Consider the following 288,358-nt stretch of genomic DNA (forward strand, 5'->3'; position numbering starts at 1 on the left):
TGGAATGAGTGAATTGAGTGTGTTGTTGTGACCTGCATTGTGGAATGAGTGAATTGAGTGTGTTGTTGTTACCTGCATTGTCGAGTGAGTGAATTGAGTGTGTTGTTGTGACCTGCATTGTGGAATGAGTGAATTGAGTGTGTTGTTGTTACCTGCATTGTGGAGTGATTGAATTGAGTGTGTTGTTGTGACCTGCATTGTGGAGTGAGTGAATTGAGTGTGTTGTTGTGACCTGCATTGTGGAGTGATTGAATTGAGTGTGGTGTTGTGACCTGCATTGTGGAGTGAGTGACTTGAGTTGTTGTGACCTGCATGGTGGAGTGAGTGAATTGAGTGTGTTGTTGTTACCTGCATTGTGGAGTGATTGAATTGAGTGTGTTGTTGTGACCTGTATTGTGGAGTGAGTGAATTGAGTGTGTTGTTGTGACCTGCATTGTGGAGTGAGTGAATTGAGTGTGTTGTTGTGACCTACATTGTGGAGTGAGTGAATTGAGTGTGTTGGTGTGACCTGCAATGTGGAGTGAGTGAATTGAGTGTGTTGTTGTGACCTGCATTGTGGAGTGAGTGAATTGAGTGTGTTGTTGTTACCTGCATTGTGAAATGAGTGAATTGAGTGTGTTGTTGTGACCTGCATTGTGGAGTGAGTGGATTGAATGTGTTGTTGTGACCTACATTGTGGAGTGAGTGAATGGAGTGCGTTGTTGTGACCTGCATTGTGGAGTGAGTTAATTGGGTGCATTGTTGTTACCTGCATTGTGGAGTGAGTGAATTGAGTGCGTTGTTGTGACCTGCATTGTGGAGTGAGTGAATTGAGTGCACTGTTGTTACCTGCATTGTGGAGTGAGTGAATTGAGTGTGTTGTTGTGACCTGCATTGTGGAGTGAGTGAATTGAGTGTGTTGGTGTGACCTGCATTGTGGAGTGAGTGAATTGAGTGCGTTGTTGTGACCTGCATTGTGGAGTGAGTGAATTGGGTCCGCTGTTGTGGCCTGCATTGTGGAGTGAGTGACTTGAGTGCATTGTTGTTACCTGCATTGTGGAGTGAGTGAATTGAGTGCGTTGTTGTGACCTGTATTGTGGAGTGAGTGAATTGAGTTGTTGTGACCTGCATTGTGGAGTGATTGAATTGAGTTGTTGTGACCTGCATTGTGGAGTGAGTGAATTGAGTGTGTTGTTGTGACCTGCATTGTGGAGTGAGTGAATTGAGTGTATTGTTGTTACCTGCATTGTGGAATGAGTGAATTGAGTGCGTTGTTGTGACCTGCATTGTGGAGTGAGTTAATTGGGTGCATTGTTGTTACCTGCATTGTGGAGTGAGTGAATTGAGTGCGTTGTTGTGACCTGCATTGTGGAGTGAGTGAATTGAGTGCACTGATGTTACCTGCATTGTGGAGTGAGTGAATTGAGTGTGTTGTTGTGACCTGCATTGTGGAGTGAGTGAATTGAGTGTGTTGGTGTGACCTGCATTGTGGAGTGAGTGAATTGAGTGCGTTGTTGTGACCTGCATTGTGGAGTGAGTGAATTGGGTCCGCTGTTGTGGCCTGCATTGTGGAGTGAGTGACTTGAGTGCATTGTTGTTACCTGCATTGTGGAGTGAGTGAATTGAGTGCGTTGTTGTGACCTGTATTGTGGAGTGAGTGAATTGAGTTGTTGTGACCTGCATTGTGGAGTGATTGAATTGAGTTGTTGTGACCTGCATTGTGGAGTGAGTGAATTGAGTGTGTTGTTGTGACCTGCATTGTGGAGTGAGTGAATTGAGTGTATTGTTGTTACCTGCATTGTGGAATGAGTGAATTGAGTGTGTTGTTGTGACCTGCATTGTGGAGTGAGTGGATTGAGTGTGTTGTTGTTACCTGCATCGTGGAGTGAGTGAATGGAGTGCGTTGTTGTGACCTGCATTGTGGAGTGAGTTAATTGGGTGCATTGTTGTTACCTGCATTGTGTAGTGAGTGAATTGAGTGCGTTGATGTGACCTGCATTGTGGAGTGAGTGAATTGAGTGCACTGATGTTACCTGCATTGTGGAGTGAGTGAATTGAGTGTGTTGTTGTGACCTGCATTGTGGAGTGAGTGAATTGAGTGTGTTGGTGTGACCTGCATTGTGGAGTGAGTGAATTGAGTTGTTGTGACCTGCATTGTGGAGTGAGTGAGTTGAGTGAGTTGTTGTGACCTGCATTGTGGAGTGAGTGAATTGGGTCCGCTGTTGTGACCTGCATTGTGGAGTGAGTGAATTGGGTCCGCTGTTGTGACCTGCATTGTGGAGTGAGTGAATTGAGTGTGTTGTTGTGCCCTGCGTGCAAGGGAATGTGGCTTCTACCTGTTTGAGCTGTCTTGTGACATTGAACAGGCACAGTAGATGCCACTTTTCTGCACCGCATTCTCCTGGTAAGCCATTCAAAATAAATTACTATTTTTATTTTACCAGGTAAGGCCCAATGAGCTGTTTAGCTCTTTTTCAGAAGTGACCTCATCACGAATTATAAGTCAACGAAGTGGCTTATCATGTGGAAATGTAGAGTTGACAAATACACTAAATGCGTGATTCTAAATGTGAAGGGAAAAACGGAGGACCCGGAGAAGAATCCGTACGACCACGGGGAGATAGACATGCAAACTCCAAATATACTGGCGTCAGCGTCAGGATCGAGCCTTACAGCCTCCTGTATACCAAGCGAGGTAGTTCACATCTCACCACCTCAACGCCCACAGGAAGGGCGTTTCAAAACACAAATCTTTGCCTCCACAGTGTTGGATTACAGGCATGAGCCACCACCGCCGTCCTGCACATGACCAGGTGAAGTAGCAGAGCCAAGTTCAATGCAGCCATAATCATCTGCTGAACCTAGACGCTGCGAGCCCTCTTTGCAATATATTGACACTGCTTATTAATTTTCACCTGCCAAAATATTATTGCCAAGCATTTCATTCCATTCATCCATCTGCAAGTCCACGCCTTACAGTCTGTATTTATTAAAATAGTTAAACTGCATTATTGCCCTATGCCAATTATGCTTTTTTAATTGCTCCGCTGCTTGTTGACTGCACAATCATGGGTAAATTTATGCACCTGATAATAGCATTTTCGAAACTCTCTGTGCCTCTTTCCTCGTTAAGATGAACAGCGATAAATGTTTTTGGTTCAGGGAGTCTTGTTAAATAGATACGTAGAGAGTTTTTTTTTTGGGGGGGGCGAAACAGGTTTGTTACAATGTCACAAGACCGTAATTATTTCTGCCTTTTAATGTACGCTTTTTTTTAATGCTCATCTCCTCAGGGCGCTGGCTACAATTATGCCTCATTATCATACGAAATGTCACATTTTTAGGTGGCATTTTTAGTCGGTGACAAAAGCCATTAGCGTGACTCGCATTAGGCATCGTTTCTCCGGAGCGGCTGGGAGAATTTGCGCGTGTGCTTTACCACTTGAACGAAGACAAAACGCTCAGCGCCCGTGAACCCTTTTAAATACATCAAGGGGGAAAGGCCCGCAAGTGTTTGTTGTTGTACGGAAAGCGCGCAAAGACAATTACAATTCAGATTTATACCGCGGCGGTCAGCGGTCTCGGTCGTAATGGGACTTCACATGTGAAGTACGTATGGGCATTCCCACTGCTCAGATGATCGCCGCGATGCTCTCCGACGCGCATTCGGTTCGTACCCCCTGCCGCTCGCCACGACGTTTGAAGCTTCGCTCCAACTGCTTCCTGAAGAAGCTCCCAGGACGTGGAGCTAAAACGTCGGGCATCGTTCGGAAGAACACGCTGCTACGTTCTGCAACCTGAAAGCACATCGCCGCGATGTGTACTGACCACTGTGTACTATATGTATGCATTTTGAACTTCTTTCGCACCGTACGCAGTCAACCTTGCTAATCAGAGGTGATGGGGAAGGATAACAACTAAACACAAAAAGCAGTTCTCAAAAGAATGAGTTTTCAATCGAGATTTTAAAGTGCATAGCTCCATTGGCTTCCTCATATCGGAAGGAAGAACGTTCCAGACGGCCGCTAGAAGCGCATCTAAAAGCCATGGTGACAGCCTCACTTTGACCACCGTGGCCATGATTACAAGATCATGATGCCCTGTCTCGTATTCCATCGCCATGCCTAACATTGTGACCTTTTCACACATACGTCGTATATAATAGGATATTTTATTTATTTATACACAGCAATGTGCTAGTTGACTGCTGAATGATGGCCTCATTGTAGAGGTGATTTCATCATACTTCGCTATTCTGGTCAGTACCAGATATCATGTGATGTGAAGCGGATGGCCGATGATCAGATGAGATATTAATTTTTACTAATGTTATGCACGGTCAGGAATCAAACTCATTCTAGAAGGTTTAGAACCCACTGCTGCACTCTTATTGTTCTTCCCCCGCACCTCCGATTAGCACGGTTAGCTATGTAAAGTGCGAAAGACGTTCAACATACATACATGTATTTCAACCACCGCTTGGATGTATTGAACTTATTTGTCATATACTCATCCAGAAGGGTCTCACTGAGTCTCAGGACTCGGTGTGAGTTCTGCTTTGGAGTGTTTGGGCAATTCCCACGAGTGTTCGTCAAGGGGCAGAAAACTGACTATGCCCAGAGAAAACCCATACAACTCAAAGGTTCATACGCATGGGTCAGGAACCCACTTTTCTGATGAAATTTTATTAATTTCCTCCGGCTTTGTTAAAATCACTGAGGATGAGATGTAAAAAAAACATTCTTCGGAAATACAAACTGACAATTTCTCCCCCTCACGGGATGTTAAGCAATTATCATAACAAAACGTAAAATAAGAATGCAGTTTTATTCATGGATATGTATCAATCGACTTCTGTAAGACATTCTCTCTGCATCCTGTCGGCCATGGTAGCTGTTTGCCCTGACTTCAACATGCTGGTCGGTGGGAGTGGGTATGGAGGTATTACTTTCTGTGCTTAAGTTTGCAAAGATTATTTGCTACTTTCTGAATAGAACATTTGGGTTCAATGATTGAAATGAAAGTAAAAATTATGAATGTAAGAATGTCTAAAGTTTTATAACAATATAAATGCATGCATGATGTTTCATTATGTTGGCATATTTATGTGCAGTAAATTCGAGTGATTTCTCATAGATGGCTTTAAAGTTAATGATTAATGCCTTAACCAAGAGCGAGTTTATTTTTACATGCCTTCTCTGGATCTGTGGGAAATCTTGTAGGAACACTTAGGAGCTTCATGCCATTCTAATTAATATTAATGAGTCCACAAACAGATTGTGGTGAATTTTGCTTGTTCAAAGTAATTGCATATTTATAAATTGGCCTGTAACGAGTATACACTGTGAACGTTTGGCAGCTATAAGACACCGTTGTGATTACTAATAGTTGACACCATATCAGTGCTAGCTATAATCGTCCATTATTTTCTTAACGCTTCTCAAACTTAATAATATAATTGTACTATCCTCAGTCTAAACACATTTTTCCCAAGCAGACTTGCACGACAGGGAATTTAGCATTTTCTACTTTTTTGTTTGTTTTTTGTGGTAATTTCAATTTGCTTTATTGCTTAGATTTTTTTTATTCTACATTTTTGGAATTTCGGCGATCCAGGTCACTCTTGCAAATGAGACTCAGCACTGGTCTGTCTCTTTGGGTTATTTACCTGGTAAAACAAATATATCTTGAACTAATGAGAATAGATACAGTGTTAATGCGACATAACTCCAATAGTTGAAATAATGCATTGCAACTAAAGTCCATCATCATCATCATCAACAACAACATCACCATCACTACTATTTTATTTCGATAGATGAGATGAGCACCGTCTGATGAGATTTAACCACTTTTGTTTCGGACATACCACCGCCGTTACAAAACATGGACAGATTGACTCTACCTGCCCATGTAATGATTCATCGACTCATCAACAAATGTTCTTCAGCTTATAATACATGCATCGAATCACGTGTGAGGGAATTCATTACTCTGAGCTAGTTCATTTTGGAGCTTTCGTGACTGCAGGAATTTTTCTTTGGTTCTTTCGGTAAAGTCACGTATAAAGATAAAATAATAATAAAAATATTTAATTTATTATTTTATCTTTATACGTGACTTTACCGAAAGAACCAAAGAATCTGAGCTAGTTTTTGAGGGCTCTCTCTGCTGGAGGGCCTTCCCTCAGCAGTGGCGTGAGCGAGCAATTGCAGGGCTCCACCTTTACATTTTTCACCCTCCGAGTTGTGTTGCACTTCCCACACACTGTGGTGTAAGCGTCGTCCAGAATTAGATTGTCCGTCTATCTGGCACTTGGTTTGGAAACGTGGAAGTTTTCTTTTTAAAACACGTATTTATTTATTTAATAAATAAGTGCATAAGTAGGTCATATGTCTCCGGTCTTAGTAACCGGTTGCCCGAGCGCTCTTGGTTTGAATTTGGGGTCTCTTCTTCCCAAGCGCATTGATCGGACCCCTTCCTTGCACGCACAAGACGACAGCCTTGCGGTCTGAAATACGAACGGTTTAAAATAGCGATCGGAAAATAAAAGCAGAATTGAGTTTAAGTAAAGCTTTCGCCACTCACGAGCGCATTTGCTGGAATTACAATTCTGTCATGTTAACGATATTAAAAATTCAATTAAGTCATTCGTTTCTTTTTTCCTATTTAACTTTTTTTTTCATGTTAGCCCTGCAGACTTTTCACGGATTAATATTAATGATTGAAATATTGTCTGAGGTCACATTTATCATTCTTAATATGTATGTCCTCATCAATTAATACGCTAATTAAAATAAGTGAAAGATGACATTTTAAGTTCAGCCAGGTTTTTCACTTGTCAATTCGTTGCCACAACTCCTGCCTCTATGCAGGCAGTAGAGCAAGTAGGTTGCTGACGTACCGGGGTGAAGTTTGAGTGTCTTCTCTCATGTGCTTCTGTTTTTCTCCCGCAGAGTAAAAAAAAATCTAAATAAAAAAAGTAATTGCCCAAACTACCCAGCACCAAGGAAGTAATGAATCTAACGGGATATTGGGATTGTGCATATGGTCTATTATTTCAGGGCGGTTCACTCTAAGGATGCTAAATCCTAAAAAAATCAACGAATATAACCCTAGGCTGACTCTTATATCAAGAGCAGATTCATATATTTACGAAGCAAAATTTATAGATATACATCTCAATATACAGATAATTAACACAACACTATATGCAATATATGGTACCGGCTTTATTAATGGAACACTGACGCCTGTATATTTGGAGTTTGCATGTTCTCCCCGTGGTTCCGTGGTTCTTTTTTGGAGCTCTTCCGGTTTTTTTCCCCTCCGCATTTCGAAACGCGCCTTCAGAATATTGGACTGCTGTACAATTCCGCGCGATAATCCACTTCGTTGAGCGAACATTTGTGGCCGGGTCTTTTCTGAAAAAAGGAAAGCTATACAGCTCAGTGGGCCTTGCCTGGTAAAAAAGAAAATAGTTTATAGTATAATGTGACATTTGCCAGTGCTCTGTTAAGCATGCAGCTTTGTAAATGATGTAGCAGCTGTGAGAGCATGAGGGAAATTGAGTATGTGTTTGAATGAGTTGAGTACAGTTGAAATGGGCTTCTGCGAATTCCCAGGGACACAGATTCAATCATGTCCCTTTTAAAAGCAGACATTAGTTTTTGAAAATAAATATGCACTCAGAGCAATATGTGCTGATTTGTTTTCTTAAATATACAGTATATACGTTTTAAGATTTTTAGATGTGACACTCTTGTTACGTGCATCCAGCAGTGGCTTGACAAATGGCTGCAAATATATCTTGTATATATTTGACAAGAAGTTATAAATGTTTAATAATAGTGAATGAAGCCATGCTTGCTGTTTCCCTTTTCATTCTTTTCATGTCGCACATTTATGTTTCACATTCATTTCTTCGCACAGATCCATGTCCAACTCGCTGGGGATTGTGGGTATCGGTGGATTTGTGAATATTTTTGCAAAAATGACAGTAACACCTGCACAGGTACAGTGTGTCGCCGGGTGAAACAAAACGTCTTCAAACGTGGGGAAATGCTTGTCTGGAATGTACGCGAGATGAAGAATTCCATCATGGTTTGTGAAAAGGTCGGATTGGTGTAAGGGGGTGTAAATGTGACGGTCGGAAATGCAGACGTTATACCGCACCTGTTATGTCATCGCATTTTGCTCCTTTTAAATGTGTACGTTAGTGCTTGCCGTGCGTAGCCGCGTGGGCGTCATACGTGAGCGTTGTTATCGGGCTGCGTGTCACCGCAGTCAGGGTTCTTTATTCACAATCGGAAGCTTGTGAGGTCACATCCCAGTTGCGAGCTCAAGTTTTTCGAATTCCGACAGGGCGTGGATAAAATCAGTGCCGCTTCATGGGAAGCCTGGAGTGCGGTCATCCCGTGTATTGAATGGCTCTGCCACTGTCGTGATTTTGTCCGTCATCTGGTGATAATGTACCTTCGAAGTTTTTGCTCCACACAGAGCAATTTTGCAGCAGCAGCATCAGCAGCAGCAGCATCACGTGGCCAATCCACTGCTGGATGAAGGTCTCCCCAAGCCACTGCCATCTCTAACTATCCTGCGATCTCGTAGTCCACCTAGCAGCTGGTTTCAACGCTCCATCTCCACTTTGGACATGCTCTAGAACGCCTTCCATGCCCTAGTTACCACTGTTATTATTGTTGACCATGTGCCACTGTCCCTTCAATCAACATATCATACCCAAACCAACTATTGCTGACAGCAAATATGATGTATGTTATGTATTTTGAACTTATTTCGCATGGTACGTAGCCAACTGTGCTGATCGGAGGTGTGGGGGAAAGGCAACAAACCAAACACAAAAATCAGTTCGAAAGAAATGCGTTTTCAATGTTGATGATTTAAAAGTGCATAGCTCCAGTGGCTTCAGAATATCGGAAGGCAGACCGTTCCAGACGGCCGCTGAAGCGCGTCCGACAGCAAGCGATGCGGTGACCGTTTGTTCGATGGCGCGCCAAATGCCACTGTGAGGATGACCAGAGTTCGCATGATGGTTTTATGCTCTTTGCATGATCCAAGTGTTCCTTTTTTGGTGCCTCATTGTAATTCTAAGCATACACGTCTCCATGCCTTGTAGTGCGCTGTTCAGTTTTTTGCAGTTTGTGTGTTGCTTGCTTATGACCATTTGACTGAGCCGTATGACATAGCAGGAAGTAATGCACACTGACTACGCACATGTTTCTTTCGGCACATCGATTGGTACGTTTCTTTGCGAAGTTCAGTTTTCCAAAAGCACTCCAACCTGCTCTCGTCCGCCGATTTATTTCATGAATTTGATTCCGGCCCGAGGCTTCACACCCTCCGCTGTGTTCTCCAGTTGCGTCCCTCCGACTGATAGCTCCCATCGTTTGGTAAACTGTTATGGGGTTTGTTTTTCTTGCAGTATTGTAACAACTCCGCTCATTACCAGCCATCACCGCTGAATGTGCATCTCAGCTGCCGACGTCAGCGGTTATGTAAAGATCAATCAACGATTGTAGTTGTGAAGACACACTTTTCACTGGCCTGTAAAAGAGATAGAAGACAAAGGAGCAGTCCTGTAATTTCTTACTTCGTGCCAATACTGAAGAAAGGCCCTCCCCTAGAAGGAGCTTTTAAGAGTCCCCCCCCCCAACACTAAGTTGTATATTGCCCTACTCTTCCAAGCTCACCAGACATCTTGGACAAGGTGAGAGTTACCCACACTCGATCTCACTGCACGTGATTGACGAACAGCATGAATGGATAACTCATTTATATTGCCGGGTGGACAGAGGCGATGGGGTTCAAGAAACTTGCCCCACTGTTTCAAATGCCACACCGTGAGATAAAATTCAACTATTACGCCACTCTGTGTATGTATGTTGAACTTCTTTCGCACCATACGTAGCCAATCTTCCAGCATTTTATACTATTTAAATAAGGATTAATCTCTCTTCATTTGTCTTGTCATTTATCAAAGACGTTGACAATCAAGGCCTTCTTCGATTTATCTCTGTCCATTGTATTTTATTGAAGCACCTTGCATTAGAAATACCAAGCTGCATCGAATTGTTCAAATTGCGTATCTACTTAATTCATGGTTCAATCTTAATTTAGGAGCTTTCGTGACTGCAGGAATTATTCTTTGGTTCTTTTCGGTTAAGTCACGTCTAAAAATAAAATAATAAATTAAAATAACATATTACGACGTTTCGATTGCAACACAAGCAATCATCATCAGGTATAAAAGAAATAGCAACAAAAATCTAACTAGAAAACTATAGACAGACATACAAGCAGACAGACATCACAACGGCACACAGAGAGAGGACACAAATCGGCACAAAGAGAGGGGTCGTTTCTGTGACGGTCCCTTAAATATTAAATATTTCGATATTTTGCTAGGTTATTTAATTTTCGTGTGACTGTCTCCTAATTTTCAATTTTGCGTGCCCGTTTTCAATTTTGCGTGCCCGTTCCACATTGTCATCTTACTTGCAACAGCAGTACGTTGCCGTACACTCATTGATATGCTAATTCTCTCTGCCCCCTCCCTCTCTCCGTCCCCGCCCCCCCTCTCTATATTTAAGGGACCGTCACAGAAACGACCCCTCTCTTTGTGCCGATTTGTGTCCTCTCTCTGTGTGCCGTTGTGATGTCTGTCTGCTTGTATGTCTGTCTATAGTTTTCTAGTTAGATTTTTGTTGCTATTTCTTTTATACCTGATGATGATTGCTTGTGTTGCAATCGAAACGTCGTAATATGTTATTTTAATTTATTATTTTATTTTTAGACGTGACTTAACCGAAAAGAACCAAAGAATTAATTCATGGTCTCCTTGTACCTAGAGTTTTACCAGTCAAAAATAAAGATCAAAACCATACCGTAAGAATAATCATCATCATAATAGATTAATTTAATTAAGCACGCAACTTTCCACTGCCCCATATGAGTGGCCATTCAAGTCAACATTACAATTATGAGCACGTGTCAAACTGTCACCTCATTTATAGTTCAGCGGTAATGAGTTTGGCACAAAACGAAACAATAATTTCTTGCTTGGCAATCTCAAAGTCCCTGCCCAAGCCGCGATATTAAAATAACAGAAGCTTGTCTGTTTTAATGCGATTAACTTCCATTGCTTTGCTGTAGCTGAAAGGTGGTGAACAACGCCGCTTAATAACAATTCTTAACATTTGTCGTTTACAATAACGGAGCATTTTCGCCAAAATATATTCACGAGGTCTATAAATGTTCTGGCACGTGCATTGTCTTTGTGCTGTTCGCCTTTTGGCGTTCTCTGGTCTGGCACCGGTGAAACTAGGCTGTCTTTGGTGTAGGGCCAATCAGTTTCAAACACAATGCCCATATATTATCAGAGCATGTTTGTTTGCGTGTTCACCAGAAGTGCTGTACATGTGGTTAATGCAGATTAGATTCCTTGACAAAAAAATATATTTGGTGTTTGAACATCTTAACACCCTGTTTTATTGTCAGAAAGGATAAAACCTATTTATATTTTTCATACTTTTGTAATGTGAGGATCTATCCGGGTTGCTGATGGATCACACCTCGTTACGATGATTGGCTCTACCGGTCCTGGCCCATAGCCAATGGGGGGAAGTCTAGGGGCGTGGCCCTGACGTAATGGGAAGGTGACATCTGTAAGTAGAGGATTGGATCTGCTGGCTTTAGCCACAGCCAATGGGGGACGAGTCAGGGGCGCGGTCCTGGGAACGTACGATGGAGTCTGGAAGATTCCATGGAGGTTAACCAGGATTGGTGGAAAGGTACCACGTGACCCGGGTATTAAAAGGGGTGGAAACAGACAACACGTGGTCAGATCTGGAACGAACGGAGCATGAGGCCACGCTGGAGCGGGGTCCAGGCTGCCACGTGGCCGCGCGTGTCTTTCTCTCTCTCTCTCCCTCTCACGCTGTCTGTCAGCAGCGTGAAGGAGTAAGATAGGAGTGTTGTGAACGAAAGACAAATAAAGACCGGATTTCAGAAGTCGCTTCCACGACCTTTATTACACTTTCATACTGGCAAAAGGGTCCCGTGATATCTATCGTTTTACTCATCCAGGAACGAGCGATGGAGTCGCATGACTTGTTGTTTGGAGGGTACTGCTTTGGTCTCGTCAGGAAACTTCTTTAATACCTTGATGTTTTTTTGCGAGTGGAAAGAAACTCGTGGTGCAACGATGCATCAGGTAAATTAACTGTAAGTGTTGATTACACTGTATAACAACAACATTGTTCCTGGGTAGTAAGTGTTATTTCTTAATTGCTTATGCCTCAAAAGTACAGACAATGGATAGTGTTCCCCACAAACTTTGCTTTTGTGACCAGAACACGAAAGCAAAGTTAATAATCAACTCCATTAATAACACTGTGTAAAAAATACATTTCCTGGGTAATAAGTGTTATCTCCTAATTGCTTATGCTTCAAAAGTATTGAAAATGGCGATTAATCCCCACAAACTTTGCTTTTGTAACCAGGACACAAAAGGAAAGTGAATAATCCACTACATTAATAACACTGTGTAAAAAATACATTTCCTGGGTATTAAGTGTTATCTCCTAATTGCTTATGCCTCAAAAGTATAGAAAATGGCGATTATTCCCCACAAAAACTTTGCTTTTGTGACCAGGACAGTGATATTTAGAAATGTACCTATTTTCACTGAGAAAACGTGGTGTGCATTTGTGTCTTTCGTTCACGTAAAGTCCTGGTCACAAAAGCCAAGTTTGTGGGGAATAATAGCCATTTCTATACTTTTTAGGCATAAGCAATAAAAAAAAGAACACTTCGTACCCAGGAACAAAAATTGTGTTACATAGTGTTACTGTTTACATGTGTAATAAAGCTCCTTGAGGCGACTTCTGGAATCCGGTCTTTTATTCAACTTTGCATTACAGCTTTCCTTCACGCTGCTGACAGGCAGCGTGAAAGGGACAGATATAGAGAGAGACACACTGCCACGTGGCACCCCAGAGCCCCGCTCCCGCGTGGCCCCCTTCCTCTGTTCGTTCCCGTTCTGACCACGTGTCGTATGTCTCCACCCCTATTTAATACCCGGGTCACGTGGTACGTTTCCACCAATCCTGGTTAGCCTCTATGGAATATTCCAGATGCTCCCGGGACCACGCCCCTGACTCGTCTCCCCATTGGCTGTGGCTAAAGCCAGCAGAACCAATCCTTTACAACCAGCTGTCACCTTTCCATTACGTCAGGGCCACACCCCTAGGCTTCCTCCCATTGGCTATGAACCAGGACCGGCAGAGCCAATCGTCGTGACGAGTTGTAATCCGTCAACGACCCGGATATAACCTCACATTACACATGTAGTAAACCAGACGTTTTTTTGTATTTGTATAGCTTGGAGTTAACGGGTTTTTATGAACGAGAAACTCAGTAACTCAACGCCTTGCATCATATTTCATCTCAATCATTCCAATGGTCGATAAAAGTCGATAACCATAGCCCAGGGAACCCCCGGTGGCAACTGTCTCTATGCAGCACAAGGTGCATGCGTCGCCGGCCTGAAAGTGGGTATTGGTCTGCCAGCAAGGGAGCGATGTTGTTTGTTGCGCGTCGTCGCTTTAAGATGTTCTCTGTTCATATTTTTGTTTGTTACTGTTGCACCTGACTCAAGATCCGCATGGCTCACAGGGCTATACCTAATAAATGAAACTTGAAACTTGATGTAGCCGTTACCAATCAGGTAATTTGCAAATATAGCAATTTATCAAAACTTGGACCATGACTCCAACACACGTGGCATTCTCCTTTTTCAAAGAACGTCTTCTAGGGGGGTGGGGTCTTGTGAAGTGGACGTGCATTCCTGGGTAATGCATTAACCAGGGCGGAGGCGACTTGGCTAGAACCAGCGCGCACCTCTGGTAACAAGCGGCAAGCGCTCTCCGACTCGGCATTGTCACAGCCCCAGCGTGGTCCAGAGGCTGCCCGCGTGAGCACAGTCCCCTTTAAATTCGTAGAGCTCTCTTAGACGCGGTTGCGTGCGGACAATTCGCGCATTGACGTCGCATCACGTCGTACCGTAACCGCAGGTGACCACCGCGCCCGGCCGCCACCAGAGAGTTGAAGAGACGCAAAAGCCTCCGTCGGTCTTTTCAAACGATCAATTGCAGCCCTCCGCGTGGCTGCGATGTAGATTTGTGCCTCCTTTGCACGCAACAAGATTGCAATTACGTTGGTTGGCAAGTTAGCGCTCGCTCTCGACTGCAACAAATGAGGTCTCACATGGGTGTGACCCTGCCCATATGGCAGGAGTGGGGTTTTTTTTTCTGTACAAGTGCTACGGTATGAAAGGATATCCGTCCATTATTTGTGTTCGTTAAATGCCCAAGGCCGTACGGCGAGTCTTGATTTTTTTTCTGCCTCGAATGACGGGACGGAGGAAATTATCAATCGATGTATTTATATAATTAAACAAATCCCCTTTTATTTCTTGTTTGCTTTGAGTATGACTGAAAATAAGTCGATAGTTGTCCCATTTTTTCCCTGCTAACACAACATATATACACATCTTTCTACAAACACCATATGAGTAACTTAATAAAGTAATTGCTTAGAAGGACACACTCCACATCAAACGGGCAACTTCACTTCCCAATGTTCGTTCATCCTTTAAGACTCATCTTTCTTCAAAAGCGCATCCCTCTACTACTTTCTGTCCTCGTCCTTCACCATCTCCCCCTCCCTCCCCCTTCCTAACCTTTCCCCTGCCTTTTCTCTATTGTCAATCTTCATCGCCATCACTTGTCCTCCCCAACACTCAAATCCCAACCCTTTCCTCCATCAGCCAACAACTAACACAACATTTATTTTGTATTCTTGTCAAGCGCTTTGAGAAAAAAAAAACCCAGCAGAATATGTATACAAAGGGCAATTGACGAAGTTGCATCAGCATCGAAACATTGTTATTACATACTCATTTAATAATACGTAAATAATAATTAAATAGACAAACTTGGACAGTTTGCAGTGCTCTTAGAGAACAACATTTTATCAAGAAAAGCATCCTCCCAATGTGCCCGCAGAAGAATATTTTCAATCGGTGCATCTTGCCTGCCACGACCTATGGATTGGAAACAAAGGAAAACTGGCCAATAACATGGAGCAAGAACTGAAAGGTGCACACAGCACGAGAGATCGACGCATGCTGGATAATTACTCAAGAGAGACTCGGAGAGAGGAACGCATCCATCGCAGAACAAATGGAAGTAAGAGACAGCATTCTAGATTTGAAACTTTCGTGACTGCAAGGATTCATACTCTTAGGTTTTTTCGGTAAAGTCACGTAGGTAAAAAATGTAAATTAATAAAAGTAAAATAAAACAAATTAAAAAATTCACACAAGCCTCCGTCTTCAGGTGGAACCGTCACAGCCACGACAGCTGTATCAAGTAAATGAGAGATCACAAGAAATACTGCTATATACGGGGTAGTATTTCTTGTGATCTCTCATTTACTTGATACAGCTGTCGTGGCTGTGACGGTTCCACCTGAAGACGGAGGCTTGTGTTGCTTCCGAAACGTCGTGAATTTTGTAATTTGTTTTATTTTACTTTTTTTAATTTAAACGTTTTACCTACGTGACTTTACCGAAAAAACCTAAGAGTAAGAGACAGCATGTTGATACGAGACAAGGAGGTGGGCTTAGTCAGGACGCAATGCTAAAAGAAACTAAACTAAACCTAAACATTTTTTTCCAATATATATTATGTGGTTCTTTCAGTAAAGTCACGTAGGTATAAAATAAAATAAATGACGACGTTTCGGGTGCAACACAAACTTGTGTTACCTACGTGACTTTACCGAAACAACCAAAGAGTATGGATTCCGGCAGTCACGAAAGCTTCAAATCAAGATTTTTATTTAATTTTACCAGGTAAGGTCCACTGAGCTATATAGCTCTTTTTCAGAAGCGACCTGACCATCATAAATGACAACTCAACGAAGTGGCTTATCACGTGGAAATTTATAGCGGCCGATTACTCTAAACGCGTGTTGATTCTAAATGTAGAGGGGAAAACCCGGAGGACCCGGAGAATAATCCAAGGGGGAGTAGAACGTGCAAACTACAAACATATAGCAGGGGTCAGGGTCGGGATCGAACCGACGACCTCTTGTATACCAGGCGAGGTAGTTAACATCTTACCACCATAGAACTGTGGCCCATAGGCAAGACTGGCAAGTGACATGGCAGCCAAAATACGTAATGCTCCTGAGAAATGTCCCTGCCGTGGAAGAGCCAGATTGGCTCCAGTGCAGGTGTGAGATGGATATGGTGGCATAGCAGGACCCCGAGGTATTACACGGGGAGGTCTACATGCAGCTGTGGATAAATCATGGTTGTTGATGGTGATGATGAATAAAATCAAACATCGAATTATGTACTGTTAATGTCACATTTCCACGCACGTCCACAATGATGTGGCAATTTATTATAGTGACGTACAGTTGCGTTAATGTAATAGAGATGAGTTTAATAGCGATGTTTCTTGAAACAGTTGCGACGAATATTTTTTGTAAAGTACGGGACTTCGTGCAATTTATTTGGAATGTGTTAAAAACAAAAAGAAGCTTTTTTTTCTTCTTCAAGAAAATAATTGGTTGGCCTCATCCTTGATGGATTTGAAACCGTTGTAGGATTACGCAGGGATTTTCACACCGCTGGAAGTGAAATCTTGCAACAGCTTTTAATGAGAAATGAATGAAAACAAACCACCATTGTGCACTTCCGTATGGTCCATCTTCTGTCTCTTCATGTCGAAAAATTCTCACCATTGAAATGTAGTTTACATATATATATGACACGCTGTGCCAGCATCTGCTGATTGTTAAACGTGACAATTTGAGAATTACAGATTTGCAGTTTGCTTGAATAATTTTTTTGGGGGGTTCAGAGTAATTAAGGCAAAATTACTAAACACAAAATTATAGGGCAACTATTACTGGTAGGAACGAAGTGAACCAGCCTACAATAGATTATATCGTCCGTCCGTCCGATGTCCGATTAGGTGTAGCAACATCGCCCCCTACTGCAAACACTTGGCAGGACCCTACAAAAACCTTTACACTCAGTGAGGCTTTCCTGGCTAAACAAGTGTAATAATACATTATGTTAATATGCTTTGGTTATTCGTTCCTACCAGCCCACCCCGCAGGGACCTGTTTATAATACACTAATAATTGACAGCCCTTTGTCAATCCACCGCTGGATGTCGATGGGTGGTGGAACCAGTTGAAATGTAACTGGCCTCTGATATTGCCCGTATCTGGAAATCTAACTTTGTCAGCCGCATTCATAGTGCTGTGCACAAACCACCGTGTTGCCACTCCACCCCAATCCAGTCTACATGATAATGTCAAGCGGTCATCATGGCCACTGCCTTCACACTCTGCCATTGCTTCCTTCCTTCTGCTGGGTCTCATGGTAAATGTGCAAGTGGAAATCCCATCCTATCAAGTCAGCTCCAAAATATATGTGACACAATTGTTGTTCCTGGGTAGTAAGTGTTATTTCGTAATTGCCTAAGCCTAAAAAGTATAGAAAATGGCTATTATTCCTCACAAACTTTGCTTTTGTGACCGGAGGAGTGGCACCGGGGTTATGGATGAAGGAAGGTCCTGATACGTGAAAGCAGGTGCATTCTCGCCAGTCTGACGTTTGGAAGGGTCCACCATGCAGAAGTAGCAGTTGCTTGAGTGGTCAGTGGGTTCCCGCCAAATTATTGGGATATCGAACTTCATGGCTCTCTTTTCCCCTCTGTACTATCCTACAAAAATACATTTATTTCACCCATAACTAATGTGTAAGAGATTATCGCAACATTTTTCATGTATGATATATTTTTTTAACAACATTGAAAATTGTGAAACATTGCAAACTTTGACATTTGTAATTTTTTTTACTAATTTTATAACATAAAATTCCGAGCAACAATTGTCCATCTTACCTTCCAGAGTTTTTTTGCATTGATCCCCGACAGGTATGCCGGAAAAAAACCTTTTAGGCCTCACACATCTTAGCAGATGCTTCCACAGAGTATTGTTTCACTCTTGTCTTGATAAATTGGCCGCAGACATCGCAAAATGCGTCTGCCAGATGCTTGCAGCCTCTTGATGCCATCTAAGAATAATGCAGATATGTATCCACTTAGGCAGCTGGAGCTAAACTGAACTGGTGGGCTTAAGGCCCCTGCATTTATACTACTATTTATATTACTGGAAAGTTTTAGAATGTTCTAGAAATTACCCCAAGTTTACTCAGCACTGCCTCTATCTGGAATGTTCTGGAAAATAGTACTTTTCTAAATATCACTATCCTGGTCACAAAAGCAAAGTTTGTGGGGAATAATATCAATTTTCTGTACTTTTGAGGCACAATCAATTAGGAAATTAACACTTACTACCCAGGAACAAAAAACAATTGTTACACAGTGGTATCATCTCCACCATCTCGCTGTAGCTCTTCCCCTTGTTACACAGATGACACATCCTTCATGGGGCTCTCAGTCTCATCAGCATCATCACCACCAGCAGCGCTTCCCATTGGTCAAGGATCTCTGGCTCCCGTTCCAATGGCATTCTCTTTATCGGGCCCTCCTCCATTCTGCAATGTCGTTTGCCTATCCACTTCATCGCAGAGCATTTGCTAATGATGAATACGTGGCCCTCGCATCACATTAAGCTTTAAGCACAATGTGGCCCAAATGCAAAAGTAGCAGTCATTAAATGAGACGGTGTTAATAATTCGAAGAATACACTCGAATGTGAGAGCGAAATATGAACTGCTCAGTACTGAGTGTGGATAGCAGACAATCAGAGAAGACCAAAGCCTGCTCTTGTTCACCCATGCGTGACTCAATTGAAAAACAAACAACAAAAAATGTGCGTGTTTGTGTGTGCCGAGATTATGCGCGCTGGGAACACCTGGGGCAGTTGCAATCTCAAAATAAAAATAAAAGCACATCGCCCATCTGCGCCCCGTAAACTCCCCATGCAGTGGCATTAGAACCGCATGCCCCTCAACGCGGCATTAATTGTGAAGACATTTGAGTTGAATATAATGGGCAAAGGGAGTTGCGTTTCCAAGCCAGCTACTCCTCAGCAGATGCTAGCATGCGATGCTCATTACTTACAACTGACTGATACACGTTTTTTTTTCCCTTTAGTTGTTTTCCTTCCATTTTTCCGGCTGTGCTATCCACACGTCGCCCATTGAGATGACGAATATTTTCAAAAGCAGAGCAAAAGAGGGTGTGAAAAAAATACCCCGGTTGCGTTAAAAAAGTGGCCTCCGTAAGGCGATGTCGCAGAGCTCCATCTGAAATCCACTCAAGTGACTTTTTTTGTTTATCCCCGCAATGAAGCACACTTTCCCATAGGGCCTGCTGCATAGACACGTTTGTCACGTGACAGTCTCGGAGCATGAATTTTGACCCAATTAAGTTAAAAAGCCAAACATTTTATTTGGCGAGCGAAAATAAACCATCAACCTTGCCACGCTTGAAAACCCGGTACAAAAACACGGGCTGCTAGCACTTGGATTCGAACCCAGGGCCTGCGGTGCCTGCTTAAGTGCTTTGATTCTTGAACCACGGAGCCCACCTCTCGGAGGTCATCTTGTTTTAAAAGAATTTCGATTGGGTTTTACCATCACGTAAATTTAAAGTGTCCCCTATGTGGTGTTGGTGATGGTAGTAGGGAGTGGTAGTGCCGCGGTGATCGCTACGCTGCGCTCCGAACCCGGCGACCCCGACTTCGATTCCCGCTCACGGCCAATACCGGTGACAATTATTTCAACCGGTCCTCCCCTAAGTCGACTCAGCCTCAAATTAGTGCCTCGTGTGGTGTGTGGACATCACCACTGGGGAGACAAAGGCGGCCGGGCGTGCTGTTGGCCACCCAACCCCTCGTGTGCCATGCCGGACTTCATAGGTGCTCGCTAACAGCACTTGCCCTAACAGGCTATACGGGGGAACTTTGTCTTTGGTGGTGGTAAATCTGCTGCCGAATCTATCCACTTTGGCTTTGCATTTCCCGGCAGCACGTTTTTCTAAACACTTTGTGGAACGGCAAAAAGGATTTCTGAAATCTCTGGATGTCACCCTTAACGTAATCTGTTCCGACCAGAATGGGATGGTGAATAATTAAAGTTATGAGAGTATGTAGATGCTTAAGTGTTGGCGTGAATGGTGCATTAGCTACGGTGATATATTCCATGATGGAGTTGCTATGCAGTTCAATTACAGCTTACTCTAGGGCTGCAATAACCATTTTTATCTATAATAATAATAATAATAAGGCACTCACAACATTACAACTTGCAAAATAAATTTCTAGCTGCAATCTTTGTGCTACGTATGTATACATGGGGGGAGGGGGGGGAGCAGTGGTGCAGTAGTTAGCGCATCGCGCGAGGAACCCAACGGCCCGAGTTTGATTCCTACTCACGGCCAACACCTGTGACGATTATCTTGAACCAGTCCTGGGAATCGCCGAGGTCAACGGAATACCTGGTGCAATGTCTAAACATCAGCACTGGGCAGTAAAAATGTGGCCAGGCGTGGTGCTGGTCACAATAACGCTTCGTATGTGTTGTGCCGGAATGCCATAGGTGCCCGCTAGCAGACCTTGCCCCAGCAGTGTGTTTGGCGATATGAGGAGAGGAGGGAGGGAGGGATCTTTATCTTGTTCTAGATTTGAAGCTTTCGTGACTGCAAGGATTCATACTCTTAGGATTTTTCGGTAAAGTCACTTAGGTAAAAAATAAAATTAAAAGTTAATAAAAGTAATAATGGAAATAAAATAAAATAATAAATCACGACGTTTCGGAGGCAACACAAGTCTCCATCATCAGGTGGGACCGTCACAGCTAAAATTACTGCCTCCGAAACGTCGTAATTTATTAATTTATTTTATTTCCATTATTACTTATATTATTTTTTTATTTTATTTTTTACCTACGTGACTTTACCGACAAAACCTAAGAGTATCTTCATCTTGGTTTGTGTGTATCTGTGTATGTGTGTGTGTCTGATTGTGCACCCGTCTCAAACAACACCACCAAGAACGCAGCGGAATGGTGATGGACGAATGTGTTCTATTCGTAAAAATTTCACAATTGGGTCCTTCAAAGGCAATGAGCAGCACACATCGCCACGTTCCCCGTTCGCGGCGCTGCGCTACTCACAAACACACACGCACGCGAACGCGCACGCGTGGGTACACGTACAGTGTGCATGGCGGTAATTGTCATGCTGCAAATGTATGCAGCAGTGAGCGGTCGTGCCGGTGCGGTGGGGCAGCAGTGCCTAACGGGGAGGTGCTGGCACATAATGGACAACTCCATTAGCCGATCGGGTCACGGGCACGCGAGCGAGATCACTCCTCTCTGCAGCAATCAAAATCACCGGGGTGCGCATTAGAAGGGTCAGCATTGCCCCTTGCTGGCACGAGTCGCCAGCGAGGTGGAGGCATATGCTCTCAAATGAGCATGTGCCACAGCAAACACCCCCCCCCTACCCACTCATCCACATCCACGCTACCACCCCAATTCAAAGGAATAAACGTGACAGAGTAACGATTAATCCTGCTGTGATTGATGATCGGTGTTGTGTGGATGGAGAGAGGGATGCTTTGTTGATTGGCTCTGCACGAATCTCATTCATCTATCCTCCCAACACGCACACACACAATGCATGCTTTATGAAGCAAAGCAAATGTAATTAAAGAGGAGAAAAGGATGTGGAATAGGACGGTGAATGTAAAACCGGTTTGGGCGGCTGTTTCATACGCAAAGATGTCAGTTTTTCAATATGGGGCCGTCCATAAATGACGTCACGCACCTAGGGAGGGGTGGGGTTAGACATTTGTGACGATGTGTGACGAGGGGGGGGGAAGGTTGAGAAATGTGACGTCACATCAAAATGCGCAACTTTAAATAAATATAGACCACACGTTCTACTTAATTAAATAGACTTTTACTGGTAGGAACCTCCTGGTTACACCAGCCCACAGGTGATTATTCTGTCCGTCCGTCCGTCGTGCATCCAAAGATGGGAGGGGTGAGGCTGGGTGGAAAGGGGAGGGTGGGGAGGGGCTGGGTGGGCAAGGTGGGGAGGGGCTGGGTGGGGAGGGGCTGGTCACCCCGTGGTGCCCTTATAAAACTCAACGTTTAACCTACTCACGCCGGCTTGTGCCCGCCCTCACAGTCGGGCATATTTGCGGAATACACCACGCCGCCGTTGACCCTGGCAATTGACCGAGCAACCCAACGTTCCTACCAGCTCCCTTCTCAGGAATGTGTTTAATGAATGTTTTCACCTATAACATCAGAGTATAGCGCCACATTAAATACGCACTACAATGACAATAGTTTAAAGCGATTTGAAGCGTGTTAAAAAACATTTTTGGGGGGGGGCAGAGCTTTGTGATGTCATATTTGAGGGGGGAGGGGGGTCTGACTTTTTTGTGACGTCGTGTGACGAAGGGGAGGGGGGGGGGTCAAAAATCGTCCAAAATCGCGTGACGTCATTTATGGACGGCCCCTATTCACCAGTCGCGAGTCAAATCGTGTCTTGCGGTAGTGGGAACCCCGTTGTGGCTCGCTATAGTTCAGCATGACACGTGTGCGTGTAGACACAGACAAACGTAACCCAGCTGTATAGACTTGACCACACAGGACAAGCGCCGCTCGCGGTCACTCGACGGGCTAGTGTGGCTGGCACCACGCCTGGCCATATTTGCCTCCCCGTTGGTAATATTTACTCACCACAAGGTACTCAATTGGGACCGAGACAACCTCGTGGGGGGCCCAAGGTCAGGTTCAAATTTTCGACACGAGCTTAGGTTGCTGGGTTCATATAGCAGTGGCCAAACGCTCCGCTATTGTTCCACCCACATATATACAGACACAAGGACACGGCAAAGACATCCCCCCCCCGCATAGCCTTAACAGACTGTTTGAGGCAAGTGCTGTTAGCGAGCACCTATTAAGTCAGGCACGGCACACGAGGGGATAGGTGCCCAGCGCCTTTGTCTCCCCAGTGGCGATGTTTACACAGCGCACCACATACTCGCTCGAGGCTGAGTCGACCTAGGGGAGGCCCGGGACCGGTTCAGGTAATCGAATCGAACTCGGGTCGGCGGGTTCGTAGCGGAATCTGCTCACAGTGTTGCTCAACGCACTGTGGAGGCCACTTGGCCGCTGGCATCCGCAGTGCTGGATTACGAACCACAGGACACAAGCCTCCGCCAACCACGGCTAATGCACGCATCGCCAGATTCTGTGCACGTATATCGTCGAGAATGAGAAGCAATGTTAACAGATAGCCCCCACCGTTGCGTGCGTAACACAGCCGCTGCTGTGTGATTATTACGCAGAGAGGGCGGTTCGAAGCAGCCCCTGATTCGAGCAGATCAACACGGTTGTTGCGTGCCTACTCGAGATTTATAGATTTTTTTTTGTTGAGCGTGTGGGAGCGCGTCCTCCGGGGTGCGTGGGTAATGCGAATGAGCGATTCTATCTTTATTTCTGGCCCGCGAGAAACATCGGGGTGATTGCACGAGCAAGGGAGCACATTCCTTTCCCATGCATCTCTCTGATGGATGCGCTATTTTTTTTACTTTTTTTTATTTTTCTCCGAGGTACATTGCTGGTGATGTAATTGCCTGGTTAAAAAAACACACACACAACGTACACGCACAGCAGCAGAATGCGCTACTGTCTAATGCACTTTCTCTCGTGGAGAAAATTGCTGGACAGTCCGTGTGCAATGAATTATGGACGTGCAGACAGGTTATTATATATGACCACAATTATATGCACAGCGGTGCTGTTAACAAGTTATTGAAAGTGGGGTGTTTTTTTTTTCCTTCTATAAAATGGTGGCATTACTTCGTGACCAGGATGAAACCATCAACTCGCTGCATTTTTTAGAAGCTGCTTTTAGGACGGGCGGATTCAACGGCGCTTCAAACCCAGGATCTCAGTGGTGCTGGATCAACGATCTGAACTCTCTGAGACACTCGGCCACCGTGACAGTGAGGATGTTTATCAAGTAGAGGATGTCCCGTGAGCGACTCGTAATGTACTACTCTTGAGGCAAAAGCGCATCCCTGCAATTACTCACTCATGCCCGCTGCTGGTGAAAAAAAGAGTCTTAAATAGAGGGTCCTCTTGAGAAGCCACTGTGCTTACTCCTACGACTGTGGTTCATGACCTCGAGGGCAGTGTTCTTCACTCATTTTCCAAGGCGGGGACCACTTTCGCCGATAAGACATCATCAGTGCGAGGGCCTCCACACCGCCTGCAAGGGGTTGTTTACACATTTGTGTTTTGTCAGGGCCGCGTGTCAGGGACCGCACTGAAGGCAATTAGTGGCCCGCGGGCCTTGCAATGAAAAACACTGGTCCAGAAGGTATTTGGCCTACTCATCCAGACTGGTCAGACGGTTTGTGGAATAGGTGGGAGTTCGCACATTTTGTCCCACCACACACAACCTGCCTATCGACTAGCTTGTGGCCTTACCCATGTGTACAGCTGGATGGACAGTTGGCGGGGGAAGGGAGGAATTTAATAAACATTCACCATTGTCGTCGGAAAGACAGCGTCTGATGACGGCTGCTTGCGTTGTGGCCGAAACGTCGTGAGAATTATTTTATTATGTTTGATTTTTATTATTTTATTATTTCCCATCTACGTGACTTTACCGAAAGAACAAAGAAGATGAATCCCTGCAGTCACGAAAGCTTTAAATCAAAATTCACCATTGTTTCAACTTCCGCACCAGGAGATGGAATCGAACTGGCGACCTCTGGATTGCAAGTCTAGCGTGCGAGCCATTTTCCACCGCTTTGGCAGATTTTCCTCCAGGTGCCCATTGGAAGGGGGCGGATTTTTCCATCTTCAGTGAAACTATCAATCGCTCTGTGACCCGCAACTGCAGAAAATCCCCCGAGTAACATTGGGTAGCCGTGGGCACGAAGCTTTAATGCGTACATCATTGGGATCCAGCTGGCAACTCAATGAAGGAAATGATGAGAAAATGTGTGGCTTAGACCTAAGGTTGCAAGGAATGTGAAAACAAAATGTAAAAATGGGGTCTAGCAATAATTTTGTGCCTGAAGGTTTTGGGAATTATTATTTTGAATGTGATTGATTTTTTTTTTTCAGGGGGTGTTACCCAAAATACGTTAATTGAACCAGAATCGGAAACTTGATTTAGAATGGAAGAATCACGATGAGCTATGAAGCTCTATTTCACAGATGTCCAGCAAGAGCGGGTCAGAAAGTTACAACAACAACAATCAATGCAGAAACAGATGGGAGTGCAAAGTATAGGAAAGCTTAGCAAGTTACTGCATTAAAATAAATCACGTATATAAGTACAAATTGCATAAGCACATCAATTCCTCTCCGATTTTTCAACACCAAATGAAACCTCGGGGCAAGGCAGCAACGTAAAAAAAACAGTCCCAGACCACACCACGACAACAGAATAAAAATTGCACGTTAAAATATAACTTTAATTCACAACACATAATGCCACCGTGAGCACAATCTGGACGTCGTTAGTTCAATTTGATTTGCCGGCAGTGCAGTTGGAACATTGCTAACAGTTTTATTGTTTTGTTTTAAATCATTCCTGCCTCTGTCCACTCACCAGCATAAATGGGTACACTATGGTTGGTGGATCGACAGATCACGTGTTGCGGGTGGTGGGGTAAATTGTTGGAAGTTCTTAGTGATATGTCGATTTTGTATGTTGATCTTTCGTACCATATGTAGCCAACCGTGCTAATCGGAGGTGTGGGGGAAGGACAACAAACTAAACACAAAAAGCAGTTCTAAAAAAAAATAGTTTTCAATCTAGATTTAAAAGTGCATAGGTCCCAATGGCTTCGTAAAATCGGAAATAAGAGCATTCCAGACGGCCGCAGAAGCGCATCTGAAAGCTACACTCCCTAGAGATATCAACTAGATTTTGCATATTCTGCAATACCAGACAACTGGCATATATTACCGGTTGTTTCGTGACATTTTGATAAATGACAAGTGGGGGAATTTTATTAAGCGAAGCGGCGTGCGTGTGTTCATGCAGTTAAATAACTACATCTAAGCAAATGCATGACAGCATCAACAAGCCAAATATATTATTACATCAATTAAATAATCAGTATTGATAAATTACACGTTTGTAAGGACTCATCATGATTCCTGTTAGATGGAACATTTCGTACTCTGACTATAAATTCCATATGTCACTGAATACCGCCCAAGCAGCATTTGTGGAGAAATCCCCCTGTGTACCGGATTAATTGCACTTGTGCCAAATGCTATGTTGGGCAAACAGGACGAATGATTAGCACGAGACTGAAAGAACAGCAAAAAATATTAAATACTCCGAAATACAACTGTTGGCAGTGGCAGAACATGCGTGCCAACAAGGACACACAGTTGATTTTGATAATGTTGAAGTTCTGTGCAAAACTAGTTACAACTGGCCAAAACTAAGTGTAAAGAATCGATCGAAATTGAGAGAAGTAAAAATTATTTTCACCGTTCGGATCGCTACAGACTTAGTGCTGCTTGGAAGCAAATCATCAAATAATTCATTGTTTAAATGCATGACTATACAGGTCATCATACTTCAATAGGTATTACTGTTGAACAATAACAGATACGGCTATTTTAGCGCACACAATCTACAGGAGGTACAAGAACAATGGGCTTGCATGATCGGCATGCATAATGCACATTGATGACCATATAAATAACCCCACCGGCAAAGGATACCCATTGTAATTTATATATTGATTAACCCCCCCCCCCCAATTCAAGCAAGAAGGACACACAAGTGATGTCATCACATATACCCCTCTATTTAAGGAATGAAACAGGATAATTTTTCCACAAATCTGGCTGACGCCTGATGAAGCTAGTTGCAATTACTGGCGAAACGTTGTAATCAGATTGTAAATGTTGTGGCTTTGCTCTCCAACACACCGGTGTGCTGAACTCGTAATGAATGTTCTGGCTATGTGACAAACCTTACTCATTTGGCTGTGTCAGGTAGTGGCAGGTTTAATGATGCATTTTTATATGTGTAGTGTGTTGTACGGAGGCACACACTGGAGTTGGAGGCAACATGTTTATTACAACACCCCGACAGGGCTAATTCAAGTTCAAGTTCATTTATTAGGTATAGCCCTGTGAGCCATTCGGCTCTTGAATCGGGTGCAACCGCAACAAACAAAAAACAAAAACATGAACAAGAAAACATCTTATAGTGACTATGTGTGACTATGCACAAACAGAAAATCCAAGAAAAGACAGCAAAATATTGCAGAAAAAACACCGTACACCAACGCTGTGTGCAAAAATCCCAGTGGGATGCAAGTCAAACAACAACAACCACAAGACAACTTAGATTAAGGCCATCAGTCTAACTCTGTACTACAACAAACAAACATGGCCAAACCAAAAAACTTTTCGAAAATAACCAAAATACAGCCATAAAAGCAATGGAACAGTGATCATAGGAATTGTGACCGAATTTTCACAATAAACGACATAAACAACATGTACTTCCAAACTCATGCAGCCATAGCTGGCTGCATGAGTCACTCCACGAACTGGAGAAAGCGGTACATAAACATACACTGGTTCAACACCTAAGTGATAACTATATGGTTAACTGCGTGAGCAGCAGACTAACTACACTAACGGGTCAGTCAGCGTGCATGCTGCCTGACCCACAATGCCGAGCGAAGCCGGAAGACCCGGAGACGACGAGACGCAGGACCCCAGGATGATTCCACAGGGGGCGTGGCCTCGCTCCGCCTTCGGCCACGCCCCCTTGGAGACCTTTCCCGAAGGATCTCGACGAAGCGTCACGTGTCCCTCAAGCCCCCCTCGGGCCCCTCTCCCTACGCTGTCCCGGTCACGTGCCTTCTCAGGTTCACCCAGACTACCATGTCCTGATTTGCCCTCTCCCAGGCCGCCAACAGGATGATACCCCCGAGGGCCCGTTCGCATGCCGTACTCACTCTGGCCCAGAGAGAGGTTCCGGACGCACAGTAGCACTCTTCCAACAGTGTCTGGCGCTACCACCATAGCGACGCCCTTAACGTCACTACATATGTACACGATCTAACCCTAAAAACCTGTATTATACATCTACACATATGGAAGCGTGTGTGAAGCATAAAGACACACGACTAAATAAATAAAATAACATTTCATACACAATTTCATCTATTTTACAAGGAAACAAATATTCTAGTTGACACACAATTGCATTCGCCCATCCTGACACTGCCAGAAAATGTATTTGTGTTGATGAGATTCCAACGCACACAAGTCTTCATTATCTTTGGCGTGATTTGCTATGATCAATCCACTGCTGAATGGAATGTCTCTCTAAGCCGTCACCGTCTCTCACGATCCTGCGATGTAGCAAATCCACCCAGCATCTGCACACGAGCTCATTTTCTTGCTCCATCTCCGCCTCGTTGGATAATATATGAAACATGGTTTTCTCCGTTGGCTGGCACTCCTTTGCCAGACTTATTGTCTATTTTGCTATCGTCCCCTGCTCGTGAAGTTTCCTAAAAAAGTCCACTTGTTTTATTCCCGCAACAGTCACAAAATCTACCGTTTGGCACATGACCCTTTGCCATTCCAATGACGTACGTGTATGGAAGGGGGGTTCGGAGGGAGTGTGGCACAGTTTGGCGCCAGCTATCATAGAGTGTGGTCGAGTCGCTGCAGTTCTCTACGGTGAGCACAATGTATTTAAAAAGAACGGCGCTATGTCTCTGCTAAAAAAAAAAAAATACGCCGAATCGTTTGTGTGTTGTGAGATTCAGCGGTGAATGGGACACCCACCCTACAACTTGGAAGACGTCTCGGAGCGGGAAAAGGTTACTTTGGCTAGATTTGAATGATTAATTTGATTGCAGTGTGTGTGGTGATGGAAGATGACGTTACAATGTAAAGGATAAAAAAGGCCACTAGAATAATTTTTCGGAAGAAGTCTTTTGAAAAATCTCCTACGCGGCTATTTGTTTTGACACACGTGGCATGCTGCTCTTTGAGATCTGAATGCATTCTTCATCACATGACAAGACGCCAATGGTACAAGTTGAATACATTTTGTAAGAGATCAATCAATGCTTTAAAGCACAAACGGCAAATCGTTTATTATTAATTGAATCACAAGGAGTGGGGAGAGGGGGAAAAATCATTCCACTCTCGTTTTTATAATAATTGTTATTTGTATTGTTTGTATGCGTGTATGTGTTGAACTTATTTCACACCGTGCATTGCCAATCGTGTTAATCGAAGGTGTGGGGGAAGGACAATCAACTAAATACAAAAGCAGATTCTAAGGAAATAGGTTTATAATCTCCATGCATAGCTCGAATGACTTCAGAATATCGGGAGAAAAATCGTTCCCGATGGCCGCAGAAGAGCATTCTACATAAATTAGTTTTCAATCAAGTTTTACAAGATTGTGCACAGTGTTAAAATATAGATATATTGAATTTGATGAATATCCACCGACATGGATAAATTACAAGGTATTCCATTTAGAAATGTGTTGAGCCCATCTGAAGAAGAAATATTTCTGTCGCAATATCATAAGTATATACGGATGGAATTTGTTCAGAAATTAGATCTTGTATCGCGCCGCGAGAAGGATTCTGTTTAGGGACTCGGGGTTAAGGCCTGCAGGTCTTATCGTCGACACGCACACTCCTATAATGTCAACAGAGGCAGACAGATCCTCTGTGTAGTGTGTCATTGAGAAGATTAAAAGGGCCGTGCTGTGACAACATTGGCGCGTTATTCGTTGAAATCCTACGAGACAAGCATATTGTTCTCTGCAGGGTTGTCAACAACAACAAAAAATAATCAACTCGAACAAAACTAAATGAAGACGAGGCAGGGACGGCTGTCGAAATATTTCAGAAGCAACTGTCCTGCTGAGGAAATGCGTTCATCTCCTGTTTAAATGACCTCTGAGCCAGTGGTGGAAATTCAACGTTCCTTTGGCCAGGGGGGATGGGGGGTGAGAAATTCATAGGCCACAACCACCTGTTGACTCCTGAACAAAATGGCACCCAATTCTATCGACCCAGAAGAAGTGGCAATGGGCTCAGGCAACCGTTCCGTACCTAATCAGGATGTGAACTCGCACCCTTCTGATCGCGAAGCACCATCTCACCGACTCAGCTCCCACAAATCACCAAAACTTAACACGTTCGTCAATAACACTGCCCAAAAAACTTGAAATATGAATAATAAGCCATGTTTCAGGCAATGGCCTTTAGTCATGGCAGAGATATGCTCTCCTCTTAGGGCAGTGATATTGACAAATGTGTGAGTTTTTGTAATTCTCTTTTGCTTGCGCATGACCGCCAATGCGTCGGTCGCATTTTGTCGTTGTCAAACTTCAGGGCACATGCAGTTTATCGTAGGAGGCTGGCTTTAGTACGGGCAGACGCGCTAACCGTGAACAAAATCTGTATGATTGTTCCGCGTGCAAATAATGACGAATACATGCATCCCTGTTGCTGTGATGCTCCCCTTTGCTGCCCGTCTTCCACTGGCAAAATTTTTACAAGCAAATAAACCGCGTAATAAAGGCAGCGGTCTCCCGGAATTCAATATCTCCTCATTCCCACCGCCCACTCTTGAAAGCTCTCGCGTGTTTTTGCACACATCAACCCTCGGTATTTTTAAAACCGACTACTCCATGGCGCCGCTTCACACTTGATTAACTTTAACCCTGAGCTTGACCCCTTATCTGTGAGCCGCAGGCGTGAATTCAAATCGTGGTCTCATCCTCGGATTTGATTTCACAACTCTGCCATCCACCAAGTATTTCATGCAGTTCCCACCTATCGGTTCCAAAATTGAAAAATCGGGAAAGGGTCGTTTATTTCTTGCTCGGGATGCTGTCACACGGCGCAATGGTTAGCACGGTGGAATTGTAATCCAGAAGTCGACAGCTTCGATCTCCCGGCACAGCAGTTGAAACGATTGCCAAGTTTATTAACCCCCCCCCATCACCACCGCTGTCCACTCAACAGTATAATTGGGTTGGTCACGGTTAGTCGATCGGCAGGTCGTGTATGGTGGGTGAAGTGTGGGTACCTCTTCCAAGACATCTGGACGGAATGGAACAATTCGGCCAAAATACCCCCGAGAAGGATTCTAATTGAGCTCCCTATAGCAGAGGTCCTTCCGCCAGCAGTGTTGTGAGCCGTCGTGACGGGTACTGCAATATTCGACGGTGTTCGTCAAGTGCCTGCCGAGCTGCATTGGCTTCCAGTTGCCGAACTAATACATGATAAGGTCGCGCTCATTACACGTGAAGTCCTTACCACAAATTAATTGCAAACCCTTGCCGATCGCGTCAAGGAGTGTAAACGATCACACGAGCTGCGGTCAACCTCGCAGCGGCGGCTTTTGGATGGCCATTGCACAAAGACGGTGGTCAGCGCATCGCGCGCTTTCAGATGCGCTTCTGCGGCCGCCTGGAACGCTCTTCCCTCTGATATTTAGGAAGCCACTGGAGCTTTGCACTTTTAAATCTAGATTGAAAACTCATTTCTTTAGAAGTGCTTTTTGTGTTTAGTTTGTTGTCCTTCCCCTCCATACCTCCAATTTGTATGGTTGGTTACGTACGGTGCGGCTGCTGTGTTTTGGCAATAACATTTATATATAAATGAAGAATGTTCTGTGTGCACTTAGATGTGATGTTGGTGTCGTTGAAGCTCACACTGCTGATATAAAACACAATGCTGTCATCGGTGCCATTCATTAACTCGAGAAGAGGCTCGCTGAGTTAATGGGATGTTCTGAATTGTGGTATTTGGCCAAATCCTATTTAGGGAGTGTTTGCAGTGTGTAGACTCAATAACCAGTGTCGCTGGAGAAAATATGTATAGGTCAACCTAGATGAGTTTGCAAACCTACTTTCTGTTCTGCCATCTCCTGCTCACTTTGCAGCCCAGCTGGTTTGGTTTAAGACTGTTAAAAATGTGTATGATCCACCATAAATTTCTTCAAAGCAAAAAATTCACGAGCATGGCTTATTTTGCGAGTTAATTTATATATTAATAAAAAAATAAGACAATTGCTCCACTGCATAAGTGAGCATCTGATATTTGTACACTAAACATTCACATGTCAAATTTTCGTCTCACTCTTAGTGACATGGGGCAGCACTTGCCTCTGAGAGTGCATGCTTTCACGGTTGTGTGCTCTCCAACGTGATTGGGCTGTATAGCACGTGCTCTTCGGCACAATAGTCCGACGTCTGACTCCACGTGCCAGGAGCCAAACAGACTTGCCTTACAAGCCAGAGCCACATCGGAGAGGTACACTCATCTCCGACTTGTATCCCTGAGTCGGTGCTGAAAATTCGACTCGCACCTACAATTAGCGCAGTTGGCTACGCTCGGTGGGAAAGACTTTCGACGTACTGTACATTGCACATCTCTAAAGTATTTAGTGAGTCGAGCAACGGAACAACCACTGCTGACTTCCTCAAAGGTGTACCTAATTTTATTGACCCTGGATGGTTGCGAGGGTTGAATCGACATGCACCCCCGCTCAATCGGGATTTGAACCCACATCTTCTACCCGTAACACCGCGCTCTCTCCCGCATTCAAAGATCATTCATAAATAACTTAAATGTGAAGGCCGTGAGAGGCCGGCTTTATGCCGTGGCTGAGTGGAATGTCCATTTGCCGTCGGGAAGAAAATAAAACCTCATAATCTGACCATTCGAGAAAAAAAAAAACGTGGATGCGTGCGCGACCTTAAGTAGCGGTGGCAGTGTGAACTCCTCTTCAAGTGCGAAGCGTCCCCTTGCTGCTCATTCGTGACATTAAATTGGCTCCGGTGAAAAAAAAAAGGTACTGTTAGCGGCGAAAGGTTGTTGGTTGAGATCTGGGTGAAAAGGTTAGTGCGTTATGTGCAAAAGCTGTCCAGGCAATTTCACCCGAGCATAATGCCCAAATCGGTTTGCAGTTGTTTCGTGGCTAATTGAACGGAGTTTTCGTTGGCAGGCTCCACAGTTGTACCGAAAGAAAAAGAAAACTGTGGCTTTTTTCGTTGTTGTTCATGCCTGTGTGTTTGACGAAGCCTATTCACATAGAATCTGTGTGGGAATCACTGCTTGTCCATTTTGTATTCATATGCAGTATTAGACTGGTAAATTGGTGAATGATCAGAATGTGTGGTCACAATCAGATTTAAGAATCGATTTTTTTTTATATAACATTGTGTTTTTGTGGCAGCAGGCCATGTAAAATCTCTCACCCCTCCCCCGCTCCCAGAAGGCACACTCACCAGACATCTTTGAAGAGTATGGAGTACCCACTGCATGCGATCTGTCGATCGACTAACTGTGGATTTACCCATTATTACTGCTTGCCATACAGAAGTGAGAGAGGGCGGATTCCTATTGCGAGCCCGGTGTGATAACCTTCACAACACAGCAGCAGCATCACCATTTACAATACATTGCATGTTATATAATCCACTAAGCACCCATCAAAACCTCCGCATACAGGCTGATGCATGCTTAGGTACAAAAAAAGAAAACTAAAGTGTGATACATTTTTTTTGCTGGATTTTTGAGGGTGAACATTTGCAATTTTATTTTTTTTCTGAAGAACTCAAATCTGATGTCATAATTGGACAGAGCACCCCACCAAAACCCGAGTGCAAACTTTTGCGGGCCTACTTTTGAGATTGATATGGTTACGTAAGTATCGCCTTGGCTATATTTGGGCCAGACGTTAACTGTCTAACTCTTTCAGAATGTCATTAAAATTACAATAAGTACTAATCCAGTCACAACTCGGATATGCTGTGTTTGTGCCAATTTGCATATCTGTAGCCCCTTTTAGAATGAAATTAGAATTTACATCAGTTACCCAGTCGCTCAGGTCCGATTTTATGCATACGTACGGATAGTGAAAAGTCAAAGCACTTTTTGACTCAAATGAACATTGAGGGAATGACCTCCTCTCCTGTGTACAGCCCTGAGCCAGTGGTGAAAATGCCACATTCCTTTGGCGGGGGCAAGTATGTCCATAGTACAAGCACTTTATTGCTTGCTACAATGCGGTACTTGATTTATCGACTTTAATGGGATGATGGGTTGAGTTAGCTTGCCCTTTACCAGTATTTAAACCCATTGATCTCCCCACAATGATTGCTACTCTCCGCGTGAGCCGTGTCCTTTCTCGAAACCGTCAGCGATCGTGGCCTCCTTTCCATTTAGCTCTGCTCATGATATTACTCAATAAACTGTGCATTACATACTCCTCCCAGTTGCATTGAATTGTTAAAACATTTATTTCGTACTAATTTTGCTATCTCACCTGTCATTTTCCCCCCATCGAAACGTTACATTCAGTCTCTTGTTTTCTTGTTACGTTTCAAAAACCAGAAATCTAGCTTGCCTCTCTGTAATTAATTAGTCTCATTAATTTTATTTTTGTACCCCGCTATCCGAAATACATTTATGTTACTCATTATGGTATACCGACGAAAATTAAATGTTGCGTGTAAATGCTGACGAACATTAATCAATCCAGACTGAGTTGGCTGTGGTGCATAAGCACAAAGAACAAAAAAAACAACAAACAACAAACTCGTCAATGATAGCACGCACGTGGATTTTTCGTGCTATGAAGAAGGGTTATTGCCTGAAACGTCTCCTATTATATATGCTACTTACGTCCACAGTGTTAATGGCAAATGCGAGTTGTTTTCTTTGTTGTTTGTACTGCATGAATGATTCCGAATAATTATGTAACCAATCGTGCGCCTTTTTCGCATTCGCCTGCACAAACACGTGGCAGCAACAATGTCGTATAAAAAAACAACACGTGAACGACTTATGCAATTTCTACAGCGATTGATCCAAACCTATTGCACGCGTCAGTTTTTCTTATTTGCTCGAACAAACTGGCAGCGTTTAATTTACCTCCATAGCTGATGACACTTACCGCTGATATGTAATCATTTTCCATTATCCTCAACCGCTTTACTATTTAACCGGGAGGGGGTGGGGCAGGGGGGGAAACATTGTAATTAAAGCTTCAGCGACTAAAAATATTACTGGTAAGAACCTCCTGGTTACACCAGCCCACAGGGGATTATTGTGTCCGTTCGTTCGTCGTGCATCCAAAAATGGGAGGGGTGGGGCTGGGTGGAGAGGGGAGAGTGGGGATGGGCTGGGTGGGGAGGGGAGGGTGGGGGGGCTGGGTGGGGGGTGGGAGGGGTGGGGCTGGGTGGGGAGGGGCTGGTCACCCCGTGGTGCCCTTATAAAACTCAACGTTTAACCTACTCACGCCGGCTTGTGCCCACCCTCACAGTCGGCCATATTTGCGGAATACACCACGCCGCCGTTGACCCTGGCCATTGACCGAGAAACCCAACGTTTCTACCAGCTCCCTCCGCAGGAATGTGTTAAGAGGCGTCTATATTTGGAGGGCTGTTTTCTCCTCGAGTGATTATTGTTTTGACGCAAAGTGTCACGAATAAATGAGAAGAAAATACACCGTCACTCACCGTGTAAATAATAATCCCGTAAACTTGTTACAATGCTAATGGGGATTTCCATCATAACCGACGGGATTTAGTCAAAAACTTGCCACCTTAGAAAAGCCATTAGGGGCTCCTGAAGGATGGCATATCACTTCCATCACCCAAAGCATATTATTAACCTTATGCTTCTCAATTGTGTGTGATTGCTTTTTTCATATCAAAATATCACGAGAAGTGTTTTATGTAATCGGGATTACAATTTCCCACTTTTGTATTGGTAAGGAAAATTTTGACATGTGTGCAGGCGACAGTTTTTACATGTTTCCGCAGTTCACATGTTGGACAAAGTGTAACGTGTTTTCGTGCGAACAAAGCTCATATTGCGCAATGGCATGTGGCTACCATCGGCAGAAAAAGAGCAGACATGACGTCATGGGACGGTTGTCACCTGCCGTGATGTCACTTCCCATGATGTTTTTGATCAATCCAAAATTTAAAAAAATCCGTGGACCGCCCGATTTTCTGATTTATATTTTCTTTTTCATCCAGAAATTGGGAATGCATCTCGGTTTTGTAATTGTGGACATGGGGAGGGGTGGCACAATCGTGGACACGAGGGGGTGTCGCGATTTCCTCTGCCATGCAATTCAATAAATTCGTAGCGATTTAATGTCACAATTTGACGTTGATTTAAGTGTGGTTCATTGTTTCACGTTGTTGGTGCATGTTAGCAGCCGCTTGTGGCTGGATAACTTTGTACATGTAGCCTATGCGAATCAAAACATTGATTCGAACACACCTGAATCAATGCATGACTGTGAGACTGAGGAATCGATGCACACATACAAGTGCGACCGTTTATTACATGTCCACTGCTGACGAATGGGTCTACTTACTGTTCCACATTGAGCAGATATGTTGGAAGAGTTTGACGTACTTACACTTTACCCGGCCACACGCTCGACCCGACGATTGCCCATTTTTGCCGAATTCCTGCTCCATGTTTGCCTAAATAGTAAATTATACCGCAAATTTCTCAATTGGAATTACACGCAGCAACAATCATCGCTCCACACCGGCAAAATAATGCCCTAGTTAACTCTTGAGAACAAAACGAATTTGAAACATGGATATCTGGAGCAATGCACGTATTATTTTTTACCAGGTAAGGCCCACTGAGCTATATAGCTCTTTTAAAAAGTAACCTGGCTATCACAAATGATAGCTCAATGAAGTGGCTTATCACGTGGAAATGTATAGCAGCCAATTATTCTACACGCATGTTTCTAAATGTTGAGGGTAAAATTGGAGGACCCAAAGAAAATCCACACGATCACAAGGACAACATGCCAACTCCAAATATACTGGTGGCAGGGTTGGGATCGAATCCATGACCTCCTGTATACCAGGAGAGCTAGTTAATATATTGCCACTGTGGTGCCCTATGGACTGTAAATCGATCTTGACAACTCATTTCATTAGAACTGTTTTTACTGGTGGGAACCTCCTGGTTACACCAGCCCACAGGGGATTATTGTGTCCGTCCATCCGTCGTGCATCCAAAAATGGGAGGGGTGGGGCTGGGTGGAGAGGGGAGGGGAGGGGCTGGTCACCCCGTGGTGCCATTATAAAACTCAACGTTTAACCTACTCACGCCGGCTTGTGATCACCCTCGCAGTCGGCCATATTTGCGGAATACACCACGCCGCCGTTGAACCTGGCCATTGACCGAGCAACCCAACGTTCCTACCAGCTCCTTCCGCAGGAATGTGTTTGTGTTTAGTTTGTTGTCCTTCCCCCAACACCGCTGATTGGCATGGTTGGCTACGTATGGTGCGAAAGAAGTTAAACATAATATACATAACTGTTGCAGATCTTATCTCATTTTTATAGATATATAGTGCCTTCGATTAAGGTGCTTGACATCGTTTCAAAAAACAGTGTCAGAACAGAAATGTTTAGATGCCTGGAGCGTGCAAGGATTGGTGGAATGAGTGACCGCGAGAGATGGGGCACTTGGGGATCACGGATGGGTCGGCGAACCGGACAGGAAGGAGTGGAGGGGCGACGGAAGAGAAATGGGCGACGAGGGAAGAGGTGGAACTTCTTGGTCGTAAATTTCGATTTAAAGCTTTCGTGACTGCAGGGATTCATCTTCTTGGTTCTTTCGGTAAAGTCACGTAGAAGGGAAATGCTAAAATAATAAAAATAAAACATAATAAAATAATTCTCACGACGTTTTGACCACAACGCAAGCAGCCGTCCTCGGGTGAAGAACAGGACGGCTGCTTGCGTTGTGGCCGAAACGTCGTGAGAATTATTTTATTATGTTTTATATTTATTATTTTATTATTTCCCTTCTACGTGACTTTACCAAAAGAACCAAGAAGATTTATTATTGGTCGTAGGCTGCCGTCAACTTGTCCCGGCCCTTGTCTCCGCTGTTTACGGTCTAATCCCACCACTCATTGACGTTACTGCCGTGATCACGAACACGCATCGCCTTTTTGATCATTAAAAACTGCACTGCGATGGTCATTAACGCTGCCGTACAATAATGCATAAAAAAATATATATCATGTTTTTGGCATCGGCTCCTTCGTGGCAGGCTGTGGAGGCAAAGTGTTATGAGTGTATTCAAAAGCTTATCACAGTCTTCTGCCTTCTGCTCTGCCCAGATGAAGGTCTGGCTATTGCATAAAGCGCAAGCTTATTATGCGTAATATGTATATAAGGTTTTCATGGCAGTACGTTATAATAAGCCGTTTGCAGCCCGCACAGCGTTATTGATGTTTTACTTTGGTGCCTATTCAAAGCTTATTATAATTTGTGGAATTAATTGATTGTCATACATTTGCATGTTTGCCAATATTGTGTGCCTGACTGCGCCGGTTAAGGTGCACTGCTGGTACTATTACCATCGGTCATTTGCAAACTGAGCTGTGAACCAAGCAACCCGAGTTAAAGTCCTGTCCATGGTTGCTGGCGTTATCTGAATGAGTCCTGGTCACCCCCCCCCCCCCCCCCGATCTGTCCCTTGATGCCCCTTAAGTTGGCGTTTCATTCAAATTAAGCAATGCCCTATTTAAACATTTCAGGAAAGATCGCTTCCCTACCTCCCTCCCCCTCTTAGGAAATGTCTCGATACGCTTCTGCTCCCTAAGCTGTCACCGATCGGCACTGACCCAGCGGTGGTGAAGTATGGTCAAACAACCTCCGTGGCTTTTAAAACACAGTGCGGCGAGGCCCTCATCCAAGCAGTGCAGTGAATGCAGACCGGACGTTCTCATCGTGTGCAATTATAATCATCGTCGTTGCACTCTTTACACCGTTCTGTACTATGGCGAGGACTTCACATGCCTTGGCGAAATTAATGTTTAATGCCACAAGGCTGTAGAAAAACAGATTTTGGAGAGAGAGAGAGGGCGGCTGTTACAAGCACAAGGCAGTTTACATTGTGCTTGCAGAGATATGGTAATGTGTGGGGATGTACGAGTTAATGCAGAGAGACAGTTTGAGTAAGATTCACGTGGCTAAAGCATAATTCCACATTTCAGTGGGGGACTTTATGCATATTACATCCCCCCCCCCCCGTACGTGTAGCAAATGCGATATTGTTGTGCGTGCAGCGACATTGACAAACATGACATTGGATTTTATTCAATAATGTCTGCGTCTATACTAATTTGTGTGTGTGTGTGGGGTATGCTGCAATGTCGCAGTCTTTAGCACAAGGCACTGAAACCTATTTCGATTCCTAGACGTGGGTTTACGTCACGGGAAAATTGTTACCATTGTGGGTCAGCGTCGTGGGTTAACATCGCGGGCAAATTTATATCTGAACTGTTGCTGGGTTCCCCCCTATCGGAATCAACCAACATTGACCGGCATGGTGAAGTATGGTCAAAAAATCCCCCAACATCGAAAGTGGGGAAGCCCTCATCCGGCAGTGAATTAACAAAGGTTACGATTTAATTGCTGATAAAATTCAAAATGTGTTATTTATTTAAATCTGATTAGGTCGGGTAAAATCCACGAATGAGCGTGTGCATTTAGATTTTAGAGTGATTAATATAAGCGTTTTCATTTTATTTAACTATTTTAGTTTCAACGCAACCTGATCCGTTGTTTGTTGTTCAATTGCTTTAGCTTTGGTGTAGAAATATTTAATTAAAATATTCATTTTCCAGCACTCGAATGCCTCCTCATTTCCAGTCCTAATTCAACATTTAATTTTTCCCAGGTAATGTTCGCATGTAAAATGTACAAAATACGTTATTGTTTTTAATAACCATACAGCCAGTGTGCATGTGTATTGTTCTTTAAATTAAATTAAATTCACGTCAATAGCAAAACAAACATTATTTACTGAAACAGTTCGTTAAAAATATATATTTTTAACTGACGCTTATACAATTCTAGTGAAACGAATTCATATTCACGTGACTGCTGCTGCTGCGATGCAGCGGTTTATCTCACCGCACTTGAATCGTGGGTTCAATCTCTATGCACCGCAGTTTAAGCAATGGTGAACATTTGTACCCCCCCCCCATCCCCGCCCATCTCTGTCCACCTCGCCCAGGAGTCGACAACCTGCAGCTCCAGTGCCGCGTGCGACTCTCTACAGACCGCTTCGTGACGGACGTGATGCACGTGATGCACGTGGTGCACGTGATGCACGTGGTGCACGTGATGCACGTGGTGCACGTGATGCACGTGATGCACGTGATGCACGTGGTGCACGTGGTGCACGTGTGCACGTGTGCACGTGATGCACGTGATGCACGTGGTGCACGTGGTGCACGTGATGCACGTGTGCACGTGATGCACGTGGTGCACGTGGTGCACGTGATGCACGTGTGCACGTGGTGCACGTGGTGCACGTGATGCACGTGGTGCACGTGGTGCACGTGGTGCACGTGTGCACGTGTGCACGTGATGCACGTGGTGCACGTGGTGCACGTGATGCACGTGATGCACGTGTGCACGTGATGCACGTGGTGCACGTGGTGCACGTGTGCACGTGATGCACGTGGTGCACGTGGTGCACGTGTGCACGTGATGCACGTGTGCACGTGATGCACGTGGTGCACGTGGTGCACGTGTGCACGTGATGCACGTGGTGCACGTGGTGCACGTGATGCACGTGGTGCACGATGTGCACATGATGCACGTGTGCACGTGATGCACGTGCATTTGCGGGCTCTTGAAATACTGAGTGTTTCGGGTCGAATTCGAACAAACAATGCCCCCTCTCGTTATTTTGGCCGCCGACACCTAACCTAGCAAAATAAAATTAGATGCACCACCGTTTGTCGAACGGCGTAGTCGTGTATGGTGTGGTAAAGCGTGGGTACTCCCACCTCTTACAACACTGCTACGCAGCGTGGAAGAATCGGCCAAAATATGCTCTGGAGGGGCACGCCATAGGCCCTTCCATCAGCAGTCGAGTTACCAATAAATTGCAAGGCTCCAGCTGTGCCCTTTTGAATGCAGCGCAAAAAAAATTCCCCACTTATGTATGAAAGCGCACTGCCACATACAAAAACGTACAGATCCCCTGCAGAGCTTTATAGATCGTACGAGCCGGCGCTTGTTATACCAAATCAACCACGTTAGGCCGTAAAGACCTCCTCCCTCTCGACAATGGCCGTCGGGCAAAGCGCCAACTCTCCCCACGTGCGCGCGCCCATACCTGTGCGTACGCGCATACTTGAGCCATTTCTTCTCGGACGTGAACCAAGGGTGGCACAGTCGGGTTTTTTACAATCGGGTTTAATTGTCTTTTATATTAAACCCGATCATCTGAGATTGGGAGAAATCCGGTTTAATTGATTCTAATTGCAGAACCGCACTTCGCCAACTTCTCAACGATGGCCTTCATCCATTCGAAGCGAAGGAACTCACTGGCGCCCACGATTGTGGAGAAGCTCGTGTTCATCAAGACCAACCTGCCCGCCGCATTCTACGACTACCCCGTGCCCGACGGCCCCCCGAGTACGATAGCAGCACCGATGAGGAAGCAGCCTAAGCCTTGGATCAGAGTTTCGTATTAATTAAACCAGGTTTTAATTCCCCGAAATCTAGTTTAATTGTATTAAAGAAAAAAACCCGATACCTGCCGCTGGAAAAATCGGGTTTTTTCCACCGATGACGTGAACCGCTTTGTTTTAATGGCCGTCCGTTCACGGCCAGTTTACGAGTGGGCCGGCTTCAAGGCTCTTCACCCATGCGGTTTTAAGTGACGTGCCATTTTAGCCACTCGGCATTGTGTTTTGTCAGTGGCAAATGCGCATCAAAACACGGTGGGTCTTTTCATGCCAGTTTATGAGTCACACTGACTTTGTGCAAGTTCCATAGCTTTGCTTTATTTGTATTTTTGGGGTATTATTATTATTATTCCAGCTGTGCCATTAGCCTCATAGCATGAGACAAAGTGTTCTTTCTGGCACTCTCGCACAGCAGTGTGAGAGAAGGGACCGTAGAAGCAGACGTCAATTAGAATTTGGACTCAACATGGTCACCTGCAACCCAGGTTCTAAGCGGTTCCCCCAATCCCTAAGCCACCTGACTACTTCCAAGGTCATGGGTCACATTCTTAATGGATAATAATAAAGTTTTTTTTTATTGGGTTATATCGCGTAAATATACATGTGTCGTCAATCCGCCACCACCCTACACACCCAATTATCAACGTTTGTCATATAAACAAGTCTACGTGGTAAACATTAATAATTCAGCATGAACTAAAGCATCACTTGATGCCCTGGTCGTGTGGCAAGCCTTGTCAAAATGCATGACTTGTTTTTGAATGGGGACGGAGATTGTCTTAATTTATTACCGTAATAATCATCGTCATCCATTAACTTAACCACCCCTTTGAAGTCTCAGCTGTCATCTCTCTCTCTCTGTACTTTTTTACTGTCATTTGCAACATTCACCAGGTGTTGTAGCAGCATTACCTTGAGAGTAGCCAGTCTCTCCCTTTGGACAACTACTGTTGAGTTGCCACGTTAGCAATGATAAGCGAATATCAATTAGCGTAAAAATTGCAGAAAGATCCTTGAATTTCATCTACTGAGAAGTGTTATATTTCAAATATTGTCTTGACAAACGAGGTGGCATGTATACATTTTTTTTACATATTTTTTGGGGCATTTCTCCAATTTTATTCAGATTTAACTCTCGGCGTCACATCGTGAAGTGAAGGATCTTTAAACAAACGTATCGAGCAAGATAATAATCTACAGAAGAAGCGATCGTAGAACTGCCTCTGAACATGTCTTTACGTCCCTTCTTATCAACACACAAGGGGGCAGCGCTTACTCCCCCATCGCACGACAGTCACCAAATCAATATTTCATTCTCATAGTTGGAATGTAACCAAAGTAGACGAACACATTTTGATACAATTAGCCCTTTTATTTTATTTGTTCTAACTCAGATAAGACCATCAACTCGCTGCACTTGAGAACCCAGTTTTCCTGTGCAGCTTCCCAGAGTTTATCCTGGGCAACTTTAGTGTTGCCAAGTCAGCGCTCCGGTCTCTAGGCCTCCCATCCACTCTGCCGGCACGAAGCGGTGGGTCTAAGGAGCCTGATTAATGAATCCTTCTGCGCTAATTGCGGCTTTCTTTTGCGCGTGTGCCATTGAGACACCTTTCTCGCTCTTAAATATACCTGAGTTATCAAGACCTGCAGCTTTGTCTCTTGTATTCATTGCAGCGAGGGGAACACTACCTTCTAGCGCAACATGATCAAGCACTTAAAATAAAGAGTAATGTAGATCTGCCACAGATGACACATAATGTCGTTAAATTGCCCTGGAGTTAAACAAAAAAAAACTCGCTCATTTTGTTAAAAGGCCAATTTGCCAATATCATGCTTAACGTATCGTTCCACGGATTCGTGACGGTGACGGTTCACTGTGCAGAATAATGGCGATTGCACCGTGTGCTACACATGCTTAAAATTCACAATACCTCCCCTGTCTGCTCTGCAACGTTCACAAATGTGTGTGCTTACAGGCAGTAAAACGTAGAGACTATTAAGCTATTCGGTGTATGAGAGATGTGTCATATGTGTATCGTTCTTTTTCCATATATATTCATCCCGATTGTGTTGTCGGTGGCACGTCGTGATGATGACGCGTCCGTTCGGATGGCTCGCAGAGCAGTGCCAATGTTCGTGTTGGAGAGATGGCCCACGGAAGTGGATTTCACAGAACTAGCTCTGAACTCCTCTCAATTGACCCAGATGTTGGCTACTTACGGTGTGAAATGTTAGAAACATGCATTGAGATTATTTAGATAATATTGGTGCTATAAATGTCCAAATTACATTTACACATTTTTTTTTCACTCTTCAACATAACGGTGGGCTAAAGAAGTGAACTATTTGTCTTTTGTCAACGTGACACTTTTTTTACTGATTGGCCGTGTCGGGTGGTGGAGGGTTGCGACACATTTATGAATATCGCGATCTAACCCAAAAACGTTTATTATGAATGATATTGGTCGCTAAAGACTACGTATTAATTTGAAAATTTTGTCCGTGTGAAAAATGTGGGTGCATTTTCACGCGATAAATAAGCTCACCACTTGGGCCCATTGCTGTGAGTCAACAGTCAGATGCCTGCGCTGCAATGCATGGTAATACTACTGCGTGATGTCTTTGTCTAAGCGTGCTCTCTCCCGCATCGCAGACATTAAAACACCCTGCTACCTCATTTTGCAATGTTGTCACTTTCTAAATTTGTATGCAAGTGACAACAATTACTGTTCGTAGGATACGAGGCGCGACCAAACTGTGGCTCGTGAGTCGCACGTAGATCGCCAGCCACTTCAAGTGTGACTCGATCGAGACGCGCCTAATCTTTCGCTTTCAACAATAACTTATTTTACTTGAAATAGGAGAAATACGCGGAAGCGGGAGTTTGCCCAGCGCGTGTGCAACCTTGCTCGGACGCGAGTCCTCCCTGGACGCTTCCGCGGATGTCGAAGATTAAAAACGTCACAGCCAACCGTTGCAAAGCTAACCAGACGTATGACCACGCCACCTCGTGCCTCTCGGATATCTGAGAAAGGTCAGGAAATGTGGCCGCTTCTCGTCTTATACCCACTGTGTGAAAACGAATAAATGAGTATTATTGGAAGGCCGAGAGCCCTCCAGAGGAATGTGGAATTCCCGCCACCATCTCGGAGCCATGAACAAGCCAGACCGCCACACGCTTGACCGTGCGTTGTGTGCGTTCCCAGTGATTGCGCTTGGCCACCCCCATCCATGCTACCAACGCGAAAATAAATAAACAAATGTCATTATAACATTCTTATTGCTATCGGCCTGGGCACAGTATGGTGCTGCTCCTTGTGCTGTTTTGTTCATTAATGACACGAAGGCAAATGTCTCACACGGGTTGACAAAGTTCATTATCTCTGAGGAGGTTTGTACGGGCAGAGCAGGCAAAAAAAAATGTTCCATCCCACAAGCAGAGGTCTCGCCAGCTGATTTGTGAGGGCATGTTAACAGGCAGTGACAGTAAGGTGTTCCCATGATGTCACCAGCTCGGTCATTAGTACAAAAGCGGCTGGCGGCGATGGTTTAATTGGATTCTTAACCCCAAATCGCCTGAACTTCATGCCGCGTTACAACGGCATCTTGAAACGGCGGCTGCCCGCCTGTCTCTCTCGACGAGCTCATGCAGTCGTGTGAATGCGCTGGCTTGCCAGTAAATATTAGACGTGACCAGCAAATCAATGTTCCCTACCAAGGTAAGGACTTGGTTATATTTATTTACGTTAGCCCTTGAAAAAAAAAATATCCCAAGATAGATTTTCTTTCTCTCACCATCTCTCTCTCTCTCTTTGGGCATTGGCTCTGAGCAATATTTCAAAGTTTTGGTGGCACATACGAAAATTATGCCCACCAGCGTACAAAGTCCAAGTATCTACCTGGCTTCAAACAAGCGTTGGGGTTGGGCACTCGTTTCTGACAGCAGCCCTGAGCCAGTGGCGAAATCTGTTTGCCAGTCCACTGCTTGATGAAGGCCTCCTACCACACGGTTTGTCTGGGGGGTTGTTTGAGCATAGGGGCCGTCCACGCACCTAGGGGGTGGTCAGACATGTGTGACAAGGGGGGGGGGGGGGTTGAGAAATGTGACGTCACATCAAAATGCGCAACTTTAAATAAATATCGACAACACGTTCTACTTAATTAAATAGACTTTTAATACATGTTTTCTCCTACAACATCAGAGTGCAGCGCCACATTCAATACGCACTACAATGACAATAGTTTAAAGCGATTTGAAGCATGTTTAACAAAAAAAATTGTGGGTGGGGCGGAGTTTTGTGACGTCATATTTGCGGGGGGGGTCTGACTTTTTGTGCCGCCGTGTGACGAAGGCGAGGGTCAAAAATCGTCAAAAATCGCGTGACGTCATTTATGGACGGCCCCATATAATGGAATATTACTCTTGGTATTTTTTCCGACCACACAGGTTACCTGCCGTTTAGCTAAACAAAAGGGCCACGATGTGTTTGCTCTTTAACCTGGGTGAGCTGACTCAGCAGCCAGTGCGCTCACCTAAAAGCAGGCTTTTGTCAGAGCCTGGCTGCACTACGAGACACGGCGTTGATTTCGTCTCACGCCGACACGTGCAAGCTGACGGCATTGCAAAGTAGGCTCATCATTTTTTCTTTCACTTAGCCTCGTAAACCTGTGCTGAGCAAGTGCTTGATGACACTTTGATATAAGATACACCCTTATAAAATGATGTTTGTAAACACACAGAGACAAAGATGCTCCCGTATAGCCTTAACAGACTGTTGGGGCAAGTTATGTTATCCAGCACCTGTGAAGGTTGGCAAAGCACACGAGGGGCTGTGAGGCCAGCATCACGCCCGGCCACCTTTGTCTCCCCAGTGGCGATGTTTACACACTGCACCAGGCACTTATTTGAGGCTGAGTCGACCTAAGGGAGGCCCAGGACCGGTATAGATAATTGTTATTGGTGTTGGCCGTGAGCGGGAATCGAACTCGGGACACTGAGTTCATAGCGCAGCGTCACGCAAACCGCTATACTGCCGTTGTAAACACGCAATCACTGTGGACACAAGCGAGGGTGGAGTGTGGGTGCAGTTCTAGATTTGAAGCTTTCGTGACTGCAAGGATTCATATTCTTAGGTTTTTTCGGTAAAGTCACGTAGGTAAAATGTTAAATTAATTAAAAATAAAATATATTATTTTACTTTTATTAATTTAAATGTTTTACCTACGTGACTTTACCGAAAAAAACCTAAGAATATGTGGGTGCAGTGTTTGGCGAACTGGACTCTGAGCCTCGCGCATCAAGTTCAACTCCTGGCCACGGACAGCATCTATTACGTGTGATGTCTGAACCAACCCAGACTGATCAGCACGGTGAGGCATAGTTATCAATCCTTGTGACTGACACAGAATGGGGAGGCCTTCATCCAGCATTGCATTGACATAGGCATGTAAAACCAAATGTTTAACTAACCCTGACAATACTATATTGCAAACAGCATTAGGACTGCTTAAAGAAATACTGTCTGTTATTCAGTTAATGATTGTCGTGAGTGTTTACCCTGTGAATTTGTATTGCTGCCAACTCTCATCCAAGTTGCGATAATTATCGGCACGTCCTATATTCCACGCACCCTAAGCAATCAATGCAGCCTCCAATTGCCCACGTGTACTCCGTTGATGCGAATACTAAGAGCCATCGTGCGCATATGAAGAAGAGTCACCCAAAAGTGTTGGCGAGAATAGGCCCCCTTTATCCGATCATGTCTGCGGCGAGGGAACACCTGTACAGTGGGGATGAGGGAATACCTGGGGACCATGAGATGAACTCCCACGGCACGAATTACAGTCGTGACTAAGGCCAGAAGAGTGAGGATGGAGGGGGAGGGCAGTTTACTGAGACAGCCGTTGGAGCGGCACCTGGAGGTTCTGGCCAGATTGTGGAATAATGTCAAAGCAGAGGTCTGGCGTCGGCTTTGCAACAGCTGTGTGATCTAGAAGAAGGAAGGAGAGACGATGGTGAGATGTGTTGGCATGAAGAGGATTTGGCCGCAATGACCTCTTGACCTTGAGTCAGGCTAGGTCATAAGAACGTGGATGTTTCGTTTTTTTCACTGGCTCCGTACCAGTAGAGGAGATGAGCACTCAGCCATGCTCGTGTGCGCGTGGATACACTTTGACTTGGACTAGAATTACTGAAAGAGCGTTTTTTTTTGTTCTATGAATATAAGAGAAAGAATATAAGCATTGCCTAGCAGTGCATCAGTACTTCACTGAGATTCAATACATCCTTTGCACAAAGTATGGGTATTTATTTATTCCTGGTTACTTGCGGAAAATTACAGTTTTGTGCAATGGTTTTGAATGCATGCTTGATCTTACATGTTTCCGTCGATATGCGCGGTACATTCATTCTAAAAGAAGGGGCGCACAAATCCAAATCGTGTCGCATGGGCCGCACAGTCACTGGACCCACAATCTACCGCCTGCCAAGCAGCGCACACAGCACGCACGTAATGTTGTACTACGTCCGACCGCATAAGTGCATATAGTTAATTTTGTGTAGATAAAGGTTATAGCTGCATACACGCAAAATCGCGCAAACCGAACCTGCAGCAGGGGTTGGAAACCTGTAGACATGAACGTTTAAGTGGTGACAGAATAATTTGAAAAACAAGCCATGCATTCGCGTCTCTTTACTCGAAAAAGAAAAGAATGACCAATCCTGTGAAATTTCATCGGTGGGCTCTGCAATGAAGGAGATGTAAGACGGGCAATTTGAGGCGGTATGTTTGTCAGCAGTGTACCATTCGCGAGAAAAATGCGATTAAATAAAATGGAATGAAAAAATGACTTCGTGCACAATGAATTAAAACGCCATTCCTCCAATTTGGTCGGACATTGTTCTCAGTATGTACGCAGCAATACCCGGCATTCCCGCTGCCTCCCTAGGGTTACCACTGTCTCTCAACTTTCTCTCTTAATTTCTCAACATTTCTACAGTCTTCACATCGATTCAGTAGTGGACATCCTGTTGATAGCCTGCACCCCCCCCCCCCCCGCCGCATCAAGGGAATGTGGAATTTCCACCAATGCGCTGCCAATTAGAGGTGAGCCCTCTCCAACCCGGTCGTTTTACCCAGGAACAAGCCGGGACTTTGCCCTAGACTCTCGCGGAGTGCATTAACCAAATGTGAAAGCCGCGATGAATAGGACGTGGGAGTAAATAGCGGTTACAAACGTTGTGTTGAATTGTCATAATTGCCATCATCACGTAAACACCAGCAATTGCCTTTGGACAGTTTTGCACCAAAGGAGACATGTTGCAGACTGGCTGAGAACATCCTACACTGACCAACCGAGGATGTCAGGTGAAGCGATCGTCGTGACAATTGGACTCTCTAAGACAGGAACACAATGGCTTTCTCCTCGTGACAAGTGAGATCATTCACAGCTCCAACCAACCGGGTGAACGAGAATGTATTTAAAACAACCGTGACAGTTTTGCAATTCAAGCTGTAACCATTATAATAATAGCGTTTTATATATAGATGTAAAAAATCATAACAAATAAAAAAAAAATGCATGTCACCATCACCGAGAAACCACAGGCAAGCTGGAGGGCAATGCGTCGGTGAGTTGACAATACCAACAAATCCCCAAGTTCTGCAGTCCTATATATATACATACATGACAATGTTTAAACCCATTAATAATAAGGTTCAATGTCAACTGAATCTTGTGTCACACGTTGACATCCGTAGCACGCGCGAGTATCAGACTGTCCCTGTTAAAACGCTGCTCTCCCGCTCTCGCCGGGCAGCCGAACATCCTGTTCAATACAACGCCACAGCTTCTCCGCACTGAGAGGCGGGGATTGGTCTTCAGGTTTTGGGGCGTCAAGAATATTAGCTGTGGTTTTCATGTGGGACACACTTTCCCTCTGAAAAATAACACATGTTTAACAGCAATTGCGAGCACAGATAGAACATTGCTTATTTGTAATCGATTGCAAGCAGTGCTTTACAGAAAATAACATTTTGATTTGTAAGTTTGTGCGGAGTGAAAAGTAGGTGTTTGAATGGAGCGCAATTTGGAATGGTTAAAGATTACACCTCAAACGCATGCGTTAATAGCAGGCAATTGCCAGAAATATATCCGATTGCAATTCACGTGCACACATTTCTTCTGATTACGTAATATTGAATTGTATTACTTTTTTTTTTCAAAGGCTCGTTTTTTTTAAACAAAATTAGCCGCATTGTTGCAATCTGCTTGCCTGGCTTCTTGCCTGCTCGATCCTACAATCGATACAATTATCTGATATGTATGTATTCGTTTTGCATTCGTGGCATATGATATTTAGGACTCCAGATGAAAAATCAATTGATGCGTTGCATTTGTATGCACGTTGAACTTATTTTGCACCGTACTTAACCAACCGTGCTAATCGGAACTGCGGGGGAAGGAACAACAAACTAAACACAAAAATCATTTTTAAAGAAATGCGTTTTCAATCTAGATAATTTAAAAGTGCATAGCTCCAGTGGCTTCGTAATATCAGAAGGAAGAGCGTTCCAGACGGCCACAGAAGCGCATCTGAAAGCGCGGAATGCCAAAAGTCACTGCTGTGAGGATGACCGGAGTTTGCGCGATGGTTTATTGCTCCTTGCCGAGATCAGCAAGGTATTGTGTTTCATTTGTGGCAAGCACATTTGGCCAATTCGAGCACATCTATAACAGACTATGGGGAATGATGTCACTATGCCTTTTACGTCCTCTCGTGTGCTTTGTTACGGCCCACTCTCAAAGGCCCAGCCTGCTAAGAGGGAGACGAAGCTCACACAAACAAACAGCTGTTAAATTTCGATTTAAAACTTTCGTGACTAGCATGGATTAATCTTCTTGGTTCTTTCGGTAAAGTCACGTAGAAGGGAAATAATAAAAATAAAACATAAAAATAATAATAAAATACAAAAATAGAATAAAATAATATTTTATAATGTTTTATTTTTATTATTTCCCTTCTACGTGACTTTACCAAAAGAACCAAGCAGAAAAAAAACAGCTGCTACTTTGCCGCAAACGTGTTGCCAGGTTTGTTCGTCTCGAACTGTGTCCTTCATCAATGGCAACAAAACCGTTTAAAGTCACCATCTGGAGCGCCGCCAACACGCCTTATCGTGACATCCCGCCAGTGTGACCGCGATATGTTTCAGTGCAATCATGGCAACAGTGTGTATAGGGAGGCAGCGCCACAACGATGTCAGGATTGCGTGCCGCACTTTTAACTGACTCTTTAAACTACGCTTACTTTACCAGGTTAAGGCTCACAGAGCTACGTAGCTATTTTTCAAATCCTTTATATTAAGTTCACTTGCTTGCTTGCTTGCGCGCTTACGACCGTGCAAATATTTCGGTCGTTTTTTAACCCACTTCCCGTGATCCAATCGAGCTGACATTTTGCACACAGACTCGTTGTGCGTGACAATTTATTTTCGTGAAAAAAAATTCCTAAATTTTCCACTTTTTAAGAATTTTTTTCATATTTAATTTAAAATACCAATGTGATAAAAATGAAACTCTTACTCAAGAAAAACAGAAATGAATAATAAAATAAAACCGATGCCACGCATATAAAGGATTTATAGTGAAAAACTTTGTTTTTACGGGTTAATTTTTATGAGGCGAGCCGGGCCGCAAGTGATAGCTCAACTAAGTGGTGTGTCACGTGGAAATGCATTGCAGCCAAATACTTTGAACGCGTGTTTTGCTACTGAATGAAGAGGACGAAACCAGAGGACCCAGAGAAAAAAAATATATCCACACTGCCACGAGGAGAACAATGCAAACCAAAAAATATACAGGCGTCAGTGTCAGGCTTGAACCCACGACCTCGTGTATACCAGGCAAGGTAGTTAAGATATTGCCACTATGGCACGCATATTACAGCTTTGTCACAATGTATGGTCCATTGTAGGAGATGATTGTGTTTAATGGATGACGAAATGTGCTCTGGAAGACATGTAAACGGCTGTACAACATTTCAATAACTCATTCTTCATTAATACAACGGGAGTCTATTATCCATCCACTGGCTCACTCACAAAGGAGGTTGTGGTAACCTGGTGAATGTCTAAATTACTGCCGGTGAAAAATTTAAGTGGGCAGTGACATGACTGTATGGTTCCTTATTTGACAATAGTGACTGCAATTGCACTCCGTGATACAAGGAATTATTAATAGCCCAATGGAATTGGTAACATAACAAAAATGGTGGATTCTCATGGCGTTACCCATTCCATTAATGATTTGCAAAACATCTCCTAATTTTCAACGTGACAGTGATGGGCAAAGTGTTTTGTTTGTTCCACTGAATATGCATGCGCTGTGGCTGATGATGCGCCTTGCTGGTATAAATAAATGTTGTCACTCTGGCCGTTCTGTCCATCACATGGCTGTGGCATCACACGCGATGTACCCTGCCAATGCGTCATCTCTGGCGGTCGTCGTGACAGCAGCGGCTTTGTCTCGAGAACGTGTTTTTTGTTGTTGTATCCAGCCACTGGCACAAACTGTCCCAATGGAGAAGTGACGATGGCTTTCATCAGCGCTTTTGCCCACTGACGCGACACGAAGCCGCATCTAGACTCGGCTGAGTAGCGGTCAGATGCTGGCAAAGTTAATCAGCTAAAATCCGAGAGCTTAAATAACAATGCTAATATCTATTAATATTAAAAAAAAACATATACTGTATTCTAAAAATGGACCTCCGTATATCTCACCGTGCACAAACGGAATGTGTTGTTACACAATACCTCACAGCGACAAATAATGCATTTGTATCAATTGATTTCTCTCGTAACAATGTCAACTCGTAGCGTGACGCACAGCACCCGCTCAATCTCGCAGAGAGAGAACGACCCAGAGGTGCGCAGAGGAACCACGGACGTGCAGGAAAGGCGGACAGTTGGCGAGCAAGTGCCAAAATCTCTCCCAAAGCTCTGCAGTCCTCTACATGTTAGGATGTAAACAGTCAATGAATTAAATTTCGATTTAAAGCTTTCGTGACTGCAGGGATTCATCTTCTTGGTTCTTTCGGTAAAGTCACGTAGAAGGGAAATAATAAAATAATAAAAATAAAAGATAATAGAAGGGAAATAATAAAATAATAAAAATAAAACATAATAAAATAATTATTTTATTATGTTTTATTTTTATTATGTTATTACTTCCCTTCTACGTGACTTTACCGAAAGAACCAAGAAGAAGTCAATGCATTAGTGTTTATATAGTATCACCACAGCAAAGGGCCCACTACTCACTAAGATATAGCTCCTGGAGACCCAGTGACTGCGTCGCCGTTTGTGTTGTCTTCAGCCCGTGGTTGAACATATTTCACTTTCCAATGTTGGCGAACAGGCGCGTCTCATTAATACAACACGTGCAGACGTGTTGCTTGCTAAGTGGCATTGGAATCGATGACCCCTGTTAGAGGGGTAATCGATAAAAAAAAATTGCGATTTGCACTTCATTTGTGTTCGTTGTCCATTTGCGAGGGGGTTGAATTTTACGAATCGTCAAAATAGAGAAATGTCATCTGCTTAAACGTCTAAAGATGATCTGTCCCCGATGTGGCACCGCGGTCAGAGCACAGGGGGATGTGTGCGTTTTTAAATCCGTTATATTAAGTTCACTTGCTTGCTTGCGTGCTTGCTTGCTTATGACCGTGCAAATCTTTCGGTCGTTTTTTAACCCACTTCCCGTGATCCAATCGAGCTGACATTTTGCACACAGACTCGTTGTGCGTGACAATTAATTTTCGTGAAATTTTTTCCAAAATTTGACAATGTTTAGGGAAAATATTTTAAATATTTAATTACCAATTGCTTAATGGTGGCAGGCAATCATCTGACCCATAGGTGGCAGCCATCTCAAGCCAGAGGACGAGAGGACTCTAGCCGCCACGCATATAAAGGATTTATAGTGAAAAACTTTGTTTTTACGGGTTAATTTTTATCAACAAATTTTCAAACCATTTGTCTCGTGGAATTTCAACCGCTGGCACAGAGCCCACGAGCGGAAGTGAGCCACCACCACCACCCAGATGCTCGTTTGAGCGGTGGGGACGATTCCACCTTTGAGGTTGATTTAAAGAACGCCTTTAATGTCTCTTGGGCAGTCCGACCCTGTCGTGACCTTGGTTTAAAAAAAAATGGGGCATACAAAAAAAAAACTCGGGCGGGGAACGGAGGGGGGTGGAGGGAGGGTGTCATGACACAGTCAAGATGAAACACACGCTAAACATGTGATTTCCTTTCCCCCGTCGCTTAATAAAACTTGCTTGTGCGTTATGTCCACCAGATCTGACGGCTGCGCATCATTGCACGATCACGCGAGGCATGCGAATTAAAAGGACACCACAGCAGATCGGTCGGCGTGTGTGCGATCATTACTCCGCGCGGAACACGCAATCATTACCACAGCTGCAAGCAGCAGAGCTTGAGGTCAGAGGAATTCATAAGGGGGGGCTGAGCCTTGAGTAGGGTGGGGGGTTGGGAGGGGATACAGCCCCCTAAACTCCCCCCCCCATTCTCCACACCCCCAAACACGACAGGGGCTGGCGGCAGCTAACTTATTCACGCAGCTTTTGATCGGAACATTCCATGCGATTCGTGTGTCTTGAACTTTTCAAACATCTTCGGCTCTGAGCCGAGCGAGGCTGCAACTGCGCGCTTTGGAATAACACATCTCGCTTTGCTCGGCAAAAACACGTACGCGGAAGACAATTGTCGTGCGCTTGTTAAAATAATTATTACGTCGGTTATTTTTATATTAGTACGGTCACTTTGGCATGGAGAGTAAATCCTAGCTCATCTAGAGTTTGAAGGATAGAGCTTTTCCCGTTCCGTGCCTGTTTCCCCACCCTCTCCCCCCCCCCCTTCTGCTCGGAATAATTGCTCATTTGTCCATTGTGCTGAAGTCACTTCTACTCTGGCTGAACGTGGGCTCCACAAACTCGTTTCGCCTCCTGCTGTCCAACCTCCTTTTTTAAATCCTTTGTATTAAGTTAACTTTCTTGCTTGCTTGCGCGCTTACGACCGTGCAAATCTTTCGGTCGTTGTTTAACCCACTTCCCGTGATCCAATCGAGCTGACATTTTGCACACAGACTCGTTGTGCGTGACAATTTCTTTTCCGTGAAAATTTTTTTCCTAAATTTTCCACTTCTAGGAATTTTTTTTGTTTATATTTAATTGCCAATTGCTTAATGGTGGCAGGCAATCATCTGACCCATAGGTGGCAGCCATCTCAAGCCAGAAGACGAGAGGACTCTAGCCGCCCGTTTCAAAGACCAATGTGGGCTGGGTTATGGCCCATTGAACACGCATATAAAGGATTTAAAAACTTTGTTTTTAAATCCTTTATTCCGTGGTCACTACGCACGCCCGTGATTGAGCACCGTGGAGGCAGCGAGGGTTGATGGATCACGAACATGTTGTGAAACTCCCTTACCGTGAGCGTTAAGGAGGAGCAAGTACCCCGGCTCGCCAGGTGAAAGGCGATACAGCAAGTGGACTCGTCTTCATTTGTTACCATGTTTACGGGATAGCGTGTGCCTCCCTCGCGCGCGTTTTCCCCCAGCATGCAAAACAACTCGTTAATATTATTATTGATCAAATATTATTCATATTATTGATAAAACATCACATTGCACTTCCCACTTTAAAAGCTGGCTGGTTGGCTGGATGGATGGACGAGAATGGTCACGTCCAGAGGATATGTGTGTTACTAATCTGTGTATAAAACACAGATCTTTATGCCTCGCAAAGCCTCGGCGATTATGTAGAATGTTTAAGCCTACTTTGCCACGCTGGTCAATGTGGGTCGGTGAAGGGGGTTTAGGGAGCGGGGCTGGTTATCCAGGACCAGTCCACATATCACTCATCACTGATGTTAGCCGTGGCCGGAAATCGAACTCGGGTTGTCAGCTTCGTAGCACTGTGCGTGAGCCAACACGCCACATGCATCATGATGATAACGGGCATAAATCACCACTGTTGACTTGCCACAAAGTGCCACTCGATATTTATTTATTCATCGATAGGCAGAGTCAGTCCCCAGCCAACCGTGGGTTGGACTTGAAATATCCCATGTGGAAGTCGAGTGCCCGTAAGCACTGTCACGCAGGTCGACGACGACAACAACAACAACGACAACAAAAACAACGACAACAACAACGACAACAACAACAACAACGATGACGCGGACAATCATAATGTTCTCCGTGTAGTTTTTTTTCTTCCCATTGTCAATCCCACGTGACAATTTTCATTAATTAATCGTCTTCATTATTTTGCCTGAGGGATCTATTAACACTGCAGTGTATAATGGAATAAATTAGGATCTGTACAGGCATTGCTCTGCTACATAGGTGCATAAATAAATTACAAAAATGACCCGTGGAAAGTTACAAATTAATTACACTCAATCTGTAGTGTGGGGCACTTGAACGTGTCAGTAGTATATTGTCTCTTTTTAATTAATCTATTATCAGTTACAGGAAAAGATTATTTTGTGATTAAATAAACACTTTATATATGTATGTTTTTCAATCCTCCTTTCGACACATTGTGCCACATTAATATATTTACATTATTGCAGGTGTATCTTAATTCCCACAAAGGTGACTGGAAAATTACAGTTTTCATTAATTCAGCGAGTGCATAATCACCGAGCCATGCCACATTGTTTTTATATGGCCACAGTTGCAGTTAGAGTTGACATGAGGACCCCCGACTCACTCACTCACCCACTCACTCACCCACCCACTCACTCACTCACTCATCCACCCACAAAATAACTCACTCACTATCCCACCCACCCACCCACCAACTCAATCAACCATCCACCAACTCAATCAACCAACCTACCAACTCACTCACCCACTCGCCAAATCATCCACTCATTCACCCTCCCACCCACTCATTAACTCATTCAGCGAGTGCATAACCACCGAGCCAAGCCGTAGCGTTCTCGGTGGCCACGTGCATTTCTCATAGACCGCTGCTGAAATTAGTCGGTGGACAGTCATCAGCAATATGCGACGTCAGTTGGATAGTGCCACAGCTGCAGTGTGCGTTGTCATGAAAACCCAAACATTTCAATCGAGCGAATGGGGCTTAAGTGTGCATTCCGTTACACGACACGCATTAAGTGATTCCAGCTCGCACCCACATTGAGCCTTTGACGTCAATATTTAGCCAGTACCTGGCACACATCAGGGAAACAAATGATCATCCCAGTGAACCGAATCGTTCAAACGTATATTCATGGAATCCCTGTATCATCGCTACCCACCACCTGATGAAAGCCTAAATAAAACATCTATGTATATATGTATAATTAACTTGGCATTTGGTTTAGAGAAAATGTAATGTTTTCTATGGAACCCAAGCTGTACTGGTGGGTTAGCAATGGCATTGTTAAGGGAGCGTCGGTGTGCATTACGTCACACGCCCGCAGTGGAACACAGTGTTAGTGTCACGCTTTGGGTTGCCGTCTCTGGGGTGTAAAACACTGGAACACGTTGCCATGGGAAGAGGAAGGAGAAGAGAATGAGGAAGCTGATGGAGAAAAATATGGAGAAGAATATGGTGAAGAATATGGAGATTTTTTTTGAAAAAGATGGAGAAAAAGATGGGGGGAAAGATGGAGAAAAAGATGGAAAGACATGGAGAAAAAATTTAACCCGTAAAAACAAAGTTTTTCACTCTAAATCCTTTATATGCGTGGCGGCTAGAGTCCTCTCGTCCTCTGGCTTGAGATGGCTGCTACCTATGGGTCAGATGATTGTCTGCCACCATTAAGCAATTGGTAATTAAATATTTAAAATATTTTCCCTAAACAGTGTCAAATTTTGGAAAACATTTCACGAAAATTAATTGTCACGCACAACGCGTCTGTGTGCAAAATGTCAGCTCGATTGGATCACGGGAAGTGGGTTAAAAAACGACCTAAAGATTTGCACGGTCGTAAGCGTGCAAGCAAGCACGCAAGCACGCAAGCAAGCGAACTTAATATAAAGGATTTAAAAAAAATGGTGAAACAGGTGGAGAAGAAGATGAAGAATATGGAGAAAAATATTTAGAAAAAATGGAGAAAACGATGGAAAAAAAGATGGAGAAGAAGATGATGAAGAATATGGAGAAAAAGATGGATAAAAACACGGTGAAAAAATGTAGAAAAAGATAAAGGAAAAGATGTAGAAGAAGTTGGAGAAAAGGATGGAGAAAAAGATGAAGAAGATTGAGAAAAAAATGTAGAGAGAAATGGAGAAAAAGATGGAAAAAATATGGAGAAGAAAATGAAGAAAATGAAGAATAAGATTGAGAGGTAAATGGAGAAGAAGATTGAGAAACTAGGGAGAAAACGATGGAGAAAACGATGGAAAAGAATATTGAGATTTTTTTAGAAAAAAATGGAGAAGAAGATGGAAAAAAGATGGAAAAGAATATTGAGATTTTTTTTTGAAAAAGATGGAGAAAAAGATGGAAAAAAGATGGAAAAGAATATTGAGATTTTTTTTTGAAAAAGATGGAGAAAAAGATGGAAAAAAGATGGAAAAGAATATTGAGATTTTTTTTTAGAAAAAGATGGAAAAAAGATGGAAAAAAGATGGAAAATAATATTGAGATTTTTTTTAGAAAAAGATGGAGAAAAATATGGAAAAAAGATGGAAAAGAATATTGAGATTTTTTTTAGAAAAAGATGGAGAAAAAGATGGAAAAAGATGGAAAAGAATATTGAGATTTTTTTTAGAAAAAGATGGAGAAAAAGATGGAAAAAAGATGGAAAAGAATATTGAGATTTTTTTTAGAAAAAGATGGAGAAAAAGATGGAAAAAATATGGAAAAGAATATTGAGATTTTTTTTAAAAAAAGATGGAGAAAAAGATGGTGAAGAAGACGGAGAAGGATATGGAGACTACAAATCAGAAATAGAAGATAGAGGGAAAGACGAAGGTGGAGACGAAGGAGACGGTGGAGATGAAGGAGGAGCCGCAGAAAGAGGAGATGAAGGAGATGGAAAAGATGGAGACAGAGAAGATATAGGAGATGAAGGAGCAGACAAAGGAGAATGAAACTAACTACACGTAAATGCATTCTCTTGAATGGTGCATTATTATGCAATTTGTAGAAACCATGACTTTTAATGTCCCTCGAAGACTGTGACTGATTTCCCAAGACAGCAGCTGCCTGAAGAAGAGCACAATCCATTGGAAAGCCAGGACAGGTGGCAACACTAGCCACATGGGGTGTCACAGTTGTTGCGATGATTATTTCATCCACTTTTCTCCATCCCAGCCCTGGATTGGCTCCCAGTTCGCGTCACGTTCGATTGAGCGAATGGGGCTCGAGTGTCCATTCCATTACACGACGCGCGCATCACGTGACACCAGTGTTCACTCCCGCACTGAGCCTGTGACATCAATTTTCATTTCCTTCATCAAATGCCCAACAAATTATTCGCCAGCTTTTAGGCTCTAAGCGCTCATTGGGGAACTCACTGATCCAGCCACAGCTTCACTGTTGCCATCGCCACCCAAAAAGCACAGCACGTGACGGGGGACGTAAGTGGGCTGTGGGTAGCACACGCGCCTAGAGGGGGGCACGGTGACTGGTGGCCAACACCAGTGTCAGGTTTCATATTCTTAGGTTTTTTCGGTAAAGTTACGTAGGTAAAAATGTAAAATTAATAAAAGTAAAATAAAAAAAAAATAAAAAAAAATCACGACGTTTCGGAGGCAACACAAGCCTCCGTCTTCAGGTGGAACAGTCACAGAACGATAGCTGTATCAGGTTGGCAGTCAAAGAGGGGAACGCGCGCCTCAAGAGGACATCTGCCGCAAGGAAAATTTCACTTGAAGGTGAAAAGCAACCAGAGGGCTGCTGCCTGAAGAAGAATATTTGCTTTATTGATGCACGCCACCTCAGAGGCGTAGCTAGGATATTTTGCGCCCGGGGACGAACTATAAAATTGGCGCCCCCCCCCCCGTTTAATCACATTTTCCTATTGCATCGAATAAGGAATAAAATTTAAATTTTAATGAAACATTGTATTTAAAGAAGCAAATTTATAGAAATTATATTACATGGCTCACTCAGTCACTGTCGTAGACTGGTTGACATAGTCTACAAAATATAAATTGTTCTTGATTTCACTGTCGCAAACTGGTCAATCACGTAATCAAAATCTGTTTTTTACAATGTTTCTCTTTCAACGCTAAGAAGAGCAATATCTCTGAGACGATCTTGTCCGTTTGAAGCACGCAAATACGACAAAAAAAGTTTCAATTTGCTGAACGACCGCTCACAGCTTGCAATTGAAACTGCTATTGTTAATAAAATTTGCAGTGAATTTCGCAAATTCGGAAATATGCCGTCTCCATAAAACACAATAAAACCAAGAAGATCCAAAGGAGTTTCTGGTAGAACTTCATTCCGGTTACTGAGCAGCATTTTGCAATCTCCAATTTTTGTGAAAAGTTCGTGGCCATTGATGTCGGTGTCATAGAAATTTAAAAAATTTGTGCAATTTCCAGCAGAAATCCAAAATTTGTGTTCAGGTCTTTTAGTCGTAAAAACCGTGTTGACATCTCCTGTTGAAGTCGATAAAATACGCTCTTCATAACGCGCACAATTTCTTCTTCTGCTGAAAGTCCTGCATCTCTTGCCAGTTCTCCTGGCATCTTCCGACGTCGCCTAATTCTTCTGTCCACATCGATCCCCCAGGCTGTGCATCTTGTTTTGGCGTTTTCTACAGAAACTTGGCTCAAATCATCACGAAGCTTGACAAATTCATGCTCCAAAGATTCAAGATCAGTTGCTGCTTCCTTGAAATTCATAGTAGGATCCTGTAAGCGCTTTTGAACACGATCAATTTTTTCCCAAGAATGGCATTCCAGAAATGTAATAAAATTATGAAGTTAAAATTTAATACGCATGCCTGTAACTGTTCTGCATCACTTCTGGTTTCAGGCGTCATAGTTACGTCCTACGATAATTTGTCTAGCAGCCCTACTAGTTCATCCAGTCCTTCATAGATAGCTTTAACAGCTTCTGATCGTGCACTCCAGCGTGTTTCAGACTCCCGCTTTACTGTGATGGGCACAGCTTTTTTTAACTCTTCCAAACGAATTGTTGAACGAGAGAAAAACAAATATATACTTTCAACTGTTCCAAAAAATGTGACGATAAGTGGATCCTGTTTAGCTGAGTGTACTCCTGCTAAGTTTAAGCTGTGGTTGTCACAGTTGACAAACAATGCTCTGTGATTGTTGTCATATTCGTTGTTGAAGGCCAGATATATGCCCAGTCATCACAGCAGCATTGTCATAGCATTGTGCCCGACAGTCGGCTAGAGGTATGTTGTCAGATTTCAGTCTCTCGACGATGACTCTTTCTTGGCTTGATGCATCTTTTGCATGAATCTCGATATAACCTAAACATGATTTTTTCGATTTAAAGCTTTCGTGACTGCAGGGATTCATCTTCTTGGTTCTTTCGGTAAAGTCACGTAGAAGGGAAGTAATGAAATGTTTTATTTTTATTATTTTATTACTTCCCTTCTACGTGACTTTACCGAAAGAACCAAGAAGACTAAACATGATTCTTTGATAGTTACTTTTTTAGTTTGAAAATCCACATCCACAAATCTTATGACCTGAGAAAGCTGTTCCCGATGTCCTAGATCAGAAGTTGAGTCAAGTAAGATACCGTAGTACTTGTTTTTCCTGATATCACTCAACAATTAGTTCTTTACAGTCGATGCAAGTATGTGGATAAATTCATTCTGGATTTCCGGTGACAAATAAGAAACTGATCCCGGATTTTCTCCTGCGTGCTGTGCGTGTTTTGCTAACAATGGGTCATACTGAGCAACGAGTTTGATCAGCGCGAGAAAGTTTCAAACATTTTTATCCTCATCCGCATTCAAAATTTCCTCATGGCCACGTAGTGCCAAATTTTGTGAAACCAGAAACTTAATACAGGTGAGTATTCAAATATAAGGTATGAGCGACGTACACGTATAAGTGAGCCTTGTAGCAAATGCTGCTAAATGAAGGCCACGCTCTGTTGACGTGCGTGGGCTGCTCCGGTTGCTGCAGCCACCTGGAGCGTGGTGGTGTCACTAATAAGAACTCAAAATAGGCCGTCGTAGTTTCCTCCACCAAAAAACAGGCCAGTGACTAAGGCTGAAAGACTGCGCCTGTCTGTTGTTTGGGACGTTCTTCCATGTAAGTAGGCGCGCGTACCAAAATGTAATTACATGACATGTAGGCTGTGTGTGGCGGGATATATAAACTTTTAGGTTGAGGTGTAGATTTGTGCAGTAGTTTCAGGCTGCCTCGCCCGCCGCAATAAGTTATAATGTAACGTTGTAAGCCTCATTTTGGCGCCCCTTTACCTTGGCGCCCGGGGGCATATGTACCCCCCTGCCCCCCCTAGCTACGCCTCTGCGCCACCTGTTGTGTAACATATTTCTTTAGAACTTCTTGATGTTGCGTTTAGTTTCTTGTCCTTCCCCCGCGCCTGCAATTAACACGGTCGGCTACGTACAGTGGTGCGAAAGAAGTGCAGCATGCGTGCATACACACATGCTGCTCATAAACGTAGACATCAATGAAGAAAAATGTTTTACGCAAACTGAAAAGCTTGGACTTATACAGAGAGACAGGAACGCACGGGTTAAAGACCATACGCAGATTAAACACGTGATTTTGTTTAAACAAAAGCAATCACGATAAAAGTCAGTGTGCTTGGACAAGACGCGTCATGGCAAGCGACTGTGTTGGCCAATCGTTGGCAACAATGGCAGAGTGGCAGCCACAGAGAGGGGAATGTGCCAGAGAGAACATTCACTGTGAAGAGCAATGAAAATCGGCTCGCGTAGAGGTAAGTGCTCGATGGATTAATAAAGCGGCTCTTAAACTGGGGTGAACGCACCCCCCTGGGGGTACGAGATGTCCTTTCTGGGGGTGCGAGACATGCCAGATTGTTTTAGAAGGTAAATCATTGAAACACAAGTTAAGCACGGGAACGTTAAGTACAACTACTTTTAGATTTAAAGCTTTCGTGACTGCAGGGATTCATCTTCTTGGTTCTTTCGGTAAAGTCACGTAGAAGGGAAGTAATAAAATAATAAAAATAAAACATAATAAAATTATTATTTATTTATTTTTATTTTATTATGTTTTATTTTTATTATTTTATTACTTCCCTTCTACGTGACTTTACCGAAAGAACCAAGAAGATACAACTACTTTGTTTCATGATATCTATTTCTTTATTAACATTATACATTTGTTTTAATGATTGAGAACCAAACGGATGCGAGGCTGCAGTTAAGGTTATGAACCGCTGGATTAATACATCACAGGATCATGAGATCACAGGATCATGAAAGATTTCGGGAGGCCTTCATCTGGAAATGAAATAACCACAAATAATGATGATGATGTGGAGCATCTTGCCATAATGAGAAGTATCTCTTTATTTCCATGACTTGATGTAGAAATCCGCGTCTTAATTGAATGGAAACCTTTCCCCACAATGGACCGATATTAATTCGTGCCTGTGATGTAGAAGGATTGGTGTATCCTTTTGAGATGGGAACAACATTAGATTGCCACTGGCACGGTGATGAGTTGGTGCCTACAAAGGGCAGTACAGAAAGTGAGCTTTTTAACAGTTACGTTTAGAAAGATGTTGTTTATAGTCCCCGTCATATGCTGGCCTTTTCTCCGGTAACTTTTTTGATGATGACGGTACATGCCTGAATATTTCTGAAAATGGCCAATGCTAACATTCATTGTGCCCATTAAAAAAGATAATGCGATCATAACGTTCACACGAGTGCAATTAACCAAAGTTGCTGCCTCAGCTAATCAAATGCCTGTGTGGTTCATTGTCGTGTGGTGATTGTTAAAAAAAAGAATAATAACACCATTGAGCAGATGCCTACAAGCTCATCAAGAAATGTACGTTATATATTTAAATTATTATTTAGAAAAAAAAGCACAGCGATGCCTCGTTGAATGTGATTGGATCGAGTTAAATGTCGTTAGCGAGCACCTTGGAGTGGTGTGGCCAGCACGATGCAAGTGTATTTTCCCTATGCTGATGTTAAGTTTCATAACCTCACCAGGTAATATTTTTAGGATGCGTCAACCTAAAGCAGGCTCAGACCATGTTCATGTTTCAATCGCCACTGTTGGTGTTGTGCATTTAAGTCGTGGGATAAAACCTGGGTTTATAGGACCACAGCGTAATGCCCTTACCATTGTACCACCAATCCCCATACTAATGTAGTGAGTCAATTCAGAGGCACTAATAGTAGGAGGCATACACGTTTATTCTACACTTTCCACAGTATAGGGGATAACTATATATGGGTCAGGACAGCCGGCACACTACCTGACCCAACGCCGACGAGGAGGTGAAGACGGTGACGAAGACTTTTGAAGACGACGGGTTCCATTCCCAAACCGCAGCAGCCCTAACCCAGCGTCGGGGCCTCCCTTTCATCCTCCACAACGTAGCCTGGCTCCGCCCTCAGCCACGCCCCCTTCTTGAACCTACTAGAAGGTTTTGGGCTCTGCCCCACGTGTCCCCTCGGGTCACCTTTACTCTACATCCGTGTCTATCACGTGCCCTACTGGAAGACCGGCCGCTGTATCCTCAAATGCCCTTCACTTCCAGCAACCGGTGCTACGCGCTCCAGGCACACTTCACCTGCCCTGCTGGTAGACCAGTTTATTACACCCACGATCCTGTTTTCTACCAGTAACCAGCGCTACGCGCCATAGTGACCCATTCTTTGTCACTACACAAAGACAACGATTCACTGTATAGCTTAATAGACTGTTTCGGGCAAGCACTGTGAGCGAGCACCTATGAAGGCCGGCACGGTTCACGAGAGGGTTGGTGGGTGGCCAGCACCACGCCCGTCCGCCTTTGTCTCCCCAGAGGGGATGTTGACACCCCATACGAAGCATACATTTGAGGCTGAGTCGACCTAGGAGAGGCCCAGAACCGGTTCTTAAAATTGTCACTAGTGTTGACTGTGAGTGGGAATCCAAATCGGCTAGCTGGGTTCGTAGCGCAGCGCGCTAAGCATTATATTACCGCATCTCGCAATGCCCCATACATACAAACATAGATATGCATTGCTCGATTTTCAGCTTCATGAAAATAATCTGGCCTCGATATGACATTTTATCATTTGGATTAATCCAAAAATAGAACAGCATGGGAAATTGTCACAATACTTGATGTCAAAAGTGCCAGCACGTTACATTGCTGAATTCCCCACAATATGGTACTGATTTTATCTACCCCATACGGATTATGGGATAAGTCAACTCCACAAAACCAGGATTCGAATTTTCAACCATTCCGATTTCAGACCGTTCGCTCTACCACGGAGCCACTCCACCCGAATTCGCGTCTACATTGTTCTGGCTAGCCATTTAACAAAGACGTCCACCACATCGCACGCTTTCAGACACGCTTCTGCGGCCTCTGCAAGGCTCTTCCTTCCGATATTAGGAAGCCACTGGAGCTATATGGACTTTTACATCTAGATAGAACACTCATGTCTTTACCATTGTTTTTTTTGTTTAGTTCGTTGTCCTTCCGCCACACCCCCCCGATTAACATGGTTGCTTACGTACGGTGCGAAACAAGATCAACATGCATAGAGTACACGTACTCACAACACGCGCGCGTTTATGTTATGGCAAGCGACGTAAGGAGTGTGACGGCTTCCTGGAAAGCTTTCACCAATTTCCCCAGGGCCATTTTGACCATTGTCTGTTGAGCCCCGCGGTAAAGACAGATGCCACAGGGCACCCTTCAGAGAGGCACAGAATGCACTGCTCTCCTTTTTTTGTTGTTGCTTTGATGCCGCTGTGCGAGACCCAGGGCGATTTGGAGGGAAGCAGCAGCACACATTTTGGCTTATTATTTCCCGCCAATGCCCAAGGGATTTTTTTTGGCGGACATCAACTTAAACCCGTCTTTATAACCGACGGGATTCCTCCCAGCCTCTCCGCCTATCACTCTCTCTCTCTCTCACGATTACACGCGCGTTAGCCGCACTCAGTTATTCTCCCATCGGGCTTGCACCCCTCACTGCATGCCTCCTTGCTTGTCTCTTGCTTTGCTCTTAACGCCTTCCTTCCTTCCCTGCGCGTACGTCCACTCGCACGCCCGCCCACACGACAGAACCACTTGCCGCAACCGGTGTGAAATGTACGTCAATATTCCTCGGGGTAATTCGCACGCTGCTTGCAGGTGGGGGGGGCAGTGAATCAAAACCGACGCGAGGATGAGTGGTGGGTGTGGTTGTATTCGTGCTGGGATGCATTGCTGTGAGCCTGAGTGAGGAAAGGGGCTCGCTCCTGTCCAAGTTGGACGGATGATAACACTGGTCAACAACAACAAAAACCATTTTTTTCTGGCCTGGACTTTTGCAGCTGTTTTAGACTAATTTCAGGGTGCTGATTCCGAATCTGATCTCAGATTTGCTCTATCACATCTCATTTTATGCTATCGGCATACCCCATTTCCATTGATTTTACCCGAAATTAACTCTGTCACTTATGATTCCAAGTTGTTGCGAGTCAGTGATTGCTTTAGTGTTAAAATATGGTGCTGTATTTTTAGGATAGTGTGTTTCTAATATCATTTTATGCAGATATCCACATTTATTTCATATTTTTCTTCTGCAGTTTTTATTGAAAATGCAATATTTAATATCTCAAAAACCTGATGTGATAGACAAAAACTGATGCCAGATTTGGAATCAGCACCCCAAAACTGCCTTAAAAGCGTTGAAATACCTTATGCCAGGAAAAGTGTGTTGACCAGTGTAACCCTCCAACTCATCCCCCCCTATATTGCTCCAAAATCCCACACTTTTTATATTTAATCCACCTAGCCTGCTGCATATATTTATTTAGCAAAAAATGCATTCTCTGTCATGGCCAGCATGTTCGCTGTAAATTGTAGTGGAGGTTGTTTGTTTTATTTCACTTTCGGCTGAAGTGCACGATGAACTTGCAGTTTGACGGCTCTAAGTTAGAATCCGGCTCGGTGCGCTCAACTTTACTCATGGTCTCTACAGAGTCAATAAAATATGCTTGCGTGAAGTTAACGGTGGCAGTCCTTTAGAATGTACCCACCCTTGCCGTAACAACGCGTTGATTCAAGCGAGCCTTCCTCGACGGACGAGACTGTGTGTCGAAACGAGTCCAGAGTTTTGCTTGCCTTGAATCGACGCTGCTGAAATGTTGCACTCCCAGAAGACCGTGCGGCCGATGGGTTGTGTATGAAATACTTGTATTATGTCACGTGGACAGTCGGACATGTGACGTAGACATTTTCCGCTTATTTATTTTGATCGTTTAATGGGGTTGACAGTTTGATTTTTTTTTCGCTCATTTCATCCAGAATGTCCCATCGGTGTCGAATTGCGAGGAGCTACATCCATTGTGTACTCTTGTGGAGCAGGTCATCACTCGCCGTCGAAGCAGATGTCCCATCACGGCTTCTGAGATTCCTTCAAGTGACCTCTTGTCCACACTAGGGGGGCACACTGCCCAACTTAAGACGTTTGTTTTTTGCTCTCCATTGTTTGCCTCGCTGAGATCATCAACTGTCGACAATTTGAGAATCTGATTTGATCAAAGGCGGCTGCTCAAATTCAATCCCAGGATTTCAGCGGCGCCAGCTCAACTGTTGTGACGTAGCCACGTGGGCACCTCTGACAAGAACACTTTCTGAAGATGAGCCCCATAAATGACCATCACATACGCATTTCAGTGCCGTAAATAAATTTATATTTATGCAGTTTAAAATGTAACAGTAGTTTAGAGAGGCAGTGAAATGGGAGGGGTTGGGTGGGGAAGGGTGTGTTATTGAAGTCAAAGGCAGATGACATGCAACGTCGCAAGCCTGGGTTTAAAGGAGGAGGACAGAGTCGGAAATGGTAATGAGCAAGAGAATGGATACCGACTGTTGGGGAAGCGAACCCATGGATGAAGCGTGACTCTGGGTCTCACTTAGAGTCCATGATTTGCTGAGCCAGAGCGTAGAAGTAGGGGGAGGGCAGTAAGATAAGAGGCTATAGAGGGATGTTGGTGCCTCGGTGTGTAAGCGAGTATGCATTTTTCAACACACGTCAAGTCTTGAGCTCACAATACGTGCATCGAATCGCAGGTGAAAGAGCAAATACTTTTCTAATTCTACGTGTTGTATGTTAACTATTTTATTTTATTTTACTAGGTAAGGCCCACTGAGCTATATCGATCTTTTTCAGAAGCGACCTGGACATAAATGATAGCTCAACGAATTGGCTTATCACGCGTTTATTTAAATCAGCACAAAACTCTAAATGCGTGTTAATCCTTGAATGTGGAGGGAAAACCCGGAGGGACCCGGGGAAAAATCCACGCGACCACGGGAAGCGAGATATACATGCAAACTACACATATACAACAGGCGTCAGGATCAGAGTCGAACCCACGACCTCCTGTGTACTAGGCGGAGTAGTACATAATGAGCGTATGTGTGTCCCTCAACCCCTGGAGACGCTGCTTTTCGCCGCAATGTTTACCCCCCCCCCTCAAAAAAGAATTGATTCTCGAATTGAACGGCCACCGTGCATCGTGACAACTCGTCACACCGCAGGAAAGCTTGCGAGAATCGTTCCACCACGACTCGAACCTTTAACAAAAAACAAACACACGGTGAGAGGGGGGAGGGGGAAGAACCACGTGGTTAACAACGCATGTCCATCACCATACTGCACCAGTGCTGTACACACTGAATAGCGATCCTGTGAATATTAAACAAGCAGAGGAAAATGCATTTACAAGCGGCGTCTATGTCAACCACGGGTCACTAACAGCCGTGTAACAAACAAAAAAATCACTTAGACGTCATCGTGACATTTTCTAACGAAACTCAGAAAGTCAAAACCAGCCCAGGGATGGCCTAATAGAGGGAATCATCATTATCAACGTCGTCCAATGCTCTATCCACTGCTGGATGAAGGCCTACTCTCAAGCAGCCACCGTTTCTCGATATTGTTGAAATTAAAAAAAATATCCGTAGCACCTTTTGCACACGAGCTAATCTATTTGCTCCATCCGCTTCTGTGGATGTCCTCTCAGACACATTCCTTCCATGCCCCTCCATCACTATTCTTATAGCGATGTGTGTGTGCTGAAAACATTGGTCGAGAAGGCCCATTGAAAATGAACTTAGATTATTTTAAATAGAGTCTCATCCGTTGGTTATTTTGTTACCTGCAGTCCACCAATACATTGCGTGATTTTTTTCTTGATCTCTCTGCACTGAATGTCCTCATGGTGTCCCCTTGCCCCTTAACAGGGCACACTACACCCTGCCGGTGAGTCTAAAAAAACATCTAAACCGGTGCACGGTTTGCCTGCTTAAAACACATTTCTGCGGAGGGAGCTGGTAGAAACGTTGGGTTGCTTGGTCAATGACCAGGGTCAATGGCGGCGTGGTGTATTCCGCAAAATGGCCGACTGTGAGGGCGGGCACAAGCCGGCGTGAGTAGGTTAAACGTTGAGTTTTATAAGGACACCACGGGGTGACCAGCCCCTCCCCACCCAGCCCCACCCCTCTCACCCAGACCCCCCCACCCAGCCCCTCCCCACCCTCCCAACCCCCAGCCCCTCCCCACCCTCCCCACCCAGCCCCTCCCCTCTCCACTCAGCCCCACCCCTCCGCATATTTCACCACGGACAGACGGACGGACGGACACAATAATCCCCTGTGGGCTGGTGTAACCAGGAGGTTCCTACCAGTATAAGCGTTGCTGGAAAGCATCTTGAATCTTAGATATTTTTTCCCGATTTATGTAAATGCTTTTTAATGTTTTGACGTTGAAACATAACCCACGTTCCGTTTGTTTATTTTATTACCCGCAGTCTGCCAAAGAAAAGTACACAGTGAGTTCATTACATATCTAAGATTAAAGAAGCTAAAATAAGGGAGCTCGTATTAAATGGTAAGAATGTTTGCGTGTATATATACAGTAGATATTCCCGAAATCAGTCCGAGAGGTTTTACCATTGCATGATGTTGGTTGGATTGGCAAATCCATGGAACGGAACGCGTGTGGTGACGGAGTGGTGAAATCGGCTCGTGTCGTGGTGCTCCATGGATTGTTGCGTCGCAGAATCTGGGGAAATTGCGACGGCTCAAGGAGGCCTTAATCCAGCAGTGGATTGACCATGGCTGACGACAATGATGAGTTGTTATAAAAAAAAATTGCATTCAAAGTGTTACTGATGTCGTAAATTATTGTGTGAAACCTTCCCGTGTAGTTTTATTTGCACTCATTGCCTAAGCTTGCTCGGTTGCACATTCACCAACGCTACGTATTGTTGGCACTCTAAGGCAACATGGGTACGAGAAGTGGGGCACAGTTATCTTTCCACTGGTTGCTTTCAATATTTTTTTTTCTGTTAGACCGGACCTCTTACTGTGCGTGACCGCAAGAGACGAATTCACATTGAGAGATGGGTCGGTGCCTCATTAGTAATTGTGTGTTTGATGACAGAATAATAACTCACTGCTTGACGACTGCCTCGTGCCATGTGACTCGTAGAGAGGGCTTCCTGACCGCGTACTTCACCACTTTTCGGTTGGTCAAGGCTGAGCCCAGGAAAGGTTCATACATCATGCACCACTAACGTTAGCCGTGGCCGTGAGACAAGGACCGTGGAGCTTTTCCTGGAAGAGCCATGAACCGTGCACGACTTTGCCAGGGCTGACAGACCGAGCCACGTCATCACAGGCCATGGTCTATCCACTGCTGACCATGAAATGATGTGCCCGGTACCGGGTGGACATTTTCGATTATAAAATAGGTTTGCAGTGAAAATGAAAAGTATTTGGCTGTGGCTTAGGGGTGCACAAGTTGCTACTGGAAGGTTACGAGTCCAAAGCCTGGAAAGGGCAGCTGATCTGTCATCTGCATGTTTGCTATATGTGTGCATTCTAGATTTGAAGCTTTCGTGACTGCAAGGATTCATATTCTTAGGTTTTTTCGGTAAAGTCACGTAGGTAAAACATTAAAATTAATAAAAGTAAAATAAAATAAAAATCACGACGTTTCGGAGGCAACACAAGCCTGCGTCTTCAGGTGGAACCGTCACAGCCACAACAGCTGTATCAACTTGACAGCTGTATTACTTGATACAGCTGTCGTGGCTGTGACGGTTCCACCTGAAGACGGAGGCTTGTGTTGCCTCCGAAACGTCGTGATTTTTATTTTATTTTACTTTTATTAATTTAAATGTTTTACCTACGTGACTTTACCGAAAAAACCTAAGAATATATATGTGTGCAATTGACACTGAACAAACTCAAGAGATTTCCCAGGCTGAGATATTTTTGATAAATAACAAAAATGTAAGTGAAATTGAATCAAGCTCCAGGCTGTATTTTTTTTAGCAGTACAATAATATAATAAATAATGAACTTCTGATTTTTTCAGTTAAATCTTTCTCTTTCAACGTAGCAGACTTTCCAGAACATCATTAGAACGTACATCAGTCACTCAGTCACAATAGTCTCTATATAATGAATACTTGACTCCGTAAAGTCTGATTAGAGATTTATTTTGGCGGACAGTAGTAATAGCAGAATTTATCCAAGGATTGGCAGGATAATAATGAAACAAAGGTGAGTTATTTCGAGAACGAGCCTTGAGGTGGTGCTCATCGCCTGCTTACAGCTTTGAGCCGGTGGTAGAAATTACACATTCCTATGGCAGGTGTGAGTCTACGCCATGGGACAACCTCTGATTACGTCCCCACAAAATGGTACTCATTGTATCGATCCTTGAGGGACGGGAGATGGGCTGAGGCAACCCCCCCCCCCTACCCCTCTCTCTCACCGCAACCAGGATCTGAACTCTCATCCGTCCGATTTCCGAGGCCATCGCTCTACCGAGGAGCCACTCAACCGGTTGTAGGAGGATAATGGAGAAGGGATAAGGGACGCGTGGGATCAAGTAGGTGAGTGGGAGTAGCAATACGATGGGTAATTTCATCCGTACAGAGAGGTCTCTTAATTTACACACGGTGACAACACTTTGAAATGTTGGACAAAGACCTCACGCTGTGATGATATGTGTGGATCCGTGAAAATATGAGAATACATGTGTATATCTTATTAATTTTGCCACAACGTTACGTACAAAGACGCATATCTCGCATACATTCACTTTCGTACAAGGAGCCCAGTGAAAATTGTCACGCGGTGGCGAGATGATATCAACCTCGCCTGGTACGCAGGATCACGTGGGTTCGATTCCGGACCGTGACGATGCCTGTTGTGTATTCCGTGGTGGTCGTGTGGATTGTTCTCCGGGTTCCTCCGGTTTTTGCTCCTCCACATTTAGAAATGCGCATTGTGATTGTTTGACTGTTACTATACATTCTCGCGTGCGGTGATGAAATTTTGCTGCTATACATTTCCACGGAGATAAGCCACTTCGGTGAACTATCATGTGTGAGCAGGTCACCTCTGAAAAAGAGCTAATAGCTCAGTAGGCTTTAGCAGGTAAATATAAAACAATTGAAGATTGTTTTTGGGATCATTCGAATGTGGAATGAACAATAATACAAAATTGCATATTTCATATTTCATAGAGTCTCTAGATTCAGGAAAAAAACAACAGCAGCAGCGGCAGCAGGAAAGCCGGAGGCTCAGAGAGCCAAACAAAAGCACCCAAGGGGGACATGGAGACAATAATGGGCGGGATGTGGAAGGGATAGTGGGTGACTTTCAGTTAGGGATTGGAAGGTAGAATGTAATAGGGCGAGATAGGACTGCAGTTATATTAGACTTGGACTGTACAGCACAAACCAATGGGACATCGGGGGGAAATGCGTGGACGTGTGTACGCGCAATATGAACACCTTTTATGAACAGTAAAAAAAAATCACATTGGCCAACCAATTAAATGCCTCACCTCCCTGAATGATAACCATCCTTATCACCCGGGGGAAGAAATATGTGGGGGTCAAACCAGTAGCGAAATTGCCAAAATACGCAATAAGGTGATAGGTGTTTAGGTCACACACACAATCACTGTTGGGAAACCCCCCCCCCCGACACACACAACTCACAACTCACTTTAAGTGTAACGAGACTAGGGTAGATGGGAAGATGTGCAAAAACATTTTACGGGTTACATATTTCGCATTCTCATATCGGCATCGGGTCGTGCTCATAACAATCGTTGGCTCTGCACTCTGCGTTAGGAATTCCACATTCTTAGTCTATAATAAAATTGCACTGCGCACCTGGTATGTTTCTGTGAAATACTCAACATCTGTGAAAATTTGCTGTGTCGCTCATCGGATTCCTGCAGTATACATCAATATTCAGATTCTGATGAGGATACAAATGCTCTCGCGTACCAATGGTGGAATCGCAAGTGGTTACCCGGGGCTCGGGGGAGGGTCAGCATTACGACTGCTGATGCGGGTCTCACGAACTTTGCTACGCTAGCGTGCTATTTCTTATCCGCACACAGAGTTCAACACAACCGCACTGCAGGTCAACAACACTCCTCTTCTGACGCTTCCCTTGAACTGCTCAACATTTGGAATTCCCCTCTCAGCATTTCATTTCCCCCCAAAGCTCCCTACAAAACGGCCCTTGCTCAATTCGAGGGGCGTAAAATCGGTCTTACCTATAACACGTAGGCTTTCGCGACCAATATCATTCATAATAGAGGGTTTTTTTTTTGGTTAGATCGCGTAAATGTATTAATATGTCATTAAACCCACCACCACCAATCTATATTTATTTGAGCGCAAAGAATGATATCCAAATTCTTGCTGCTGGTAAGGCCTGATCAGCTGTTGTGATGTCCCGTGAAGGTTATGCTAATAAAATCCAATATTTACTCGATGAACGAGACCCAACCAACACTTTGGAACGTAAAACAGCGGCAATCATCGCCAAGTCATCAATTCCCAAGGAAGAGCAATACCTGATCAAACCAATGGCATCAAAACCTCCAAGACTTGATGGGCTTCCAAAGATTCACAAACCTGATGTCCCATTAAGACCCATAGTTAGTACAATAGGCTCTGCCTCGTACAAATTAGCACAATATGTAACGAAACAAATACAGCCCTACATCGGTAGGAGCTCTTCATTCATCAACAACTCTGAACATCTCGTAAATATAATTAAAGATATTACGCTTAACCCTAATAATATTCTCGTAAGTTTTTATGTGACTTCTCTGTTCACGAGGGTTCCCGTCAACGAGTCAATTAAATTACTCGAAACTCTGGTAACGAACACAGGTTTAGACAAAGATTTACCACTAGTGGCTGAAAGAAGATCTATTTGTCGTGGAAAGGGGACTTCTATAAACAAAAGGAAGGAGCAGCAATGGGCTCTCCTTTGTCTCCTGTGATAGCGAATTTTACATTGAAGATTTTGAAACAAAACCAATAGCTTCAAGCACACTAAAACCCTCTGCTTGGTTTAGATATGTGGATGACACATTGGTGGTCTGGCCACACGGCCAAGATACACTTAAATAATCTCTAAAACATCTCAACTCGCAAACCTGTCCATACAGTTCACCATGGAAGTGAAATCTGATAGAACTCTAGCAACTTTAGATATTCTGCTAAGACGGGGTCAAAATGGTAAAATAACACACAGCGTTTACCGAAAGAAAATGCACACTGACACCGATCTGAATGCAAAGTCAAACCATCACCCCACACAGAAATCCACTCTCATCAATACGCTCATTCATCGGGCTAAGAAAGTGTCAGATGGTGATAGTCTGAGAAGTGAAATTCAACATTTTACAGAAGTGTTGCAATTGAACGGTTACGATGATGCACAAATCAACAGGGCATTGAATTCCAAAACCAAGTCAAATAACACGAGCATTAAAACTGCCCAAGTAATTAAAACTATAAAAACACGGTGCATTGTGGGAGTAACTGATAAACTAGCCAGATGTTTGTAAAAACAAAACATCCGAGTCAGATTTGGCACGGTACGTAAAATAAAAAAAATACTTATAATTGGGATAAAAAAAATTGGAATTCTCCAAAATGTTTCGCAAATAACGACATACTTAATTTTTTTAATTCTCAAAAAAGTCTGTGTTGCCCGCAGGATGCGATTGAAACATTATAATCTATCCACTGATGTGTTCATCGCTGCAACTAAAAACTCATCAATACCGCTGATAACATGAAAGTAAAAGTATACAATAGGCAACGGTTTGGGAAATGCTTCCCCCCGCCCCACCCCCTTCTAAGGCTACGGTGTCATTAATTAATGTGAGTTTTATTGTTAATTGTGCCTTGCAATCCGTTGTCAATGCAGCAGCACAAATACAGTAATGTGTTACAGTTCTATAACTTGGTTCACTTTGCCGAATAGCTTCATTACGATCTTTGAGAAGCAAATGACTTGCTTCACTGATTAATGCGATCGCATATTGTTCAGTGTTTAGCACGAGGTTAAATCAATTTGAAACATTAGGCTGATCCTGCCATACGGGTAAAACCAATACACCTCCAGGGTTATATTTTTTATTGGCCCAAATTATATATATATGTAAAACAACACGGAGATGTGTCTGTATGTTGTACCACATTTGACCTTTTTGACCATACTATAACATCACTAGAATTGACGACATTCACTAAAAAAATTACGTTTATATCATACATCTGCAATCTAGAAAATTATCATTTGTGGTTAATAGTCATACGATTTTTGTTACATCTTAACATTTTGGGTCTCGTCAGCAGCCTCGCTGAGAACTTGTTACTGGGCTGCCAGTTGCTATTGGCAAAAGCACTCCATCAAACCCAAAGAGGAAATATTGTTTCACTTCCAATAATGTTCCACGGAAGCACATAACGAGTCGTACCACTACGTAGTTTTTTTTGACAGCCACGTTGCAACTCTCCCTGATGTGTTTCCGGGTCGCACCAAGTATTGTGATGTCCGACGCGTCGCTCCGACGTGCTGAAAGCTTCTTCAGGAACTGAATCGGTCGAAGCGGAACCAGCACGCGAAGTGAAACAACGAAGAACGTGCCGAACAACACGTGGTACGAACCAAAAAACACAACTCGGAGCTGCGTGATGGATTATTCGTAAACAGTCTTTGTTTACCCAGAAAATACTCACGAAGTCTCGAGACTTATGTTCATCAGGGTCATGCTTCTGATTGCATTTTTCGGCAAATTCCTTTCTGATATTTCTGTTTATTTTATGGGACAAACAATACGCATATTATTGGTACTGCTACTATTGTTTGCCCAGGAAAGCCCAGGAGTCCTATTAATCTGTGTCCTGACAAAAAAAAACATTTTTTTTACGTGGGGCGGTGATGATCGCTGTGTATATTCCAATTGAATAATTTGTACATATTATTTTTCTCATATTTCGACCATGATGCTAGCACAACATGAGATACTTTTGCGAAAGTCGAATTATAAGGCGCTAATAATCGCATGAAAACAAAGACCCCATGTAGCCCTAATAAATTGCTGGAGTAAGGAATGTTAGCGAGCACCTATGGAGGCCGTCACGTCACACAAGGGGGTGGGTGGACAGCATCACGTCCGGCATCCTTTGCATCCCCAGTGGCAATGTTTACACATTACACCAGGTACTAATTTGAGGCTGAGTCGACCTAGGGGAGGCCCAAGACCGGTTAAAATAATCGTTACTTTTGTTGGCTGTGAATCAAACTCGGGTTGCCGGGTTTGTAGCGCAGTGCCTTGACCGCCACCATACACACCCCTATACAAACATATGCGGATTATAATCTTGTAAAATATAAAGCAAGAAGATAAATGCCTTGACAAGCGGTGTGTGTGTGTTAGCCATGGATCAGGAAGAGCCCGACTTTGACATCGTTATCAAGTATTTGCTGATGAGGCGTCAAGAAGCTCAAAAGCCAAGTTCAGGAATGGTCTGCTCAATTGAATCATCCTCATTATGAGTAGTTAGCCATAGTCAACTCACTGTTGCCTGTGTAGGCTTCCCAAGCTGTAATAATCCACGGAACCTGCAGCACACGAGATAATTGCATCGCTCTCAACTCCACGGTGAATGGCCCTCCCCGACGCATTCCATTATTTGACTGCCGCTCGATTAACTTTGCATTTTTGTTTGTGGCTTGGATTCCTGTTTTTTTTTACTCGGTGAATAAACAAATGTATTAAATGACAAATTTGTTTTAACAACGCCTTTTCATTTGCTGTACCTTAGAACGCCTTTGCAGCTAATTGTGTTGTTTATGATATTAAATGCTGAATTCCCATGTGGGCCACTTTGTAACATTTCAATGTTATGTTGAACCGAATTCTAATTTGTTGCACTCAGATCCTTATATTCTCACGATGTTTGCTGTGATGATGTTTAGCACGTTTTTTCAGCTGTTCAAATGTAGTACCCGTTTGGTTTTTATGAGGTTGCAATACGCATTTGATATTTCGTTCCGAATTGCAATTTTGTAACGGCCCATAAAACCTTTTTGCTGCCCTCTATGACGATTAGCTTGAGGTGCAGCCCTGCAACTGCTTGCGCAAGCTACTGCTGGTGCAAGGCCGTGCACGAAAGGGAACACGAGATAGCCCCCACCCCACGGTGGGGGCGGGGGGTAGTTGGCCTACTCTTCGGCACTGTCTGATATGTATTGGGCAAAGAAAAATGTGGGAGCACCCACACTTGAACCCACCACACGCGACCGAGTGATGCACTGACATTTACCCATTCATGTTGCTGGTGGTGAACAGATGTGGTGGGAGGGAGGGGGGGAGGGAGGGGGGAGGGAGGGGGGAAGGGGAAGTTCAACAACTTCGCGGCACCATCGTTTCGACTGCCTCGCTGGCCAGATCGATGCAAACCGGCCATGTCCGATTTGCACATCCATTGTGGTCGACCGGTTGCACCGGGGCAGCGGCATTCGAGGCTGCAATTTTGTAATCATTGCGCTGGAATTTTGCTTGTTTGTTTAAGGTGTATGATGTTTGACCCTGGGTATTAATGGTCACTCTCAATACCCGTTTGCTATTGTACTATATTTATTGTGCCAAGTTTTCCCTTGAAATAGACTTACTTTGGTCTCAACGGGGCCTTTACCGGACTTTACATGTGTAAATTGTCATCATGCGAATGTGCGCAACCCCTTATCAGTCCACCGCTAGATGGAAGCCATGTCGCTCACCGAGGTTACTTGGTCACACTGCTCAGAGCACGTTGCTAACGGTTGGTGGAGGAGCCCAATGTCGATCGCTTTTTTGCCAACTAATGTTAACCGTGGCCGGTAATCGAACTAAGATGTCCGGGTTCGCTGGGGGGAGAGTGCGTTAGCCGCTGAGCCACCACTCCACTCGCACTACGCAGCACGCGAAACCTGGGGGGCTGCAAGTCTCCTGCAGCGCAGCTTTCCTCTTTACCCCATGGTCATAATCAGACTTTCACTCATCGCTCAGTGGGAAAGGGAGTGCATGGGGAACGGTGGGTGGGAGTGTTGTGGGTAGGGAGGGGGAGTGAGCAGACGTGGTTGGAGGGTTTCAGCTAAAGTCCCCGACCGTGGGAGTCGCGAGAGGAGATATAGAGCGAGGAGGAGGAGGAGGGAGAGACGAGGGAGACATGTATGGAGCATATACCCCCACTGCAGAGAGGCGACGCAATTTATTTATTTATTTTGTTCCAATTCTATATCCCCACCACCCTCCACCACCACTCCTCCCCCCCCACCTCCCACCACATTCTTGGCGGCGCGGAACCTTCTTTTCCTCCAACGTGATCACAAACGGACCCCTTCCTCGCCCTCCACAGAGCCGGCGGCAAGCCAAGCTCGGCTCCTCTGTGTGGTCTGCAGCAGACCCGACTTGCGCTAGCGAGCCCTTCGACTCTCGTGTCGTTTTGTGCTTATTTAGTTGACGGAAGCTCGTGATCGCATGCGTACACATACACGCACGCTCAATATGTAATCGGCTCTTCGGTTGTCATTAGGTATGCGTGTGTGCGCTCGTGGCTGGTACCGATATTATTAAACTGTTGTACTGCTGCACGGTTAGAGATATATCCTGCATCTTATACACGTACGGACGATAGCCAAGCGGAGTAGATCGGAGCACGCAATGAAACGCCGGAGGCTGGCTCGCACCACATCGTGCCTCGCGCCGCCGACTTTGAATCTCGCCGGTTCGAGTCCCACTAACGGAGGAACTGAGTTCAATGCGCCGAGCCCAGAGGTATTGCAGGAATTATGGTAAGTACCCGTGCGTAGTTTGCTTGGCTTCACGCGTGAACTTGGGAGCGGAATAAATGGGAGGAGGGGGGAGGTATTGGCCGTGTATGATGAATGAACTGATGAATATAAAGGTATTAAAATAGAACAATGATGCGTCTTGTTCACACATCGCATTGATAAGTTAAAGGAAGCGTGCGCTGTACCGCACGCTGTTTTTTTTAACGTTTGTTTTAGAACGTCGCGGGCTCTTCGGTTTGACGAAGCGAAGGAAGTAACACGTATGCGTAATTTTTTTAAATGCCTAGCGTGATTGCTGCGATGTTTCACGATTGTAGAATTGTAGTGATGTAGTGTACTGCCAATGATTTCAGCTGGTTGAATAACACGCGCGTGTGTATGACTGTGGAATGTATGAAAGTACTGTAGATGTCTTAGTGACTTTTTTATATATATAAAATGTATCGGGCGATCGGTGGCGCAGTGAGTTAGTGGTTCTCGCCCACTGCGCTATGGACCCGGCCGGGAGGACCTGGGTTCGATTCCCGGCCACGGATTACATCGCTGGCGAGGGATATCCGATATAGGCCTGCCCACCCTACCCATTTCACCCGCCCGCACTTATCAGCAATTACCGATTTTGCGGAGAAAGGAATTTCACTCTAGCAGTGGAGTAACTTACTCGCTAAATAATACCTTTCATAAATAAATTGTCTTTGGGTTCTATCGCGTAAGTATGAATGTGTCGTAACCCGCCACCACCGACACAACCAACCGGTAAGGTTTGTCACGTAAATAATACTTCTATAAGACACACATTACAGTACTTCAACCATTCATCTTGTACATTGCTAACAAAGCAATCAATACAGAACGTAGACTAATCATACACTCTATATATAACAACCCTGTCCATATATACCCTACGTACACTACATATTGCACAGTCATATACGGGAACTGTGAAACTGGCTGTTACTGGCTGACAAGTGCTTAAAGTATTTTGAATTGTCAATTTTTTTCATTAAAATAATGACACTTACCATCCGAAATATTTCAAAAAATGTTTAAAATTGTCCTCCAACTATTAGTGGTCTCCTAATCGAATAGCAGAAGCACAATCTGGAACATGTGCTGCACATGGGCATCACGTGATTAATATCCCTTTGGGTTAAGTGAATAATGAACAGATTCGACATGCAATTTTTACTATTCAAGCATTATCAGTTTAACATGGACCTTTTATTTATATATATGTCCATGTACTTATTTGTCAAGATAGTGGTCCGGACTGAGAAAAGTTCATGAGTTGGGGATTGGCTTCGCCCATCATCCCTCCAGCGTCGATGGCAATAGGTCCAACCTTGTAGCAAGTAAACAGTGCGATCGTGCTGGCACGAGCCTCCCGCCCATCATGCAAATGTAAAATCAATAATACCTGATTTGAAGCTTTCGTGACTGCAGGAATCCATACTCCTTTGGTTCTTTCGGTAAAGTCACGTAGGTATGAAATAAAATGAATCGCGACGTTTCGGGCGCAACACAAGCGTCCGTTATCAAGTGATTTGTTTTATTTAACACCTACGTGACTTAACCGAAAGAACCAAAGAGTATTGATAATACCGCAAAACTCGGCTGAGCAAGAGATGCTCAGAGAAAACGAAACCCTGAAATACGTTCAACTAAAACTGCCCCAGACGCTCCCTAACACCAACCTCCAACACTTTTCTCTAAAGCTAACACTCCCCTCGAACACCCGAACTCATGCCAGCACTATCCAGAACACGAGTACTGCCCCTGGCATGCGCTATCACAACCAGTACAGCTAACACCTCCAATTTATAATGCTGTTCCTTGAAATAGCACAACACAAACGCCTGGACCATACAAATATCAGAATCTTCATTTATACGGGAGGAATCCGATGAGCTATGAAGCTCTTTCCACACATATCATGAACACCGTGACAAAACTAACCCGATGCATTCCTCTCCCTCTGCCTCCTTCGCTTCGCTCGCCGTCGTATCAGTGTCGCGCCTTCCATTAGCACGGTTGCTTACGTACGGTGCGAAAAAAGGTCTCGTCACTCATATGTGTCTCTTATCCCACTCTGTCTGTGTGTGTGTCTACTCTCCTGCATGTGCCCTCCTACCGAACCCCCCCCGCCCCCCATCTCCGTATAGTGTCGTCCTCTCTGGCATATTTCCCATCCTTTGCCTGCCATTCAATGCAAAAGTCTCAGCCCATCACCCATCATCAACCCATGAGAGACGACATCCTGCACATCGTGCTGTGACGGTCCCACCTGAAGAAGGAAGCTTGTGTTGCCTCCGAAACGTCGTGATTTTTAAACAATTTTTTTTTAGAAAATTTCTTTATTTATTTTACTTTTATTAATTTACATTTTTTACCTACGTGACTTCACCGATTAAACCTAAGAATATGAATCCTTGCAGTCACGAAAGCTTCAAATCTAGAATCCTGCACAAGCCCGATCAACGCTCTCTGTTTACAGACCTGTTGACAAGCAACTCCCTGGACAGGGGCAACCTTCACCATGCCGCGTCGGTCATCGCGGGGGTTGTTTGGTCATACTTCACCACATTTCGTCACTGCCGATTTGTGAAGGAATAGGGTTGGTGGGAAATCTCAAGATCGGTTCAGATATCACTCTGCACCGATACCAACGAAAACATCAACAAATGTATTAGATATGATAGGTGACCAGAAATGGCTCTTCTTCATACCACTGATATTAGACGTGATCGGGAAATGAACTGAAATGGGCAGATTCATCGTGCAGTGCGCTAACCATTGCGCCACCGTTCCCAACCCCCCTTGCCTCTCTTATCACTGAATCATAACTTTGACTTGTCCGCAGCGACGAATGTATGCACGCACAGCTAATACACAGCCATGTACACAGATGGTGTACATGTACACGATGGTGCAGCCCAGAGGAGCGAACTATGCGTGTGGTTGCTGGTGTTGCTGTTATATGTGCATGGGTGCGTTGGGTCTTCGGGTGTCTGTGATGTCTGTGTGTGGATACTGGGGGTGATGTCTCTACACGTGTGTGTGTGTTGGTGGTGCTGTCTCTACACGTGTGTGTGTTGATACTGGTCGTGCTGTCTCCACACGTGTGTGTGGATACTGGTGGTGATGTCTCTACACGTGTGTGGGTGCTGGTGGTGCTGTCTCTACACGTGTTTGTGGATACTGGGGGTGATGTCTCTACACGTGTGTGTGTGGATGCTGGTGGTGATGTCTCTACGCGTGTGTGTGGATACTGGGGGTGATGTCTCTACACGTGTGTGTGTGGGTGCTGGTGGTGATGTCTCTACACGTGTGTGTGGATACTGGGGGTGATGTCTCTACACGTGTGTGTGGATGCTGGTGGTAATGTCTCTACACGTGTGTGTGGGTGCTGGTGGTGATGTCTCTACACGTGTGTGTGGATGCTGGTGGTGATGTCTCTACACGTGTGTGTGGATGCTAGTGGTAATGTCTCTACACGTGTGTGTGGGTGCTGGTGGTGATGTCTCTACACGTGTGTGTGGATGCTGGTGGTGATGTCTCTACACGTGTGTGTGTGGATGCTGGTGGTAATGTCTCTACACGTGTGTGTGGGTGCTGGTGGTGATGTCTCTACACGTGTGTGTGGATGCTGGTGGTGATGTCTCTACACGTGTGTGTGGATGCTAGTGGTAATGTCTCTACACGTGTGTGTGGGTGCTGGTGGTGATGTCTCCACACGTGTGTGTGGATACTGGGGGTGATGTCTCTACACGTGTGTGTGTGGATGCTGGTGGTGATGTCTCTACACGTGTGTGTGGGTGCTGGTGGTGATGTCTCCACACGTGTGTGTGGATACTGGGGGTGATGTCTCTACACGTGTGTGTGGATGCTGGTGGTGATGTCTCTACACGTGTGTGTGTGGGTGCTGGTGGTGATGTCTCCACACGTGTGTGTGGATACTGGGGGTGATGTCTCTACACGTGTGTGTGGATGCTGGTGGTGATGTCTCTACACGTGTGTGTGTTGATACTGGTCGTGCTGTCTCCACACGTGTGTGTGTGGGTGCTGGTGGTGATGTCTCCACACGTGTGTGTGGATACTGGTCGTGCTGTCTCCACACGTGTGTGTGGATGCTGGTGGTGATGTCTCTACACGTGTGTGTGGATACTGGGGGTGATGTCTCCACACGTGTGTGTGGATACTGGGGGTGATGTCTCCACACGTGTGTGTGGATGCTGGGGGTGATGTCTCCACACGTGTGTGTGGATACTGGGGGTGATGTCTCCACACGTGTGTGTGGATGCTGGTGGGTATGTCTGTGTGTATTTGCTGGTGGTGTTGACTGTGTGTGTGTGGGTGCTGGTGGTGCTGACTGTGTGTGGGTGGTGGTGGTGCTGACTGTGTGTGTGGGTGCTGGTGGTGCTGACTGTGTGTGTGGTACTGGTGGTGTTGACTGTGTGTGTGGGTGCTGGTGGTGCTGACTGTGTGTGTGGTACTGGTAGTGCTGACTGTGTGTGTGGTGGTGGTGGTCCTGACTGTGTGTGTGGGTGGTGCTGTGTGTGTGGGTGCTGGTGGTGCTGACTGTGTGTGGGTGGTGGTGGTGCTGACTGTGTGTGTGGGTGCTGGTGGTGCTGACTGTGTGTGTGGTACTGGTGGTGTTGACTGTGTGTGTGGGTGCTGGTGGTGCTGACTGTGTGTGTGGTACTGGTGGTGCTGACTGTGTGTGTGGTGGTGGTGGTGCTGACTGTGTGTGTGGTGCTGGTGGTGCTGACTATGTGTGAGTGGTGGTGGTGCTGACTGTGTGTGTGGGTGCTGGTGGTGCTTACTGTGTGTGTGGTACTGGTGGTGTTGACTGTGTGTGTGGGTGCTGGTGGTGTTGACTGTGTGTGTGGTACTGGTGGTGCTGACTGTGTGTGTGGTGGTGGTGGTGCTGACTGTGTGTGTGGTGCTGGTGGTGCTGACTGTGTGTGTGGTGCTGGTGGTGCTGACTGTGTGTGTGGTGGTGGTGCTGACTGTGTGTGTGGGTGCTGGTGGTGCTGACTGTGTGTGTGGTGCTGGTGGTGCTGACTGTGTGTGTGTGTGCTGGTGGTGCTGACTGTGTGTGTGGGTGGTGGTGGTGCTGACTGTGTGTGTGGGTGCTGGTGGTGCTGTCTGTGTGTGTGCGGTGCCAGTGCTGACTGTGTGTGGTGCTGGTGGTGCTGTCTGTGTGTGTAGGTGCTGGTGCTGTCTGTGTGTGTGGGTGCTGGTGGTGCTGACTGTGTGTGTGCGGTGCCAGTGCTGTCTGTGTGTGTGGGTGCTGGTGGTGCTGACTGTGTGTGTAGGTGCTGGTGCTGTCTGTGTGTGTGGATGCTGGTGGTGCTGACTGTGTGTGTGTGTGGTGGTGCTGTCTGTGTGTGTGGGTGCTGGTGGTGCTGACTGTGTGTGTGGTGCTGGTGGTGCTGACTGTGTGTGTGTGTGCTGGTGGTGCTGACTGTGTGTGTGGGTGGTGGTGGTGCTGACTGTGTGTGTAGGTGCTGGTGGTGCTGACTGTGTGTGTGGGTGGTGGTGCTGGTGCTGTCTGTGTGTGTGGGTGTGGTGGAGCTGACTGTGTGTGTGTGGTGCCAGTGCTGACTGTGTGTGTGTGTGTGGTGGTGCTGTCTGTGTGTGTGGGTGCTGGTGGTGCTGACTGTGTGTGTAGGTGCTGGTGCTGTCTGTGTGTGTGGGTGCTGGTGGTGCTGACTGTGTGTGTGTGTGGTGGTGCGGTCTGTGTGTGTGTGGGTGCTGGTGGTGCTGACTGTGTGTGTAGGTGCTGTTGGTGCTGACTGTGTGTGTGGGTGGTGGTGCTGGTGCTGTCTGTGTGTGTGGGTGTGGTGGAGCTGACTGTGTGTGTGGGTGGTGGTGGTGGTTCTGGTGCTGACTGTGTGTGTGGGTGCTGGTGGTGCTGACTGTGTGTGTGGGTGCTGTCTGTGTGTGTGGGTGGTGGTGGTGCTGTCTGTCTGTGTGTAGTGTGGAGGTGCTGTCTGTGTGTGTGGTGCTGGTGGTGCTGACTGTATGTGTGGGTGCTGTCTGTGTGTGTGTGTGGGTGGTGGTGGTGCTGTCTGTGTGTGTGTAGTGTGGAGGTGCTGTCTGTGTGTGTGGTGCTGGTGGTACTCACTGTGTGTGTGGGTGCTGGTGGTGCTGTCTGTGTGTGTGTGTGGTGGTGCTGTCTGTGTGTGTGGTGCTGGTGGTACTGACTGTGTGTGTGGTGGTGGTGCTGACTGTGTGTGTTGGTGGTGGTGGTGCTGACTGTGTGTGTGTGTGGTGGTGGTGCTGTCTGTGTGTGTGGGTGCTGGTGGTGCTGACTGTGTGTGTGGTGTTGGTGGTGCTGACTGTGTGTGTGGGTGGAGGTGGTGCTGACTGTGTGTGTGGGTGTGGTGGAGCTGACTGTGTGTGTGGGTGGTGGTGGTGCTGGTGCTGACTGTGTGTGTGGGTGGAGGTGGTGCTGACTGTGTGTGTGGGTGTGGTGGAGCTGACTGTGAGTGTGGGTGGTGGTGGTGCTGGTGGTGCTGGTGGTGCTGGTGCTGACTGTGTGTGTGGGTGGTGGTGCTGGTGCTGACTGTGTGTGTGGGTGTGGTGGAGCTGACTGTGTGTGTGGGTGGTGGTGGTGCTGGTGCTGACTGTGTGTGTGGGTGCTGGTGGTGCTGACTGTGTGTGTGGGTGGTGGTGGTGCTGGTGCTGACTGTGTGTGTGGATGGTGGTGGTGCTCTCTGTGTGTGTGGGTGCTGCTGGTGCTGTGTGTGTGGATGGTGCTGGTGCTGACTGTGTGTGTGGGTGCTGGTGGTGCTGTGTGTGTGGATGGTGGTGGTGCTGACTGTGTGTGTAGATGCTGGTGCTGCTGTGTGTGTGGATGGTGGTGGTGCTGTCTGTGTGTGGTGACTGGTGGTGCTGTGTGTGTGGATGGTGGTGGTGCTGCTGTCTGTGCGCGCTGTTACGATTATCGTTATTATTTCTTCAGCTCCCCGGGCAGCAGCATAGCGCCGTGCAAGTGAAGCGCTCGCTCGTGAAGGATCAGGTGCGCGAGGTGATCGGGGGCTTGGAGATTGTGCTCGGAGAGCTGAAAGATGTGGCGAAGGAGCTGAAAGAGGTACGCATCTTTGGCCCAGTGAACGGTTTACAAAATGACCCCCCCACCCCCCCCACACGTCTCCGTATAGGAGTCACTCTGTGTAGAGGAGACTATTTAAATATAAAGGGACATCCCTCCAATTGCTTGATCACACCACTGCCGACGGAAGGACCCTCGCTAGAAAGAGCTCTAGAGAAAACCGTCTAGAAGATATTTGGTCGATTCTTCCAAGCTAGCCTATATTATATAAAACTTAACCAACATTCTTTTTTTACCAGGTAATGTCCACTGAGCTGTAAATGTTTTTTTTTTCAGAAGCGACCTGTCCACAAATAGATAGTTTAACGAAGTGGCTTATGACGTGGAATTTTATAGCAGCCAGATCCTCCCAACGCATGCTTCTCAATGTGAAGGGAAACACTGGAGGACGCGGAAATAAATCCACGCGACCACGAGGAGAACATGCACATTCCAAATATACAGATGTGAGGGATAGGATCGAAGCAAGAACCTCCTGTATACTAGGCGTGGTAGTGAACATCTCGTCACCGCGTTATCCAGTATCTATTTAGAGGTAAAACGATTCAAACCCTGCCTCCCCCTCCCACCACCACCTCTTCACGACTCGTTCACTCAGTGGCGATTCATAAGCGATTGTTTATTTAAACATTGCAGTGGATTCAGCGGCCTCTGGTGGCTGGATGGTGTCACGTGAACCCATTACTCACAACACATACGAATCCATAAACATCGATTGTTGTATCACGATGTATTGCGAGGTTAAGAATCGATATTTATCGTTTTTTTGCACACTCCTAATGCCCATTCGTGAATGCTCCATTCTCTATGACAGTTACGGTCTTGCGTACGTGTGAATGTGTGCACGTGTGTGCAAGGATATGTCTGTGTTTGTATGAGTTTATTTATTTAAGCCTACGGTTTAAACATACTTCACCACGCTGGTAACTGTGGGTTGTTGAATGCTGGAAGAGTACAGAACGGCAGTGAATGTTGCTGCACTGCTCTCGACTGCACTACAACTTTCTACTGCATCTCTCTCTTATACGTGGTGGTCACCCCCATCCAAGCACTGTCCAGGCTCAACCCCTGCTTGACTTCCCATATCTGACAGCACCTGGCAATTTCCCACGTGATTTCATCCAGGATAAATATCACTTAACTCCTAATGTCGAGTGAAACACGATCATCTACACGGCGTCTACCGTCCAGACCCCGCCGCAGTTAATAGCACTTGACTCGCAATCCGATGATTGCATAAATTGCCCTAACTTATTTGATTAGCCAGACAATCTATGAGTCTTAAGAGGATGGTCCACCTCTGAGATGCTTGGTCAATTCCATAAATGCGTATTGTTACGTGAGTGATATGTAATACGTATAAGTGCGTGTGTATGTGCACTAATTCACAGCGCTCGATGATATACAATCAATCATAAGTTGCTGACATGTGTAATACGTGTAAAGCACTATAAGCTATGCTGACCATTAATGTAGAGTCAGCATTTGAATGCTAATTTGTTTCAGCAGTGCTATACATTGAGTTGCAAATACTGTACTGCATTTATATAGACTGGGTGGCACTGTTTGGTCAGAGGACGCCCACTCGTTATCAGAAGGTTGCAAGTTCTGACCGCGGTTGAACCTTGCATTCCAAATGGAGTCGATAAAACAAGAACCATGATTTGGGAAATAAACAGTTGTTAATGTAACACGTTTGACTTTCGCGACCGATATTATGATTCGTAGTTGAATCTCAGGCCAGATGGCCGCGTGAGTAATAACGCATGTGTATCCTTTGTACAGACCGTTCCCTGCCATGGGAACGTGGAACTTCCACCACTCTCCGTGTCAGCAGGAGATCATTTACCTTGAGACATTCTGACTGCCCTCAACAAAAACAAAAAGTCCCATGTATTTATTCAATCATGCGCGAACACGTGCCCTTACACTGACCGTGGGAGGAAGTGTTTAACGCTATGGGCAAGTGTTGTTATCGGGCACTCACTGAGGTCGACACGGCGCACAATATCGAGTGCTTTATCGAGTACCGTGACCGGCCCACTTTGTCTCCCCAGTGCTGATGTTTACAGACCTCATTAGGTACTTTCCTCTAAGACTGAATTGACATCACGGAGGCCTAATATATATATATACCGTGAGTAAACTTGTTAGCCATAGACGCGATTCAATGCACTGGTGCCACGACCAACCAACCCCCCACACACACACAGGCACAGATCCTTCATGTTTAGCTTTAACAAACTGTTGCGGCAAGTAGTTTTTATCGAGCACTCAAAAGGTCGGCACAGCACACTAGGTGGTAGATGGCCAGCACCACGCCCGGGCGCATTTGTCTCCCGAGTGACCATGTTTACATATCTCACCAGGCACTCATTTGAGGCCGAGTCGACCTAGAGGCGGCCCAAGACTGGTTCAGATAATTGTCACTGGTATTTGTGGCCATGAGCCGGAATCAACCTTGGATTCGTAGATGAGCACACTAACCGTTACACTATCGTTCCTCACATGTACACAATTACAAACAAAAGGTAGTGTGCACGACTCATACGTAGCGTTACGTATATGACGTACTGTGCGCGTGGACTGAACCAACTGTGTTTAGTTTGTTGTCCTTCCCCCGCACATCTGATTAGCACAGTTGGCCACATACGGTGCGAAAGAAGCTCAACATATATTCATTCACACGCGTGCGATGTGGAACAACCCCCATCCCACCGCCGGCTTCTCTCCCGCCGTGCCTAGGTCGTCTCCCAGATCGACACGCTCACCGCCAGCCTTAACCTGGACGAGGAGACGGACGACTCCAAGTGCAGCACCCTCAACAGCTCCTCGAGCGGCAACACTGGCTCCAGCGGAGGCGGCGCGGCTGCCGTTGCTCGTTTCAGCACCACGGTCAGCGCCGCGCGTTTCAGCACAACGGTCAACGCTTCGCGCTTCAGCAACACGGTCAGCGCCTTCGCCAGCCGCACCTCGGCCACCGCCTCCGTGCTCACGGTTCTCCGGAAGCCGAGGCCACCTCCACCCCCTCCCAGAACCACACCGGTGTCGCTGCCCCAGCTGCCCTTTTGCGAGGATCCGGGCCAGCGGGGCAGCTCCTTGGAGCCGACAGAGCAGGAGGAGGAGGAGGAGCAGGGGACTGTGGCAAGAGACGGCGGCGACAGGGAGAGGAAGCGGGAAGTGGGAGATAACTTTTGCTGCCAACGGCGGCAGTTCGAGCTGAGCTACACGGCAGTGCGGCAGCGGACAGAGCTCGTGCGGGACTCGGCCTCTTATCAACATGATCAGTCGAATCATTATTACCATCATCATCAACAGCATCTTCAGCAGCAGCAGCATCGTTATCAGCACCGGCAAGTGGACCAACACGCGCTCAAGGATCGTGTACGCTTCAATGACCTCGTCGAGTTCAGCGACCTGGTCGAGGAAGAAGAGGAGGAGGAAAGTAATGAGGACCCTTTGCCATCAGTGGAGGCACGGGGTCATCCGTTGGGGCAAATCGTCTGCAACCAGAGCGCGCTGCAGGTGGAAGCCATGCAATTGAGACACCACCACCACCAAATCCACCACCATCACCACCATCAGCAACAGCAGCAGCAGCAGCTCGCGTGCTCCGTGCAATTGAACGCGGGTGCTCTGCACGCTCTGCCACCCTCTGGCTTCCTAAGGGACAGTAGGAGCATTTCCTACCACGCCAGGGATACGACCGTGATTGCGCATGCCCAGAGAGACTCTGAGGGTCACCCGCCCCCCAAGCAAATACTGAGAAAGTCGAAGACCACCGTGGTATAGGGTGCACCGGTGTGTGCAGTGCAATATCTGTGGCGATGGCAGTGGTGGTGGTGGGGTTACGAATATTAATAATAAAGTTCTGCTTTGGGAAATAATGCTGGCTAAGTTTGGTAGCTGATGGCTGAATGTAAGGACACACCGCATTGTGCGAGCCTGTGTTTTAATTGCCCTATAGGATCCCTTGCGGAATGGTACAAAAATCTCACATAGCAAACTCCATTTACCAATTTCCTCCGTTCAATGCACATTGGAGTCGTTGTACACAGCATGCACCTGATGATCAGTACACTGCCCACATAAAGTAGAAAATATTCGAATTAAGATCACTGTATTTGTTTTTGTATGTGTCAGGTGACGCAAGTGGTTGCTGTTTCAGATTAAGAGCGAGTGTATTGTTTTTGTGGGTGTGTGGGCACTTGTGTCTCGCATGGACTGAGTGCTTTGGTTGCATTAAGATCAACTTTTTGTGACTGTGTGTGCATATGTGCAGCAGTTAGCGTGCTGCACTACGAACCTGGCGAACCAAGTTCGATTCCGACTCACTTTCAACATCATTGACGATTGTTTGAACCGGTACTGGGCCTCCCCTAAGTCGACTCGGCCCCAATGAGTACGGTGTGTAGATATCAGAACTGCAGAGACAAAGTTGGCCGGGCATGGTGCTGGCCACCCACTCCATCGTGTGCTGTGCCAGCCTTAATAGGTGCTTGCTAACAGCACTTGTCCCAATATTCTGTTAAGGATATGCGGAGGATCCTTCTCTTACCCGACACGATGCAAAGTACTTATTGAGAGTGATGCGTTTCCCTCTCTGACAAAAAGAAAGAAAGTGCCAATGCAAGTTCATCATCAGGCGTGTGCAGCGTGTAACGCAATATTTTCTATCCTAAGGGAAGTGACTTGGTAAATGCGCAAAGACGTGTCCTTGTGTTTGGCGCTTTATAAAGCGCTGCCATACAATGGCATGGTCTCTACAAACATAATTCATGCCTTGCTATGTAAATGGCCTACCCTGTATATAGTACTCTGTATAGTACCGCATAGGCGTTTGAAAGAAGCAAAAATGCTCAGGGATTTTAATAGTGCCGAATGAGACGTGTGTGTACATGAGGCGTGCCTGTTTATTTATTTAACTCGTGCACTGCTATAAATACATTGTGGGCGGGAGGGGGGGTGAGGATGCTTGTTTCACACCCGCTTGCTCGGACTTCTGAGCAGATGAGTTGTAGCTGCCGGGCCCTTGAACATGACCGCTATTCAATGTTTGCTTCGAATTATATTTATACCATACGCGGTTGTGGAGACAACTTGTACTGGGTTGTGTGAATTTATTACCCAGGTGACTTTCAAAAAGTAACACCTCGTTCATTTTCTTCTCAGTAGACTCCAAATCGACAGAAGCACTCCTCCAACATGACGATGCCAGATCGTCCCATATTATCGTCAGAATTCCGGAGTTCATTACTCATAGTCCACATGCCAAAGCAGAACACGGTGCAACCCGAAGTATCAGAACTTTACGAGTGTCGATGGATTCATTCATTTGGTGAATGTGTTGATCATTTGCAATGTTAATCGAATAAAAATCAGTGTTATTGGCCACATAAAGAAATTGTAACTGCAAAAGTTACGCCACCCTCAGATAGTACCGACTGGTGAAACATCTGGTCTGGCTACCTGGACGATGAGGTCAGGTTTACTGTGCTGCTTATTTCACTCGATGCATGCTTGAGTTGGCACGCCGATATTTGCATCTGACAATTCCAGACAATATACGCGAGCCCGAGAAACATCAGAGGTCATTGCACAGAATGTTCTGCCATATCTGCCGTGCAGAATAGATCTGGCGCGTTCATATTATCACTGCTCGGCCACCAAGCAGGACGGTTTATGTGAGCAACATCGTGAAAATGGCACTGCCGGCAAAGAGCACTGTTCTTTGACGGTTTGTGCGACACCGATGAATCGTTTTATTGTGTTGGAATTCTCGGCCCGTGGTCTCACGTTGGCACCGGTGCATTGGAAAATATGAGGCAATGTAAAAAAAAAAATCTGCCAAATGTTCTTGGCATTCCCATGAATAACATTTTGTATCCGTTCAATAAAACGTTATTGATTTTGGAAAAATAGGAGGATTTACTTTTGGTGCAGCCCTGGGCTGTAAGTCTATATATATATATATACACACATAGACTGTACCATTACATGGATATGGGATGCCCGCAGAAATCAATCTCGGGTATTTGAGCACAAAAGGCCACATTTGCACATTTGTCCCGATTTGCTCGTGAAGGGCGTTAATACGGAAAGGACAAATGGGAAGCCAAGTAGGCAGCAGTAATGCAGTCTCTTCTTCTCAGCACCCCTCTCCCACCGTTTCTCTGTCAATGTATAGCACTTATGAAAAACGTAATATTTCATTGTGTCATTGGTCATGGAGTATATATATATGAATATATAAATGATAATATATATATATCAATAATAATTTACATTGTATCTAAATACATAAGCATATCATTACGCAGTACAGGCCAACCAGATAAAAATAAATGTGACATCATCATCATCATCATCATGGGCCTTGGTCAATCCACTGTTGGACTATGGCCACCCCTCAACTCGTGACAATCTCCCACGAACTCCTTGATGTAACGGATCTGCCCAGAGCATGCGTCCGCGCGGACGACGGTGAGCAAAGTGAGTTCATTCGATTGTAAATAACTCACGTGACCCAAACAAAGAGCAACAGTCGGGGGGAGTAGCTTGAGCAGTGGGATGATGCACCACGCAAAACCATCCTGGCCACCGAAATCTTATGCTAACGTTGACTTGTAATGTGCTCCGCGATGATTTGAACGCGTATTGAAGGGCAAAAGTTATTGTAAAACATAGGGAGAGCGGTTAATTGAATACGTGTGGGGGGGGAGGTTGTAGCCGCTTTGTAGGCCAAGTGCGGATTATATTTTTTTCCAGAAGTAGGTTATACGGGCATCGTCACGAGTTAATTCTCCTCCTGAAGATGCCCGCAGTAGTGCGTGGCGTGGCAACAGCTGAAGACAAACAATTGCTGCTCAACGCCCAGCGCAACCCTGGAGGATATACTTTAATCGGGGGGGGGGGGGTAGTCATGGGGAGAGGAAAAGAGATTATTTTATCTTGACTTAATAAGATGGAGGGAATGCTCACCACAAGTTGTAACCATGGACAGATACCGAACGTCTGGTAAGAATGGGTGCACCTACGTAACCCAAAGAGTCGTTGGCAAGTCCACAGCCTGACGTGACAACGGATGACCCTGATGAAGAGTCACTTCGCGACATTGTTCCCCATTGCCGTGTAATGCACTTTGGTCCATCGAAAACGTCCCGAGGCTTTAAAATTCCCCACCCACACAGAAGCAAAAAAAAAACGTTTGTCTCACGCGCTCAGAACGCTCACCCACGCTTCATTGTCACTCGGAAATAGCTTTTCCTTCAAGAGGATGCGATAACGTTCGGAACGTGTGGAAGGCAGGATGGGCTCCTCAATGTGGTGTTTTTCTCAACTTTTCTCTCGATCCTTTTGTCGTTAGAATTTTGTAATGATTATTTGTCGACTTGTTTTGAGGATCTTCTATTTTGTTGTCGTCGTTGTTGTTGTTGTTTTGTTTCGCGTGAGCATACGTAGCACTTTCGAAACTGGAGAGCTTCATGTAAAGTTGGGCCGCTGCACATTTAATTGTTTTCTAGATAGTTACATCACTTGACCCGGGTGTGTCGGCATGCCATGCAACAAGGGACGTGGAGATGTCTTTGAAGCGAGTTGTCTGTTTTATTCTCAAACTGGTGGCGAGGAATAAAATAAACTTGCGCCGTCGTTTCAAGTGCCGCGCAAGAAGGTAAAACCGGTGACATGTGGATTGCAAGTCCAGCATCATAACCATTACTACCACGGTAGCATCCATTATTTTAGTATAATTTGGATGATTATCATTTTGTCTTGTTTCGATTTAAAAAAAATTATGATTTGTTATTGTTTAATTTAAAATGCATTGTTTTGTATCTATAAATGCAAACGTTTTCGAAAACTATGTTGCGTTTACCTAACATTTCTGTACGGCATCTTGATAAGCAGTAACATTTACGCGCGATACAAATCACAGTTGTACTTTATTGTAATCTTCATAATGTTTTTGGCACTGCAGTGTAAACTATTTTTTTTTTATCGCACATCAATCTCATCGCTTCCCACTTATTCACTGCCATCGTTAAGCACGGTCGTGCAAAACGCTCGCTTATTTAATTATTCTCACTCATAAGGCAGTGATTAACAATGGCAGTGATGAAGTATGCCCAGACAGTCTTTTAATGTCATAAATCAGTGTCTCGACGCACAAAGGAGCAATGGAACAGCACTCATCTCGACTAGCAGCCAAGATGCAGCGGAGGAATTTCCACATTCCCATGGCAGGGACCAGTTGTTCCATGCGATGAACGTTGTTGATTATCCACAAAGTGTGTGTGTGTGTGTTTCATTGTATGACCCTGAATGACATGAGTCGTCCGCTGATGGAGTTCTGAGCTCGCAACCTCCCAACGCTCGAGGAGTCCGTGCAGTGCTGCAACAACCCCAGCTGGATTATTGTGAATAATCGCACGCAATGAAATTGTCGTTCAACAACATCACACGTGATCAACAACATCACACGTGATGATCAACAACGTCACACGTGGTGATCAACAACATCACACGTGATGATCAACAACATCACACGTGATGATCAACAACATCACACGTGATGATCATCAACAACATCACACGTGGTGATCAACAACATCACACGTGATGATCAACAACATCACACGTGATGATCAACAACAACACACGTGATGATCAACAACATCACACGTGATGATCAACAACATCACACGTGGTGATCAACAACAACACACGTGATGATCAACAACATCACACGTGATGATCAACAACGTCACACGTGATGATCAACAACATCACACGTGGTGATCAACAACAACACACGTGATGATCAACAACATCACACGTGATGATCATCAACAACATCACACGTGGTGATCAACAACAACACACGTGATGATCAACAACAACACACGTGATGATCAACAACATCACACGTGATGATCAACAACATCACACGTGGTGATCAACAACAACACACGTGATGATCAACAACATCACACGTGATGATCAACAACGTCACACGTGATGATCAACAACATCACACGTGGTGATCAACAACATCACACGTGGTGATCAACAACATCACACGTGATGATCAACAACATCACACGTGATGAGCAACAACATCACACGTGATGATCAACAACATCACACGTGGTGATCAACAACATCACACGTGATCAACAACATCACACGTGGTGATCAACAACATCACACGTGATGATCAACAACGTCACACGTGATGATCAACAACATCACACGTGGTGATCAACAACATCACAAGTGATGATCAACAACATCACACGTGATGATCAACAACATCACACGTGATCAACAACATCACACATGATGATCAACAACATCACACGTGGTGATCAACAACATCACACGTGATGATCAACAACATCACACGTGATCAACAACATCACACGTGATGATCAACAACATCACACGTGGTGATCATCAACAACGTCACACGTGATGATCAACAACATCACACGTGATGATCAACAACATCACACGTGGTGATCATCAACAACATCACACGTGATGATCAACAACATCACACATGATGATCAACAACATCACACGTGGTGATCAACAACATCACACGTGATGATCAACAACATCACACGTGATCAACAACATCACACGTGATGATCAACAACATCACACGTGATGATCAACAACATCACACGTGATGATCAACAACATCACACGTGATGATCAACAACATCACACGTGATGATCAACAACATCACACGTGATGATAAACAACGTCACACGTGGTGATCAACAACATCACACGTGATGATCAACAACATCACACGTGATGATCAACAACATCACACGTGATGATCAACAACATCACACGTGAACAACAACGTCACACGTGGTGATCAACAACATCACACGTGATGATCAACAACGTCACACGTGGTGATCAACAACATCACACGTGGTGATCAACAACATCACACGTGATGATCAACTACGTCACACGTGGTGATCAACAACATCACACGTGATGATCAACAACATCACACGTGGTGATCAACAACATCACACGTGATGATCAACAACATCACACGTGATGATCAACAACATCACACGTGATGATCAACAACAACACACGTGATGATCAACAACATCACACGTGATGATCAACAACATCACACGTGATGATCAACAACGTCACACGTGATGATCAACAACATCACACGTGATGATCAACAACATCACACGTGATGATCAACAACATCACACGTGATGATCAACAACATCACACGTGGTGATCAACAACATCACACGTGATGATCAACAACGTCACACGTGGTGATCAACAACATCACACGTGGTGATCAACAACATCACACGTGATGATCAACAACGTCACACGTGATGATCAACAACATCACACGTGATGATCAACAACATCACACGTGATGATCAACAACGTCACACGTGATGATCAACAACATCACACGTGATGATCAACAACATCACACGTGATGATCAACAACGTCACACGTGATGATCAACAACGTCACACGTGATGATCAACAACATCACACGTGATCAACAACATCACAAGTGATGATCAACAACGTCACACGTGATGATCAACAACATCACACGTGATGATCAACAACATCACAAGTGATGATCAACAACGTCACACGTGATGATCAACAACATCACACGTGGTGATCAACAACATCACACGTGATCAACAACATCACACGTGATGATCAACAACATCACACGTGATGATCAACAACATCACACGTGATGGTCAACAACATCACACGTGATGATCAACAACATCACACGTGATGATCAACAACATCACACGTGACGAGCAACAACATCACACGTGGTGATCAACAACATCACACGTGATCAACAACATCACACGTGATGATCAACAACATCACACGTGATGATCAACAACGTCACACGTGATGATCAACAACATCACACGTGATCAACAACATCACACGTGATGATCAACAACATCACACGTGATCAACAACATCACACGTAATGATCAACAACATCACACGTGATGATCAACAACATCACACGTGATGATCAACAACATCACACGTGATGATCAACAACGTCACACGTGATGATCAACAACATCACACGTGATCAACAACATCACACGTAATGATCAACAACATCACACGTGATGATCAACAACATCACACGTGATCAACAATATCACACGTGATGATCAACAACATCACACGTGATGATCAACAACATCACACGTGATCAACAACATCACACGTGATGATCAACAACGTCACACGTGATGATCAACAACATCACACGTGATCAACAACATCACACGTAATGATCAACAACATCACACGTGATGAGCAACAACATCACACGTGATGATCAACAATATGAAATGTGATTATCAACATTATGAGACGTTATCGTTTGACGGAGATTTCCCAAGTGGCCACAGTTGCTTTTCTCTGAATTATCTGAGCCTAATCGTTGTGCTTGTATCAGTTTGCATTTGTAAAATAATTGGTGACCGAGATCACTCTTGCAAATCAGACCTACGCTGCTCTCACCCTGTTAAACAACAACACACTTTCATTTATCACTGGATATGACACCTTTTTGTAACATAAACGGCAGCTTCTTAAGCAAACTGTACAATGCCATGTAGAAAATTTGCAAACCTCGTGCATTAAAACGCAGAAAAAAGTCTGCAATGTTAAAAGGAAATTTAGCTTAACTCGCAGATGTGTTATCGGGTTGTACTGCGAATTGATTTTTTTTCACGATAGCAGCTTCCACGTGCTTCTGCAGGACCTTGAAGCGGAACGTCACACATTGTGCCGAGAAAACACGCAGGTGCAGCCAAATAAACACATCAGAGAGCTGCACAGCACATACAAAACAATCTACGCAGTAGAGAATTGAGTTGCGTTAAGCCAAAAAGGAAAAAAAAACATATATGCCCGTGTCATTTAACGTGAGTGTGGCAGGTCAAATGTTCATTAATGTGAAACGATGCAAAATGATTACTTCAATCGCGAAGGGGAAATTGTTCACGAAGAACAAGTTGCGATGATAGGCGGGACGAGTGTGCAGGGTTTGGAGACGGAGGTTTGTGGTGGATGGGGCGCGTGTGTAAGGTGGAGGATGGCAGGTGACCGAGACATGCATTGAAGTTGCACCCAGAGGTCGGTAAACAAGGGGAAGACCTAAAGCCATATGGTGGAGATAATACGATGCTGTAGGATTAGGCCAACGAAGACGGAGGTCAACCTTGCTTAGTTTAACACGTAGTTGGCTTTCGCGACCAATATTATTCATAATACAGGTTTTTGGGTTAGATCGCGTCAGTATAAATGCGTCGAAACCCTCCACCACCCGACACGGCCAATCAGTAAGGGATGTTTCGATTTAAAGCTTTCGTGATTGCAGGGATTCGTCTTCTTGGTTCTTTCGGTAAAGTCACGTGAAAGGGAAATAATAAAATAATAAAAATAAAACATAATAAAAATTATTCTCACGACGTTTTGGCCACAACGCTGCTTGCTGCTTGCGTTGTGGCCAAAACGTCGTGATAATTATTTTATTATGTTTAATTTGTATTATTTTATTATTTTCCTTCTACGTGACTTTACCGAAAGAACCAAGAAGATGAGTAAGGGATTTGTCACGTAAATCGCCCGATGATGCTGGATGTAATTGCCAGCGAGACGTCGTACTCAAATTGTAAATGTTGTGGATTCACTCTTCAACACGCCCGTGGGCTGAAGTAGTAAATTATTTGTCGTTTTGTTTACGTGATGAATCCCCTACTTGATTGGCCGTGTCGGGTGGTGGAGGGTTTCGACACATTTATACTTACGCGATTTAACCCAAACATTATTATTACGTCAATCTTGCTGTAGGTTCTTGTTGAAGGTCAGTAAGCTTTGGCAAAGCAGCGTGGCATCAACAGCAATCGGTTGTGATCAACTTTAGACTCTGACCTTGTTCCCGTTAAAGTTGTGGTAAGCACCAATGTCAGCTGATTTGTTACAACTTGTTAAGTACAACATATGGCTCTTCGGTTCTCGAAAAGTTACCATTGATTTTTTTCTTTGTTGTTCGCAATGTTTTGCAGTCATCCTGTGCTTTGCTCACAATAAGTACGCTTCAAATATCTGAAGGATGTGATGTTGCACCGGATCATACGGGTTTGATGTAATATTTTCTCAATTTATTTTTTACTTCATTGAACAATCACGTGTTTATGCGAGGGATGATGTTTTATTGGGGATACTTAATACTCGAATTTTCGGCCTAATTTTGTATTTAATTTCATCTTTATTATTTTCAGATTTTTAAATGACTAACATTTTGATATCTGTCATGAGCAACTCCGATTAGCACGGTTGACTGCGTACGGTGTGAACGAAGTAGAGCATACAGTGCATACTTTATATACGGAACTATTTCATTTGACTGATTTTAAATATTAATCATTCGATTTTTTTTTACGTGCATTTCCATCAAGCAAAAGAATATGATTTGAATGTTAAACAATGTATGTGTTAAGAATTAAGCAAAAGCGATGTCATGTATTGTCAAAAATATTACCATGTGATGATACTTTTCAATCACGAAACACAGCAATGGAAGTGCTGTATCGTTATGTGGCATCACATTTGCAGATAAATCCAGATTTGTTTTTGAGTGGTTGAATCATGGGACATTTCATATGAAGGCCTAATTTTCGTATTCAACCAAATATTGGGAGAACATCCCTGGTTTAAATGTATGGATTCTGAAGGACAAAAATGTGCAAGCCATTTCGAAAGGTTAACATTCATTGGAGCCAGTTTGTTTCTTGACTTATTATTTATTTTCCACATCGTGGTGCCTCGTCATATACACGTGCCCCACAATGCTGGCAATTCATTGGATGTGTCGTTTTTTTATGCTGATGCTATCACTCACAATGAGATGTTTTGTCACAGATTCACACTGAGATCCCCGCCCCCCTCCCCCCTCTCTATTAAATGCCAAGGCTGATTATCTATTGTCATCGTTATGATATACAGGGGTAAACATTGTCTGCGAGACCGGCATAATGCATAAGTGGTTTGACCTATCCATAATGTGGTGCACCGTTCCCACACAGTACTCCAGCATTCAACCGTCATTTTCATCACGTGACCTTCTGTTGCTTGTGCGCGAGCCTACAGCGTGTGTGCATGATTGTAAGCGAGCACGTATCAACGTGTGCACAGTGAAATTGTACGAACTCATTCTTTAGTTTGTGCACTCTGTGTTTGTTTGAAGGGAGAGCTTCTGTCTGTGATTATTGGGCAAATAAGCATGCAACGATGCATCAATTCATCGATATGAAATCGATTTCTAATTGTGCGATAGATGCCTGCATCGAAACACAAACGTGTGCGAATCTAGTATTTATTACATTTGCAACTCATATGCTAAATAATGTGCTGGTTTCATTTCATGACAACGAAGTGAACGCAATTTAGCACGTGAAATAAAAATGACAAATAAGACGATAAAAACGAAACAAAAAACACATGTAATCGCGAACTGCAGAGCGAGCCTGAATCGTGCCGATTCAGCAATTCGATGTACACAGCAAATGCGTACTCCACCTGTTTCATCTGCACCGGATAGTGTGTTGCCCCTTCACTCACAGACGTGGCTTTTCTCTGGGCGCTCTGGTTTTCTCCCACACGTAACCACGCATTGATTCGTCACTAGCTTAATATATAGAGGACCACAGAGCTTGGGGTAGTGGTAGGGAGAGGGGAGGGGGGGGAGAGTGCGGAAATTTCCATCGGCTCACCGCCAGCTTGCCCGTGGCTCATCGCACCTCTGACGCGTTCCCTCTCATCGAGAGCAAGTAGATTCTGCGCGGTGCATTGCGAGTTGAAACTATTGTTGGTATGATTGTTGTTAGTACACGCACGCTTTGCAGGTCTGATGAGGCGGGGGGAAAACTTCAGTGACATTGAAGAAGAAAAAATTAACCCGTAAAAACAAAGTTTTTCACTATAAATCCTTTATATGCGTGGCGGCTAGAGTCCTCTCGTCCTCTGGCTTGAGATGGCTGCCACCTATGGGTCAGATGATTGCCTGCCACCATTAAGCAATTGGTAATTAAATATAAAAAAAAAATCCTAAAAGTGTAAAAATTTGAAAAAAAAAATTCGCGAAAATTAATTGTCACGCACAACGAGTCTGTGTGCAAAATGTCAGCTCGATTGGATCACGGGAAGTGGGTTAAAAAACGACCGAAAGATTTGCACGGTCGTAAGCGCGCAAGCAAGCAAGCAAGTGAACTTAATATAAAGGATAAAAAAACACGGTTTGCCCGCGTAAACAATCGCTGCTGATAAACACCGGTGCGGATCATAGGTAAGGGTGCAAGCTCTGCAGGTGTTTGCTCTCGCGTACCTGCTGGCTGGGCGGAAAGTCTGCACTATATTGGAGATATCCCACCCCTCCCCTCTTTCTGTCAAGGTTAGTGTGTGCCAGCTCCTCCACGTCGACCAGATGTATTGGAAGAGGTGGGAGATACCCACACGTCTTCTTGGTTCTTTCGGTAAAGTCACGTAGAAGGGAAATCATAATAAAATAATAATAATAATAATAATAAAACATAATTAAATAATTCGGCTGCTTGCGTTGTGGCCGAAACGTCGTGCGAATTATTTGATTATGTTGTATTTCCATTATTTAATTATTTCCCTTCTACGTGACTTTACCGAAAGAACCAAGAAGATGAATCCCTGCTCACGTACCGCACGCGACCTGCTGAACCGACTTTGCTGTAATTGTCACCTATTGATACAACTGGGAAGACAGAGACTGGGGTGGCGGGGGGGGGGGGTGAGGCGGTGGTGGGGGGAGGGGAATTTTAAACAAAAAAATGCATCATTATTTAAATTACTGTGAAGTCCCTGGGGCTGGCTCGGATGTGCCAATGGAAAAAGAAAAGGTGAACAGATGAATTGGAAAAAAACTGAAATCTATCGTGCAGTATCCTCGAGACTCATCGGGTCGATTCAAAAAAGTGAATCGAGCAATTATTATTAACATCGTCGATCAATTATTAATTCATCAACGTGGAATTTCAAACTGAACCTACATGCGTTACAAAAACACTCGTAAGGAGAAAATAGTTGCATGTTTTCGGCACTTTAGTTTCGTGATTATCATAGTACATGACATGCTTTTCCATACTCCGTGTTCAAAAACCTTTCACAATGCATAACGATTATAATGTCCATGGAGGCCTCTCCCCCCATGCCTCTGCTGACCCGCACCTACAGGCCAGCTGTATAAAAGAGCTTTATAGCTCATCGAATTTCCCCAGGATAAATAAATATTCCCATTCTGTTTCAGGCCCAGGGTCGTTCATCAGATATCACACGCCACCGATGTTAGTTGTATCCGGGAACTCCGTTCATAAGGTTCCTAGCGCAGTGAGCTAATCACTGGGCCACTGTTCCACTAAACAAAGAAAACGACTACAACAGTTTCTATACATGAAAGACTTGGCAACTGCCTGGACGTGTTGAAAAGTTATAGTGTCGTTAATTTTGCAAGGAGATTGACGATTACAATCCACGTTGTACTCATTGTGTCTGGTCGTCTGATGCCACCTTATCACTGCAGCACAAATCAATAACAAATATATGTTATGTAGTATTGGTTTATGTTGTATTGGATGGTGGGCGAGGAGTCAAAACATGAGTCCATTTATACGCAGTCTGCCAACTCACCATGCTGCTTTTGTATTTTTTGCCTTGAGGGAAGAATGCAGCTCCATTTGGTAGAACTACAGAGCTTACGATTTAAAGCTTTCGTAACTGTAGGGATTCATCTTCTTGGTTATTTCGGTAAATTCACGTAGAAAGGAAATAATAAAAAAAATAAAACGTAATTAAAAAACGTCGTGAGAATTGTATTTTATTATGTTTTATTTTTATTATTTTATTATTTCCCTTCTACGTGACTTTACCGAAAGAACCAAGAATATACAAAGCTACCATTCAGCCGCGGAATAGATTATCATCTTAGCTCATGACGCATCATCAGTCTAGATCGATTAATTTTAAAGCGGGGCTTCCATTTATGAAATTGCGAGGGTAAAATGAATCATCGACATCATCTTCTTCTTCTTCCAACATTGACCATCTATCTACTCATCCAACAACAGCATCAGCATCTTTATTTAGATTGCAGGAGGAATCCGATGAGCTATGAAGCTCGTTTTTAATATATATCCAGTAGGAGTGAGTAAGCAAGTTACAACAACAAACAAAACAACGAAAGGAGTGCAATAATCATCACGAAACGTTTGTTTTTGACTGTTCATAATAATAGTAATCCACTATTCACGATCGATACGTTATCATCATTATCATCATCACTGCGATGATCATTCAGTATTCACCATCAATACAAACATTTTCTGGTGATGCTCTACAAATTGGCGCAGGAAGGTTGGCAGCATTTGTCTCGCGGATAGGCTGGTCCCTGCCAGAGTAACGTGGATGTTTTCACCACCGACTTTGAAGGTAAGCATGTATCTTTGATCACCGAAGCTTGGCCAGGCGAGTTGATGATCCATAGGCAAGGGAGTGAAACTTGTTCCAGAGAGGACGACCGTTTAAGGAGATGTGGGGCCTCAGTAGGAAGGCACATGCAGGAGAGTAGAGACACAGGGAGAGGGATAAAGGGACACAGATGAGTGACGCTATATATGTACGTATGTTGAACTGATTTCGCACCGTACGTAGCCAAATCGTGCTAAATCCAGAGATTGCCGATTCGACGCGATCTGCCAGTGCGGCCGCTTGAAGTAATGATTCTTGAATCTACCCTGTTTCCTTCCAACCCGCAGCATGAATGGGGTTCAGCACAATGCGTCGATTGGCAGGTCGCGTGCGTGGTAAGGTAAAGCGTGGCCACTCCCAACTCTTCCAAGATGCCTGGCCAGCGAAGAAGAGTAGACCAAATACTTTACAGATATCATAAGCTACAAGTCACAGGAGTCACGGGGTCATGTATGACAGTGCCTTCTCAGCACAGTGAATGTGATTTCACAGCATAATTGTAATTATTACATATATAGTTGTTTAAATCTGTAATCGTGGAATGCTTTGATGCTGTCTGCCGGCGGAGTTGCCCTTGACAAAAAGCGTCTAAGCTCAGTAGGCTTTGCTCAGTGGGAAATACACTTATTCTGATTTTGAAGTCACATTGCAGCAATTCTCATCAGGTTAATTGCAAGTCAGTCTAATTTTTTCCCACTGTGTACACTTTTGTATCATATGAGAGGCAATATACCAGTGCACTCATACCTACAAAGACTTAAGTCCTGTGGGTTATTTAAATGAACGGGGAGCCGTTTAAACTTCACGATCAAACGCTTCGCTGAAGCCCCGGCTCATTCTGGACGCACACAAAGGGCCCTCGATTGAAAGCTCTGCGCGCAACGTGCACGCTCATGAAAATCAACTCGACGCATTTAACATTTACTTAGGCGGAAATATCCCCTGGGAGGGCGTTGAGTCACATTCGCCGGCTTGCCACGCGCATAAACAACGCGCGGCGCATTAGCTGTCTCGAGCCACCGCGGGTCCCACAATTATGTCACTTTGGCTGCTGCCACCCCCCGATCCGCATTCCCTGTACACGGTGCCTATTGGAGCGCTCGCACTGAGCCGCTGCTATTGATCATTTAAGCGGAAGGCGAGCACAGCAGACTGGTGCAACGGGCAAGTTCGGGCGTTGGCAGTTTCACTTTTTGGCCAGAGTTTGAGTTTCTGTATCCAAATGAGAATACTTTTTGTTTGTTTATTTAGTTTGTTTGTATCCCCCTCCACCCTCTCACTCTCCTCGACATTATATGATAATTTGACCGCTGCCATGCAGTGATGGTCAGCACAAGCCTATTTTTTATCTCTGCCATACCATATGATGGGGGGGAAGCAGTGTTCTTCCCTACAAACCCAGTGACCTGGGTTTGATTCCCAACCATGGCCATCATCAGTTGCCAAGGGGTATACCGAACTGGTCCCTCACTGACAAGAGTGATGAAGTATGGTCAAACTGCCCCTTCTACCGACGCGGTGTGGGAAAGCCTTCATCGAGCAGTGAGTGAGTCGACGAACGGCTGTGAATGAAAAATTATCGTACGATATTCGTGGCGATGCAAATTGTTCATGGAGATATAATTGCGAACAGGATAACAAAATACTTAAATGGCACCTATCCGTGGGATTGATTCATACTCCCTGTTATGGCATGGACGAGAAATACAGTGGTTTCTGAACAAAATGGGAAGAAAAGCAATGAAACTGTGCAATTACATTGACAGGCAAGAGAAACAATTCACCTAGATTATAGAAAATATGCACGTGAATGACATCGTTCAAACAGTGACTAACTACCTCGCCTGGTATACAGGAGGTCGTGGGTTCGATGCCGACACTGACGCCTGCTGTATATTTGGAGTGTCCTCCTCGTGGTCGCGTGGATTTTTGTCCGGGTCCTCGGGTTTTTCCGTCCACATTTAAAATCAACGTGCGTTTAGATTATAATGGCTGCTATAAATTTCCACGCGATAAGCCACTTCGTTGGGCTATCATTTGTGGCCAGGTCACTTCTGAAAAGGAGCCATAGCTCAGTGGGCCTCACCTGGTTAAATACACAAAAAATAGCTTTCTGTGAAGTTTCAGTGGACTTGGAAAGTGCCCATTGCCAAAAGGGAAGATCGTCGATGGTGACAGCTGAGTGACGTCGATGGTGACAGCTGAGTGACGTCGATGGTGACAGCTGAGTGACGTCGATGGTGACAGCTGAGTGACGTCCGAGGGTTGCAGGTACGCTCGGTGCTCTTCGCAAGGATCGTGAGAGGTGGGGACACCTTTATCTGCAACCTTCGATTAGCGCGGTTGGCTGCGTACGGTGCGAAAGAAGTTCAACATACGTACGTACATCAAAATTGCTTTGATCATGGCTGATGAGGATGATGATGATGATGATGACGCTGCCATATGAATGTGGAATTTCCACCACTAAGATGTAGTTTGTAAGAACATTCAATTTCAAACCGTTGTACTCAGATTTGAAGAAGTTCGTCTGACTTGCGAATGGTTCATCACCAGTTTTTTTTTTATATGCCCGTGGCATCTTTCATATCGATCGAGCGTCGTGAGTAATTGAGACCCATCTGCCTTCGGCAGTGTCGTCGGTCCATTACTGTGTGGTATGCTGTCAGTTCCAATGAGCCAAGTCCGTCTCATTCGCTAAAATATCCTCTGCTTCCCTCCTGATAAATCAGACATCTAATCAGCAGCTACAGACCCACTGAGGATCTTTACTTTATTTTACAAGTAAGCACTCTGATTTAATGATTTCTGTAAAGAGGAATGCATACAACCAAATCACAGTCCAAGCTTCTCTCTCTCTCCCTCTCTCTCAGCCACTCTTGGTTGGTGTTCATACACCGACAACATATTTCGATTATGGCTAAGAGACACACATCACGCTAAAATCACTTCAATAAATGCTGATTATGTTCATGACGGAACATTCAGGTACATGGTAGCGCATGGATAGTCGGCTCGGTAAGAAGTCATACGTCCCGTCTGTACGCAAATCGACTGTGGCTGAGCGGTAGCAAGTTCGCCACTCGCTGCAGAGGTTTGCAGTTCGATCCCAACGGCCGCCCTGATTAATATTATATAACGATAGCAATGCGTGCCATCTGATTCCTGACATTCGTCGGTCGGCATCAGACTTCAAATCCGAGAACCACCTGCAAATAATTCAATTGGGATTACGCATCGCTATCATCGCCACCCACTGGCAGATAAATGTCCAGGCTCACTCTAGCTAATGAGACTATCCTGGTCTCTTTCGTTCTCACCTGGTTAATCAAAATAAACTTCACTTAAATTAGCCAAGTAACCTCTATTATGGAGAGCCAAGTAACGGTGAACTTTCGATTGGGTCGTTTGTTCTTACATGCCAATGCCAATAGTGCGTGGCAATAAAATTAGAAAAAATAAAGAGAAGCTAATATGAATAAGTGACAGCAAACAAAAAAAACTTGTCCAACTCCTATCATCTGTCAGTGCTAATGCTTACTGCCCAAGCTGTGCCGATGCCATGCCATGAATAATTACATGCAAACTTTGCCCCCCACCCTGCTTGGCAGGACCCTCTTGAAAATAAATCTTGAGACTCAGTCGGGCGTTTCTGGGTAAACAAGTGTAATACGTCGTAGTAATAAAATACTCGCGTAAGTAAAATACTCACCGGGTACTATGTTTCCTGTGGAACAGCCCCAATTGCCATGGCGTGGCTGTGGCGTTACGCTCCCTGTATTCAGGGGGGTCTGCCGTGGCTACTCGGGTTTCCTCTCACACACATATGTAAGGACATCTCTCGCAGACACTTTGCTGAAAAACGAGATTCAATTAGGCTTCCCGGTGTAATTAATAACGATTGTATTTTTTAATAGCAAATTCTAATTAGAGGTATTAAAATACCATAAAATGCAATGTGATAGTGAAACAAACATAACCTAATTAGGTCCCGTAGAAGAAATACAAATTGCGTCAGTTAATAGAACTATGAGATGGAGCGGTGGCTCAGTGGTTAGCATGTGGTGCTATGAACCGGATGTCCAGAGTTTGATTTCTGGGCATGGCGAATATCAGGAGTGGCATCTGAACCAGTTCTAGCACTCTTACTCACCAACCCACACACTGTGTGGTGAAATATGGCTAAACATGCCACCCCCATGATTGATACACGGTGTGAGGGAGGGCTCTATTGAGTAGCGGATTTACAAAGGACTGTATATTTCTGTAATAAAGGTCGTGGAAGCGACTTCTGGAATCCGGTCTTTATTTGTCTTTCGTTCACAACACTCCTGTCTTACTCCTTCACGCTGCTAACAGACAGCGTGAGAGGGAGAGAGAAAAAGACACGCGCGGCCACGTGGCAGCCTGGACCCCGCTCCAGCGTGGCCTCACCCTCCGTTCGTTCCAGATCTGACCACGTGTTGTCTGTTTCCACCCCTTTTAATACCCGGTCACGTGGTACCTTTCCACCAATCCTGGTTAACCTCTATGGAATCTTCTAGACTCCATCGTACGTTCCCAGGACCGCGCCCCTGACTCGTCCCCCCATTGGCTGTGGCTAAAGCCAGCAGATCCAATCCTCTACTTACAGATGTCACCTTCCAATTACGTCAGGGCCACGCCCCTAGACTTCTCCCCATTGGCTATGGGCCAGGACCGGTAGAGCCAATCATCGTAACGAGGTGTGATCCATCAGCAACCCGGATATATCCTCACATTACATTTCCATGAATATGTTTTAGCATTATTATTAATAAATTACATTGAAACATCTATAATTCATGCTGCTTTTTTCATTGCACTTGAGCAACAGAATGCTAATATTTACGGTGCCCTTATAGTCAATGCAAACTCCTAAAATCCACCAAAAGTTTTGGGCAGATTTGAGGAGTTGCGTGGCTAAAAACTCGTTCTCCATTCTGCTGAAAGCAAAACAAATTTGTGACGAGGCGAGTCTTTATCTGGGTGCATCACCAAAGAGATGCGTCTATTTCGGTACATCACCAATGAGTAGATGTGCGAACATGATCCCACACACCAAGGCGGATTATACTGTAGGGGTTTGATCGTATATCAATCTTGCGATTGATAGATACACATTCGGTCCCTTCACCGCACAGAAAAGTCACAAAATATCACAAAATATAGAAGAAGAAAATACCGTGCGTGCAGTTAGTTAACAAAAACTTGATAATGTTGTCCCCAGAAGTGGCTGATGGCACTCACCGCTTCTGAGCAATTAATCCCGTAATTTTTTACGTAAAACTTTCGTGACTACAGGAATTCATATTCTATGGTTCTTTCGGTAAAGTCACGTAGATAGAAAAAAATAAGAACAATAAAATAATAAAAATGAAAATTAAATAAAAAATAAATAAAATATCACGACGTTTCGATCGCAACACAAGCAATCGTCATCTGCACCTTAAACGTAACCATTATTTTGGCTGCTCTACGCGGAAGTGTGGCGGCATTAGTGGGGTTTTTTTTGCCGAGCGCGTGATTGATTGAACCTGGGGGTTACAATTATCCAGAGGCCTCTCCCGGTTCCCGTGAAACTCTTTCCTCAATCAGTGGACAACAGAAACACCGGCAGTACCCTAAAGGGTGACATCTTGACCTCTCGCACCTCCCGTAGAACAGCGATACAGCACAAAAACAATTCCTTTTAATTTAATTTCTTTCTTTTGCCTCCAGTGGGGGGGATGGAGGGGGGATGTTGATGCACCAATTAAAAAAAAGCACACAAATTACTTTTGTTTGTATGTACATTTAACTTATTTCGCACCGTACCTAACCAACCGTGCTAATCGGAGGTGCGGGGTCAACTTTTATACGTGCAGCACATTTGTCAATCCACTGCTGGATGAGGGCCTCCCCACACCAATGCAGTGGCAGATCCAAGGAAGAGGGGTGGGAGGGGGGGTGACTTGGGAGTGACCCCCCCCCCCCCATCCCCATCCCTCGAACCCTTGAGGCTCTAAAAAAATTGTATTATATTGATATTTACCAGAGGAAAAAAAAAACATTGAACTGTTAATTTTTTATTATCAACGAAGTGTCCGATTTTAAAAAAAGGCTTGACATTTCGGGACTGATCCCCCCCCCCACCTCCACCTCATGAGACATTTCCAGATCCGCCTCTGGGTAGTGAGGGTTACTTGACCATACTCCACCACCAGCTGGTCAGTGCACGTTAGTGGTTGAGATATTGTTTGTCAGTGGTGTTAGTCATTTGAGCTGAGATTATATCTCAGTGCTGTTACCACTGGGTCACTGATCCAGCCTTTACAAATATATTTTTTCTTTATTTACTGAAGTTCATTTCAAGTGAGTTGGCACATCCCCTGGGACCTGCTCTGGCTGCTCTGCTGAAATACGCACTTACATTTTCATTTAGAACGGGGCGAAAGGAGCTTAACGAAACTAATCTGCATACATTACAATTACTGAGATAGCCTTTCCCAGGTAAGCGAGCCATATGTCCTTAATGCGCCTGCCTACGCGGGCGTAATTGAATGCATTGTTATTGTGGATATCGCTTCATTTGACTGCCATTGTCCATCGCTGGCCGACGACAAATTTTAAGCGGCCGCGGCGTCCGTTGTAAATTTACTCTGCGGGTCGGTAAATTTAGTCCCAGGAGCCGCGCACGGTTGAGAGCGCAAGATTACGTGCAAACTCTCCCGTGCCAGCGTGGCGACAAGGTACGGCATTAATGCCTGCCCCCCCCCATCCTCTCCCCCACTCCAATACTGGGGAAATCCGAGCAGCGGCACATTGACTCTCTTCCATGCGCTGGAGGCAACGTGCAAAAAATATATAATAATAAGGAAATAATTTAGCGGGGGGAGTTGCAATTTGTCACCGTGACACCGACTTAAGTGCAATATGTAGTTTGTCCCCACGGTGGGATGGAGTTGGTGGGGCTACTTTTTGGTTTTGCATTCGCGGCCTGCTCGGGAGGGGTAGGCGGGGAGACGGTTGGGTGGTTGTGCGTGGAATGGCCATCGTGACAGCCCGCCGCTTTAACTGTAATTGAAACGGAAGGGATCCGGAGCTCGTGCCAAACATCTGGCGTCTGTTTGAAGCCAGCTGGATGGCCATGCTCCGTGGCCCTCTCCCGCCGTTTTCCGTCCACGGTGGCTCCGTTGCAAGCAGGGGGTGGGTCGCCCATGCCCAGTCTCATATTCAGCCGTTACTTGGCCGATCGCGCGTGCATTCTTCTCTGTTGCCTGCTTATTGCCCACGGCCACCTGCACTGCCATGGTGGGTTGCTGTTTAAAAAAAGAAACATCACTCGCGTTATTTTTTTAAATTATATTCACCTCTCTTCATAGGGTGAGGGGGGGGGCAGAGCTTCCCCTGGTGAAAACTTCGCCCCCCACCCTCCACCCATATACATTATCATTTAAATAATGAATGAACAAGGGAAAGGTGCAGCCCTGCAATGTCTGGCTTATGCCACTGCTGGCGGAAAAGCCTCTAGAGAGCCTCTTTAATGGGATACATTTTTTGGTCTACTCATACACATTGGCCAGATGTCTGGTAAGAAGTGAGTGTATTCATGGGCATCTGTGAAAAACAACTTCATAGCTCATCGCATTCCTCCAGTATCAATACAGATTTCTGATTCTGTATCCGCACACCACATGTCCATTGACTAACTGTGGTGTATCCATTTCTAGCTACCGCTGGGTAGACAGAGGCGGGCAGATTTCAAGATCATGCCGCATTGTTTCCACTGCCGCGCCGGGAGATCGACGTAGCGGGCTCTGGATATCGACTCCAGCGTGGCTAAGCAACCCATCATCGAGTCACCCACGGTGAGCGAATCGCTCACCGTTTTCCGAGATCAAGGGCGCGGACATGCAAAACTCGAATAAACGTGGTGTGTGTGTGTCGTGTGCGGAGGTCTACAGCGCGTGTTTTCAAAATGTAAAACGACGCACCGGGGGGATGGGGGGGGTGGTGGCGTTTTGCACTCAGCAACCGCGTAAATCATAAACCATAAAACCAAAAAAACTCCACAGTGCTAAAGGAGGCCGATGAAGCGGGGGTCTCGCTGCGAAATAAACAAGCTAACCAGCCAACGAGGACATCAATTACGATGAGACTCGTTAGCACGAACTGTCACTGTCCTTCCCACCCGGCCCAACGCGCCCGTCCTGTTCACCGCGATGGGCTCTGTTCCGTATCACTGCGCCCGCGGAGGTCATGCTGTGTAAGCTTAACATTTGCAAACAGATGTTCCCCTTACACGTCGCACTGTAAAAAAAAGTTATCGTGAGGAATTGTGGGGATATCTTGTCACGGTGTAAATTGGTGAGCGCGCTGAACTGCCGACGCAGAGGTCACTGGTTCGCACTCGCTGTTTTGTTCGCGCGATAGTATGGGTTACCGCCAGTGGATATGTGCCATTGGCGTTTGTATTTGTGTGGCTTTGAGTTTGACGGGTGATAGAACTTCAGCAACGAGGGTGATTTGGCCCACTCACCAGAGCTTGTTTGTGAGCCGAATTCCAAAAGTGCGGAACTTTTAGTGTCACCCGCTCACATACGTGTACATGGTGGGTTTTCTCCGGGTACTCTCATTTTCTCCACCACGTGCCAACAATAACTCGTAAATTGCTCTCTGATGTATGTTTGGCTCGTACCCGCGTGCTGTTCGGTACGAAGACCGATATTTCACTCCAGGCTCTGGGAGATTCTTCAGGAATCAACTCGACTCATGATATAAGCCTCCAGCACGTGGGAGCAAAACGTTTGGACATCGTGTCCGAATGACACGTGGTACGACCCGATTTTTTTTTTAAACGATGCAGTAGTATCACTCATTCAATGGGTTTTTTGGCCAGACATCTCACACTGGGAGAGAGAAAACATGTTGACACACAATGAGGCTTTCTCGGGTAAACGCGTGGCATTTGTAATTGCCATTTGCACTCGGCCAAATTGTCAGACGCAGGGTCAAAACTGTGACCTGTGCAGTGCAACCTTGCAAATGGGCGTTTGAATTTGAGTTCTCAAAAAGTCACGGGCAAAAAAAAAACAGTCCTCTTTACTGCATTGTCAATTGTTAATTTGAAGTTTTGCACCTTCAAATTAAATAAACGTGCTCCAATTACGATTTCACAAAACAGAGCCCCTCAGCAGCCTTGCCTGCTCTAGAAAAGTAACAAAGATAAGCTTCAATAAAAAATATTTTTGGGTTAGATCGCGTTATTATAAATGTGTCGTAACCCTCCACCACCCGACATGGCCAATCAGTAAAACAAGTGTCACGTTAACAAAACGCCAATTAGTTACTTCTTCAGCCCACCGGTGTGTTTGACGAGTGAATCTGCAACATTTAGAATTTGTACACAGTTTTTACTGATTGGCCATGTCTGGTGGTGGAGAGTTGTGAAACATTTATAATATCGCGATCTAACCCAAAAACCTTATAATGAACTAGCTTATATACCTGGCGTTGCCCGGGCCCAAAAAATATTTAAAAACGACTCTTAAAAATTTAACAGCACTGCGTACTGACTGTGGTGGTTCCTGCTATGATTACAGCAGTGCATACTGTGGTGGTACCGGCTATGATTACAGCAATGCATACTGTGGTGGTAAATGCTTTCACTGCAACAGTGTATACTGTGGTGGTACCTGCTATGATTACAGCAGTGCATACCAACTGTGGTGGTACCTGCAATCACTACAGTAGTACATGCTGACTCTACAGCAGTATTTATTCACTCTATAGCACAAAGTACTCACGTGACAGTGGCATGGTGAGGCCTAGTCCCGTGGAGAGCCTCCAGCCTTGCCTAGATTGTCCAGCCGGCCTAGGTGGCACCTTGGCAGGCTGGAGCTGGGCAGGCTGGAGCTGGGCTACTACTCCTAACCCCCTCCCCAGCCACAATCTACACGGCCGCTCTGCAGTAATATCTACGGCCTATACGACTGTATAGTAGTAACTGCACACATCGGGGTGGGGGGGACATCACACAGTGAAGAATTTACCTGAGCGTTTTGTGTATTTTTCAATAGCATTTTAATGCGAAAGACAATGTCCCCCTCACTCCCACCGAAGGCATGCTACTTGGCAGGGGCTGTCCCCCCCACCAAAGGCGCGTGAGTCGGTATGGTCGTGTACGCGTTATAAATAGAAAAAATATTAATACATTAAAGGGAATCGCACAAAAATCGCATTAAATCGCTAATTAAACTAATTAAAGTTGACGGATGTGAAAAAGGAATAGCGCTTGCTCACGGCGGAGCTGATTGCCTGCCTAATTTTATTTTACGTAAACCCCACTGTTGGAGAGCCAAATCCTTCTCAAGCGCGCGAACACACGAATAAATCCACACACCCTGCCACAAACCCACAAACATTTTTTGACTTTTATAGGTAATATAGATATAGATAATACTGGTCGCGAAAGCCTACATGTTAAAGATTCGCTTGATGAACGAACCCCTTCCACCACGGCTCCATGAAGCAGCGCAGGACTGATTCAATCATCTTGCAGGACTAATTAGGGCTGTGCTGTTACTCTAACCCTTGCGCGCAACATTGTGTTTAATTGCAGGCATATGATGGCTGTGTAAAGTGAAAAACGCATGGCACATTAGCTCCGGTGTGCAATTACCGCAATCAGCATTAATCGGCAAGGCAGCCTCATTTATCTTATAGCGAGAATCGAGCATTTTGTGTGATGCATTACGAGTTACACACACACACAAAAGAAATAAAAAAAAACCCTCCTAGCCTTAACAAACTGTTGGGGCAGATGTTCTTTGCAGGTATCCGATGAAGGCCGGCACGACACACGAAGGGGTGGGTGGCCATCACCACTCCCGGCCGCCTTTGTCTTCCTAATGGTGATGTTTACACACTGCACCAGGTACTAATTTGAGACTGGGTCGGTTTAGACCCGGTTTAGATAATCGTCACCGGTGTTGGCCATGAGCGGGAATCGAAGTCAGGTCACGGAGTTCGTAACACAATGCCCTAACCACTACACTGCCACTCTGCACACATGCGCGCGCACACACGCATGAAATGAATAGGAAGCTATTAAGATCGGATGTTGACTAAACTTTTTTTTTATCAATCTAGAGCCTCTGTCACAGGAATGTGGGATTTCCAGCACTGGTTCAAGGTAATAATAATGTAGAAATGGAAACACATCCCCTCCCCGCACGCCAATGCCCACTTCAGATATAAATGTACTTGCCTACTATCGGAGTGCATGGGGTGGACCAGCGGTTAGCACATCGTGTGCTATGCGCACGGTTTCAGAGAGAAACTCGAGTACATAACTGGTGCAGTGGTTAGTGGCACTTCACTATCAACCCGTTGACCCGAGGGTTGATTCCCGGCGATGGTTGATATTGGCGCAAGTGAAAACTGAACCGGCGCTACCTTCCCCTTGCACTTGACCAATGTTGCCACACAGCCTGAGCAGTGTGGCCACACAACCTCAACAACCAACAGGCACGGGGAGGCTTTCGTCCAGCAGCAGATGAACAAATGGCTGTAAGTAATTATCATTACTACTCTTTGGTTCTTTCGGTAAAGTCACGTAGGTATAAAATGAAATTAATCACGACGTTTCGGGCGCAACACAAGCGTCCGTCATCCGAAACGTCGTGATTTATTTTATTTTATACCTACGTGAATTTACCGAAAGAACCAAAGAGTATGGATTCCTGCAGTCACGAAAGCTTCAAATAAAAAATATCATTATTATTGTTGCAATAAAAGTAGTTACGTAATTGCTCGAGGTTGATCCAGCTTGTTAGCCCGGCAGCCCATCATCATCGAGCAACCCGTCAATATTCACTGAGTCAAAGAAGCCTCTTTCTCCTCCCCTGCAGTCTCACCTCTCAGCCGCCCGTGCTCTCGGCTCCCTGCTCCACTTCAAATCCATGGATCGAGACCTTTATCTGCTCTGCCTGTGGATGCCTATAATGTCTCTAATACTCAACAGTATTTGCAAGCCTCCTGTTTTTCCGCTCCGATGAACACATCCCAGCGTTTTTGAGGTGCGGTCACATTTAAACACGAGAGCATTACCAATTTGGAATGTGTAACTGGATTCATCCGAGGTTGATCACGCTAAGTACGACGTGTGGGAAATCAACACTGGTTGTCTGATGAAAATACTTTCTCCTACAATAATAATAATAAAAGGAATATTGTAGCAGTGCCACAAGACGAGAGCGCATACATTGCGACTGTATAGCTGATACCTCTGGACTGTGAGTTTAGCATCTGTCACGGCTGTATGTTGAGATTAGTTTGTGTTATCACGTTTATCAGTCCCAGGCACATCAAACAGAGCATCATAAAAATGTTATTTCACAGCAGCTGAATTTCATCTATGACTCCATTAATGATGTATGATCCGCAGTTGGGAGAATTCGTGAAAGCATGGAGCAGACTGCGCCGTGAATTACATTCTCAGAATCCCACCAAAGTAACAATAATAAGAGTTGTTTTACTGGTAGGAACCCACTGGTTCCACCAGCCCACAGGGGATTATTGTGTCCATCCGTCCATCGTGCAGGGAGGGGCTGGGTGGGAAGGGAGGGGCTGGGTGGGGAGGGTGGGGAGAGTGGGGAGGGGCTGGGTGGGGAGGGTGGGGCTGGGTGGGGAGGGTGGGGAGGGGCCGGGTGGGGAGGGGAGGAGCTGGTCACCCCGTGGTGCCCTTATAAAACTCAACGTTTAACCTACTCACGCCGGCTTGTGCCCGCCGGCACAGTCGGGTATATTTGCGGAATACACCACGCCGCCGTTGACCCTGGCCACTGACCGAGCAACCCAACTTTCCTACAAGCTCCCTCCGCAGGAATGTGTTTTTACAGCCCATTGTCAATGAACTGCACAAGCGCATGAGCTCATTTCATTACTCCATCTCCACGGCGGACGTGCTTTCTCAGGCGTGTTTTTCTTTTGGCTGCCACTCATTGGCTCGTCTCAAGCACAGGCCATAAGCCTTTCTCGTGACACATCCTGCCCAAACCCACTTACTCTTCTGATCGCATGATGCCTCTAACGTTCGCCGTTGTTCGTACAGGGTGTTGAGAAACAGAAGCTTTAGGTGTCATGGCGTGTATTTTTCTAAAACGATGCAAATGCAACTTGAAATGATAGCTACCAAAACACACAAGAAGTTTGAGAGGTTTTAATTGTGTAAACACTTGTTTTCATTTGTATACATGTAATACAGGACTCTCTCTCTCAGATGTCGATCTCCGTTGTCCTTTATTGGGTTCGTAGAATCTCCGTACCACGGCGTCTCGCTCAGGCCCGCGTCCCGCTCGACGACCTCTCCACAGCCCTCGGCTGCTCCGTTATGCAGTCTCCCTGCTGCTCCACTATGCATTCTCACTGCTGCCCCGTCAGCCAATCCTTGCAGCCACACCGCTGCCCCGCTATCTAGCGTCACTGCTGCCCCTTCCACAGCTAGCCTCTCACTGCCCCGCTAGCTCTCTTCGTCTGACACCGATGGCTGTCGGTGTCGACGTCTCCCACCGCGTGGCAACCGCGCCACACTCTCCATCTTGCCCAGCGTGGCCTCCTCGTATTTCACTCCGTCTCAACTCCCCTTTCCCCTTCCGGTTCTCTCCCTAAATCCTCTCCCCCACGTGACCCTAACTCCACCCACTCCCCACGTGACCCAGACTCCACCCCCCCCCTCAATCCTTGCTCGCATTACATACATATAGGAGCTTCCTCCTGCGCCTGCTATAAAATGCTCACCATGTACGCACACTGCTCCGAAATTAACACAAGAAACAGCCTTGGAAACGATAGTTTATAGCACAAAGTAAGGTGTGTGTTCGTGATTAAAAAGGTGATGGCAGTTGCTGATGGAAGCTCCCACATTGAAATTGCGTTTACACTATGAACTCGCAAAGATCTCGATTTTTTGTGAACTACAATCTCAAAGTCGTGCGTGTATTATTTAAGGAAAAGCATGCGATGAAAACTAGATCGCATCTTTTTCGTTATGAAGACCCCGTATGAAAGAAGCATCGAGAATTGTAAGCTTGGAATTCTACCGAGAAGACAGAGAGAGACAGCAACACAAGCATAACATAAATTCCATAAGTTAGAGGTAACGTAGCGTCTTCCCGACAAAAACTCTGACGATTATTGCACTGTCAAATTACATTTGTTTTCATTAACCGTCGAAAATATTACGAAATAATGTGGCTGTTTCATGCGAAGTTACGTTTCTCCCTTGCCTATTCTGTGAATATATGCACGCCTTAAAACGCTGTGGGCATCGCGCCAAAACGTAAGCCTCCGGTTACGCAAAGTGCACTCCTCCAAAGCAGTGACTTGCGAAATTCTGTCCTGGATATTTCAGAGGAAGCTGCCAAAACCGTCAAATTCGTTTCTGGGACAAAGTATGTCTCGCGATGTTTACACATGTGCCGTGTGTTCTTGTGGGATAAGAGATGCTATCGTTTCAGGCAGTTGAAGCCTTATCTTCTGTCTAAGGCTGAATGCTGAAAAATTAAATCTCAGATGTCAGCAGCGGCACAGAGGAAAAGGGATGAAAGCGTGAAACGTTATCCTTTCGCTGTAGCGCCAAGTAGATGTGCAGCCCTGCAATGTCTTGCCCGCATCACAGCTGGCAGAAGCTCCTCCAGAGAGCTCCGACGGACGTTACGTTGGCCTACGTCTCCACATTGACCAAACATCCTAATGTCGCTCTCGGATTGTAAACTTTGTGGCTTGCCTCTGCAACACACCGGTGTTGCTGTACTGTTGACGAATTGGCCACGTTTTGTTTTACGTGACAACCCTTACCGGTTTGCTGTGTCGGGTGGTGGCGTGTTTTATCGACACATTTCTATATTTACGCTATCTAACCCCCCCCCAAAAAAAAAAAACCTCTATTATGGATGATATTGGTCGCGAAAGCCTGCAAAGTGTTAAACGTCCTGAAAGAGGTTGGTGAGCATCCACACTTGAACCCATCACACGCAACCCGCCGATCGCCGAACCGTGGCGGACCCAACGACACCGCTGGGTGGACGAAGACGGCAAAGTGATTTAAGAAACTTGCACCGCTGATTTGTGTTTTGTTTTCTTAAACCACCGCGCCGTGCGATGGAATTGAACTGGCGATCTTTGGGTGTCAAGTCCAGCGTGCTGACGGTAACACCAGGGCAGCGGTACCCAAGTCTGTCTACTCCCTAAACGTTGATGGGGATGGGGGAGTATTCCGATTATGACAACAGTGAGAATAAAATATTGAATGATGAAAAACAAAAGCAGGCGTTTACCCATCCTCGAGTTGAGATGTTCCCAAAACCAAATAGACATAAACTACAAAGGCATCATCAAGTCTGCATTAACCACACATACTTGTGGTAAAACAAAACCAAAAAGCGCTGAACAAATATGCTTCGGTAATTTATGCGCCGTGCTTGAAACGGATCCGCCTGCAACGGAGACAGCCTCAGAAAGTGGCTTCGTCTCTATGGTGCTGGACCAATGGCCTCAGTACAGAGTGGTCCGGATTTCTTGTGACCTCCCCACCCACCCTCCAAATACATTTCCTCCTAAAATATATTTGCATATGCATTTCTGTTTTTAATAAACCTTACTTGTAAAATGTTAAGTTTCAGATAATTAAATGGGAGGGGGGGTCACAAGACATCTGGGCCACCACTTACATAAAACCTTACCGCCGCACGGTTTTATCGGCATCAGTAGACACACTTTGCCGGCTAGCAAATGTTTTGGGAAGCACAGTAAGTTCATATTAGCGTTTAATCATTCACTCCCGTGTAAAACAAAAAAAAGTTGCGTGAACAAAAAAAAAACCCAGCAGACCGTTAATTTATATGCATTTCACCCGCGGCGTATATTAGAAATGCTTATTGGCGAAATATTCAAGAAGCAAAATATTCGCAGCCGCAAGATTTGCTTTTTCATCACGCCAAGGTGCGCGGTCCACCTTGTTTTGGGGGTGGCCGTGAGGTTGCATATAAACTTGCCCCGCGGGTGGAGAATTTCGCGTCAAAATTTAATGCGGTGCACCGTGTTCGCTAAATTGCGCGAAGAGAAAATAAACAACCCACCCCTGTTTATTGCTTCGCGAGACCGAGAGAGTTTGACACTAAAGGAAATAGGAATGGAAATATGGAATTTTTTATTTGCTTAGATCATGGTGGCGTTCCCATCCAATAAATGTTGATACAGGCTCGGAGCGTAATGCGCGGGGCGTAGCGAGTTTACTCGCTGCAAGTACAAGCTCATTTATTTTTTTTTCTAATTTGGACAAACAAACAAAAAAATATCCCCTTCCAGCTCAAAATCTATCCCTGCTTCTTCTCTGCGTGTACGCAAGAGTTGAGAAATAACAGTTTGCGAGTTTATTACTGCGCCTGCAAAAAAATATGGTGGGGAGTGGGATAAACCGTCTGGCAGCAGGACATGGTTTGAGAACGCGTGATTAGGGACTCCGAGTGCGTGTGTGGCACACTCTGCAATGCCGAGCAGGAATCATGATGTTATCTTAGCAAAAATATTGAAAAGCCAAGATGTGCTCGCGTTGACGTGTGCCCACCGTTGAGTCCCCACATCCTGTGTGTGCGTGACGGACACCCAATCCAAACAACACGATCCAGGCTCAACCCTGCTAAGCCTCCGAGATATGACGGGATCGTGGGCGCATTTTGATCATAGATTAAGCCGAAGCGAACGCGATCCCGGGGTAATTGTAACAACAACAACAAAACAACTCTGTACGTGTTGCTGTGGAGGAGATTGTTCATTTTGTTGAATTAAATTAGTGAAACTGAGATCCGGCTACTTCTGGGTAAACAATCCGCACAAAATAACACTTTGTCTATTATCAACAACGCATCCCTCGGGATGTTTTCAGTATCCCTCGCAACGAATTCTTTTTCGAATTTATGCAAAAACTGAAATTTGCCGAGAGCTTCGTGGCCGTGCTGTGGGTTAAGGTGGAAAATGAATAGGGAATAGGCAACACAAATGAATAAATTTAACTTCGGTTTCTGCCATCGAGCAATGGGAAGATTAATGAAGCGATATTTCTGCGCTCGAACATACTCATTTTTACAGATGTCACACGCGTGCATGTTTGTTTAATAAAACTGTTGTGCTGGAATATATATATTTTTTTAAATTAAATTATTGCCTGTGCATTCAACAACAACAAAAAACACAACATTCAGGCTTAATTTAAAATCCATGTGCATATCAATGCAGTCGCGCGTAGGCTCAAGTTCAACATTACATTAGCCCATGATGTATGCTCACGGTGACTGAATAAAATAATGTCTTCATATAATTCGCTTCAATTACTTTCAATGTCCTTTGTTCGACGAGGTAAGAGCCCACTGAGACACATCGCATATTAAAAATAAGAGAGACCTTGACATCATAGTTGCATGCAGACATTTATTTATGCTTTGTGGCACACAATGACTTACTCTTGTCAAGAATGTCACAGTGCCTTTAATCTCCCATTCATCAGCCGGTGGAATCCTTTGTGTATATTTAGAAATTGCACGAACCCCTATTAGGCGCTAATGCATGGAATGTACGTGTGTGTGTGAAGGGGGGGGGGAGACGGCGTGCCACAACGAATATCATCGGACACGACTAACGTGGCTACCTAAGTTTGATTCCCAACCACAGCTAATATCAGCGTTGAATGGTATGAGAACCTCCTGGGCCTCCCCTAGGTTGACTCAGCCTTCAATGAGTACCCAGTGCATTCTGTGAACAAGAGCACTGGGGAGACACAGGCGGTTGAGCTGCACCTTGCCAACCTTCATAGGATTGTTCGATGAGGGCACTTGTCCAAACAGTCTGCGAAAGGCTATACAGGGAATAGTTGCCTTCGTGTGTGGACGGTGGTGGTACAGAGGCGCGCTGCGATATGTGCACGGTGCTATGCAACAGGCGAGGTGAGTTGTATTCCCGGACATGGTCAACATCGGTAGCAAGTGGTGCATGAGTCTTTCCCCAGCGTCCCTTCGGTTGACTCAGCCTTAAATTACTGCTTTGGGGAGACAATGGTGGCCATGTTGGCCTTACTATATGTTTGCTCACAACGCTTGCCCCAATTGTCTACAAAAGCTACACGGGGCATCTTTGACTCTATATTTGTGTGCATGAAAAATGCAAGTGGTTTGCTAACATTGCTGCCATCCCAGTGGCCAAAACAAATCGATTGTCAGTCGGGCAATGGCGAGTGATGTCCGGTGGCGAGATGTTAACTACCTCGCCTGGTATACAGGATGTCGTGGGTTCCATTCCGACCATGACGCCTGCTCTATTATTTGGCGTTTGCACGCTCTCCCTGTGGTCGTGTGGATTTTTCTCCGGGTCCTCCGGTTTCCCCCTCCACCTTTAGAAACGTGCCTTTAGAGTATTTGGCTGCTCTAAATTGCCACACGATGAGCCACTTTGTCGAGCAATAATTTGTGGCCAGGAAGATTCTGAAAACGAGCTGGTTGAGTTTAGAACGCCCCGATGCAGCATTTCAACATTAGCACTGGAGAGGCACTAAGGTGGTCAGGATTGGTTTCCTGGCCCACACCGCGGGGGTGTACGGAAGCCTTCAGCATCCAGCAGTGGATTGACAAATCGCTGTATGAAAAGTATTGCAGGTAAAATTTAGGAAATGTTATTGCTACCATGAACCGCATACGTAACATTCATCAGATTATATCCTTTATAGGTGTTCACTAACAGTACCGGTTCCCATAGTCTCCGAGGCTAACCGCATTATTCGTTGCCTCTTCTGTGTCTGTGTGTTTGCATATGCAAAAACAAAGATCCCCTGTATAGCCTTTAACAGACTGTTGGGCAAAGTGCTGTTTGTGAGCACCTATGAAGGTCGGCCCTGGCACACGAGGGGATGGGTGGCTAGCACCACGCCCGACCGCCTTTGTCCGCCCAGTGGTGATATTTACACACCACACCAGGTACTCAATTGAGGCTGAGTCGACCTAGGGGAGGCCCATGACCGGTTCAGATAACCGTCACTGCTGTTGGCCGTTATCTGGAATCGAACTCGGGTAACTGGGTTCGTAGCGCAGCGCGCTAACTGCTACACTACCGCATGTGGACACACACAGACACTTGCACACGGCATTTTGAAAATGTATTTTGAAAATGCTCGTGCAAAGGCCAATGCAACAGCCAAGGCTACACTGTGATCTGAAGAGGATTTTTTGAAATCCCCCTCGCCAGCTGCATCGAGTGACCTAACGCTCACGTACGAGTGTGGGGAGCCGCCTGCGTAGGATTCATTATAAGCCACGCCGGATCGGTTTCATGTGGAGTACCTCACGAGCCCAAACACACAGACAAAGCAAAGACAAAGATCCTTAAATCTTCACTCAAAGCTTTCGTGACTGCAGGAATTCATATTCTTTGGGTCATTCGGTAAAGCCACGTAGATAGAACAAATAATAAAAATAATAACAATATCACGACGTTTCGATCGCAACACAAGCAATCGTCATCAGGTGAAACAATATATAGCGGGAGAGCTGTTGAGAATATACGGTGGGAGCGCTGCTAAGGCAGGGAGTTGTAACGGTTTGAGATGGATGTAGCCCAAGGGTCAGTGGGCGGGGCTAGCGATGAAATTTGCATGTAAATGTAAGATCAGAGAAATCTTGACAAACGAAACTGTGGGGGTGGCCATTGTATCGTGAGAGATTAGCGTGGCAATGTTAGACATTCGCTTGTGAATGTAAGCTCGGAGAGACCTCGGAAAGAGCCATCGCCACGTGGAGTTGGACAAGGATGGCAGGCCGCCATTCACCAACACGGCTAACGGTGGCTGTGTTAGTGAATGTAACTCAAAGAGTCGAAAATAACTGCTAACGTCGGTAGGTAGGGAGGGAACATCACAGTCAGTTATGACCTAAACGTTATTAACCAGTTTTGTAAAATATTTTTTTTACTTTCCTATGTAAAAAGTGCTCCATAAATATACAATAAGAAAGGATTATGCCCCAGGTGACTCTTGAAAATGAAACTCTTCCTGGTCTCTTGAGTTCTCCTCTGGTTAAAAAAAGCCCCTTCAAACTTGAAACATCACTCCGCTGAAGCTCCCCATTACCAAAGCTCCCCATGATCACCTTTGTTTCCCCATTGCTGATGTTTAAATACCGCACCAGGTCGTCATTGTCAAGGCCGAGTCGACCTAGGCGAAGCCCAGGACCGGTTGAGATAATCGTTACCGGTGTTGACCGCGAGCGGGGAATCGAACTCGGATGAGCGGGTTTGTAGCGCAACGCGCCAACCACTAAACTGCAGCTTCTCACCACAGACACGCAGACACGCACGCGTGTATAATGATAACCAGCACGCATCACTTTAAGCGAGGACATGAAGCATTGGACTTTGAGTGGCCGTGCCCTTTAGTTATGACACTGTCGACCGGTTGCCTTGAACTCTTGGGAAATTGCTATCCCAGCACCGGCTCAGTTGTCCAAAGGCATTTAGGTTAAGGCAGATTAAAAGACACGGGATAAAAGGCACGCTTAAATGTCTGTCTTTGAAATGACAGCATTTGTTAAGTGCCTCTGCGCATCCATCCGTTGGGCATTGCGTATTATCCCTGCACATATCAGAGTTGCACATATCAGAGTTTCGTACAATGTCTGTAAACCGCTTTTATGATGGAATAGGCAGTTTGTAAATCATTCGAAAGCAATAATGTATGTGTGTGTTTGTGTGTGTGTACGTGGGGAGCGGTAGTGTAGCGGTTACCTTGCTGTGCTACGAACCCGGCCACTCGAGTTCGATTCCCGCTCACGGCCAACATCAGTGGCGATTATCTGAACCGGTACTGGGCATCCCCTAGGTCGACTCAGCCTCAAATGCGTACTTAGTGTGGTGTGTAAAAACATCGCCATTGGGGAGACAAAGGTGGTCGGCCGTGGTACTGGCCACTCACCCCCTGGTGTACCATTCCGGCCTTCATGGGTGCTCGCTGACAGCACTTGACCCAACAATTTGTTCAGGCTATACGGGAGATCTTTGTCTTTATCGTAAATATATATGTATGTATTTGTCTATACATACGGAGGGCGTGAGTGTTGTATTTATAGCGGTCAGTGCTATAATCCCGGTGGCCCAAATTAGATATTAGGCCATAGCTAACATTGGAGATTATTTGAACCTATCATGGGCCACTCGTAGGTCAACTCGGAATTAAATAAGTAGCTGATGCAGTGTGTAAACGAGATCACGAGGAAGACAAAGGCGGTCACGGAATGGTTATGGCCACTCCCACACCCTCGTGCATCCCTTAATAGGTGCTTGCTTGCAGCACTTGCCTCAAACATCTATGCAGGCTACCCGGGGAGAATGGTGGATCTTTATCTTTATATTCCCGAGGGAGCAGCTCAGTGCAACTGCAATCCCAGTGATCCAATTTCAAATCCTAGCCAAGGCACAACATGAGTGGAAATTGGTATCTGAACCTGGTCCGGGCCTCCCCTATGTTGACTTAGCCTCAAAGTGAGCACTCGGCAAGTTGGTCAGGCGGCTAATGGGTCGGGGCGCTGATCCGACACCCGCTGATGATGCTGGGTTCAAATCCGGGTCGCAGTGCCGGGCTTCCGAGTGTGGTGTCAGCCTGTTCATCAATACACTGCAACAACAACAACTGCCATTCGCCACTAAGTGGCGGTGACGTCACCACGACGCTTGTGCCAGGCCATGTACACCTTGAAGCCACGTGAAGTGTCGAACGCCCGCTGGCAGAAGGTCACGGGGCAGACCCAGCAGGTGCCACGTGTCGACTGACTGAGATGACCGAGATGACTGGCTGATGCACCACCTATGCCCCCTACTGTACCAACTTGCTGTGCTTTAGCCACCCGGCGCTCCGCTCGTTGTTGTGAGCGTCGCTCCTCCGCCCTCCGTTGTTGTTGGAGGTCGACTGCCTCCAACTGCCCAGTAGCGTCCTTCACGAGCCTCCTCCACTGAGGCCGATCTTGACACTGCTGGTACCAGTCATCGGCAAGTCCACTCAGCTCCACGTCCTCCTGTACCACATCACTCAATCTCTTCTATAGCCCGTGCCGCGCCCGTTTAGCCCCCTCGATCCAGCCGAACAAAAGCTGTTTAGGCATGCGGTGGCTGGGCATGCGGGCTACATGACCCAGCCAACGCAGCCTTGCCTGCCGGAGGAGCTCACCGATGGGACTTTGCCCACACGAACACACACACATCAATATGGTTTTGCACTTAATGTGTCCAAAACAAATATGGGGGAGCGGGGGGGGTGACATACCAAAAGAAATGAGCACACGGTGAGGTGTATACACAACGTCAGCACAAGAGACGCGAGTGTCTCTGCAATATTAAACGCCACCTTTCAATGTCACGGGGCCGCAGCAGCAGCAACAGCAGCCCCTCTGTAAGTGGTTGCGGCCGTAGCCGCAACTCTGTCACAAAACTTGCACTGAATTCGCTCCTTCCACCACTCCACACATATTGCAACCCACGCCGCGCACACGTAGATCACAAACTACACTCGTTTAAACACGACAACATGCATAAACTACACGCAAACCACAACAACCGTCATTCGCCACCACTAAGTGAGCGGCGACGTCACCACGGCGTTTGTGCCAGGCTAGGTGCACTTTAAAGCCACGTGAAGTGTCGATCGCCCGCTGGCAGGAGGTCACGGGACAGACTGAGGTGCCAAACCACACACGCTACCTACACATACACGCGAAATACGCAGTCATAGTTTGCGTGTCTGTGTAGATGGCAACAAAGACCAAATAATGAAAAACCTATGAGACCAGTAACTTTTCTGTTTATATGGCAGCGTATGGGGCCACGTAAAGAATCCCCCTGCAGCCATAAATACTGTTGGAGCGAGTGCTGTCAGCGAGCACCTATTAAAGTCAGCGGTGATACACGAGGGGGTGATTAGGCCACCACCTTTGCCCCGACTATATCAACTTCCACGCCGGAAGAACGAAACGAACCAGCGACCTTGGGGTTTTACAAGTCCAGCAGCGCTGACCCTCAACACCACGGAAGCAGCAGCAGGAGCAGCAGCAGCAGCAGCAAACATCGCGTGGCAATATTTACCACTCGTTTGAGTCCGCGGTCGGTGCGTTTAGCAGTAAATATACAAATGCACGCGGATTTCTTTGCCGTACAAAGCAGTGCAAGCTTTTGCACTGCTCTGTAACGGTGGCATTTTTTGCTGGGGGGGAGTTGGATTTGCATGAAACGTTGATTTTAGTGCCGATGCACATCATCGTTGAGTGCAGAGAATAACAGGGTAACCGTGGGAATTGAGCAGGCAGAGTGTCTCTCCCATCCTTCGCGTGGATATAATGTGTCGTCTCCAGCTTTCCCGAGCTGTGTTGAGATGCATCTGCGTCTCGTCTCCGTTGAGGCAGGCATTGTAATTTCATGACCACATTCGAACATTGCTGTGAAATTTCACAGTTCAAGTTCATGCCTCCAAATGAAGGGATAGCTTCACTGTGAAGGACCGAATTCCTACTGGCAATGTGCTCTTTATTTAAATGACCAATAAGACAATGCCATACAGGGGCCTCATTTTTTTTAAAATCTAAAACTCTTTTTACTGGTAGGAACCTCCTGGTTACACCAGCACACAGGGTATTATTGTGTCCGTCGTGCAGGGAGGGGCTGGGTGGGGAGGGTGGGGGGGGGGTGGGAGGGGGGGGCTGGATGGGGAGGGGCTGGTCACCCTGTGGTGCCCTTATAAAACTCAACGTTTAACCTATTCACGCCGGCTTGTGCCCGCCCTCACAGTCGGGCATATTTGCGGAATACACCACGCCGCCGTTGACCCTGGCCATTGACAAAGCAACCCAACGTTCCTCCCAGCTCCCTCCGCAGGAATGTGTTATTTACGATTTTTATTTCACCAGGTAAGGCCCACTGAGCTCTTTAGATCTTTTTTCAGAATCCACCTGGCCACAGATGATAGCCCAATGAAGTGACCACGGGAAGAACATGGACACTCCAAAACATGCAGGCGTCAAGGGTTGAGATCGAACCCACGACCTCCTTTATACAAGGCGAAGTAGTTAACATATCACCACCAGGACACCATTCCTCAGATGGTTTCATGCATATGCAAAGCCAAAGATCCACCATACAGACTGTAACGGACTATTGAGGCAAGTGTTATTCGCAATCACCTATGAAGGCAGGCACAGCACACGTATGTGCCGATGGCCAAAACCACGCCCGGCCACCTTTGTCTCCCTAGTGCTGATAATTATACTCCACGTCAGGTACTAGATCAGGTGAAAACATTTGTTGCTGTTGTTAGTCATGAGCGGAATTGGAACTCTGGTGGCTGGTTTCGATGTTCAGTGCTCTAACCACTGCATGACTAATCTCCACAAAGAAAAAGATCCCCCGTATAGCCTGAACAGACTGTTGGGCCAAGTGCTGTTAAGGAACACCTATAAAGGCCGGTACGGCGCACGACGGGGTGGGTGGGTAACACCACGCCCGGCCGTCTTTGTCTCCTATGTGGCGATGTTTTCACACCTCACCAGGTAATAATTTGAGGCTGAGTCGACCTAGGGGCAAGTGCTATTAGAAAAGCACAGCTGTGATGTGAATGTACACACAAGTTGTCAGATGTTACCACTACCACTCCATAAACATTAAAGCACTCTGCTATTCTTTTAGAATACAGTTCAAGCAGGATAAATATTGAGCAACCCTCATACATTTAATCAGTTCAATATTCCATGCTGCATGAAATCCATCACTATCTCCATACCATTCGCTCTCACAAACTACCAGCGTCTGAACTACGATACCACCTGCTGTATTACAATATTTTTTTCTATATTTTTTTTTAAACCGTAAATATATCAAAGTCAATTTAAGCAATTTGTGCACTCAGCCAAAATGACAAATACCCACGCGGCAGTCGTTTGCTGCTAATTGAATTAATGAGCACATAACGAGCTCGAGCTGTGGGTATCAGCGCAACCTTCGAGCTTTGCCCAAATATCGCTTCAATTGCACGGAGCAATGCACGATAAAAAATGTTACGGATTGTTCTGCTTTTTTTTTACTTAGCCTCGCAATCTCTGCCGCAATGGCGCATGACGCCTCCGTGTCGTTCTGTCGTGAGTCACCTTTCAAACAAGGTGGCATTTATGTAAAGAAATAAAAAAAATCGCCGCAATAGTTGGCTCAACTCCAAAAAAACAGACAATGCCCTAGGCAAGTGATGGGATTTACATGCGTGGCAGAAGGATTCTTTTTGGGAGTTTTTTTAAAGTAATAATGCACGGTTGTTATCTGCAAACGGTCTTTTGCAAAACGACTTTAGTTGAGTGTATTTGATTTGTTACATGGACGATGTTCCCATTTAGTTTCCCGCCTATTGTTTTCCGTGGTGCTGCGAGTGGCCATCAGTAACAACAACACAACATCAAATATTGCAGAGAACGAGTGCAGGGTCGTTATGTACGTACGGATGTTGAACTTTCGCACCGTAGGTAGCCAGCTGAGCCAATCGGAGGTGCGGGGACAAGGACGACAAACTAAACACAACAAGCAGCGTTAAAGATGTTAGTTTTCAATCGAGATTATTTAAAAGCGCATGGCTGCAGTGGCTTCCTCATAATGGAATGAAGAGCGTCGCAGACGGCGCAAAAGCGCATCTGAAAGCGCGTGATGCGGTGATCGTCGTTAATGAATATTGCACAACTCACTAACGAGGTGTAAGAATCCCGCCCAGGAAAACCCCTCGAGAGGAAACTCCACTTGCACAGGTCTCCTTTGTGCAAGGGAACACCACACTTGTGTGTGAATGGTAAAAAAAAACAACTGCTGTAGAAGGGATTGATGACACGGCATTATTGACTCATGGGCAGAAAGTACAAATTTCTGACAGCCCGAGGCTGGTCGCCAAATGACTGCACAACAATAACAACAACAACAATAACAACAACAACAACAACAATAACAACAACAATAACAACAACAAAAAACCATTGTATTAAAAATTGGTTTTCATTTCATTTGGTTACGTTCCAACACTAAAATCCATAATATAGTTTTTTGGGTTAGATTGCGTAAATATGAATGTGTCGTTGAACCCGCAACCACCCTACACAGCCAATTAGTAAGGTTTGTAACGTAAACAGAACGTGGCCAATTTGTTACTAGTACAGCAACACCGGTGTGTTAGAGAGCAAATCCACAACATTTACAATCGTAGTACGACGTTTCGCCAGTAATTACAAGTAGCTTCATCACTGCAAATGTAAAATTAATCCCTACGATTGTCATTCAACAAAACAGCACCATAGCAGACTGTCCGAAAGTGGGTCGCCTACTTCGTTAAAGAGAAAAAAAAGGTCACTTGAAGAAGTAACAATGGTGCAAGATTCTCCAATCCACCACACCGCTTCCATCCACCCGGCAAGTACAAATGGGTTAATTAAAGATAATCTATTGGCAGGCTGCATGTGGTGGCGTATACTGTGGATACATCTAAACTATTCCAAGATGTTTGGCCAGCGTAGAAGAGTAGGCCAAAACACCCTCGAGAGGGAGCTGTAGTTGATTGAGGCCCTCCCTCCAGCAGTTCCATGAACAAACAAACACAAATATGTCTTCATATTAGAGGTTCTTGGGTTAGATCACGTAAATATAAATGTGATGTTAAGCTCGCCACCACCCGACACAGCCAACTAGTAAGGTTTGTCACGTAAACAAAACATGCCAATGTGTGACTAGTTCAACACACCCGTGTGTTGGACAGGAAAACCCGCAACAGTTACAATTCGATTTTGACGTTTCGCCAAGTAATTACAACTAGCATCATCAGGCGGACAGCCAGAGTTCACACGTACCCAAAACGTTGTGTACGTGTAAACATCCCTTGCGCGACCATTCGACGACACTGATTCGTGAGATGTCCCCAATGGGTTTTTCATCTCGTGACACGATGCTAATGAAAGAACTTCAGTCAATTGGGGAAAACAACAAACGGCCAGCAAAAGTTGAAACTCGTGTCGGGGACTCGACGAAACCCTAAAGGGAAATCAAAAGGACATCCCAGCAGTCTACTTCACGAGAAGGTGAGTGTCCTGCCACAGAAATATGGATAAAGGGCTAACATAACGTTTGGCGATTTGACAGCCCCTTGCCTCCATCAGCCCTACCCACTGTTTGCATAGTCAACGCCCACTCTGTCACCAGCCCTGCCACCACAGTGAAGTGTTCCCCGCTACCTCGAACTAATAGCTAGCCCCAAACCACTTCTCAGGGAAGCAAGCCCCCTTTTGCCCACACAGTGAGCCGTGTACGAGGCCGGAAAATGTTAAACCGGGGACAATTTCTAAATTTAAAAAAAATATTCAGGGTGCCGGGGACATGCTATCTGAGACTACGGCCAGGCTTTCACGTTGGATAGCCTTCAATGTGGATAGAAACAACAATACATGGCAACTTGTAACGTGCTGAACGGTATTCCCTCGCACTCCATGGAGACACAGAATGGCTCAGAAGTGCGAGGAGGAACGACAGACAAGCGGGAAGGCATCAGCAGTGACGCCGTGAGCCGGCACTAACAATAATTGCCCAGGATCTGCGGTCTGCTATATACGAAGATGTTATCGGCCAATTACTGAGTTCTTACATGTGGGTTAACCGGAGCACTCGGAGAACATCCACGCGTGCGATGGGGCAACACTCCATCCCGTGTAGATCGAAGAAGGTGGGTTCAACATTTGCTGCACGGTGGCCTCCTAACAATTCCAGAGTACGACATCTCATCGACGTCTATGGGGAGTTTGATTAACAATGTTTATATGTTCAGGTCGAAGTTAGTGAGTGAGCCAGTGGATGGCTTCAGGAGCAGCCTGCTGACCATCTGAAATGCTGCCAGCGAATGAATGATCGAAGCGGGCGGTAGTGGGTGTTGCTACCATGTGGTCCACGGTCAGAGACTGGTGACCACGGTAACACTGGTGGGCTGTTCAAAATTGTTCCGTCATTGGGTGTGATGTTGCGATGCCAATAAAAATAGGGCATTAATTGTCGGGTTAATTGAAGCCAGGAGCTTCTTCTGTGGGCTTACAGATTAAGTGCTTGCGAGGGAAGTTGGCATCGTTCCCAGTTTTATCTTTGTTCCACTGAGCTCTCGGGGATTCAGTCCTGAGGATTCAAAATTGAGGATTCAATCCTGAGGCTTTGGGCCACCAATGGAGTTGAACACCACAGCCCACGTTTGTTTAAGTGGGTAGACTAAAACGTGTGCACAGGGTGGCCCAAAAGTCAGTACACATCGGCTTATTTCATGTATTTCACGCAACGGCATTCAAAACGTATCAATTGTTTCTTCTTTAAGTGAGTTAATATATATAATACATTATTCACATAAATGTTTCTTCTTCTGGTGGGATCATCTCAAACCCGTCGTTTGCAAAACTTGACCAAAAACCACAAATGAATGAATTGAGAGAAAACATATTTGATGTAAACAAATTACACATGTAACCTTAACATGAAACAAAAAATCCTAAAGTAATTTCAAAAGTGAATTCGCGCGTGCGTTCATGTTAATGGAAGTCAGTTTGAACATTTGATGAAATAAATGAAACAAGCCTGTTTGATTTGTTGAAATAAATGCAATAAACCGATGAGTCCAGACATTTGGGAAACCTTGTATATTTCGGTTCTCCTTCCACAGTCACTAAAATTCTATTACCAATCACCTGCTAACATCATTATTCAAAAAATAATCTCCCCGAATTGTGATGTGCACATTTCAACCATGAAAATAGTTGATTTACTCCTGCAGAGTATATAAAAAAATACACATATTAAATTATATTGTTGGGTCGGAATGTAATTGCAGTATTTAAGCTGTGTAAATTGCACGAAACTTATTTGGCGAAATAAATAATTTTCTAGTCATAAAAAAAATATTGGTGATTTGTGTGTGGGTGTGCAGTAATAGAAAGCATGTATACACGTAAAAACATGCCCCATATAGTCTCAACAGACTGTGCTCTTAGCCAGCACCTGTGAAGGCCGGACACGGCGCATGAATGTGTAATGCGGGCGTAAATGGGCGTGTCGGATGTGACGATCCGAGAGGGAGGAGTCAGGGTCACGTGGGGGGAGATGTTATAGCGGGGAGACAGGAAGACATCTGGGTCAGTCGGGGGAGTGAAGAGTGGAGAACACGTTGGGTGGTCGCCGTGCCTCAGCCTGGTGGCTGAGGGGCTCATGACGGCGCCAGCCAGCGGGGTGGAAGAGAGAGTGTGGGAGACAGAGTTAGAGTGAGGCCACGCAGGGCGGAGGTCGAGGAGTGGCGAGATCGCCACACACACGGGGGAGTAAGACTTGGCACCGTCGGCCAGCGGTGACCAAGCGCGGAGGAACGACGGGCAGCGGTGGAGCTGCAGTGAGGGCAGCGGTGGAGCTGCAGTGAGGGCAGCCGGAGGACTGCACAGGGGATCTGCAGCGGAGCTGCAGAGGTGTGGAGGCTACGGGAGCGAGAGCAGCTATGGAGCTGCCAAGGGGAGAGCTCTGAGCGAGGGCCGTGTGGGAAAAGTGTAAGAACCCGAATAAAGGACAACGGAGACAGACCCAGGATCGAGTCCTTTATTACAAATGGATGGGTGGCCAGCACCAAGCCCTGCAACCTTTGTCTCCCTCGTGACGACGATTACAGGTTCCCTTCTGAGGCCGAGTCGATATAGGGGAGACCCAAGGCTGGTTCAGATAATCGTCACTGGTGTTGGACATGAGCGGGGATCAAATTCAGGTCGCCGGGTTCGTAGCACAGCATGCTAACTGCTATGCCACCGGTCCCAACTATATTCTTCCACAAAAATACACACTCTGTAGATCTCCACTTACGTAACATACATACACTTATGTACTACACAAACATGCACACGTGTATAAAACATGGGTAAAGATGAAGGTGCAGCCCTGCATTTGCTTGTTCATTCCACTGTTAGTGGAAGGGCTTCCACTAGAGGGAGCTCTAAAGAGCTTCTCTAGTTTAGACGATAAGTTGGGCTACCCTTCCACTTCACACTTTACCCTGCAATCTGTATATAAATTGATTGCAAATCAATTGTGCTAACACACGTAAGAATTCGTATCATACGTTTAGAGACGTCATACATGTGTGGTGACATTGAATGAGTCACTGGAGCGCGTGGCGCTGGGAGATTGGTCGACAATGGGATTGGGGGTAGCAGTCCGATCTACCAGTTGGACCCGCGGGCGAGGCCCGGAGCATTCTGGGGGATCCAGAGCGTTGCGGAGCAGAGGGCGGAGCCTGGCCACGCTGGGGAGGATAAGAGGCGAGCTCCGACTCGCAGTCGGGGCTGCTGCCATCTGGAGTGGAACTCGTCGTGCTGCCGTCGTCGTGGTCATCGCCTCTTCGAGCTGTGGGTCTGAAAGCGTGTTGGCTGTCCTGACCCGGTGTGTAGTTATCCCTGATGGCTGTGAAGGCCGGAATAAACAAGAGAGAGTGCCTCCTACTAGTGTCTCTGAATACGTACACTATAAAGGTATGCATACATACACACACGTGCATGTCATTTTGATTAAAAGTATTTTAAGATCAAGCGAAAAACTCCCAGAAGGCCGTGTGGCTGATGGGACATGTGCAATACAAAAATATATAATTCATTTTTTTTGCGCAGAGACACAGAGCGAGAGAGCTTGTATTTATTTCAGTAGGAAGAACCCAATGAGCTGCAAAGTTCCGTGTCACGTTACATATCTTAGTTACACTCGTTGGAAAGTGACGTTTTGTCGAATTATAGTGTTAAATTATATTCCCCACAAATAAGCTCACGATGATTCCGTATTAATATTATACACAGGCTGCTTCTTGACTGCATCCCTGAAAAAGACACGATTGTGCCACCACCCTGGTCTCGAGGGAGATCTTCAGGTACACGGCAAACGTGGGCGCATTTTATTTTTGGAAACATGAAAGTGTGTGTGTGTACCCACCTCGTGTGCCGTGTCGGCCTTCGTAGGTGCTCGCTAACAGCACGGGGCCCAGAAGTCTGTTAAGGTTATTGGGGGGATCTTTGTCTGCCCCTTCGGCGCTAAAGTCACAAAAGCCGTGGCCACAATACGCAGTGGGCAATACTTGATGAGAGTTGTTCGTTTGCCCCTGAATAGCAAACTCTGTGTGAACCCACACGACAGGTGATGAGTTAAAACGACGCTCGCGATAAAAGTCAAAGCGTCTCCGCTGTCAAGTTCCGGTTTTTGCGGGTTCTATATTCATAGCTGTCAACCCCTTATCAGTGCCTACCTTATTTCAGACCGATTCAGACCTACAAAGTCCCATCACAAGGCAGGAACACTAACAAATCGACAAAAAAAAGATTGCCCCTATTGAAACGGCTGTGCGCCGTATGGACTTGAAAACTCAATTTCCCTGTACAAGAATACGGTGTAAACCGTATGGCTTGACAGCTCTGTGTATTCATCGTGAATTGTGTTGGGTGCATTGTCGCCGTCGCCACCACCACCACCACCACCACCGAGGCATCGGCAAGTAATTTGCCTGAGAAATCCAAGGCTGTGCAACTCCTATTGACACGGTGATCGAGCCCAGAACTCCACTGCCTGGTAGCATTGTGCACCTCGCTTATCCTCACAGCAACACACCTTCCCCAACTCTAGGAATTGTTCAGTTTAACACGTAGGCTTTCGCGACCAATATTATTCATAATCAACTTTTTTGGGTTAGATCGCTTTATTTATTAATTTGTCTTAACCCTCCACCACCCGACACGGCCAATCGGCAAAAAAAGTGTCACGTTGACAAAAGACAAATAGTTCACTGCTTTAGCCCACCGGTGTGTTGAAGCGTGAAACCACAACATTCATAAATTTTTGAGTAGTACGACGTGTCGCTGGTAATTGCATCCAGCATCATCGGGCAATTCGCCAGAATTGTAAAAGTTGTGGTTTCACGCTTCAACACACCGGCGGGCTAAAGCAGTGAACTATTTGTCTTTTGTCAACGTGACACTTTGTTTTCTGATTGGCCGTGTCGGGTGGTGGAGGGTTACGACACATTTATAAATAACGCGATCTAACCCAAAAACGTTGATTATGAATCTACGCATTTGTGCCAGCAGCATTTTTTATTATTTTATTTTCATTAAGTTTCGTGTTGTTGTTCTAATGATGTTGATTATTGATTGGCTTGTCTGGTACTCAATTGTTACTCATTGGGTAAGTCTTATTATGCCCCTTTAAACACTGAGTCATTGCAATTTTTTTAAATAATTTAATTCTCATCCGGCTCCGTGGTGTTAAGTGCAGTCACCCACCATTATTATTATGATTCTCCACTCTATATCTCTGGCCTCTGTATGTGCTATGAAGAAGGGTCATTACCCAAAACGTCGCTGATTAAATATTATGTATATATATATTTTTTTAAGATCAGTGTTATTGACGAGTTTTTGAGTTCTGTGTGTGTTTTGTACGTGCACTTTTCTCCCTGATCTATATTTGCACCATTTTCAGTTTTTGACCCGTTTTCTTTGTCACTGTGCCACGTCCATAATCCGTACATTTTGGCAACATGCACCGATTAAAAACGTTATTCTTCAGGCACCATTGTAATCCTCCATTTCGTCTCCACACCCAGCACAGCACGTAACATCTGCTACATCTCTCGCGAATTGGCTCTGCGGCTTTTGGCTGCTTGCCGCATGTTTATTTCAATTCTACCGGCCCAGAACCGCAAAATATTTCGTTGGGAAATTAAGCCCTGAGCACGGATATCGGCTGAAGACTTCGCAGTTTGAAATAAGGGAACTTGGAATGGGACCAGGTGGGTCGCACCACACTGGGAGATGTTTGGACTCCAAGCCAGCCGCTTTTGAATATCTGGCCATTGTGTCTCCCTCCACGGCACGCATCGTTAGTCCCGACTGGCAAGCTCCTGACACCAGGACATAATCACGTCAAGGCCGTTACAATCCTCAGCGAGATGTCTGAGGTGCCAGTTGGGGGGTAATTTTATGGCTGTCAGATTTGATGACTGCCATCTCGCACCCCCCGCCTTCCCATCCCCCTTTTTTCCCCAGCACCCCCTGGTTTAAAAAGTGGCAGATGCAAGATCGTTCGAGAGGCGAGAGAAAAATGCCTGTCCCAATCTCGTCCTTCATCTGCCCCAACCCCTTGTCCGTGCTTAAGATTTAGGGTCCCACCTTTTGTGTGAATGTCTGAATTTGTGTCACTTACAGGTGTGATTAATGCCTTGACGACCGGCCGACTCACAGGGTAACTGGCTCTAAGAGCTCGGCGTTGAGTGAGCGAAGGGGACAAGTTGGATATCATTTTTTATCTCTCCTTTTTTTTTACAAAGGGAATTCACGGTGAAATATTTGTACAGGACATGTGTCGTGGCGTGTGTAGAGTCACTGTGGTGTAGCGCCAGTACCGTGAGAAGAGCGGTACAGTACGTGGGGAGCTTCTCTCTAGCATCGAAATGAATATGGAGAGAGGTCGGGTGAGGACATGACGTCTGGGTGAACCCGAGAGGACACGTGACCGGCACGGGGTAGCAAGGGGGCCCAGAAGGGGGCTTGAGGGACACGTGATGCTGGCTCCAGATCCTTCTGGAAAGATCCATAAGGGGGCGTGGTTGGAGGCGGAGCAAGGCCACGCTCAGCAGCATAAGAGGAATGGCCCGAGAGCAATCACGGCTGTCTTCTGGAATCAACCCACGTGCTATGTCTCCTCGGTCTTCAGTTCTCGATCTTCGGGCTTCACGCACGACATCGTGGACCAGGCAGGGTGTTAGCTGACCTGGTCCGATTGTATAGTTATCCCGTCGAGTGGTTATGTAGTTAACCATGGTGGTTACCATCCTAGATCGTTATCCGTCGAGTGATTATATAGTTACGCCGTTGTGTTAAGAAATAAACGTGTTGCCTCCAAGTTCGAGTGTGCACCTCTGTAGAACCCACTTCACGTGTGTCCATTGCCTCTCTCTTCTAATGTCACCCACCCCTCTCTCCCTGCCCAACGTGTTACCATCAGCTCCAGATAAAATAAATAAAATAAACTTCGGTCAAAGTCCCGGGTCAAATTGCCCTCAGCGGGAGGTCGCTCCTTCTCCGCTGCTGCTGCTGCTGATCTCTTCCTGGGGGTTGAATTATCGCTGGCTGCTACCCACTGTCCCGGCACACTTTCTTCCATTGTTCACATCCACTGCTCAATACCTTCCTATTCTGCTCTGCCTGCAGTCATTCACTGCCCCTGTCTATAACCGCGCCTCCATTCTCACCGATTGTTGCCACGCTGCCACGTATTGTCCTGTCCCTCTCGGAGGCTGCAGTCCCACAATGTTTGTCTCTCTGAAAATGACGTGAAATAAATTAATCGCGACGGTATCCACGGCTAGTGAGACATTCCTTGTGCCTCCCCCACTGCTTGTTAAAGCATCTTGAGATTCCGATCAAACGGGAGCCTTTATTCAACAAAACTGTACCATAGAGTCACGTAGGCAAAAAAAGAAAATACAACATTTATATTTTTTTATTCTTCTTTTTTTTCATCTACGTGACTTTACCGAAAGAACCAAAGAGTATGGATCATTGCAGTCACGAAAACTTCAAATCTAGAATGTACCATAGCGCTTGCTGTCGGTATATTCGACCGTCACTTATCCGCCTCGATCAATTAACCACCCACAGCCTTTGCGGTATCTGTGCATGGTCTAACTGTCATTGTTTAACATTGTTCACAAATCAAACCTTTTCATATATCTGCCTATATTGCAGTCCCCAGTGAATCGGAAATGTGACGTACTGTAATAGTGTAGAGGAGGATTGCACGCTGCACTGAGATGATTGCAACATGAGTTCAATTCCTGTTCACGATTCACAGCACAAGTGGCAATTTAAACATGAGCATGGCCTGGCTATCCTCTAGCCTTGCTCGACCAGAACCATAAAATCACATGGACAAAGGGTCTAGCTTCAATAATCATCTGCAAGGAAATAATGATCACAGAGCAATAATGGCAATGCTTTCCAATGTCGTGATTCTGCCATGGTGTCATGGGGTAGCACATTGGACTTTTTCATAGGTCAAGGATTTCATCTCCCGGCACAGCAGTTCAAACAATGGTGGAAGATTCTTAAATCGTCCCCTCACCTCTGTTAACCCAGCGGTATAATAAAATCAAGCAGTTTGTCGATCCGCTCGTCGCGCGTGGTGGGATAAATTGTGGGGGCTTCCGATGGAGCTCCCGAGAGCTTCCTCTAGCGGAGCCTCTTCCGTCAGCAGTGGTGTGAGCAGGGGGGGTTTCTTCATTAGGGCGATTGGGCGACGCACCACCAATGTCATTCAACCACAGAGTCACGCTAGCCGTCACTGTGCCTCTGGATATAGTCCAATCAGCGTCATGTCACGTTCTGTGGAGTACCGCCTCTTTTTGGGCGATTTCACTACGGCTGAGAATCGCCCCGAGTGTTCCCATAGACTTACATTCAAAGATATTTTTTTTCGAACGGGGGGCGCTGCAATGCATTCTCTATGGCTTCCGGGAGGGCTCGCGCTAACGTGCTTACGTCATCATACGTAAGCACGTTTCATCCAACAATATTATTTGTCGCCACCTAGTGGAATCTTTAATAAAATAAACTTGAGTGGATTGTATTAATAGTGAGTATAGAAACAAACAAGATGTATTGTAAGAGTCATTTTATTTTTCATTAATATTAAAGAAGTGAAGTTGCCTTTACATGCTTAAGCTGTTAATTTATCCTTTGCATGGGTGGACCTTATCCTTATAAATCATCCAGACATTTGCCCTCCCTGAGAGATTTTGCAGGAGCCACCACTGGGTGTGAGCAAGCAATTGCAGGGCACCACCTTTACACTTGAGTATTTTTGGAATTTGTGTTCTGTTTTTTGTGCATGATGGTTTACGCTCCTCGTCAAGGAGCGTAAACCATCCGCTCATCCTCGCAGCGGCTTTTGGTTGACTATCAAACAAGGGCGGTCACCACATCGCCCACTTTCAGATGCGCTTCTGCGGCCATCTGGAACGCTCTTCCTTTCAATAATTGGCAGCCACTGGAGCTATGCACTTTTAAATCTAGATTGAAAACTCATTCCTTTAGAACTGCTTTTTGTGTTTAGGTTGTTGTCCTTCCCCCACACCTCCGATTAACAAGTGTTGGCTACGTACGGTGTGAAAGAGGTTCAACATACATATCGATCATAGTATCTAGTATGTACTCGGTCACATATCATGCTGGCAGCATGTTTTACTAAATCAATTAATACACTTGCTCTCACGTGTATTAATTGCAAGCTTCTAACTGTTCTATAATGCTGCGTGTTTTCATAACGTGATTTGGATATAACGCGATTGCTTTATTAACGGATGTGACTTGGATATAACGCGACTGACTGAACAGAAAAAAAAGTTACGCGAGTAGGAATAAGCAGTCGTACAGCTGCCTCGGAGTAGCATCATCGCGCAAGGCGGGATGCTGCTGGATGCTTCTAGATGCTACCCACGCATCTCAGTTTTTGTTCGGGCCAGCGTACGCGTTCCACGTGTTTTTGCGGACTGTGCTTCATTCTACATTGTATATACATTTTCAAAACGCGATTTTTCCATAACGCGGTGTTCTCGAGGAACGCAACACCTACCGCGTTATAAGAGAGCAGCAGGCTGTGTTCCAGAGTGACTCTCTAGTGCTCTCTCTTACTACGGGAGGGCCCTTCCACACCAGCTCGCAAGTTGGAGGGCTGTACCTTCACATTTGTGGTTTTAGACCCACCCCCCCCCCCCCACAATGTACTGCAACTACGCTGTCAAATAAACCTCCGGTTGAACCGATTGCTATTTATGTTTTGCATACATTCAAAAAATATTGATCTGACGAATGGGCCTTTATCCAAATGTAGCCAACGGGGCTCGCCGCGCAATGACATTCGGTCGATGTGTTGTGGATAGAGTCACGGGCTCTCTGATGCCCAGGCAGATCAGCAGATGGCATGTTTATTTTATGATGTCTCAGCGTGCCAGTGTCTTGGGGGCCGATGGTGCATTGGAATCTTTAAGCCGGCCACTCCGAGCTTTGTAACTGCCCGGCCAAGCGTTCAAATGATTCTGATTCGCATCCCTTACTCTGCACATGCTCTTTAGATTACGCAATAAATTATTCCCCCACCCCTGCAGTGGTTGAAGTCCTTTACAAGTTGCGATACACATATAGTTGTAGAGCACTTATTTTTTATATACTTAAAGTAAAAAAAGAAATCGCTGAGTATGTTGTATCACTCATATGGCCAAGGGAAAGTGTTCATTTAAAGTGGCTGCCCTGGGATATGTTTGACAATTTCACGTGCATATGGCAGGGCTCAGTATAATAATAGAGAAAAAAACATCATTCAAGATCAACCTCACCATCTTCAAGATCCTCCATGGACTTGCCCCTGCCTACCTCTCTCCGCTTCCATCTCAGTCAACTCCCCTCCACACCCACTCATACCTCTCCCCATCAATCCTACTCGTTCTACAACCCGTCACAAAATATTTTACCTCTCCTCTCTCGCCTCACTTTATCCTCTTCCGCGCACTCTCCTATCTCTCCCTCTCACCCCACTCTACTCCCATCCACGCGCTCGCCTGCTTCTTCCCACTCATCTCACTCCACTAATTAAACGTGAGAAATGATCGTGTCAGCACCTTGGGTTAATGGATGGCGGAGTGTACAAATTCACATACATCACAATGTAAAGCCTGCAACCAATTTGAAAATACACAAAACAGGACTATGTTACATTTCAGCGGCTGATTATTTTTCGAAATTAACTCTCCTTATCCTATATTCCTGTGTCATTCGAAACATACATTTATACCGAATACAATTGGAAATCTCATTTTCACGTCAGTAAGGTGCTGTTGGGATAATGTAACAAAGTCAAATAGCTTGCCTGCCCAACACGAGCATTGCAGCAATATTCATTTTTATTGGCTGGCCTCAGTCTGTCGCGACAACTCCATATTACCATAGCAGGACCAGTATATCCATATGAGTACCACTGTTGATGATGATGGATAACGATTATGACGGTGTATGGACATAGATAATGATGTATTGAGATGATTAAGATAATTATGGAATTATGGAAACATTTTTCGGATTATGATGATGAAAATTACGATGATTGATGAATGGATGATGACAATGATAATGAGGATAAATGGATGATAATGATGATGGAGATAATGGTAAAGTAAACTTGCTGACGTGAAATTTTACTTATTTAATTCAACTTGCTATGAAAATATGTTTCTAATAACACGAGGGGAGGCAATTCCGATTGTAGACATAGAGAATGGGGATGCTGATCATGATTGATAAGGATTCTCAATTGATGACGGTGAGTTATTGTATCACAATTCTGGCCACTGTCGTACCCAATTAGGTGTCCGTGCATGGATCGCTCTCCAGAACACCGGTGTGTGCTGCACAAAGCGACAAGTTTGGCCGCGTTTGTCTCACGTGACATATTTATTCGTTGGCTTGGTGGAGGAGGGTGTACGACAAAGACTTTAACACAAGGCGATGATTGATGATGGTGAAGTTGACAAGAGTTTGAACTCGCAACTCTCCAACCATGCGCACGCTTACTCACACCTCAGCGCCCACCCCAGCCCTATCGTCTTCCTCCTAAGGGACTGTTCCGAGCGCTGTGACCAACATCATTACGCGTCAAATGTGCTAATTGAATCGAATATTTTTTTTATTGCAACTCAACGCAAGCCCTGGGTACAAGACGCCGATCGTTGAATGGATGGGGTGGAACAGAAACTTCGCGAACGGCAGCCCACTGTCGGTGCTACAGGGCCCCTACATTTATTATTACACCCCCTTCAGGCAGAATTGTTTTAGTCTCTTTGGACGACGTCAGGTGTGAATTACCATCTCTGGTTACGTGCTGAGAGTAATTCAAAGAGATTAGGACAAATTCCCATTTTCGGTCTGATAGATAGCTAAACTGTCTTCACCATCTCGTAAAATGCAAAAATGATGCATTGAGTGATGATGACCGTTAACATTTGCAATGCGGGTGAATAATTGTGGGGCTACCGAAATGGATTTCAAACTCCCGAGTTTGATAGCCCAATGAAAATGTCTAGACGCTTGAACAAAGCAGTTTGTAAGTTAAAAGAAATGGATGAATCGTTATGCTACAGATTTTGCATTAATTTAACGGAGAGGGTCGTCTTTTAAATCTTGCATGAAGTTTTTGGAGATGAAAGAAAATTATATACTTTAAGAAAGAGTCAGAAGATTCCTGGGAGCCACGATGGAAAGATGTTAACTACCTCGATTGGTATAGATGAGGGCGTGGGTTCGATCGCCTGCTGTATATTTGGAGTTTGCGTGTCCTCCCCATGGTCGCGTGGATTTATTTTTCGGGTTCTCCAGTTTTCCCTCCACATTAATAATCATGCCTTTGGAGTCAATTTAATTAAAGATACTACGCTTAACCATAGTGATATTCTCGTATGTTTTGATGTGAATTCTCTATTCATGAGGGTTCCGGTCAAAGAGTCAATTAAATTACTCGACACTCTGGTAACGAACAAAGTTTAAGCCAAAGATATCCCAAGCCCAGCTGAACACTATATTCTTAGGTTTTTTCGGTAAAGTCACGTAGGTAAAAAAATGTAAATTAATAAAAGTAAAATAAAACAAAATAAAAATCACGACGTTTCGGAAGCAACACAAGCCTCCGTCTTCAGGTGGAACCGTCACAGCCACGACAGCTGTATCAAGTAAATGAGAGATCACAAGAAATACCACCCCGTATATATAAGAATATACTGCATAACAAAGGCTCAGTCCTTTGTTATGCAGTCTATTCTTAGTCTTAAGCCTCACCTTACCATATTAATAAAAAAGTGTGCCGTTCCTGGCCCTTCCCCCCTCAACCATTATATATACGGGGTGGTATTTCTTGTGATCTCTCATTTACTTGATACAGCTGTCGTGGCTGTGACGGTTCCAACTGAAGACGGAGGCTTGTGTTGCTTCCGAAACGTCGTGATTTTTATTTTGTTTTATTTTACTTTTATTAATTTACATTTTTTACCTACGTGACTTTACCGAAAAAACCTAAGAATATGAATCCTTGCAGTCAAGAAAGCTTCAAATCTAGAACAGCTGAACACTGTCTTAAGAACACCTAATTCTTGTGGAAAGGTGACTTCTATAACAAAAGCAATAGCTTAAAGCACACTAAAGCCCTCTGCTTGGTTTAGATATGTGGATGATACATTGGTGGTCTGGCCACATGGAAAAGATACATTTAACGAATTTCTAAATCATCTCAACTCCCAAAACCCATCCATCCAGTTAACCATAGAAGTGCATGCTGACAGAACTCTACCATTTCTGGGTATTCTGCTCGGACCGGTCGAAATGGAAAAATAACACGCAGCGTTTACCGAAAGAAAACTCATACTGACGCCTATCTGATTGCAGTCACACCATCACTCCGCACAGAAATCTTGTCTAATCAAGACGCTCATTCATCGGGCGAAGAAAGTGTCAGATGGTGACAGTCTGAGAAGGGAAATTAAACATGTTAAAGAAGCGCTGCAAATGAACGGTTACAATGCTGCGCAATTTAACAGGGCATCGCATGCCAAAACCAAATCAAATAACACGAGCATTCAAATTGCCCAAGTAATAAAAACTATAAAATACTGTACATTGCGGGAGTAACTGATAAACTAGCCAGATGTTTGGAAAAACAAAACATCCGAGTCAGATTTGGTACGGTGCATAAAATACAGAAATTAATATCTGGTACAAAAGATGAATTATAATTAAAGATATTAAGCTTAACCCTAATGATATTCTCGTAAGCCAAATATATCCCAAGACTGCGATAATTATCGCACTGCGTTATGCACCTGGCAAGCTGAGTTTGAATCCCAGCCAGGGCTCATGAGTGGCAAGGGACATCTGCAACCATTTATGGCCCCCTTCACCAACCCGCAATGACCAGCGTGGTAAATAATCATCACAACAAAGATAAGAAGAGACATTTCATGAATAAATTGAGAGTCGTTTGTCAATCCACGATTGGATGAAGGCCTCCTCCCGCTGTGTCGGTCATGGGGGTTGTTTGACCATACTTCACCACACTCATCAGTTGCGAGTTCATGAAGGGGGAGGTACGGGACTCGTATTGACTATGTTCGCCTGGGAATCGAACTCGAGTCGGTCGAGTTCAGAGCACAAAGTGCTGGCTGCACTCACACTTTAGAGCGTGCAATTCAAAGTGAACTTGTTGCAGAAATCATGAAATAATTTAAAAAGTTTTGCCAGGTAATGCCCACTGAGCTATATAGCCCTTTTTCTGACGTGAACTGGCCACAAATGATAGCTCGAATAAGTGTCTTATCGTGTGGAAATGTATAGCAACTAAATATCCATAATAGAGGTTTGGGTTAGATCACTTAAATATATAAATGTGTCGTTAAACCCGCCACCACCCGACACGGCCAACTAGTAAGGGTTGTCACGTAAACAGAACGTGCCAATTCGTCACTAGTACAGCACACCGGTGTGTTGGAGAGCCAAGCCACAACATTTACAATCTGAGTACGACGTTTTGCCAGTAATTTCAACTAGCTTCACCAGGCAACAGCCAGATTTGTGGAGAAGTCTTATATAGAAGCGTAGATGTGGTGACCACGCTTCTGCGTTCTTGCGCAAAAGTTGGGGGGGGGGGGGAATTAATGAGTCAACGTACATTATGCATGCGCATTATGCGAGCCCATTGATCGTGTCCTTCCTATCCATTGTGTGTATTAAAATAGCCGTACCAACGGTAATCCCAATTGAAGTATGGTGGCTTGTATAGGCATGCATTTAAATAAAGTATAATTTTATGATTTGCTTCCACGCAGCACTAAGTCGGCAGCGATCCGAACGGTTGAAATTATTTTTATTTCTTTCAATTTCGATAGATTTTCTAATTAGTCTTGGCCAGTAGTAGCTAGTTTTGCACAGAACGTCAACATTATCAAGATAACATGAGTGTCCTTTTTGGCACGCGTGTCCTGCTCCTGTTGACGGTTGTATTTGCGAGTATTTAATATTTCTTTGATGTTCTTTTAGTCTTGTTCTGATCATTCGTCCTGTTTGCCCAACATAGCATTTGCCACAAGCGCAGTTAATCCCGTACACACCTTCTGTTGATAGCTTCGGTAATTAATGAATTACCGCAAGGGCAATTGCACAGCCGAGAGGCTGATCTTAAAGCTTTTTTAAAGCAGATCACTGCTACCATTTAAGTGCATCAATCAACAGACGTTCGAATGTCATACTCATAATAACACGCTGCTCTGACGCCGATGATTATACTTACGGTGCTAAATGCACAGCTTGCATGTGTTTAAGGACACCCTGCCCGGGTTAATAGTTCAATAACAATCAGCCAATCCGTATCCTCTAATTAGAGGGATGCCGTCGTGATGTCATGGTTTCGCGCGTTGAATTTGTCAACCTTAGAGGTCGATTGTGGTTTTCCAATGCGAGCGGGCATCATGTGAGACAATGATGCAAGTTACTGTCAAATAGCAACCCCCTTCCCCACCCCCCCACGCCCCCCCCTCCACACCGCCTCCCCACCCCCCACCCATTGCGTTCAGCTCTGTGTTGCGATGCTATTTCGCGGGCTATATATAGGCACAATCCATTTAAAGTGCGCGAAGGTCCAATTTATGGGGCTGGCATGGGTTTTTATTTTGCACCGTAATGGGCTCATCGATTTCAAACCATCAGAAACGAATTTTTTAATTTTCGGTACAGACGCGGGGTCTGACTCACCAGCTCAAAATGTTTTCAGTGCCGCGCAAGAAGTGTAATTTACTGGCACGATGTACCGATATTTGTCGTGGAAGCTAATTTTATTGATGCTCTACACTGGGATATAGTCTGTAGGGAAGAGCCTCCGCAAAGCTTTGACAATGTGTAAAAGCTTCGCGGGACGACACAAACGACAACCAAGGGCACCGTGGTGGCGAGATGTTAACTCCCTCGCCTGGTATGCAGGAGGTCATAGGGTCGATCCCGACCCTGACGCCTGTATATTTGGAGTTTACATCTCGCCCTCTCTCTCAGTGATTGCGTGGATTTTTCCGTGAGTCCTTTCCTTTTTCCATCCACATTTATTAATCAACATGCATTTAGAGCATTGGGGCGCTATATATTTCCACGCGATAAGCCACATCGTTGAGGTGTCATTTGTGGCCACGTCGCTTCAAAAAAAGAGCTATTTAGCTCAGTGAGCCTTACCTAGAGAAAATAAATAAATAAACATGTCATATTTTTTTTAAAATCATCACGTAGCGAGCTTCCACGTGTGCCTATTCAACATTCGCTCATTTATTTTGGATGCCACTTGGCTATTCTGTGGGATGGTAATAGGCAGGTGCACGTGGTTAGCTCTCCCAATACGAAGATGCATTAACCTGCGGCTGCGTTGTGTCTGCCCCCTCTCTCTTGTGTCCAAATAGAGAGATGGAGGCGAGCATTGTGCCTTAACTCAGACACACACACACACACAAACGTTTCACCTTTTCTCGTATGTACGACTGGAAGAAATATATGCAGTGATACAAAAGTGTTTCCCGCATATTTTTCGCAATAGATGTCCTTTGAAATGTACTTTTTTATTTTCCTGTCTACACGTACATAGTCGTAATTATTCGTTTTTTAATAGCCAAAGCCAAAAGTAAGTATGTCAGGATGTCCCCGTACTCAAACAAGCAAGGGACTATGCTTGTCTTCACTGGTCGCTCTGAGCTAGTGGAGGCAATTGCAGATTTATACGAGAGGACCCAGTGTTTTGGTAGAATATAAATATTATCAGCGGAACATTGTGAGTAGAATGATTTTTTTTTACCCATAATTCAAGATCACTTTCATCATCTTCAAGATCCTCCACCCCTACCGGCACTTCTGGTGTCACTCTACTCACCTTCACGCACTCTCCTGCCTCTCCCCTCTCATTCCACTCTATTCCCCTCCACGCACTCTCCTACCTCTCCCCTCTCATCCCACTCTACTCCCCTCCACGCACTCTCCTACCTCTTCCCTCTCATCCCACTCTACTCCCCTCCACGCACTCTCCTGCCACTCCCCTCTCATCTCACTCTACTCCCCTCCACGCACTCTCCTACCTCTCCCCTCTCATCCCACTCTACTCCCCTCCACGCACTCTCCTACCTCTTCCCTCTCATCCCACTCTACTCCCCTCCACGCACTCTCCTACCTCTTCCCTCTCATCCCACTCTACTCCCCTCCACGCACTCTCCTACCTCTTCCCTCTCATCCCACTTTACTCCCCTCCACGCACTCTCCTACCTCTCCCCTCTCATCCCACTCTACTCCCCTCCACGCACTCTCCTGCCTCTCCCCTCTCATCGCACTCGATTCCTTCCCTCCACGGACTCCCCACTCCAACAACCAAGCTATTGTGTCCAAGTTAAACTGTCGCTTTGTCGCACATTGCTCTTTCTCCTTTCACACCCTGTGTATTTGGCGTTCATTCCTCTGGCCCTGTTCAGGCCCAGGCACAAGAAATGTCTTTTTCCTCCCTCTACCTATCATAGTTTCTTTCTCGTCATCAACAAAAACCACTCCAATAGTACAAAGTACGAGAGAGGCTAACAAATCACCCAAGAACAAACAAATCAAACTAAACCATCTCCATGCTGCCAGGCGAAGCCCACTGCAGTATTAACTTGTTTTTCAGAAGCGACCTGGCCACAAATGATAGCTCACCAAAGCGGCTTATCATTTTGACATATATAGCAGCAAAATAATCTAAATCATCTCAATCCGTGTTGGTAAATGTGAAGGAAGAAAATCGGAGGACCCAGAGAAAAAAAACCCATGCAATTACTGGGAGAACACGCAAACTCCAAATATACAGCAGCAGGCGTCAGGGTCGGGACCGAACCCACGACCTCCTGTGTACCAGGCGAGGGAGTTAACATCTCCTAGCCACCGTGATGATGATGACAGAGACACGCAAACTCCAAATATACAGCAGCAGGCGTCAGGGTCGGGATCGAACCCACGACCTCCTGTGTACCAGGCGAGGGAGTTAACATCTCCTAGCCACCGTGATGATGATGACAGAGACACGCAAACTCCAAATATACAGCAGCAGGCGTCAGGGTCGGGACCGAACCCACGACCTCCTGTGTACCAGGCGAGGGAGTTAACATCTCCTAGCCACCGTGATGATGATGACAGAGACACGCAAACTCCAAATATACAGCAGCAGGCGTCAGGGTCGGGACCGAACCCCCGAACTCCAGCATACGAAGCAACGGAGATAACATCACAACCACCGTGGCTCCCTTAAACAAAGAACATTTACAACGTTCAAGTTGCATAATCAATTCCCAATCTTTGGAAAAGGCAAGGTAAATGTGTAGCCAAGGTAAAGGTGCAGCCCTGCAACTGCTGCTGGTGAAAGGGCCTCCACTAGAGGTAGCTCAAGGGAGCCGCTCCTCCACACGGTAATCGGACCTATTCTTCAGCGACGGCCAGATTTCTTCGAAGAGGTGGGTGAGTACCCACATTTTACCCCCACCAAACGCGTGACCTGTCGATTGACTAACTGTGTTGCACCTATTTATACTGATAGATGGACAGATCTATGGGGGGCGGGGGGAGGGAGCGGTGGGGAAGATTTAGCATCTTTTGATAAATTTTTCAATTGCCGTGCCAGGAGACCACATTCTTGAACTGGAGTGCAGTGTGCTGCCCATTAGAGCACATCAGCATTTTACCGATATTTAATTAATATAATTTGTTCATAACAATGAATAATGATATGCTGCCCTTTTGTTCAATCACTGCTGGATGAACGCCTCCCATCGTTACGTCGGTTGTGCAGGTTGTTTGACCACACTTCTCCACAACTTGTCACTGTGGGTTGGTGAACGGTGGTGGGAGTTTTTGGGGTGCGGGATGAGTTCACGGGGTTAGAAATCAATCACCACTGATTTCAGCTGAATTTAACTCGGGTAAGCTGATTCGTCGCACTGTGCACTTCCCTCTGCATCACTGCTTAACTCCGCTAACGGTTCCTGTATCATTATTTACGCACACGCATCAAATACCAGGATCAACATTGGCAGTGCTCTGGAAGCCTAATTTGATAATGCTTTAGCAGTTTAAGTACCGTTGTCATTCACACACTCATTTAGTTTCGGGTTTATTGGATTTCTATTGAACTTCTGCTCCGATACTCTGTGATTTAAAGAAAACGCCCCATTAACTTATTTAAGTTCACATTCACAGATGGAAAAGGTTTCCGGCAACAAGATACGGTACTGAACAGATATCACGGGGACATGATGGTTGCATATTTCCTACATAAGTGGTTGGTCAAGGGACTCACCAAATTGTGAACGCAATGAGATGCAAACCATTAGGCGCATCACTGATGACTGCACACTAAATGACGCATATTCTGGTGGAACAGGCAGTCTCCGCTCAGTTCCCACCCCAGATGCCGTGGAATGGTGAACAGCATTAACTAAACGAAACGATTTTTTTCTTAATTTGAAGCTTTCGTGACTGCAGGAATCCATACTCTTTGGTTCTTTCGGTAAAGTCACGCAGTTAGAAATAAAATCAAACAAATCACGACTAAACAGTTTGCCTTTACAGGCTGACTCATTTGCCTGATGACGACCGCTTGTGTTGCGATCGAAACGTCGTGATTTGTTTTATTTTATTTTATACCTACGTGACTTTACCGAAAGAACCAAAGTGTATTTTTATTTTTTATTTTACTAGGTAAGACCCACTGAGTTATATGGCTCTATACTCTTTGGTTCTTTCGGTAAAGTCTCGTAGGTATAAAATAAAATAAATCACGACGTTTCGGGCGCAACACAAGCGTCCATCAACAGGTGGGAAAGCATGGTCTGCTGCTGAGGCAGATTGTTTTATATGGCTCTTTTTTGTCAAACGCCACCTGGCCACAAATGATAGCTCAACGAAGTGGCTTCTGGCATGGATATTTTATAGCAGCGAAATACACTCAATGCTCGTTGATTCCAAATGTGGAGGAGAAAACCGGAGGGCCCGGAGAAAAATCCACGTGATCAGGGCTTGAACAAGCAAACTCCAAATATGCAGGCGTCAGGGTCGGGATCGAATCCAGGACCTTCTGCATACTAGACAGGGTAGATAACACCTCGCCACCATGGCACCAAGTAAATAAGAAGGATAATAAGGATAATGGTGGGCCGATATATCACCCCAGCGTTCGTGTATTAATCATGAGATAACACAATTGACAGTGACATTTGAATTTCGGTGACTTGGGTATTTGTGACTTTTCAATATTACATCTGAAACGCTACGCAATAGCTGAGTTGTGTTTACTTGCACTTTTCATATCTAATCCTCTACGTTTTTCAGCACTAGGAATAGTATCCTTATCTTCATTTTGTGTGTGTATAATAGTACATGTGATTTAAGGTAACGATTCTTCATTTGTTAATCTGCTGCTGGGTAAAGGTCCCCTCCACACTCCATTCCTCACAGTTCTGCTCTGCTACAATCCATCTCACTCCTGCGCGTTAACTGATCACAAAGCTCCATCTCCATGCATGTTGTATTCACGTGCAAAATCAAATTTGTGCGTAGCAGCGGTTCGGTTACCCGCCCTGTACCAATTCACACTGACCTGCGTGGTGAAGTATGTCCAATTAACCGCCACGACAAGCATGGCATGGAGACGCCTTCATGCAGCAGTGGATTGACCATGGCTAGTGACGATGATGATGATGTACATGTTTCAGTCGGGCAGCACTCTGGCCGTGTTGGTGCTATTCAAATGCAAAGACTGGACGTCAGGATGAGTTGCAGTCACTGGCAGCAAATTCCCCGTGAAGCTTTGCTGGTTAAAGCCAAATCATGATCCGTTCAGCCCTATTAGCCATAGAATCTGGCTCTCTGATTACATGTTCATTTCACAGGCTGTTTCTCTTAACAGCGGAATGTCCTCTGAGCTCCCGGTTGTGACCTCCGCATGTATCGTGCCCCCGCACTCTCGCGCGACGTATTTTTAATGTTTCCAGTTCCTCGTAATTCTTAATTTGTCCGCGATGATTTTATGAATCTCGTAACGCGTGGCAGTCTTAAAGCGTTCGTTTGTTTGCGACCTTGCTGTTGTTAAAATAGTTGTACGTAATGTCACCATCAATCAAGGTGGCAGGCTGTGATGTATTTATGACTGAAAAGGTGAAGGCGGAGCCCTGACATGTCCTGCTCACACCACTGTTGTAGAGGTCTCCTCTATAATGCATTTGTTGTACCCTACCACGCTGGCCAGACGTCTTGGAAGAGATGACACCGGCACTTTACCCCACCACCACACGGGACCAGCCTCTCCGATGAGCACGGTTGGCTACGTTCGGTGCGAAAAAAGTTCAACATACATAGACACATATGCGGTGAACCTATTTATACTGCTGGGTAGACAAATTGAAGAAAGTTGAAACTGGTAACATTTGTATTTTTATTACGAGAATATGCCTGGTTATTGTTATGAAGTAATTCTCTCTGTCTCCCAGTTATTCTCATTTTTTCCCCAAGTGAACGTGGATCTTTCTTCCTTCTGCTAAACTGTTCTCCGCTATCACTTAAAATATTTAGCGCAATGGGAAGACGATTTATAATTGCGTATAACCGCATTAGGGTAGTGACATTTGTTATTTTGGATTATTATTGCTATTAGGACCCCCTCGGTCAATTGTCATCGGTTGTTGTCATACGGTGGGTCACCTGTTTCATGATGCCAGGCCGGCCAGCACAACTCTTTATATTGTTAGAATGACAAAGGGTATCGGGCTATTATTGTAAAGTGCGCGGCCTTTTTCTGCCTCTTGGAAATCCCACAGAGGCGTCTGTGGGAAAGCATGATTGGCAATCGGTGCATTCAATGAAATCAAATCATAATATACTTTTTTGCACAATTCGTGCGTGAAATGCAATACAAAGTGATTTACAAGACAAATTAAAAGCGACTTACACGATTTCAACAACAATAAGATTAGCACGTTAAAAAGACGTAACATTAAAATAAACTACACGTATAATTAAAAAGCATCATAATAACACAATCGTGGCATCCTAATTAAAAGCCAATCTAAAAAGTGATGTTTTAATACGCCGTTTAAAAACATGCACTCATTATAATGCCATTTACAATCGGGCTGGGGAGGGGGGGGGCTGATTATATAATAATTGACAATACTTTAACCTAGCCTGCACTATTATTCTGTTATGATTGTGGTTTTGCCATTATTTACAGATCTGAGTAATGCTCTCCTGAGTTGTGGAATACAGCACGAGTTGCCCCACTGGTGCCCCCTGGGTAACCGTTTCAGCCGCTCGATATAAAGTAGCCAGAAGGATTCTAGATTTGAAGCTTTCGTGACTGCAAGGATTCATACTCTGAGTTCTTTCGGTAAAGTCACATGAAATTAAAATTAATTTCATTTTTTACCTACGTGACTTTACCGAAATTAAAATTAATTTCATTTTTTACCTACGTGACTTTACCGAAAGAACTAAGAGTATACCCAGAAGGAGCCGATGGAGGGAGAGTAGGAACGAGAGCGCTGGTCGTCTGCATTTGGCGTGGTGCCGTTAGTCGTGGTGCTGAAGTTTGCTACGATGGCGTCTTGGCTGGCTGGATGGCTGGACAGACAGGTCGCTGGGGGTAATGATCCACGACGCGGCCATGTGAAAGGTGCTGCATTATCGTTACTGAGAGTCTGCCCTGCTTGTGAGCCGCTGCAGAACAGAACATGGCCGTGACGAGCCTCTTTGAGTGGTTAGGAATACTTGTGGCGAAAGTGCCCTGTTTTTGGAGTTCACTAGGCCCCCACTTCTTTTGTAACTCGTCGCCAGTAGTATGAGTCTGAAGAAGGAAAAAAAAATTACTTGGCTCTACACCAAACATGACTCTTGGTCCGTGACTGGGAATAATTAATATACAGACAAATGCAGTTGTTTATGGTGTAGTTCACTTTTTTTTGTCTTTTCTATTTTTGTAAGTTTTTATTTTTATTTTAAACCTGGATTCATGTTCGTTTCACTTTTTTGTAGTTCAGATTTAAAAAAAAACGTTAACTTTTTTTTTCAAGAGGATGACACAAACGACTCATCGTGTAAGCGACACGCATCCAAGGCTGTGTATCTGGGGCAATCTACCCCGAATTTCGGATACGCTCCTAAGTAGCGACCATCACTCTTGCGCTATTTACACACTGTTTACAACGTTCCTTTTTTCTCTCCCCCCCGCCCGCTTCGCCAAACGCCCTTCTTGATCGTGCTATCGGGGTTAATGTCATAAGGCAAAGCATCCATTCCCTTCTCTCTCTCTCTACAACCCTCGTCGTTGCTGTTGTAGGACTTGCCTGCACAAAAGCGACATCGCCGTAACACGGGGTGACGCGCACCTTGCGAGGCTTGTGAATGGACACTTCAACTCGTCACGTGATGGCACTTGGGATGCACTTTTTGGAGGATTATGGAGGGAGGGGGGTTAAAGCCAAAGAAGCCACACCAAGCTTACCTGAACATCGAGTGCCGCTGGAGACCTTCCTGCATATTCTATAAATTGTGATTTATAATCCCAACTGACCACCTGCTCAATATACCTTGATGTACAACCGTGCATTATACTGCTGTTGTTATTGACCGCATTTAATTATTATGCTGGCGTTTTTGAAAGAATTGTGCTTGTTTAAAACCACAAATCTTCCCTGTCCACGATTTTGTTCACTATTTAATATATATATTAATATGTTGTAATGTTTGTTTAACATCTCTTTGTCAATGTATTGATTTATGAAGACTTCAATTATACGGATGCTATCTGTGTAAGCTGCTAATAATTATCGGTCGCGGGCATCGCTTTCTTTTTATCAGCTTCAGCCTCACACTCCGTGTAAGCCAACAGTACTTGGTCCATTGATGAAAGGACATATACGTGCGTTTAGCACGAAACTTCAAGCAATATTGAACTGTCGGTTGACCCTGCTCCTAATGAGGTGAAACCAAAACCTCCTAAACAAGTTTCCCTGGGCGTTGACGTGAAATGTTGGAGATTCTGCACCAGGCTTTGTACAATCACGGTGATTGTTGCACATCGAAAGAATGCTTCACTGCTTTGCTCTGTGCCGCAACGCGTTATTATATATATAAGTGGTCATATCGAATCGGGGAAATCGTTATTTCACACGCTTGTGGATGTTTTTTTTTTAAAGAAAGATCCTGCTTTGAAACGAGCAGCCAATTCCATTATTCGAGTAATGCATTTTGAGTGGAAGGGACATCGGGAGTGCGTGAAGAAGCCCCAGCCGTTCGTATGCATGTTGAACTTTTGCACCGTACATAGCCAGCCGTGCTAATCGGAGGTGCAGGAGGAAGGACAACAAATAAAACGTAAAAGCGCAGTTCTAATTAAGTGAGTTTTCAGTCTAGATTTAAAAGTGCATAGCGCCCAGTGGCTTCTTAATTCGAGAGGATTACACACTCAAGTGCACAGCAAACCTCTGAGCATCCTATTTGCTCGACTGCCTCCCAACTGGCACACAACTAATTTAATCTGCAGGTGTCTTACACGTATATAATTGTGCCATTTTTCCGTGTGGTCACACCGACGCAGCCTCCAAATCTCGCTCAATTACGAAAGCAATGCTACTCATTGTTTTTAGCAACTTCTTTGGGGAGTCTGTGGGGCACATCCTCGCCGCGTGTTTTTGGCCAAGAGGTGAACGCGGACAAACGGAACACCGAGTGACCGAGTCTTTGAGAGCTTCACCAACCCCTGTTGGCCAGTGGGCCCAGCGACCATTTATTTGTACGGGGAAAAAAAAATTGCCACGGTTCTCCTGGGAGCACGGGAACTCGTGCCTGGGTAATTACAAGTGCATTTCCCCGTCCAAATATCGTTAAAACCCCTGTGTTCACTGACGTGGGAATCGATGGCAATCTCTTTGTTTTCCTACTACTTGGAAAGGGTGGCCACGGTGATGCCGCTCCTGCTAAGGTGTGTCATTATAGTCTGTGCCGGGTATGGTCACTGCACCCTAAATGCTGTCGTTTTCTCTAATTAGCTACGAGCTTGTGTTCAATACGAAATGTAGATCTTGTTGTAGTGAACACGCCCCAATCCGAGCTAAGCTAAAGCGTAAAGGAGATTTTTTTGCGATGTATTTCATCTGAGCATCTCGGTAAGCATTGGTGTTTAGATTCGTCATCGATGCCTGGTACAGAAACCAACTGCCATGAACAATCTACTGCTGAATGAAGGCCTCTCCAAGCCATAGCCATTTCTCTTAATGATTTTGGGATTCATATTCTTGGTTCTTTCAGTAAAGTCACGCAGAAGGGAAATAATAAAAATAAAACATAATACAATTCGCACGACGTTTCGGCCACAACGCAAGCAGCCGTCCTCGGGTGAAGAACAGAGCTTTGTTCCCGGCAGTCACGAAAGCGTTAAATCGAAAAAAAAAAGACTTTGGGATTGTCACAATCCACCGCTCCTGTGTACACCCAATATGAATGTATTGCCCCGTCTGCCTGGTGGACGTCCTCTCGGATGCATTCCCGCTGTTCGGGTTGAAACGAGAGCAAGAGCACTAAACAGCACGTGGATGCGCTTCTGTTGATGGGCCAGAATCTGCATGACCGCGCGTGTGTGTTTCGTGGTGAGGAGAGGCAGTGTAGCTGTGAACGCGCTCACGGCCAACATCAGCGACCATTACCTGAGCCGGTCCTGGGCCTCCCCTAGGTCGACTCGGCATTAAAATTAGTATCTGGTGCGGTGTGTAAAAACATCACCACCTGGGGAAGACGAAAGCGGCCGGGCGTGGTGCTGGCCACCCACCCCCTCGCGTGCCGTTCTGGCCTTCATTGGTGCTCGCTTGCAGCACTTGCCCCAACAGTCTGTTACAGGCTATACTGGGGGGGGGGGATCTTTGTCTTTGTTCGCGATTTCACCGTAACGGAAATACAAGAACACTGCAGGCAGCCTGACGTGTAACAGTTGTCATTAAGTGTCAAATGATGCTCGCTTAAAATTGTGCCATTTCTAAAGTGGCGTGTGCGGTAATTCCGATGCAGCAGACGCCACTTTAAACTGAGACGGCAAGATGCAGTGAGCAAAGACGGTCACCGCAGCGCGCACTTTCAGATGCGCTTCGGCGGCTGTCTGGAACGCTCTTCCTTCCAATATTGGGAAGCCACTGGAACTCTGCACTTTTAAATCGAGATTGAAAATCATTTCTTTTGAACCTGCCTTGCTGCGTTGCATTCATCCTTCCCCCTGCACCACCTACGTATGTTGTGAAATAAGTTTCAGTTTTCAGTTTCATTTATTTGGTATAGCCCTGTGAGCCATTGGGCTCTTGCATCGGGTGCAACCGCAACAAACAAAAAACTAAAATATTAACAAGAAAACCTCTTAAAGTGACTATGCGCAAATAGAAAAATCCAGGAAAAAACTGCAAAGTCTTCCAGAAAAAAAAGCACCGTACACCAACGCTGTGCAAAAATCCCAGTGGGATGCAAGTCAAACAACAACAACACCACAAGACAACTTAGATTAAAGCCATCAGCATACCAACAAGTGGATATTGTGCACTCATAGATCCCTGAGCCGAGAATCTGTAGAAATAAAAAAAAACGAGCTCCACTCGTGTACCCCGCTTTTTGTTATCACTCGTTGGAGACCCTTGGGGATTGCATCCAGAATCTCAACGATGTGCTGACTCGTTGCTCTGACATGGGCCATCAGCGTTAATAACCTCCGAGCCAGAGAAACCCGCTTCACAACGCCCCCCCCCCCTTCATTATTCATCGGCGTGGCGTGGCGCTAACGCTGACCCTACAGCTGACCTCCTTGCAACGAGGGAGCACCGGCGTGTATCGGCGCGCGAATCGCAACCGAGTAATCCTCCCGTCAACGCTCTTTACTCCCATATTTTTAGGTTTAATCGGTAAAGTCACGTAGGTGAAAAATTTAAATTATTAAAAGTAAAATAAATATAAAATAAAAAATTACGACGTTTCGGAGGCAACACAAGCTTCCGTCTTCACGTTGCCTCCGAAACGTCGTGATTTTTATTTTATATTTATTTTACTTTTATTAATTTTAATTTTTCACCTACGTGACTTTACCGAAAAAAACTAAGAATATGAATCTTTGCAGTCACGAAAGCTTCAAATCTAGCTCTTTACTCCCACCTGGGACGAGGCTCGTGCGACCAGAGCTGTCGGCTACGCTCGTGTGCCGCCTCCACCGCAACGATTCCGCATGCTTGACACTGTCATCGTTTCATTTTAATCCTCCCAACGTTTTGGCGGGTGGCGATGGAAATGTTGGGACGTCTCCGGTCAAGGGGTGAACAGCCAGTAGCTTGCTGCTGCTGCTGTTTGAATGTTAATTTATATTTGGTGCCTTCTTGGTTTATACATGTAGGATATTTTGTAAAATGTGTGTTGGGATGGGGTGGAGGGGGTTGTTATGGAAGCTTTGCCGAATGTTCCGTGTACATTTTTTCTCGTGCATTTTTTTTTTCTGTGGCTCGGTGGTGCAGTGGTTTGCATGCTGCGCTATGCGGCTGTCGCCTTGAGTTGGATTCCTAGCCAAGGTTGACATCAGTGATGTTGGAGCCACTCCTGCCCTCTGCGCGCTTCACTAACCTGCACTGACCAGGATGGTGAAACGACCGCCACGACCTACATCGTGTCGAGAAGCCTCCATTCAGGAGTAGATTGACAAAGTCGCGGTGGCAAGATGTTAACTACCTCGCCTGGTGTGCAGGAGGTCATGGGTTCTATCCCAACCCTGACGTCTGTTTATTTGGAGCTTGCATCTTCTCCCCCGTGGTCGTGTGGATTTCTCCTCGGTTTTCCCCCTCCAGCATTTAGCAACATGCGCTTAAGGGTATTTGGCTGCAATACATTTCCACCTGATAAGCCACTTCGTTGAGCTATCATTTGTGATAGCCAAGTCGCTTCTGAAAAATAGCTACATAGCTCAGTGGGCCTTACCTGATACAACAATAAAAGCCTAATATACACCATTGCATTTTTGTTACTACAACAGATGGCACATTACACGTCATTGTGATGTTATTTTTATTTTTTATGAACGCACATTCATATTAAACTAATCTTAAATTACTTCCTGGGTTCAACGCGGCCCATATCCCCACTGGGATTGACAACATAATTACAATTTTGTGAAAAGGCAACACTTGCCATCACCATGAATATATGCATACTGGCCATAATATTTATGTAATTTCCATCATTTGTTTCAGAGCCATCAACCGTGGATGAGCTAGAAGACTTGTTTCATCGTTGAATGTTTCTCAATTAAACTAATCCTGTTTGCCTGCTTTCTATACGACGTGCACTGGTCGAGGAAAATGCTCACAAGTGAAATATACGAACCACAATCTGAAAAGCGTCCAAAGAAGCTTGGCATTGCATGGGGAGACAGAAAGCAGAATGGCGCGTGTACTGTAGAAAAAACGCAGGTGAATGACATCGCTCAAGCTGATAATAATACGTAAGTTGGATTGGGCAGGACATGTCGCTCAGGGGGAAATTGGCCAACGTCCAAGAATAATATAACGAAGTTGACGGCCAAAGAATGTAATGTGTCCGGAGGATATTCACCGAGGAGATTGAGTGATGTAATCGGATTGTATGCAGTTACCAGATGTATCGTAGAATCGTGAAAGGTGGCAATACCTTGGGGGAAAACCTTCATGCAACCGTAGATTGACGGTTGGCTGTTAATGACGATACTTACGTTTATTTGTCTGTCAAACTAATAGGTGACATTTCATATGTGTAAATCGGGGGTCCACATTTACGAATGGCATTTTGACTTATGCACAACCCATTTGCTACAATTATAGCTTGACTGTGAAGGACATAATTCCCGACTGTCAATGTGCACTTTTTTAATGGTCACTAAGGCAATGCCAAACAGCAGCCTCATTTTTATTCTCACTCCTTTTTACTTGCGATTTTTATTTTACCCACTGAGCCATGTAGCTCCTTTGTCAGAAGTCACCTGGCCACAAATGATAGGTCAACAAATTATCTTATGTGGAAATTTATAGCAAATATTTTCTATGCACGCACGTTTCTAAATGAGGGAAACACCGGAGGACCCGTAAAAAATGTATACGCTACCATGGAGAGAAAATGCAGACTCCGAATATACAGCAGACATTGGTCGGGATCGAACCCACGACCCCCTGCATCCCAGGCGAGGGAGTTAACAATTCGCCACCGTGGCGCCCGCTTTAAATTATTAAGTTCCCAAATCTTTGTTTCCATCGGGAGATAAAAGGCACGAGCCTTTCACAGGGCCAATCGATACGCTTTGCATGCCATTCGAGACTGAACTGCTGAGCGTGATCTTTGCAGAGATCTGGTAGCAAAGCTATGTTGAGGTGCTTTACAAGCTCAGGTAATTGTTAATTTGATGCAGCTGTTCAAGCAGTAATAAAGAATTAGAGTATCGTTTGGTCATCCTGTTAATGTTTTATTAACGTTTAATAATGCCCGCGCGTTCTATTGCAACGGTAATCGTTATAACATTAACGCTTGCTTTTTTTTACCTCTTGCGACCCTGAAGTTATTCATAATTTATGAAGGCACGACCTTGGCCGTAGCACCTGACTCTCGCGCGAAAAGTAGCAAGAACCACGTGTAGGAAAATGGAGTTTAAAATTTGTGCTAGAATGTTTGTAATTTTAGCCTAACACAGCATTCAATTTGGCGTTATCACGCGTGTCCCACTCGGTAGAATATTTTTCGCAAAAAAATATAACAATCTGTTCGTGGGGAATTTTTAGGCAGCATAGAAAGTAGGTTGCTGACATTTCTTTTGGGTTACAGAAGCGTTTGATTGTCCGTCCCTCGTACGTGTTTGTAGTCTCCTAGGCGTACGTTGTTACCTCAATACTCCCAAGGTAATACCGTCTTTTAAAAAGAGAGCTTGATAATTATTTTGGGGCAGGTTTTCCTGAGCAAATAAAGCCGATTTAATGTTACTTAAAAATTCCTTACGTCAATTACGTTAACTTGTTGATTACGATCATCTTTGATTGCATTCGTAATTACAGAATGTTCCCACGAACCAAAGAGCGGAATTGTGTCGGTTTGATTTCCGTAACATCCTTCTTTTTGTGTGGATTTATACAGCGCGGGTTTCGTTGTTAGCATAGCTTTCAAAGTGCCTTTCAAATCTACCATAGCATGAGCCGGTGCTCCTCTCCTTCATACAGTTCAGATGTAATTGTGAAAATTCCACCAAAGGGCAAATCTGTCCGTAGGGAAATCAATGTTCGTTTTAGAGGTGTCCAGAGCTCTCGAGGCAGCATCGCGAGAAACCTGAGTTTGAACCTAAGTTTCCATCACCTGTGGTCAAACTGGGTTTTTAAGTACATATAATGATTTCATGGCTATAACTCGTTCACCAGCGATTACACAAATACTACTTTTTTTGGTTTGTCACTCAATATAGCAAAAGTCCAGCTCGTAGATTAGAAAACCAATAAGTTTCTGTTTGCCCACCAAATGACAAGGATCCTTTTTATAGCGGGGTACATGGGAGAGCACCTTCTTTAGTGTAGGTGAAAGATCACCTGGAAGGGATCTCGTCATTTGTTGTGTCCATATCAACTTCCATGGGCCATTCTCTAACACAGTGACACGACCCTCCGAGGGAACAATGAATTAATAATGTGTCTCATGGCATGATACTGACAGCATAATTGGAATAACATTTTGGGGGGAAAAAAGACAAAGCTCATATATTTTTAAAGGTCATGTTCATTTTGCCAGGGATCGGAGAACTGCCATGATTTCGTGGTTAGTCCACCGGACTTGGAACCCAGAGGTTACAGGTTCCATCTTCCAGCCACAATGGGCAGATTTATTAAATCCAACTGCCTCTGTCCGTTCAGCAGCAGCACTTATGAATGGAACCGTTAGTCGATCGGCAGGTTGCGTGTGCGGTGGGGTAAAGTCTGGTCACTCCCACCCCTTCCACGATGACTCTTCGGCATAGACGAGTGACGCTAAACACGTTCTCGAAATGATGCGCGCTCCAAATCTCAACTTCGAGTGGAGACCCTCCTACCAGCAGCGCCGAGCGAAGAAAGCAATTGCAGGGATGCACCGTTTAAATCTCTCACATTTTGATTAAAGCCATGAGGATGATACCTGCCAAGTCAATCACCCGAGCAGGATGTAAACCTGCGAGAGTGTATATGTATGTTAAACTTACTAATAGGTTTTCACCCTTTTATCTGGCAACAAAACTGATACATTTTATACAAGGGATCATGCTTGCATTAACCACAACACTTGCGGTCAAAATGCAAACAAAAAGACAACACTGATAATGAATGCACTGTGCTTGAAATTGATTGGTCCACACCCGAAAGAGCTTTTCTTAGAGCCCAGTCTCACATGGTGTTGGACCATAATGTATGTTAAACTTGTTTAGCACTGTACGTAGCCAACCATCCATACAGAAGGTGCAAGCAGCAATGCGCTCCAACCACTGCACTGCCGTGGAAAACAAAGTCAAACTTCTAGGAAAACCGTCGACGAGACACAAGTTCATGGGTCGACAATCTGCGGCTCATCAAGGACTGCTTCGTGACGTTTATTAAGGACCGCCGTCTCGTCGTAACGTTGCATTGCGCTGCTTGAGTTTGAGTCGTTGCCGAATTCGGAAAGAGAAAATGTTTCTTGTCCATTCCGTTGCCGAACCCTGATTTTGGTTCATCCAGAGATTTGTACTTCTCGCCATCCGTTTGGAGTGCACAACAAAACAAGATAAAGATTCCCCGTAGAGCCTTAACGGACTGTTGGGGCAAGTGCTGTTGGCGAGCTCCTACCTAATTAAGGCCGGCGAGGCACACGAGGGGGTGGCTGGCCAGTACCACACCCGACCGATTTAAATATTCGCCACTATTATTCGTCGTGAGCGGTGATCGAACTCTGCTCGCCGGGTTCGTAGCGCAACGCGCAGACCGCTACACTACAGCCCACCACTACACGTGGACACACACACATGTACACGCGCACGTACGCACACACCTGGCAGCTGCTGAGACAATTAACACCCTGACGTCGCCGGCCTGGCCCTTTGTACTCCACGGAGGGCTGGAGTGGGTCAATGAGCCCCCCGCTCCACCCCATTATTCACCACGTGCCCGAGTGGGAGGGGGGGGGGGCGCCCCCCCTCGCCGTGTCGTAGCTTTACTCAATGCCTATTGACTCCCGCGTGCTCCATCGACTGTGCCCGTAGAGGAATAAATACGCGCGCGCGCACGCACGCGCGGTTTAATGCATTGCTTATTATGCAACTGGTAGCGGAAGGGCTTGGAAATGTGGAACGTGCGGTGCGTAGCGTTTAAATTCTGTAATGTGTGTGTGTGCGTGGGGGGTGGTAGTGTAGCGGTTAGCGCGCTGCGCTGCGAACCTGGCGATCTGCTCATGGCCAACACCGGTGATGTTTATCTGAACCGGTCCTGGGCCTCTGCTCAGTCGACTCGGCCTCAATTGAGTATCCGGTGGGATGTGTAAACATCGCCCACTGGGGAGACAAAGGCGGCCGGGCGTGGTACTGGCCACCCACCCCCTCGTGTGCCGTGCCGGCCTTCATAGGTGCTCGCTAACAACACTTGCCTCAACAGTCTGTCAAGGCTATACGAGGCATCTTTGTCTTTGTGTGTGCCAGGTCAAGTTCCAAATGCTCAATTGCACGCGGTGACACAGTGACCATCCCCAATGTTGGCCTTAAGCCGGTGATAGAAATTCCACATTACTATGGCAAGGACCAATAATTATTAGCATAAGATGGCGACCAACGGCTTCTGACGAAGTTGTACTCGTTTTATTAACCGCATAGGGATGATGTGTTGAGACGGATTTCAGATTAGTTTAATATTAATGTAAACACGACATGGACACGTCTTGAGATGGTTTCTTTATTAAGGATCCACGTGCTCACACTCGGACAGGCGGTGACCCCACTGCAACAGCCCCGAGTCTCCCGCGCATCTCCCTTTTATACGGTCAGAGGCAACGCCCCCATTCCAGAACCTTCTCGCTAGCTCTAGACGCTTGCTTCACTAGCAGACTCCACCGTCCTCTTACGTCACCTTACCACGCTCCTATTTTCGATCATTCCCGCAGCCACCAGTCCACTCGTACTGCAGGCTGACTTCCCTGGCATTACCTCCCGTGGCCACTAGTCCCTTCGCACTGCAGGCTGACTCCCCTGTCATTACCTCCCGTGGCCACTAGTCCCTTCTAAGTCCGTTCAGCCTAAAATATACCATGCGTATTCAATGTTAGCAATGCGAAGACGAAGGCAGCTGCATGCCTATGTTGTTGGCAGCACCACCTATTGCTGTGCCTTTTTGCATCTGATTCCTCCTACCAATGTTGAGGAACTCTGTCAGTCTGACCGTCATCTCATGCACACTGTTCAACCACCACACTGCAGGTCGCAATCACGCCTCACTCACCTAGTCACCCAGTCTTGCCCACTCGCATATCCGCTGTCAAAACCACCACACTGCAGGTCACAACCATACACTCATTCGCACACTCACACAACCACCACACTGCAAATCACAACACGTATCTGGCTGCTTCTACGCTCACACTGCTTGCTTTGCAATTCCCTCCGAGGATCTCTTTCCACGAGCTATTTAAACCTGGCTACATGCAAGAAATGTGATTTTAACTTAGACAGTGCTGTATTTTGTTAGCCGTCTGAGACTGCCTTGGGTCTGTGCTCAGCAACTGGTGGAATAAAAAGACAGTAATAGTTCCTCTTAAAGAGCACTTCCTCACCCAACCGATAAGGCCTGGACCAATTACTGCTAATCAATTTGATTTAAAGCTTATGGTATTTATTGTTTACATTTGCGATTATTAAATACAAGCGATGAAAATAAATGTGTGCGCACATAAATACGTGTGTTTGTGGATGTGGCGCGGTGGCGTAGTGGTTAGTGCGCTTCCCTGTGAACAAAGTCGCCCGGTTTAGATTCTCCCCTAGGTCGACTGAGCCTCATGATCACCTGCTGCGGCGTGTTGTAAACATCGCCACTTGGGAGACAAAGGCGGTCGAGCGTGGTGCTGGCCGCCCACCTCCTCGTGTGCCATGGCGGCCTTCATAGGTTCTATTTGCTAACAGCTCCAACAGTCCGAAGGCTACACGGGAGTGGGAGGGAGGGAATCTTTGTCTTTGTGTACGTGGAAGTTGTTTTGGTGCCAGCGTACCATCATGAATCATAAACCGAACATGGGTGACGCGCTCCGGTTAAACTGCCGCAGTTTCGGTGAGGCAGGCCATCTGCATTTTGCAGGACACTCCGATTCGTACCCCCCCCTCCCCGCCAAAGAGGCATGCGGTGAGGATATGCGTCGCATTTTTATTGTGCGGTGGTTTAAAGGAGCCATTCGAAGTGGGGGGGGGGGGGGGAGTAAATTGGGGGTGGGGCTTTTCGTGTTGCATAACAATGTGCAATATTTGACATTTTCAAGTAGGAGAGTGTGCGTTAGAGCCCTCCTGGCAGCCGTTGTTGTTGTTGTTGTGTTTGACTCGTGGCAGAGACGTTTTTTTTTTATAAGGCCGCGTTTTGAGCTGAAAACGTGACGGGCTCTTGATGCCCGGGGCCCTAAGATCCACACTTTGGTATTTTGGAATAAACCGTAACCAAAAAAATGCCGAATGGAATGATAGGTGCGCCGTTGTGATCCGGGTGATATGGTTTCGAGAGGGTCGTGAAAATGGCGAGGATAGGAGAAAAATAACCACGCCTCGGGGTACCGGTTCGCGCGTTGGTAAGTGTTCGTAAGAATTTTTTAAATAAATTACATTCCCTTCTCTCCGATGTGTCTCCGGGTTGATCCGCGTGTATCTCCGGCACAGTGTCGGACGTTTCGCTCCACGTGATGAAGAAGCTCGTGGCAGTAGACGAACTGAAGACGCTCCTAGCACGTGTAGTGAAACGTCGGACAGTACCGAAACAAGACCCAGTACGACCCAAAAACGCATCACAGGGCGATGCAATACAACCGCAAAAATCCTACGCAAAAGTGAATGGCGTTATTAATTATTATTATTATCCTGCAGTAGTTAGCATACTACACTCTGAAAATTAGCTGCCCGAGTTACATTTCCAGCCATGGCTAACGCCTGAACAAGTCCTGGGCCTCTTTCACCGGCATTTATTGACCGGCATGGTGAAGTATGGTCAAACAACTCACATGACCGACACGGCAAAGAGAGACCATGCGGCAGTGGATTCACAGAAGGCTGTGAATTACTAATTGTTTTTTTTTTGTATATTAAGTGTACACTGCCCAATAGGAAAACCGAAAAAAAAACCTTTTGAAAAGAGCGTAGTTTACAGATAAAATGCCGCTCAGAAAGTAATGTTCACCCATCACATTGGAGCCATCCTTTCCATAAAATGGCTTGTACATAAAACTATTTCACGTGGATACTGCCATTCGTACCGCAGACGGACAAATGAATAAACAAAAACATCGCAATTGACGTGCGCACATGTGACAGCAACATTTAAACGCGTAAGCGTGAGGTCAAAGTGAATGTGAAAAAATAAATTGAAGCGAGAAGGAAGCGGTGGTAAATAAAACAAATGGTTTAAATGCGCCCGAGAACATCGGCAAATTACTTTCTTTTCAGACTTTTTTTTTCCTTCAAAGCGAGCGATGGGTGTCGCGATTCATCTGCACTGGCGGTGGCCTCGAGCCAGCGATGAATATTCCACGGTGCTTGTGAGTGCGGGGGGGGGGAGAGGGGAGAGTGGCCGTGAATACAGCACGTGAATGCAAATATTGTTAGGTGCACGCTTGCAGAGAGCGTACGATGAGCCATCGGAGAACGAGTATGGCTCGCCGGCGACGCTGCCATCTGCCCTGGTTTTTCCTTGGACCGTCCTCCTCGTCGAAGTAGCTGTCGTGTTTTACAATCTCTCTGAGTCTTCGGAGAACATTAAACATTTAAAACTCCTGGTGTTTTGTCAGTTACACGTACAGTCGTTCTCCCTCCTTGCCATGACATATCCTGTTTTTGTTGTTGTACCTTCCCAGTGGTTGCAACTGCTCATTCCATGCTTGACATAAAGCCTAGCAAACTGCTGCTGTGTAAAAGTTTAACGCTTCCTCGAGATGCAAAATACAGCTTCAATTTACAGATTATCTGAGCGCTCCTGGTATCTTTAAGATGCTTAATGGGAAGCAAAAAAAAACTGCGCATTATTAGATAAAGGCGTGGAGAGATGCACGCTGGGAATTACTCTGCATGGCAGAGGGGAGCTCACGTGGATTGAAAAACGAATACAAATCACAGACATTTTGGGGACCGTTCATGGGCTTGGGCAAGACGTCGTGAGAAGAGATTGCGGCCGAAGGTCCGGCTTAATGATGGCATGGCAGCCAGAGGAGGTAAACGTAATTAGGACACATTGCTAGATGATCGGTGGCCAAAGGGAAAGACTGGTGATGGAATTGAATCCAAAGGAGGGAGAGTGCGCCCAAGGGTATGACCGGTATTGATTTTTGGAGCAATAAAATCTGTTTCGTGTGCAGGCACTGGACAGATTGTCGCCGCATGGGGAGATGCACGTCTGACGGTGTACAGACGATGGCTGATTGGTGCCGGTGATGAACAGGCACAGACTCCGACTTGAGCCTGCGCGCACATGGCGACGTGAAGATCACTTGCACGTCGTTACGCTTCAGGGAACTGATCAAAGCCCTTTGAGACTCGATCGCAGATGGCATTGCAATCTGCTAAGCGGATACAACGTGCAGCTGAGCCCATGGCTAGGGCATTGCTAGTTATACATTTCTTCAAAGTCAAAACATGACCCATCATCATATTTAGAGTCTCTAAAGAGAAAGCATTGATTTACTCAATTGATTTAAAGATAAATACATGGCTTATGTAAAATGTAAAATGCTTATTTAAAATGTTAAATGTAATGCAGTTGTGTTGAGCTTCCGTGGTGGTGTGTCTACTGTAGATATCAATGCCCTTTTTATAGAGATGGGGTGGTTTGGAAGCCTTCATCCAGTTAGTGGATAGACCGTCGATAATAGTGATGATGAATACATTTTCCACATTAACCGGAATAAGTCGGTATCAGCCTCGGAGCCATTCAGGTCAATATACACCTCATAGCCTTGGACTGCGAGCGCATGAGGGCTGGCAAGGCAGCCTAATGAGGGTGGCGAGATGTTAACTACCTCGCCTGGTATACAGGCGCTCGTGGGTTCGATCCCACCCCTGACACCTGTATATTTGGAGTTTGCATGTTCTCCCCATGTTCGCGTGGTTTTTTTCTCCTGGGTCCTCGGGTTTTTCCCTCCATTTTTTTTTTAAAGCACGCGTTTTAGAGTATTTGACTACTATACATTTTCACGTGATAAGCCACTTCGTCGAGCAATCATTTGTGGCCAGGTTGCTTCTGGAAAATACCTATACAACTCGGTGGACCTTAGCTGGTAATAGTTGCTTCGGTCGAGAATGACCAGGTGAATGTGTTCCAGGTGATTTAAATTGTGGTTAAGTCATCGATGGAAAGTTGGGTTGTTTTAAGCAGAATATTTATAATTTTGTGTCTCCACATATGAATACAACTTTGTTTTTTAGACCATTGGCTTTTCAAACCAATATTATCCATGAGCATCTGTTTTTAATATAATAAAATCAGACTTGACCTTTTGGGTCTCATCAGCAGGATCCGGTTTCTTTAAGCGAATGCTGCTGGGTTGCCAGATGTTCTTGGCAAGATCACTGCACACCACAATAAAAAAAAAACATATTGAGTTTGCGCTTCATAAAGGGTAATTTCATTGTTTCATTTGGTGCATAGGAAAGTCGATGTTTACCACTAAATTAGGTCTCAAAAACGTCATTGTTTTTGATCCATGCACTCGATCTCTAAAGATCGCGCTATTTATTCGTATAATGAAATGCCTTCTTCTTTTGTTTACCAAACGTTTGGTCTGTCCTTCTGTCAAACGGAGAGCGTGCTGGTGAATGTCACCTCCCAAAGAGAGCGAGAGAGTGCACAAATATGCGCACAGTGTAGATAGCTCCCAAACAGAAAATCGAATTTGTTAGAAAACAAATAACAATTTAGGCGTATGCAGTGTCTGGGCACAAACTGCATCTCCAAAGAAGCTGGGACCAACACTGGGGGGAGGGGGAAATGTGGGATGTAGTGAAATTGATGCCTTGGCGATTCTAAGGCTGCATGCACAACAACAACCACAAGCATGCTTACATGAACTATCGCCGCACTTAAAAAACAAACAAATCCGTGCCTTGTCGTCGTGCGACCTTAAAAGTTGAACACCGTGCCAGCACGCGCGACTTTCTTCTTCTTAAATGCCACGAACGTCAACCTCCGCGCATTATGTTAAACACGTGTTGACAGCAGCACGGTGCAAAACAAACGAGACGGGTGGTGTGGAGGTGGAGGAGGTGGGGGGGGGTACTCTGTCGCTCGCCCCAGGAATAAACGACCGCCGCCGATTATCTCAAATAACCGTCGTAAATTCACAACGACAAAAAAAGGCGACCCCACCAAGAACAGCGCGCGGATGTTTGGAAGCAAATCGCGGTTGATTTAATGCAACCGGGTGGGGGGGAGATGGGAACATTGTGACACGCGTTTTACGGATGCTTTCCATCACTGACGCGAGCCACAGAAGGGGAGGAGTGAATAACGAGATTTCGTTATATTCGTGGCACTCCCACATATTTCACGGGGGGGAAAAAAACACACTTGCTGCGATATTGGCTACAGGCACTGACTATGTACATCGGATGGCGATTCTATCGTCTTCATTGATGATTTTCCAACTCGCGCTGTGAAAGGGCATCCATGCATCGGCGCCGCTGGTCGTTTGCCCGTCCGTGCGAAGGGGTGGTGCGCTGGTGCCCGTAGATGCTCTGATTTTTGGCGAGAGCTTGGGGAAAGTTGTGCTAAATATTCGGGACTTATTCCGTTCTTCTGAACGCTGGTCAAAGTGATCACAGGTTTGCCCAAAAGACTTTGAGACGCAGCAAGAGGAAATAGATGCAAGGCTCTATTTTGCAATTAATGCAAATGTATTTTGCCCCCGACAGATGCCCTTCCACTTCTGTACTGGTAATAAATAATTCCAAAGACTAAACGCATGTTGCATCTGCATTATATTTTCTAACCTGTTTAATTTATCAACTGACGGTGGGAATTGTTCACTTACCTTACATTTCACTGAAAAGGAAAATGCAAATAACCTCGTCAAAAGTAAAAAAAAAAAGATCAAATCAGTCTTTGCAACACCCAAAATAAATGCTTGGGCCAAAATTAACAAGATTCAGATTTCCTTTAGATTTTTTTACAAATTTACGCTTCCTGAATAACCCCAGGTGAAAACATGTAAAGGCGCAGGATCTAATGTCAGGTCCCTAGCCCCTTGTGTGAGTCACCTACGGTATGCGTTGCACGTAGGCAGTTCGCTAACGTGCGAAACGCTCGTCGCAAAATTGCTATAAAATTGCGCAAATGACAACCGGGAAAAATAAAATATATACAAGCCATGAAAATTGTTCACATTCAAGTATACCAAAGAGTGTCTCTTCTGGTTGTCTGGACACTTAATAGAAGTTGTTGGTTTCCAAGAGCTACTGCCAGAAGCGTCAGGAGGAGCAGCAGCAGACCTCAACTGCTGGAAATTGGCATCGCATCCCATCTGTGGCTGATCTTTCCATGTCGTTAATTTCCCCCTCTCGTGCCTGCTCCTCCACTCCCATCACTCCACATCCTTTTTTTTCTCCTCCTCGGCCATGCTCTGGCTCTTTAGTTTGTTGTCCATCCCCCACACCTCCGATAAGCACGATTGACTACGTACGGTGCAAAGAAGTTCAACATACATGCATACCTTCTCCTGGCATTTTCATTTCTGGATTCCTATTTGTTGCCATTATTTGGAATAACCGTACAATAGCAGTCTGCAAGTCTCATTTATTTAAAGTAATTATATCGTTCGTTACAGTTTGTATACATATATAGTGACTAACTCAGAGACCCTAAGAGTAGGAGGCACTGTTTATTAAACGGCCTTAACAGTTCACACTTGATAACTACGGTTCCCAGTCAGGGCAGCTGGCAGACTGCCTGACTGACGACGCCGAGATGGTGAAGACTCCAGCAGCAGCACAACGGGGATCCCACTCCACACGATAGCCCCGAGCTCCCCTCCCGGGGCCCCTTTTATACCGTCAGCGTGGCCTGGCCCCGCCCCCGGCTACACCCCCCTTCTGGAACCTACTCGGGGGTTCTCGATGTGACCCTTCTGTGACCTTTCCCCAACATCCCTCTCTCTGGTCTATCACGTGACCTGCTGTCAGTCAGGGCTGCTGTGGCTACAGATCCCCTGCCAGGAGCCAGCGCTATGCTGCTACGTGACCGATTCTATGTCACTACAAGTACATCAAAAACACACACACACACACACAAAAGGCTGATGTAATGCTATGAATTCACAACAAATACATTAATAACACCCCAGTGTTGGCTTTAATTAAGCAAGTTGTTTACATTGTCGAACAAATATGGGTGAGAAGCCTTAAATAATGGAGATGATGCAGTGACTTTGTCCGAGGGACAGCGCAGTTACTCCAATGTTGTTATTTAAGAATAAGCAAACAATCGCCCATTGAAAGCCCTCAGAGCTGTTTATCATTGAACCCATAGCAGCTGTCACCTGTGACCTGAGTGGGAGGGGGGGGCGAAGAGGAGTCTTGATGGTAAAATTGCAAAAACACGGTCAGTGAGATGCAATTCAACAGATGAAGCTCTTAATAATAAATTGGGGATGGAATGAACAACAGTGGAAACAAATGAGGAATGCAGCCCTGCTGTGGGTACAGCCGTGTCAGAAATGACGCCACCCATGCGGTGATCCAAGCAAATGGCAACAACCATCGGAGGTAAGGGGCCGTCCATAAATGACGTCACGCACCTGGCGGGGGGGGGGGGGTCAGACATTTGTGACGATGTGTGACGAGGGGGGGGGGTTGAGAAATGGGACGTCACATCAAAATGCGCAACTTGACTTGAAATAAATATAGACAACACGTTCTACTTAATGAAATAGACTTTATAATAAATGTTTTTTCCTACAACATCAGAGTACAGCGTTACATAAAATACGCACTACAATGACAATAGTTTAAAGCGATTTGAAGCATGTTTTTTTTTTTTGGGGGGGGGTGTCTGACTTTTTTTGTGATGCCGAATGACGAGGGGGGAGGGGATCAAAATTCCTCCAAAATCGCGTGACGTCATTTATGGACGGCCCTTAAGAGGACGACCGAGAAAGGAGGCGTAGGTAGGATGGAGAGGATTGACACTGAAACGGCAGCAACAGAGCTGGGATGTGGTGATGGTGATCGGCAACAGTGAGGCAAAGGGGGTAGGGGGGGCGGGGGCGACTGCTTTCTGAAGGTCCACAGCGGCCCCGCGTAGAGAGGCTGGACAAGAATGGGGGGAGAGAGGCGTTGAATAAATTTTGACTTAAAACTTTCGTGACCGCAGGAATTCGTATTCTTTTGTTCTTTCGGTAAAGTCGCGTAGATAGAAGAAATAATAATAAAAATAAAATAATAAACGTGAGCGTACTGGCAGTCTAACACATTCCTGCGGAAGGAGCTGGTAGGAACGTTGGGTTGCTCGGTCAAAGGCCAGGGTCAACGGCTGCGTGGTGTATTCCGCAAATATGGCCGACTGTGAGGGCGGGCACAAGCCGGCGTGAGCAGGTTAAACGTTGAGTTTTATAAGGGCACCACGGGGTGACCAGCCCTTCCCCACCCAGCCCCTCCCTCCCACTCCCCACCCAGCCGCTCCCCACCCAGCGCCTCCTTGCACGACGGACACAATAATCCCCTGTGGGCTGGTGTAACCAGGAGGTTCCTACCAGTATAATATACAGTCTACATTATAGACTGCCAGTACGCTCACTTTTATTATTTTATTTTAATTATACATTTTTCTTCTATCAACGTGACTTCACCGAAATAACCAAAGAATAAGAGGCGTTGAATGTTTGATGCAGTAGTTTTAGACTTTTACGAAGGAAAATTGCAAAATTATTGTGGTTATAAAGTAGCAGTTCTGTTCAGCCACTAATTCCAAAGCGGGGGGTGAGGTAAGGGGTGCCGGGTCGCACCTTTACGGAGTCTTTGATAAATTTTGTATCAAAGGGTGAACTCCACAGAAACAAAAAAATCATTGCCACCGCTCGAACAATCAACTTTTTAAGGTTCCCGTGCATCCGGCAGTGGCTCGCATGGCCAGACACGACGGACGGGAAGGAGGAGGTGGCGTGAAATGCGAGGCTGGCAGAAAGTTTTTGTGAAAAATGCCAACCGCGCTCGGCCGTGGCCCGGTGGTATTTGGGCGACTTTATACAATTATTCGAACAACATCCACACAACAACAACAAAAAACCCGTTCCTGTTACTTCAGATTGTGTGCGCTCACCGTTGCACGGCTTGGTAAATCTGTGGCCCCACGGTGCAAATTGTTTGATTTTTCGTGTATCAACCGATCGTCTTTTTCTCTCTCTCCGAAATGATGTGGGCAGCTATAATAAAAGGCAGAGGTTTTGTTCCACACCTGCAGAGGGTCTTGTTTTTTAACTAAATACATAAATTATAGTTCTACTGAGCAGGGTGTGTGCTCGAGCGTGTTAAACGTGCCTTTTTTTAAACGTTAATTTCGTTCGGCAGGAGGGCTACGCAAGTTTCAAAACGCGTTCCATAGTTGAACTCCAAGTCTTTTTTTTGTTGTTGACACGCTTTTATTTAACTCACTCTGTCGTCGTTGTTGTTGTCGTATCCTTAAATCTTGCAACTCAATGTTAACCCACTTCCCAATGTGGTATCGACTGCAAACTTGGTATACTTATGTCATACTGATGACAATAGTATATTATATCATGAAAAATTAAAAAATATATTTTATACCATCTTTTTTATACGTTATGTTTCGCCTTGGGTCTAATTGTCCAAGCTCAACTGACGTTGGCTGTAAATGACCACGGTCCCTTACGTTGTGGCAAGCCTCGGGGCCACTTCCTGGAGTCGTGGAGTTCTGCCATTACTCGTACGGTACATTTCATTAAAGCGTGTTTTTTTTTAAGTATTTTTAAATATTACTTATTTTGTTTTGTTTACCGGTCCAAGGTGGCAGCAGTATACGCTGCGCGCATGTATAACTTACAGGGTGCTTCAAAAAAATGTTAACACTTCGGAGAATTTGCAACCATGCCACCATGAAATGTGCCTTCCGCGCTCTCGAGACCACCTGGAGAAGATTCCAGGCACACGCGTTGACAATGATGGCGAGCAAGTGGAGATTTTCACTGTTTGTAGCTATTCACATGTTGTCATCATGTTACAGTGCATTATCCGTTCTTTTCCCAATAAAAAAACCACAGTCCCATACAGGTGTTGAACATTTTATTTGAAGCACCCTGTATTTTTCGCAACATGCGTACCCAAAACGCGCTCATAGGGATGTGCGGGATGCTGTGCGGATCGCAGCGACGCCGCCGAGATTTATGCACGGATGGCGAGTTTGTCACGTGATGCGTTTTTTTAAAACATACATTTGGACTTGTCGCAGTTCAGCGATTTTTTTTTTCTGCGATCGTCCATGTGCGGGAAATGTCCGCGCGTCTCCCCCTGTTTTGCATTTGCAGCGTGGCTGAGCAGAGTTCCACAGAAGCGTCGGGTCGTCGACAATCCGCCCATGGATGAGAGGCGCCCTTTCAGTGCCACGTCCGTAGCCGCCCGCGATTCTGCCCAGCGGGTGTCGGTGTTTTTATTTTGTATGTTCCACTACTAGAGCGGAGGTGGGTATCAAAGAGAGGTTACTTCAAATGTAATTTTGGTCTCTTAGCGAATAATTACGGCGATCATTGTTCTACTTCACGCACAGTAAAGCGTGAATGTCGTGTATAATATAAACGGACATAAATATTGATAAGCAGACTACGTCTCCAATCCATTGGCCACACCGCCTTCTGGGCGTCCATGATATCAGCGGTATTGATTCAGCGCAAGCAAACGCTGGACCAGTTTCAACCTACATCGTCTCATCGGCAATTGTATTCATCCAGAAGTGGCCTCTGAACCCGGTGATTTTTGTAGTCGCCGTCTCCTCCGCTAACTTCCTCTGCTCCTCTTGCCGCCTTCTGTCGGTTTCCACTCTGTAGTTCAAATCCCGTCGGTTCTTCTCGCGATTTGTGCTGCTCATTACAACTTGATGTATATTGTTTTTTTATCAACAAGCATCCATAGCATCACATTTATTACACACAAAGCGCTTGCCACAAAGGAACCACCACCTTGCTGATCGCGTCAAGGTGCATAAACCATCCATGTGAACTCTGATCAACCTCGAAGAGGATTTTGGCTAGTCATCGAACAAAGACGGTCACTGCATCGCGCGCTTTCAGATGCGCTTCTGTGGCCATCTGGAACGTTCTTCCTTCTGATATTAGGAATCCACTGGAGCTATACACGTTTTAAAATCTCGATTGAAAACTCATTTCCTTAACTTATTTTTGTGTTTTTTTATTTTGTTGTCTGTCCCCCCGCACCTCCGATTAGCACGGTTGGCTACTTGCAGTGTGAGAGAAGTTTTACATTCATACATGACACTCGTTGTTTTTTTTTCTTCCCCTGGGCCATTTGCGCCCAGCGTACTTTTGTCTCCCGAGATCGTAGCCTGATTGTTATTGGTGACATTAACGACAACTTTTAAATCGCTGAGACTAACATCTGGGTCAATTTGAGGTTGAGCAGGAACTGCTCAAGCGTTTTATTAATGCATCATTGTACAATTTATAATATTTGTCTTTTGTGCAATCGTTGGCGGCTTGAACTATAACCTGCCACACCATGATAGCCTATTCCATTTTAGGCTGGAAGCGCAACTATTTGGTCCATGAGCCCTAAGCTCATATTTCACTTTTTTATATCTAAAAACTATGGTGGCATCATTTTGGTGGTTCCAACTTTTTGAATGCGAAAAACAGCAGTGAAATGTGTGATAAGTTTTTTTTTTAATGAGTGGGACTACACGCAATTCACTTTTATCCACCATATAAATAAATTGGTACCACCTAAGGGAGCAACACTTCAGGTGGTACCAATTTCTGCTCCTGGGTTTCAAAATTCAGGATCTGAGCAGCGCCGGCTTCAAGGCTCTGACACGTGCAGTAACTCCAGGTCACGCTGCTGAGCAGCGATTTTTCCCAGTGATCTATATGGATAGAAGCGTTTTTTTCCTTTTTCATGAGCTGTACCATTCCTATACCCTGCCAAGGTGGGGTTACAACCAAAATTATATTGGATTCCATGTTTTATGGCTATCCTGCGCTTGAGAGCGTAAACATGACTGATTGGTTTGCACTCTGATGCGTTTTCGGGTTGTTGTTGTTGCACGATGTCCGACGTTTCGCTCTACGTGCATGGGGCTTATTCAGGAACTGAATAGATTGTTTAATGATCAATGCACCGAGGATGAAGTTCGCAGTTGTAGATATGGATGTGTGTTGTCCACCTGGGCTGCCAAGTGACCATCAAATGGCAGTTTAGCAATGGATTGTTAAATCCAACTGTGCGGAGTTTTGATTAGCACCCCGTTTTTACGTGCGGGATTCCTCCGGTTTTCTTCCGCATGTCAGAACAGAGCATTAAAAAAACACAAAGACACATAACCCTTCCATCGGGCTGTTATTGGGTTAAGTGCTGTTAGCGCACACCGAATGAAGTTAAGAACAGCACACGAATGGGGGTGGGTGGCCAACACCACGCCCGGCCGCCTTTGTCTCCCTAGTGGCGATGTTTACACATCGCACCAGGTACTCATTTGAGGTTGAGTCGACCTAGGGGAGGCCCAGGGCCGGTTTAGATAATCCTCACTGATATTGGCCGTGAGCGGGAATCGAACCCGGGTCGCCAGGTTCACAGTGCAGCGTGCTAACCGCTACACTACCGCTACACTACCGCTACACTACCGCTACGCTACCGCTACGCTACCGCTACGCTACCGCTACGCTACCGCTACGCTACCGCTACACTACCGCTACACTACCGCTACACTACCGCTACGCTACCGCTACACTACCGCTACGCTACCGCTACGCTACCGCTACGCTACCGCTACACTACCGCTACGCTACCGCTACGCTACCGCTACGCTACCGCTACGCTACCGCTACACTACCGCTACACTACCGCTACGCTACCGCTACGCTACCGCTACGCTACCGCTACGCTACCGCTACGCTACCGCTACACTACCGCTACGCTACCGCTACGCTACCGCTACGCTACCGCTACGCTACCGCTACGCTACCGCTACGCTACCGCTACGCTACCGCTACGCTACCGCTACGCTACCGCTACGCTACCGCTACGCTACCGCTACGCTACCGCTACGCTACCGCTACGCTACCGCTACGCTACCGCTACGCTACCGCTACGCTACCGCTACGCTACCGCTACACTACCGCTACACTACCGCTACACTACCGCTACACTACCGCTACACTACCGCTACGCTACCGCTACGCTACCGCTACGCTACCGCTACGCTACCGCTACACTACCGCTACACTACCGCTACACTACCGCTACACTACCGCTACACTACCGCTACACTACCGCTACACTACCGCTACGCTACCGCTACACTACCGCTACGCTACCGCTACGCTACCGCTACGCTACCGCTACACTACCGCTACACTACCGCTACACTACCGCTACGCTACCGCTACGCTACCGCTACGCTACCGCTACGCTACCGCTACACTACCGCTACGCTACCGCTACGCTACCGCTACGCTACCGCTACGCTACCGCTACACTACCGCTACACTACCGCTACGCTACCGCTACACTACCGCTACGCTACCGCTACGCTACCGCTACGCTACCGCTACACTACCGCTACACTACCGCTACACTACCGCTACACTACCGCTACGCTACCGCTACGCTACCGCTACGCTACCGCTACGCTACCGCTACACTACCGCTACGCTACCGCTACGCTACCGCTACACTACCGCTACACTACCGCTACACTACCGCTACACTACCGCTACGCTACCGCTACACTACCGCTCCCCACCCGCATGCACACAGCTATACCAAAGCCTATGGAGAATTGTAAATCTCAACAAGTACTCCTTCATTGGATTGGTTTTATTGTTACAATGTAAAAAAATATACACCCCTATCAAACCACTACTCTACAGAGTTAACATAATTGGCTGATTTTCATGGCCTGTAATACCAATGCCATAACACTACAGTTGTGTAACACCATCATTATACTTCATGGTAATGCAATAATTATAACATCGGCACTCAACAACAATTGCCGACTGCCAGAATACGAACGTAACCAAAACGGTGCGTTCTGTGAAATGCAACTAATGCTGCATACAGGATGACCACCGATTATTACAGAATTATAATTGTGTATCTGAACTGCGTGGATAAAATGTTGGCAACAATGTTTATTACACAATTCAGTTGTTGGTGTTTCTTTTTTGTGCTGAAAAGCTTGAGCAATCTTCATAGAAGAGTTCGAAACAATCTGAGCCGAGGTCTTGGTTGGACACCAGGCACTCGACGCCTGTGGGGAGGTTTTTTTCAGAATCAGAATCTGTATTTATACCGCAGAAGGAATCAATTTTTTCATTGCTGTCCAGTAGGGGCATGTAAAAAACAGTTACAACAACAAACGGTACAAACACACGATAGTCGTGCAAAGTACAAGCAAGGTAAACAAAACGTCCCAAACACACACAAATACAACACAAAACCATTCCCATCCTACCAGGCAAAGCGCACTGAGGTATTAACTTATTTTTCAGAAGCGACCTGGCCTCAAATGATAGTTCAACAGTGACCCATCATTTGGATAACACTCCCTCCATATTGCGTGCAGTTTAGGCTTAGCAAATCTAAAAAATAATAATTCCTTACAAATTGGTTGGAGAGATGCCGCCGAGGTTGTAATGTTTAGCGCACTGGACCAGCAATCCAGAGGCCCACTGGTTCCGATCGATCTCTTGGCGCGGGAGTCAATTCAACGGCGCAAATTTCTTAGAATTTGCCCCCCACCCACCTTCTGTCCACCCAGCAGTCGAACTTGGAACAGCGCAGCTGGTCGGCAAGTCGCGTGCGGTGTGGTAAAGTGTCGGTGCAGTATTCCCTCGTTAATTCACGAACTTGCTATCCGCTAGTGTGGCTGTCCGCGAATCGCACAACTGCATCGGTAAGTCCTTTTATAAAATGTTATTTAGAACGTTATTTTTATTTATATTTACTTTATTTGTTTTAGCCAAATGTTTTGTTGTGTTTAATTTTCGTGTAGTTAATCACCTATTTACGTATTTATTTTAGGTGATTAATTTCCGTACACCAATATCATTTATCCGGGACAATTTGCTCTGCACTAGCATCTCCGGAAACAAATCTTCTCATGAATAACGAGGGAGCGCTGTATTTGCAACTCCTTCCGAGTATTAGTTCCTGGCCAGATCCTCTCTCTAGCAGAAGTGGCTCTCTGGAGCTCCCTCGAGTGGGGAAGGCCCCTTCCACCAGCAGTGGTGGGAACTAGAAATTGCAGAGCCGCGCCAACCTAATTGTGGTCGATAACCTCACGGACCACCGCGTATTTCGGAGGAGGGCTTCCCTCGTTTGGTCCCGATTGCCCGTCTCACTTCCCCGACTTTTGTCTGTTGCTTTGCATCCTGTGCTGCCTCGCTGCCACGTTTCATCGATTCAATTCCGCAATGCGACACACTTCGGTGGCGATCTCCGCCCTGGAATGATGGCATCATTGTTGCGGCAGGCAGTCGCCAAAGCCATCCCCGAAGGAGGGCTGCGGGTGAGGTCGGCTGCCACTGCAGCAAAGCCAACACTGGCTGCAGGGGTCTGTGGAAATGCGGCGATTCAGCAGTTCGCAGTGAAATCCATTCGGCGAGCCAATAGATTTTTTTTTCTCCCACTTCTTACAGATTGAGCGTATGTATATGCAGGGCTTGATTTCAGCAGCCGGAGCTTCCTAGGGCTTAGCTCTGGAAAAAAATGTCTCCAGACCCTTCCCCCTGCCCGCCCACGTCTTGACAGTGAGTGGGGGGGGGTAGGGTGGATAAAATTGGGTTTTAAGGGTACCAGATAATAATATTCCACGATAAATTAAGCGCAAAAGGCACTGCCAAAATGCCAAATGTTCCCATCAAAATAGTGCTGTGTGGTTCTTGGCGCTTGTGCCGTATCGCCTCTTGAAAGACTCATTTCAGACTTTGGTTGGGAAAGAAGCTCCCGGTCCGTTGAGCAAAACGTTGGACAACGTGCTGAACACCACGTGGGTGCCACAACCAGAAAGCACGTGGGACGAGCTGTGTACTTATCAAGACGTTCTTCTCCATTCATAACATGTGGCCAGACTAAAATCATCTTATCAGGTGTGATTTGGTCCTTGAATTGTCACCCGTCCATCTGATTCCAAAAATAATTATTCCTTATACAATGCACGAAGGTCCTTGAACTCGGTAGCTATATACACCTCGTTGACAATCTACTGGTGGATGATGTTCACCCAACATGCCGTGTTGGTCATGGGGGTGAGCTGTTGAGCATACTTCACCACACTTGTCAGTACTGAATCTTGAAGACCTCCATTGGGATATCTGGACAATTCTTTTCATAAGTATGTTGCCTCATGTGGTAGGAAACTCAGATAAGCTGGAGAAATCCCGTGCACAGGAGGGGAGAAGCACTCGTAGCTCCAGGTACGTTGAAGAATCAATTGTCAGCATATGGTCCAAGCCTACAACGCCTGGCATTCTCCCATCTAAGTTCAAACCAGTCTCAACCTCTTTAACTTCCGAGGTCTGACGAGAAATGGGTTCGGTCTGGGTGACTTCGGTCACGGCTCCTCTCCGGCATGACGGACGGACGCACTTGTGCTGTTGTGACACCAACTTGAAACTTGATGTCACCGCGGTAGGACGCTAGCTCGACATGTTGCACCCACCATCATATCACATCAGCATCAATCTGAAATACACCCACATTGGTTGGTCCAAATAATTGTATACACCATCAGTTATATATTTTTTGGGATTGCTGCTTTTCTTGTTTTGCGATTCAAATTGTTTTGTTCATCAATATTTTTTTTGCCTTTTATTTAGTCAAAATTGCTTCCAATTATATGCTATCAGCATTGCGTCGTGAGACGAACCCATTTTTAGAAGTCTCGCGAAAAAATGAGCACCATGTGAAAATGGCAGTATCTGAAATATCTTTCCACTGCGTTAAGCATTTTTGCCAAATGAACTACCCATGCAGCGTGGCTTACAAATGCATCTTCTAATTATTACCATTACACTGTTTTTTTCCCAACTCTTTATTGAGGAGAGTCCTGCCAAGTTTTAATAGTACTGGGCGACTTGTGGGTAATTTATTTTTCTTAATTTGCTAAATATCGACCATCACCTTGGCATGCAAAGGCCTTCTCTTGCGAACTGCATAACGGGAATGGTTCAGATCTTCTGAAAAGCATGCACAGTGTTTATAATACGGCTATTATACCCGCAGAATTATTTAACAGGGTGGCCGCTAGATTCAAACTATGAATCTACGCATCAAGCAGAGCACTCCACTGCTAGGCCATGCCACTTGCACTTTTTTATCCTTAACGGAATAGCTGGTGCAATAATTTACATTCCAGAATAAGATTTGTCACAAGTCATGCTCTAAAGCTGGGATTTTAAACTGATAACGTGGTGGTGCTCTGTGTGCAGCCGTTGGGAAAAATACAATGAAACGTCTACACCTGAGATCCCAGTTGAATCGGGACTTGATGCCTAGACACGGACCGAGGATCTCGGCACGCGGAGGGAAATGTCACAGACGATACCGTGCCGAGCAACACGCAGCCCCAACCTGATTTAAACACCAACGGAGAAGCTTGCGCATTGCACAAGTCACGAGAAATTCACGTTCCCACAGTTGCCATCTGCGTAAAGGGGGGCCACGTCGCTTATGGCAAAAATGGACCGAGGCACGTGATCGCCTCCATTTTACGAGCACCCACGCCGACTGGCCCGGCTGATGTATCTACATCCTCGCTCGCTACGAGCACCTGCGAAACATGGTTTGGCTGATGTAACCACGTACGCTGTGGTGGGCATCTGCGCAATCGGCGGCATTTGTGTTGCGTTAAGTGGCAGTTAGGAATACCGTGCCAGGGTGCGAGTGTAACGTGGTGTTTTTAGTTTTTTTGTTAAGCTATTGCCTCTTGAGCCTTTTTTGTGAGCCCCCTTTTGTACGTCCGCGCAGCTGCGTAGGCCCGTATGTGGGGAAGGCTGATCTATCATGTTATGAGGCGGAACTCATGTGCCTTCTATCCCGTGAAATACCACTTGCATTTTCTCGGATCAGATTCATGGTACAGTATTGGCGCGCCGCCCACTGCAGTCAAATTGCTTCACTTGAAGGATTTTCGCCGCAATGCTGCAAATCTCTCGGCAGATTTCACGTCGCTTCGCGCGCTCAAATCCTCGCTCCCTCCTTCCCTCCCCGTGGCCCGGGCGCAATTTATTTATTTATTTCATTTGGTATCAGGCATGGGACCCACCTGAAAAATGTGCCATCTAAATTCCAATGATATTCACGTGCGCGGTGCGTGAAACGTCCCGGGAATTTGTCGAGAATAAAAAAAAGAGGAGTTGACGTGCTTGTGAGGGATGCGACTGTTTTAAATCAAACACAATTTTTTAGGTTTTTGTGACAATTCCGTCGAGATTTTACGAAGGTTATACTGTACACTACCGCATACGTTTTTTTTGTTTTTACGGTTGAGTTGCGTGGCTCTTCCAGTAAGATTTTTTTTGTTGTTGGGGGGACTTGTTACCGCGAGGTTGTTTCGCGCGACGACGATGTCTGACGTTTCACCTCCACGTGCCCGGTGGGAGCTTCTTTGGGAAGCGACGAGGATTGTGCGACGATTATTTACATTGCCGCAGATTTCCTCGTCCAGTACCATGTTGCTGGGCATTGTCGGCTCGGGTTTGTGAGGTGGCCGTGAGATGACAATAGTAAATCAGTGGATCTTTGAATCTAACTGTGTGGAGAGATTTGAGCGTCTCACCCCGTGTTGTGTCGGTACGTTTTCTCACGAGTTCTCTAGTTTCCTTTTAGGTTCCTGAGCTGTGTACAGATCCCCCGGTCAGTTTTTCGAGTTGTGCCATGTGGTGTTGGTTTGTTCAGCGCCGATGTCCGACGTTTTGCTTCACGTGCCAGGAAGCTTCGTCAAGGATAAATGCGGTTCTTGAATAAACTACGAGCCAAGCAATACCCAGACTAAATCCGGATCAGCTTCCATCGTGTTTGTATGTTGACCTTCTTTCGCACCGTAAGGAGCCAACCGTGCTAATCGGAGGTGTGTGTGGGGGGGGACAAACTAAACACAAAGGGCAGTTTTCAAAAAGCAACTTTTCAATCTAAATGATTTAAAATTGCATAGCTCCAGTGGCATCCTAACATCGGAATGAAGAGCGTTCCAGACGGCCGCAGAAGCGCATTTGAAAGCGCACAATGCAATGACCGTCTTTGTTCGATGGCTAGCCAAAAGCCTCGGTGTAACAAATGCAAAAGTAAAGGTGCAACCACTCAATTGCTTGTCCGTGCCACTGCTGGCGGTAAAGGAGCTCCAGAGAATCCCCTCTATGATGTATTACGACCTCTTGTGAGGATGCCCGGAGTTCACGTGATGGTAATGAAATCGGACAATTCAGCTCCCGAAGAAGGCACGTGGAACGAAACGTTGGACGCACGCCAAACAATGCACGGTACATGCCGAAAGCACGTCGGAGAGCAGAGGCGGATCCATGAGCTTGCTAAGGGCAATGAGGGTCATGCGAGACCTTTTAAATAAGGCCCTACATTTATCGAATTTAAAACACCGAAACCGTAATATTTTCTGGTAGATATCAATAAAATACGAATTTTCGGAGTCTCGAGAGGGAGGAATGGGGGGTGGGCGTCATCGCCCTTCCCCCCATCGGATACGGCAATGTCAGAAAGTTGTACTTTATGTTGTAAATAACTACCGAGTTCTCAAGGACCTTCGCAGGGAAACACCTGTTCCTAAATTTATCGTGCGTTCACAACCGCTTGGATATTGACATCATAAACAGATGTTAAGAGTTTTTTTGGCATTAAAAATGTAATGGGGTTCATTTAATACCGTTCGTTGCACATCTCATGTTATCTCTCCTTAAGCCCGCTGCGAGGGTGATCGGAGTTTGCGTGATAGTTTATGCCATCACGTGAATTTGACCCATCATTCTTCCGGGATTGGTAAAATAAGTACCGCTTTGTGAGAAATCCACAAAGAGAGTCCGAGATGGAGACTTGTCTTTTCCCATGAGATCGTGGATTTTCCACCACCTGCCTTACAAATGCTAGCAGAGATTATTGTGTGAGCAGGGAGATATATTGACTTAGACGTTGAGATTTGAATTTTGGTAAGTTTGACTTGCTATTGTCAAATTTATTTTGCACTGCTGTTATTTTCACCTTATTCTTCATTCGAGACCCAAACAGCATACGTCCTCCTCGAATACTCTGGTGGTGGAACCATCATCATGGGAACATGATGTGGTTGTGCACCCTAAACCGTGGGCCATACAGTAAACCCATAGAGATACAGAGACTCATAGAGATAGACCCAAATAAGCATTAGATACATTAAAAACAAGCCACAGTAGTGTGATTGTGGCCATACCACCCAAACCATGGACTATATCATAAACAGCTGTAGCCTGCACTCGTTCAATAGTGAAGTAATAATAGCTAGACTATGCAAACTCTCTCTTGAAGTCCTCTCTTGGCGAGCAGACCTCGAGATTAGCGTTTAGCTCCTGAGCATATTTCCAGACACATGAATTAACAATTGTGGAAAGCAATTTTATTCCCCATTATTTAACACAGTCGCAGAGAACACGTCCAGCGCAGAGCTATGGCAAAGATGCTGTTTCACAGGTGGATTGTCTGCAGAAGAGGGCGATGCTACTGTAGTTGAATCGCCCGATTTTATAGTAATTTAATCCCAGCTCTCATAAAAAAAATATTCATAACCAGAGTCGGGGGAAGAGTTCCAGACAATGCGAGCAGCAGAGGAGAATGAGCGACCTCCCGCTGAGCGAAGGTTGACACGGGGGGGGGGGGGGGGGGTTGCTTCTACGGGGAGGGATTGAATTGGGAGCCATCAGGGGTGCTGGGATGGCGAAGTGGTCTCCTTTGATAGGTATCGGTTGAAATCACCTACTGCAGTTTTGCAGGTGAGGGAATTCGGGGAGGGCCGAGAGATGTGGTGAAGGCACAGATGAGTCTTGGTAGCAGCCGTGGTAAGAAAATGACGGAAGCGGACGATGTTTTGCATAAAAAGGTGTTAGCTATATATGGGACATTTTCGCAAGTTTACATAAATTATGAAAAAAATAAGAATTGTGTTTTTCCCTTTATGGCAATAAAACAGGAGGTGTTAAAATGTTCAAACATCAAATATAGAATGGTTTTGCAAGACATCAAGTCTGCATTAAGCACACAAGCTTTTGCTAAAACTTGCAAATAAACATGCTCTGATTGATATACGCAATGTCTTTGAAACTAATTAATTCTCCTCCACAAGAGACGGCCTTCTTCATGGCCTCGTCTCACCGGTGTTAAACCAGAGAACAAGGCCAAAAGGCGGACGGTACAACGCCATTGACAGTATCAGATCACTTACATTTTTGTGCCACAGTTGAGACGTTCAGAAAAAGAATGAACTCCGCGTCAATGACGACAAGCGAGATTTCCACACACCCTTCGCCAGGATAATGTCAGGGTTTAGGATGTTCAAGCTCGAGCCGTATTGTCTTTTATTGCATGTAGATGTTTGTTGTTGTTGTTGATGAAAAGCGCATCTATGTGGGCAACGTTGGGCAAAGCCCACTTGCTGTCCTGCCTGCCCACAGAGGGGTGTGTGTCACACGCGTCGTTTTAATCCGTCTTCACGTCTCGCGTTGTTCGCAGTGCTCCGTCTCATTCTGAACTGTGATCTCTCACCGAAAGCTGCAAACAGATTGCTTAATAATTGTACCTTAAAAGTGATTTAAAAAAAACAGCACACTGTTTCAGTTTAATTTATGTATGTCTTACTCTTCTCCTTTTGGAATAATTATCTGTGCATGCCATAACATACTAATTATTAAATGAAAACAGCCATTAAAAATAAAGATTTTTCTCCTCCTCGTGTTTTGTCGGTGACTAATTTGGTCATGTTTATGAGAAATGCCACCATTTCACGACTCGCATTACACAATACTTGAACACGTCAGTGTTTCATCATGAAGGAACTCTTGTTAATGTGGCATGTGAACATTACAATGAATCTGGCTGTATCTTCTTGGTTCTTTCGGTAAAGTCACGTAGAATGGAAATAATAAAATAATAAAAATAAAACATAATAAGTTATTTTATTATATTATTTTTATTATATTATTATATTATATTATTAAAGTACATAATATTATTTTATTATTATTTTATTTTAATTTTTACTTTTTTATTATTTCCATTCTACGTGACTTTACCGAAAGAACCAAGAAGATGAATCCCTGCAGTCACGAAAGCTTTAAATCGAAATCTGGCTGTATTTGTTGAATTTGTCACTGCGGTGAACGCAATTATGGGTGGAAGAGTGGCGCTGCTGTGAACGCCCAGATAGCTTGGCGTGGGGGAGGGGGGGATATCAGGTGTTATAGGCTTGTGCTGTGGGGTGACCAAGAGATTGCGGTACAGCAGTGGATACCTGAAACTATTTGTGTGGAGCTCTAAATGTTAGCCCCTTGTATGCGTTGGATTTTCTCAAGGTTCTTTGGTTTTCTACTGAAGGCCATGAATGGGTTCACTACAGCTCGTCATGCGGCAGGTCACGTGTTATGGGTGGCTGCGGTGGTGGTGGTATTATAATGAAATGTGATCCAGTCAAGGAAGTACAAATATCGTGGATACAATCTCTCTCTGGAAATAAACGAGAGGCCAATGCGTTTTCTGAAATTCAAAATACGTATTGAGGCGAGATTTTTAACTACCGCGCCTGGCAAACAGGAGGGCATTGGTTCGATCCTGACCCTAACGCGTGCAAATTTGGAATTTGCATGTTCTCCCCGTGGTCGCGTTGATTTTTTTCTTCCTGTTCCTCCGGGTTTTCCCTCCACATTGATAATAAACAACACGCGTTTACAGTATTTGGATTCTGCTATAAATGTCCACATGATAGGTCACTTCGTTGAGCTATCATTTGTGGCCAGGTCGCTTGTAAATCAAAAAGCTGTATAGCTCAGTGCGCCTTCTTTATACTATGCTGGGAAACAAGGAGCGAAATTAAGGTCTACATATATCAAATCGTATTTGTGAACAAATATGCCTGGTCAAAATAATGTATTTATTATGGAGAAGACAATGCTTTTGGGATTGCTCAGCCTCTCGGCCTAACCAATTACTCTATGTATCCAATGTCAGCAAGGAAAGACGTCCTATTGTGTCATAAGCATACTAATAACACGTGCAAGGATGTATACGTGATTTTTTAGAAGGGTTTACATCTGGCTCTTTGGCTATGACGCATACAATGGAAGAATTGTGACCTACCCAAACGGAATGCCCCCTCCCCCCTCTCGTGCAGAGGAGCTCTCCTCGAGGGTGTCATCATTCACACTCCTTCCAACCAACGCAATGCCAGCTCCTTTTCTCTGGCATGTAGCGTTCCACCTTAGAAATGTCACAATTAATCGATTGATTGATTGGATGTTATTCTTGTAATCACTTTTTAATTATTTAAGCCGTTCTCAAGCCAACCGGTGGATAATGCTCTCCCCACGTGTAGGTAATTTTTTTCTTAACCATACTTCACCATGCTGGTCAATTACGGGTTGGGGGGGGGGGCGGGGGGGCGGGGGGGGTGTGACCAGGTCGCTTCTGAATAATCCATGAAAACCTCCAGTGGGCTTTGTCTGGGATGGTTTAGTTTTGTTTGTGTTTGTTTTTGTGATTTGTTTATCTTTTTTTGTACTTTTCACTACTAAATCATTGTTTTGTGTCGTTTGTTGTTGTAACGTTCTTACCCGCCCCTATTGGACATCTGTGAAAGAGCTTTATAGCTCATCGCATTCCTTAAGTAAAAAAAATGTTTACGTGTTTAACTCCCACAAAAATACAGCCACTTGAATAGCTTCATATTCTATTACATTCTACAAAAAAACTAAAATTGCAAAAACAAACCTCAAATAATGAACCATTAACTCCTGCACGTTAAAAATATTAATACACTACCATCAAGTATAGATTTAATCTATCGCAATTTACAGGCTTACAACCGGAGCGGAAATCAATAAACAATTATGACGCTGCAATTATGATGCGCCATTATAATTTAGTTTATTGTTCTTGGAGTCACTTTTAAAGCTTTGGTGTGTTTTACAATGTCGCCTTGCTGTTTAGTATTCTGCTGCCCGCTAAAACTTCGTATGTATTCTTCTTCATACGTTTTACATTGTCAGTCGCTAGAGGAATTGAAATAAACTGAAAAGAACATGAACTCTGATGGAATGAAATAAATAAAAAAAACGAAGAAGCTGTCGTCCCAAAGGTCCTAATTGTGGGGGGAATGTAATTTGATTTCATTAGAAGCCATGCGTTAAGTGATGCTCGGTTGGATCATAACCATCACCGTTGTCACCATAGGCCATGATCTATCCACTGCTGGATGATGAAAGTCTCTGGAATGGCTAAATTATAGTAACAATAAATGTGCATTTGCTGCAGTAAAATACTATTTCCAGCTTTTGTAGCATGTGAAAAATATATGTATATACCACCTCCGATTAACACGGTTGCCTACGTACGGTGCGAAATAAGTTATACATACATATATAGATACAAAAAAAACTTAATTTTCACTCATATCGTGTCGAGGAGATAGTTTAGAATTTAACTGCTGGATAAAAATGTCATGGTGATAATAACGAGCAGTGTTTCATTATTCCTCTGCTGGATTAAGGCCTCCCCATGTCGTGTGAGGTCAACAGGGTTATTTCAGCAGTGTGGTCAAGAATGGTTAAACTAAAACTGTAAACTTTTTTTTTTTATTTTGCCAGGTATAGCCCACTGCGCTAATTTAGCTCTACTTTCAAAAGTGACCTGGCCACAAATGATAGCTCAACGAAGTGGCTTATCACGTGGAAATTTATAGCAGCCAAATACTTCCTCATCATTAGACCTCCTGCCAGAACCAAAATATAATAATAGGGTTTTTCCCCTTTTTTTCTGGCAACAAAACTGAAACTTTTTTACAAGGATGAATTTCTGCATTAACCGCAATACTTATTTTTGTTTGCATTTGGACTGCAAGTGTTGTGATTAATGCAGACATGAATCCTCGTAAAAAGGTTTCAGTTTTGTTGGCAGAAAAATAGGAGAAAAACCCTATTATCAGCAAAATACTCTCAACGAATGTGTCTAAACAACGCTTCATAACTGACACAATATGGTGAGGCCTTCGTCCACGAGTGGACATTTAACAAGCGGCTGTAAAGAATTAACATAACATGTTTTTTTCCTGAAAGTAATTGACAATCCTCATAATATATGTGAAAACCGCAAAAAGTGTAAAATTCATCTTCTTGGTTCTTTCGGTAAAGTCACGTAGAAGGGAAGTAATAAAATAATAATAATAAAACAATTAAATAATTCTCACGACGTTTCGGCCACAACGCAAGCAGCCGTCCTCTTGATTACTTCCCTTCTACGTGACTTTACCGAAAGAACCAAGAAGATGAATCCCTGCAGTCACGAAAGCTTTAAATCGAAGTGTGAAATTGCCGTTTGCAAAAGTATAAGCTTCTTTAAACTACAAAAGGGAACAGACTAAAGCTTTCATATTTCGTGAAAATTTTGATTTAAAAATACTAGGCATGGATGAAAACCACGTGTCGAATCAATTGATCTTGAGAGAGAATCCCATCATTAATCAGCACAAGAAAGCGAACCCCATGTCCCCAGGAGTTGGGTTTAATTCAGGGCACGAGAGTTAATTCAGTGCTGTACCTGTGAAATGAGCATAAAGTACAAGGACGAAGGGAGCAACCAATTCTCTAAGGTAAGACATTTGCAAGCCATTTAACGGTTTAAATATTAACAGCGAATTATTAACGTTGAATTTACATCGCAAAGCCGGTCAGTGTGGTGGCCTTAGAAGAGCGCGATCGTAAGCGATGGTTACAGTACCTCTTCTTTGCGTGCTGGGTAACGAACCAGGATTGCCGAGTTCTACTCCCGGCAACGGTTACCATCGGTGGCAAGAGATATTGGAACGGTGCCTTTGCATGCTGCGGAATGAACCCGCATGTTTCCAGAGTTGCACTCCCGGCCATCGCACGTCATATCGGAACGGGTTCTGCCCTCCCACACCATTCCCTTAGTGAACCCGCACTGATCAGTGTGCTAAAGTATGGTTACAAAAAAAAAACACCTGTCAATGACATAGGGTGGCAAGGCTTTTGTGGATTGAGAATGGCTCGATTTTTTTTGTTTATCCCTGCATTACGGGTTGATTGGTGATGCTAGTGGTTAGCGCACTGCACTAAGAACCTACTGACGTCAGTTCAATTCCCAGATGTGGGTTGGTAACATCAGTGGCGAGGAATTTCCAGCTCTTGATCGATCGACTGTTGGATGAAGCCCCCCCCCCCCCGCAAACTGTAAGTTATGGGGTTGTTTGACCATACTTCACCACGCTGCTCAAACAACCCCCATGACACAGATACAGTATGGCATGGTAAAGGTTGCATCCAGCAGTGGACTGACGAATGTAAATTATTATTTTCATCGCTGGGCAGGAGTTGTCTGAACTATGTGCTCCCCACAATATATTGAATGGCAGATATTTTCTTTTTTTCTGATGTGGTAAAGAAGGAAACATTTTACAACAATAAATTCCTCAATCTCTTTGTTCATATTTTGTCTTGCTTCCTTTCTTATATATATATACACTTCTCAGGGTTAGTGATCCTTATCGTCTGTCGCCTATAGAATAATAATAATATTATACAATCTGTACAGCTGATATACTGCCTGTTTCATGACTTGAAATCTCAAACAGGAAAGATTACATATTGGCAAGATAATGTCTCTTCGGCAAGACGCACACACAATAGGTACACATTTTACCCGGATATGGTCAATATTGTGGAATGCAGTGATAACACGGCGGTTTTGGTGTCGGTCGATCATGTTGAGATTACAATGCATTGGACAGCAGCGCTTGGTTCTCAACACCGGCCACGGGCCTTGAGAATATTGTCAGAGCTGTCGCCCTTGCATGCTTGAACTTCTTTCACAACCCGTAGGTATGAGGACGAGGCGTGAGTTCCAGGACTTAACCTGGAGCGGTGGCTCTCAACCCGTGGGGTAGGGTACTTGAAGCCTTTCAAGGGGGGAGTTGCAGGCTGCGGTTTTGATACCCGTGCAGCAGAAGCGTCGACCGTGTGCACAGGGAACTCGTCGACGCTACGTCGCGGCAACCGAGCTGCACTCGTGCACGACGTGAACAAAAGACATGAAACGAATGCCTCGCACACACTTTGTCGACTGAAGGTGTGGACACGTGCTATCTCTGACTTGTGGCCTTAGTCACCTTGGTGGGAATGGGGGTTATGGGGGAGTGCTTTTGGGTGTTTGGGGACCCGTGGTATTGTTTAGTGAGCCACCGTACAAAAAAGATTAAGAACCATTCGGCTTGGAGATACTCAGTCTTGACATTGACCTCAGCTTAAAGGGTCTGGCCTTTACTGACCCTGACACTGGCCTCCAACTCAATATCGGCATCGCCAGTTCAGTGCTTTGACCACTGAGCCACCTGCAACTGCTGTTCTTGGCCAATTCAATAGAGGATAAAGCAGCGTCGATTTCGTCAACACCCAGGTGGACGATCATTCTTAGCCGACTCCCAGCTGGGCCGTTAACTTGCAACCTTCTGCCTCGTGGCCAAAAACAGTTCCGCTGTGGGGGGGGAGGGGTGGGAATTCCACCTTCGCCGTCGAGTTCGGAAGCAACCTCTCACACTGGTGGGCAAATCCGTTGGGGCGAGTGCGCCACCACATCACCCCCCCCCACCCCGTTTGCCGCTCGTCGCATAAACCATCGCCAGCAGCATAATCGGGCAATGACACCGCTTTGTTTTTGTATTTTTTGTTGGTGCTCCGCTCAAGACTACTCCGGCGTTACGGCGGCGCGTGTGTCGTCTCGTTTGCGGCGTACCCGTTTATGACTCTGGGCGCTTTTGTTTTGTTTTATTCCGCCAGGCTCTGTGCAGCGCATTAATCAGACCCGGCTATCCCCGACCGCATACATCAGTGGCCTGCGAGCTAGCGGAAGAGCGGGTGAGAGAGCGAGCCAGCGAGCGAGCGAGCGAACCATGCTGAGAACTGCAATGGGCAGAGACCAAAAAAAAAACCCCACCACCGAAATTCGACAAATCAGATGCTGCACGTGACAAGCACGCGGCAATTTCTCATCGTTCGGGGCCAAGGCCGGCGTGGGCTTAACCTCCGCATCTCAAGTAAATGCAAAGCGTAAGCGAGCGCCGCAGGCAGCCAAGCCTGCCAGAATTGGTTGCCCATCCAGCTCGTGGCGCGCCACACGGAAACACAAAACAGCGACGAGAATCTCGGCCCTTGTAGATACACGTCTGAGCCAGTGTGTCCAGGGGGTGGGGCTCGCTGTCTGACATGAATGTGAATATTCCTGAATGAGAGGTGGCCCGCTGGCTGGCTTCGAGGTCGGAACCCTGGGCTGACATTGCTAAGAGCCTGGGTTCTGGAATGTAGATTTTGCGACACCAACAATAACTTGACACGCCCCCTATTAATAGACAGACTGTTGGGGCGAGTGCTGTTAGCGAGCACCTATGAAGGCTGGCACGGCACGCGACGGGGTGGGTGGCCAGCACCCCCCGCCTTTGTCTCCCTAGTGGCGACATTTACACATCGCACCAGGTGCTCATTTAAGGCGGAATCGACCTAGGGGAAGCCCATGACCGGTTCAAATAATCGTCACTGGTGTTGGCCATGAGCGAGAATCGAACTCGGGTCACCAGGTTCGAAGCGTTCCGTGCTAACCGCGACACTACCACTACCCCAAACAGACCCATACGCTTAATCGTACCCGTAAACTCCCGTTGACCCCATACACTTACGAACCTATGGACTCGCACAGAGACACACGGACCTGGCAGAACGTCGAGATCCATCATTCGGTTGCCACAGCCCAGGTGTAGGGTGAAGTGGTGAAGGTGAGAAATCGAATCGTCGATTTATGCAAGCACATCAGTGGCGATGCCAGAATTCCCACATTCTCCCAAGCTGCATCAAAGCCGCTTTTGTGCTCCGTCCTGTCGAATCAAAGCTCCGTACATGTTCACCCTTTGAGAGTGACTGTCAAGAGGAGCTGCCACCACTTTTATCACCACATTATGCTGTCGGCACCTGAGGATTCTGCTCCAATGAAGAGAGACACTCTCCTGATCTGTCCAGAGGTGATTTTTCCCGTCGTTGGACATTGTTCGCCGTTATCTCTCGGGACAAAATCCCTGCATGTGCAACTTGAGTGCGTGTGTGTGTCCCCGTGTGCGTGAATGCCATATTGTGCCTTTCTCAGTGTTCGTATCGCCGAAGCAGAATGCACCAGCACTGCCTCTGCAACCACAATCTGCCGTTGAAAATTGTCGGATGGCCCAGGGATTGTGGCAAGTGGCAATCGCCAATTCACTCCGAGCAATTTCCCAATTGACTCACGCTGGCTCGGGAGTCTATGGACAATCTTATCCGCGAATTGAGTTGCAACGCCGCTTTCTTGCTCGCCGGTTAGAGCGCCTTGCTCGCAATGGAAAGGTTGTGGGTTTCAACTCGTGCACGGGAGGTTGGCTCTGCGCTTAATTGCTGCCAAGGTCAATGCAATCATAATGAAGGTTTTTGGGTTAGATCGCGTAAGTGTGAATGTGTCGTAACCCTCCACAACCTGACACAGCCAGTAAGGGATTCGTCACATAAACAAACGCCAATTAGTTAATACGACAGCCCACCGGTGTGTTGGAGTGTAATGTTGTGGATTTACTCTCCAACACACCAGTGGGCTGAAGTAGTAACTAATTTTTGTTTTGTTTACGTGACAAATCCCTTAATTATTAGCTGTGTCGGGTGGTGGAGGGTTACGACACATTTATACGCTATCTAACCCAAAAACCTTAATTATGAATAATATTGGTCGCGAAAGCCTACGTGTTTTTAAACTGTCAATGCAATCATTACCGATATGTGGGGAAAGTCAACGGTGGTCAATGTGTAGTGGGGAGGGGCTGGGTGGGGAGCGGCTGGGTGGGCTGGTCACCCCGTGGTGCCCTTATAAAACTCAACGTTTAACCTACTCACGCCGGCTTGTGCCCGCCCTCACAGTCGGGCATATTTGTGGAATACACCACACCACCGTTGACCCTGGCCATTGACCGAGCAACGCAACGTTCCTACCAGCTCCCTCGCAGGAATGTGTTTATAAAGTGTTAACCCCGATGTTGCTGGTTAATAAATAAAGTGCCTCCAACTCTTATTCGTCTGCGAGTTAGTCACTACAAACGTATGGATAGACTGGGTCCCGCCATGGGTGGACCGGTATGCTGCTCACACCCTTGTAAGCTCTTTGGAATAACACCGAGGTCACTAAGTATGATGGTCACGCGTTCGTGATGAACGTCTCATAAAAGTGTGCAACGACAAATGTTCAGACGTACTCGGACTTACCCCACGAGAATGTGGATTTTACACCGCGAGCCCAAGTTCGACCATAGGATATATACACCCCCCACTCCTTGTGCGAGTGCGCAGATATTTTTTTACTTCAAAGTGGACAACTGTGGCTTGGGAACCTGAAATGCAATTCTGCATATTTCTCTCACCTTCGGATCTATGTGGAGAAGGAACACATGAATGCAGATAGTGGGACGGGTCCTCTGCAGTGCTTATTGATCTTATCCTCAAGCCAACTGTGGTGAGATCAAAGTTCACAGATGAGCACAGAAAATAATAATAATTACGTGCTTGTTTACCCAGGAAAGTCACACGGAGTCCAAAGACGAACTACGTTCTAAGTAGGGCCCTCTATTGGGCATGTTTGGTCAACACCACTGACATTGGACTGTGTAACATCTCGCCACCGATGACAACTCCCTCGCCTGCTATGCAGGAGTTCCAGGATTCGATCCCAGACCCTGTCCTCTGTGATCTGCCTCAACCCGTGGTGGTCGCGTGGATTTTTCTCTGCGTCCTCTGGTTTTTGCCCCCCTCCAAGTTTTTTTTTTTTTAAACACGCATTTAAATTATTTAGTTGCTATGATATAAGCCACTTCTATGAGCTATCTTGTGTGGGCAGGTCACCTCTTACAAAGCGCTAATAGCTCACGTGGGCTTTGCTTGGTAAAATAAAAAGAAGCATATATTTGTAGAAGGGAAATAATAAAATAATAAAAATAAAACAATAAAATAATTATCTTATTTTATTATGTTTTATTTTGATTATTTTATTATTTCCCTTCTACGTGACTTTACCGAAAGAACCAAGAAGATGAATTCCTGCAGTCACGAAAGCTTTAAATCGAAATATATTTGTAGCTGTAAGAGGAAGCGGAAAAAAACACAGGTCGGTGCCCACATCAGGAATCGAACCCAGGTTATTACTGCTGCACAACTATTGACCACTGGGCCACCCTCCCGCCCACACGTGGTATATAACGTGCGGGAGCAGCGTGGATCACGGCATTGCAACAAAAAAAAACGTGAGCCATGGCGAGTCTGTGCGGAGTTCTTCGTCCAGCAGTGGGTAGTTCCTTTGCTGATGATTACGAAGGTCAGAGCGCTTTACGCCAACATCTCTGTGTGCGCAAAGCTGCCACGACTTGGGTAACATTTCCTCGTACGCGTTTGGCAGCGGCTCAGTTTATGCACACACATTCGTCATCTTTGTATCCCAAGTCGTTTCATGACTCTCCTCTCACCCCATCCGTTGCCTTGCGTGACGGCGAACATTAAGGCTGGATTTATATTTACGCAATTTCCTGCCCCCTTTGTCATCGTAATTCCCCTTGCCCATATTTCGCCATATTTATGCAGCTCCACAGTAAATTTTCTTTTTTAATATGATCCGGCAATCTCAGAGCCTCGTGATGTCTCCATCGTGGCTCCCACCGCCCCCACCCCTCTTTGTGTCTGACGCTGTTGTTGCTGCTGCTGCTACAAATAAAAAACATAGTGGTCTCATCCTCGTAGCCATGTGGGATTTAATAATTTCTCATAATTTAGAGAGATTGTAGTTCGACTCGCTGGCCTGTGCCCGTATCTGCGCATTACAGTTCATGTTGCCTATGGCACTTGCTTTTTTTATTCTTTACTTTCATTTCCATAAATGTAACAGTAGTTCGCAGTTGAAGCACTCCTTTTTATGCAGATCGAGGTGCCGCGGTGGTGAGATGTCAACTAACTCGCCTGGTTGACACGGAGAGCGTGGGTTCGATCCCGACCCTGACGCCTGCTGTATATTTGGAGTTTGCGGTGTCTGTCTCCCCGTGGTCGCGTGGATTTTTCCTCCCGTGTCCTCCGGGTTTTCGCTCCACATTTTAGAAACATGGCGTTTAGAGTGAGCATTTGGCTGCTATAAACTTCCACACTAGGGGCCACTTCGTTGAGCTATCAATTATGCGTACAGGTTGCACCTGAAAAAGAGCTATATAGCACGGTGGTACCAACCTGGTATAATAAATAAAAAACTTAATAGTTAAATAGATGTTGCTTTTGTTCCACACCCTTTTCTATTGAGGCTCCACCGTCTCCTATTGACGCCCCCAGCCCCTTTTACTCATTAGGCCCACAAAAACAGAGGAGGAACGGTAAATTGAGCAAGGCGAGGAGGGTGTCGAGCTAGATGTGCGTATGTTGAACTTCTTTCGCACCGTACGTAGACAACCGTGCAAATCGGAGGTGCGGGCGAAGGACGACAAACTGAAACACGAAGCAGTTTTAAAGAAATACATTTACCATCTATAGTATGTAAAAGTGCGTTGCTCCAAGCGGCTCCCTATTATTGGAAGGAAGAGCCTTTTCCAGACGCGCGATGGTTTATTTCGGGAATCACTTCTCTGGGACCAGAGTCGAGTACAATTCCAAGAAAAAAATATTTGCACGGTTGGCTACGTACGGTGTGAAAAAAGTTCAACACAAATCCCTGCAACTCCGCCCCCCCTCCGCAACTGTGCACTCCATGGTGGAAACGTCTCCTGTTTAAGGTTTATCCCGTGTGGCAAACGTGGGCAAGTTCCCTTATCTCAACTGGAGCCAGCCGACTTTCAGGCAAGTCTCCACATGGCACTCTTAGGTGATGTCCAAGGTTGCTGAGGGATGAATGCACCAGCAAGCAAGGTTTATGTTGAAGATGTGGCCAAAATGTTGTTGTTTAATGGAAAAGCTCATGGCCGCCGAGTCCTTTGCTGTGTGTACCTTTTTGATTAAAAATCACCACGTTTTTTTTTAGATCTTATTCTTGCTGAGAAGCATGCTTGATACGTTACGTTCAAAGTAAAAAAAATGTGTTCCTCGCCAATGCAGCAGTGTGGGGCAACGTTAATCCTTAACACCCACCCAGTAGTGTAAATTCCACATTCGCGTGACGCTGGGGATGGGTCTATCCACAGCCCAATCAACGCTTGGTTCCCGCGAAGCGCTTATTCATTTTTAATGATAATTATTTTGGCTGCAAGACGTCTAAGATAATTATCGGCCACGCAGAGGCGAGGGGTTGATGTGGCGCTGCTCGCCAACGGAGATTTGAGCTGGCCGAGCTTCGAATCGCGAGGACGGGCATTTGATGGACCCACTGTGCCACGTGACCCCATGAGCACGTGATTGTAAGAAATTTACACGTTTCTGTCATTGCCCGTGGCATTGTCGGAGCACGCTTCATTCGACGAGCAGAATATTATTAAATAAATAAACGAAAGTGTTGCGTAAAAAGTGGAAGGGTCAACCACAGAGAGGGCGGCACTAAAAAATTGAACAATTATACAAATGCAAATTCAGACGTATCAAATATCTGCGGCACGGGGTTTGTATTATTGTCTGGGTCCTTCGAGCACAGATTATACAAGAGCTTATTGACTGTATATCAGCGACGCAACTGTTTATTCACATCGTGTGTGAGCTGATGTATTGTTTTAATTAGAACCTGAAACACTTCATATATAAATGCATATACAGATGTATATACAAACGTTACAGTCCGAAATGAAAATAATATTTCAAGACTATTTACGTTGTATTTTTTAAATCCAAGTGTATTTTCAGGGCAAGCAATTTTGCGAGCGCCTATTAGGGCTATCAGGGCAAATGCAACGCTGTGAAAAAAAACACATCACCGGGTACTTTGTAATATACAGAGTTGACCTAGACGTTGTGCCCACGGAGATGAAGATACCTGTGTAGCCCTTTAGAGCATAGGGGCAAGTGCAAGCACCTCTGTGAACTCACGCCCAACTATTCTTTGTTTTTTCGGTAAAGTCACGTATAAAGATAAAATAATAAATTAAATAATAGCATACGACGTTTCGATTGCAACACAAGCAATCATCATCAGGTATAATGAAATAGCGACATAGAATCTAACCAGAAAACTATAGACAGACATATAAGCAGACAGATATCACCAAGATACATAGAGAGAGCAACCCAGGTACAGAGAGGGGTGATCGTCTCTGTGGGGTGGCCTTAAATAGACGGAGGGGGGCGGAGGCAGAGAGAGGGAGGGGGTAGGGAAAAAATTTACATGCCAATGAGTACGAAGGGAGTGGTAGTAAAGTAAGCAGGTTTAGAGGGAGACAGAACACACTAAATTAAATAACCTAGCAAAGTATCGAAATATTATGTAAAACGACACAGAGAGTCGGTCAACACACAATTAACGCATAGCCTGGTCGATTACGTATTTCAAAGATTGCTAAGTTAGAATTTAAGTGTGAAAATTCTTAGGTTCTGCTCTGTCTGTGTGTCTCCGTTCCTTTTGTTTTTATGTTTTGTCTTTCTTTGGAATTTTCACACTTAAATTCTAACTTAGCAATCTTTGAAATACGTAATCGACCAGGCTATGCGTTAATTGTGTGTTGACCGACTCTCTGTGTCGTTTTACATAACATTTCGATACTTTGCTAGGTTATTTAATTTAGTGTGTTCTGTCTCCCTCTAAACCTGCTTACTTTACTACCACTCCCTTCGTACTCATTGACATGTAAATGTTTCCCTACCCCCTCCCTCTCTCTGCCTCCGCCCCCCTCCGTCTATTTAAGGCCACCCCACAGAGACGATCACCCCTCTCTGTACCTGGGTTGCTCTCTCTATGTATCTTGGTGATATCTGTCTGCTTATATGTCTGTCTATAGTTTTCTGGTTAGATTCTATGTCGCTATTTCATTATACCTGATGATGATTGCTTGTGTTGTAATCGAAACGTCGTATGCTATTATTTAATTTCTTATTTTATCTTTATACGTGACTTTACCGGAAACAACCAAAGAATAATTCCTGCAGTCACGAAAGCTCCAAAATTAAGATCACGCCCAACTCTCATCTCTCTCCTCACATCTACGCAGCCTCCTATCTCTCCCCTCGCCCCCACCCCCTCGCATATTATTTTACCACTCCTCTCATCTGCTGCACATTGTGTCTGATTTAGCAGCCAAGGAAACACGGAACGATTCCTCCCCAGCCGTCCATGCTGTCGATTCCCTGCACATGGTCTCGTCCCAGGCTCAAGGGCTTCCTCTGTTCCTCCTGCCTATGACCGACTCTGCCTTCTCCAATAAATGTGCTCTATGTTAGTGTGCGTGCACACGGTACACTAGGCGCGGAGTGTTTTTGAGATGCAGTTGCAGTCACGTGCTGTATAAATCCAAATCGTGTTTTATTCAGATTAACAAGCGCAATGAAGGAGACGTGGTTAGAAACACACCCAGACAGCTTCATCTTCCCAGTGCTTTAGTTTGCACGTGACATTAGTAGTAACTTAGGGCTGAGTCAACCTATTATGAGGTCCAGGACGAGCACTGCAATATATATATAGGGAACTAACAAGATGAGCTGCGATGCTATCTGCTGTTATTCACTCGATGGCGCTTAATTGAAATGTAAACAAATTAATGCCATGAATAAGTACGGGCTGTGTGTATTCTATATAACAACAACAACAACAAACGCATCTTCAACAAGTTGCAAAATCACCCTTTATGCAGTAAATAAGGCATTGTCGGAGCAGTAATACAACGAGCATGCTCGGTATTCAACCTGTGTTTTTTTTTTTTACCGGCCTTGCTGAGAAATCACTCGTGGGTCGAGTGTGGGCATTTGTCTATATTTTATGAGACCAGCCCTTGCCTTAAACGTATCCACACCTCGGCCGTACCACACTCTGTCAGTTTTATTCGCACTCGAGTAACGAGCAGCAGGCTTCGCTACTCCACAGGAGGCAAATTACTTGATTTACTTACAACGGGGAGTGTTAATGTTCAAGTGTTTAGCCATGAGACCTATGGCAATTTAGTGATTTTTGCTGACACTGCCCTTTGAGTGAAACCAATTGATTTCTAGATCTCCTACGACAGACACTCGAATTAACATCATCAACTGGGTCACAAGAAAAGAATCGCGTGCAACAAGTTTGCCGAGCAAAATGTCAATATTTCGTGAAAATACTCGAAATGCAAAAGAGTAAACTATGCAAGGCAGTCTGGGATCAAATTTATAAAACAAAGAAGAGAGAGAGAAAAAATCCATCTATTTACCTCAAGATATTTGAACCATGGACACGGACCAACAACAGGAACAAAAGCTGAAAAAGTACAGAATTTTAAGCGCGTGTTTAGATGCATGCTTTAAATGAAATGAAGGATAGAGAGAGAGAAAAAAATCAGTTCACCTCCTATGCCATAATGCTGAGCCAGTCGTGAAAATTGCACACTCATACGACAGGGTTCAATCCTCCCGTAGAAGACGACATCTATTGACTTCTCTACAGAGTAGTAACCATTTTATCGACCCAATAAGAATGATGGGTCGATCTCTCCCAACCAAGATATGACCCCGCGACCTTCTGATAGCAAGCTACGCACTCTACTCCTCTTGTCTGGTCAGATATATATTTTTAACACGATTAAATAAATTGAGTATGGACACAATCAATAAATATCTGCAGCTTACTTGCCCTACTGGAAATAAGAAACACAGTGCATATATATATGTATAATATGTGCTTTAATACATAATGGATAAGTTGTGAAGGAATCAAATGTGGCAATGAAACAGAAGTAGACTCCGTGCATTATTCTACGTGGAAATGGCAATCCGGCCTTTGTAATGTCCCGGCTTGCAAAACCACAATAGCAGCCAAGCGCCCCGCGATACGATAAGCCAAGAGAAATGTGAAGTCCTTCTTTCTGGCTCTAACAACAAGACTAGACAATCCTACTTTGCAAAACCTCACATTCAATGCGTAGGTGCATGGCTGTATGGCTCCTAATGTGCCCCCCCCCCCACCCACCCCCCGCGCCCACCCCATCATATTGTAAAATAACCTTTTTCGTGGCCTGATTACTCAGAAAGATGTTTATGATTTTGAAGCCTGCCCTGTAAAGGTTACGGCTTTGGCGAAATGTCACGAAAAAAAAACCGCTCGGAGTTCGAAGACGCTGGCGATCCAGATTACTGGTTGCTTAAACGGAGAGAGCCGACTTTGAATTTCGGCGCGATGTTGCTTTTAATTTAATGTCTGGCTGCGTGTAAAGTGCACTATTCAGCACGCCTGTGTATTCACCTGATTTATGTGTTGCGGGGAATTATGATGCCTTGGTAATCATCCTCTGAGGCCTCTCTCATATATTACGTGGTTCCCCTAACAGCGCAGAGCAGTGTAATTTTATAATTAAATAAGGCTCAGGTTATAATCCATCTCGTTTCAATATTGGCAGCAGTAAACAGTGGTGAACAGGCCAGGGCTAATATCCTCAGGAAAAATGATATGCCACGTACTGGAGAAATGCACGTTCTATACGTAATACGTGACATCCTGTAGTTGTTAAAGAGTTGGATGGGCCAATGCCACCAAGCCGCTTCGGATGGTTCAACTCCCATCACATCCACCCGTAAATCAGATGTTTTAGCGAATTAGTCGAGGAGCAAGCACTTACATCATGAGGCCTCCTTTGCCAGTAGCAAAATAAAAAAAAAAGTTTTTTATCCTTTTTTCTGGCAGCAAAACTGAAACCTTCTTTACGAGGAATCATGTTTACATTAACCACAATACCTGCAGTCAGAATGCAAAAAAAAACACTCTGACAATGCATACATTATGCATACATTATCAGAGTGTGTTTTTGTTTGCATTCTGACTGCAGGTATTGTGGTTAATGCAAACATGATTCCTCGTAAAAAAAAGTTTCAGTTTTGTTGCCAGAAAAAATGGTAAATGACCTATTATGAGCAAGCACTTGTTCATGCAACTGCTGATGAAAGGGCATCCAATTGAGCGAGCTGTCGAGGGCCCTTCTAATGCGAATATTTGGCCGACTCTTCTGCCCTGGCCAGTATCTTGAAATAGGTGGAGGTACCCACACTTTACCCCATCACACGCGACCTGCCAATAGACAAACTCTAGTGACATTTTACACTCCCAATATTATGGACGGTACATTAAAAACATGTGACATTCTGCAATGGAAAAATTGGATAATGAAATAAATAAATAAATTCGTTGTCTCCACAAAATGCAATAAGGCCATTAGGCTGAGAATCAAACATATTTTATTTTTATTTGGCAATCCACAACAGAGGCTGATTTTATGTATTGAACGTTATATAAGCGTATTCTTAGGTTTTTTCGGTAAAGTCACGTAGGTAAAACATCAAAATTAATGAAAATAAAATAAAACAAAAATCACGACGTTTCGGAGGCAACACAAGTCTTCGTCATCAGGTGGGACCGTCACAGCCGAATTAGCTGCATCAAGTGATGCAGCTAAGCCTCCGAAACGTCGTGATTTTTGTTTTATTTTATTTTCATTAATTTTGATGTTTTACCTACGTGACTTTACCGAAAAAACCTAAGAATATGATTCCGTGCAGTCACGAAAGCTTCAAATCTAGAATTAAGTTATATAAGCGGCAAATCTGTATGTACTTTACTGCAGGCGTGATTGTCTAGAGACCTCCAACGCTGTTGGGCCAATTGCAATGACCGTGGAGTAATTTTAAAGCGTATGATTAGTGGTTTACGCGAATGGTGTCAAATAAACACAAATACGAAAACAAAAAAACGTCTGACCTGACACTTTGGCAAATTGGAATTGGCCCTGCTTATACATTTTACCATTTACATTGGTCAAGTGTGCGAGGCAAGCCGTGTTGAAAATCATACGGTGGATAAGCATGTCCTCTTGGGGGAGGGGTGAGGAAAGTGGTGAGGCTAACAACTGTCACCACCAAAGGTTTCTTGGACATCGGGTAAAGGCCTGGAAAATCATCATTATTAATTGTCATTATTGTCAACACAATGTCAGTGTGGCATTCAGCGTCACCGACGTCACCTGTGCTGCAGTGTGCAGTTTCCACAAGTATGGAATGGGGGCACGCAGCATGTTGTAACGAGCAGAATGTGTTTGATGATGATGACGTCACCCAGCTGCTGCTCTATATAAGAACGGGAGACAGAGCAGAGCCTCACCATTCTGGCGAATTGCCCGATGATGCTGGATGCAATTACGAGCGAAACGTCGTACAACTCAAATTGTAAATGTTGTGGTTTCACGCTTCAACACACCGGTGGGCTAAAGCAGTGAACTATTTGTCTTTTGTCAACGTGACACTTTTTTACTGATTGGCCGTGTCGGGTGGTGGAGGGTTACGACACATTTATAAATAACGCGATCTAAACCCAAAAACGTTGATTATGAATAATTTTGATTGCGAAAGCCTACGTGTAAAACTGAGAATGTGTTTGTTGATGCTGCAGTGGCAGTGGTGCACAAATACATAAAAGCTCTCAACACATTCATCATATATAACAGGCAATGTTTCGGGGAATAGCCCTGCTTCATAGCACATCAATGATTTATGATTTATATTGTCTCGCCGGGTGAGTTATGAGTATTTAGTCGCATTGTGTTACCTATTGGATGTTGCCATGGTGTCTTAGCACACCGGACTTGGAATACAGATGGATATGATCTCCTGGAGAGGCAGTTGAAACAATGAGGCACGTTTCTTAACTCCCGTGTCTGCCTCTGTCCAATCAGCAGTATAAATGGGCGCTGTGCAGTCGATTAGGCGGTTCGTGGGTGGTGGGCTAAAGTGTGGGCCCTCTAGCATCTTCCAAGACGCCTGGCTAGCATGGAAAAGTAGGCCCATAAAACCAGCGTGACTATCTAGCGGAACTATCTTAGAGCTCCCTCTCGTAAGAGCCTTCTGCCGGCGGCGGTGTGAGCGGGCAATTGCAGGGCTGCGCCTACACCTATGAGACATACGGAGTCAGCTTGCATTAATTCAGTGTGAATAAAAAAAAGTGTTTTCAGTCATTTAAAATAAATAATTTTATTTTAAAAAAGAAACTGCAAATATAAAAACATTCAAAAGGGACAATAAAGAAAATGTAGATTATATGTTAACTTTTTCCAAATATTCTAAAACAAGAAATAATTGCTTAGAGTAATGTTTCGTTTGTGCCTGATATGTTCGGTATTTTGTTCATGTTGTTAATTTTCCTGTAGTGCTTACGCAATGGATATTATCAGTGGCATTCTTTTTTTAAATTAAATTGCAAAAAAAGCTTACGGTGCAATATTTGTGCGTAAAAAGCTGAACCGTCCAAAAGGCGGGCGTTTGCCAGCGATAAAACTATCCATCTTTGAAATGAGGTCCAGTAATGTATATTGTAATGACCGTGTTTATGGTGAGCGGTTAAGAGTTTAGCCGTGGTTATTTTATTATTTATGGCTGAGTTACGATCTGGGATGCTGCCCATGGTGCAATGCTTAGCACACCGGATTGGAAATCCAGAGGTCCGATCTTCTGAAGCGGTAGAAGAAATGGTGGTACAAGGTTTCTCAAATCCACTGCACGGCCTTGGTCCATCCAAGCAGTAAAAATGTGTTCACCACATTCATTCGGCACGTGGGGTAGTGTAATGGTTACTGCAACGCGCTACAAACCTGGCGACCCGAGTTCGATTCCTGCTCAGAGCCAACAGCAGTGACGATTATCTGAACCGGTTCTGGACCTCCCCTAGGTCGACTCTGCCTCAAATGAGTACCTGATGCGGTGTGTGAACAATGTCACTAGGGGCGACAATGGCTCAAGTGCCCGTGGTTCCGACCACCCACGCCCTCGTGTGCCGTGTCGGCCTTCATAGGTGCTCGCTAGCAGCACTTGCCCCAACAGTTTGTTAAGGGTATAGGGAGGTACAGTATCTTTGTTTATGGGTAATGCCGCCTCTTCCAAGACGTCTGGCCAGTGTGGCAGTGTTTTAAAGAACCCTTAAGAGGGGAGCTCTTTAGAGGTTCACTCCAGGAGCCTTCCGGGAGCAATTTCGGGGCTGGAAATTGTACCTTTTTGCAATGTCCTTACATCGATGGGGGAAACGCAGCTCGGCTTTCACAGTCGGACGGTCGCAAGTTCACATCTTGGTCGGGGAGCAACTGTGCCCATTTAATCGCAATCTTCTTGCAAACAGTGTGAATAAAATGTGGAAATTTGAAGCTCAGGAGCGCTGAACCGGCATCACCGATAGTCTGGATGTACTATGTGTTTTTTGATCCAAAGTATCATGTGTTTATTTTGATCTTTAGCCACGTCACCCAGTGGTTTCAAAAGAAGTAAAAAAAAAACCTTCACATTTAAATGTTCGTTTTAACTTAATTTGGATCATTTCTACTTCTGAGCATTAAAAAGAAACGATTCACCACCACAGAACTGACATTTATTTAAGCTGAACTATTGTTCCAGAAAGATCTGGCTTGGTAGTACTCTGGTTAGCACCTAAACCCCACAATATGGAGGTTAATGAGTTCAAATCCCAGTTGGGGACTTGCTTATACAGTACAACCACTTATCTAAGCAACCAGCCAATATGAATCTGTTTTGCTAAATCTGGAATAGGCCCAGTGAAGTGCTTTGACTGGTTCATATCGTCATTATCATGAGCTATAATCAAAACACTGCCGGATGAAGGCCTCCCCAAACCATTGCCTCTGGTCTTGTGATCTAACAATCCATCTGGCGCCTGTGCATGCTCGCACTGGAGTGAATGATGTTCCATCAGGCCTCGCATTTGTTGCATTCATTTTTTTAAGAAATGCAATAGCAATATAAATGGCTGGTTTAATTATGTTTTTGTTCACATTAATATGACCACCTACCATACCCGCCTCTTTTAATGTTATGTTTTTATATATTAAGCCAGATTTTGTCTGGATTTCTTCTTGTTAACCTTTTTTACGCTTACATTCCTCGGTGCATTCGAATTCACAAAACGGCCAAGTTTATATTCTTGGGTTTTTTCGGTAAAGTCACGTAGGTAAAAAATTAAATTGAAATAAAATTTAAATCACGACGTTTCGGAGGCAACACAAGCCTCCGTCTTCAGGTGGAACCGTCACAGCACGCTCGCTGTATCAAGTTCATTTTACTCTGCTTTCAATTGTCCATTTGTTTGCACTTTATAACCTAGTCTCTGATATTAAACTTGTCCTTGCGTTGTTATCATTACGATGCACTCGAGGCCTGCATGTTGCTCTGGTGTGTAATTCATGAGTTTTTGTTCTGTAGCACTGGATATAACCGTTGGCTGTAACGACGTTTTGACACTGAATTTTTTTTATTAATTGCACGAGAACCCCGTTTGCTAGCATGACGATTTGACGTTTTATGATGTTTAACTTTTTTCATTTTTCATTGCTCCACTAAAACCCATTTTGTTCTTACGGAGTGTTTATACGATGCTGGCCTCCTGATACAAAGATACCCCTCCCGCCATCCCCCAGGTCTCAATCGACTCTTTATCATCATCAGCTATGATCAATCCAGTGCTGGATGAAGGCCTTCCCAATGGGCACTTAGTGCATCTGAAATAACAGACTTGTATCGTATTGCATCCCTGCGTGTGTTTTTTTTTTCATTGCTGCTGTCAAAACAAGAGTTTTGTTTGTGCTGGTTATTAAGCTTGTGGTTCATTTGTATTTATTCATCAAGCCAATATGTGTTTTTATACATTATAGTATGTGTGAGCGCCTATCGAAATATTGTATCAAAATATGCGGACTCCTACTTATATTTTAAACATAGTCACCTTTAACATCAATGTGCTAATTTCCTATTATTCGTTTTCTCTCTGGCCAAGTGACACAGCGGTTACAGTTTTTGACACGAATCCAGTTAGGTATATAGACTCTGCCCATCGTCCCAATTCAAATTAAATCTGGTCATCCTTTGTATAAGACTGGCCCTTGTCATGGAAACGTGGAATTTTAGCTGTTGGCTCAGGGCTTCCATTAGGAATGACGACAACCTCCATTGCTCATTGAGAAGGGAAGATACGTTGCCTTTGAATTGACAGCATAATTGATTACATATCTATTAATTGCACGTATTATTTATTGCAGTATTGTGTATACGTACGGCCTTTTAACAATCCACTCCAGGATGAGGGCCCTCCCCAAGCCATTTGGACCCTGGGAATTATTTAACCACGTAGGTCAATGCCGCTTGAAAGGTTGGGAGCATGGACACGAGAGCATAGAACCACAGCAGAAGGATGGATTTTTTTTTTCTGCACCGCTGTCCATGACACAGCCACACAGTCTAATAACCGACTGTGCGTGGTGGTCAATCATCCAAGCACTATTGAGGCCCAGCCCTGCGTGTAATCCACGGTTTAATATTCACATCTATGTATTACCTTCACGGAGACCTTGAGACACATGCCTGTCGTGCAGAACTTTGGAGAGGCAAGGGTTGGTGGTTTTGTACGAATTATGAAAACAAAATAGGAATGAAGAAACTGTTTGTTATTTTACCAGGTAAGGCCCACTGAGCTACATAGCTGTTTTTCAGAAGCGACCTGGCCACAAATGATAGGTCAACAAAGTGGCTTATCACGTGGACATTTTATATCAGCCATTATACGCGCTTTAAACGCAGACCCCGAAGGAAAAATTCACACGACCATGGGGAAATACACCGCAAACGCCCGATATACAGCAGGTGTCAGGGTCTGGATCGAACCCCACGACCTCCTGTATACCAGGTGAGGTAGTAAACATCTCACCATAGGGCGAGGGAGTCACGCACACTCCAAATATGCCAGCAGGTGTCAGGGTCTCGGTTTAAACCCACAACCTCCTGTACACCAGGCAAGATAGTTCACATCTCATCACCGCGGTACCCCCCCAAAAACGTTTATACCCTCTAGGCTCATCGGTGGCCAGCAGTTGACGGTGAAACAAGTGGTTTGAATCGAAATGTGCCATGGCTTTCAGTGTTATCCCCTCGTGGGGTTGGGTGGGGTTATCTCCAGACACTTGGTTTTTCTCTCTCACATGGCTAAGCAGTCAAACATGGAATTGGCTGAATATCCCCAATGCAGGGACCCTCTGGAAAAGTCTCCAAGCATCTCTAAATGAGGTTTCCATGAATAATAAAAGGGGCATTATTATTATTTATGCGTGTATGCATATTAGATGTGTGGATCATTCATGTTTACTCACCCATATTTGTTCAGGAGCATCCCTTATTCATGATAATAACCCCTTGACTTCTTTGTGGGAGCTCCAGACTTTTGTATTTTGCAATTTCACAGCTGATGGCCACTACAAATAACGCGTAAACTGCTAAAATTACAGAAACCACAGCATCGCTTATATTCTTGCATCGTCTCCCTTATGTTCAAAGCCCATAATCGATTTTAGCTTGTCCCGATGCAAGCACATTTGTTGTGTGTGTGTGTATATATATATATATATGTTAATATCTAGAATACACTTTTTATATCAGCGCATGTGTAATGACAGGGTGCCACCTGTCGGTCTGAAGGGGTAATCGGGGTTATGGGTACATTACGTAATGGCTAATTATGAGGAGGGCGTATCTGATGTAGAGGTGAAAGGCGGAGTCAGTCGAAGCTCCGGGAACCTGCTTGAAGGTTCTAGAAGGGGGCGTGGCCGGAGGCGGGGCTTGGCCGCACTGGGGCCTATATAAGGGGGACCGAACCAGAGGTTCGGTGCTGTTGCGGGTCCTGGGCCCTGACTGCGTCGCTGCTCACCGTCATCTCTCTTCGTCGTCCGACCACGTGGCCGATCTTCTGCAAGGCTCTCACCGTCGCTGTCGCTGCGCTAGTCAGGCAGCTGCTTAGTTGTACACAGACGATGGGGTTGTGTGATAGGGTCGGCTATGTGTAGCTGCGTTATGTAAATATATCGCCCAGTGTGTTCTTAATAAATAAGATGCCTTCTACATGACGTGTCGCTCACTACACTAATGTATACTATTTAATGTTCATCAAAGTGTGTATTTCTATGCAGTATGCGAATAAGTGTGTGGGGAGTGGTTAGCTGACTTTCAATCCGGCCACCACAGTTAAATTCCTGCTGGTGGCGAACATTGGCGATTGAATATCTGAACGTGTGCTGGGCCTCCCCTTGGTTGACTCGGCCTTAAATGTGTACAGCACCTGTTGTGGTTTGTACATGGCACTGGGGAGGCGAACGCAGCTGGACGTGGTGCTGTCCACACCACCTCCCCTCATGCGTCCTACTGGCTTTAATACATTCGGTGGTTTCCAAAAGCACATTTTCCAACAGTCTGCACAGCTATTCTAGTGTGTATGTGTTTATTTATGTGTGTATACATATTGTGGGATTCATGCACTGCACTGAGAACTTGGCATCTTAAATTTGATTATCAACCAAGGCAAGCAGAGGCGGCGAGTGGTAATAATCATAATAATTTACATTTATTTGCAAGGTGATTTCCACTAATGTATTCTAGATTTGAAGCTTTCGTGACTGCAAGGATTCATATTCTTAGGTTTTTTCGGTAAAGTCACGTAGGTAAAACATTAAAATTAATAAAAGTAAAATAAAATAAAAATCACGACGTTTCGGAGGCAACACAAGCTTCCGTCTTCAGGTGGAATCGTCACAGCAACGACAGCTGTATCAAGTAAATGAGAGATTGCAGGAGCTACCACTCCGTTTATATAATGGTTGGAGAGGGGGGGGGAGCGGCAAGTACAGCACACTTTTTATTCATATGGTAAGGTGAGGCTTAAGAGGGTGAGCCTTTGTTATGGAGAGGTACGGTTTGTGACTCAACCTGTGACAAGGAGAAAACAACTGAACATGGTAAACCTGTAATAGTTGTCTGTCAAATAAGATTGGCCAAATAAGTGTAGTTAAATCTTTTTTTTTGCATGTCTCAAGGTGCCTTGTAAGAACAAGGATAAGAAAAGGCCAAGACAGACGGATTAGCTAAATAGAATAAACTGACTTAAGAAGGTAGAACTACATTGGAGAGAGAGAAAAAGCACAGACACGGAGACACGCAGAGAGAGACACACAACATAGACACACAGAGACCCAATGCCTCTGTGTCGTGGCCTTAAATAGAAAAAGAGAGAGGAGACTTAAAATAATCAAAATTATCGGATACATTTATTTCCAATGGTAGGGAATTCCGCAACTGTGGCGCAGACACAGAAAATGGCCGCTCACCTCAGGAACACAGCCGGGATCGAGGTACGCACAGACGCGCGGAGACTGCAGATCTTAACGACCTTGAGGCGGATGTATGGATGGATTAACTCGTGAATATATGGTGGCGCCAGCCCTTGCAAGCCTTTAAAAACGAGTAGAAGGGCTCTTGAGCTCTGCTCGGAGAAATACGGTCACGTAATGGGGTTTGGGTGAACACTCTTAACTGCTGAATTCTGAACAATGTGTAGTCTACCAAGGACCGTTTTTAAAACACCAATGAGCAAGGCATTGCGGTAATCGATTCGCGAGAGGACTAGTACATGGACCAGCCTCTCAGAATAAGCGGGTGTAAGGATGTTGCGATGTCAAGCAATGTCTCTCAGGTGAAAAAAACGAGGTCTTCACAACCTTTATCAACATGAGCTTCGAAGGAAATGGACGGATCGACTGCCACTCCAATAAAACTAATCTCATGCTTCGGGCAGACGTTCTGGCAATCATTTTTCAATTGTTGGGGAGAACCGACTAAAAGGAGTTCCGTCTTATTTCCATTTAGCTGCTCTGAGCTACTCCCAGGCCTTAAATAGGTTAACAAATTAATAATGGAAACTACCTAAACTGGCCCACTTTTGGGGGCCATTCTACAATTTGCGGTGAGGTGGGTGCCATTTTGAAATTCGTGTGCAGGAATTGCAAAATGTCAATTGGGTCAACAATTGTTTTGAGGGGGTAAATTAATTAGACGTCACCAAGACATCTGGACCATACCCTATAGATTATATATAAAATACTAAATGACAGTAAAAGTAATTTCAATAAAGATATTAAATTGGAGGTAAAATTATAATGTGCAAACATTTATATATATACAAATACCATACGGTGCGTTTGATGACAATCTATCAGTGTTTTACCACCATTTCAACATTCTGTAACTTTTAAAGATATATGAAGGCGACCAACCAAGAGTCATTTTGCTATTAAATAGAGCGGCACGGTTAAAGAAAAAATTCCCCACTGTGCTCAGTAATCCAAACTTGAGAGCCACCTCATCCCAACATATCCGACCAGCGGGTATACACTGGAGAAGACGGCGGGGGTGGTATTTTCTTCGGAGAGTATTTTTCCAATCGCTGGGCGACGAAGGTTGGGTTTCTTTTTAATAACGCATTTCGAGTATTATTATCTGCCGAGCAGAAAAGACAATTGGTAACTGGTTAGGGAGTCTTCACTCGCTTGCTCTTAGATTTTCTGGAAACGGTTTGGAAGCATGCGATGCTGAAAACTGAGTTGTCAAATAGCAATGTCACATTTTTGTATTCGGCAGCTTTTCACAACCTCCACATGCACATGATCAGAATAATAGTAAAAAAATAAATGTGACCTTGTAACGAGCTGCCCAACAATATTTGTTCGTTCTCGGAGAGTGAGAGAGAAACCAACTCAGAATGCGCAAGAAATACAACCAAGCAGGAAGGTGTACCAGCACCAAATTCCCCTCCAAGATCTACGGTCCTCTATTATTATCAAGGTATAATCAGCCAGTGAATGAGCGCTTGCTTATGGGAGAAAACCTGAGTACCCCGTAGAAATTCCCACCAGCGCCAGGGGAAAAACACTCCATCCTATCCAGATGGAACGGTTTGAAGTCCACATTTGCTCCATCACATTCTCCATGTTGAGCCCGGGGTATGGCGGTCGGTGGCTACTCTTCGACGCCCACAGGAAGGGAGTTTTACAACGCTTGTCCGATCCACCATCTCGCCGCCTCCGTGCTGAATTACAGGCCACGTAGAAAGTAAAAACAAAGAAAATAACAATTAGGGTTTCACACTTCATTTCATGCCATATATTTTATTTAGAACACTCAAGACATTCCTGGGACAAGCCATTATTGCAAGGCGCTTATCAACGGGCGCGCATTCATTCCGGGGAATTCATTGAGGCAACAAACATAATGGCCTAACAGATCTCGAGAAGAGTTCACTGACTTGAGCGTCTGCACAATGTAGCCCGTTTGAAGCCCATTGCAAGTTATTACCAGAGGTGGGACAAAGTCATTGTTATGCAAGTCCAAGTCGAGTCGCAAGTCATCAAATTCATGACTCGAGTCTGACTCGAGTCCAAGTCACATGACTCGAGTCCACATCTCATAGGTGGGACAAAGTCATTGTTATGCAAGTCCAAGTCGAGTCGCAAGTCATCAAATTCATGACTCGAGTCTGACTCGAGTCCAAGTCACATGACTCGAGTCCACATCTCATAGGTGGGACAAAGTCATTGTTATGCAAGTCCAAGTCGAGTCGCAAGTCATCAAATTCATGACTCGAGTCTGACTCGAGTCCAAGTCACATGACTCGAGTCCACATCTCATAGGTGGGACAAAGTCATTGTTATGCAAGTCCAAGTCGAGTCGCAAGTCATCAAATTCATGACTCGAGTCTGACTCGAGTCCAAGTCACATGACTCGAGTCCACATCTCATAGGTGGGACAAAGTCATTGTTATGCAAGTCCAAGTCGAGTCGCAAGTCATCAAATTCATGACTCGAGTCTGACTCGAGTCCAAGTCACATGACTCGAGTCCACATCTCATAGGTGGGACAAAGTCATTGTTATGCAAGTCCAAGTCGAGTCGCAAGTCATCAAATTCATGACTCGAGTCTGACTCGAGTCCAAGTCACATGACTCGAGTCCACATCTCATAGGTGGGACAAAGTCATTGTTATGCAAGTCCAAGTCGAGTCGCAAGTCATCAAATTCATGACTCGAGTCTGACTCGAGTCCAAGTCACATGACTCGAGTCCACATCTCATAGGTGGGACAAAGTCATTGTTATGCAAGTCCAAGTCGAGTCGCAAGTCATCAAATTCATGACTCGAGTCTGACTCGAGTCCAAGTCACATGACTCGAGTCCACATCTCATAGGTGGGACAAAGTCATTGTTATGCAAGTCCAAGTCGAGTCGCAAGTCATCAAATTCATGACTCGAGTCTGACTCGAGTCCAAGTCACATGACTCGAGTCCACATCTCATAGGTGGGACAAAGTCATTGTTATGCAAGTCCAAGTCGAGTCGCAAGTCATCAAATTCATGACTCGAGTCTGACTCGAGTCCAAGTCACATGACTCGAGTCCACATCTCATAGGTGGGACAAAGTCATTGTTATGCAAGTCCAAGTCGAGTCGCAAGTCATCAAATTCATGACTCGAGTCTGACTCGAGTCCAAGTCACATGACTCGAGTCCACACCTCTGGTTATTACTGCCATCAAGTTACGTAAGGGTTCTGATGAATGAGCACATTTACTGCTGCCGATTGATTAATGAATGCGTTCTCACTCCGAGCACTCACCACCAGCCTAGCCTCGTGTACGCCTTCTGAAATAGTGGACCATCGCGATGTTTTAATAAATGAAGTTTATGTAGACCACTTAAACGCATGCGTGTGGCATGCAGATAATATGCCCTCTGGTATGAGTCCCCAGGGAAGCATGAAATATAAAAAAACAGGATTATATATGTTGCAAAAAAAATTCAGTGTGTGTGTGTATATATATTGCATTTTTGCACCAATTGTATCATAGGAATATCATGAGTTGCAAAAATAACAAGCAGTTGTGGAACCCTGACATTCGGTAGAGCCTCACTGGCGCGTGACAGAATGGTTCTGGAAGATGACACCATAGGGCCAATGGCAATAGCCAAACTAACAATTTTTATTTTATTCTTGCAAGGTAAGGCCCACTGGAGCTATATAGCTCTTTTTTTCAGAAGCGACCTGGCCGCAAATGACAGCTCGAAGTGGCTTATCACGTGGAAATGTATAGCAGCCAAATCCTCTAAACGCATGGTGTTTTTAAATGTGGAGGGCAAAAAATCCACGCGACCACATTGAGATCATGCAAACTCCAAATATACAGGCGTCAGAGTCTTGATCGAACCCACGACCTCCTGTATACCAAGCGAGGTAGTTATCATCTCGCTATTGTGTCAACCAATTGGCTTTCCAGACCAGTTGGCTGTCCAGACCAATACCATTTGGTAGCAATTTTTTTAGCAATAAAACTCTGGCTTTGTTTCAACAATCTGGATCCTGATCAATATCGGCAGGCTTCTGAAAACAAATTCTGTTGGGCTACCAGATGTTATTGCCGAGAGCACTCCATCTGAAATGTGGGGCATAGTTTTTGTTGTTTTTGTTGCTGATGTGTGGGAAGAATAGAATCCACAAAGAGTGCTCTTCTTATTTACGTGGTTAAGGCGGAGTCGTACTGAATTGTGAAAAACGTGACTAGTATGTGCTGTACAGCACATGGTGTAGCATCATAGTGAATGTGTGCAAAAGACACAACAGAGATATGAATATTCTTGGTTCTTTCGGTGAAGTCAGGTAGAAGGGAAATAATAAAATAATATATATTTTTTACAAATATATAGTTCTATTTTTTTATTGTATTCTTTTCCTTCTACGTGACTTAACTAAGAGAACCAAGAATATGAATCCCTGCAGTCACGAAAGCTTTAAATAGAGATATGAATCTCACTGCTTCATTGAAAAATGGAATCATCACTTGCACCTAAAGGCCATGAGGCACCAGGCCAGTGTTATGGCGATTGTTACCGGCAATCGTGACTGGAAACACCTTTACGATAGGCAACTATTGCAACTTTGAAAGATTGACAATGACTTTAAAGTTGCATCTGGTCAATAAACAGAGTTATTTTGCTTTCGAACAACAATTATCGGTCTGCAGGCCACACAACCTCGGGTAATCATGCGAACTCCTGAAATCTGATTGGACGTTGCCTTCCCATTGCCTACTCGGGGAAAATCACCATCAATAGCTATGGTCAATCCACTGCTGGATGAAGGCCTCCCAAAGACATTGCCACCTCCAATGATCCTGTGACGCAACAATCCACCGAGCTCATGCACACGTGCGGTATCCATTGCTCCATCTCGGTGAACATCCTGTTGTGGATGCATTCCATTCCTTGACAGCCACTCCATTATTATCCTTGACCATCAGCCATCGTCCCTTCTCGCCGTGACGTGTCTTGCCCGAGCCCAATTACATTTCTGAACAATCAGAAGTGTGTCCTTTTAAGCTGCGTGTTTTCTCCAATGATATGTGCCTCATTTGTGTCTCTCAGCGAAATGCCAAGCAAGGGTCTCGACATGCTCCCTCTTCTTCGTTGTGCCCTTGTTTAAATAACACATTCCTGCGAGGGAGCTGGTAGGAACGTTGGGTTGCTCGGTCAATGGCCAGTGTCAACGGCGGCGTGGTGTATTCCGCAAATATGCCCGACTGTGAGGGCGGGCACAAGCCGGCGTGAGTAGGTTAAATGTTGAGTTTTATAAGGGCACCACGGGGTGACCAGCCCCTCCCTACCCAGCCCCACCCCTCCCTCCCACCCCCCAACCAGCCCCACCCTCCCAACCCAGCCCATCCCCACCCTCCCCACCCAGCCCCTCCCCACCCTCCCCTCCCCACCCAGCCCCACCCTCCCCTCCCCACCCAGCCCCTCCCTACCCTCCCCTCCCCACCCAGCCCCTCCCTCCCCACCCAGCCCCTGCCTGCACGACGGACGGACGGATACAATAATCCTCTGTGGGCTGGTGTAACCAGGAGGTTCCTACCTGTATAAACATTCGACTGAGCAGGATTGAATTTCGATTTAAAGCTTTCGTGACTGCAGGGATTCATCTTCTTGGTTCTTTCGGACTTTACCGAAAGAACCAAGAAGATGAGCAGGATTGGTATTGCTAATTGTCCAGATTTGGGCAAATACTTTTGTTTGTTGACAATAGGCAACCAAAAGCCGGCAACGGTTGCCGGCAACACTTTGGCCTCAAATTGCCACGGCCTTTTACAGGAACGGCGACAAATTCACGGACGATAAAGCATCACTCGACAAGGCATGTGCACTCAGCCGTGTGACGGAGGAGCAAAGTGTGCAGCAATAATGCAACGTGCGTTCGGCATTTGAAGCTCTTTAGCCAGATTAGTTACTGAGACTGCACATTCCCAGTGCACTTCGGTTCCATCCAGAAGCGTGCTAAATGTAGCAGCACTCCGTCAAGCATCCCCAAAGCGCTCGGCCTATAAATATTCCATTGCATTCTAAAGCGGCTTAATTGACATTGCGTTGATCATAATTCAGTAATCTATGCTGTTTCTACTTAGAGTTGGCGCCCGATTCAGAGCGGTCACCTGCTTTAGAGGGCACCGAGCCAGCGCTTATTTCCTTTTGCTTGCGGTTTATGGTGGGAATTCCACGTTCCCATGGTGGGGCCCAGTCTATCCACAGGCTAAACCACTGTTCATCAGTGCTAGTTTGCACGCAACTCGCCCTGTATTGTTTATTATATGAATTGACTCGGATCCTCTATGAAGGTGATTTGATTTACCCAGGTGATACGTGTTATTCGCCATGCCATATAATTGGAATGGCTATGGAGAGGCCATCATTGCAGGGCAGAAGAAGGGGAGTGAGGCCGAGGGTGAGATGGGAGGATGTGGCAATTGTGGGACTATAGCCTTGGCACAAGATGTTATGTAAATATATGAATCAGCTAAGTTTACCTGGAGCCGCGGTGGTGGTATGTTAACTCCCTCACCTGGTAGTCAGCAGTTTGTGGGTTCAATCCCGACCCTTGGTGCCTATCGAATATTTGCAGTTTTCTGTGGTCGCATGGATTTTTCTCTGGGTCCTCCAGTTTTTTTCCTACACATTTAGAAGCAACTGTTTCAAGTATTTTGGTGCTGGCCATTTCAACACGCTAATAAGCTACTTAGTTGATATATAATCTGTGGCCAGGTCGCTTCTGGAACAGCTATGCAGCTCAGTGGTGCCTTACCTGGAAAAAAAAAGTTTAGTTTTAGTCTGCAAATATGGAGGTCTTCCAAACTCTAATGAGAAGATAAAGAGTGGATGTGACGGGAGGCACCTACATAGAGGAAACGTGGAGAAGGAAAATCCCAGCAACCGATCTCATGCAATTTGTACTTGTTTTTTGTGTTCAACTTAAGGGAGAAATCTTTGGTTCATTCGGTAAAGTCACGTAGAAAGAAAATAAATTAAATATTTTTGTTCTTTCTACGAGACTTTACCGAAAGAACCAAAGATTAATTCATGCAGTCACGAAAGCTTCAAATCAAGTTTGAACTTAAGGGAGACCTTCTTAATGTCATCACTGGGCGTGTAATAATGAACATATTTTTTTCTTTGAATTAATTTGTTGAATCATGCGTGTGAGATGGGATTATAGATGGTTCCCTCAATTTATACACCAACGTAACCTTTAGGCTATTTGTGCAAACACAACTTTATGCACCAGACAATAGCAAATGAGAAGCGTCCCAAACAATACAAATAACAATTAATTTATTACCGATTTGAGTTCTTCCTATTGTCGTATGGCTGATCTAGGTGCAGAGCAGCAACTGCAATTTTACAGTTTAGGTGGGTCAAGCCAAACAACCGCATCAGGAGCAGCAGAGTGCTCTCGCTGCGACGTCTCCTTCATATCTGTGGATCGGGGCATTGCCTCGTTATACGTTGTTACAGTCTGTTCTGGATGACCACAGTCGCACACCACCGGAGAGATTTAAATTTTCCAGTTGTGCATCAGGCATCCGCATCTTCCACGGTTTGTGTCTCGGGCAGACGACGAGCTTCGTGTGAAGACTAAAACCACAAAGGTGTTTGAATGGTGGCCCTTAAGTCATGGGCGCCGATGCGGCCCAGCCGTAGCACATTGAGCCGCTTGTTGCACAGGTGCCACGGGTTCGACTCCGGCGGGGCGTCCCGATTATTGCTGTGGGTGTAGTAACTGTAGTGGACGCTACAGATCCCCTGACGTCATTCGCAACTGGTAGGTCGTTGTGTGCTGGCGTCGGAGTCGAATTTTTTTTAACCAAATTTGAAACTCGCCCGCGAATTACTCAATTGGGGATTACACCACAGCAATAATGGTGCCCTACTGGTAGAAAAAAAATGCCCCAGGTCACTTGCAAATTAGACGATCATGGTTTCTTGAGTTGTCGACTGTTTAAACCGAATCGATCTGATGAAGAATCCATGAAACTATTGGGGGAGGGTAGAGGTGGTTATGGTGAATCGTTACGTTCCTCGGAGTTAAAGTGCCAGTTTTGGGATGGTAAAGGTCCAGGATATGTAAGGTGCCTCATCCAAACATATTTCCCAGAACTTGTGTTAAAGTTCATTATTTCATGCAGACTCTTGAGGCATACTGTGGAGGAGGATTGCCCTCGGACTGGCTGTAAGACCCAGAGCGCTGAACCATGCAGCAGACGGATTCCACTGTGGATTGGCTCGGCCGATTTGGCAAACGCTCGAAGATTGAACCGCTTCATTCATTCGTGGGCCTCTAATCTCACCGGGTGAGAAATCAACCAGTGAGATGCCAAGTCTCCTTTGCAAGCGTGTTCTGGGTCAACCAGCGCAGAGCCAAATACGAACCCACCATCCCAGAGAGACGAAAACAAATACACACGCTTAATTTTTGGCAACACAATTTGGAGCATGCAAATCGTATCAAACTCCGAAACACACGTTAACGTTTGGTTCTGCGCTCAAGTTGACTAAATTCTAGTTCGGAGAGTGAAAAATTTTGGTTTGACTGTCGTTACTTTCATATACAGGGTGGGGCCATATGTAACAACCTGATTTTGTTGTGCCTATAACTTTTCAAATAAAAACACACACTTTGAATGATAGAAAATGATTTAACTCAAGGAGATTCGATATAAATACGTATGAATCCCGGAACGTGCAATTGAATTTGTTGACAGCCACTGCATCCCCATCCCCCCCCCATCATCTTTAAAACCATCCCCTATTGACAACCGTAACGATCAATCATTTTCTTCGTTCAAAAACCATCCAAAGGCGCATCTCTTCCGCTCCACATTTAACCGCCCAGTCTCACCAGACGGCGCGATGCGATCTGACACTGACCTCGGCTCCACGCCGCAGAATTGCGTCTTCGGTCCGCAACATTGCGCGAGTTATAAATTGTATTATTACGAATTAAAATGAGCATCATCTTACATAATTAAATTGTAGATTTGAAGCTTTCGTGACTGCAATGATTCATATTCTTAGGTTTTTTCGGTAAAGTCACGTAGATAAAAAATTAAAATTAATAAAAGTAAAATAAAAAATAAAATAAAAATCACGACGTTTCGGAGGCAACGGTTCCACCTGAAGATGGAAGCTTGTGTTGCCTCCGAAACGTCGTGATTTTTATTTTAATTTACTTTTATTAATTTTAATTTTTTATCTACGTGACTTTGCCGACAAAACCTAAGAATATGAATATAATTAAATTAGTAATGAGAAATATTGTCTTGGTCTGCAAGTTCAAATGAAAGCACCCGAGTACTCGAGGCGGCTTTTGGCGGTCACTGGGCTGCAATTCTTGCACCGGCTGAATCTTATGTGGAAGAAGATGCAAGTACTGCACCAAGATTCGCTGCAGGGACCGTCGTGGGATCCCCAAATTGAGCGGCGAAGCGTCTCCTCGTCGAAGTTTCGGGGTTCTCATTGAAACTATTTCTTACCTTGCTCAATCGGAGTTGGAGATCGACCGGTTGGAGGTCTGCCAACAACGCTTTTGCATCCACCCGTTGTTCCTGATACCCGAAATCGGGAAATCAACGTCCGAATACGGTGGTGAGTTGGAGCAGTTCGGCTCTTAAAATATCCACGATAAAGTCACGTAGAAGGGAAATAATAAAATAATAAAAATAAAACATAATAAAATAATTCTCACGACGTTTCGGCTACAACGCAAGCAGCCGTCCTCAGTTGAGGAAAATTATTTTATTATGTTTTATTTTTATTATTGTATTATTTCCCTTCTACGTGACTTTACCGAAAGACCCAAGAAGATGAATCCCTGCAGTCACGAAAGCTTTAAATCGAAATTTATATCCACGATAGTCTCTCTCTGTTTGGAATAATTGAACGATTGTTTCTGAAATAAATTTCAACTGTTCTTGCACGCTGCCGAGGCATATGCCCGTTTATCATGAACTCCACAGGCTTCTACTTTATTTCTGCAAAATAAATGCACAAAACACCGCTTTCAAATCAGGTGGTTACTTATGACCCACCCGGTATATGCAGAGCAGTGGTGGCAACGTTCTGCCCTCGACTGTGTCACCTGAAGGTATCTAAGTCGCTCTATGATATCCACTTCTGTGGACCGTTCTTGAAGACAAAGGGCCGCATTGTTCGGTGCAAAACTTCCAACGGTTCCTTTATCTCACCACGTGACACTGGAAGCATACTTGTGGGAAACGTTTATTTAAATGTGAAATTGCACGTATCGAAAGCTTATCATAACGGTTCACACAATCGTCACACATCGCTGTCTAAATAAGAATACAAATTCATTTGCACAAGGTCAAGCTGCATTTGCGTTCAATTGCATGTAAACATGTTTCACTTGTGGCATTAAGAGTTAATATCTAAACACTCATATCTCGAGTCAAAGAGATCAAGATACATTTGCATTGCATAGCTTGCGAGTTTTAGTAAAAATTTCCACATTTTCGACAGAAATGTAAACATGGCAATTCCTCTTAAATTAAATGTGTGCACACAGACAAATGATAATAGCTTGTCTCGTGTAATTCACAATGTAAACAAAAACAACGACATTAAATAATACTCTTTGGTTCTTTCGGTAAAGTCACGTAGGTATAAAATAAAATGAATCACGACGTTTCGGGCGCAACACAAGCGTCCGTCATCAGGTGAGAGAGCATGATCTGCTGCTGAGGCAGACTGTTTCAAAAGGTTTGAAATGGTTGTAGCCCAAGGGTCATAAAGAAGTGGGCGGGGCTAGCATGTTAATGTGAAATCGGAGAGTGGTGCAATCCAAAGCGGCCTCCTCGACGAGGGCACGGAAGTGGCTATGTTAATGTGAGAGATTAGCATGTTAATGTAAAATCGAAGAGTGGTGCAATCCAAAGGCATGAAAGTGCAACTCAAAGGGTGCAATCCAAAGGGCATGTGAGCATGAGGATACAATCCAAAGGGCATGTGAGCATGAGGGTGCAATCCAAAGGGCATGTGAGCATGAGGGTGCAATCCAAAGGGCATGTGAGCATGAGGGTGCAATCCAAAGGCATGAGAGTGCAATCCAAATGACATGTGAGCATGAGAGTGCAATGCAAAGAACATGTGAGCATGAGAAATGTAAGAGAGAGGCATAGAGAGAGAGACACACACATAGAGAGTCGTAAATAACAGCTGACATCGGCAGGTAGGATGGAAACATCACAGTCAGTTAAGACTTTACATTAAATAAACCTACTGTTTTTACATTAAATATTCAAGTTTTTTTAATGCGTGAAATGGCTGATGAGAATAAAATACTCTCATCTAATTTATGTCAATGTTACTACTGCGTGCGTTTTCGCGGTTATACCGCATAGCTCTCCGATGCGATTTCTGGTTGCAGTGTTGCACCACGTGTTCTGCACAATGTCCGTCGTTTCACTCCCAGCGCTTGGGAGCTTCTTCAGCGTGTGGAGCGAAACACCGCGGACACCGCGCCAAACAAGATGCAGTACAACCCGAAAATACATCGGAGAGTTGTTTTTTTTTTAATTGCTCTGCTCATCCCTCCCCCGATCCAAAGTGGAGTTCAGTAGCTGCAGACAGTGAGGACAGTCACCTGCAAACTCTCAATATTGTTGTTGGTCAGTTGGGTTGCGATGAAAGTGATTTTGGAACGCCAAAGTCTTTTGACGTGGGCCTCCGCGAATAAATGCACGTCGCCTATTTTGAGGCTTGCGTTTTGCTGTCGAAACTTATTCAGATATGTATTGCACAATTTCATGCAATTGCACAATTTCAGGCAATTCAGACGGTCCCAATGTCTTTCTTCACAACGAGGGTGAGGCCCCATTCACAGCCCTGAGCCAGCTATAGAAATTCCACAGCTGCGAGTCCTTATACGCGTGACAGCTTACATTGACATCATACAAAATACAAATGCCACTCCATTTTTGGTCCTTTTGTTAACCCTGGAGGGGATAGATGGGCTGAGTGAAATTACAGCCTGGATTTGAACTCGCAACATCTCCTCGGCGCTACCCCGCTAGTCCAGTCGTTGTCGCCATCGTTGATATCGGTCTGTAACGTCCCACTGCTGTGCAAAATACTTCTCGCATGTTCTTCCATTCTCTCCTTTCCCCCGGTTTATCGTCTCAATTCATGACCTCCCGACTCCCGTGCCATCTCACTCCCATCTCTTCCTCTGCTTCTCTTGCCTTCTCCCGCTCACCACTTTGTTGTTAATATTCATATCCTGCCTATTCCCACTTCGAATCGTTTGCTTTAACAACAGCTATTGGTGATCCTTGTTGTTTTCGTTACATTGTATTTACAAACTAGTGTCATATCTTGAACAGCTAAATTGGTCTGGTGAAACATATACAGTGTAATTTCACTGCTGTTTATACAATTCATGGAAAGTGTAAAATTTAATTGTATTAATTTTGCTTTGGTGTATACTGCATGGTGTTATAGCTCGCATACTGGACTTGCAAACCAGAGGTCACCGGTTTGATCTCCAGGCACGGCAGTTTAAGGTTTGTGCAAGTATGTTAAATCCCCCCCTCCCCACCTCTCTCAATACACAGTATGAATTGGGTACACCACAGTTATTCAATTGGCAGGTCACGTGTGTTGTGGTAGAGTGTGTGTGCTCACACTTCTCCTAAAACGTAAAGTCAATTTGGAGGAGAAGGCAATTATATCCTCTAGAAAAGCTCTCTAGAGCTCCATCTAGTGGAAAGCATACTGCCAGCAGTGGCATGATCGAGCAATTGCAGGGCTGTACCTTTAACTAGCAAACATAAAGTGATTAAATAATGTATATACTGTATATATCTCAACACAGCTAATTTCATTGTAACATATTACATATTTAAAAGGTGTGTGCATGAAAGAAAATGTAATAATTAAATTATTGCACATTCTGGTGACTTGATTCCAGGCACAAAGTGCTATCAAATATATATTGGGAACCATTTGTGCGAAACACTCGACCCACAAGTTCCAGGCCCAACTAGGGATTGGCTCAGCTTCTCGCCCTTTTGACGTTAATTAGAAAAACGAGGAAGTACCACGTCCATAAATGACATCACGCGATTTTGGACGATTTTTGACCCCCCCCCCCCTGGTCACACGGCGTCAGAAAACGTCAGACTCCCCCTCAAATATGACGTCACAAAGCTCTGCCCCCCCTCCCCAAAAAAAAAATATAAAACATGCTTCAAATTGTGGTCATTGTTGTGCGTATTTAATGTGGCGCTGTGCTGTGATGTTGTAGGAGAAAACATAAAAAAAAATAAAAGTACAATTCATTAAGTAGAACGTGTTGTCGATATTTATTTAAAGTTGCGCATTTTGATGTGACGTCACATTTCTCAACCCCCCCCCTCGTCACACATGTATAACCCCCCCCCCCCCAGGTGCGTGACGTCATTTATGGACGGCCCCGAAGTTAACGTCGGTTGTCCAATGGATGGACTCACCCTGTCATATGAAGATCGAATTTCCACTCCATTGCGAACTTGAACAGGAGGGGGAGCCTCATTGGCTGGGCTGTGATTACACTGTGTAACACAATTCTTGTTCCTGGGTAGCAAGTGTTATTTCGTTATTTCGTATGCTTAAAAAGTATAGAAAATGGCTAGTACTCCCCACAAACTTTGCTTTCGTGACCAGACCAGTGATATTTTAAAATGTACATATTTTCAATGAGAAAACGGGCGGATCGCTCACATGAAGTCAGAAAAAAACTACATATAAATCAAAATGTACATGTATTTATTCTAAAGTAATAAAAAAAACTACTAAATATTTTTAAGTTAGTAATTTTTCGAGATTTATGATTATACTGGAATCACTTTCAAGATTCATCCCCAAATGTAGCCTCCCATCATGTTCTCCATAATCTGTCCTTGGTAGCGGCAATCAATGTCCAGTATATCCTGGTGAAAGCGCTCGCCTTGCTCCTCCGAGTACGCTCCCACTTTCTCCTTGAATTTATCAAGATGAGCATCAAGGATATAGAATTTGAGGGACATCCTACAGCTCATTGTGCTATAGTTCTTCACCAGAGTCTCAACCAGCTCCACATAGTTTTCGACCTTGTGATTGCCCAGGAAGCCACGAACCACTGCCACCAAGCTGTTCCAAGCCGCTTTCTCCTTACTAGTGAGCTTCTTGGGGAATTAATTGCACATCAGAATCGTATCTGTGGTCCGACGGTGATACCGGCTTTGACCTTTGCCTCAGGCAGCTTCGGGAAGAAGTCTTGAAGGTACTTAAACAATTTGTAACAAATTTTATAACATCAAATTCCAAGCAACAATTGTCCATCTTACCGTCCGTAGTTTTTTTTTGCATTGCTCGCAGGTGAAATGAGGTGCCCAGGATTTGTCTTGATCCCCGATAGGCATGCTTCCACAGAGTAAGTTTTCGCTCTTGTCTTGATAAACTGATTCAGACATAGCAACATGCGTCTGCCGGATGCTTGCAGACTCGTGATGCCATCTCAGAAAAATGCAGATATGTCTCCACTTAGGCAGCTGGAACTAAACTGAACTGGTGGGCTTAAGGCCCTGTATTTATACTACCATTTATGTTACTGGAAAATGTTCTAGAAGTTACTCCAAGTTTACTCAGCACTGAATCTATCTAGAATGTTCTGGAAAATAGGTACATTTTTAAATTTCACTGGGAATAATAGCCATTTTATGTACTTTTGAGCCATAAGCAATTAGAAAATAACACTTATTACCCAGGAACAACAACACATTGTTACACAGTGTTATGAGAAACCAATGATGTTAGTGTGCACATAGCCCCACTTGTTCACGTGGCATCGCGTGAACTATTGTCGTCTCCTGCGCAAATGTTTGCGATAAATACCACGGAAGAAGCGCGGTGTGCCCTGTGTACACACCACCACCTCCTCCGCCCCGCCCGCCTGCCCGTGCCGCTTTTGTAAATCCTGGGCGCGTAATCCCGAGCCAGCTGCTCATCTCAGAAATCGTGAGAATCGTCGACCCCCCCTACCCCCCTCCCCCCCTCTATATTTTTGCACGTGACGCGGCTTGGCAGAAGTGAATCGCAGACAGCGGCATAACTCGTGCCTCTGATGTTGACGACAGTACAAGTGACTGCGTTGCCTTCTGTATCCGCACGCGTGTATTTTTTGTCCCAAATAAATTGTCGGCACCCGGATGTGGCACCTTTATTCTCAGGTGGCGCTGTGTGTAACGGCTTGCATCTCAGAGCAAGAAGGGGGTCCTGGGTTCGATTCCCGACACGGGAATTTTTGTGTGGCTTTTGTATGTTGTCTCCCTCCCCCTTCCCCCCCCTACACCCAGTGCTGAATGTGTTTCCTCCTGGGTTCTATGGAACCCTGCCATGGCTAAAAATTTAAACAAAAATGCAATTTCGATTTAAAGCTTTCGTGACTGCAGGGATTCATCTTCTTGGTTCTTTCGGTAAAGTCACGTAGAAGGGAAGTAATGAAATAATAAAAATAAAACATAATAAAATAATATTCTTAGTTTTTTTCGGTAAAGTCACGTAGGTAAAACATCAAAATTATGATATTTTTTTTTCTTTTTTTTTTTCATTAATTTTGATGTTTTACCTACGTGACTTTACCGAAAAAACATAAGAATATGATTCCTTGCAGTCACGAAAGCTTCAAATCTAGAAATAATAAAATAATTATAATTCTAGTGAGAATTATTTTATTATGTTTTATTTTTATTATTTCATTACTTCCCTTCTACGTGACTTTACCGAAAGAACCAAGAAGACAAAAATGCAATGTAAATGGTATTTGGCCAAATATCTACATCCTTAAAAATTACCTGTAAATCACGACGTAGGGATTACAACACAGCAAATTGGCATTCTACCATGAACACTTGACAGGAACCCTCCTGGAAAACGAGTCTTGAGACTCGGTGATTAATTTCTGGGTAAACATGCATCATAATAGCAGCAGATGCACTTGTAAGCCAATTTGGCAGGTTCATCATCGTCATCAACTATGTTCAATTTACGGTTGGAATGAAGCCATCCCCAAACCTCTGCCACCTCTCATGATCCGTCGATGCAATAGTCCACCTAGCACCACCACATGAGCTGAATCCATTGCCCCATCTCATCGATAGTTGGACTCTCCGACGCGTTTTGTTCCTTGGCTGCCACTCAATCCTTATTGTTGACCATCGGCTACCATCCAATATACAGACATATCCTGTTTGCATGTATGTTGAATTTATTTCGCACCGTTAGTGGCCAACCGTGCTAATTGGAGGTACGGGGGAAGGACAACATGCTTAACACATAACGCAGTCCTAAAATAATGAGTTTTCAATCTAGACGTAAAAGTGCATAGCTCCATTGGCTTCCTAATACCGGAAGGAAGTGTTCCAGACGGCCGCAGAAGCGCATCTGAAAATGCTCTACGCAGTGACCGTCTTTTGTGGGATGGTTAGCCAGAAGCCGCTGTGAGGATGATAGGTTTGCGTGATGGTTGATGTTCCTTGTCGAGATCAGCAAGGTATTACGGTTGATTTGTGGAAAGCATTGTGCTGTCCAGACGACACACTCTCACAACATCATACACACATATCCATTTAAAGAACAAAAATAGCCGCCATTCCCCCGAAAGTGATGGCTGTCGCCACAGTGCATTTGCCATGCTAGGTGCACTTTTCCTTTTACGAAATTCCTCCATAGAAGCCGACCTTGACACCGCTGATACCAGTCATCGGCAAGCCAACTCAGCTCCGCATCGGTCCATCTCTTCTCGATCCCGTGCCGCCCCCTGATTGCTCCCCTCGGGCCAAACAGAAGCTGCCTGGTCGTGCGGTGGCTGGGCATGGGGGCTACATGACCCATCCAACGCACTGATGGGGATTGTCTCCAGATCTTTCAAGGACCTGCGAGCTCCTCGCGCAATCCAGTCTGGTGAAACCCAGGTTGGATTGGAGGCAGGCCATTCTGAATGTTGGCCGCCTGGAAGCCACTGGAGCTGAAAACGCATTTCTTCAGAATTGATTTTCGTGTGTTTAGTTTGTTTTTTTCCCCCGCACCTGGGGAGAGCACGGACGGCTGTGTACGGAGCGAAAGAAATTCCACATACATGCACATACAAACTAGCGCAGATGTTCCTTTTAAATGGTTCCACGTTTCGAATGCATATAGAAGGGAGAGCAATAACTCTGACCTAGAAGACAAACATACGCACATACATAACGGCAAATAGCCCCGTATAGCATTAACAGACTGTTGGGGCAAGTGCTCTTAGCAAGCACCTTTAAAGGCCCGCACGGTACACGAGGGGGTGGGTGACCAGCAACCACGCCCGACCGCCTTTGTCTCCCGAGTGGCCCAGGACCGGTTCAGATAATCGTCACTGGTGTTGACCGTGAGCGGGTATCGAGACGCAGGTCGCCAGGTTCGTAGCGCGCTGCGCTAACCGCTGCACCACCGCTCCCATACATAGTTACACACACACATACGACTGGCAGCTGCATTTCCAACGCACGTGACGATTGCTCGCAGGTGCTCATTGTAGTTCATGTCCCCTGCCGGGGAGACCGGCTGAAAACACCGTGGGGCGGAGTAATTTCACGGCCACGGGGAAGTGCTCTTTAATTACTCGCTGTGCCAGCTGCTGCTCCAAGGCGCCAGCAACAATATTGAAGCCTCGGCAAACACCTCAATATACGATGATTGTTTTTTTTTGTGTGTGTGATTGCTAATTAGTCATATTCTGACGATTGCTTGTGTCTCCGATCGAAACGTCGTAGCTTTTTGTTATGTTTTTTGTTATTTTCTTGGAACCTATCTACGTGACTTTACCGAACAACCCAAGATTATGCATTCCTGCAGTCACGAAAGCTTTAAGTCAATTGCTGATTAGTCATTGGGCGTGCTGTTTTTGAATGCGCAGGTGAAAAAAAACATTGTCTCACTTTCGCCCACTGATATTGCGTGTCGATGTGTGGAAGTAATATTTGACGGATCGATGCCCGATGATAATGAGCATAATCCAGACCAACACACTCTTATCTCTGTGTCCCGTTATTCGCAAGCCCTAAGCGATCCGTGCACTCAGCTGTTATCCTGCTGTTACATCTGCCAGAAAAGAGTCATCCTGTTATCCAAATCCTAATTATAATCCAAGTATGTGCACTGACAAGCAGCAACACGTAAGCTTGTATTCGGCCTCGGTGTATTGTTATGACTTACAGGCATATAACAAATTATGTTGGTGCGAGATTCCAGCTGCCCATCTCACCGATACAGCACAAGTTTGGATTTGCACGTGTAACCAGTTATGATTGTCGATATTTAATTTGGTATGTCTCGGTGTGTGCATAGGTTGATCCGATATAACCCATGAACATCGTTCGCAAGTGGTATCAGATCCTGTCCTCGGCTTTCTTTAGGTTGACTCGGCCTTAATCGAGTGTTCAGGGTGGGGCAGATGTCTTGTGACCCCCATTTTATAATCTATAACATTTCTGCGAGTTTTATAAAAAAAAAAAAAACATGAATTAATGTGCAAAGGAAAAAGTGTTAGGGGTCAAATTATTCGTGGTCACAAGACATCTGGACCACCCTAAACTAAAATTAACGTTTTTTGCTTCTATGTAAGGCCCACTGAGCTGGATATCTATTTTTCAAAAGCGACCTGGCCTTCACAAATGATAGCCCAACGAGGTAGCTTCTCTGGAAATGCATCGCAGCCAAATGCTCGAAACGCGTGTTTCTAAATGTGGAGTGCAACACCGTAGGACCCAAAGAAAAATCTACACGACTACGAGGGGAGAGAGACAGAGAGACACGCAAACTCCAAATATCCAGACGTCAGAGTCCGGATCAGGATCGAACCCACGACCTCCTGCATATCAGGCGAAGCAGTTAACATCTCGCCACCGCGGCGCCGCTGTGCATTCTGTTGTGGGTGAACAATCAGCGGTGTAGGAGATAAATCAAGCAAGGCACGGTGCTGTTGTTCGTCTTCATAGGCGCTTGCTTGTCAGTACTTACCCCGAAAGCATACAGGATGCATTTGAGGTGTCTGTGTTTCTCCTACAAATCTAATCCCCTAATTTAGAAATGTTAAGTTAACTGTGAAACGGTTGAAACTGTTTCTCTCTCTGTGTGTCTCTGTGTGTGTTTCTATCTGCTTGTGTGTACGTCTATGTGTCTCGGAGTATGTGTTTTGTCTCTCTCTCAAATTTAGCAATCTTTGGAAGAAGGTAATCAACCAGGTAGGGTGTTGACTGTTGTGTTAGCCGACTCTCTGGGTTGTATTGAATTATATTTCTAAGTTTACTATGTTTGTTTTCTCATTCTTTCTTACCTGATGATGGTTGATTGTGTTGCAATCGAAACGTCGTATTCTATTATTTAATTTATTTTCTTTCTTTCGTGACTTTACCGAAAGAACCAAAGGGCAATTCCTGCAGTCACGAAAGCTTCGAATCTAGTTTGTATATTTAAGTTCTGTATATATGTTTAATAAGAGGGTGCGACATGGATGCTTTGATTAAAATTATACACGGTACTCAAAGAGTCGGTTAACTAATGCTGAACTTCTTTTGAAAGCTCGGTGGTGTTTAATGGTAACGTGGTGCTAGACTAACATTCATGGATGAAGGCTTCCCCATGCAGTATCAATCATGGGAGCTGTCTGACCATACTTCACCATGGTGGTTAATGCGGGTTGCTAAAGGCGTGGATTATATGGAGTATGTCAGCGCATACCAGTGCAGTCTACACTGCAACAACATTGGATTTTTTCTGAATTCCCCTTTCTTGTCTACAACGTAACACAATACATTGTCACTTACGTTAGTCCTGGATGAGAATCGAACTCAGGTCGGCAAGTTTATGATACTGCAGTGCGCTCACCACTGCTACACCACTCCAACCCGCTAATGTAGCGAAGCGATATGGAAATTTGGTCAAATGTAAACCTAAAAAAAACCGCGGTGCAATTTTTAAGATTTATCAACAAGATGTATGTGCGTTGATGTAAAGGAGTTTTTAAGGATAAAGCAACTTTGGCGAGTATGGGTCGGCATGATTTGCTGGAATGATGATATTCTCTTACGACGATGATTTATGAGGGGCATATGAAAACACGGCCATCTGAATCGTAAAATAGTCATTTTCTATCTTGGTAAAAGGCAGAAGATGATTCGGAGGGGATGGAGAAAACTGTAGTGTGGATACTCCCAACTTCTTCCAAGACGTCCTTGCGGGTGTGGAAGAGTAGGCCAAATTCCTCCGCTCGAGCGGGGCAGGTCCTTCCCACCAGCAGTGGCGTGAGCAACAAATCCCATGTCTTGCTGCTTTACCTTTTTTCGAGGGATTATGGGCAGTGCGGGGTGTAATCGGTGCCTTTATTCATCGATAAGTATCGATCCATTTTTGAGCTGCCATCATAGTACATCCGTAAATAATCGATACGTTCTGTCGTTATGTCCTACAGCCGGCGAGTGTCTGCTACTTCGAAACAAAGAAGATTCTTTAATGGGATTGCGACCCTGGACTGTGACGATTCATTGATTTTCTGGCAGTGTGGAGGGGAAGTGAGCGGAGTTGGAAGAGGGAGAGGATTTATATTTTTGAACTCGCGTCCTTTCGATTGTGATTCATGCACGATAGACACTCGAGCCTCCGTGACATCCGGACTGAATGGAAATCGATGGAATGCGTGATATGACATCAGCACGCAGCACCAATGCCTTGGGTGTTTCACGTCGTACGTCAACGTGGGGAACAAAAAAAACATTATTTGCTTTGTAATCCGGCAACCTGAAGGCAGGGTTGATGGATCACACAGAGATGCCCACCAGGCACCCACCTCCCAAGGCTATTTTTTTTTTCAAAAGAGAAAGTGCAGCAAGTAGAGTAAAGTTTTCAGTAATTCTTAAAATTGTAGTATTGACGTATGTGGATGTCCTCGAGCTATTGTTGTCCTCTGACTTGAAAAGCGACTAAATTATAATTACACACAGTACGAACTTATAGCAACAATTTTCACGTATCAAGGAAAGCCTCGTGAAGACTCGTTTTCACGACGGTTTAGCATTGGAATGCGTACCCAGCTCCATGAATGGCATATGGGAAGAAATAAAAGTACCAGAGACATGGCATTCAAACATGGGGGTCTCCCTCAAAGCTGCACACACATAGATTTGAGAATTTGTTTCTATCGTGGCACCTTCCATGTGCGACTCTCAGCCTAAGTCTGCAGCGTCTCGTCGTCACAGGTGGTCTCCCAATCAAGCACTAGCCAGGCTCAAACTCTGCTTAGCTTCAGATATTTGATGTGCGTGGATACATTTTGATTTGGATGCGAATTGGCTGATAATCCCAAACAGGGTACGCTTGCGTTATTAAAAGTTTTGAGACTGAGGGCTTTCTTAAAAGTGTAACGACATAAATTGGCCGTTCTATGTCGACAGTGGGTGTACTATACACAAGGGCTCACTAGAGGGCAGATTCCGGATGTCACGGAGGTCGGGTCAGGACATGACAGAGCACGTGACCGGACGTGGGGGCACGGGGGCCCCCAGAAGGGGGTGAGCGGGCCACGTGATGTGGACCCAGAGTCTTCGCGAAGGATCGAGAAGGGGGCGTGACCAGGGGCGTAGCCTGGTCACGCCACAGGAGATAGAAGCCGAGCCCCGAGAGGGAGCGTGGCTGTTCAACCCGGGAAAGAAGTCGTCTTCTTCGATCCTCGCTCTGCAGTCTACGACACGATGGCGTGTCGGCTGTTCTGGTTCAACCATATAGGGATTCCGTTCAAGTTGTTAGGTGGTTAGGAACGGTGGCCACCACCTTACGTAGTTAACATGTAATGTACATAGTCACTCGGAATGCACATAGTTAACCTTGGAACGTTGAATAGTGTTGGCTGTGTTAGAGAATAAAACGTGTTTCCTGATTAGAACCCACGACAAAAGCACTCAACTCACAATCAGATGGCTGTGGACACAATTCCTAATAAATGGTTAACTCTTCCCACCATTCCTCATTCCCTTGAGGGTCAATAAAATATGTACCACTTTAGGAGAAATTAATAGTGGCCGTCTAATGGATGGACTGAACGCCACCCTATCAACGTGATATTTCCACAAGTGGCTCAGGCATGTCAATACCAAATGATGACTTCCTCATTGCTCATTTGAGCATCGCGACTCTGACTTTGAAGACATAATATATTCAAGTCGTTGTTTTCACAACCTGTAAATAAATAACGGATCATTACACAATCGCAAATGTTGGCCTCCCAATATGTTTTTACTGGTGGTGCCCACTCATAAAATGCTTTAGGTGTCTCATAGTCAACTGCATGTCACGCTGCCCAAACAACGGTGATACCTGACGTTGTCGTTTTGATTCTGGTGATGCGTTGTAAGTATGTTGGACTTATTTCCCCACCGCACGTAGCCAACCGTGCAAATCGGAGGTGCGGTCGCGTCATTTCTTTTCGACGCTTTGTGCGCTTATTTGGCCACTAACTCGGCAATTAAAAATGAAAGCCTCGTCACACGCTTGTTGAGATTTTTTCACGAAAAGTACTTCATTGGCGACGACCATGCGCAGGGAGAACGTAACGATGCATCTCACAGAGCTCTCCTAGTAGCGACGCCCGTGTAGCTCCCCGCTACTCGTTCCCGCAACGTGCTTCCCCGACCTTCGAACCTCCCGAATCCTCGAGCTCTTTTCCCCTTCCAAACCTCTCGACCCAACCGCGTGCAACGCTCGGCGGTGGAACCTTGGACAATGACTCCTCGCTCCGCTCGGCGAATCAGGGCCATTCCCGGTCATCCCGGCTCAGCCCTTAGCCAATGGGACTCTCCGTGCCATATTCGAATGGAAAAAAAGCCAACACGCTTCGCGACAAGCGAGGGCTCCAATTAACCACAGGGGATCGCCTTTCGATGTCCTTTACACCAGCGGTCCCCAACCTTTTTGGCACCAGGGACCGATTTCGTGGAAGACATTTTTTTCACGGACCGGGGGGGGGGGGTCATCATTGGGTCTTTCCCCCTTTTCAAGGACACGCATGGCAACTATACGAAACCCGCCCACAACTCTTATCATCACATCACGTGATTTACGTGCGCGTGCACAACAACCCACGTGCGCGCGAGAACAATGCCAGTGTCTACGACCCCATCATAGTACCCGCACCTCCGATTTAGTACGCACGGTTCGCTACGTACGGCGCGAAAGAAGTTCGACACGCAAGAAGACACATTGCAATTGCACGGTGTCACGTAGTCGGACGCGGCGCTTCAATCGCGTTTGACATCTGCCGGCGAAGGGTCCGGTCCTGCGGGGCACGCAGAACCACGTGGTTGTCGGCCACATCACGCGTGGAGGTTGACGCCGTGGCTTGCAGGTCCAACGGTGTACAGGGTGGTCCCGATATCGTGTGACCCCCCTCACCCCCCCATGTATTGACCCCTATTTGTTTTACAATTGCATGCTATTTTGTGTTCGAAATTATCCTTACTTTAAAATGTACTACGTTTTAGAGAATGAAATGAGGGGATCACAAGACAACTGGGACCACCCTGTAGACTCGATTGAGGCCGAGTCACCTCTAAAGGAAGCCCAGGTCAGGTACTGAGAGTACTCGCAAATGTAGAGGATGAACGGCAGAGTTCCCGAGCAGATGACCTTGACAGCCGCGACTGCTGCCTCGACCTGTTGGGTGAGTTACCATCAACACCCCAATAAGGCGGTGGTATTGGAAGCATTAGAAATGACCGTGCAGCAATCGGGGTTATTATTTTTTTTTTGCTGCACGGCCGCCTGCCCCCTCTGCCGCTCGCAATGTAACCTCGCCGCAGCGATCCTGTGACACCTATTATGCACGCTGGTGGAGCCCGTCCAAGCGCGCTCCATTCTCATGCCTGCTTAGCTTCCGAGATCTGATATTATCGGGCACGTTCCGAGCTGTTAGGTCCAATGCGTGCATTCACACGTCATTATTTCAGCCGTTATACACGGGTTTCTTTTTTTTTATTATAGCACAGTAGGATATGCTTATTTTCTCATTTGCATATTTATGACACGGTTTGCTTAATGGTTGCTTTGGCTGGCTTGTTTTTTTTTTAGTCAGTATTCACATCGCAAGCTTATAAATTGCCAAGAGAGTACGTGTGAGTTATATAATTATTTAATTGTAGGAGTTCTTCATGGATTATTGAACATGAAGACTTTTCAAAAGTGGAATGTCCATTTAAACTTTTTTTTATGCATTTCTCCTTTTAAATGTGTTCAGGCCAGTTAAGTAGCCATAGTACCGTCAAACTTGCTAATATGTAAGTCTGAGCAATGCAAGTGAGAAATTGGACATGTGCACATGCACATTGGAGAGGTGAGATGCTATTGTGGTGTTAATGGTTAGCACCCTCAACTTGCAACCCAGAGGTCGCCAGTTCGATCTCCCAGACACACAAGCATAGAAGAGTCTACTGGCAGGCCACGTGCGGTGGAGTAAAGTGTGGTAATGCCATGTCTTCCAAAATGTCGGATCACCGTGGAAGAATAGACCAAATACCCTCGGGCGCGGGGGGGGGGAGATCTCTAGACGTTGGTGTATGGTGAAGGATCTTCCACTCTTGGTGACGTGACCCCACCTCTGCGCCAAGTACAATGCGACAAATCTTGGTGGTGTTTCATTCTTCACCTGAGGACGGCTGCTTGCGTTGTAGCCGAAACGTCGTGAGAATTATTTTATAATGTTTTATTTGTATTATTTTATTATTTCCCTTCTACGTGACTTTACCGAAAGTTCCAAGAAGATGAATCCCTGCAGTCACGAAAGCTTTAAATCGAAATCGTGGTACTGGCTGGTGACCATTGAAGAATAGCCCAAATGCCCTGTAGGGGGTATCTCTAGAGCAGCGATTATTCATCTTTACACCATCCTGCACCCCTATTATCAGAGAGGGCATCTCGCACCCACAGGGGGTGCGTGCACCACCCCAGATTAAGAACCACTGATCTAGAGGTTGCTGTATAGTGGAGGACCTCCCGCTAGCGGTGGCCTGACCCCCACCTCTGCACCAAGTACGATGGGACAATCCGTGCTTCTGGCCTACCGGGTGTCCAAAGCAGAATTTTGTTTGCCCGCCGCCGCCGCCCCCCCCCCAACCCCCCAATCTCAATGAATAAACTCCGAGTGAGGTGATGGAAGAAATGTGGGCAAGAGACTAAAGATGTAGCGAGACAATGTATAGATGTGAGAGAAGAGAGATGCAAACAAGAGACGGAGACATAGTGAGGGCTTACAAGCAAGGGACAGTCGAGGTGTGACAGATTTAATTCGGGTTTTATGTTAATTGAATGTTCACATTTATTATAATCTTAATTCTGGGTGATATTTTGGTCACCCCTAATGTTTATTTTTATGAATTTGGGCCTCATTGCCTGCTTGAGGCCCTAAGCCTTTGCTCGGTTTGTTTATGCATGCACGCGTGTTAAACTTTTATCGCACCGTATGAAGGCAACCATACTAATCGGGTGTGCCACTGATACGGGCATTCCAGACACCACATTCATTGGCTAAGCATCCCAAACACACGGCCCTCTATTGTAATTATCGAATCTCGGTGAAGCTTTCCTTGGTAACGGAACGGGTGATTGCTGGCGAGGTCCCATCAGCGGCACTGGCCGTGTCGACCTCTTTCATCGGGGTTTTACCTCGGAGAGGTGAAATGGTTCACGTACAGTTACAAGCAGGGTGTGGAGGTCGCTGTCTCTGTGAACGCACGGGTTGATCAGTGCAGTCGTACAAAGTGACCTTGTGCCTGGGCAGGCAGACCTGCTGATCTGAGTGCCAATTGAGGCAAATTGGCCTTCTCGGTCCAATAGCTAAAGCTGGCCTGGGACAAACCCCCCCCCCTCCCCCAAAAAAACGTGGAAAAATTTGACTGAGAAAAAATGTGCGAGCTTTGTACTCTCTGCCCTTGGTACCCCCAACAGTGAAGTGCAGTGCACGGTGGTTTGCAAGAGCCATTAAAATCAAGAAAGAACCATTAAGTTTCACATGTTCTCAATCTTATTTGCCCAGAGTTGATTGTAAAGGAATTTCCAGAAAGTGTATTTGTTATCCGTTAATTAACTTCTCGTATTCCACATATTCACGTGGGCCTACTTAGATAAAGTAAAGAAAATTGAAGGAGAGTGAATAACTATGAGTTGTTTTCGATCAGAACGCGTGCTGTGGACTACATAAGCAAAAAGAACTTGATCTGCCTTTGTGAAAGGTTGAGTGTTTAGCCAGTGGAGTGGTTAGCGTGCTGCGCTACGAACCCGGCGAATGACCATTGACAATTATCTGAACTGGTCTTGGGCCTCCCCTTAGTCGACTCAGCCTTAAACGAGCACCTGGTGCGGTGTGTAAACATCGCTACTGGGGAGAGAAAGGTGGTCGGGCATGGTGCTGGCCACCCCACCCCCTCGTGTACCGTTCCGGCCTTCATAAGTGCTCGCTGACAGCATGTGTCCCTACAGTCTGTTAACGGCTATACGGGCGATCTTTGTATGCGTGCCTTTTGGCAGCAGGGGACACGGGTGGTGGTACATCTGCCAGTCATCTTAGTTCGAGATTTAGTTTCTTTGATTCATTACACCGCTGGTCCCGTTGAGCTGGTTGTGCTGCTATTTAACAAGGGTTCTACGGGGTGTGTCAACATAGCAGCATCAGCAGCAGCAATAAAGACAAGATAAAAAAACATCATTATTCCCGAGAATGAGAACAGGGTCCTTAATGAGCATTGCATAATAAACTAACGAAGTATATAACAGTCGTAAACGAAACACACGCAAATACAACCTTAGCATATGGATCCGTCCCGTTACCTGTAAGTGAGCCTTCAACACTTCTCGTGGCCTCAAAGCGCACCTAGCCTGGCACAAGCGCTGTGGTGATGTTACTGCCACAGTTTGAAGATTTTAACAAAATGGGCAGAAAATGTTAATTCACGTCAACCATAAATATTTTTTAAGATGTAGGCATTCGGGTTTTCTGCGTGAAATTCCAAAACGCCTCCATGATAATCGTGTTGATATATTGTCTACAGATGTAGTTGTATTTTGACATTATTTTTTTTTTATTCACGTAATTAAAACATTGTATTCTGCAGAGAGAAGGAAATGCATTTCAACAGAGTCAAAAGTATTTAATGGAGAGCCCTCTGACATTTAAGTATATTTTTGTTATTATTTGCAAGATGTAATTTTTATTTTCTTTGAAAACGTATCATTATTATTGGTTTGTCACTCGTATTTTTTTTATCCAGCTCTGGGAACTCGCAACATTGCACACTCATCGATAGGAGGGCGTGCGTGAAAGTGCATGATGGGTAAAGGATCACGAGAAGGCATCTTAGGGTAATGATAATAGGGGGTTTCCCGTTTCTGACAATAAAACAATTGTGTTGAGATGTGAAAACACAAAACTGAAACTTTTGCAAGGGATCATGTCTGCATTAACCACATATTCACGTGGTGAAAATGCAAACAAAAAACATGCTCTGACAGTATGTGCATTGCCTTTGATACTGATTGGTCCACACCATAGACAGAGCTTAGTCTCAAACAGTGTTAGACCAGAGGACACCAAAAGGCGAACAGCACAAAGACAACGCACTATCGGGACATTGAGAGCTCTGGGTGAGCAGCTACATCATGGGGAATTTTCACCACATGTATTTATGGTTAATGCAGACATGATTCCTTGCAAAGGTTTCAGTTTGGCGTTTTAACATCTTAACACCTGATTTAAAGCTTTCGTGACTGCAGGGATTCGTATTCTTGGTTCTTTCGGTAAAGCCACGTAGAAGTAAAATAATAAAAACATAAAACAATAAAATTATCACGACGTTTCGACTGCAACACAAGCAATCATTATCAGGTGTGAAAATAATAATTATTGCTGTGTTTTTCACACCTGATGATGATTGCTTGTGTTGCAGTCGAAAAGTCGCGAGAATTGTATTGTTTTATATTTGTATTATTGTATTGTTTCCTTCTACGTGACTTTGCCGAAAGAACCAAGCATATATTAACACAACTGTTTTAGTGCCAGAAAGGGGAAACACCCTATCATCATAATATAATGCTGGCAAAGGAGGTCTCACGATACATCTTAGGGTAGTTTTGTGACATCTGCTGTCACATGCCATTCTGTGAACATGGCGTGACACACTGCTTTGTACAATTACTATAACAGATTCGTCATCTGATCGCGATATGTATGAGAGCGATTTAATATATATTGTTTCAAATGAGAAAAAATACGTATGAACAAAAAGAACAAAATAATCACTCGGGCAAATGTTTTTTCCTGGCAAATTGAAATTGAATGCACCTTCAAAAGCACGAGTGTAGCCTTTCAATACCGAAAACATTTACATTCATCATTGAAATGGAAAATTAAAAACAACCTCTCCAATGTGCGACCGTGGTCATCCAGAACGCACCGTTCAACATCACAACGCAAACGCCCGATCCGCAAACACGAAGGAGAGTACCGCAGCGAAGACGCGCCACTCCGCCGCTCCCGAAGTGCTCGACTGGGCTTGGCCACCCGAATGTGAAATTGTCGTCTTCGCTCTGCGTCTACATCAGCCGCACGAAGGAAGAAGAAGAAGATTGCTTAAGAGAAACTCAATCTGCGAAAATGACATTTGATCTGGATGGAAGAGACATTAAGTGCACACAGCGGGTGCAAAGTCCCTGCCACATCGTTGAGGTTGTCACGAAGAGATTTGCACCAAAAATTCAGCTCTCATGATTCGTGATTTGTTTTTTTTGTATCAGATCACGTAAGTAAAATGCATGTATATAAACCCTCCTCCACTCGACGCACCCAAATATATTAAATAGAATTCATCAATTAAATAAATTTAATTTATCGATTATTTTTTCCCGACAAGGTCGTGTTTGATTTGGTGGAGAGAATCAAAACAAAAATCGAGCGACACCTGAGGACGCTGCATTCGTCATTTGGACAAAGTAGCTCGCGTCTTTAAATCAACAAGCAAAGTGGACAAAATTAAACATCAGTTGGGTGCATGCACGCGCGAAAACAACGAAATAACACACGCACACACATGTACAAGACAATACTACCCCATATAGCTTTAACAGCTTGTAGGGGCAAGTGCTGTTAGCGAGTACCTATGAAGACCTGAACGGCATACGAGGGGGTAGATGGCCAGCACGACCCCCGGCCGCCTTTGTCTCCCCTGTGGCGATGTTTGTACACCGCACCAAGTCGACCTCGTAGAGGCTCACGACGGATTCAGATAATTAATCGTTAATGGTGTCGGTCGTGAGGGTAAATAGAACTTGGGTCGACGGATTCGTGAGAGCAGCGCGCTAACCGCCATACCACCGCTCCCAACTCGTGGACAAACACACACACACACGCATGATCTCCTGCAACAACAACAACAATCTTCCTTCGCAACCAAGTGGCGGGGACATCACCACGGCGCTTGTACCCGTCCACTCACGCCGCACAAACGCCAACACGCACTTTGGAAAATCAATTGAAGCCATATCCATCAAGATAGGACCCACTACCATAATCTCCTACTTAAAATCGTCCCAGCAGTTCTAGGAAAATGCGTCATTATTTTGTCCGCGCGGAATGCCCCCGTGTTGCGATGTTGTTGTTTTTTTTTGGATACTTCTCGGTCAATGCAGGCCACGTTGTGATTGTGTGCGATGCAGGTGGCGGATATCATGGGGTTAAGCAACTGTACACTTGCGATCCAAAACGCCGCCAGTTAAACTCGATCTCCCGGAAAGGCAAGTTGCAAGATTGGGGCAAGTTTATTCAATGCAGCGCCACCCCCCCCCACCTCGCTTCTGTCCACGCAGCGGCATGGAATGGACACACGCAAGTTTGGCCAATCGACAGGCGGCTTGTGTCGGGGTAAAGCGTGGGTACTCACACCATTATCAAGACGTGTGGCCAGCATGAGTAGGCAAGATATATCATCGAAGGGCTGTCTAGAACCTCGTCTACTGGAGGCCCTTTTTGCGGCAGTAGCGTCAGAGAGAAATTGCAGGGCTGCGCCTTCACCAGAACTGTACCACGTGGTATTGTAAACGTGAAGCTTTGATCTCTCCAGATTCGTTTGTATTTAGGATGAAGTGATCTGTGAAAGGGCCCGTAGAGCAACTAGTGACAACGATAAAGTTACAGCTCTTCGTCAATCCACTGCCCGGATGAAGACCTCACCAGCACACCGTCTTAGTCGTGGGGACTGTTTTAGGATACTCGACCACGCTGGTCTGGTGTGGACTGTGAAGAGAGGGTGGAGGTGGCCTGGACAACTTCGTATATTCACCGCCACCGTTCTTAGCCATGGCTGGGAAGCAAAACACAAATCGTTAAGTTCAGACCACAGTCCAACAAAGGTGTCAACAAATTGTAGGAGCAATTGCTGTTAGCGAACACCTAACGAATGCCGGCATGGCACACGAGGGCGTGAGTGGCCAGCACCACGCCCGGCCGCCTTTGTCTCCCCAGTGGAGATGATTGCACATCGCACCAGGTACTCATTTGAGGCTAAGTCGACCTAGGGGAGGCCCAGGACAAGTTCAAATAATCGAACCGGGTGTCGACCGTGAGCTGGAATCGAACTCGGGTGGCCGGGTTCGAAGCGCAGCGTAGCGCTAACCGCTACACTGCAGTGCAACAACTCGCTGCGTCACGCACGTGAATTTGATTGAAGTAAATAGGAGCGCTCGGGTTTCCACCTGTCCTGGTTTTTCTCACCTGTCCTTGTTTTTCCCACGACTGTCCTCTCTTTGAGGGTAACTGTCCTCGGAAATCTGTCTGTGACATGAAACGTTTTTTGTTACTCGCGTAATAATCCACCACTCGAGTCAACGCGTTTGCACGTAGCTCTTCCCTCTTCCACTCTTGTGAATTATTTTTCTTTTCCTCTTTGTACTTCAGAGGTAACAATTCGAAGCAGAACACTGCTGGGTTTTTTTTATTAGCCCTGGGACTCGGTTGAAATTATTTTGGAGAAATGAAGGATATTTTTCATCTGCTTCCACATTTATGAAACTCAAAATGACCTATGTCCTCAATGTATAATTACAGTATTGTAACTGGTGGTAAGATGTTAAATACTTCGCCTGGTAGACAGGAGATCGTGGGTTCGATTCCGACCCTGACGTCTGCTGTATATATGGACTTTGCATGTTCTCCCCGTGGTCGTGTGGATTTTTATCCGGGTCCTCCGATTTTTCCCTCCACATTTAGAATCGTGCGTTTAGAGTATTTTGCTGCAATACATTTCCACGTGATAAGCCACTTAGTTTAGGTATCATGTGTGGCCAGGTCGCTTCTGAAAAATGGGCTATATAGCTCAGTGGGCCTTGCCTGGTGAAATAATTTTAAAAAAAATTCAAACTGTGCTCCTATAGCAGCCAAACGTACTTAATGTTGACATGCTTGTTAAGCGCAATTGTATTTTTTTGGGTTATTTTATGCTTTTTTTATAATAATAATAATCCTGATAGGTAAGGAAGCATAATTTTTGGCTCAATCAGAAGGTATTTATTTGACTATTCTATTCTGCGTATGACAATTATATTCGGGAGTTAAATGCCAATGGTGAGGTCTGCTGACCACAACAAAAGGGCTTCAGAAGAGAGTTTGTGTCGTTTTGGCTGTTCCTCCTCCTTTGAAGGAGTTCAGAATACCGTGGTTTACGATATGGTCCATAGATTTTTTTTTTCAATTGCTTTCCAATTGTGTCAGGCGTCACGTGTCATAAGATGACGACATTTCTATTCGGGATGACATTTACATTAAAACAAACTTCTGAAGTCACTTTAAAAGGCTTCTTTATCCCCACGATGAGGAGTAAACCTTTTTTAATTTGCTCCATATATTGTTCGTTAAATAACCAATCAAGCCAAAGTCTCACAGCCAAATTCTCAGGTTTTTTCGGTAAAGTCACGTAGGTAAAACATCAAAATTAATAAAAAATAAAATAAAATAAAAATCACAACGTTTCGGAGGCAACACATTGATGACGGAGACTTGTGTTGCCTCCGAAACGTCGTGATTTTTATTTTATTTTATTTTTATTAATTTTGATGTTTTACCTACGTGACTTTACCGAAAAAACCTAAGAATATGAATCCTTGCAGCCACGAAAGCTTCAAATCTAGAATCTCACAGCCAATGTCGGTGCAAAACAAATTAAATATTATGGGCGTTTTGTGTGCAGTCAATGATGATCTATCTGAAAGCGATGAAGTCGAAACGCATGAGAACCCCAATCCAGGCCATGCTCACTTGCCACACTGCGGATCACGACACTTATTTTGCTGCTTCTTCCTTCACACAGCTCGACTTTTCGCGGAATTCCCTCCCACCGTCTATTTTCAACCCAGGCTTTTCATAGTAACCTTGCATCAATTCAAGAAAAGTGTAAACTTTATATCCTTTGAAACTTTTAAAGTGCTTTGTGTTTGTTACTGGCCACTTGGCAATATTTGGCCTTTTGACCTGTGCTCGGCAACTGAAATAAAAAATAATGGTGAGCCAAATCCAAGATTCAAACCATAGGATCTCAGCTGCACTGGCTAAGTGAACTCGCCCATGAGCCACCCAGTCGCTTCAATAACAGGTTATTCTAATATCCTGTGAATTGTTGGTTTTAACACCTTATTCTTTGCACTGTTGTACTACCTATCGGTCAGGTCAACGGGTTCAGGCAGAAAAGAGTTGTCAAATACATTCCTTGTAAAGTCGATACAGCATGGATGAAGGCACGCATTTGTCTTGTCACTGGTCATTCCGACGACTACAAACATCTCTCCAGGCAGATGTTAACAAAGCACAGTCTGATGAACGATGTTGTGCGCAGACATATATTAAACCTGTCTTCCCCGTGGTCTCACTATACTGCTTTTACTTTAGATGTTTTATTTATATATACACAAAAGGAAATCTTAATTTACAACTGCCGAACCCCCCACGCTCATAAGGGAGCACAGCAGACATTATTTGTGAGCAGAATCATGAAGTTGCATGGTGACTCATGCATATTCCATTTTTATGTTTTTTGCTTTTTGAGCTTAGCAACACGAACATTAATTTGTTCGGGCTCTTGCAACTAAATGCGTGCAGTAGGAGTAAAACAAGATTTAAAAAAAGGCGCTCTAACAAATACAAAAATGAGATGCGGTCAGCCATGATCAATCTACCCCTGGAGAAGCCCTCTTCCCCCAAGCTGTCGCCATCTCTCACAATCCTGAGATGCGACGAGGCCGGAGCACCTGCACACACGAGCTGATTTCATCGCTCCATCTCCGCCCGGCGGGAGATCCTCTCAGACGCGTTTGTTGTCTTTGGGTGCCCCTCTGTCATTGTTCTTTTTTTGACAATGACGTTGTAGACACATGCTGCTGTCTTCGCTACCTTAAAAAAGGAATGGACGAGGTGCACTCCGCTCCTGAATAGACAATTGAGTGGAGAACAAATCCAAAATTGCATCGTTAATCTGTTGCTATTAATCCATACGAAATAAGAAGAATATTGTTGTCTTGGACGTGGCCCATCGTCCCTTCCAGCCGTGACGCGTCCTGCCCAAGCTCACTTTGATTTCATTAGAAATACGGATCATGTCATTCAGCTGCGTCACATTGTCTCATCCACGTGGGCCTCTCTCTACGCCTCAGTGCAATTCCAAGACTACAACTCTTCATGCTTCCTTGAACATTTTTCAAGACCATGTTTTTTTTACCATATTGGCATGCACTGATTAAAACACATTGGTACGTTTACTCTTTGTCATCGAATTTGACGTTCCAAAGCATGCACTCAACGACCCATGATCAGTAGACGTTCAGTATACACGTGTTGTGGGTTCAATTGAGGCATACACTCAACTTGGAGGCAACATTATTTATTAACACATAACAACCAACGTGAACACTATATACAGGGTGGTGACCACCGTTCCTAATCTCACTAACACTCGGGGAGTACTACACAGCGTGGCCAGGGCAGGTGACGGGCTGCCTGGTCACGAACGACGATCGGAGACTCGAGGACCGCTGATGGCATCTTCACCCCAGGCTTGAACAGCCCAGCGCTCTGTTCACGCCCCACTTATAACTGCTGTGGCGTGGCCGGCGCCGTCCTAGGCCACGCCCCCCTTCTCGATCCTTCGGGAAGGTCCGGGCCCCCAACCACGTGACCCCCAAGCTCCCCCCTGGGGCCCCTTAGCCCCCCTTTGTCCGGTCACGTGTCCTGTTGGGTTCACGGCCTGACATGACCTCCGTGACACCCGCCTACAACACCCATACCGAGCCAACACAGTAGTGACGTCATATGTCCCTACGCTCGTACAGTCCCGACACAGTAGTGACGTCGCATGTGTAGTGACATAGAATGGGTCACTACGGCACGTAGTGCTGGTTACTGACAGAGAGAGGGAATGTGCACGTAACGGCCGACGAGCAGGCAGAGCACGGTGTGGCAGCCATTCTGCCAGCAGAGCAATGCCACGGAGAGGGTCTGCTGGCAGAAGGGAGCATATGAGGACGTGGCACCCCGGCTAGCTGGTGGAGCACGTGATAGGCCGGGGTAAAGGATGTGGGGCAAAGGTGACCGAGGGGACACGTGAGGTATAGCCCAGTACCTTCTGGTGGGTTCCAGAAGGGGGCGTATCTAAGGGCGGAGCCAGGCAGGGGACACGTGGCAGGTGGCCCAGAACCTTCTGGTAGGTTCCAGAAGGGGCGTATCTAAGGGCGGAGCCAGGCAGGGGACATGTGGCAGGTGGCCCAGAACCTTCTGGTAGGTTCCAGAAGGGGGAGTGGCCGGGGGCGGAGCTAGGCCACGCAGAGGGGCATAAAAAGGAAGTCCTGAGGCTGGATAGGGGCTGTTTGTCGGTGGAATGGAACCCAAGGTGCTACGTCTCCGGCGTTGTGGGTCAGACAGAGTGCTGGCTGTTCTGACCCGTTAATAGTTATCCCATGTGTGAACAGCGTTCAAAGGTGTAGAATAAAAGTATTTCCTCCAACTATTAGTGTCTCAGAAGTGACTCTCTACACATAGAACCACCTCTTTTGTTATTTGTTTTCAGTCAGCCTTCAATAACTGTCCGTGGTGAACATATGCTGCTGTTTTCAGTTTTATAATTTAGGCTGAAAATCTAGGCTCAGGATAAATATGGGCACAACGAAGGTCAGGCGCAATAATGTTTTGCTTTTCATGTAATTATCTAAAAAAGACAGGGTTGTCACGTATTTTCTGCAGACCCAACCCATACGTGACCCATAGTTCGCCTCGGTCTATAGAAAGTGTTCCAGTACACTGCGATAACGTGCAGGTCTTGGCACAAGTCAATTCCCTGCCACCTGAGAACAAGATGCCAATTCCGGGCCAAACCGGAACGCTTGGCAACCCGAAGTGGACAGCGTGAAGGGGACGGTCTGAGAATCCAAATGTCACCGTTGCTAGTGATTGAGTGGCTGTCAATGGATCGTACAATTTTGTACCACTGTTCTGTATCTGTCATCACGGAATTCATCAGCCTCGCGATGAATGTCTTCAGAAGCCTATTTTCCCTTGAGCAGCTGTCTGAAAACATTACTCGCTAAGTTCGTTGTGCTCCAAAAGAACAAATTTGGCAGGGGGAGAATTTTCTCAATGATTTGCTCTTTTTTTTAAGGCTGCCAAGGTTGTGGGAAAGGGAGATTGGGCTGAGGTTAGTGTCAAGGATAGCGCATGACGGATATATGTATGGGTGGATGCCAGTGAAGATTGCCGAACAGAGGGGTGTTTTGCCATTGTGTGGTTAATCATTGCTCGTGCACAGTTTGCATCGTAGCGACTGGATGTCAATGTCGGGTATGGAGATCGCAGAGACATTACATTGTGCGATTCTTAGAGCCCGGCTAATTGATTAGCCTACCGAAGATCACTTCAATTACTCAACTGAGCGCATAACGCGAAAGTTGTCTGCTGTTCCCACGTTGTGCCGCTGGATGAGAGGTGATTATGGGCAGGGCTTGATTATGTCTTCTGCATGATTGGTAGCGTCATTCTGATTGTGGCTTTGAGGGTCGTTTCCCACCTTCGGGAGGCAAAGATGTGGAGGCGTCAACCGTTTTAAAAGGGGGCCCTAATAGTCAACCGAAATAAAGTGGCCGTTTACAATTTTGTAGTCAATCAATTGACTTAACAGATCATCCCAGATTTTAGCTGACACAAACAACTTTCTCAACGGCAGTGTGGTCAGAATATGGCAAGCCCCGTACGTAGGTTGTGACACTGCGCCTGTACATCTTGCGTGTCGGTCCCCTCATGTGCATGAGTATTCTCAGCGTTCTTAGATTTCCTCTGGCGACAAAATATACCCGTTAAGAATAATTTTTTGCCAAACATGCCAATGCAGGACTCCACTGAAAGGTAGTCTCGAGCCTCAAAAAAAGTTCTCTCGAAAAAATAAAATAACAATTACTTATGTACATGTCTGTTACAAAATACGGTTAGTATTTTGAATGTGACTCACGATCAAAATGTGGAGAGATCAATTCTGAGTTGCCCAATCATCCCTCCGTGGTCAATAATAATATGGGTGCCACTTTGTCAGGAGTCAACGGTGGTTGCCCTATGGATTATCTCACCCCTGTCACAGGTTTGTAGTCTTTGCTCCACGGGCTCAATACGATTGCCAGATTATGGGCTGGCGTGAGCTATTTTCTGGGTCCTTTCAAATGTTTCCCACGTGCCAAGCACAGATTAATAGGATTTGCCAAACATCCCCATGCAGGCCATCCTTAAAAAAGGTCTCCAGACTCATTCAGGCTTTCCTTGTCAAATGAAGGGCATTATCATTCTTGTTTGGTAGTCATCATCATCACCATCATCCCTCCTGAAAAAATACAATAAGAACTACTACCTGGTGAGACTGCACAAAATCGCGAGACGTCCATGGTGGATGTTCTTTGCATTATCTCAGGCCGTCGCCATTGGAGTGTGGAATTTCCTCCACTGACTGAGGGACCAACATACCCCAATTATGGGCCCTCTTGAAAAACCATCCTTTAGGCTCCATGAGGCCTCATGAGATCATTAAGGGCATTTTAGTATTATTATCATTATTAACTTGCTTATTGTGTTGCCCAGTATATGATTTTTTCAAGCACTGTAGGCATTTCATTAAACTTTAATTGCATTTTCCTTTTATCCCTTACGCCGGCATTTAGGCCGCGCAAAGAATGATGTTTACTCCAAATCAATGTTGTAGTACCGTTTACTAAAAACCAGCATGCTATTCACCACTTAATGTGTAGTTAAATTAACTCCACATGCAGCCAATAAAAAAAAAAACAATCCATATACAATGGGGGCAATCTGTAATTAGGAGATAACTAACTGCATTGGACAGAATTGGACGGCACGATATTCTCAATGCTAATTTTTAAGGGCATAAATATGCTTTGCAGGATGGAATTTAGGTGGGCAGCTGTGAGCAGCGTATGGTTAGTGCACTCGCCATCAAAACTTTGTTGTTCAATGCAGAGTTGATAGTTGGAATCCCAGTCTGGCCCACTCGATATTTCTGCAGAGTGTTGCCCAGCGACCAGCAGTAGACCGCTTTTGAAAAAAAAATGGAATTTGATATGTAATAGTGTATGTGGGCCCGTTAGGGACAACACATGGATCAGAAGCGTGCACTATTGGCACATACAATGAAACAAAAGTTGAAAATTGCACGACCAAGCACGGAGAGCTTCATGTTACGGAAAAAAAACACATACATTAGAAAGGAAATGCAAGCCAGAGGCAATGTTGACCGAAAAAAAAATCTGTTTAGGAAAGTAAGCGGGATTGGACAGGGCACACCACGAGACTCGATCATATCGATGGATGAGACTGGAGATAGAATGTCAGCCAAAAGAGTGAACATGAACAGGCACAGAGCACACATACAGATCAGAATCTACATCTTTATTTATCCTGGAGAAATCCGATGAGTTATGAATATCTTTCTTTCACAGATGTCCAGTAAGGGAGGGGATCAGAAAGTGACAACAACAAACGATACAAAAACGATCGGAGTGCAAAGTATAGGAAAGGAAAGAAAATCGCTAAAAATAAATACGTGAAATAGATACAGTATAGATGGACACGCACACACACAATACATGTATGCATGCGTACACCAGCCCCAAAGCGTAACAATATCTTAAACAAGCAGTCAAATACCAGAGGGGGTCAGACACCCGTGCACATTCATATTAAACACATTAATGCCCCATTCAGACAGACCTAGTGGATATAAATGGGAGACTGGGCTTTTCACAGCAGTAACCCATAAAGCATTTTAAGGACATATTCTAAAATTGCTTTATGGTGATCGAGTGTGAAGTGAGGTGCCTCTTTTGCTCCCAACTGCCGTGTCAATTAATTCAAATCCGGCAGCCGTAGTCTGCTTCGGAGGAAAGTGCTCGTTAACTTTCGCAGTGCCTCCCAAGATCGCCGATCTGTCTCGTGAAACTCTTGACGTAATTAAGCATATGCTTCACGCAACTTTGGTACATCATCTACGTGTGTTATATACATACAGATCATGATCTTTTTTTTTTGTTCATTCGGTAAAGTAACGTAGAAGGGAAGTAATAAAATAATAAAAATAAAACATAATAAAATAATTCTCACGACGTTTCGGCCACAACGCAAGCAGCCGTCCTCAGACCTGGTCTTCACCTGAGGACGGCTGCTTGCGTTGTGGCCGAAACGTCGTGAGAAGTATTTTATTATGTTTAATTTTTATTATTTTATTACTTCCCTTCTACGTGACTTTACCGAAAGAACCAAGAAGATGAATCCCTGCAGTCACGAAAGCTTTACATCGAAATCATGATCTTTATTTAGAGTAAATAATATTTATAGAGTCGAGCCGTTGCTCCTCCCGGATCAAGAGGAGCCAGTCGAGTCGAGGTGGTTCGAGCACCTGGTAAGGATGCCCCCCGGTAGACTCACCCTTGAACTCTACCGGGCAGCAGCACGGCCCACTGGGCAAAGACCGCGGGGCCAGCCCAGGACACGCCGTTTGAGGGACGACGTCACTTGGCTGGCCTGGGAACGCCTGATAATTCCTCAGGAAGAGCGAGAGTCTGTGTATAGTAGCGTAGTATATTGTAGTGTGTAGTGTAGCAGTGTGTAGTCATGTATAGTGTCGTATATTCTTGGTTCTTTCGGTTAAGTCACCGAGATAGAAAATAAAAACACAAGCGCTTGTTTTGCGATCAAAACGTCGTGGTTTTTTGCTTTTATTTTTAATTTTAATTTATTTTGAATTTTATTTTATTTTCTATCTACGTGACTTTACCGAATAAACCAAGAATATACAGGGCGTTTGAAAAAATAGACCCGATTTGAAATCGCTATATCTCTGCAACCACGAACCGCCCATGAATGAAACGCTTACCACTTGAAAGGGCGGGGTATACAGAGGGCGGGACATAGAGAGGGCGGGGCATAGAGAGAGGGCGGGGCATAGAGAGAGGGCGGGGCATAGAGAGAGGGCGGGGCATAGAGAGAGGGCGGGGCATAGAGAGAGGGCGGGGCATAGAGAGAGGGCGGGGCATAGAGAGAGGGCGGGGCATAGAGAGAGGGCGGGGCATAGAGTTTAAAATGATGACCGCAAGATGCCTCTCCCAGCGCACAAACAGCCCCTAGCCTCAGTCGTTCGCAAGATGGTGACCCCGCAACACACAAGGGGCGTTTTGCGTTCTGCAGTTCAGCAAGACAGAATCCGTTATTTCGGTGCAGCGTGCATTTCAACGGCGTTTTGGCATTGATCCGTCAATGTCAAAGAGCATTCGTCATTTGTACCGACAATTTGAGGAAGCAGGCTGCTGTTTATGTAAGGGGAAGAGCACAGGGCGACCACGCACCTCAGAGGAAAACGTGAGAAGAGAAGCGTTTGGGACGAAATTCAACTATCGTCTCGATGTTGTCCGTACAGCAGGTGGAGGGCACATAGAGCATTTATAAAATGGTTAGTAAAACTTGATAACTCATTAAACCGTTTGTAACGTTTAGTGTAATTGTAATATGTTGCCATCGTGAAATATACTGCTTTGAATTTGGTGCATCTTTTTAAAACACCCTGTACCATTGTGTAGTAGTGTAGTCTATAGTGGAGTAGTGCTAGAGTCTGTCGCCAAGTAAAGGCAGATCTGGACCGCCCTACTCAACACACTGCCACCACAACCCTCACCGGGACAGGCGGAGTGAGAAACGTACAAACGAATATATTTATAGAATTTCAATATGCCTCCCTTGAGTGATACTCTCCCTCCTCCTAGAGTCTTCAGTAGAGTTTTATATCCCCCCTCCCGCCCCTATATGAATCTTCACCCCTCCCCTCCGCTTGGTCCCCACTTGGTCCCGTCGTGCCGATTGGGAATTTTCACGGATTTTCTGTCCCCGCCTCCCCCTCCTTAATGATAACCGGGCGCATTGTACCGGGTCGCCTTTTTTATTTTGCAATGAAACAAAATATTTCCTATTGACAAGCATCTGGCTTTTGGAGCCAGAGCACCCAGAGAAAACCCAGCTCAGAGCTTCGCACGTGTAGCTTCGATCAACCTGCCGTAGCAGCCTAATCCTGGGCAACTCAAAGGCCGAGCGGGTTGTTTTTCTGCCTCGTGCCAGTCTTGAATTTAGTGTTGAAAAATCAGCAGGCTTGTGTATGTACATACATGGCAACCAATGACGATACAGTCGCCCGAAAATCGCCTACGAAACCAAACACGACATTAACATTCATTAAGAGTGTGACCAGAGTCACTGACAAGCCCTTGAAGAGAGACAAGATGATGGAATGGCCCATAGCAGGCATCTCGATATCACGCTATTAAAACTAGAATACTCCTCCTCATGGCCGTAACTCCTTTAAAAAAAATCGAGCTGAGCACTGAGCAAGTAATTACCCCTACAGATTCAAGCCATTCCTTCGCCAGCTGCAAAGCTTTAAAAAAAAGTGTGAAATTTATTACACCGTTCAGTTCACCTTTGCTACCGCGATCTTTAGTGCCGACTTCCACCTTCCCAGCGTGAGGGCTTCGACAAGCTTTCACGGAGCCCGTCACATGACTCTGCAAGCAGATTAGTTTTTTTACCTCGAAAAATATTCGACAGCGGGTATATTTAGCATGCTTGCATTGCAATGCGTGTGGATGTGTGTTCGTACCTGTGTTTTTAATGGGGAGCGGTAGTGTAGCGGTTAGCACGCTGCGCTATGAACCTGGCGACCCGGGTTCGATTCCCGCTCACGGCCAACACACACTGACGATTATCTAAACCGGTCCTGGGCCTCCCCCCTAGGTCGACTCGGCCTCAAATGAGTATCTGGTACGGTGTGTAAACATTGCCACTGGGGAGACAAAGGGGGCCGGGCATGGTGTTGGCCACCCACCCCCTCGTGGTGCTCGTTAACAGCACTTTCCCCAACAGCCTGTTCAGGCAATTGGTGGCACGGGTGTGTTTGTCATTGTCCTCGTGTGTGTGTGCTCTTCATGAACCATTTTTTTACGTATTCTAAATTCTCTACGCAATGTGCACGTAAAATACAACGCACGATTGACGGAAAGCCAACCGTATTAAAAAATAAAACTGATGAATACTAATCATCACGCTTATCCGTCCTTTGGCAATCCACTGCTGAATGATGGCCTACCCCACATTTCGTGTTGGTCACGTGGGTGACGTCATCGCTCTCGGCAGCCTGGGTCAACGTCTGCGGAGGATCCAGAACCAGTGAAGAAATAATGTTGTCACTAATATTATCCGCGACTCGCGAATCAAAACTCAGGTCGCTGGGTTCATGGCTGTACGGGCGGGACGTTTGTCTCTCCGTGTAATGCGATAGTGCAGCGGTTTGCGCGCTGCGCTATGAACCCGGCGACACGAGTTCGAATTCCCGCTCACGGCCAACACCAGTGACGATTATCTGAACCGGTCCCGGGCCTCCCCCTAGGTCGACTCAGCCTCAAATGAGTACCTGGTGCGGTGTGTAAACATTGCCACTAGGGAGACAAAGGCGGTCGGGCGTGGTGCTGGCCACCCACTCGTGTACCGTTCCGGCCTTCATAGGTGCTCGCTAACAGCACTTGCCCCTACAGTCTGTTAAGGCTATACGGGGGATCTTTGTGTGCTGTAGAAATTTCCGCTGAACTTCAGCGAGGCAGCGCTTTGGGTTGCTGTCCACTCCAATATGAATCGCCCTTTACTTCCCTGATTTAACAAGGCACCGCAGGATCGTGTACAGAAGGTGCCATTGGCAATATCAATGCATTCATCTGCTCTGAAATCGCAGGAAGGTTTATTATTATTTTCATACCCCACGAGCCACAGCAACATTGAACACGCGTGCAACTTTTGATTTTCCCTGCTCTGCGTGATGAGTTTCTAGAACGTTTGCACGTGCGCTACTGAAGCCGTCAAACCCCCGTGGGTCTCGCTGTGTAGCCCACACGCCAGTGGTGGGGCTGATGTTATGCCTCTGTGAAACCAGCTGGGGTCCAATGGCATAGACATCGGGCTGAAAGTTAATCTTTGGCGTTCGGTGTGTGAATCAAAATCTCTCCCTCATGCTCGGATGAGCATCGTCACACGGCAATCATTCAACTCTATTGACAGCCCTGAGCCAACTGTGGGAATTCCATATTCCAAAGGACCAGACCGTGAAAGGTTAATGATGATGATGATGCTGATGGTGGTGGGCTGAGCCAACCCTCAGAGCAGTATTTGAACTTGCAATTATCTTGCGCCAACTGACCCACACAAATTTACTTGGGAGACAACCATTTTAGACATTAACAACAACAACAACAATAATCATAATGCCCTTTCGAATAAGCCACGATTTCATCATTGAGGCTCGGGACTCCTTTCCAGGTGAGTCCTGTGTCAGGACATTGGGCCAAGGTCATGCATTCTTGCTTCAGCAGGGATAATTCAGCTCCCTCTGCCCTCTTTCCTCTCCTCCCCAAATGCGTGCCCCACAATGTCGTGTTACGCACGCACAAATAAACGCACCGGTTATAGTCGAACATTTTTTGGAAAACAAAATTGGCAAGCTGAATGGCTTCTTGAGACTTCGACCAATTGTATTCCCACTCTGCAATCATGCTGCAAGACAAAACGATGTCCATCCAGAAGTGCCGTGGGGGAGGTGAATCGCTCCCATGCTGCTGGGGAATGATCTGTGGAAGTCAATGTCACAGAACGACTTATGAGATCCCTTCAAAGTAGCCGATTATCCACACAGTTGAGGGTGGAGTTCATTGCATTTTTTTTTATTCAGCCTTACTATAGAGATATTAATGTGCTGCATTGGTAATGAAATCTATTTTTAAATCCTTTATATTAAGTTCACTTGCTTGCGCGCTTACGACCGTGCGAATCTTTCGGTCGTTTTTTAACCCACTTCCCGTGATCCAATCGAGCTGACATTTTGCACACAGACTCGTTGTGCGTGACAATTAATTTTCGTGAATTTTTTTCTCCAAAATTGTACACTTTTTAGGAAAAAATAAATTATATTTAATTACCAAATGCTTAATGGTGGCAGGCAATCATCTGACCCATAGGTGGCAGCCATCTCAAGCCAGAGGACGAGAGGACTCTAGCCGCCACGCATATAAAGGATTTATAGTGAAAAACTTTGTTTTTACGGGTTAATTTTTTTAGAATACTCACAGCTGGAATAAACCGACTTGGTGAAGAGCATAATTTGGGAATTTTTTTTTTGGGGGGGGGGGGAGAGGGGTTTGGTACTGGTTAATGGTGAGAAATAGTAAACTTTGGTGCACTTGAAAACTTGTTTTAATAACAAGCTGCTAAAACCTGGATACGAACTCAGGTACACTGTTGCTGGCTGAGCGTCCACTAACTCACAAACCAACCGGCCACCTCTCCCCTAGATCGTTTGAAGTTGAACTCTCATTATTAAACCATTTCTTGGGTGAGTTTTCAGGAGGGTAGGCGGCGATATTATATTTCACAATGCAATACAATTGACATTCTCAACACTGTATATGACGATTATTGTAACATCAGTGTCCTCTAACCTTGTACTTGCGTTTGGCATAGCGCCCTACAGAGACAAAGGCGTTCTGTTTCTCGGGACAAAGAATACGTTTCCGCTTACCCCTGCCGTCACTGCAGAAGGATCTGCGTCGGCCAAATCGGTCTGTTTAGCCACGTACCATCCTGCATCACAAAGACTGAATGTCCACTTTTTTTTTAAGAATAACAAAACCACGAACTCCCAAGCTTCTGAAACGGCCACCGTCGCTTCGACACGCAGCCCAGTTAGCACTCGTCACGATATAACAGTGCCGCCATTTCGCGGCAGACCCTAGTTATCGGCAAGAACAAACACGTGGGTTGCCATGGAAAGCCGATGACGCAGCGATGTGATTTAGTGCCCTCCACGTTACGTGTAAGCACACCGCTGGCAAAGCGGAGATTTATTTCGTGCTTTAACGCACGGGCCATTCGAGGCCAATTCTGCTCGTGGAAGGTCACAGTAAAGACCATCTCTATTCTCCGGCGGACCATTCTTCGACTCGCGTGCCATAGTTTATGTAATGCCTCTGCCCGACGCATTAATTGGATGCTTCGATGGCCCGAAGGAACAACATCTGAGTCCTTTGCAGGTGTGAAGAGTGCAAAACGCCGTGGCTTGGCCCTGATCTGTCATTTCACATGCCCTTTTTTATACATTTTAATGTCACTATCCACCCAGCAGCTTAACACATTCCTGCGAAGGGAGCTGGTAGGAACGTTGGTTGCTCGGTCAATGGCCAGGGTCAACGGCGGCGTGGTGTATTCCGCAAACATGGCCAACTGTGAGGGCGGGCACAAGCCGGCGTGAGCAGGTTAAACGTTGAGTTTTATAAGGGCACCACGGGGTGACCAGCCCCTCCCCACCCAGCCCAGCCCCACCCCTCCCAGCCCCACCCAGCCCCTCCCAACCCAGCCCCTCCCCACCATCCCCACCCAGCCCCTCCCCACCCTCCCCTCTCCACCCAGTCCTACCCCTCCCATTTTTGGACGGACAGACACAATAATCCCCTGTGGACTGGTGGAACCAGGTGGTTCCTACCAGTAAAACGGGGTACATCAGCAGATTGTGGTGGTGGTGGTGGGGTAAAGTGTGGGTACTGCCACTTAATCCGAGACGTTTGGCCAGAGTGAAAGATTAGGCCGAATTAACTATCGATCACAAGCCGAGGATCTCTCCTCTGTCATCTCTGAGTAGCGGGAGGCGCTCTTCGGCCACCGGGGGTGTGTGAGTAAGGAAGTGTGTTTGGGAAGCACCATTTGGCATTTGTGTGCCTGTGCTCGGCAAACGCGATTTTGAAAAAAATATTTAGTGATGCCGGCTCTTGCCTTGGTATTATGGAATATCTATCATCTCAAGGCTGTGTACAGCCAATGCCTATTTAAGCAATGAACAACTTTGACCTGTTTTTGTGTATGATGTCTTTTTGCGGGGTGGAGGGGGGGGTGTTTTAATGCTCCTAGTTTCTAAAAGCATCGCGGCTAAACAATTTGTCTCTCCAAGTCCGTGCACAATTTATCAAAATTGATTACTGTAAACCCTCGTATGCGCCAATGAATTTGCATAACAGGGATAACAATGACTTTAAATTGTCGGCGATCTTTTGACCTATTATTTGTGAACAAAAACCAACACTGTGAATTGCACCTTCGCAAAAAATAATGCTGCCAAAACATCACGCGATCATCTGAAATAGGTAATAGCCGCCCATATGTTTATTTAAATTTCCAGCGCTGCGTATGTATTTTAGTATTTGTTTTATGTTACCGCTTGATGCATAATCAACCGATGATAGTGCTTTTTTCTAAAGTCTTCGTGTAGCTACTTGCCTTTGTGTATTTATTTATTTGGCAACTGAAAGCTTTTCGAGCATTAAATGCGCAGTGCAAGCCCCTCTTAATTAAACATGACAGAGCGCGCGCACACACAGAGCACTCTGCTTCCTTGGAAGGAATGGGCACTTTCCAGAATTAATCACCCCGAGTTTCCTTTATTCTCTTCCCTGAATGTCAGGCCACTTTTGAAGGAACCTTATTATCATTCCATCGTGACGAAGGTGAGCTGCGGTGTCTGACGCGCCATTACGGATGTGGTATTTAAACAAATCCCCGATTCCACACTGTGTAACATCCACAGCGGAGTTATTAATAAATAAGGAGCCCCCCCCCCCATGCGCACGAGGTGAATTGAGAATTCCACTCGTGGAAGAAGAAGAAAAAAAAACGCAGAACCGTGACGCCTTGGCTGCGATGCTCAAATGAACCTGGAGCTTTCAGTCGAGGTGTTGCCAACAGATGCTGTAGGTAATTGGTCTCAGAGGTGCCTTTTCTGAGGTGCCTCGGTGTTGACTTGCTGGCATGGCTGTTACTCATATTGGTTTATTTTATTCACCGTAATATGGCTTACTCATTATACAGAGAGTACATTTGAGAATAGCAAGGGCCGTGTATCCTGCATTTATTAAATCTCTGACAATGTGTAGTGTTTACAAACATTGATCAAAGAGTCACAGACGCATTGTTACCGGTTGTTTGTGTGAATTGGTGGGCCATTAATGCATGTACTCCAGCACCTAATAAGGATGAGCTTTGGATTTTAATAACATTCAGATTACGATTTTAAGGGCAAAATCCGTTTTATGTTATTACATTTTTCGGGTCATTCATGGTAGGTGACAATTTAAAGTGTCTGTGCTTGCACCCAGTGTCAGATGACACCACCTTTGGCAGGGAAGGGACATTGTTAGGGACATCAATTCCTGTGACATCACATTTTCACAACAATTTTATATTTTTTGTTGTTACTAAATTCGAAATGTCATATACAGGCCCGATTTCCAGATTTTTATTTTGTTTACGATTTCTACAAAAATTGGAAACACATCTCCTAGGACCTATATTCAAAGCCGAGGTAGAGCAGAGCAATTGAAGTTAGGTAAATGGATGCAACCAACAAAAAATTAACCCGTAAAAACAAAGTTTTGCACACTAAATCCTTTATATGCGTGGCGGCTAGAGTCCTCTCGTCCTCTGGCTTGAGATGGCTGCCACCTATGGGTCAGATGATTGTCTGCCAGCATTAAGCTATTGGTAATTAAATATTTAAATTTTTCCCCTAAACAATGTAACATTTTGGAAAAAAATTTTCACGAAAATTAATTGTCACGCACAACGAGTCTGTGTGGAAAATGTCAGCTCGATTGGATCACGGGAAGTGGGTTAAAAAACGACCGAAAGATTTGCACGGTCGTAAGCAAGCAAGCAAGGACGCAAGCACGCAAGCAAGCAAGCAAGCGAACTTAATATAAAGGATTTAAAAATGGAACACGATATCTGAACCGGTCTTAGACCATCCTTCACCAATCTGAACTTGACCAGCATGACGAAGTAGGGTCAAACACATCGGTGGAGTTTGCGGGGGGGGGGGGGCACGGGGGGGCAACGTCCCTCCCAAATTGGACATATTTATTAATTTATTTTCAGTGGCTTACAATTAAGATAAAAAATATAAATTGATTGTACGCAGTTGAACACATAGGCTTTCACGACCAATACCATCCATAATAGAGGTTTTTTGGGTGAGTTCGCAATCTAACCCAAACAACCTCTTATGGATGATTATATGCACCCATGCTTCTCTCCCCAAATATATAAGTCAAACTCCGCCTGTGGTCAAACAACTCCCGCGGCGGTCGCTGTGCATGCGGGACCTTTCATCCAGCAGCAGATTGAGAGAGCGTTGTAAATATTCACACATGCTTTGATGCACTCCTTTGAAGCCAATGCGATTTCGCCGAGGTCAGATAAGCTGTTGCAAAGGGAGGACTTGGATAAGGAGGAGGGCATTTCAATAAGAATCGATGAATGTGCAGCCCTGCAACTACTTGGTCATGTCACTGCTGGCGAAAGGGCATTTGGACTTATTTTCCACGCTGGTCAGACATTTAAGAAGAGGCGAAAGTAACCCACACTTTATCCCGTCACGTGTTTTCGACCGATCAACGAATCTTATAGTTCCAAATTACAGACTGCCGAGTTGACAAAGGCAGGGGGGGGGATTTACGAAACTCGCACCATTGCTTCACAACAGCAGCAAAGGGAGATCCAATCGAAGCGGCGACCTGCGGATTGCAAGAGCAACGTGCTAACGATTACACCACGGCAACATCCGTTTTTTTATATATATATTTCCAATAAATATAAATCTATATCACCACGGGGAACCATTTGCAAGAACAAATGGTTGTTTATTTTGTTTGCCGCTCATTTTTGTTTTTGACCAGGTGACGCCCACTGAGCAATATAGCTCTTTTTCAGAAGCGACCTGGCCACAAATCGTCACTCAACTCAGTGGCTTATCACGTGGACATTTATAGCAGCCAAATACTCCGAATGTATGTTTCTACATGTGGAGGGGAAAACCGGAGGACCCGGAGAAAAAGCCACGTGGCCTCGGGGAGAACATGCATGCTCCAAATATACAGCCGCAGGCGTCAGTGTCGAGATCGAACCCAAGACCTCCTGTACACCAGGCGAGGTAGTTAACATCTCGCCACCGTGGCGCCCCATTTCATGAGCAAGGAAGATAATGTACAATCGCAAATACAAACGACGCCAAAGGGGCCTTATTAACAAACAGTACAATCCCGGTGTTGTGGGTGAGTGTGAGTGTTGTGGGTGAGTGTTGTGGTGAGTGTGAGTGTTGTGGTGAGTGTGAGTGTGAGTGTTGTGGGTGAGTGTTGTGGGTGAGTGTGAGTGTTGTGGTGAGTGTGAGTGTTGTGGGTGAGTGTTGTGGGTGAGTGTGAGTGCTGTGGGTGAGTGTTGTGGGTGAGTGTGAGCGTTGTGGGTGAGTGTTGTGGGTGAGTGTGAGTGTTGTGGTGAGTGTGGGTGTTGTGGGTGAGTGTGAGTGCTGTGGGTGAGTGTTGTGGGTGAGTGTTGTGGGTGAGTGTGAGTGCTGTGGGTGAGTGTGAGTGTTGTGGTGAGTGTGAGTGTTGTGGGTGAGTGTTGTGGGTGAGTGTGAGTGTTGTGGTGAGTGTGAGTGTTGTGGGTGAGTGTTGTGGGTGAGTGTGAGTGCTGTGGGTGAGTGTTGTGGGTGAGTGTGAGTGTTGTGGTGAGTGTGAGTGTTGTGGGTGAGTGTTGTGGGTGAGTGTGAGCGTTGTGGGTGAGTGTTGTGGGTGAGTGTGAGTGTTGTGGTGAGTGTGGGTGTTGTGGGTGAGTGTGAGTGCTGTGGGTGAGTGTTGTGGGTGAGTGTGAGTGTTGTGGTGGTGAGTGTGAGTGTTGTGGGTGAGTGTGAGTGCTGTGGGTGAGTGTTGTGGGTGAGTGTGAGTGTTGTGGTGAGTGTGAGTGCTGTGGGTGAGTGTGAGTGCTGTGGGTGAGTGTTGTGGGTGAGTGTGAGTGTTGTGGGTGAGTGTTGTGGGTGAGTGTGAGTGTTGTGGGTGAGTGTGAGTGTTGTGGGTGAGTGTTGGTGTTGTGGGTGAGTGTGGGTGTTGTGAGTGTGAGTGTTGTGGGTGAGTGTGGGTGTTGTGGGTGAGTGTTGTGGGTGAGTGTGAGCGTTGTGGGTGAGTGTTGTGGGTGAGTGTGAGTGTTGTGGTGAGTGTGGGTGTTGTGGGTGAGTGTTGTGGGTGAGTGTGAGCGTTGTGGGTGAGTGTTGTGGGTGAGTGTGAGTGTTGTGGTGAGTGTGGGTGTTGTGGGTGAGTGTGAGTGCTGTGGGTGAGTGTTGTGGGTGAGTGTGAGTGTTGTGGGTGAGTGTGAGTGTTGTGGGTGAGTGTTGTGGGTGAGTGTGAGTGTTGTGGGTGAGTGTGAGTGCTGTGGGTGAGTGTTGTGGGTGAGTGTGAGTGTTGTGGGTGAGTGTGAGTGCTGTGGGTGAGTGTTGTGGGTGAGTGTGAGTGTTGTGGGTGAGTGTGAGTGTTGTGGGTGAGTGTTGTGGGTGAGTGTGAGTGTTGTGGGTGAGTGTGAGTGTTGTGGGTGAGTGTGAGTGTTGTGGGTGAGTGTGAGTGCTGTGGGTGAGTGTTGTGGGTGAGTGTGAGTGTTGTGGGTGAGTGTGAGTGTTGTGGGTGAGTGTTGTGGGTGAGTGTGAGTGTTGTGGTGAGTGTGGGTGTTGTGGGTGAGTGTTGTGGGTGAGTGTGAGTGTTGTGGGTGAGTGCTGTGGGTGAGTGTGAGTGTTGTGGGTGAGTGTGAGTGTTGTGGGTGAGTGTTGTGGGTGAGTGTGAGTGTTGTGGGTGAGTGTGAGTGTTGTGGGTGAGTGTGAGTGTTGTGGGTGAGTGTTGTGGGTGAGTGTGAGTGCTGTGGGTGAGTGTTGTGGTGAGTGTGAGTGTTGTGGTGAGTGTGAGTGTTGTGGGTGAGTGTTGTGGGTGAGTGTGAGTGCTGTGGGTGAGTGCTGTGGGTGAGTGTTGTGGGTGAGTGTGAGTGTTGTGGGTGAGTGTGAGTGTTGTGGTGAGTGTGAGTGTTGTGGGTGAGTGTGAGTGTTGTGGGTGAGTGTTGTGGGTGAGTGTGAGTGCTGTGGGTGAGTGTTGTGGGTGAGTGTTGTGGGTGAGTGTGAGTGTTGTGGGTGAGTGTGAGTGTTGTGGGTGAGTGTGAGTGTTGTGGGTGAGTGTTGGTGTTGTGGGTGAGTGTGGGTGTTGTGAGTGTGAGTGTTGTGGGTGAGTGTGAGTGTTGTGGGTGAGTGTTGTGGGTGCGTGTGAGTGTTGTGGGTGAGTGTGAGTGTTGTGGGTGAGTGTTGGTGTTGTGGGTGAGTGTGGGTGTTGTGAGTGTGAGTGTTGTGGGTGAGTGTGAGTGTTGTGGGTGAGTGTTGTGGGTGAGTGTGAGTGTTGTGGGTGAGTGTGAGTGTTGCGGGTGAGTGTTGGTGTTGTGGGTGAGTGTGGGTGTTGTGAGTGTGAGTGCTGTGGGTGAGTGTGAGTGTTGTGGGTGAGTGTGAGTGTTGTGGGTGAGTGTTGTGGGTGAGTGTGAGTGTTGTGGGTGAGTGTGAGTGTTGTGGGTGAGTGTTGGTGTTGTGGGTGAGTGTGGGTGTTGTGAGTGTGAGTGCTGTGGGTGAGTGTGAGTGTTGTGGGTGAGTGTTGTGGGTGAGTGTGAGTGTTGTGGGTGAGTGTGAGTTTAAGTCGGAGACGCCTTCCTTGAAAGTGCGACTTCGAATATCGAAAGGACGTCAATCAAATCGGTTTACAGGGTAGTGGTAGGTGGAGGCGAAGGATGAAAGGCGACGGGTAAAGAGAACGGACAGACGATGCTGTCAGCGAAGAGAGTGCGAAGCAGGTTGCGGCGTTAACAGAGTGACAACGTGTTTGCGAAACGCCGTTAACGGAGGGGAGATACAAATCAGAGGTATTGCTAACTTCAGGGCTCTATCCTTACAACAACCAGCCCCTCGGAGGAGCTGTGTCTCATATTATCTTGAGCACATGTCCCTTGATAAGAACAGTGGATTGATGCGTGTGCCTGAAGGATATTCCTTGGGGAATGCGAGTTTGTTAACCCATAGCACGTGTGACATTTATATTCCGCCTGCGGCCAATTGTTTAACCAGGTATGAACCCAACGAGATTCATTACCTCGTTTTGGAACAGTGACCTGGAGTTTGATCGTTGACAAATTGAGTTGAGGGCAATGTGTTTTTTTGTTCTACATTTTCTGTTCTCTCCCCCCCCCCCACCCCCATTTATGAAAGAGATGTGCACATCAGTATCTTGGCGTGATCTGATGTGGTTGATGGTAAACAACGGACCTTATACTGGTAGGAACCTCCTGGTTATGCCAGCCCACAGGGGATTATTGTGTCCGTCCGTCGTGCATCCAAAAATGGGAGGGGTGGGGCTGGGTGGAGAGGGGAGGGTGGGGAGGGGCTGGGTGGGGAGGGTGGGGAGGGGCTGGGTGGGGAGGGGCTGGTCACCCCGTGGTGTCCTTATAAAACTCAAAGTTTAACCTACTCACGCCGGCTTGTGCCCGCCCTCACAGTCGGGCATATATGCGGAATACACCACGCCGCCGTTGACCCTGGCCGTTGACCGAGCAACCCAACGTTCCTACCAGCTCGCTCCGCAAGAATGTGCTAGTAAACCAACTGCAGTCTGCGTTCCTTCAACGGAGGAGCAACATCAAAACTCCTGGAAAGCCCTCTCATCGTGGCCAGCAATAGAATGTATGCTCATTCACCCAATAGTATTATCGTTGCGCTCCCGGCACCGTTGTCAGATGAAGACATTTGCATGGGGAACTCACGCAGCTCACAGTGCACCCACGCTGGGTCAGGGAGAACGGCTCGAGGAAGATGGCGTCACGGAACAGCAGTTAATTCCCATAGGTCTCTTTATCCAGAGAAGGGGGGCACACATTTCACATGGCCTATCCGGAGTGTTTATTGCAAATCAATGGAATGCGTTTCATGGGATTTTTTTGTATTTATTATTTGAGCTAGAACAAGTCACTTTTAAGCGAAACGCCCAATTTGACATATGTGCGGGTGTTTTCAAACAACCGGTGGTTGTGCCGCTTGTTGCAGAGAGATTAGCGGTTCGAATCCAACACGGCCGCCCTGTTTATCACTGCGAAGGTATTAATAATAAAATGCACTCGGTCTGCTTCGCAATGGATGTGAAAGATTCCGTAACGGAATTTGAAGAAGAGTGGGCCGTTGTGTGTTGCCAAAAGTTTGAAAGATTATTGGCAAATTACTAAATTCAAAAAAATCAATCGTTTTGCCCCCCCCCCCCCCCGTGTAAATTTATATCAGGACCCTCCTCAAAGCGAGTCTTGAGACTCAACGAGGCTTTTTCTGAGTACACATGAGTGATGAAAATAAAATCCCAAAAGTACTCCGACCTGCTCTCGTCCATCAATACTATTCCGGGCAGCCTTCAGTAGCTGTCCAAGGTACATCTACTGCTCCCAGGCACATCTACTGCTCCTAGACACATATACTACTGCTAGGCACGTATGCTGCTCCCAGGCACGTATGCTGCTCCCAGGCACGTATGCTGCTCACAGGTAACGTGTGCTTCTCTAAGGCACGTATGCTGCTCTTCTGACAGACATCTCTAATTGTTTAGCGATCGTCACCAGTGTAGAACAAAGTTGAAATAAATAGAGGGGGAGGGCGTTAGCTGGGGGGACATAAAGGATAGAAAAAACAATCCGTGAAGGACATCAGAGACGCAAGTGCGAATGATCAGCTGCACACACACTGGGGCTTCACCGCCGCCGCTGAAAAACCCAAGAAGCAACAAAAGAGAGTCCCACACCAGCTTTGGGGGGGGGGGATATTGAGGCTCAAAATAAAAGAGGTGTCGTTCATTCATTCGCCTTTGTAAAGCGTCGATGACAGACTCAACAAAGCGAGTTTCAAGAAAATGAACACATTTCCTCTCGCAAACATAATGTGCCTTTTTGGAATGCACATACGCATGCATGCACGCGTGTGTATGCCTGTGTGGCATTAATGAAAGTCCACAAGCCATTTTCTGAGCTCGATTATCTTTAAAACGAATGCTTGGGGCAAATGCTCAGGATAGCTGAGAGGGCAGGTGTTGTCAATGAATGAGAGTCGCTACGTTTTGCATGAGCATCTGCGCTTGATATATGATTTTCTCCCCCGCGAATCCGAATGAATGCATTTCCGGGAATGTTTTTGTTTATTTGTCCTGAGCTCCACAACTGTTGAGATGTCAATTCTATGTGGAATTGGTACCCGCTGTATCAACTCCCGGAGGGATGATAGGCGTGATTGAGCAGAGGTGTGAAACTTTGAACAATGGATGTGAAAAAGAAAGACATTCTTTTTCGAAACAACCGGAGTGGCCTCAATACCACTCTGAAATACACAAACTTTTCATATTTTAGTTGTTTCCACTCAAACTGAATCATCAGTCAAGTCAAAATCAATATGTATTCCTGCTCAATATAGGACAGCATTCATCTCCTTAGCAACAGGTAGCCGGCGGTGGAAATTCCACATTCCTATGACAAGGAGCAGCTGTCTCTAAATAGGACACCTACTGTTGGCCTTCCCACAAAGTGTTTTCATCCCATCGACCACAACAGGATCACAGGCAGGGTCAACCCACAATTAGATATTGGCACGATATACACGCTCTATACGCCTTTTGACACAACGGCCATCCAATTGTGGACATTGACACAAACGCATTCATCAATAGCCCTGACCTGAAAGAAAGAAAGAAAAATAGGTGACATTGCCTGCAATAGCTCTTATTCATAGCAGAGAGATATGGAGGCCAGATGAGAGGTTGAGTGGATAATAGTTGAAGACTGCACTGTAGACTGTGCGGTCCCAACGATAGACATTTAATTGCGTCCTGTTAGATTGTCACCGATCTTTTGTGTACACGGAAGCCGCCGCAGTCGTGAGTGTGGTCCCACAATTCACCCGTCGATTCATGGGGCGGCGGCTATACAAGGCCATTAATTGAATGTGTCACCGGTGGCGTGAGGGGAGACCTTGGGCGTGGGTTCGCAGCGCTCTTGTCCACTGCGCTTGTCCTCGCCGCGGCCGTAGATTTTAAGCTTGACCCACGCGCGAATCCGCCGTAAAGCATAAAAAAAACTGAAAGCACGCCGGCCGCACATTGATTTGCGCCGCACCCACGGAATGTTCTGTGGGTAAAAACAAAAACACGTCCCTTGGAAGACGTGCGTATGGTAGCCAATGCCCGGGCGGTTTTTCCCAATAAATACGCGTCTCCGCTAAACTAAGCGTGACAACACGAGTGGAATTTAGTTCAACTATTTTTTTTGTTTTGCAACTGGACAGACCATGTGATGCAGTGCGCTTTAAAAACGCTTTCGTGCCGGGGTCACCTAGCACGATTAATAAAAATTATCGTAATAGTTAAGTTGGGATGAATAAAATTCGATATTTCCATCGTGCTCACGAGATTCTCACGGCCGTATACAGTGGCTGTTATTGAGACGGACGAAGCGGAAGAGAGACCCACACTCAAGGAGGCATCAAAAGACCCCATGCGAGGGTGGCTCAATTCTAACCGAGAATGACCCTGAGATTTTTTTGTTTTGCCGTTTACCTACCTGTGCCTTTTCACCGTGGATTATAAATAATTGAGGGCCTTAACAAGCGCTGAGTAAAATGATGAAAAACCACCTCTCACCAGTGGCAAATAATGAGATCAGAGCGAAGGGAGACAGGATTAATGCAGTTATTACCATACTGCCGAAAGGCAATTTTTGACTTAAGGATAATGAACAAATGCAAGGATAAAAAGCCAGGCTCGTGAGACGCTGAACGATGTCGTAAAATTGTGAGCACGATAGGTCAGACCATTTTACATGTACCTGTGTTCCGTAAGTGGTTTTCCGTACCTTTGTGTGTTTATCTCTGTATTTGACTTTTTTTTAATTGCGCTTTCAGTCCCACGGCGGGCAAGGCTACGATTGGCCCGAACAGCAGTTTCAGCTCCGAGTGACAAGGTCAATTTATAAAAATTGCCTGTGATGCCTGGTGTTGTTTTCAAGCGTGTGTGAGAGTGCTATTGACGTGTTTTTGTGATGGGTGTGCAAAGTTGTTTCACCTCCAATAATTCCAGTGGTTGAGGAGGGTTGGTCACCTTGTTTTACTTTACTAAAAAACAAGGACATGGACATGGGAATCATCAATATATATACGTAGAAGTATTAAACTACTAAATAAATGCACAACCCAAATCAACTGCTGCATAAAACAAAGGGCAATTTTGTCAGTGGACCTTCCAAGTAAAATTTTCAAGCAGAGAAAAAAAATGTAGGCTGCACGTTAACGACGTTTTGGTTTTCTGGGTCTCATGGAAAGGGTGTGAACTCGTTAATGGGTACCACTGTGTTCCACTTATGTTGTAGGATGACCTATTTAGCCAGGATATTCGGTGGCGAGGCACTTGATTCACATTTAGTAGCTGTCGAATTCAAATGTCGGACCGATCAATGCAATTAGTCCGACTCATTATCCTAGGGAAGTACTGGCCCCTGCCATAGTAATGTTGAATCGTTCACACGTTTACTAAGAACAGCTGTTTTTGAGCAGGGGTAACACAGTGACGGTTATGGATTTTTTTTTTTATCTCATCTCGCACCATGAACAGGGCCGGGTGCTGTGCAGCAAAATATGGTTAAACTACACACATGCTGTCTTATTGGATTGTGTATCATAGAGCAATTGGCTAAAAATAAAGAGGAACAACAAGACCCTTTAAATGCGTGCTTATTTTGAGGTTATCAGGTGGCACGGAGGTCAGAGCACTAAACTGGCATCACTGAGACCATGGGTTTGAATCCAGATTGCTGGGTGGCGCAGATGTCAGAGTGCTAATCCACTACCACTGAGCTCCTGGGTTTGAATCCAGATCGCTGGGTGGCGCAGATGTCAGAGTGCTAATCCGGTACCACTAAGACCCTGGGTTTGAATCCAGATTGCTGGGTGGCGCAGATGTCATAGTGATAATCCGGTACCACTAAGACCCTGGGTTTGAATCCAGATTGCTGGGTGGCGCAGATGTCAGAGTGATAATCCGGTACCACTGAGACCCTGGGTTTGAATCCAGATTGCTGGGTGACGCAGATGTCAGAGTTCTAATCCGGTACCACTAAGACCCTGGGTTTGAATCCAGATTGCTGGGTGGCGCAGATGTCAGAGTGATAATCCGGTACCACTGAGATCCTGGGGTTTGAATCCAGGTTTCAGCCGCCTACGATTAAAGCGGATTCTCAAGCCTCATGAATTGAAAATCTCAGCCTCGCCACCGATACTTGCACCAAGAGAAAAAATCGTTAAATTCGTTTTATATTTAGGAAAATTAATTAGAATTATAAATGAAAAGTAGATAACACATTTCTGTAATGCGTAAATGGAATTGTACAGTGTGTGGGAGAGTGAGACCCCCCACTGTGTTTATGATTTTTAAAAAGGCAACACATTCAACGTGGATCTGCCCTTAATGTGATTAAATTCCATCTATAATACTGTTATACGTCCACATCCGGTTGACTGTCATGCGATGGACATTACTCTCACGTGGCAGGATGAGTGGCAAAATGTGTGACCTCTATTGTGTGGACCACCGCTTACACACTTGAAGGGATTTCAGAATTAATTCTCTGATATCTGCTGCTCTGGGTCGATTCTCTCACCAGAAGGGTTGCATTGCTCAAATATATATTTTCATCTTAAGATGATACCACAATCGGCATAAAATATGGGGGAAAGTACAAAGAGTTAGAAAGGAGAGCAACTCAACTAAAAATAAAAACATAATCAATACCATTCGTTGTCCTTGTATTTGTCTTCTTCATTTTTATCGTCACTTTTTCAACAGCTCCATTCTGCTGCCCAAGCTGGACTACATACCTAGGTTGAGCACCCAGTGCCAAGCTCACTGATTACTGCTGGCCGCTCTCTGGATGACGTGATTGCTAAGCTCCAGGGTGATTTCAACAAACTACAACATCAGCTAGTTGCTCTTAAACTAGTCCTGAATACCTCTAAAACCAAGGTGCTACGCTTCTCGCCAGGACTAAAGCAGGAAGTTATTTTTCCCAAATTACATTCCTTAAATAATTATCAAATAGAGCAAGTCAAGATCTATAAGTATATTGGGGTCATCCTGGATTCAAAACTGAATTTTGAAGATCACATTGATTATATTTGTAAAAAGACAAAAATAAAATTGGTTTTCTGTATCGAAACAAGCACTGCTCCCCCCCTATGTTCCGTTTGGAATTTATAAAAGCTACCATACTGCCTCTACTTGATTACTGTGATATCGTCTATAAATCAGCCTCAAGTACTGTACTGAAGATGCTTTACTCAATTTATCACTCGGCCTTAAGATTTGCATTGAACTGCCCATATAGGACTCACCACTGTGATCTCGACATTGGGTGAAACTTAATATCTCTTAATGTTCGACGGCTTGTGCACCATATCTTATTTATTCACGATGTACTTAGAAAACAAATCGGCAGACTACCTGCTGAAGCTCCTCTCTGTTTCAAAGAACAAATTTGACCTAAGGTCTTCGCTCATTTTACCAGCTTCACATTCCCTATTGCCGTACAAATACTGGAGGGAGGGCCTTTGCTATTGATGCCCCAAGGGTCTGGAATGCTATTGCCAATAAACTGCAACTTGAATCACTACCTATGAGATCTTCACTCAAAACTGATCTAGAGGAGTTGTACACCCCGAGCTGCCACTGCTATTCAGTGGCCTAAAATAAAATAAAATGTTTCGCTCCGGATGACCGCTGCAAAGTATTATCTGTGTTTTGATTTAGTGTGCTAATCTTAAAGGTGCATTGAAAAATTTGATACTCCGACTGATGTTCCTGATGTTGTGGAGTGACTCATGCAGCCAGCTATGGCTACAGGGTTTGGTGGTACATGTTATTTATGTCGTTTATTGTGAAAATTCGGTCACAGTTCCTATGATCACTGTTACATTGCTTTTATGGCTTTATTTTGGTGATTTCGAAAAGTTTTTTTGATTTTGCCATGTTTGTTATAGTACGGAGTTAGACTGATGGTCTTAATCTAAGTTGTCTTGTGGTTGTTGTTTGACTTGCATCCCACTGCGATTTTTGCACACAACCTTGGTGTTCGGTGCTTTTTCTGCAATATTTTGCTGTCTTTTCTTGGATTTTCTGTTTGCACTTAGTCACATAGTCACTTTAAGATGTTTTCTTTTTCATGTTATTGCTTTTTGTTTGTTGCGGTTGCACCCGATTCAAGAGCCGAATGGCTCACAGGGCTATACCAAATAAATGAACTTGAACTTTAAATTGAGTTAGAGTTCAATGTGATTCATTTCAGTCGCTCGCTCACCAGCGGTCAGTCACCTGCATATCCCTCTTCAATCACTGCTACTATGGTTTCTGTTACCGTGAACTACACTCATTGATTTCTTCACTCATAGAACTCGGTCTACCAGACTGACCGACTCTTTTGTCTCATCCACACAGCATTCAACAACCGCACTGCAAGTTCACTCACCCACTCACCCACTCCGCAGGTCACCTCACTGCTCTTTCTGCTTCTTCCCACGCACTGCTCCACTCTGGATTCCCCTCCGATCGCCTTTCTTTTGTTCACCAAGCTCTTATCGTAATAACCTTACGCGATTCAAGGAAACACATTTAACGTTGATCTCTTATAACGTTGGCAGTTCTGTTTGCTGCTAAACGCGTGGGCCTCTGAGCCTGAACTATGCAAATTGTGTTTGGAGAGACCGCGTTGTTTTTAATCACAGAGTGGAACCCAGGTTCTCAATTAAGCTGGTTCAGTATTCTGACACAATATAAGCTGTGTGAGGCATTCGGCCACCTCCGTTGCAAATGATTTCACAAGTATTAGCATATAAAAAAAACATGCGAGCTGTAAGTCCATTCACCGTGGGACATAATGGCTATTAACGTTTAAGAGGCTTGTTTTGAATGGCTTCCCCAAAGCTCTGCTGGAGTGGCCCTCACATAGCGCCAATCACCTCCAACTATTATTTGCATTCTCGAAGTCTCCTTATGCCTCCTGCTGAGTGCATCTGCCTCTTATTGAATATTTCCTAAACAGCTATTTGTTGTACTCAATACCCTTTCACAACTTTTGTCAGTGCTACATTTCACACACCATATTAGGTACTCATTTACGGCTCAGTTGACCTAGGGGGGAGCCCCAGGTCCAGTCCAGATATTTGCCAGAAGTGTGCTACCCACAATGCTACCGCTTCACAAAGACAAAGGTCCCCCGTATTGGTTGCACAGACTCCTGGGCCAAGTGCTATTCGCGAGCACACATGAAGGTCGACACGGCCCAGCACCACAGTCGGGCAACTTTTTCTCCCCAGCGCCGATGCTTACACATTGTACCAGGTACACATTTAAGGGCGAGTCGATCTAGGAGAGGCTCAGGACCATTTCATATATTCGTCACCGTTATTGGCCGCGAGCGGGAATGGAACTCTGGTCGCCGGGTTCGTAGCACAGTGCACTAACCACAGCACTACCACCTCCCCATACACACATTCTCAATTCCGTCATTGAAATTCCACAACAAAGGGCCTCTTGTGATAATAGGCTATGGCCATGCAATCATTTCACAGCTGGGACCTAGATTCGTTTTACCCCATCTGTTCAGTGTCAGGTTTTTAAGCAATGGGTTTATTTATTCACTGGATGTCGGGACGTAGCAATGAGCCTTGGGAAGGAGGATATCTTTGCAGAGAATATGCAGGCTTACACGCAAACATGCATACCTACCTTAGCTATTCATCATAAATATAACAAAGATATAGCTTTATATGAATGAATAAATAAATGTTGAATTGAGACTTGTGTCCATACATCACACGTACAGGATAGACAATCTATTTCACACGCATGTACATTGTGGGCATAGCAATGAATCAATTCATAGAATAATATTGATGCTTCTTTAAACTCACGATACTTGCATTGAATAACGCGTGTACAAATCAATCCTTTTTTCAACGTATACACGATGCATGGAGTGGATTTAAGTTCCAAGAAATGGACGCCATCAGACAAAGGGTTGGCTTTTGACTGTAGGTGCAAGTGGAGAGAGGCTGCCAGGAATGTCGTGGTATCATTGGGTAAGCAACTTGGAAGTTGGCAATTGAACATAGAAAGTGCTGAAGATACCATCGTGGGGGACGATGGTTGGGATGTGTGGGACACGTGTGGAGGGTGGAGGAGGCAGAAGGGTTTACCGATAAACCCGTTGGAGTGTGGCACCCAGAGGTTGGCAGCCAAGCGGGAAGAGCTAAAGCCAGACGCTGCTGGCGATGATATTGTAACAATGATCCTTGAAGGATGCGTCATGTGTGTAACAAGGGGAAGAGCTGAAACCAGATGGTGATGATGACGAGACGGTAAAAGCAGACCTTTGAGGTTGGGCAGCAACTGTGTAACAACAGCTGTGAGATCTATCAGAAGTATGGTTGCCACCTTTTCCATAGACAAAAGCCACGCATATTTCTCAGTCAGCCTGGGTCTATTATCAAAACTGTGCCGTATTCTTCGCAATGTTTTTTGTTTTGTTATCCCGGTTAGATTATTATGGCTCTACACAATACCAGTGCCCGATCCCGACACAAATGGATTCCCACCGCCGCGCACGCAGGCGCCGGTTCTTGGTCTCTCCGAGTCAAGCCCCTGAAAGGTGACACCCTAATCAGCACGGAGGAAGAGATAGTGACGTATGACGGCATAACTGTTGCAGAGTTTCTCCGTGACCTTTGCCTGACCCCGAAGAAAAGGTTCGCGTAACTTTTTCCTTTGACTGCAGATTTGCATCGGACGTGGTTGGGTACTGCGCGTGATAACGTTGAGTACAGTGATAATGTTGAGCGCCGTGAATGCAGTAATTGACACATTTCAGGGCTCAAAGGGCACGTTGAAATGTGCATAGGGAGCCAACGGGGGAGTGGGTGGAAGCCAGGCAGCTTGCCATTTTGTCCAGGCATGATTTATATGCCAGCGGTCATAACCAAATTAACTGAGTGCAACAAGCCGATTAGATTAACCGTTGTCGGCTTTTGTTCCTTGAGCTCGTGAGCACAAGAATATCACAATGAACGACAACAATGGTTACCGCTATTCCTGACTAAGTGGTGGTGTGGCTGGACCCGATGTTTGTGCCAGGCTAGGTGCACTCTTGAGACCACGTGTTGTGTCAAGGCTCCTGGGCAGGAGGTCAAAGGACGGCCTTGAGATTGATGGAGGCTTTGCTTGTTTAATGCTTATTATTATGATTAGTGCACACACGTGTACAAACATATACAAAAGATTAACATCTCCAATATAGCATTGTAGATCATTGGGGAATGTGCTGTTATCTTCTTGGTTCTTTCGGTAAAGTCACGTAGAAGGGAAGTATGAATCCCTGCAGTCACGAAAGCTTTAAATCGAAATGTGCTGTTAGTGAACACCTATTAAAGCCGAAACAGCACGCGAAGCGGGTAGTGTCGTCAGAACCACGCCGAGTCACCTTTGTCTCCCAATTGTTCATGTTTATACACTGCACCAGGTAGTCGTTTAAGGCCACGTCGATCTAGAGGAGGCCCATGATTAGTTCTGATAGTAGTCACTGCTGTTGGCCATTAGCAAGAATCAGAATCAGGTGGCCGGGTTTGTCGTCTATTGCGCTCACCAATACGCTACTCAGGAATGCCATGCATACACAGTCGTATCGTGACTTCAAGCGAAATTTCACTCTTAATGTGAATCATAATTTTCGAATGCAGACCATTAACAGGAATATTTTGTATTTGTCACTGGGTTTGCAGTGCAATATGCTAGCCATTAAGCTACCGCGCCACAAACACACACACACACGGATGCACGCATGTGTAATGACAGGGGTAATCGTGGTTATGGGTCTATTACGTAATGCCTAATTATGAGGGGGACGTATCTGGGGTAAAGGTGAAAGGCGGAGTCAGTCGAAGCTCCGGGAACCTGCTTCAAGGTTCTGGAAGGGGGCGTGGCCGGAGGCGGGGCTTGGCCGCGCTGGGGCAGATATAAGGGGGACTGAACCAAAACCAGAGGTTCGGTGAACCAGAGGTTCGGTGAACCAGAGGTTCGGTGCTGTTGCGAGTCCTGGGTCTTGGCTGCGTCGCTGCTCACCGTTGTCCGACCACGTGGCCGATCTCTTGCAAGGATCTCACCGTCGCTGTCGCTGCGCTAGTCAGGCAGCTGCGCTAGTTGTACACCGACGATGGGGTTGTGTGATAGGGTCGGCTATGTGTAGCTGCGTTATGTAAATATATCGCCCAGTGTGTTCCCAATAAATAATAAGCCTTCTTAACGACGTGTCTCGGAAGCCGCTCACTACACATGCATACACACAGATACACGTGGACAAATCTTTCTGCTGCCTCTTGTAATGTCTCGATAGCTGTGTGGGTAAATGGATGCTACAAGCTAAAAGGGTGCTTGGCTAGGTAACGAGGCATGTGGTGTATTCACGCGTGCTTGCTAACAACAATGCAATGTGTGTATGCGATGTGACATAGACGCTCATGCATTGCAATAGGCGTATGAATAATGAATACATACACAGCACATCAGAGTGTATAAATGCATGCTTTGCTACCGTTCCGCAGTGGATAAATATACACGTAAAAACGTTTTCATGTGTACCCACATCTCATCTGAACTATAGCATAAATATGATGTCACATGCACATGAATACACACGTAAAGCTATGCCCAGAAACATGCATAATGCTATGTTTACATATTGAATACGTAACATGTGTAACGAATCAGAGTATAGTTTAGTGCAGGTTTGCAAGTGTGGTCACCATGATGTACAGCTTTTAAACTCTTTATGAAATATTGTTTCAGCTGCGGCATTACAAATGTAATGGGTTCCATTCTAGATTTGAAGCTTTCGTGACTACAAGGATTCATACTCTTAGGTTTTTTCGATGAAGTCACGTAGGTAAAAATAATAATAATAAAATATAAATAATTAAAATAATAGAAGAAATAATATAAATAAAATAATAAATCACAACGTTTCGGAGGTAACACAAGTCTCCGTCATCAGGTGGGACCGTCACAGCTGAATTTACTGTATTAAGTGAGGGAAAAAAAATCAAGAGGCAAGCCCTTAAATACAAGTTAAGGGGGGGGGGGGGAGGGGGGGAGGGGCTTGTCTGAATGTGGTAGCCAGGGGTATGACCTGATGGTCCTGGGTAGCGGGGCTAAAAGAGAACAATGGTGCACATCGGCTCATGTTTGTGGCCGGTGTTAGCTGATAATAAGCATAAAAGTAAGCAACACTGGTAAACGCTGGGAGAGAGAGACAAAACACAAACACGGAGAAACACAGACAGACACACAAGCAGATAGAGACACACACAGAGACACACAGAGAGAGACACACACAGACATAGACACACAGATTTCACCGTTTCATCATCATGGTCAATCCACTGCTGGATATGAAGGCTTCCCTAATCCTCTGCCGCCATCTCCCGTGATGCAGAGATGTAACAATCTGCCCAACATCCTCCCCGACGCGTCTGATTATTATTCCTTTTGGATGAAGGACTCCCCGAGCTGTCGACACCACTTCGTGTGATCCAAAAATCCAGCCAGGGCTCTTCACGTGAATTGATTTCACCGTTCCGTCTCCTTGGCGGACATTCTCGCCGATGCAAGTCCGCTTCGCTTTTCTTAAAATGATTAGTATGTTGTATTTAGCCTGCTCGTATTCTGTAATCCGATGAGCACAGTTGGTTACGTATGTTGCGTGAAAGAAGTTCAACATACATACAATCCTCGTATCCCTCTCCCTGTCTCTCAAAGTAATTCCAATCGTGCATCTCCCCATGCTCCTTTACTTTTCCTTCATGCTACCAAATTTGATGGATGTTCACGTTATATTGAACATACGGACCCTTTAAATTACGGACCCTTTAAGCGTGGAATAGGACTGAACTCGCCACTAATTGAGTTCAGAAAGCTGACACCATATACACCTTGTTTCAAGCAACACAATTACAAAACGTGTTCAAAGTAAAAGTCTCGCCAGGCTATAATAGATGCGGCCAGTAATTAATCACTCAAAAGTGCATGCCAAAAGCAAGTAAGAAACAAAGGATTACATCTAACACGCACACAACGGAATAAAAGGACACATTTTTGAATGCCAAAATATCAATACCAATTGCATTTGCCACCCACATGAAAATGTCAATGCTTTGAATCTCTGGGATTTTCATTGTTTTCCACAGCAAATACTTTGAGGCCAGGGACGTGCGGTCAGCGGAGGCAGGGGAGGCAGAGCCTAACCTGTCATACTCCAATGAAAATAGCTGTTACGAAAAGTAAAAAAAAAAATCATAAAATAAATATTCAGATTTTTCCACTGATCTGTGTTATAAATGTAATTTCTGTACGATTTCAATCATTTTATCGTCAAAATCGCCAAATTTGCGGAGCTCCGCTGCAAATACAGGAAGAGACGAGAGGTGAGGCAGCGACGAGCTCAGCCTCCCCTCTGATTGCGCAACCCCTCAGTAACTGGATGGAGCGCGGGCAATAAGCGCGTGCCTGTTACTATCTCAGTATGTCACCAATATAATGTTTGTAGACCCTTCATTTAATGTCCTCGCCTTCCATACTCCAGGTAACTTATTTCACGTATGTGTATACAGATATTTAGGCTCGCTGGTCTCGTCATGAAACTGCAATGAAAAAGCACCAGGGGAGGCAGCTATCACATCTGCCTCACTGAGGGGGATGTGTCTAACACGCCCCCCTCAGTGAGGACACGCCCCCCTCAGTGAGGACACGCCCCCTCCGTGAAGCCACGCCCCCCTCGGTGTGTGAATCTGGCTCTGACACTCACCAGTGCCTCCCTAGCCATTGACCTCACCGCACGTCACTGTTTGAGGCATGTTTGTCAAACGCAAATGCACAGTGGCACTTGCACTGGGGAGGGGTGGATGACACGAGAATGTAAGTAGCACAGCACTTGATAATCAGGACGGAGCCAAGATACGAAGAGTCATCATTATGGAGGAGAGCATTGTTTTAATATATTGAGTAACGGCAGCGTGAGCTAAGCCGTACTCGTACCGGTATCCTTGGGCGGTATGCACTTTGCACTTCTTTCGCACCGTGCGTAGCCAACCATGCTAATCGGAGGTCCGGGGGAATGTAAGTTACTGCACAGCGCGTTTTCGGGTTGTTGCAGCCGACGTTTTTGCTTTGCACATTGCTGAAGAAGCCGTTGGCACACGGAGCGAAACGTCGGACATCGTGCCCGGCGACACACGCGGGGCACGACCCAGGGAGACGTCAGAGCGATGCGTGGTACCACTCGAGAAATGTAAATCGGTCAAGAGCTCGCTTGTTAGTCGAGTCGAGTTCGACTCCGTCATCATCATCAGCAGCATTATCTATTGCCTGTAACGGGCAGTTTTGCAACAGGCTTTACTCTGCTGATGAGACCCAGGGAAGTCGGAACCCCGATGCATGCAGCGTTTGCCCGCTTAAACAAATGCCACTGAAATATATTCAACATCATCCACATCATTTATTATTTATAGTTGCCCCCCCCCACACCCCTCTGCGTGAAACCTTGAGGCGTCGGAACAATTGGGAATTTCAGATAATTATTCGGGAAGGAAGTGATTGCAGACCGAATACAACGTGCTCAAACAATTCAGTATTAGACAACATCAACAAAAGGAGGGAATAAGCCATTGAAAAGCAAAACTGTGCTTGAGACGTATCTCTATTTGTCCCCGTAAAGTTGATTTCTTAATATTCCAACTGAAATTGACCATATTCCAGCAACATTATTTAGTTCTTAATTTGACTGTGAGTTTACTTAGGAATGCGTTTTGATAAGTGAAGAGTTTGTTACGGAATAACTACTATTAGGTAAGTATTCATATTCATATGCCTATAAAAAAGAGTTGTTACCAGAAAACATTTAAAAAAAATGTAAATTCGCATTAGGTCCCATGGAGTTAAGTGCAGCCTCAAACTCTCATCATCTCTCTCTCTGCTGGCCTCTCTATGTGTGTGCTATGATGAAGGTCCATTGCCTGAAATGTCGCTAATTGTATTTGTTTCTAAGTGTTATTGATGAATGTTGTTTTTTTTGCATTCAATTGATGAACTTTGAGTGCATTGATTGATAATTATATTTCTGGGTAAGCTCTCTTGCAACAATGGTGTCTTATCTAGAAGGCCAGAAAGCTGATGGACAAAAAACACATTAACTTCCATCGACTGACTTCCTATCTGTTCATTCTTCATTCAAAACCCATAATCCTCCACTCCAGCTAACGTGTTGAGTATTTTGAATATAAACTACCACGGCACAATGCTTCACACACTGGACTTGAACATCCAGTGGTCACCGGTCACTTTCTCAGGAACAGAAGTTGAAACAATTGATGCATTCCTGAACTTCCTGCACCTCTGTCCATAAACGAGAGTAACAACCGTTTGTCAGCAGTTCGTGTGTGGTTGGGTAAAGCGTGGATACTCCCACCTTTTCCCAGGACATTTATCCAGTATGGAGGAGTAGGCCAAACACCCTCCCTGAGTGGCTCTCTCGAGCTAGTGGAGGCCCTTCCGGCAGCAGTGGGGTGACTCAAGCAACTGCAGGGCTGCACCTTTACCTTTTTATTATTTTTTTTCCACACTGGCGGTGGCTTCAAATAAGTCTTCAAGAGATGTCCACTGCAAGTGCAAATTGGCGATGCGGAATAATCGCAAAACAATGGCACAGGGCGTTCAGCGTGCACGGCGCTAATTGCATCAATGTGTTATTACAATATAGCAACAAAACAATGGCCAATTGTGTACAAACAAGAGATAATTGCATGCCTCATTAGGGACATTATTAGGCAGTGTGTGTTGTGCTAATGCTCAGGAATTGCTCTCAACGTGGCTACATGCGCAAAAATAAAATCGCAAAATTAATGCCGATCGTTAGGGTAATTGAAATTCAATCTCATTTGCATTCCGTAATTTGCCACAATGTGGGTGCATCCATAACGATAAATGTGGCCAAGTACCGGCGAAACATTTAGAAAAATCCTCATGCAGGAATGCATATGTTTTGTATTATCGTACGTGCATACGTGGTGCATGCGTCTATGAATGCACATGGAGGGGAGCGGTGGTGCATTGGTTTGCTCAACATGATACTACCCCAGTGAACTGGATTAAATTCCCCCACCATGCTGATCTGTGTCCAGTGGGATCAGAACCTGGCCTGGGCCTCTCTTCGGTTGGCTCAGCCTTTAATAAATACATGATGCAGCGTGTAGAACCAAAACACCGGTAAGTTTCAGATGGCCTGATGTGGTACAGACCATTTTCGTCTTAAAACGTGCTTGCTAACACCAATATATTTGACCCACCAGACTAAGGCTAATTGGGTGATTGTTATATTTGTGTGTGGGGGGGGCAGTATAATGACATAAGTGGTTAAAGTGCTGCGCCTACAACCTTGGTATTCCAGGATCGATTCCTAGCCATGATACACATCACCAGTAGCAGGCAGCCAGGTGTGGTGCTGGTCACACCACCCCCTCGTGTGCCATGCTGACCTTCATCGGTGTTGGCTAACAGCAATTTTCCAGAAGTGTGTAAAAAAAACTATACATGGAATCTTTGAGTGTTTGTGAGCGTGTGTGTGAGTGCATGACCAGAGGGGAGAACGTTGGGGAGTAGTGGTACAGTGATTAGCACACCGCGCCATAAACTCAGCGGCTCGAGATCAATTCCCGTCCCGTTCTTGGCTTTCCCTAGGTCAACTCATCCTGAAATATGTGTATCTGATGCGTGAACATCAGCACTGGGAAGACAAAGACGGTTGGGCATAGCGCTAGCCACATTGTCTATGCCCCGTGTGCTGTGCCAGCCTGAATGGGTGCTGCTCGCAAAAAAAAAATGCCTGCCCACATGGTCGATAACGATAGAACGCAGATCTATGGCCATGTGCGTGTGTGTACTGTGATCGTGTGCGTGTATACATGTGAATGAGTAAGTCCACGAACAGTTTTGAGTAACAAACCGTAGAGGAAAATATTGCTGACAGGCACGGGCACAAATAATACAAAAGTATCCCGTGGTGAGCTTCATTGAAGTGAAATAAAAGAAGACGTCTTCGTGGTCACAGCAGGCCAATAAGTGCACACAGAGGGTCAGTTGTCAAATTTCGGCACGACAAATGCAGAGGTTGGAGAAGAGGTCATCCCACCTCCATCTCACCACTGCCTCTGAATTACCCATCAGAGGGGAAAAACACAACTTGTGGAAAAAAATCCACTTATTTGCAATCCCCTGGGCTCAGGATAATAACCAGGCGCAAACAGCGATTTGGAATAATTGTGTAAACACAGCTGAATGTTTTATTCCCCCACCCCTCCAAAAGAATATTCCACGGCGTCGAGACGCAGACATCTCTTCGCTGTGTCGATGATTGTAACCACTCGAGGTCGCCGGTTCGATTCCATCTCCCGGAGGCGGCGGTTGAAATAGTGGGGAAAGTTCCTTAACCCCCCCCCCTTGCCTCCTGTGGTCATCCAGCAGTAGAAGCTGGTTCAGCGTAATAAAGTTTTTTGGGGGTTAGATTGCGTAAGTATAAATGTGTCGTAACCCTCCACCACCCGACACAGCCAATTAGTGAGGGATTTGTCACGTAAACAAAACACCAATTAGTTACTACTTCAGCCCACCCGTGTGTTGGAGAGTAAATCCACTACATTTACAATTTGAGTAGGTCGACGTTTCGCTGGTAAATTATATCCAGCATCATCGGGCGATTTGCCAGAATAGTGAAGCAATCCCTTACTAATCGGCTGTGTCGGGTGGTGGAAGGTATCGACACAACATATATTCTTACGCGATCTAACCCAAAACCTTTATGATGAATAATATTGGTCGCGAAAGCCTTCTACGTGTAAAACTGGGTTCACCGGAGTTGACTGGCCAGTCACGTGTGGTGGGGTACAGTGTGGGTAATCCCACCTCTTCCAAGACATATGACCGGCGTGGAAGAGTAGGCCAAAACACCCTATAGAGGGGCTCCTGAGAACTCTGTCAAGTTAATGGCCCTTCCTACCAGCAGTGGAACGAGCGAGCAATTGCAGGGGCTGCACCTTGACCTGATAAAAAAAAATAATTATAATTGCAAGCTGAACAATTGATGTGTTGATGATAAGTTTTCACTCTTGCAGCTGACTATGACAAAAAAAGTTTGCAATGGCATTTGGCAAAGCTTTGTTCCCTGTCGATCCTGTATTGCTGATCGTGAACTCTACCGAGACTTAGCCTCCGATGCGTGGACCTGCGACACACGCTAACCAGGCAGAACAATCACGGCACGCTTGCGGCACACGTAGCATCGTAACAACAACAACCGCAATTCGCCAATAAGTGGCGGTGACGTCACCACGACGCTTGTGCCAGGCTAGGTGCACTTTAAGACCACGTGAAGTGTCGAACAACCGCTGGAAAGAGGTCACGGGACAGACCCCAGGTGCCATGAGTTGACTGACTGAGATGACCGGTAGATACACCACTGCTGTGCCAACTTGCTGTATTCTAGCCGCCGGACGCTCCGCCCGTTGTTGTGAGCGTCGCTCCTCTGCCCTCCATTGTTGCTGGAGGGCGACTGCCTCCAACTGCCCAGTAGCGTCCTTCACGAGCCTCTTCCACAGAGGCCGACCCTGACACCGCTGGTACCAGTCATCACAATACGTAGGTTGAGACATACTGCTCTACACTGAATGCCCCCTTGATCACAATTGTGTGTAACGCGAACCTCTAACTCCATCTCCAGCCAACTTAAAATCGCATTGCATTTCACCTTGACGCGTGCTGCATTGCGTTCACGTCGGAGTAAAAGTGCATCCCCTGCTCAAATAATTACGGGGCAGTCCTCATCCCCTTTGGTTGGCAAAGAGGCAGTGATGGACATTCCAAATCACCATGAATGGTGGGGGGGGAGGGGTATTTCTAGAATAAGTGATGATAAAGGCGTAGCCCCGCAATTGCTTCGTCATGTCACTGCTGTCAGAAGGGTCTTCCCTAGAGGAAGCTCTAAGGTGCCCTTCCAGAGGGCATTGCCTTCTCTTCCATGGCTGGCCAGATTGTGCTGTTGTAAGGTAGTGGTTCGTAATCTGGAGTTGCACGCGCCGTCTGGGGTGCGAGACATGCGAGATTTCTTTAGAAGGTAATCAGTGAAAAGGCTAATTAAACACGGGCACGTAAGTAAAACTCCGTTACATCATGGGACCTCCTTTGCCAGTCTCAAAATATAAAAATAGGTTTTCCCCTTTTTTCTGGCAACAAAACAGGTGTTAAGATATTACGACACCAAACTGAAACCTTATTGCAAGGAATCGTGTCTGCATTAACCATACATATACTTGTGGTGAAAATACAAACAAAAAACCTTTTGGCGTCCTCTGGTCTAACACTGTTTGAGACTAGGCTCAAAAGAAAGCTGTCTCTGGTGTGGACCAATCAGTTTCAAAGACAATGCATTTCCTGTCAGAGCATGTTTTTTTGTTTGTATTTTCACCACAAGTATATGTGGTTAATGCAGACATGATTCCTTGCAAAAAGTTTTCAGTTTGGTGTTTTAACATCTTAACGCCTTTTTTGTTGCCAGAAAAAAGGGGAAAACCTTTTCTTACAAAACTACGTTGTTTCATCAAACCTAGTTTTTTTTTTATTAACATTCTCAAACAAATATGTAACAATTGAGAAACCAAAGGGGTGCGGGGTGCAGTAAAAATTAAGAACCACTGTTGTAAGGAGTTGGAGTTACCCTCACGTTGCCCCACCGCACACAACCTGAAGATTGACTGAACATTATTTTTTATAAAATCTAGATTGAAAACTCATGTCTTTAGAACTAATTATGGGATTTATCTTTGTTTTCATTCCACCATGCACCTCCGATTGGCACGGTTGGCTACGTTCGGTGTAGAAGGGAAGTTCAACATACACATCTGTGGCCTCACTGATTCACACTACTGAGTGGACAGACCCCAGAGGGCTCTAAGAAACCTGCCCATTTTTAAATCCTTTATATTAAGTTCGCTTGCTTGCGTGCTTGCTGGCTTGCGTGCTTGCTTGCTTACGACCGTGCACATCTTTCGGTCGTTTTTTAACCCACTCCCCGTGATCCAATCGAGCTGACATTTTCCACACAGACTCGTTGTACGTGACAATTAATTTTCGTGAAAAAAAATTCCAAAAATTTTACACTGTTTAGGGAAAACAAATTAAATATTTAATTACCAATTGCTTAATACTAGCAATCATCTGACCCATAGGTGGCAGCCATCTCAAGCCAGAGGACGAGAAGACTCTAGCCGCCACGCATATAAAGGATTTATAGTGAAAAACTTTGTTTTTACGGGTTTACTTGTTTCTTTCAACTGCCGCACCCGGGGGATAAAACCACCGTCGTCTGGATTGGTAGTCCAGTTCGACAACCGTTACACCACGGTCCCATCATAGACGAGTGGAAATTCCATGACCGGCTAAGTGGAGGTTCGTAGGTACAGCACAAGGCTTACTTGCCCACGGAGATTATTTTTATTACGTAAAAGAAGAAAACAAATGGTTAACATTTCAAAGGCACTCGACTGCTTACATTTCACTGATTCAAATTGTTTAATCTATCAGAATGAAACAGTGCTACAATAGGGAGGCTGGCTCATTCACCATGAATTTAAAAAGAGCTATGTTTGACTTTCTTAGCACACATGTTTTCCCCATCATCATTATCATCGGCCATTGTCTATCCACTGCTCGATGAAGTCCTCCTCGCACCATGAGCACCCATCCACAGGCAATGCAATGCCACACTCCATCTCGCTCATCTCGTCGCTCCATCCCCTCGGGTGCCTTTTCTTACATCCCCTTTTGGCTGCCATTCCATCGCCTCCTCTTAACCGAGTCGAGGGGGAAAAGTCAAAGGTTCTCCCAGCACCGAAGAGAAATGGGACAGCGCTCATTTCAGTCGGTCGCCCTGAGCCAGCGATTCGCTTTCATAACATTTTGGCAACGACGGGGCCTAATGAGATGTTTCCACCCATCCCCGCCTCGTACCAGCTTCCCGACTGCATTTAGTCGTGGGCCCTTAGTTTTGTTGGAGATCGCTGTTCACTGTGTCAATCCAGCGAGCCTTTGATCTCCCACCATGTATTGTTACGTGCACTAGTGCATGCTTATTCCACGTTTCATTAAACGATTTGATCACTCAAAACGAATGGGGTAACTCAATTTTAGGTGGGTGGGGGGGAAACAAGCCGCACCTCTGTTCCCAAGCGTGCCGCTGGAAGGAAGGTGACGGCGGAGAGTGGTGACATCATCGGCGTCATCAGGCACGTCACGCTGGGCGACTGGAATTCCGTGAAAATAGCTTCATAGCTCATCGGATTCCTCCGGCAAAAACACATATTCTGATTCTGGAATCGTCGGGGGTTTCCTGCCTTCGGGAGGCCAGATCTGGATGACGACCTCCATTCTCAAAGTGGCCCGAGAAACGGTGGTGAGATGTCAATGACCTCACCTGGTGTACAGGAGGTCGTGGGTTCGCTCCCGACCCTGTCGCCTGTATATTTTGAGTTTGCGTGTCTCTCTCCACGTGGTCGCGTGGATTTTTCTCCGGGTCCTCCGGTTTTTCCCTCCGAATTTAGAATTAGCATACGTTTTAGAGTTATTTTTTCTGCAATACATTTCCTTTGTGATAAGCGACTTCGTTGCGTTATCAGTTGTGATAGCCCAGCAGGTCGCTTCTGAAAAAATAGCTAAATAAATCAGTGGGCCTTACCCAGTAAAATAAAATAAAAAAGTTTATAGTTTTCGTATAATTGGCCGCAAGAAAAGTCATAGATTGCAGTCTGTTGTCGATGCAATCGGCGTAATCGACGAATCACCCCAGCCCCACACACAGCACAACCACTACCAGCTAACCGGTGTCCAATTTTGTCCACCGCTGAGGAACGGAGGAGGGGGTGGTCAGGTTGACCGCCAGCCGGAAAATGAATTCACAATCCTTCCGATTGCAAGTCGCGCTCCAACAACAGCACATACCGGACCAGATCGCCTGGCTTAGCAATTATTATTAGTTATTTATGTATGTGCTCCCCTTCCTTTGCACTGAAGAGGAAGAGCAAGACAGAGAAAGAAAAAAACATGCCCCACAGCCAACCCGCGCAGCTGTGTGTCTCTCCGCCTCTTTCTCACGGGGCCCTGAAGATCGCAGTGTATTTAATGCGAAGTCTGCTCGGCACAAGTTGCAGACGCGAGGCGACCAGCCAAACTCTATTCCCACCTTCCGAGGTCAGATATCCGTTTGCAATGTTGCCGAGACGTGTTTGCACAGCACCACGCATTTACAGCAATCTCAGTTATTTACCCCGCAGGGGCAGAGGGGGCGCGCGGGCGATGTTGCTTTGTATTCACTTCTTTCGGATGAATCACTGCTGTATTCATCTTCTTGTTTCTTTCGGCAAAGTCACGTATAATGGAAATAATAAAATAATAAACATAATAGACATAATAAAATAATTCTCACGACGTTTCGGCTACAACGCAAGCAGCCGTCCTCAGGTGAAGAACAGTTCTGTCGAGAAGACAGAGTCTGAATGAATTCCTGCAGTCACGAAAGCTTTAAATCGAAATTCACTGCTGTATTTTTGAGGAGTGTTGGGTTTGCAAGACGTTAAGCAGAAGACCAGTTTGCGCCTTTGGACGTTTAACTACATTTGTAATAGCAGTATGTGTACGTAGAGCACGGTCGATTGGCCGGTCGCGTGTGGTGGGGTAAAGTGTGGGTACTATGACCTTTTCCACGATGTCTGGCCGATGTGGAAAAGTAGGCGAAAGTTACCCTCGACAGAGGTTCTCTTGACCTACTTCTAGTGGAAAGCCTTTCTGCTAGCAGTGGCATGAGCAAGCAAATGCAGGGCTGCACCTTTGACTTTGCCTAAACCCGTAGCATCAATCAGTAACATAATGAGCACGTTTCAGGAGCGAGACACCTTCATTCATCTTAAGCATGTTTTGACTTTTTCTGCAATATGTATTCCGATTGTATTATTTGCATCTTAGCACGAGATGGAATAAATTTTGGAAATCTCAGTGTTACTACATTTATCAAATAATAGTTATGGGGGAGTGTTTTTTTTTTCCATGACTCCTGAAAAATCCTTCATATGCCTTGTGGTTTGTGCTTTAGACACGAGGGGCCCCACTTTCTCCTACACTCAGCTATGACATTTTTAGTTTATTTTTGTTTGTGTTTAGTTAATCGTCTCCCCCCCCCGCACCTCCGATTAGCACAGTTGGCTACCTACAGTGCGAAAGACGTTCAACATACGTACACACAGGAGGGCACAGTGGTAACACTTGTTACCTTACAGAAAGTATGGCCAGGTTCGATTCCCGACTCGGGCGTCCGTCTGTGTGGCGTGTGTATATTCCCCCCCCCCCCCCCCCCAGTTCTGCATGGATTTATTCCGTGTTCACCTTCCATAGTCAAAAAATATATATTCAATAACCCATACGATAGAACTGGTATTGTACAACCATCCCGATGCTGAAAATATGACCTTCAAATTCCTCGATTTGAATTACACATTATAATATCTCATAGTTCTGATTCTGAAATCGCCCCCCCCCCCTGAGAAGAAGCTTGAGTCTCGGTGAGTCGTTGCTGTGCCATCAAGCGTAGCGGCGATGCCAATGACAACAATAATAACATGAAGATTGCATTTTCGCCAAGTGGAGTGCGGGCCACATTTCACGTGACCGATATTTCTTGATTTTAAGCGTTCGTGACTGCAGAAATCCATACTCTTTGGTTCTTTCGAGAAAGTCACGTAGGTAGAAAAATAAAATTAGGAATAATATATTCTTGGTTCTTTCGGTAAAGACACGTAGAAGGGAAATAATAAAATAATAAAAATAAAACATAATAAGATAAAATTCTTACGACGTTTCAGCCACAACGCAAGCAGCCGTTCTTCACCTGAGGACGGCTGCTTGCGTTGTGGCCGATACGTCGTGAGAATTTTTTCTTATTGTTTTATTTTTATTATTTTATTATTTCCCTTCTACGTGACTTTACCGAAAGAACCAAAAATATGAATCCATGCAGTCACGAAAGCTTTAAATCGAAATAAATAAAATACCACGACATTTCGCGTGTGTGCGCGCGCAGTCACTGGTGACTTGGCTGAGACCGTCAGCTCGCTCCGCTTTCAGAAACCCACGATTTAAGGTTGAATCACGGTGGGCGACTGAAGCTAAAACTTCAAACGCAGGAATCTCAGCGGTGCCGGACGAGCGCTCTGACCTCTGAGACACCGGGCCTCCTCGACACCGCCGCTTTAACTTGTTGAACTTTCTTTCTCGGGGAAAAAAAAACACACACAAAACAACACATACCTGAAGGTCAATGTGCGGCCGTGAAAATGATTGTGCGCGTCACACGCAGCGGTGCGCGCAATGTGCCTGTGCAGTATCCGTCGCGGCACAAGTCCGCCTGTGTAAGTCGTGGGTCAGTGATTCTTAGCACTGCCAACCCTATGCAGGGGACTGAATAATGCTAGAACGTCGAAAAAAAGCGGAACAAACGGTTTGGTTCCTCGATGCATTGATTGAATATGAAACGTGCGAGGTGGGGAATGTTGTCTTGCGATTATGGCCTGGGTTCAAATCCCAAGTGGTATTTTGGTACGTTAACAGATATGATGTGCTTGTGTGCAGATCATTTGTGCACTGTACTCAATACAAGGCCTTAGCCATAGAGTCAGCATTGGGGGGGGGGGGGGCAAATCTTCCAGGGGGTCCACCCCCAGAAAAAAAAATCTAAATTTGAAAACTAATTTCCTGCCTAAAATATTTTAAAATTCACTAACACATGGGATGGACTTTTTATTTATTTTTTACAAAAATGTCTAATAGTGGATTGTATTACATTGCTCTGTTTTTTTTTTCTTTTTTACCTTTTCTTGTTTCATTGTATGTAATGGCAGAGATTATGGATTAATAAAGTGCAACCATAACCACAATCATATAAACATAAATCAATTTTATAGAAATATATCGGGGGGGACATTTTGAGCATATTTGAATATTGGGGGGGATGTGTGTCCCCAATATATATATATTATAATTACGGCCTTGACTCAATATAACTACGTGTAATAGCGTATATAATACACCAATTTTAAAACAAGTCATGAGATTTGAAAACAAAAAACTGGTCAAGAAGAAATGTTTTTATATATATAAATGTTAATTCTCATAATGTCCCATGGTGTAAAGCGCAGTCGCCAACGCTTCTTATTATCCACTCTATCTCTCTGGCATCACTGTGCATGTGCTATGACGAAGGACCATTGCCTGAAACGTCACCAATAATATTTTTTTAAGGACCGAGTTATTGACGA

At 45.3% G+C, this 288,358-nt stretch overlaps 1 protein-coding gene across 1 annotated transcript; it reads left to right on the forward strand.

The window, feature by feature from the left end:
• The first annotated feature begins 78,481 nt into the window (after positions 1-78,481).
• Positions 78,482-91,280, forward strand: LOC144731523 (uncharacterized). Its single transcript, XM_078612643.1, has 3 exons — positions 78,482-79,061; positions 86,032-86,160; positions 88,927-91,280. Exons 1-3 carry the CDS (start codon positions 79,059-79,061, stop codon positions 89,971-89,973), a joined length of 1,179 nt encoding a protein of 392 aa, XP_078468769.1. The 5' UTR covers positions 78,482-79,058; the 3' UTR covers positions 89,974-91,280.
• The last annotated feature ends 197,078 nt before the right edge of the window (positions 91,281-288,358 follow it).

The sequence above is a fragment of the Lampetra planeri genome, chromosome 39 (assembly GCF_965212315.1).
Source record: "Lampetra planeri chromosome 39, kcLamPlan1.2.h2, whole genome shotgun sequence".
Classification (NCBI taxonomy): domain Eukaryota; kingdom Metazoa; phylum Chordata; class Hyperoartia; order Petromyzontiformes; family Petromyzontidae; genus Lampetra; species Lampetra planeri.

Coding starts and splice junctions, on each gene's coding strand:
- LOC144731523 (XM_078612643.1), top strand. Junction 86,161..88,926: donor TGGCGAAGGAGCTGAAAGAG/GTACGCATCTTT, acceptor CGCCGTGCCTAG/GTCGTCTCCCAGATCGACAC.